This window comes from Tauraco erythrolophus, chromosome 6 (genome assembly GCF_009769465.1).
Source record: "Tauraco erythrolophus isolate bTauEry1 chromosome 6, bTauEry1.pri, whole genome shotgun sequence".
NCBI classification, from domain to species: domain Eukaryota; kingdom Metazoa; phylum Chordata; class Aves; order Musophagiformes; family Musophagidae; genus Tauraco; species Tauraco erythrolophus.
In genome coordinates, this window is record NC_141470.1 from 19995091 (window position 1) to 20283448 (window position 288358).

General features: G+C 37.1%; 3 protein-coding genes across 4 annotated transcripts; 1 reads left to right on the plus strand and 2 right to left on the minus strand.

The window, feature by feature from the left end:
• Positions 1–23382: 23382 nt before the first annotated feature.
• On the plus strand, positions 23383–233595 carry ANO3 (anoctamin 3). 2 transcript variants are annotated; one of them, XM_086612632.1, is made up of 27 exons: positions 23383–23761; positions 148340–148552; positions 150498–150569; positions 162700–162836; positions 175847–175999; positions 178394–178494; positions 182949–182993; positions 187934–188065; positions 189414–189520; positions 190792–190847; positions 193249–193370; positions 194593–194727; positions 199789–199885; positions 204647–204707; positions 218937–219019; positions 219949–220089; positions 220452–220616; positions 221928–221964; positions 224022–224133; positions 225368–225425; positions 226847–226944; positions 228356–228501; positions 228609–228761; positions 229417–229564; positions 231428–231508; positions 232366–232471; positions 233246–233595. In XM_086612632.1, exons 1-27 carry the CDS (start codon positions 23608–23610, stop codon positions 233426–233428), a joined length of 3096 nt encoding a protein of 1031 aa, XP_086468758.1. In that variant the 5' UTR covers positions 23383–23607; the 3' UTR covers positions 233429–233595. The 2 variants fall into 2 exon arrangements, with proteins under 2 accessions (XP_086468758.1, XP_086468759.1); XM_086612633.1 differs by having other exon boundaries at positions 162706–162836.
• MUC15 (mucin 15, cell surface associated) lies at positions 207421–210538 on the minus strand. The gene is made up of 3 exons (XM_086614098.1): positions 209863–210538; positions 208475–208630; positions 207421–207581 (listed from the first exon to the last, which is right to left on the minus strand). The coding sequence occupies exons 1-3, from the start codon at positions 210536–210538 to the stop codon at positions 207421–207423; spliced, it is 993 nt and encodes a 330-aa protein (XP_086470224.1).
• Positions 233596–241982: 8387 nt separating the features above from the next.
• On the minus strand, positions 241983–257465 carry SLC5A12 (solute carrier family 5 member 12). The gene is given in 17 exon segments (XM_086613521.1): positions 241983–242141; positions 243594–243715; positions 243943–244046; positions 244274–244499; positions 244691–244789; positions 245087–245216; positions 245577–245644; positions 246854–246966; positions 248216–248304; positions 248639–248768; positions 250167–250307; positions 251368–251522; positions 252582–252649; positions 253966–254017; positions 255038–255103; positions 257110–257270; positions 257273–257465. Coding segments are annotated over 17 exon segments (2076 nt in total).
• Positions 257466–288358: the final 30893 nt, after the last annotated feature.

The following is a 288358-nucleotide window of genomic DNA, read 5'->3' on the forward strand; positions in this document are numbered from 1 at the left end:
ATTTTTTTCAGAAGAAGAGCTTACCTTGCTATCTTGAACCTTTGTTTTCCAACGTTTTTGTTCACTTATATCCTGTCAGAAGATGGCAGTATGTGTGCTACAGATGTAATCTGTCACCTGTCATTCAGTTGTTCCTGTTTCTGTTCATGTAATAAATTGTTTGTTGTTGTGGATGAGTTGTCTCTTTCCCCAGCTTCTCTTTTTGTTTATAGTTATTAAGATTTTATTGAATTCTTCAAAGTTGGAAAAAATTTAGCAAAATAAACATACTAATCATTCATATTTAGAGGTATGCTTACCAGGGTCGCAGGTTGAGAGCCAAGGCCATAGCTCTGCCACTACCCAAGCAGAGGGAATTTAGTGTTTGGGGCAGTATGAAGGATCACCTTTTGGCATCTCTAAAGCATTGTGCTCAAACCTGGACTTGGCTGTGTTGCGAATGGTGTATTTAAACATGGCTATGATTTAGCTCAATTTAAGTTTTATTAATGGTATGAGGTAAATCAAAGATTGAATTTTAGCAGCACATAATGGTTAACTAAAAGAATAACAAGATGTTCAGTAGGATATGTTATAACTAAAACAGTGACTTAATTAGAGCTTTGAAAATGAGAAGATTTGTGTTAGCTTGATACAAAGTATCCTAAATCAAAATATATGTACATATGTATGAAATATAAAACATGTAGACAGAAACATTTGGATCCAGTGAAATATAGATACCCACACTTATGAAGGCAAACGTGTATATTCAAATACAGAAGTAGATGGAGAAGTGGATGGAGGAGGCTAACCTGTAGGTAAAATTTCCGTCTCAAATATAGAGCAAATAGAATGCATTGTCATTCCTCAACATGCAATAATTGAGACTTGAGGAGAATGAGTCAGCTTGGCCTTCCATCAGCTTTGTCAATAGATAGTCCGTGGAGTTGGTACCTGAGAGATGTCCCAGCTCAGAAGAGATGCTGGTCACAGCCCACTGCGATCCAGGAGAGCCTAAAACATCTCCCTTGGAATCACTCTTTACATGGTCTGAGATAATTGATATTTGCTTAGATGTTTTTCCATTTTGGCCCAACTTGGTGAAATATTCTGGTATATTCACCAGTTGTGCAGGCCCAGAACTTGCTAGATTATGGGCTTCTGCTATCAACCTTTTTGGGCCGCAATCTGGGTAGAGATGTACCCTAGGTTGGTGTGTGGCCCAGGAAAAAGGGGAGGGCAGAATTGCAACAAGCACTGAGCAGCCTGGAATGGGAGAGTTGCACCAGCATAGGCTCTATGCGTGGACCATAATTGCTCTATGCTCATAACATCCTCAAGTATCCATTGTGTTATCCCAGTATTTTCTGGAAGATATTTTCTGTTCTGTACAAGCCTTGGCAAGCTAAGGCTCTCAAACTTTCATGTGAGACAATAAGGGCTGTGTAAATATATAAGTTAAATTAGCAAAACAACAGTGTGTTTATTCCTTTTTTCAGTCTTGAAGTTGTTTTATTAGAGATTCTAATGTTCTTCCTTAATAAACCAGCTTTTATTATACCAATGGAACACATGAAAGAACTTTTGCCTTCTCTGTATGCCACAAAACAGTCTTATTTCAGAATATTTAACTATTTATTGGGGTTTAAACTACATATTTGAATGCTCAGGAATTACCTAGGCAGAATTCAACTTATTCAGACACGTGGTTGAGATAGGAAAAGTGTCTTAATTCTACCTTCAAGTCAAGAAGTCACAATGGCTGTTAAGGTGTTTATCCAACTCAAAATAGAAACTAAATGACATTGTACCCAGGATAAATAAATATGGGAATCTGGGAATGGGGCTAAATTTTGATCCCTTCTTCGTTAGTCTGAAGTTCCAGAACTTCCTGCCTGTAATAACCAGAGAAATTAGATTGTGCCTGTCTGAGCAAACTGACAGCATGCTCTGACTGTCTTTGCTTTTTTCTCTGGCTACAAATGCAGGGGTTTATAGGTATCTTTTAAAAATGTCTGGACAAGATGATTTCCTATGACTCTGCTCAAATCACATTTGTTCTCTTAACTGCAAATGAACATTCGGATTCTGAGGGAAATGGATCACTATTGCAGATCTTTTTTTTTTTTTAAAAAAAGACATTTTTCTAAGGAAATAAAACTTTAAAATGTTGTTGCCTTTTTTCCCAGAGGTAAAACTATTTGGTAGATGCATCGTGAATCCACTAATAGCTTTGGCTGCTTTAGAAATGTTTTTTTACCTCCAATGAATAAATAGTTTGCCAAATGTTTATTCCAGTTTTACTTCTGATATATTATTAAGAATATTCACGAAGTGCTACAGTAAAAATAGAGTAGGCACAATCGAATATTTTTTCAGGGAAGATTTTCAACATGCTTCTGAGAATATCGGATAGATGTTTAAACAGCAGAAGTGATTTAGGATTTGGATTGTGATAATGTATAATTTCTTCAGTGCATAAAAAAGAGTCAAAGCACAAATGAATTTTTGATTGCATGTTGACTGTTGCACTAAATATAGGAATTAAATAATGCACAAATAAATGCTTGCCTACAGAGGTAACAATAAAACTAACTATAAAATCACTTTCAATATTGGTTTTATACAATGGATGTTTCAAGGTGTTGGGTTATAATATAAAAGTCTTAAATGTTTTGGAGAGAAACAGTTCAACAAACTTGATTTAAGTACTACTAATATTTTATTTTTCTTGCTGATAATGGAGAATGAAAAAATGGAAATGTTTTTTCTTACGCTGGTGTAGCTAAGTGCTGCACCTCAGGAGAAAGGTACAGGCCGGGATGTTGAACCTGATGGCTACAATTTTAAGTAAATGTGTGAAAACTGAGAACACTATTCTCAGCATCTATGCAATGGGCAAAACACAGAATACTGACTTTAAGCAAGCTTCTTAGAAATGAAGCTACTGCATTCATATCTGGTTACTAATGTTAATACCTGGCTTTTTTATTTTTTAATAATTTCAAGGGTGATTAATCTGACAAAGTTAAAAGATATTCTAAATAATGAGATAATATCTTAAACTGGTTGTAAGAGTGCCTACACTGAAAGTGCATGATGGGACAAGCTATTACAACTATTACCAGTACTGATTTTACCCCAATGTTTCCATTTAAATGAAGACTGATGTGGCCTGCTGCAGTATTCTCCCTCTTCTCCCTTCAACTCATTAATGCTTTCTTTTTTCCACTCTTTTCCTTACCCCTTCGAACATTTGATCTTGATCTTAACTGTTACCTGCGAGACTCGTTCTTGACTCATGGCTACCAGTAAAATAATTGCGTTGAATTAAAAATTTGTATACCATCATCTAGAGCTTCATTTGTTGCACAGATACTTTTTAGAAGTCAGCATCCAATATTAGAACCTGATTTTTCAAAACTGCTCCTGCTCCTATCTGAGCACCTAACCTCTTCACTCAAACAGTTATCTGGCAGTCACAGTCTAGTGATAGCTGCTGCACATCTTAGATTTGTGAAAATTTTACTCCTTGGTTTATTTTTAGATGGAGCAAAATAAAAAAAAAAAATGCTCATAATTCACGTTACTTTAGAATGGTTTGGGGGATTTTAATCCTCTAAAATTCAAAACCAAAGCTGTAGTTTGGTTGCTGTGATTTTTGTCTTGACAGATTTTTCTGCTGATCTTTTACACACCATACCTGGAAAAGCAGTCAATTGTTGCTGTTGTGATAGAACCAGTATCATCTGTCCCTGTGTATTCATTTTAATTTCCTTGTTTTGTGGCCCTTCTTGTCTAAATAAATTCTTGTATTTCTGTACAGATACACCAGATATTAAAAACGGTAAGAATCTTGTGCCTGAAGGTCATTATGTGAATTCAGTACTAGTTAGAAACAGAGCAGTGAGGTGAATTTTCAGTGTGACTATTTGTATATTTTCCTCCAGAGATGCCTGGTTTAGGGCAGATTTAAAAGAATTTACTGCAAAAACAAATCCATGGTTTTGTGTGGCTTAGTTTACTGCTTTTTCACTATTGACTTGCAGAATTAATTTCTTCCTCACAAACATTTTCTCCTAAGTCAAAAATATTTTCTCCTTTTGTAAAGAAATTACACTGCAGGTGATCTGTCTTATGAAGAATCAGGAGTATTGTAGCAAATAGACAATCGCAAGTGTTATGAACTCTATCTCATGCAAAACACGTTAGAGCTAATAAAGCATACATAAGCACTTTTAAAGCAAATCAGAAAGAAGTCATCGTTTGCATAAGCCAGAAATCTTCTCTGGCTACAACACAAAATTCTTTTTTTTAAAAGAAGAGTGTGCCTGGGCAAGACGTTTGCAATGAAGGGCGTGAAAAGCAGCCTGGATGACCTAATGTGCCAAAAGAAAGCAAATTTCTGTAAGTTCTGCATTCAATGCCAGCATTTCAAACAACACATCTTGCTTTTGAGCCCATCACTGCTGCTTGGTTCATTTTAGTTATTTATGAGATAATTATATTCAGCTTTGAGTGTATAAAGCAACAAATTGCTCCCACGGCTCAAATAACTTTGTTTTGTTGCGGTTTAGCAGTCCCATGCATACAGTACTTGCTATCTAAGGTGGTATATTTTTTCTATCACATATTTTTGATGAGACCATAAAAAGGTGGTGCGATTATTCACAAATCCCTAGCTTATTTACTCCGTTCGTGAATAGTTTATATTATTTTGTGTACGACTGGATCACTGTGGCATGGTTGAAATCGGAGCACAGAGGGAGTTACAGGTTTACCCAGGGACGTTGTGGATTCTCCATCTTTGGAGTATTTTAAAACTGTCTGGACATAGTGATGAGCAACTGGTTCTAGGTGGACCTGCCTGAGGTAGTGAGGAGGTTGAACCAGATGACCTCCAGAGATACCTTCTAGCCTCAAGTATTCTGTGATTCGGGCAGCTGAAGACTGGCAGTCTCAGGTATGGAAGAGACTTCCCAGAGCTGTTTTGTCCCCTTGTGTGCAAAATGGAGCCAAGGTAACACCAGTGCTGTAGCTGTACTTTGGTGCTGGACCGGGGAGAAGTAGGGTGTGCTGGGAGGAGGGTGCAGGCTGCTACAGATCCTCTCTTAGCTCATTGATGGGAAATGGGGAGCATGAGCAAGCTGTGGGGCTTGGGAATTCAGTGGGGTGCCAGCATCATATACTTTATTCCAATACAAGCCCACTGCTATGCATGATAATAAACTGTCGTGATGCAAAAGGCATAGCTGCCTGGTTACGTCAGACCACTTGATGACATTCGTCATCCCCCTAGGCAAGGATGTAAAAAGAGGGAAAAATGGTGTAACCATTACACGGTTCATTCTTAGTTTGACATCCATCTGCCTGACTGCCACTCCCTCCCAAAAAAAAGTTTTTGAAAGAAAGCATAGGCATATAACTTCATGAGGAGTATTCAACACTGGACCATTCAATTTGGTCTAGGGTATAGAATCTTACATACTTAATTGCTTTTGTCTATTAAATTAGAATAAGATGTCTAAATCGGAGTTTCTTGGATTTTTTTAATGGTCTTCTGTCATTATTTTCTAAAGTAACTAAGACAATTAGGAGTAATGCTAAAGACTTTGAGGCAGCAGAGAGGGTTAAAGGCGCTTGAAAGATAGCTGCTTACATACTTACGTATGTGTGTCTTCTAAAAGACCTCCCTTTGACATGGGCCTACTCTTCCAAGGATTTAAATGTTCCCCAAGACACAGTTGTGTGACCATCTTGGGAGAGAAAAACATGCCACCAGATGATGACTTCTGTAATAAAGATCATGGTGATTTTTTGAGGGCTCAATCATTTTCATAATTGAAAAATATGCTACAGGCTAATTAATAGCTTACAAGATGTATCTGTCAGAATTATGAAAGAGCATTTTCTTGTCTTACTAAGTTTACTGAAAATTGTACTCGGGATTCTCCCAGTGGAATCTGTTGTCAAATCTTGAGAGGTCTCTTAGGACTTGAACTATAATTATAACTTTAAGAATAATTAAGAGCTATCATTTTGCTCATGCTCTCTAAAAAGTAGGTATCTATGTTCTTACTGAAGCTACTATTTTTTTCTAGTAAGAATACAGTGTTTAGTTTGTCTTGGAGTGCACTAGTATTATCTTTAACTAGTATTATTTTTACATAGGAGTCTCAAGCCCTACTTTACAAAAAAGTTAATATTGTGCATGGGGAATCTATCCCTAAGAGGATGATAGGGACTATAATACACAAAACTAAAACTGATAAATAGCACTTGTAAAAAAAAAAAAAAAAAAAAAAATTCCATTTTCAGAAAATATTGATGGAATGTTTTCACAAAATGAAGTCTTTGTGCTGGAAAAATGTTGAACTTCAGCATTTTTGTTCTGTAAAAATAGTTTCAAGGATACCTCTCGATACATCCATAACATCCGCAGTTGGTGTGTAAAAGAGAGCCTTTAGATATTATGATGATGAGTGTAATACAAAATGATTGACCGATTCTTGAAAACAAAAGTTGTCTTGTGCATTGTTCTGAGCTAACAGAGCCTCTGGAAATACTTGTAAATGTATCATTTTCATTTAATGTCTAATGAAGAGAAAATCACATTTTAGAATAAAATTGCTCACTAATAAAAGAAAAGTGAAGATGATGTTTAAGACAAGAGCATGATGATAATGACAAAGAGGTTATAAGAGAGGCTGTGAAAAAGCAAAGTTAGGGTAAGAGGTGAGGGTGAGAACTTTGTTCAAGGTTTTTACTGAATACTTGTGACAGCAGGTAAGATGAGAGAGAACTGAAGTATGTCAGAGGAGAGAGCAAAGTTGCAGCAAACCTGTTCAGTTTAAGATATTATCATGCCAGGTTGTTTAATCTAATGTTAAGAAGTGAAGGAGAATATTCCTTGAATATTACTAAAGATGGATGTCAAACTCTCTTAATGGAGGGATTGCATCACCTAAGAAAGATCTGTGATCCTAGGTACTCATGCTGAGATGGATACTACTGAGAAAAATAGAGTATGTTACGTTTTTGTAAACCAGTGTGGAATGAGTGAGTCATGAAATCTAAGCATATCAGTACACTAAATATACTCTCTTGGTACACTTCAAAACAGTGCAAATTAAAGAATGTGTAACGTAAATTAGAAGATATTTTTCTTCTACAATTTTCTGTGCTTATCTTGTACTGGGAAATGATGCAGGCAAAATGAAATTGTTTAGATGGAAAAATCATCAGTATAGAAATGGAAACCAGTGGAAATTGGCTTCAGTTTTCTTTCCAAGAAATATCTTCACCTGAGTATGCTTTGAGTAGATATCAAAGTGAAGTGAAACAACTAGAGACATTCAATTCTCTCCTGCATACTTCCCAGTCAACATGTGGCAGTTTGTTTCAATGACACAGCCATCATATGGAGCCAGAAATCAGGCATTTCTCAGGATTTGATCCATTTTTAGGCTTCTAATTTAGTGTTACATGATCAAGTGCCTTAATTTAAAACACTCTTCAGAAAATATAAGATTTTAATGAAATGTGAGTTTACACAATGACAACTAACTGCAGAGGAAGTTTGCAGAGTCTACTGATCCTTAGTATGTAGCACATACTGGTAGCAATGGATTGACTCTATCAAGCTTCAAAGGAAACAAAAGATTTAGTAGGAAGGGGAACAGAATGCAATCATTTACTCAGACTTCACTGCAGTCAGTGTTGCTCATGAAGAAAAGAAAAATAAGTGAAATGAACTTTCTACCTTTTTTTATGAGCTTAAACAACGTACAAATTTTGATTCTTAAAAAACCCCCTGTCTCGGTACTCGATGTTTTACTCTTGAATTTTACGAGTCCAAATAATTGGTATATTCAGTTATGACCAGAATTCAGAGCAACTCAAACTGCTAAAGCAATGTAAGGAATTTGAAAAATCTAATAGTTATGTTTATTTTTTCTACCTCCCTTGTAGAAAGAGTAGTATGCCATGTATGCATTCTTTCTGTCTCTTTTGGTAAACACTTTTCTTCAGTGTAAAAATTTACTTTTTCTGAAGCTGTACAGTTAATCTAATCCTTAATGAGGAAATAATAATACTAAGGCTTTTGTATGCTATGAACTAAACCTAAGGATTAGTTTTAGAAAAAATGTACCTACCAAATACTAGAGGCAAATTTCTGGGCTGTATGTTAAACCATGTGTTAACACAGTGATGAGTAGTAGTAAATGTTAATGACTACATAGCCAATAACTCCTCCTATTTTTGATACAAGTAGTAATTATCCATTAGGATGAGTCAGAATGATTTGGATGAATCAGGATGTTCATTTTTTTTTTTTCTGCACTGGTATTGGAAACACAACACTTAAAATTTTAGCATAAAATCATGGCTGCTTTATTGATTCAGATGAGTCACAAGTGACAAGCTATTCAAAATGTTTTTGAAGTGTTAACTAACTTTAAGTTCAAATTTAGAAAATGAAGTTATATCCTCTGTTTTCTGTGTGAAACATCTGACTGAAAATGACAAGTCATGGTGACAGTAAAGATATCTGTAAAACAAATGATTAAAGATGAAAAATTTAACCCCTAAAAGAGGGAACAAAATAAATATCGATGAAACCAAAAATATCTGCAAAGTGCGAAATAAAAGAGAGAAAGCAGCAGCATGATAACCTGTTTTGATTGCTTAAATGACCAGATAAAACAAGGATAACTTTGGACTAAGACTGACATTTCTAATTTTCCATGTGGGTTGTGTATCTCCAGCAATGATAGTTGCTTGTGGAAAAATCTATAGGCTGATTTCATTTTTCACTTTTTTAAGGACTAAACAGTAAGGAATTCTCAAATATCTTTGCAGATGCTTCACTGTATTCCTTTGCACTGGAAGTTACTATCTAAGCCAATACAGTCATTGATGTGCTCCACTATCTCATTAAACAAGAATGTAGAATATTCTAGAGCAAGAATTAGACACAATAAACTGACACAAGTGACACTCCACCTGGAGTACCGTGTTCAGCTTTTGGACCCCAAACATAAGAAGGACATGCTCCTCTTGGAGGGAGTGCTACAAAGATGGCCTGAGGGCTGGAGCACTGGATCCTGTGAAGATAGGCTGAGAAAGTTGGGGCTGTTCAGCCTGGAGAAGAGAAGGCTCTGGGGACATCTCATAGCAGCCTTCCAGTACCTAAAGGGGGCCTACAGGAAAGCTGGAGAGGGACTTTTGACAGAGGCATGAAGTGATAGGACAAGGGGTAATGGATTTAAACTGGAAGAGGGTAAATTTAGATTAGTTGTAAGGAAGAAATTCTTCACTCTGAAGGTGGTGAGGCACTGGAACAGGTTGCCCAGAGAAGAATTTGTGATGCCCCATCCCTGGAGGTGTTCAAGGCCAGGTTGGATGAGGCTTTGGGCAACCTGATCGTAGTGGAGGGTATCCCTGCCCATGGCAGGGGTGTTGGAACTAGATGATCTTTGAGGTCCCTTCCAACTCTAACCATTATGTGATTTTTATATTGTCTAGAAGAATTTTTGAGAAATACAGTCAAGTGTAGTATTCCTGATTGCCGAACATGTTCATGATGTTGTTCTCTTTTCTGTCTTCAAATGTACAAATCTTGCTGCTTTATCCCTTTTATTATGGTTAGAGGGAAACCAGAATGTTCCTTAAGCATATGATTAACACTAATACATGCTTGAATAAATCTATCCATGTAAAGATTTTATAGATCAGGAATAAGTCAACTTCCTTAAATTCTTAAGTATTAGATTTTTTCTTTTCAGAGGGAAATCATGCCTGTCATCTTTCAATGTGTTCAAAATTTATGGAGTCTCTGAAACTGTCAAAATTGAATGTATGATACAGATAACAAAGTAAAACCTGAAAAATGCAGATAATATATAAATGATTATTAGCTTAGAGTTCTTTCACTAAAACCTAGACTTCAACCTTACTGTAAAAACAACTAACCACACAAAAAGAATATCACAAACCAAAACTAATAAAAAACCCCAAAACTTCGTCCTCCACCACTCTCCCCCAACAACACTCCCCGCAACATTTTATTGTCAATATTGACTTCTCTTGAGTGGGTGGAAGGGGCAAGACACCAGTGGAAGATTCTATCCTATCAGAGTTCTTTTTGTTATTTATTAAGGAAGAGAAAACAGATTGAATGTTAAATCTTATATTGTGCCAACTACATGAATGTCAGTGGATTGAGAAATGAGATTTTGCTGACTTTACACTAGCAAAAGTAAAGCAAGACTTTGATTAAATAGGGTTGGGGTAGTTCTATACATGAGACTGGTTTTGCTTTCAAATTTTTCATCTGTATTTTTCCCTCTTGATTCACTATTGTGATATTCCTCATATTAAACCCAGCTCTGGAAAAGACAAATCTGTGAATTTTCTTATAGATTCTGAAAAAAAACCAAACATTTGTCACTCAGTAGATTGCTCACCAAGTCACTAAGGTAGCTCTTGCTGTTTAAATAAGCAGTTTAAGTATGGTTCCTAGTTTTCTAACACTTTTCCATATATTCTGCCTTGGAGAAAAGTACTCTTCCTATGGAGAGGAGGGAAATGATGGGCGCTTAGTGGCCTGCAGCTCTACTCTCAAAACTTTACTTGTATCTTCTGCATTTACTGTGGCAATAAACTTAAGTGAGTCCATGGATAGTATCAGAAAAAGGGTACCATGAGCAACCAGAGGTGTGTATTGCTGCAGTTCTGTGATGATCTGTTATTCCTTAGCAGTGTTTGTGCACCAGCTCCTTCTGCTCCCCATCACCTAGAAGGATGCTGATCCAGGGCAGAAGAGAGTTAGAGGGGGTCCAGACTTCTCAGGGCAGCAGCTGCAGGGAGTCCTGTCTACACCACCTGCCTGGCCCAGCAGAAGCAGGTAGTTTGGTTTTGGCGGCTTAATTCTTGCAAACGAAGCACAATATAGGTCTGCATTTACAGCTTGGCAGTGCAGTGCATAGTCACCATACCATGACAGTATCAGGAGGTCTTACTAATTCTCCAAGACAAAAAAATTCCTAGTGTCACTAATCATAAAGAAAAGATTTCTAGTTCATCTGTAGAATTAGACTCAGTACTCTGGCTAGATAATATATAACCCTGTAACTACATTCAAGAATGAGGGAAGAGAAGACAGAGGCAATACACATCAATGCTGTGTGAAAATTGGAACATGCTCCGAAGCAAAGAATCATTATATATATGGAAATGAACAGAAACTAGGATTAAATTATAGCTTGGTTTTATTGAAAGGAAAACATTGATTATCTTGGGTTTTTTTTATAACTCCATTCTTATACACAAGAAATGCAGTGGTGGAATTCAAGAGAAAATTATGCCATTCCTTATAGGAAATTATTGTTCAAAGTGGAGATAAAGGAGATTAATACAAAGATTTGGTTGGATAAGGAACTGCACCAAGTTACGTAAAAACCTTGAGAGAAACCATCAGTGATATTTTTCACTATTTAATGTCGGGAATTGGAATGGTCATTAGTGACCTGAGTAGGAAATGGGTATGTGCACATGCAATCTGTGGACAAAATACATGTTGTGAATATTTATAGTGCAGAGGAGGAACTAATCATCTCACATTGTGTGACTTTGTAACCAGACTAATAGGAATTGGAATGAAGCTAATCAAAGGATAACTTTCAGCTGCTAATGTGATGGAGCTGAGAGAAACACTAATGTGATTTTAGAGGACATCAAGTAAGGCATTTCTGTTGGAAAGAGGAAAGCATTAGTGCTGCTGTTTGAGGATATGCCGAATCTGATTTGAAATACTGTGTACAGCCTGGTTAAAAACTTTCAAGATAACTGTATGCAAACTGAAACGACTGGTGTAAGCAAACGAAACAAATACAAAATCAAAGTAGTTGACTATTTATCTTGGGTTACTAAAAGGAAGGTTGTTTGCCAGCTAATTAAAAATATGTATATTCTAAATAATTGCTCTCTCTCCTTACACTAAGGAAGACCTGTGCTGTAAGAGAAAATACTCTGAAGTTGTTCATCATGCTGTTTAGAAGTCTTCTAAATTTTCAAGTAACTGAATAATATTTCAGGTGGGACTGGAGGCAGAGTACAAGCTATGTAGAGAAGGAGCTAGGTAACTTGAAGGGAAAAGAACAGAATAGGTGAACTTATGAAGAATATTAAATTTGAATATTATTACCTGATATCTTGAAAATGTTGTGAAAAGATCAGGCTGTGCTTGCTTGATCATGTATTTCTATGATTATCGTTTGCCCTGTAGGAGTTAAGAAAGGCTTATCCTTTGTGTTATATAATATATGGTTTTTCAACTACTATTTCACCTACCTTTCTCCGAAAACTAGGAATTGAACATCTGCTCATGACCACAGGGGACTGGACTTGATGACTTCGTAGTTTGTAACATCCCTGTGTGCTGACACTAACCTGTCAAACTCCACTTCCCATTCCCTTGGCCGCAGAGATGAAGATGTAGTTCTGAAACAGTTTTCAATTGTAGCAATGATCCTCTTGGGAGGCAACTTAGGTGTCTAAGTTTCAAAAACTGAAACTTAAGTTCCTTAGACATTGGCTAGGTTTTGAAGTCTTCTGTTTCAAGTCTGTGATTGCCTTGGAGGCTGTTAGCGTTGAATGGGGTTAGCTAGTTTAGCTAAGCACATACAAAATGCCTTAGGCAGTTTTCAATAAATATGACATGATAGGTGGCAGTTAGGTTTGTTTTCATTCTTTCTCTCCCAAGCTATTCAGTTTTGTGTTCCTGAAAGCCTTTTCCTTTTTTTCATGCAAATGAATAACTCTAACTTCAGTACATAATATCTTTTCTGTTTTATAATGTCTCTTCTATAGCTCTTTGTGTCATGAAAAATGTTCTGTTCCCTTCATTGACATTGACAATGAGCATTGACGCTATTTGTAGGTGTCTTTCTGCTTCTGGAAATGCTTAACTTTTTCCTCTTATTTTTGGAAGACTTCTATGTCGTGAAAATGTATCTTGTATCTCCTTTGCTTAATAAAGATCTTGGGTACACTAAACTTCTAAATCTGCGTGTCATATTGTTTGGTTTTGCTTGTACCCAAGGCATCTCTTTTCTTCCATGATTAGATAATTTATCTCCCTCATGAGAGCAAAAAACTTTGCATGAAAGGGAGCGATGAAGATGGTGTTTTTTTGATAAAAGCACACTCACAATTGTTGGCTCAATTTTCTTCAGTAATTCATTATTAATATCCCCTAATATTCTATTGAATATGAGTGAGAACAGAGGAACGGAGGAATCTGGCCTTACTATTTTGCAGCTGGGATTTGTACCTGTGGTCAAGGAGATGCTCATCAAAATGATAGAGACTAATACAAGGGCAAAGTAAGTTTTTCTTGACCAGACTTTAGGATACCAGTGCATGGTACTAGGGTGGTGTTGAAAATGTGTTATTTCAATCCATTTCACTTTTTAACTTCTATCAATAGAAGTTTACTATTACTGTAATTCTTGAGGTTAGTATTTAAAAAGAAAAAAAAGTGTGATGAGGAAGAAATAAAGATGATAAGATCTGACAGTTTTTTCCGAGGCTTTTGAACCTCCCCTCAACTTCATATGAAACTATTGAGCTCTAGCCACATGTCCAATGTGGCTGCTGCAGCATCTTTTCATGCTGAGAGAAAGGGAAAGCAGCACCAGGGCCAGGGATACCCTGTGACATGGAGGTCCTGCCATCTCTTTTCAAGACGGAACTTGATTCTACAGTTGCAGCTCTGGAGGGGGCTGCAGGCAGGCAACACCCATAGACTTATGGGTCTCTAAGGGTTATAAACTAATTTTGAAAACAAATTTCTCTAAAACTGTCTACTCTAAGTTTTGGCTCAAGCTTTCCTTAAAATTAGATCTTTACAGATAAAATAAACTCTGGAGTCATCTAGGACGTGTTTAATTTGGAAGCAACTTTTGTTCTACAATGGTGTTTGAAAACAAATTCACAAAATATGAGAAAGTATCAAGAATTTCAGTGGTTTCTCATCTATCCTTTTTCAAAATTAGTTCAATTATATCGAAACTTGGTATTTGTTATACCAAACCAAAAGCATGAGTTAATTTCTTAGAAGTCTTTTCATTAAGAGAAGTTGAGAAAGATTTAAATCTCATTCAAGTTAACTCTGGAGGTTTGAAATACTACAGCTATTAAAGATGACTTTGAACTGTTTCTTCACCCATGCTGGAGCTTCCCAAACTTTAAATGACACCTCTGAAAGAAAAAGGACACTGGTCATGTATAACGCAGGGGTGTTTTATCAGTCAAGTGTGGAAAAAACCTTATGAATATATGTACATACAGTAATATTTGTCAGGGCTAGACTTATGACTTAATCACCTGCTGTGATTAAGTTCGAAATTATAAAACTCTGGCCAAAAGATTTGTTAGAATCATAGTTTCCTCTTAATATCAACCAGCTAGTTTTGTGGAGATATGAAAGTAGTAGTTTTCCCTTTTCTTTAGACAAAGCATGGTATGTTTTAATGGAATTATCGAATAGTACCACATGCAGCTAATTAACCAGTCATTCAGTCCTTTCTCTGAAGGAGAACCTGCTGTTGGGGGAACTGCTTACCATTTGTTTTGTATGCTTTCATTTACAGAAGGCTATCAACAGCAGAGGCAGTAGGGTAATGAAGCATGAAAGAAAGGGACAAAAAGACAAAATAGCTGGCACTGCAATAGCTCTTTCAATACAAGAGCTACAAATAAAAAGGCTAATATGGAATTGCTATTCCTATGCTTTGAGACTTGAGAACATCCCTGAAATGCCAAGCCTGACTCTGACATTTACTTTTGGCTAGTGCTAAGTTGTCTATAGAGAGGCAGCTCTGATCAGTTATGTAAAATGGCACGGTTCCTGTCCCCATCTACTTCATGTTGTCCAGAAGGATTCAGGCACATGTACTGCAGGCTTTGCTGTTATTATGAGATAAAGCCAGACGGTGTATGTTTTTATATATATATATATATATATGCAAAAAATAGTTTTGTTTCAGGGTAAATTGCTCTCTGATCGTTTTGACTTCCTTTCTGTTTAGCAACAAGCATATCCTATCATGAAGCGAGTCAGACACCTAGTGTCTAGTTCAAATTAATTCACTGAGTCTATAATTCATACACTAAACATGCTCACAGTTGTTCTTTGGCACCGAGGAAATACTGTGCATCTAAATGATTTTACATGTGAATTTTTAAAGGATGAAAACACTACTTCTAGTAATCTGATAGAAAATATAAACCTGAATCTTGCACAAATATACTGAATAACAATAAAAATTATGACTGTTAGTAGTTTGAGTAATACTTAATATAATTATCTGTAAGGAAAAAGTACTGCATTTTATGATGTGATATCTTGGGTTTTAGAAGTAACTGGTAATTGAAGGTTTGAGGACTTTGCTTAGTATTCTCCTGTGTAGAGAGTACTTAGTCTGTTACACTTCTACATGACAAATTCCTTAACAGGTGATTTTTCTAGACTTTTTTTAATCTTTCTAGATATTTTAATCAATCTAGGCAACTGTGTGTTTTGTCTCGAATACAGTATCTTGCATACATAAAGAAATTTAATGGGGAAGTATCTTTCCATTACAAATGGAACTATAGAAATTATATTTTTCCGGATGCTCTGCTTTGCTTGTGAGGAGGTCACTTACTAAATCAGAAGAAAATTCTTGTGTAGAATCTCAAAAAAAAAACCCACAAACAAACCTCAGATGAAGTTTTTATGTAGTTGTATTATGATAGTTCTCATGAAAGAAAGGCTTCAGGTAGAAATTCGCTTCATCCTGTTTCCTTGGAGTTTTTTATACTAGCCAAGCTTTTAGTTTTTTGAGATGCATGTATAGGTATCCTACAAAACATCTCCTGCCCAGAACTGTTAAAATGATAGACTGGTAGAAAAATTGCAATTCATGAAAACCTTATTGTTTATTCTCGAAGCTTTTGCCAGGTTCGTACATATGAATAAATGTGAATGCAGATGACTGATTTGATCCTTCTGTCTTGAAATTTCTGTGAAAGGCAAAGAATTCCATATTGAATTGAGTCTCAGTTTTGTTGTCAGTGTGACTTGAAATGTGACAGAGTGGTCTTAGTGAACCTGCCCCACATCGACATTCCTGTCTGTAAATAACTGAATTGCTCTAGACTCATTAAATCACTAGAGAGGTTGGGTTGGGTTACATGTGCATTAGTCTGATACTAGCATGAGTGAGGCTGGAACTATCATAGAGGTATCTTCAAACTCCAAAGAATTTCAGTATACATATCTATGACTTCAATGGTATTTAATTTTCCAAATTTACACTTAAAATTTTTTAGCTGAAATTAATAATTTTATCAATGCATTGAGTCTAAACTGGGTTTTATTGGAATCTGTTGAAGTAGCTCATCACCAGAAAAAAAATACATGTGTCTAAGCCTCTGATAACTTAGCCTGTCAGGTGTTGTAGACGAAATTTGAGACAAATAATTGCCTTGTAAGTAAGATGTGTTGGTGTTGGACTTTACCACTGGTTTCCTTGGGGTTAATCTTTTTCTGTTTCATTTCTTCATCTCCAAGTAAGGGTCATCACAAGCATATGGAGAAAGCTGTTGTAACATGCCATAAAGTTCAAAAAATCATCTTGTTAGATGGTTAGGGAATGACTGGAAGAGGAACTGTCTTCCTTAATTGGGCAAGACCCTTTGCCTTTACTATTAGCTTTCTAGCCTTTGCTTTAGTGTACAAGCAACATTTTACTGGCAGAAACAGCACATTGCTTTAGCCACATCAATATTTTGTTGTGTGTTAGCAACTGCAAATGGACGTTACGCCTAACAAAGCAAAAGCCTTTCAGTGCATTAGGGAAAGAGTCTCTCACGTATATAAGTGCCTTATACCCCATTAAATTCAGCTACATACACAGGGAGAGCCGGTGATTATGGGCTGCCGTTTTCATGTTCCTGGTTTTGGGAAATATTTTTTCAGGTATCCCTGAAAAATATTCGCCAGACAAATATTGCTGGTAAAAAAGAGGTGGTTATGTGCCTATTTTAGATTTCCGATGTCAGTAGGTCTTAAGTAATGGTGACCTCTTGCCCTTCTGAAAAAATATTAATGGAATGTATGTCTTATGAATAAAATAATAATATGAGATGGTTACTTTCTTACTGGAAATTCTGTAATGTCAGGTACCTAATGTTAAATCTCACATTAACAAACTGCTAATCCATTTTGCTGGGTGGATTCAGCAGATTAAAAATACAAATGAAATACAATTTGAAAAGCATAGATGCTATTTGGGGGACAAAATGAATGGCAGTAGTAGACTCCTAAGCCAAAATAGATGTTTTGGAATGTCTGTTCCAAAATCAGACTCAGGAGTCCGAGTCTGAGAACATCTGTTCCTGACTCCAAGACTCAGGAATATAAGCTATGTTTCTTTGCACCGTGATGACAGAGTACGTTCTGGTTCAATTTTGTGTGTATGTATAAGTTGGTAAGGTATCTACACAGAAAAGTTAGATTGATTGAAATTATCTTTAGATAATGTACTTGTACAACTACAAAGTCTAAAGATTAAACAGCTTCGAGTTTTTTTTTTGGACTGCAGTTCATTAAGTCTGCCTTTAAGAATTAAATATCCCAAATTTTTTTCCCATTTCACTTGGTAAAGTTTGGTGACGGAGTATGCTGTCTGGTTACTTAATTGTTTTGGTTTTTCTTCCTCAGAGACGACGATTGTCACTGTGTCTTATTTTAGGATAAGACTTTACTGAATCATGCGAGTAGTGTTAAGAAAAAGGGAACAATTTGCAGTAAATTCTAAAGGAAATTTTAAATAGTTATGGGACAGTTAATTCAAAATTAAAAATTGTTATTTTCTCCCCAAAACACTAAATAAGAAAATGAAAGGTATAAAACTAAGTTTTCAAGATTGATTAGTCAATATTTCTGGGAAAGCTATTTGCAAAACATACTCGAGTGTGTTAATTCATCAGCAGAATGTAGGAAAAATTGCCTCACTTTTCTACTGATGCAAAAATGATAGAAGTTATAGAGTAAAATAGTCAAATCCCAGTTGTGCCTGCATTTATTTAGCAGACTGTCTGAGTTGTTCCTGGATTTCTTACAGAAGATAGACAGCATTTTCTTCCCTATCTCTGTACAATGTGAATAACTACTCTGTTGAAATCTAAACTGGTAATTCTTTAATATAAAATATACTATCAAAAAGTGTGCTAAGTATAAACATTTGTTCCTTTTCAAAAAGTATCTTAGCTTATTACAGCATAGTGTCTTTATGGTCTCTTTTTCTATTAGGTAAGACAGGAATTGTTCATTTCTTGTGTGTAAACCAAATTCCTTCTTTATGCATTGAAGCTGTACTCAGTATGGTTTTTCTACTTCTTGCAGAATAATACCGATGTTTTTGAAGTCTCAAATGTGTTTTAGGTTTTTTTCTAGAGACTCAATGTTTTGCTGTGGAGCAAGGAAATCCAACATTAGCCTTTGGAAGCTGATATTGCTAATTAGACTTAAAGTAAATCAATATGATGAGTTGATTACTCTGTGTGAAAGAAAAAATACCCTTTGATCTTTACTTTTCTGAAACTGTCACTATTTTACTGAGTAAGAAAGGATAAACAATCTAATTACTATTGGAGCCTTACAGGCTCGTTGGGTGTTCAGGAAAATCCTGACTTAGCCAACCAGTAATAGCTGGCTTTGTGTTAACTGCTATGAAAAAACAACCCTGGAAAAGCTCTTAGATAACTTTCGCTATGCATGAAATCTTGTCTATTGTGTGGGGAACCTATTCACACAAAGCTAACAGACTTCATAAAGTCCAGTTAGATTCACTCTGGGTTAAACAGTTTCTTCAGTAAGTATGTAGGCCAACTGTTTCTATGTCTCCCTTACCTATTTTCCTTCAGCTTTCTGCGTCTCTTGAAGCTCTTAGCAAGAGCTCTGAAAAAGAGACAAACTAAGCAAAGACATTTTGGATCAGCTCTTTTTTTTCTCTTGTACAGAATGAAGAATCCAGAAATTCAATCTGACCCTTGGTATGGTGGGTCATTATTGTCTGCATAACTGAAATTGTTGATAAGGATGATCGAAACCTAAACTAGGAACAAGATCTTGACCTTTTTTATATTTCATCTACTTTGACATTTTTTTCTTTATTGGTAGGACTGCAGAAGTGTTTTTTTCTCTCTTTCTCACAGTTCCAGGTTGTGTCAACAACCATGTCTAGGACTAAGATAGAAATTCATGGTCATTTTCAATAAACGCATGTCTTAATGTTTCTCGGCACAGCTTGTTTCTTCATTCCTGAAAACATGCACCCTGATTCAGTTCTTATCTTTGAGTGTGCTGAAGCCTCTGCTCTTTTGTCTGTTGACCTTAATCAAGTTTGTCCTAACTGTGAAGGCCTTGCAAATTGCTGTTCGAGTAGAGTTTGTATGCTGAGAAAGAGTCATTTATGATTAACAGTTATATGAGAGGTGAGAGAGTCCACATTTATATTTACTTCCTTCCTGGTGCTGAATATATATTCAAATGAAGACACTGCACTTCTGAGCAAATGCCATGCAACAAAATTTGTAGGCCATTTCCCATATTCTTAACTGTTGGAGCATTTCCACCTTGTAACATAAGCAAATATTAATTGGATGACAGTAAAAGAGAATAAATTTAATTTCATGTTATTTTCATCCCTGTTCTGAGAAGGTGCACTCTCTTGCTCCTTTGTTTTTGACATTTGTTTATCTGAAGTTTGAACAGTTACAAGGGGAGAGATTCAGCATCCCACATCCTTTCCCCAACAAGATTATTATGTTTTAAAGCAGTCATGAGGAATGAACACAGCTCAGTTCAGGTAGACGAGGTTGTTAAGCTTGGATATTTCATTACATGAATTCCTAAACACTGATGTGTTGGACAAAGGGAAAATGATATTAACACTTGTTACTCACAGTATAAACAGTCACTTCTGTTGTATTAAACAAAAAACCTAACAAAACCCCCCAAAACCCCTGAAAATTAGATTCTACCTTTTCATATAAGTTGGAAAATTCAGTTTGACATCAAGCCTTTATTTTTCCTTTTTGAGAAAAAATTGCTTATAACTGGACTCTATGAATCAAATTTAACTTAGTTTGGTATCATAAAAGCTGAAAAGCTTAAAATCTTTAAATTTCTTATCTCTGAAAAAAATTAAATTGTGATTTCAATGCTACTTTCAGCTGTGTTCCATAACATGCAAATATTGACACTTAGGGGTGACAGCCATATTTTCAAATATGACAGATGTTTAGAAGCCTGAGACAATTGAAAATCATTTAAAAATGTACATAAGTGTCTAATGATAAGATTTATCAAGAGTAATTATTGTTTACAGAGCAGCTTTGTAATATTAGTCAAATGGTTTGGGCGGAGTTTGGAGAAATAGTAGATTCTATGCTTTTGGTTTGGTTAGGTACCTATATGTGTGGTTTTAGGCACCTAAATAAAGTTTTGAAAATGACTTATGTTCCCATGATGCAAAAATATTGTTGAGATTTTGCCAAAAGTGACAGTCTTTGGTAAAGCAGGGAGGAAGAACTAGAAGAACTCGTAACAACTTGACAAATAAAAAGGTATTAAAACCACAAAATAGCTCAGGCTCCCAGTTTGACATCTATTTGGGAAGAGACAAAGGATTCAAAGAAAAGCAGAGGTGCCAAACGAAACGGGGCTTCAGCTGCTCCAAGGCTGAGTCAGCTCTCCAAGACAGAAGCCGATGCAGTGTTTTGCCCTGCACCGCTGGTTTGATTTAGTGCAAGGGAATGGTCTATAGGCATTTACTATCTTTCAGATCGTCTACTGACCGCTAACAAAAAGTATGGGTTATCATACATCACCACCAGGAAATTACTTTTCAGAGTTGGAAATTAAAAATAAATAAAAAATCATATTCTTTACAATACGTTGTCATCGTCTCCATCTTAAAGGATGACCCTTACCCTTCAGCAGAGTTGGTTGACATTCCAGGGGTTTTGCATACACTACATAACGTGTATGGAGAGTAGAAGAGTTTGGGGGTTGTCCGATATGCCAAGGAACAGTATCCTCTCTTTTGTCATATGCATAAACACATAAAATCAAGGAGGAAAAAAAAATTGTACAAATGAAGAAAGTCGCAGACTGCTAGAGAATTAATATGCCCTTGACTGATTTACATATTCAGAGTTACATGGGAAACTGAACATCAGCAATGGTAATGAGATACTTAGTTTTTAAATTAAATCGCTTTGAGATTCATGTCACTGGAGAAACCTAAAACCATCAGAGAGGGATATGTACAGGAAGTGAAATTGCTCACGTATCCAGGAAAAGTTACAAAACCCAGCCAAGGATAGTGTAAAGTTCCTAGAACACTGAAAGAATTATTCTCTCTCTGGGCATTCATGGTGTTTAGTCATTAGAGTATTAAGCTTCTGCTTTTCTGGACTTATTTAAATAACGACTCCATGTAAAATACATCTCTTGCATACTTATAAATGAGGAAGTGCAATTTTTTTCGGGATATATTGATAGGACTGTTAGCTCCCGTAACACTTCCAACAAAGTTTGCTGTCAGCGTTTTCATTTGGGGGAAGTTTCTTTTGGAAGACAAAATCAGTTCACTTCAGCCAACAATAATGGCATGACTTGATGTATTTAAAAGAGGAACTGAAATAGGAGACTACTAAAAAGAGGATGCAGTGCAAGTCTGTTTTGCTGGTTTTTCTTTTCCCTTTTTTGATGTGAGCCGTGTTGGATGTGCTCTCCAAGCTATGTAACACTTGTTTGCTTTTTTTCACATTATATAACCATTTCTAAAGTTTTGTTAAGTGTTGTGATGCTTTGACCAAGCTGTCTCTTTTTCCTACCCCTGATCATTAATCAAAGTGAAATGAAAAACAGACAACTGCCACATATTATTTCTAGCCTCCTTGAAAAGCTTTTCCTGTGATTGATTTTTTCTTTTTTTTTCAATCTCATTTCCATGTTTCTCTACTTTATTGGTATTGGCCTCACTAAGTCACTTGGGTTCTTTGCTGTGATTGCAACCCACCTAATAATTACCTCTTACAAATCCCCTTAATTTCCACAAGTGTCTCACCTGGTACACTGATTATATTTTTTTATTATTATTTTTCAATAGCTGAAGTCTAGTTGAGGATATGTTTCCTGTGCAAGCTCATGGGAGCTCCACCTGTTTCCTGCTTGCATAGAAATTATCGAGGGTACCATCAGCAGCTCAGTTCAAACCTGACACATTAGCAGGGGCAGCCCTGAGAATTCACTTCTATCAAGCTGAGTTTAGAGATTTTTGGATTTGTTCTGTTGCAGGGCAAGGGACTGTTTAGCTGAAGCTGCATGGCTGCATAGATATTTTTCTTGCATTATTTAATCCTCTTTCCCAAGGACCAAAGAGAAGCTAAGTGATAGGAAGCAAAAAGCTGACAAATAACCATCTCATTTTTTTCTCTGGCCAAGGCTTGGCAATTTTCCAATTAAAAACTCTTGTGCGATATGTTTTCATAAATGACAAATCATGCTTGGTCAGCTCTGCTGTTCTTAAGGGAAATTCGAGTTGGCAGTATACTTACAGGCCCCCAAGCCCAGGATGCCTCCCCCGAGCATCACCTGCCCCTGCCCAGCTCTGCTTCGGGCGTTCCGTGGCTGTGTAATTTCCCACCATCGCCAGTGGGTGACTCTCTCGGCACTGCTTATTGTGGTGGGACAGAGCCTGGAAAAAAACCGAATCATTTTCTTGTCTTGAGTTCTGTTGAGGTTTACTTGCATCAAAGGAAAGAGGAAAAAAAAAAAACAACAAACCCTTAAAAGATCAAACTACTTTCCTTAATATTACTAGCACTGGTTCCTCTAAAAAGAAACTTTTTAGACTCAAGGCTCTAAGAAACGGTTCTCCATTTCTTGTTTTCAAGGAACAATGTAGCCTGTGGTCACTTATCTTGCTGCACACATCCCAGACAAAGACCTGAGCGTTCACCGAGGAAACGGAACTGTAGCACCAGTAACTCCCAGGACGCAGCTGCCAGGCTTGCTGCGGGGCTGGCGCAGGGTGCACTTGTTCCCATTGGTATTGCTTAGCCCCTCCCAGCTGGACCAGTGGGTAACAACATATGAATTAGACTCTTGAAACAAACTTAGTAAGTCCACAACTCAGCAGGCATATGGATGTCTGCACTTATCCTTGCTATTTTTGTAGCAGCTGAGCAGAAATGCCATAATATTGTTGTCACTACAAGAACAGAAGAACTTTTTCAAGTAGTCGTTTTCTACCTTAGAGAAGAGCAGCAATATTTAGCAAACGCTGCAGAGCTGGAAGAACAGCTTCATGGAAATACAGTTGCTCAGTCATTGACTTAAAAACACTTTGCACTATTACAGTTTGGGGAAATTTTTTTTTTTGGGAGGGAGAGAGGAAGTTTTTTTCCCCAGACTGCGAGTTTGGAGAAGCTGAACTTAAAGTGGCTGCTTCTTTTGTCCAGCTTTGTTTTTATTTTGAGTTTTACTGAGACTAACTTACAATGTCAGCTGTGATAATTGAACTGGATAAGCTTTCTTCAGATGTGATTGAGAGCAAAAAGGATTCCAAGTCAGATTTTAAGGAGGGCAAATTCAGTGAATCATGTGCCGATTACCACAGTTTTAAACTTCACTGCTCGCATTCTGCACCAGATGGTAAGCATGCATTTATATAAATTATTTCCTCAAATCTGTCTATTTACCCCTGTAACATGTTGCAAGTAAACTGTAAGACTTTATAAGGAATGCACAGGATTTGTTGCTGTCACATGCCATGCAGTACATGAAGTCACTTTTACTTCAGATAAAAGGTAGAATATATGTCTGTTTAAAAAAAAAAAAACAAAACAGTGTCTCCTGAACACTCTAGCACAGAGTACTGCTGGCAGAAGAGCCCAGGAGACTGTTACCTTTGCATTAGGAGATGAGCTTTCCATAGGAGATGACACAGTTCTTGTGTGAGTTAGAGCAACCTCAGCAGCTGCTCTGATACTAGAATTTGCAAGTTGTGTATATAAGCTGTGCTCTCTAGCATTTCTGTTTTACTCTGATACTTTTTTATCACATCAGGACTTGTAAAGAGGGAACTGCATATGCTGTAAGATTACTTTTTTATGATCACTGTGGCTCATTTATTGTTTTTATTTTATGACAGGTGTTTCATATAGCTAGAATAGCTTCCAAAAATGTCAATTAAATAACCATGATGAAACTTCAATTTCTCTGAAAATTCATAGTCATTAAAGATACAAAATGTAGCTGCCTTGGATTGTCTAATATAACCAAGGGGACATATCTGCACTTAATTGGTGGAATCTTATGCCAATAAAGCCTTCTAAAGTATTGGATGATCATTCATCTGGGAAATACCTTTTAAGAATGACTACGCTGATGTCTTGTGAACTACATCTGTATCTTGACTCAGATAATTCCAAAGGGATAATTTGATTTTGATCATGTTTTTACTTGCTTATAACCCTTGGAACAAAGCACTAACCAGAGAAATAGAGATAAGTGACACCTTATTCTGTGATAGGACAACCAACCTGCAGTGGAAGACTACAACTTTCACTTGGCTAAAGCACATGAGTATGTAAATAAAACTTAGATATTTTAACTCTGTAACAAACTTTTGGAACATTTCATTTATAAATTCAGTTGTTATACATTAATATGGTCAAATGGTTTGGATGTCATGCTATCTGTTCTTTTGCAAGAAAACTAGATAACTTGTGCTTTCCTTAATAGAAAATTTCTAGGTTTATTTCCTGTAAAACCTTTGCTAAGTTCTGTAAAATAGAATTTTCTCAGTAGATGCATTTCTGAAAGTTTGTCTTGTATGTTAGCAGGCTTTCACAAGGTCAGGAATCAAGTGTCTATCTGTCTCTTCCCCTGGGATCCTATAACATAACCTGAAAATTACCTCTCTTACCCCAAAGAAGTGCCCCTAAAGAATTTATGCCTGTGCTTGCTGATATACTTTATGTTCCCTAAATATCAAAGTAATCTGTTCTAACCTACCTGGTTGATCAAGAGTAAAAGGGACTCAGCGTGAGCAGTGTATTGTTTGTGAAACTATAACATTGAGAGTTCTGCAGGAAAGAGATATTAAAAAAAAAAGAAATCTCGTTGTTGGGATTTTTCCATTTAGAAAAATGCTTCTTTCTTTTCAAAAGAAGTACGTCTTGCAAATATTTGTTGCAAATACTATTTGCTATTCCTAAAGCAGTAACAGTGCTAGAGCAAGCATCTTTGACAAATGAGTTGTCCAAGTTTCAAGATACCTTGTTTTGTGCTTTTGCACCATGAGAAGGATCAAAAAAATGCTGATTTATTGTCTTAGTATGTTTGGCTTTTATGAATCATGACTTAAAGCAAATGCAATCTCAACTTTTGCCTTCTAAATTTTTCTGTTATATATTTATTTTACCAGTGTTTAAAGTAAGCAAGCCCTCTGTAGTTTCCAGTGTTGTGTTGGCTGAAGTCTGAATGGAACAGTGTAAACAAGTCTTATTTGGCTTCCACATGTCATTTCCTAAAAGGAACTTCTACTTGCTCAGCCATAGCTATCAGTAAAAATAAACTACTTTTGCTTATACTAAAAGGATGGACACTATTTATTCACATGTAGACTATTTCCCAACAATGATGTTTCATAGGCAGAATGAAAATTTTGAGCTATGGGAAGTAACCAGAATTTTGTGCTTAAAATTTAGTTTTTTCAGATAGTGATAAGAGTACAAAAATTTTCAGTGAAATCAACATCCTACACCAGAGTGCTGCACTGAGGTTTGCCAGTGTTGGCTCCTCTGCCCCACAGGACTCTGCCCTCTACTGTTGCAGCCTTGGGAATCTTACATTCAGGCTCAATGGTTTTTTTTAGTTTTCTAATATTTTTAAAGAGAATTTAAATAACTCTCCTCTAAAATCACTCCAATCAGCAACAAATGGTAATATAAGATACATAAGCTATGATAATGTAAGTACTCAGTGTGAACCTACAAAAAAGCAGCAACAGAAAGGCATGTTCTTTTTCTTCTGTTCAATCTGCTGTCCACATACTCAGTTGTCTTATGAGAGGTTTATTGTTTAAACTTTTTTAAGCTGTTCGTGTATTATCATATTTTGCATGCAAAGCATATAGCAATATATAGAGATTATCACTTAAGAAAAACTTTTCTTGTAATACTGATGTGTTAATTTTAAACATAACACCTACCACTGCAAATACAGTAAAGTGAATACTCTGACAAAGTCAAGTGGTATCCTGAAAAAGCCTGATGTTCTTGGAATGGAAAATGGAAACATTGCTGAGACAGAAAAATATTAACCATATTTTTATTTTGCTTTTGCTTTAACCAAATCCATTGCAATAGGATGTAAATGTTCAATTACTTTCCTACACCTCTCTTGTTAATTGAGAAAGAATGTTTTTAGAAATAAGCTTGAGTTTCTGCTTATCACTCTGTTTTCAATTCTCATGCAAGTATCAATCTTGAGATATATATTTGGGATCTGCAGATATGTCACAATATATTGCAGAGAGTAGTAACACTAGAATAAGAACAGTATTGTTAAATTAACATTCTGTGTATAGAATGCAGACTTTTTCCATGCAGAGCATTGACATATTTGGAATAATATCACGTGCAGTGTAACGTGGAGACATTTGTTTCAAAAGATGAAATCCTGAGCTGTGTGACCAAGCTCTGTGGTTGGATGCTCCGTGAACAGATCGATGACCAATGTTGGTTTTGGCAGCACTCGGGTTACCTGGACTCCAGGTGAAAGTTTGAATGGAGCAGTGATACTTGTAGACACAGTGGCTAATGTGGGGTTGATGGGTTTTTAGAGATGTGAGGCTATCTTTAAGAAAAGAATAGATTTGTATGTTACTTACTGTATTAAAAATTATTTACAGGATACGACAACATGAACAGCAGTGTCTCAGCTACAGCAATTTGTCTTCACCAATGGACAACAGAAGGTTGTTTGCAATACAGAGACACAGGACTAATCTCTGATGTATTTGCTAGGGTAGAATTCCTTCTAGATCCTAATGCATTTGCTGTTCAGACTTCTCACAGGCAGCAAAGCTAATCTGAATATTCTAGCTGTAAATATCTGCACAGATTTAAACCTTATTAACTCTGATAGATGCTGTTGTGCCTTCATCTCTTACTAGCCTGGAAATGACTGAGAATATTCAACCTGCAATAATGGCCTTTATCTTCTAGTCTTTGTTTTACAACTATAAGACAAACCCTACTCAAACCTTTCTCTGCATAAATTCTCAAATATGTTCCTAGAGATGATTTTGTCCAAATAACTGCTGATCTAGAATAAAGAAACCTCTTAAAAATACAGGGTTTTTTAAGAAGGCGTGAGCCATAAGTAAGGTCTTAGTGTAACCACTAGTGGTGAGGTCAGAGTTCAGCATTCAAACTCTCCTGAAATGAAGTGTGCTTTAACTCACACAGATTTGACTCTGACTTTTAGTAGAATGATACGAGCCTGCAGAAACAATTTTTTTCCTGCCTTTTTTATGGTTCTTTTACTGATGAGTTTTTGGGGAAAGGGATGTGAAAGTTATTTTTCCAGAGAATAGTTGCTATGTTTCAGAAGTTATTTTTACTGCTGGTCTATTTATGTATTAGAAATCACCCATATGCTGTATGAGGGTATAGAAGGAACATAATTAAGTACTAATTAGCAACTAATTAGCAACTAAAATGGATTAAAAAATTAAGCAGGCATTCCTGCAAAATGCTTTAATCCACACGGCACAAACAACACAGCTAGGCTAACAGGATGGTCAGGGAGAAAAAAATGGGAGTTATTGGGTCAAGATGATGTAACAGAGTAACTTTCAAGTGTTTTGTATTTTATGTTCAAAACCGCAGATGCAGTAGGTGTATAGAGAGAGAGGTAACAATTGTGGTGGTCTGTTTTAGCAGAACCTGAGGGGTAGAACCACCTTTGGGAGTTAAAAGAGCAGCGGGGGTGGTCTGAGTTTCTTCAACAAAAAATGAAGTCCCTTTCTAGACATCAGAACATGTGGGGATTACAAAGAAAGGCTGAGTGAAGCTTGTCCTCGTTCACCAGCAGAAAAGGGCAACAATTTTGCAAATGAAGAACTTTCTCCTATGAAGACAGGCTGAGGGAGTTGAGGTTGTTCAGCCTGGAGAAGAGAAGGCTCCAAGGAGACCTTTTAGCAGCCTTCTAGTACCTAAAGGGGGCCTACAAGAAAGATGGAGAGGGACTTTTTACAAGGGCATGTAGTGATAGAACAAGGGGTGATGGCTTTACACTGGGAAAGGATAGATTTAGATGAGCCATAAGGAAGAAATTCTTCATTCTGAGGATGGTGAGGCACTGGAACAGGTTGCCCAGGGAAGTTGTGAATGCCTCATCCCTGGCCAGGATGTGTTCAAGGCCAGGTTGGATGAGGCTTTGAGCAACCTAGTCTAGGGAAAGGTATCCCTGCCCATGGCAGGTGGTTTGGAACTAGATGATCTTCAAGGTCCCTTCTGACCCAAACCATTCTGTGATTCTCTCATTCAAATTTCTCTAGGGGTATCTGCCACTCCTTTCCTTTCCACAGTTGGTTATAAGAGAGGCAACAGCAGACTGAGCTCTGAGTGCTTGCTGTTATCCTTCTCAGCAACCTGTCTAGACACCTGACTACATCACTCCCTCTGAAAAACTTTTCACAATGCACATGTCACAACTTTATAGGAGTGTCTTATCACAGAGGAATAAAATTATCTACTTTGTGATATCAGATGAAACTAGAATGCGAAGTTGAGTGTAGCATTGTCTTCAAAAAAGAGCATTTCCTTTGTTCAAAAGGAAATATTTAACAGGAGTTTTACTGAGGAAGAAATCCAAAATAATATACAGCTCTTACTTGATTTTTTTTTGATTGCTAAGCCCTATATGAACATACCTTAACTGGATATGTTTCCATCATTTCTGAAACATCAAAATACTTCTGCTTACTGAAAATCTGCTAAGCCAGAGTTTATAAATACGAAACTTTAGAAGGTAATTTAAATGCTGAATTAAATTCATACTTTTTATCTAAATTTTGAGAAGCTCTTCATTGTTGTGTCCCAATGTCTAGGGAACTGAATAAATAAGTTGTAGCTTTGTGCATAAACCTGTACTGACCTATCAATATGCCTTAATTACTCACACTAGTATTATAAATACACACTAGTATAATAAAAACAGGAATGGAGCAGACATAATGCACAGGAAATTGTCTAATGGTTACAATCCAATGGAATTCCTTGTCTTCAATTGAGTTCTGTAGGAAGCTGCAGTGCAATGCAGAATCAGGACTTGACACACCTATTAACTTTTGAAACTGTGTTTACTTGAAGTGAACAGCTCTACTCTTTGCATAAAGATTAGATGCTATTTTTCTATTGTTCTCTTCCATTTTCTTTTAAGAAACAAAAGGTCAAGAAATGCATTTTTCCATCATTTTGAGAAGCAATTGAGAGACTCCTGTCAGATGGATATTTAGAAATAATCCTTCTACATGTCAAGCAAATATTTAGTTGAAAGCCACCAAGAAATATAATTAATTCAGCAGTAGAGCAGAAATATAAGTTTATTAGCAGTCTCCTAACCTCAATGCAGCAGAATATATTTCAGAATTTCTGACAAGTAATGTTATTTTTAATTCTGCCTTTACCTTGGAGGCAGAATTCGCTATGGCCAAATCACTATAAAATGCTGCCAATTTTGAAAATGAGGGAGGCATTTTGTGTGGTGATTACAGGTGGAAGGAAAGAGAGGAGAAAAAGTATTTGTTAATACGTGCGTGCAGGTTGGGACTCAAAGTTATGTAGTATGTCTTCAGTTAAGCTGAGTCGTTAGTATTAGCTAGAGTCAGTCTTTTTGCTATTAAGCTGAAAAATGTACTACAAGCTACAACTGGAAGATCTTTCTCTCTTTGGTGCTACCCTCTGTACCAAAATTTCATTAATACACAAAATAAGCCTGTAGCTAATGAATAATTCAGAGATCGCAGAGAAGCCTAATGTACTGAGGCATTCACCTCTGCCCCTGGGGGTCATGACTTGTATCCTCACATGGAAACTAAGCTGGATATAGAAATTTAATTTTTCCCAGAGGCATCGTTTCTCTTCTATGCTCTTCCTTCTTCTAACGAGCTATTTACTTCCAATTTGAGAGTGGAGTAGGTCAACTAACTCTGAGTAAAGATGCTCTAATGATTTATAATCGTGGATTTTATTTCCCAAATTCCCTCAGTAGCAATAGACGAAGTATGTCTACACAAAGAATATACTGCTCTCACAGATGTTACTAAAACTTTCCCTGATCTGTAAGGTGAAGTCAATACTTGCAACAAATCAGTGCAGACTGGTAATAAAGGTCAAAAAATGGGATGAAGAATCAAATCCGAACAGCCTTCCTATAGCAAGCATGTCTTACACGTGCAAAACCTGAACACAGCAATGACACACTTGTATTTTAGTTATTAGAAGATGTGAGTCTATGCTTAAGTCTTTTTTCCTTGAATAACAATGATAAATTGACAACTAGATCTCCAGTATAGTATAGGATGAAAGATGACTAAGTGTAGATAGGGAGGTTAATGAGGTGTTTAAGGTTTCTTAAAAAATTAAGCATGGGGATATGTCTCTATATGGTATCATAACAAGATGTTTTAAAAGAAGTCTGAAGGTCATAAGTGTTAAAAGTAGAGACATATTGTTAACTTCAGTAAGTAAAGAAGGGTTCTTCTCTTTCTTTGGTGATGCAGAATACGTTTGCGTTCTATGTTTGATCACAGACTTTAATATAAGATCTGATAGCTGTGTCTAGATAACATGCAATGAAGACACAAATGATGTCATTTAGTACATGGTCTGTAAGCCATTGCTTACGATCAGTTTCTCTTTTTTTTGTTTTAATAAGACAACCTATATTTGGGTTTCTATTACACCATCATAAGTGTATAGAAACTCTACCAGATTTTCTAGACCTTTGCGATGTTTATATCAGTATTGTAATATAACCTAAGTTGATCTGATTTAAAAAAGAAAAAAAAAATCTTAAAAACACAAGTTTAATAATATTTAGAAGGGACATCATGGGAGAGAGAGAATTACACACGAAGTTATCTGTGCTGGCAGCTGAATGTTATAAATAGAAAAAGTTTTGAGTGGTGCTGGAAGAGACAAGTGTGTTTTTCCAAAAGTACATGGTGAGAAAGAATTTGGCAGCCTATTACTTCCTATTCTAAAATGTTCCAGTTTGTGGGTAAAATAATAATTGAGATGATATCTTTAGGAATTATGTATTTATATATGCAAAAGTATTAGTAATTATTCAGAGATCTATGTTTGTGCTCCTGCCTTTCCTGGGGATGGGCAAGTGGGCATGGGGAATTCACTTGGATCCAAACACATCAATCTCTTGAGCTAGTGCAATTGTGCCAAACCTCTCTGTTGGCATATATTTTGTAAACAGAATTAGGCTCAGGTTTCTGTTTTAATGTTTTGATTGGATATTTAAGGTGACTATTTCTAATATACATGTTCCTTTCTGTATCAAAATGAAATAGATAGCACTTCAAAACAGCGTCCTAAATTACATCATGTATCATCAATCTTTTAAGTAAATGTAGCCTTCCTAATTTTGCTGCTGTACTTCCAGTTTGCTCTGTAATGCAGTGTGCTTTATGAAAATTCGTATTGTTGTCAGCTATTAATATCAATAATTTCAGAATAGTGCTAATGAGTTAGTAGAATATGTTTAGTGAATTTTGTTTGAAGGAACAGAATGGTGTATGTTGAAAATACTCAGCCTTACCTGAGTCCTAAAGTGCAAGCTTATTTCTACAATGCCTTTTTCTTACATAGTTTGAAACAAAGAATTTTCTTGTACTTCCTTTGAGAAAGGAAATTTTTACTTACGCTTATCAGCAAGGTTTTCTTCTGGTTTAAATACACTTTTCCTTAATTTATTTGTGTTCTCCTATTTTCCTTGAAGGATAAATGGCTAACAATTCATTGTTAGCCTTTATGGATACAGAGTTTACTGCCAGTTTATCATACTGTGCATGGTACTGGAACTGTGAATAAGAGTTTAAACTGATTTTTTGCTTTTCCTACCTAGGCATTGAGAAAGGACTAAATACTAGAATTCCTTAAAGTCAGGACTGACTTTAATCAGTCCATACTGCAAGCTTTTTATTATCTCATCTTGGTACAACTTTGTCTTTTAGATTCCAAACATTTTGATTTTGACTCTTCAAAACTTCTCTCATATCTCTTTCCGTTCAAAAGTTTTCAATTCCACAAGAAAATATAAAATATTTAAGGAAAACACTCTTGTACAGGTATTTGTTTACTCAGTCTTTCCTTCACCCCAACAACATTCTGCTGAACCCGAACAGAGAAACTAATGAATTATTTAAGTCAACCACCATCAAAATGTCTTATGGCTATGTCATAGATTCATGCTCTGGACTCCTGCTGTCCAATTCTATTGTGCCAAAGGATGAGACATACAAGGTCTGCACGGTTTCTCTTCCAGGATCTTCTCTAAGGCAAGCATTGCTAGTGCAGCTTTAGAGACAAAAAGTCATGAATAGAAGATCTTGCCCTATAGGCCTCGCCAAGCCAAAACAGCCTTATTTTACTCAATGGCACTTTGACAGACTAAGGACTGGAATATGGCCAGTGTTTTGGAGAGGCAATCTTGGATGTACATCAATCAAGAGTATAATTACATTCGTCTGTACGTTTTCTAAAATTACTGTCTTAAAATGCATGGGCTCTGGAAGTTGCTTCTAAGGAAGAAAAAAGGATTATGGAAAGAGAAGACTAGTTTTGCTACAGCGCTTGAGTTGGCTGCTCATTGTGGCTCTGCGGAACGCCTGGTATGAGGTGCTGATTGTTGCTGCTCACTTCTTTTGAGTAAACTTAATATTGTTTTATAAATAAAACGGTAGCAAAAATAGCAAGTGTATTCTGAGTAGTACTGATATATTTTCTTTCTTTCTGTCAGAAAAAGACAAAAGATTGAGTCATTCAGGATTAAGGAACTGTGTCTCTGTACTTATGTGCCCTTTATATTTTTGTTTATAAAAACCCAAGGAGAACATAAATCTTCAGAATTCAAGGATGATCAAAACTGAGTTGAATGAAGTTTATTCAAAATGTTGTCATCTTACTCTTTTTGAGAATGACTTGGCCTTGTTCTATGACTAATTTAACTAAATGTTGTAACAAATGAGGGTTTTTTCTATATCTTTTTGCTTCATTTCTGGAAGAACAGTTTTGTACACGCTTTTCACACAGGATACACTACTGACTTGTTCACTTACCTCAGGAAGGAAATGGCATGGGCCATTCAAAGAAGTACAAATAGGTGTCACATTTATAGACACTTCTCTATCCTCAAAATTCACAAAGTTTAATATAATACGTTTTTTGCATGTTCTACTCTTTCTCTTAATAGTATCTGTTACAGTAGAATTAGATGCGATAACTATTACCTTTATTCTTAGAAAACCATGTCTCCCAATGTTATAGTTTTGATCTGCATATGCTTTCCTTGTGATCTTTGCTTTGCTGGGAAAAGAGAAGCACAGAAGATTTGGGAACTCAGGGAGGGAACTGTTATGTTTTTCTGTCCTGCCTAGAGTTTACAGGAATTCCTATACTGACTTAAGTAAAAATATGCCTTGTTTGGTAACCTGTTTCTGGCAGCAATCAGCATCTTCTATTTCAGAGGAAAGGAGAACAGGAAAGCATCTTATTGGCCATGTTTCCAGTACCTCCTCAAGGATATCCTACCACTTGATCCAACTAAGCAGCACTAAAGTCCTGGAGGAGGTATGGCACTCAGCTTGAGAAAAACCTATCTTCAGTTTCACAAATGCAGAGTTTAGTCACTTGAGATAGACATTCCCAAAACAGTGCTTTTAGTTAGCTCAAAACTGAAGTAAAGTGTGTTTAAATGAGGTGGGGAGGCGGGGTGGAGGGAACCTGACTCTAGAACTGCTCATCAGATTTTCACTGAAAACCTTCATAATCTTCACATTTTGGCACCAATATTGATTCCTTTATTTCTGTGTATCTTGTATTGTTCAGAGTTTCACAAGGTTTATCACTCTTATTCTTCTTCATGACCAGAATGTATCCTCTTCTCCCTTTTGATTTACTCAATATAGAGCACTTGAAACAGTCTTTCCTCTCTTCTCATATTCTTTTCAATTTCTTTTCTTTTGTGCTCAAAACTTTTTTCCTGACTTTTGCACAAAAGTAACTTTTCTCGTCTGTCTGTCAACATTTTGATTTGGTTTCATTTCACTTGTGACTTTTCACTTTGTATTGCATGTCTATTTTTTTAATTTTTAGCATCTGTTTTCTTACTCATTCCTTTACACCTCTCACTGTTGGAGTCACAACTTTTTCCAAGTATATCACACACTTCAAACATCCATCTTCAGTTCCTTTCTTAAAACCAATTGTTTAACCCTCAGATACTTTCAGTACCTTAACTTTTCTTACCTCATTCTTTTAATACTCAAGCTTATCTGTCACAAATAAGACACTTCATAACTTTGTGTTCAATTGCATTTATCCTACTGATGTTAATTACTTCCATTTCTTTCATATTTTCTTTTTTCATCTTAATCTTGTTTGCAAAAAAAAGGAAACTGCTATTCTCTCCTTTTTTAAAAAGTCTAAAAAATTGTATTTTGAATATACGCTTTCTGTGAAGAAAACTAAAATAAGGAGGGGAGTATGAAGTTGATATTTCTAGGCACTTCTTTGAGTGAAGTTGACAAAACTACACAAGATGTGATCTGATGTATACTATCTACGTAAATTTGAATGTCTCCAGTAATAAGGAATCTTTCTCTGTTATTATTTAAGCAGTTTTTTTAAAACTTAGATGTGAAGAGATTGAGGACCCTCAATTAAAAACAATTAAACACTAAAGCTGCTTCTTATTTTGAACAGCTATGGGTCCATTTAGCATTTCTTGAAAAACACATCCCGACTGAGGTTTCCAAGATAATGAAGGAGCTGGTGAGCCATGAACTCTATAGACCTACTGTGGTTTTTTAAAAAAATAAACAGTAAACATATTTTTCAGTTTTTCCAATTATATTATTAATTTTGCATGCATTATAAAGCTTACTGGATGCACTTCAGTAAGAATAAAATATCACACTTGCCACTTCTAGATAGGAATTATATTTTTAATGTATCAGTAATCTCTTCTCACAATATGACCAGGATATATGGAATCAGGATATGTTCTGTTAAATCCAGAGAGGAGGGCAGTATTGGAGTCTGAGTGCCATTTTGATTTCCAAGTGATAAGTGTATTATCCTTTATCTTTCCAATTTGGAAAGTAGGCACAGTAAGGGCAAGGTTTTCTGCTGCTGTAAAGCTGAGAACAGCCATTCATTCACAGAATTATACCCGTTTGCTTCATCTGAGGGATTTACCTCAAACTCGTAACACAGACATACATAATTTTAATCCTGTAGAATATCACCACAGGGAAGTTGAACTGTGAGCATAAAAATTGTCTTGTCTGAAACATACAGTGAAACTCTTGTGAGAAGTCATTTGGAGGAAGGGAGGAGATGTACAAAGAAAATTCCACTGTTTCTTCCTATCAGGGAAAACTTTTTGTGCAATAAAGTGGTCATTTACTTGTTTTGCTATATTTTAAATATTAATCTTTTTGTTAAAAAAAAATCATACAGCAACTTCAGCTAGTGAAGGAAGAGTTTAAGTGAGTTTCAAAGAAAGATTTTTACTTTTGTGTTTTTTTTAATAGAACAGCAAATTGATTTGTTTGGAGTAATACTTGCAGATAGCTCTCCAGAAATAAATGTGTAACTAATGGCTTAGAGTGAAAAGAATGGTTGAGCTGTTTCTCCTGAGAAGATGAGGGTCAGAACCAAGGAATCTCTTGGATGTGCCAAGCTTGTGGCAATGTGCTTTTTGAAGCATTTTATGTGGTGAGTTGAGATCTTGTTAAAACCTGGAACAACTCACAGTGCATACATGCATATGTTGACTTCTTCGAGAACAGATTGGGAAGGCGACCACTTGGCACTGACAGCGCTCCTTTGTTCGCTGCCACGCGTGCCATGTGCGAGTGGAACAAAGGTGTGGGTGTGATCCAGGCTTTGGATTTGTAAGGGCAAGTGAGACGTAGTCATACGCCCGAATGTTCCCTTTTGCCTTTTGGGAAGATATTTAAAAATAAAGGATATAAAAACCAGATGAATGTTACAAATACAAAGCTACCACACATTCCAAGTTGGTTTGTTAGCTTTGTAAAAACTGTCTTCTAAAAATAGTTCTGATGATAATGCCACAAATTTAATGATGCCGTGGGACTATTTCTCTCTGCTACACAGGGCAAGAGTTTCATTGTTCACCTCTTTTTTTTTTTTCTAAAGTACTAGAAAAAGCCCTAAATATGCTGTTTGAACACATGAAAGAACACACCATCTTGTTAGTTAATTAGCAAAGATTCTGCACGCTTGTTCTGAAATGTAGGCTTTCATCAGTAAAGCATTGGGATTTTTTTATAACAAAAAGCAGCTACTTATGGTCAGACCATCCGAGTAGAGCCTTGACCAGAAGTGTCCTTTCATTACAGGTACAATTAATATTAGGAAATGTGATCAGATAATGTTTAAAAATTTGAAATAACTGCCATGAACCTGTTACAAGGCTACAAAGTTTCTAAGGACTTTCCATCCTGTAGTATATCTTCCATACAAAGCAACTACAAACAAGCCAACTCCTTTCCTCTATTCTCTAAAAAAGCTTCCAGTATCCAAATCAGCTCCAAGTGTGCTTTTGTTATTCACAATGACGATGATGATCAGATGTGAACAAAAGCTACTGCGCAGAGCTCTCTTAAAAAATCCAAACAGGTTTTGGAAGAACTGTTTATAACAAATCAAGGGTTTGAGTGTGTTTGGAGTCAAGCTGATGATTTTCTTGCCCAAAGTGGAATCATACCGTTGTCTTATATTTTCCTCCTGCCACTACAATATGAATTACGTTTTGACACCTTTTAAAACTTAAAAAAAATTTTTCTAAGGGACCGAGACTCCAAGCAGGAGTACAAATAACTCCTATTGATATTTGCATGTCATGGGAGAAGACTTGGCTCCTGAAATCACTGCTGTGTGAGCAGTCATCTTGGGCAGCACATTGCTAACACCACAGTGTAGTACCTAGTGCTGTCTAAAGCTCTTGCACTTCTCTTTGGCACCGTGTTGTGTATCTAAATTTTCCTATGAAAGGGATACTGAGTGGCCTCACTGCACAAAGTTCTTTGTTTTCCCCCTCTGCACTGGCACATACCAGCACGGGCTCTGAGGCTGCTTGTTTAAGAATCCCTGGACCTCAGTCTGCATTCCTCAGTGTCAGCCTCGGTTAGCTGCAGGACAACACGGAGATATAATTCAAGTTAAAACTGCAGTCCTATTGACTTGAGCGTTAGTTAACACTTAAAACATTATGCAGTAGACAGCAGTTGCATAGCATGGGTATACTACAAATACACTACACCTTGAATTCAAAGTTCCTTTGTTGATTATTCCTTCCCGAAACTTTAATTGCAACAAAAAATGACAGGCAAATCTTACACAGAGTCACACAACAATTATCAGAACTTAGTCTTTTGATACAGATAGGTGCATAAGATGTCAAAAAGATCAAATTATCAAGAAATTCTGAAGGTGAATTTTTGCTTGGCCATGTTCTTGCAGTATATGCTCACGGTAAAATCTGATATCAGTGTTTCAATGTGTGCAGCTGAAATTAAATATCACATCACAAGGTGTAGCAGGGATAGTTGTGAGCTTGATCGTGTAAAGAAGTTTGACCACTGCTTCTGTGAAGGTTTTGTTGTATGGAAACAAATGGTGAAAATTACAGCCTTTAATGACAGAATATAGACGTTTACTGATTAAAGCTTATTTTTTTACAGAAGCATTATAAAAACTCAGAAAACCAGTAGTCAACAGGTTTTCAGAGAAGAGAAATGGTTAACAACTACCATTGACAAGGACTTTCACCGGCAGCATTAATTGAATTTTCATGGTTCTTGACACATTTTTTTGTTATAAATGCTTTTGTGGTTCCAGCCTAGAAAAGGGATGAGGTTTTGCAAAGTATCTTTTAAGACAATGGCGTTTTAACATTACTTTACTCGCCTTTTTTGGATGGAAAAGGCAACTGTAGTTTTTCATTTAAATGAGAAACCTTGATATAAACCACTTCTATGATGCACATGTTGCATTTTAGAACTTATCTGAAATTTTATCTGATTCAATGACACTTTTACAGTAAGTTATGTGGACGTTGGATTTTTTGCCTTTGCATCTGTGTTAATAAGGAGGTTTTTATCATCCTAGTGTTGGGATCCTGATTGTACAGGAACTATGCAGTAATGCTGTAGAATGTCTTAGCAGATCTTTGAAAAACACCTAGAAATTCATTAGTACAGCAAAACAAAGGGCTTTCTGCTCCACAAACTTCACTCAGATGACATTTGCTGAAGAAACTGGACATTGTATACAAAGAATAGAATTAGTGACTAAGATGTGACAAGATATTTCTTCATCTTTAATGCATCTGGACTGTTTAATATATTTATCTAGCTTGGGCAGAAGTTAGTGCTTGTAAGGAAAATAATCAGACAACTGTTGATGTAAGCGTATCAGCTAATTAAACATTAGAAGGTAATTTTTTAATTATTCATTTCTGAAAGCTATTTCTCATAGTATCTGGTTTGACATGTAGCATAGTTCTTTACATGATGTATGTCAAAAACTATTACATTACAAGATTATGTCCTTTATAACTAACTTTGCATTTGAAGAAATGCTAGAGAACCAGATGTGATACGTAAATGCTGATAACTTGGTCAAGAGCTGGCTTAGCTAAAAAATAGATTAAATTTAGACGATTTATTATTTCTGTAACCATACTCTGAAATGACTAGGTCTCTGTGAGAGCATAGCTTTCCTTTTACATAGTGCACTGAATCAAAGCAGCTGTGATAGTATTGTTATTTCTATATTCTCACATTACTTAGAAACTTTTAGTGCATGGGACTGCAGCTTTTTTCACAATCACTAAATTTGACATATCATTCAAATCTGAGAGTTTCCACAGAAACTGGGAGGTGTTGAGCCGACTTAGGCTGGGAAACAACTGGACTTCAAGTTCTCTCTTCCTTATTTACTCTTTGATGTTTCCCATTTGGCCACTTCCATTTCTGGGCTACCAATAAGTGCTGTGTTTGTTGCTATTTTCACATATGTAGCAGGGAGAACTTGGCATTGCATTGTTTGCAATCCCAAGTCACCATTTGAAATGCTGAAATTCGTTTTATTTTATGCTGATGTCTTCAAGGTTTGCTTCTTGTATCTGCAGGCAATGAGATATCACGAGTTGGTTTCTCACTGAGAGTTCTTTGACATGATTTTACTTCCCCAAATCAGACAGACAGAGAATAATTGGTAATGTTTAGGATGGTATAGAAACCCACTATTTTTTGCATAATTTCTACTAATCAAATTATCAGAAGTAACTGATGCTACAGATTTTCCACCATTTTCTTATCATGAAAATAGTGGTCTTACAGTTGCCTTATAGATGAAGTTATATCTTTCTAAAAATATTACTTGAATCAAAAGAGTTCCCCCTTCTTTTTTCTTATCAAAGTGTGGCAAATTTACTCCGAATGTAGAATTTTCACTTGGCTGAATTTGGTAGCTCAATGTGAACTTTTTAGGACAAAAGCCAGAGAGTGATGGGAAAGCTACTGTCTCTATAAAGAAAGGAGCCCGTGATATGTATTGTCACCGTTAGACTCTGGAATCAATTGTTAAAAATAAATCAACATTGTGTCGCTTAGCTAATGAAATATATTGCCATAATTTTTTTTTCTTTTAGATACTGGAAGTCCTCTTTGATTCACTTTACCAGAAATGTCTGTGCTAATATGGTGGTTCTAAGACATTCAGCTTCTGTTCCTATCATGCAATCTTTCTGCACAACATAATGATCAACATAGGCCCAGCTTCATGGCTAATTTCTTTTCATCTTGTGTATTCCTCCATCAATAACCTTTATGACTTGCTTTCTAGCTAATTAACATGATGGAAGATTCGTCCCTTGAAATATGACGATATAGATCAATAAGTACTGGGTAAAATGTGCTTTGTCTGCTTTTATTCCTGTGTTTGCAGTACCATTGATTCATTTCTTTATATGAAAAGAGTGTTGTTACAAGAAACAGAAGCTTAGCCTTTGATTCCTTGAAATCTTGGAACACTGAGTTTCATACTTAGCTTATCTGTAGTACAAACACAGCATTTTCCAGAAGGCCCAGTTGGGACTAGCTAGCTATGCAATATCCAAGTCAAGCAGAGTCTAACAGGGAGAGATGAAACTGGTATCCTCACTTACAGATTATAGATTTTTGTATTAAGTGATGCTTTAGGGGTCTCTGCTGTTCAGTGGCTTCTTAGGAGTCCTTTGTTTTTCTTACATTTGTTAAAGGGTAAAAGGCTACTTCTAGTTTGGGATTTTTTTATCTTTTTTTTTTTCCTTCCCTGCCTTAAACTTAGCCTAGAGGAAACCTGAGGAGGCTGCCTCCACCAAATGGATGCAGTAACTTAAAGACTTTTTAAATGTTTTCTCCTATTACTACTCTTCTTACCCTCAATGTTCATATTCTATCTTCTGTGTTGTGAATCTCACCCTCTTTAGAGAGAATCTGAAATAGAGAAATGATGTGATTGATAGTTCAACACATCCTCTTTAACATGAAGAATGGAAAGAAACATAACCTAAGGGTAAAATGATTTTCTAGAAAAATTCTTTTTGGATCAGTTCTAGATTTCTGCTGCAGTTGCATGTAATCTTTGCATAGCATTGTCAGTAAGGCAAATTGTCTAAACGTATACAAATATGGTTTGTTTACTGCTTTGTTTTGGATTTATTTAATCTGCATGACCCACAACAATCATACATTAGGCTGAAAATTAAAATCAGCCTAAATTATAATGGTTTGAAATGTGTAACTGATTCAAAATGTAACTGAGCTGCTGTCTTAGGAGGTAAGGCCACAAGGTAGACCCACCTTTTCCAGTGTGCCTTTTCTCTGCCTCACATTGCTTCTCTGTGTTTTTCCTCCACAATCAGTGATGGTGTTCTGAAGCCAGACAACAACGATAAGACTTCTTTACAGCTTTCAGGAATGGAGTTTCTACAGAATCATACCAAGAATGTGTTTGCTCAGGTCTTGAGAACATGTAGGTGCTCATGTGGGAAAGACATTTCCTGGAACAGTGCTAAAGGACCAACATAGGAGTACACTGGTGGCATGGTACCATTGAAATTCCTGGTTAGTAATCACCGAGCCACATTAATTTCTGCATCATGGAAGGGATTTGCTTGGGAGTACTGTGTCGGCCATTCAGCATGCCAGAGACTATTCTAATAACTTGCTGTGTTCCACATTAACAACATCACAGCAAAGACTATCACATGCTTCTGCCCACAATTGTTTAATTTGCTGGTAGAGACATGGCCTCGGAGCCTCGGCGTGTTGATGCTGCACAGAAACTATGCCCATTCAAACCAAAATGGCATTGACAAGTATTCTTTCTCTTTGAGTTCCTGGTCTAGAAAGGATAGAGAAAGCAATTACAGCAATTGGGTTTTGTATTCTAAAGTGTTGCTAATGGGATTTTGCATGTTTTGTCTCATGTGTTAAACACTCATTTTGTACCACTTAACAGTTTGGAGGGGGGAGGTATTTTTTATGGTAATACCTACTTTTCATAAGATATACATACTTACTGTTTATCTACAGCATTTATGACAAAACAACAAGGCCTTGGAGAAACAGATCTTGAAACTACTTTTCGTGCCAGATCTGTTCTCACAGAAATTGCCAGATGAGATTTCTTCTTGGAGGATTAACTGCTTTTTCCTCTGCCCCATCCTCTTCTCTTAAGCCAAGTGCTTAAACAGTCCAGTAAGTTTGACTGCTAAACCCCAATTCTTAATGAGTAATGTTGTGTTTGTCTTACACTAAAGTCTTGCTCAGGGATGGTTCCATAGCATCTGCATAAGGTTAGCTTTTGTTTCCAGAATTTTGAATCTGATGTTTGCGTTAATCCATTTCTGCTTTACAAGGGCTCAGATACTAGAGGGATTGTATTAGAACTCCTGTTCAAATCATCTTTTTCAGATTAAAGTGAAAACGTTTGTTTTCTCACTACTCTCCCAGTCTTTATTTAAAGTGATTTGACAGGTCCTACTCCATAAACTTTTTTTGTTTAACCTGAAGGTAGAATCTGTTAAAGAGTAAATGCACTAGTTTGATTGGAATTGACTATTTAGATGTTTTGGTTATTCCACTCGTGCTCATTTTAGGGACCTGAATAACTTTTAATCTCTCTTGTGATTGAAGATATAGCTGCACTATTGAATGTTTCGGGGAAAAGTACAAGGCAGGTATATACTGTATTACCTGTTCTGGTAGCTGCTTATTTGCATGTTCTTCCTCTGCACTGCAGCTGAAAATTAGTCCTCTTGTCTATGACCTGAATGTGGACACTGTAGACAAGAGCAGTTACCACTGCTCTGCACTACGCTGCTTTCACAATGTTTCTCATGTTGGTTTTTTAACACCAAAAAGTTTCAAAAGACCTATCCCTGTTTTCCGTCTCTATCTTTTTACTTGAGCAGTAAATTGGAATAACTTCTCTTTAAAAACTTAGATGAATGTTTTGGAGAAAGATTTGTTTTTATCGTTTAAATGGTCTACAGAAAGATTTTTCTTGTTTCTTTTGTTTGGTATGTGCGGAGGGTTTTTTGTTTGATTTTGAAACTATAATTATTTGGTAGTATAAATATTAGCCTAAGTAGTCTCAGGTATCTGCTGCAGAGAAATGATTTGTTTTTACAGTCTTAATCTTGGCTTATTTCCTTCTTTAAAACTCAACTTCTGGCTTGATTTACAATGATCACACAATACTTTGATACAAGTTCAAGTCTTCTGGAAAAATTACTTGCAACGATGAAAACACAAAAATCTATGAAGTTGCTTACATCATCTCGAAGTGGGTCCCCAGCTGATAAATTCCCAAATTCCTCCTCTTAAAAAAAAAATTTAGATTTCATAAGCCTTAACCTTCTCCGAATCATTCCTTGTTAAAGATATTGATACATTCCAATGGCCATAACTTATCAACAGTTCCAAGTTAATATTTCCATTATATTTCTTTAGTTCTGCCCATCTTCACCCATCTTTGGTGTTGGTATACATCACAAGGAAGTCTGTACAAAATTTATGCACTTATTTTATCAAATAGACTAAATATAAACTCATTTTTTTCATAGCAGTATTCAATATCTTTTGTTTCATTAAAATTGATATAAATTAATCCTGAACAAACAATAGGTTGTAGTGTACTCCGGCCTTACAAAGCAAATCAGATGATTAAATCTTATAAGAAAATTTTCTTAGCATTTGAACGTAGGAAGAAGTATCTGCAGTCTTGTTAAAAAATTCGGTACAGATGGGAATTGTTATTACGGAAATTTTAACTGCTTGGATATAGAATAGGGAATAAATACTGCTAATTATGTGAGGATTGATTACTTGTTAATATTATATTGAATAGTTTTTTTTTTTCCACTGCTGAGTGACACAAGAAAACAAGTAGTAGGGTAAGTAAAAAGCACAATCTAGACGAACAAGCATTAAAAAGTAACCTGTGGAGGAAGCATATTATTTCTATTGCAATAATATGAAACGCACACGATAGGAATGTATAGGAACAAGAATTTTTTTATTAATTCTTCACTTAGAGGATAGGTATCAAAAAGTGTACATATTTGAAGAAGACTTCAAAGTAAACTCAAATTCCAAATACTGCAAGATGTGAACAAATCTGTTAGAAATATTACAAAAAAAATTGGAATAAGTGTTGATAAAAAGACAACTGAAGGCTTAGAGAAAGATGAAGTAGTAAATGCAAAGTATACTTTCAGAAAGGTAGATTATGTCAGGCAGATTTCTTAACTTCTACTTCTTGGATTTAAGTAAAATACAATGTGTTTTACTGAGAAATTAGTAAATAAGTGAGACAGACAATCCCATTTGGTAGAAGAATTGTAAAGGCTAAGATATGGTTAGAAAGAGTGAATGCTGTATGTACTGTTGTAGGTAATCATTTTGGCATGCTTTCTGTTGAAATTAAACAACAAACAGCAAAGTTATGGAGAAGCCTCACACTTAGGATTGCTGATGTTTGGAAAAAAGAAATAAGTGACTATTTACATTTTCTTTATTTTTTTTTAAAGTGCTCCAAAAAATCCTAAGTACTACTTAATGTGAAAATTTTTAAATTATTTTTTTTGTCGAAGAAGCAAAACTCCAAATTTTCTGTACATTTTTAAATAATGAAGGGAGATGAGAAGCCTGTTAGCAAATGGAAAGGCTTTACTGAATCCATGTAGTATGGGTACACTTCACGGAGCAAAAACCTCTCAGTTCTTCCCTTACATACTTGTATTCCCAACTGAAATGAACGAGTCTGAATAAATACAACCACTCTGACAACACTTCATTTTATTATTTTTCATCATACAGTAGTCCTGTTCCCAGGCTAACATGTTTATTTGAAGCACATATGCCTGGTCTCGACTGCACTATTGCCTCCAGATATATATGAATATAGGCTGTGAATGGCTAATGACAGTCTCTGTATTTAGGAAAACACATTTCATAATGTGTTTTGTCTAGGTCACTATCAGTGGATCTTGATCACTGGTCCCTGGAGACTTCTATGGTGGCCCATAAAAATATTGCTGGCAAACACAAATAAAGTGATGCCAAGAATTAAGATGCTGGAGGATCACTGGTCCAAGAAGTGCAGGTTCAAATTTGAATATATTTGATCACATATGTTTGATTGTTTCACTAATGTAAATTTTTCATTGACTTTGATGTGGCCTGCAACTCTTTAAGTCACAGAGACATCTTTTTCACAGACAATTTTTCTGGCTTTTTATTGACACCAGAGAGTAACACTTTGCAATGCGGGATCTCCATCAGCCTTGACTGTGTTGTATTAATCAATTTAATTTATAGTATAAGCTATTAAGTATTGACTAAAGCTTGATTTTAGTCAAGTTTTAAGTTATTTGTCTAATGGTCTTAAATGGTGGCTTCCAGCGTTTTGATATGGACAAACGAGAACTGAAGAAAGGAACAGCTTTTAATTCGTTGGTGATAAACCTATACTAGTTTTGAAAACTTGAATGTTCTGCCTACGGCAGCTTGGAATAAAATGTGTAAGCCAGTTCTATGGAGGAAAAAAAGACCACAACCCCAAATGCGACAAAAAAATCCCAGCTCTTTCTCACCTGAAACTTTTTTTGGTTATCATTTGTTTTGAAGGTGAAACAGAACAAAACTAAAATAATAATAATTTTGGACAGAAAAGATTACCTTATTTATTAACAGGTTCCACATTGTTAGTTTTTGTTTTCCAATAAGACTTTTCAGGAGGAATTCAGAGTATGGTTATATACTTAAGTCTAATCTAAATGGACTTTTCTTCACAATAGAAGAGGATAATTTTCTTTCTTTCTTACCGCTAAAAAACTGTCTGATCTAGACTTACCAATTGTGGTATTTTCTGCAAGTGATTGGCTTTCTTCTGTGCATCCCATCTTTTGTGCTACGGTTCTGATATTCCTTGACTAAACAGCAATTTAAGCCAGTGTTAAGCTCAGCTTTGGTTGATTAGAACACGGGACTTTTGCAAAAGATGGAATCTCATCTGTAATGCCCTGCTTGGCTCAAGCTTGTCTGAGATCAAGTAGTTAGTTTCCAAAAAGGACAAAGGAGTGCTTTCTCAAGCCAACTCCATATTGCAGTAATTGATTTCCTGGTTCATGTAAAATGCTATCTTTTAACTTTTATGCTATCTTCTGTCTTTCAAATGCTGTCTTATTGACAAGAATGGTAATTTGGTATGACTAGGCATCAAGATGACCCCGTTCTATTGTTCAGAACAAGTTGCAATTTTAAAACCTGGCCTTTGTTATATTTTTTAAAATATTTTCATATGATTTTTCTGCAGCACGCTGTTCTGTAACTTTTACTATTCCATTTGCTATATGGAAGTAAATTTCATTAATTGTTTCTGTGCATCCACCTTCCTCTAAAAAAGGGATTTAAAAGCTATAATTTTATTAATATCTTTGAAACTAAATTTTAGTTGATGTAAGTAGGTCTCATGAAGTGAAACAAAGGATATTTTCAAAATTTTGAAAGGTATTTTAAATATTTTTGTGATGCAGGACTGATTTTCTTGATTGAAAACTAGATTTTCTTTGGAAATATTTTGGATGCCTGAAAATAATTTTTCACTATTTTTAATAGCACAAACTTAAGTTTTTGGTTTTATTCCAGTGAAGCACAAAGCAGTTAATGAGTATTCTTTTGAGCCTGTGCCTTTAAATTCTGTATTTCCTGCATATAGTATGAATTATTATAATTTATTTCTAGTTGCTACCTTTTTTTTTAAATAATAGTACTCTCTCTTTGAAAGAGGTGTTCATGACTAAGGGATTTAAGGGTGAAGACTGTTACTTTTATTGACTACCTTGAGACTGTTTGTGTGGCTTGCTTTCTTGTGTTGCTTTGGAAACATGGAAGTGGCCTAAGAAGGGATGGAAAGAGTTCTCAAGCCTGCTTGGATGTCACCTCAGCTACTGCAGGACTGATATGAAGTTTTTTCTACTGCCCCTGCTCTTAGTCCTTACCCCAGGAGAGGTCTTGACCAGACATTACTGGCCTTTGGCTATTTTCAGGTCCTTGGAGTTAATGTGACAGTAGCCGGAAGGAACAAACAGTGGAATTGGTTAAAAAAGCATCTTCCTCAAGTTCTTCCTGACCCAAATGCCAGAATGAAATAACTAAGAATTTCTTGCTAGGGTGTAACTGAACTTGGCTTGATAGATGTCATATTTCAAAAGCCCAGGCCTGTCAACAGTTGATAAAATGCTGTCTCTGTCTTTAAAATAAACAGAAACTTTTCTGTGTTTAGTTCTCGAAGGGAAGAATTGAATACAATTAACAGTTTATGCATTATGTAAACCACATGTTAACCTTTTAAACCTAAGGTTTGCAGACCTTAAACAGTTTAGAAAATTTCTCAATAAAATTATCTGCTTTCCTTCACAGCACGTAGAATGCAGAGAGATAATTTTCTAAAGGGCACTGTTCTTTTCTTGCACGTTTCAAGCCTGAGCTCACCAACGGGAACTTTTACAGCAGCAAACTTGCAGGACCTCTGCCTGCTTGTTGAAGCCACTCTCCCAGTGCTGGTCGGTGCTCCAACAGCACCGTGTCCCAGGAACAGAGTTCTCTGCTGGGCTGGTGCTTCCTTTTTTCCTACTCTTGGTAGCATTAGAAGGCTTGAGGTGAAAGTATGGTCTGCTACAAACGATGCCCAATTGAATTCAAATCTTTCAATGGATTTTTAGATGAGACTTGATGTACGTATATAATGCAGCCAGAAATGATTGACAGTGGGATAGAAAACATTAAAGAAATCCCCTGCCATCTGGTATTGTTGATAGTTTGTTGGCATGTCTTGCAGATTCTTGTACATGCTGCCTTTGAAAATAGGTGTAAATATTGGTCTCTGCCATTATCCTTAAAAGATGTAAATAGTAACAATAATCTGACGGAGATCAGCTATGCGCAGAGAAAAAGAAAGCAAACTCTTTTTCAAAGTAACCTGTAGCTATTATCTACTAACAATGACAGCTTCAACAGTTAAATGTTGACAATACTTGGTATGTCGTACTGGTTACTGTTATTTTCCAAATGAGATTACATGAACTTCAATTTATATTACTACACTTTCAGGAAGAGTCATTCTGAGTTAACAAAAAATTCTGTCATTTCTCTCACTAATCCAAGCCTGTTTATAGTGTGGAGCAACCAAGGATAAGAGATTGAGTTTTATGGGCTAGGGTGCACGTCTTTTGGTTTTGATTGTGTGAGACTTTAGTATGATTTTACTAATTAATCAAAAAAGAAAATAGAATGATTTCTGAATGAGACGGAAAACATATTTCCAAACTTCGATTTTAGGAAGATCGATTGCTACTTCACATCTAGCCTTTTGTCTCAGTGTTTATAGCAAGTCTCCTGCGTACAAAGGAATTTCAAATTCAGAATAACATGACAGTTTCTAAAGTCAGAATTACTTCATAAATTGAGGGGTTTCCTTACTAGTGACAGCATGCTTAAAATGCTTGTTATTGTAATACAGATGCATGGTGTGGAACAGTTAATGTGACTAATACAATTTGTACCAAACCCACCTGACAAATACCAAGTACCAAGATGAGTAGCAAACTGCTTTTCATCATTTTGCCATTCTACATGCTTTGAAAGTACATATGATTTATGTTGCAGATCCATTGTCCTCAACAAAGCACTTTTGAGGAGGGTAAAATGTGTAGTAGACAGGCCAAACTAGAGATTTAAATTATACTTTTACCAAAACCACCTGATAAATGATGTGTCTCTGTCATGGGTGAACGGCAGTTGTTGAGTTCAGATGACTCTGCACATGTAGATGGCAGGGAAATGTTGTTGAGAATACCAATTAACTTTTGTGAAAACAGATCTATCCAGTGTACCAAAACAGATTGAACATGCTGTCTAGTGCCTTTAATTCATGAAAGCAAGTTTCCCAGGGGAAAAAAATCTAATGTATGTAAAATGAAACAATTACGACAAAGTAGGCAATGAAATACAACAAAGTAGACAATGAAATTTTGGAGAGATGGGGGTTTCTGCCTTTATTTTGAGCTTGGCATTTTTCATTATTCGATAGGAATGGAACTCTGCATTGGTGTTCATATGTGTGTGTTCATGCACCTGTTTACAGCTGCTTATGCCATGAGTTATGAACTAAGGGAAAAAAAATAGTTCTGTTTATGACTATATTACAGCTGTAACTTTAAAAAAAAATTCTGTTGAAAGCTGATCAAAAGCACTGCTTTTCTGGAAAGCTGTTAAAAAAAAAAAAGCAAGACAGAAAAGGAAACTCAATCCATAATAGCAGTTAGATTTTACAGCGCTCACCTGAAATATGGAAGAAAAATATTAATGATATTTTTATTCCCCATTAAGTTATTTCTAGTGCACCTTCATGACAATACCTATCTTCTGTTTTGAGGTAAGCACTCTTCTGCTTTTCTGAACAGAAACTTCCTCTTTATCTTGAGAAATACTGTACACTAAACTTCTACCAAAACAGGCACGTTCTGCAAGATGTTCATATTTGGCTAAATAATAATTCTCTACTCATGAGTATATTCTGTTAGAGAATTTCCTAATGGTTCCACAGATGGGTAGTTTTGGTGTTTGAAGACAGATCTATTTATGGAGATTGATAGAGAATTTCTATTTACTATTGGAGCCTGATAGTAGCGTATTTTGTTCTAATATTGCTTAATTTAAAGCAACAAAGGGCTGCCTTATGAATGTTTAGATTAATAACAATAGTGTGATTTATTTTTTAATTGCAGAAATGTGTAGCTAATATTTTCACAACTGTCACAGTCTATTTTCACTTTTCAAAATTAGTCGTGCACAGTTTTTTTACAAAATTTATTAGTATTAGTGGCGATTTGTGCTCTTTGAAACATTTTGTGAAGCCTTTGGGTTAGTCTCTGTTCAATTATCTCTGTCACCAATTGTTCTTTGCAAGATGACTGGAATGCGACTGTACAGGAACATTTGCATTAATTTTTAGAGTTTGCATGGTGCAAGTTTCTGTTCGCTCCTCTGAACTGACTTTATGGAACAGAGACAAGGGTTTACTTGAAAAAAACCCAACAAATAAACAAGAAAACCCCCAAACCCAAATGCCTTAACAAGTTCTTCATATGTTCAACTCTTTTATGACTGCTCTGTTCACACAGCAGTACTCTCCTTATTAGTATTTTTAGGTGAATTCTTGTAGTCTTGGATAGAAAGCCAAGTACTTTGCAGCATCAACTCAGATGATCCAGAGATTAGTAGAGAAAATGGTACAATATGTCCTTCTGTAATCATTTGCTGCTATTTGTGACTCAATAGATTTATTGGAAACGAAACAAACTTTATGGGAGCTTAAAGACGGCTATTGCAAATAGCACTGTAAAAAATCTTTAGTGATTTTAATTGTGCTTGGAAGCAACGAAGTCTCTAAACTTGGTATTTCCTCTAAGAATATTATGACCTCAGGATAATGTCACTAGAACTATTCTCATTTCTTTTCAATCCCGTATAAGGAAAACAAAGGAAAACTAAGACCAGTAGTGTTATGTAAGCTATCCAGACTAAAATTCATTCCAAATGCTTTTCAATACAGCCAAGCATTCCTTTCATCTACCCAGTGACAATTAGAAGTGAAAGCTGTGTAGTTTATTTGAAAACCATCTAAGCAATGTCTAAAAATGTTATAAGCAGTGATAGAAATGAATTTTTTTTCCTCTCACTAGATACTCTAGTGTTCTGCCTGCTTCATATTACTTTCTAAGTTAGCAATTCAGATATTTCAGGTACGTTTACTGTGAAAAGGAGTAGAAACACTGCTGTAAAATCCTATGTAGTAGGATTTACTTTATTATTATTTTTTAGGTGCTGTGTGAGAATACAGTACCTCTTAAAGCAATTGCTTTGGAATTAAGACACTGATAAAACAAAGATTTCCTCAGATAAGGAGCAGTAATACCCTGTATCCTTCATTGAAGCATAAAGTGCCTGAAGCATCTCAAAGAATACTAGAAATGTTAGTCAAATTGAGCCTTGCACGATGCCTGGATAACAGTGTTTAACTGAATACAGAGCTAGGATTTTGCATAACATCACAGACTAAGATGATAATAAGGACAACTCTATTCTTTTGATTGCTCAATTCATTCAGGTTTAAAATAGTAGCAATATTAACAAAAACGTAAAATTAATGAAAGATCAGTAGTCATCTGGCAAAATGCCAGTGTCTTTGTAGAGAAGAAAAATTGTTAAACATTCTGGGCCTGAATTTCCAACGTGAAGGGTTTAGATTTACTTTTATCATTTTAGAATAACATCACTAGAATAATACATGTAGCTTAATTATATTTCCCTCTCTTCATAACCTTATTTAATGCTTTGCAGTGGGAGTCCTTTGGGACTTCTTGGATTCCTGAGTCAAACTTCAGTGCTCTTATATTTCAGATGCCTTGATGAAGATATTGAGAAACCATGTAGTTTGAGTCAAAGAGAATATATCCAAAAATCTTTAATGCACACAGAAATACTATAGAAAGTATTTGGAATACTTCTAAGACATTGCAAAACTATCAGGTAGAAAAATCTACCTGTTTTCTTTGTGAAAGTTTTTCCTACTATTCTACTGAAACATCTATTTCAAAGCAAACTTTCCCATAAACTCGCACAAAATCTTAATGTAAAGAACCACCCTATTAGCAGAAGCGTAACTGATGCAGACTAAGTATTTCCATGGCAAATGGTCTGTTCCTAAGTTCCAGTCTTATTTTGTGCTGTATCCTGTGGTGGTCTATATGCTGGCCAATGCCTTTTTAAAAATAAAGATGTATTTAAACAAAAACAAACTATAAATGGTACTCAAAAGGTATGTTATCTTGAAAATATGTACCATCTGTTGGTATTTCAACAAAGTTCAAACCTTCATGATGTTTAGTCTCTTGATATCCATAAACACTCAACTCTGTCTTTGAACACATGAGGGCATACGCTTACTTTAGCTTTATTTTTCCATAGCTTCAGAAACAGCTAGTGAGGTAGCTGCCAGGTCCCTCTGCGAGGTCATCTAAGACTCTGCTGCTGATGTAGGGCTGTGGCAAGGGGAGAACACCCAGGTGTCTGTGTTTATTAAATTCTGACTTGGAATATATGTCACCTTGGGGTCTTTTTTTATACTTGTAGTATTTTGGCTCTCCTGTCATATTCACATCCTCATCTGTCACTATAAGACACTGTTTCAGATCACTCGATTTTCTTTTTGCTTAACAACTTCCACTTCTCTTGTCCAAGGTGACACAGGCTTACTGCCATGAAAGGTCAGGACTGTTCCCAACACAACTGTTTGCAAACTGAATGGAAATGGATAGATGAGAAATGGTTGCAAGCCCCATTTCCATGATGAATGTTCATGTTTTCCTAGGTTACTTTTTAGTTTACATTAATTTCTCCCATATTTTTTGAAGAGAACCATGTCTTTTCCTGTGTTTAAATGCTGATGTTTAATGTTAGTGTCCTCTCTCTGATCTGCTTAGCTATATCAGTTTTCTGTATTATACTAATTTAAGTCATTAAAGAAGGTGGAGGATTTGAAATAGAAATTAATGACTCAATTTTTCAGTGGTTGTTGGGTCTTTAGCTTATTTGAGTGACCTATATGCTGTTTTTGCTGTAACTACGTTTTCAGAAGCAAATGTAGCAAGAGTTTGTGGCACCAGAATTATTTCATGAAAACTGGTAAACACTGATGCGAGAACGTTGCACAAGTATTTTGAGCTGTGTTGATGACTCTGGGTATAAAGGCATGTTATGAAAGGAAGGCATGTGGTCTAGTGATTAGACCAGGGCATCAGGGTTTCTTGAATCTCTTTACAACTATTCTACAGTCTTGCTTGGGTAGCTTTGAGTAAATCAATCGAGCTTTTTGAAGCTCAGTTTACTCATTCATAAAACTGCTTTAATACCTGTGGTCTAAGGTCGCTGTGTGACTCCTGCTATTAAAGTTAAAAATTTAATTACTGATAATTAATAATAGCAATACACAAATATACAGTGTCTTCCAAAAATGAGAGGGAATCAAATTATAAAAATGGACAATCGATATCAGAAAATAACACCAACTGTTAATTGCCATTACAGATAATTTAGACAATCACGTATGTACATTACTGACTGCTAGTGATACAGAACTGAAGGTCCAAATCAAGAGAGACTATAGGAATAACTATGAAAAAATAGTTAATAGCTATTTATTATACTTTTCTTTGCACCATTAAAACTGATGTTGAACTTATAATTTTTGGAAGCTTACTGTTGATCTATATAAGCATATGTTAGTCCCTTTCAAGGGATATGGTGGAGTTCATTGTCATGAAATACGTTTGACTTTTATTGTTGAAATTAAAAGCTATCGATGTTATTTGGAGCTACTCCATAAAAGTTAAACTGCATCCGAAAAGCCTAGCAAGCCATACAAAATAATTTTGCTTTTGCAAATACATTTTCTTTTGGTATTTTTCTGGCATTGCATGGGCCTTTTTTACATTCTTTGATTTAACACATCAGGACTATAGATTTTAAAATTACATCAATGTTAAGAAATGACATGTCCATAGGATTTGTGGCTCTGTGGGTATCACTGATGTGAGCAGCAGCCCAGTCACAGCAGAGATGTATCCCTGCTCTCCATCCGTCCTGTGCTTGCTCCTGCCCACACGCACCAGTTCTCATGAAGAGCAATGAGCTCTTTGGTGAGCTGCTTCAACTTGCAAACCCTACAGACAACCTTTTTTTTTTTTCCCCTGTCAATTTAATTTTCTGTTATTTTAGCTCACTGAAACAGGCCAGGGAAGGATTTGATGGATGCCAGAGCGACAGCAAGGGATCAGCCAGGAGTGTGTGACTGGCGGAGACGGGGAGCAAGTTTGGTGGGGTGCTGGAATGACTTACTTCTGCCAGAACTATATGTGACTTGTTCTCTTCTCAATCAGTAGTTTCTTGGTTTTTGGCAGACGTCAGTGTTTATAGATTTTGGGGTCTCTCTCCTTAAGTTTGCAAAGAATGTTTTTCCTCCTTTCTTTCATTTTGTCTTACTTATTTGCTTTTTTTAGTGTCTTTCTACTGCAACCGTTCAGTAAAACGATGATGCAGGTATAACAGAGCTTATTTAATAATCCCTTGTCTATACACAAAGGCGTTCTTCTCCTCCCACTTTCTTCATACCATCCGTAATCTCCAGAGGGAACCCTGTGGTACATCATTTCCAGTGGGTGGTCAGCCTATGCATATTTGAGCACTCCCAGATTTGCTTGAGGAAGCTGGAATGTCTGCAGTGTGGGCTCTATTGTTCTCTTCACTTTTTAGAGACTTGCGGACGACTGTGTGACACAATATTAAAAATATTCCCGACCATTAAACATTTCTTGTCTTTTTCTGCTTCATTGGCTTTAGAGTTATTGTCACTTCTTAAACATTTCCTTCACAAATGGCAGACTAGAGAATGGCTTGAGCACTGGGCTGTACTTGGCCCCTTTTACTGTCTCTTTCCATAAACATGGGTTAATCAGGTGTGTCTCAAAGACTTGCAGGATCTGAAGGGATGGAACGTTTCCTTGTAGAAATGTGTCTGCACATATGACAAAGTACTTGTTTTTATTAGAACTGCACTTAAAACCAATAATTATTACAATACACCCATTTGTGGGGCAAACTAATGAGCAGCTGGCCACATTTTTCTGCTACCCTTTTATTTCTTCTAGATTTTAATGACACTTCAAAACATGTTTTCTTGTTGCCCTTATACAAGCTAAGGGTGAGTCCAGTACCATGTAGAATCAGTTTGTTGTAAACTGAACCCAGTACTAAGTTAAAGTTTCTTAGTCTTTCTTCATGTCTCAGGTTTGTTAAAAGTATTTTCTCCTTGATAGTCTGAAAGAAGCAGAAGGAGCTGTTATCTTCCTATGCTTTGACCATTAACAAAATGGTCACCATCACCAAGAACTTTTATCGTCAATACATCCAAGCACAGAGGCTAAGGATTTCTTTAATTTATACTGTGCTGTTGGCTCTGCGTTGTTTGGGGCTCAATCTAGGATGTAGAAAAAGTCCTGGTGACATCTATTTGTTTTGTGTTTCTCTTCCTTGCAAACTATCGTTCTTGCTCTATATGAATGGGAAAGCTGAGATTTTGATTCCTGGTGGATTAGGAAACATTGAACAGTTTGTTCCAGGGGAACATCTACTGTCCTTGCAGAATTTTACATAAGGCAATACATAAAGATACTCACTTCTTCAGCCTTTAGGTTTTTCAGACTTCTCAAGTTCTTTCATAATGCAGCAAAGTGAGTAAAATTGTCACCACTAAAAATTCCAGTTTGCAGTTTTAAATAACTTAAGGATTAGATATGCACCTCTTTATGAAAAGATATTGCTTATACTTTTGTTCTTCATTCTACAGGAGATACGTGCTTTCTGTATCAGTATTTTTTCAAATGTTAAACTACTCATTTTTAGAACATTAATATTTTCTTTCAACCCTGTGATTTACTAGTTCACAGCAGTTCATTGTAAAGGCTGAAACTCTCAGGAATGGTGAGAGGATGTAGTATTTATTGAACTCCCACTTTTCTGACAGGATGTTTAAAGCACGTTCTCCTAACCAAGCAATAGCAACGTCCATAAAATCTCTTGAGAGCTTAGTCCAACTCACATTGGCAAACTCAGAGTTATTCATCTGCTCCTTGAGAACAGATGGTGCCAGTGAGCGATTTTGTTGACTTTAGTCTGAAATCCTTATGTTTAGGTTATCTTCACTCAAATTACATTGGATTGTCATCCATCAATTTTGAATACGTTAATTAAGGACATTATTACTCACACTTGGAGTCTGAGTAATGCGGGCTGGCTGGGCCTTAGGGAGATCTGTGGCCCAAACTGATGCTGCCTGCCAGGACAGACTTGGCATGTCCTGAAATCCCTCAAGGAAAAGAACATTTCTCCTTATACTCAGCCTAAAACTTTCTCCTTTGAAACTTGTCTTTTGTCCTACTTCCACGCACATCCATAAAAGGCCTTGTTTCATCTTCTCAGTAACTTCCCCATATGTGCCCAGGGCTGCTGTTGAGTGCCTCCAAAGCCATCTCTTCGCCAGGCTCAGCAAGACCATCTCTCCTGAATCCCAACTCGCAGGGCACCTGCTCCAGCCATCTGACATGATGGTCCAATAAAATTGCTGCCATCAGAGTTTTGTTTAGTAAAATTTTACCTCCTTTTTGGTATGTACTTGCCAAGGACCTACTTTGTAGCTGTTAATTTCTATTACAACAGTAATGCTGTTGCTGTTCAACACAATAGATGATTCGCAAAAGCTATTGAATTACATAATAGATTACCTCAAACTGCTTCAGTTTCTATGGTGATAAGCTGTGCCTACCTATATTATGCAATTCCTGTGAAAAAAGGTATCTTCTGTATGATGCTATGTTCTCTGTGTGGTTTCAGGGCATGGACTTGGCTAAATAATGAAAACATAGAAAGCTCTGTGTGCTATCTCAAAAATATAGTATTCCACTTATTCCTTATGGTATTATATAGTGACAGTTTTTTTAAAAAACTTTCATTAGTCAATTTCATATCTTAAATTGCTTCAAAGTATACCCCAAGATGTAAAGCTTATGAATTTTTGAAAGATAAAATCTACATGAATATTTTCCAGGGTATTTTGTTCTTCTTTTCATGTGAAATCTGAAAAGTAAGAGTAGTGATTTTGTATTTTGCTTTGCCACCTGAACATATTGTGGACAATATTTAGGTCTTCATTAAAAGTGTGTTAAGAAAGTGGAGAGTCAGCCTGGCTGCATTCAGCTTAACATAACTGTTGATTTAATCAAGAAGTTATTGTGTACAAATCAGATTATTTGGTCACTTAAACTTAGTCTTAAAACTATTGCAAAGCACTGCTTTACCAGCACCACATGTGGATAATCGTCAACCATGTGGATAGCTTGGATTTTGTACTGGGGAGATTCCAAGCATTCGCATCATTTGACATGTGTTTGTACATGCATTTGTATTGACCAATGTACTGGTTTCAGTGTCTTTGTTCTTGGCAATAAATTCCAAACAAAAACAGAAAACTGAAGTAATAACCATGTATATAATGAAGGGAAAGAAAATGCAAAGCTAAATTTGACCAGTGTTTCAAATTCATGCTTTTTGATGAAAAATTAAAGGTCAGAATAAATATATTATCAAATGCACATTTGTAATGAAAAAAAATGCCTTTATCTCTATCAAAAAATAGCTAGCATCTTGAAGCTACATGAGGTTATATTGTATGTATCTAAATCCTTTAAGAGAGTTAATCTGAATGTTTTAGATGCTGAGATCTAAAAATACGTTTGTTCTGCAACTAGAATATGCTTCTACCGGAAAGAAAAAGGAGTAAGAATTTTGATTGCTGAAATGCCTTTTTTTTCTTTAATTCGCTTAGCTTACCAGAGCTTTTCATGTCCTTTTAAAGCCAATGAGTTTTCTGGGGAATAATACCTCTTGCTTTGAACTGTCCAAATGAAATACAAGACTTCAGATAAAAAAGCTAAAGACTGCCAGAAAAGAAATGAATAGAATCCTGCAGCTTTATGGTACAATACATGCATGGGCTGATGCGTGGGTTGGAAATAAAGGAAAGTGAGGTGGACTTGAGTATTTCCAGAAATATCTCACAACTGACGGTAGTGAAGAACAGGTGCAAGTTTTACTGTTTTCCTATGTCTTCCATATTTAGCTGTGCATGCTTCAAACCCCATATGTTTTTCATCATGTTCAATACAAGATGAAATTGGTTGTGTTTTCCGAAGTGACTAATTTACCTGGTCAATAAAGGGCTTCCTGCTGACCAGGATTTAAGAGTTTACCATATAAGGAAATATTTTATCTGGTTTAATGGCATTTAGTATAGCTTAGTAGCCTTGGGCCTATGACACCATTCACTACACCGTACAAGGCTTCCTTGGGTAGAAGTGCTCACTGCCATTTTGTTCTGTTATTGCTTTGCAGTGTTACTGAGTACTTGAAGATTTTAGCTAATTATTTGTCTTCTACTTCAACTGTAAGAAAAATAGTAATTGTTGGGATAAAGAAAACTAAGTTTCTTATGATGATGCCGAATTACTTATCTGACATGGTGAACACTTGAAAAATAAGAATTCAGTGACCTAATTGTAAAGGATGGTTGAGTTACCTTGGATAACTTCAGCTACTGTTGGTTCTCGTTACCTGTTGTTTTTCATGTTCTTGAGAAAAAAGGAATCCCCATTTATTTGACAAATTAGCTGTATTTTTTTTTTGTTCACACCTATCTTTATTTTCTGTTCTTCAGAAATTATTTTGGCAACTTCTTTTCTGCACTCTATAGGTTGTCTCAGGAGCACAGCAACTATCTCACATCACGAGTCTTACAAGCTTTAAGCCATGCATTAGAAGGGCCCTCAAATCAGTATCAACCCAACTCCTTCCGAAAATCTCACTTGTGCAAAATACATGAGAAATTCATTTTGTAATGATAACACAGTTGTGGCAACCAGTGTCACAGTTTAATTAGGCTTTGTATGAAAATGGATTTGTTTGGTTTAGACCCATTTTTGAGAATTAGGTGGAGGGTGAAACTTCGGTGAGAGAAATTGTTGAAAACCTTTTTGGAAACAATAGTACGCTATACTGGGTGCTTCATTCTTGGTCATATGTTTGTCAGCTTCCAGTGGCTTTGAGATGTGATTTCTATGCTTGAGAGCTATGGGTTTTGGTTTGTTTTTAATTATCTATGCACCTACAAAGTCTAGGTTTTGTGTCATCATTGGAAATATATCTAACTAGGAATTCATATCTATTGCTTCATATTTCCAGAGTGTACCAGACAGATGTATTTAAATTGCAGTCACCTTTGGTCTCTTCATACCTGATGTACATTGGCCATTGCAAGGATAGGATAAACCACTGAAAATAATCCCACAATTTCTTATTCACCTTTATCATCAAAATATATATTTGGGGGTTTTAAGGTTGTAATTATTTTGTTGCTTCAAATGGTTCTGTTCCTGAACACTACTCTTAGCTCTGTTTCATTGAATATATCAAAGGCTTAGAAATATGGACTTATGTTTTACCATTAATTTTTATTATTTATATTTTGTGTTAATAGTCCAATAAAAAATAAGACTGTAAAGCATTACTTCATTTGAAGCACAAAAATAATTCAAATTCAGTGGAAGAATGAGTGCCCTTAGAGATACATTTGTCCACTTTTTGCATGTGAATTTTGACAGACAAGATTAGCACCCTTTCCACCCTACCAGCAGTTTTATGGCATAAACTGTGCATCATGGGTTATCTACCTCCTCAAAATATGGACTGAAGAGCTGTACAGGACTCAAAGTACTCTGAGGCTAAAATTTGCTTTGCGTCCTGATTTAGCAAGGGACTTCAGTTTGGCATTTTGTTAAAGACTATCCCTTACTTTGATTCAAAGTTTTTCCTGTGTAGACTCCCGCCACCAATTGGAAAAGTATTTGGTAAAATGAATACTGTTTCAGAAATCAGACAGCTTTCAGTGAATCAAATTTTTAAACAATTCTGGCATGCAGGAGAAAGTTCTGCTGTTTCCTCAATTGTTTTTGTACAGAATGGTTACATACCTCATAAAAAAAATGGTTGTGTTTTTCTCTTTAAGAGAGTAATTTATCCCTTTTAAACCACATAAATCTTTGAATCTTCCCCGTTCTACAAAAACTCCTGTGTACCACAGTACAATAAGAGCCATAGGGGAGTTAATTTTGTAAGCAGCAGGCGGACAGTGCGAGCGAATGGCTTGTGTGCTCAGTATTCTGCTGTTGTCCTGGCACAATGTTCCTTGCAAAGCACGGATCAAATGTCACTTCAGTTCATTGAGGACAGCAAAACATAATGCTAAAAGAGATTTCAGTCTTAGCTAACCTGATGTTTTACTTGTGGGTCAAAAAAATGTTGGTTCAAGTTTGAATCACTGTAAGACAGGAAAGGATGGTCATAAAAAAAAAAGTATGCTGCTACACTTTAAAAACAACTTGGGAGGATCCAAGAGTGAAGAACCTTCACGAACAAGTCAGGTATGATACTGTAGTCCCATGCGTCTGCTTCGTCCTTTTGTGAGCTCACACTAAGTTAATGGAAGCTTATATGCATGTATCTGAGTTTTCAACTCATGTGAAATTATTAATAAATGTGCTCAGATAAATAAAAAATCCCCCAAACCCTGTGGCCAAAGACCATAAGCAACAAATTTACAGATTGAGGAAAGAATACGACTTCATTATCGTATGCTATCTTGGGATATTTTTTTTACAAGTACCTTCCTTACTGTGCTGTGAAATTTATCTGTAGCATTACAAAAAATAACCTGAATGTGAAATACAAATAAGATGAGCATGGGATCAGGATTTCACATTTTTATTGCTGATAATCTCAAATCATGGAAACACACAAGCCACTCAGAACATATGTTGTTCATATGGGCAGTTTCATGCTAAAATTAAAAAGTAATGTCCTCTGCCTGATAACTTTGTGAATTAGACACTAAATTTTGCTAGGGACAGTTAAAATCCTAATTACAAGGCTTAAAAGATAGGGATATTTTGGAAAATCCTCACAAAAATTTAAGATTTTTTCGTAATATATATTATATAACATGTATGTGAACACCTGTGACAGATCTGGAACAACATACAGATCTGGTGAGTTGTATTTATATATGGTTAAACCTCCCAAGTTAGAGTTATTTACTAGCAGCTAGCTGGCAGAATCTTGCTTTTATAGTAGATAAATTTGTGAGTAATATGAAAAATTATAGGACCAATCTCATGCTATTGTTAGTGTGCCAGTGGAAAGATGCCAATTCTTAAATCATTTGAGGATTATCCTGGTCTCTTTTTATTGTTCAGTGTTCCTTTCTGATGTAGTTTAGAATTCACAGGCTCTGTAGTACAAAAGGCTAAATTTTTTACCACATGATTCAACAGGAGAAAAAGGATTTGTTGTATCCTTCAGATTAGTCAGATAAACCTCTGAAGCTGTAACTTTACTCCATGTCCTAAAATGCCATTATTCATGGTCTTCCCATATTTATGAAGTGCAGTGAAACTTAGAGTAGAATTTAGGGTTTGAGATATCTCTTAGAACCACTAGGAAAGGTGATCAAAGAAACAAGGCCGCTGAAATGAAAACAGATTATTAAGGTGGTGTTTGGTGGTATAAAACAGTTTATGTATACGGAAGATGAAAACACCTAAAGATAACAAGCTAAAAAATGAGCTAAACTAATTTAAGATATGGAAAAAGAAATATCAAAGTCTAGGCTATAAGAAATAATCTACTTCAACTAGCTCTCTTTTCTGATGTTGATCTTGTCAGTGAGAGTTAAGACTAAAAACTGAGCTGATGTAGCCAAATAGCCGATATGCTGAAACTGAGCTGACTATTATAAAACCAATTTGTTTATTAAGTGCTGCATGTTTGAACTCGTTCGTAGATACTGATTTTATTGGTCGGATGATTTGAAATTTATCTGTAACTGAGCATCTTTTAAGATGTTGATGAATATCTTGGGACAAAAATGATAACCCACTCTTTCTGGAGGAATATACAGATTAGTTTGCTCAGCGTGGTGCTGACAGTCTGAGTGCTTAACATTCATCTAGGAATCCACCACTTGATAAAAAGCAAAGTAGTGCCGGGGGTAAAAGCAAATAAAGCCTAAATAGAGTAAGGAACTTCATATTTTCTGTTAGTGCCAGAAACCTTATTTCTCAAACCAAAGTCATGCCCAGAAAACAAAATGAGAATTATTGAGGGGAAAAAAAAGAAAAAAGAGAATCAACCAGAAAGCTATAATGTCAAGCACTGCGTACAGCATCCTCGGTGCACTGTATGGCCCTGGATGCCTCACCCGAAATACAGCACAACAGAGCTAAAATTACCTGGGAAAGGGCCAGAGCCAGGAAATGGCCTCTGTCCCAGGGCGGAAGCAAATGGATAAAAGTGGTCAGACCAGGAAAAGATCCGTTAAACTAAAACTAGAAAGAAGATGGCAAGTAGGGATCCATTATTTACTCTTTTGTATAACCCAGGGATAAGAAGATGCTCCGTGACAGGATCAGATGAGCAGAAATAAGGCAAAATGAAACAGAGAAGGACATGCTTTGCCTTGCTACTATGTGTTGTAGAGTTCAAGAGATTTGAAAGAGGGTTAGAGAAAAATGGAGGATATGTCAGGGGCAACAGAAAACTTGACTCTGGTGTTGGAGCTCTCCAGGCCACACACTGCAGGAAGGCAACAGGTCTTGCTAGCAGAATAATCAGTTTTCATCTGACTTCTTTCCTCATACTATTTTTCTGGTAACCTTATATTGATATCCCTCAAAAAGTTGGTATTTGGCCAGACAGACATTTTCAAGAGCCGCTGTGCCCTAGCTAACCAGGTGAGGATTTCTGCTATGTTAGGTCAGCCTGGCATCAGCTGTTTCCATAAGTCTAGTGTTTCCCAGTATCTTCCTGCCTGCCCAAAATCCCTCAGTGTCACCAGTGGTCATCAGAAGACATTTGGCTGTCCCATTATTTCCATGTGACCAGTTGCCCATATATTGATGTAGACAAAATGGAGGTCCACACCATTATCTTCTACATACAATACAGGACAGATGATAACAGCATTTATTAAGGTGTCCAGGGTGCTCGATTTGGAGACATGCTATGCTTAAACAAGGAATACTTTTTATCATAAATCACATGGTAGGTTAAGGTAAAATGTTAGCAGTGACACTCCCTCATAGTGAGGTCTGCTGTGTTCATAGGAGTTTTGCTGTTGCCAGGATGCCACGTTGCTGCAGAGGACAGGAAAGGTTGGTCAACTGTTCCTTGTTATGAAGTATTTTTCAGAAAAATGGTGTGATGGAGCTCTACACTTTTATCTTGGGGAATTCAGAGTTAGTGAAAAAACATGCCTAAGAAGGTGGGGAGCTCATAAGTCTTAAGCTGCATGCCCCTTTCTACAACATCTTCATTAGGACAATATTCTTCAGGCTGATCCTGAGAGGCTTCACCAACAGTTTCTGGGTTTTCTTCTCTCTAGTAGGACAAAGGAAAGCGTAGATTCAGAATAACAGAACATAGGTTTTTTTGCAAACAAATGTGACAGATGATTGGACTTCAAGATCTTGACCAAAGCTTTCTTGAAATCAATGCAAAAAATGACATGAATTTAAATAAGCTTTAGTTGGAGTCAACACCTCTTCATCCTAAATTCATGTGTCATACAGGAGACAGACACCAGTAACCGAGAGTCAAGACAATCTCCCAAACATCTTCCATATGTAAGGAAGGATTCTTTGTCAAAGGCATATTGACGTAGTGCATATAAAAATTAATAAGTCATATTTCAGAGATTTTGCACCAGATCTTTATGCTTTTATTTGATATTATTCTTTCTAGAAGAAATGAGCTTATATAATGCTACTTAAAATCATCTGAGAGTGCATTTCTGATAAATCCATCTGTTCTGGCTTTGACTGTTGAAATGAGATGGAGACATGTCCAGAGCCATAAGTTGATTTCAACTGACATCACTGACATTTGCAATTTGAAGGACTAAGAATCTCTATTTCCCATGGGAAAAATCTTCCTTTGGAGAAACTAAGTGGGCTTGGCCCAAGTGAGCTTTCTGACTTACGTTGTTGCTTACCCAATCTTCTGATGTTTATACTTGCCTTGCAGAACCACAGGAAGTCCTCCTACACCATTTCTCTTTCTTGTCTTTTACACATGATATGAACTAAAAAGAGGCTACCTGCTTAAATAGTAGTGATAGACTTTATCGTAAGGTGTGTGTTCATGTTAAACCGATGTAAAAACTAAGCATGGATCTTTAACCATATATGACAAATCTTAACTGCTTATCAAAATAATCAATTGGTAAGTTTGGCTGTATTAATACTCAAGACGCTTTGCATAAATGTTTGTTATATGCCTGTTCCCTTTCTCATGAGATGAGTCATAATTCATATTCACAAATAATGGGACTGGAAGAGGTTAAATAATTTGCTTTATTGTGCATCATGTTCCTTGCAGAACCAGGAAAGGAGCTCAGACCACTCGTCTTCCAAAGTCACTGTAGAACTATTCCCTGCCTTATAACTCAAATGAAGATCATAAAAAATTCTTTATGAGAATATAAAATCTAAGATCAAGCACATCTATTGGTTTAATCTTCTACTACGTGAGTTTTCATTGTTAGAATGAAGCAACTTTTCTGTGTTTACAGTAAATCATATTCATGCATTCCTTTCTAGCCCCACAAATGCCATAATTGACCTTTAGAGGAACTGAAAGTCTCCTTATTTGCTAAAGCACCAGCTTGCACATCTGTTTTTTGCTGCATCAGCTGACATTGGTTGTAACATTAAATATGTTCAGACCTTCATTTTTCGCATTCGTGATGCTGTTTAAGACATCGTTACCATATTAAACTTCATTTTGTGTTTGTTGAACAAATGAGAGAAGAACTCATCTTTATGAATAAATTTCACTCTGCATTCATTTTAATTAATTATCTGAGAATTTAAGTAGTTAATGTCACTACGGTTCATGGTGTTGGGATAAATTTTCAGTCTTTCCTACAGATTGAACAAATTTTGTTTATCCTATAAACCAATTAAAAAAAAAATCATAGTGGTCATCAGAGTTCTACCAATCATACAACTATCTCATATTTTTCCATTGCTTGGAGAGGAAAACAGAATTATAGCTTCTTCATTTTCATATGAAAATAGCTAGCATTACTATAAATATGATTTCAGTTTTGTGAAGGGAATTTTAAAGATGCTCTTCTCTGAGTGCTCAGATGTGGACTTTTTTTCATGCTGGAATTTTTCATCTTACCTAGACTCCCTTTCATTCTGATTACTCTAGTTTTGTGGTACTTAGACATATTTTATATCTAGAAATTACCATCTAGTCTGGTTTAGGTTGATTACTAAATACAACTATTCATGGCAGCAACAAAGCAGTAGTGTCATATTGGGTAGTGTTGAGCTTCTATTAAAATCAGAATAGCTATTAGGTTTATTTTTTATATTTAATGCGATTATTTCTAAAATGTTTTGAGAACAGCTTAATGTCAAACCTATACAACAAAAATGTAATGCAGAAATAAAAATATATTGATTAAAAAATTTTTTTTATGACACTATAGATTTGGATGTGTTAAACCTGTTTCCAAAAGATGACAGTACTGGAAACAGTAAGTTTGGTCACGTTAGAACTGTAGGATCAAAATACTTTCATGATCCATTCCTAGTAATTATTCCATAATATAAGATTTTACTCTGAAGAATTTCTGTTATGATTTGTTGGGGATGAAAATGTATGTCCTGCTTATGCTAAATATGCAGATCTATAGACAAACTTAGAAGAATATAAACTCAGTTTCAATGAAGAGTGCTTTTGTTGTGAAACAAATCGCTACAGCACTGTGATGACCAAGGCAGAAAGTCAATGTGTTTTTACATGACCAAATTAAAAATATAAAATTAAAAGCTTATGTTAAAATAATTTTGCAAAATCGAAACACCCAAAATTTAAGAAATTGTGTTTGTAAAGTTGACTATGGAAAAAAAAATTCTTCTCTGTGAGATGAACCTTAATTGCATACAAAGCAACATTTTTGCCCTACATGGGTGAAAAAGTATGTGCTACGTAACTGCAGATTGCATCATAACAGATGCAGAAGATGCTAATTCAGATTCAAAAGCAGCTCTAAAATTGCCATTCCCAAGCTTTCAGGTACTTCATTTTCTAAGTAAAATGTCAAGTACAAAAAATTTGTTCAATAAAGTTTTTTTGTGATTTTTTTTTCTAGATTCAAGGTATGTGTCAAACGCAGTACTAATACTAATTTTTATCAGCTAGTTGAAAAGTATTCAGGATTTCTGATGTACTGTGAGAAACATAGGCTGTAACATAAGGAAGCAGAATTTTAAATTTTGAGACTTTAAATGAAGGCAAACTGCACAGACTGTAAAAAAAAAAAAAAAAAAAACAAAAACAAACTAACATCAGTATATTCCTAAAATGCATCAAGGATTCAGAAGTACTGGAGTATCTGCTGCTTCTTGTGGTGCTTCAACACTTTTATTCATTCAGGATGGGAAAATAACTCAGGAACTGGTGCCCTTTTGATTATTTTTTAATTTGAAATAGGGTCAAGGACCACTCTAGAGCTGAATTTGGGTTGTTCTGTGTAGTTGTCTATGTATCTGTCACATTGGAAATTATTTTTCTTTATTTTTCAACTTCAGAAATTCCTGTAAGGACTGTTAAGCTTTTAGCGCCGTTGTGTTGAAAGGTCCTCTCTTTTCAGTTTTTAAGATGATGTGACAAATATAACGGGAACTGTTGGAGCTATGCGGTGAAGTAGGAACATGCAGCCAGAGCCTACCACTAAGAAACAGAAGGGAAGGAAATGATGAGAAAGTGAGCTGTGGGGAAATTCAGCATTTATGCCTTTCACTTTTTTCCATATATTTTTATCTTTAGTCTTCCAGAGGGCCATTGAGTTTCCTGTTCATTTGCTCCACTTTTAGATGGTCAGATGGAACTGTGACTAGAGGACATAAAAATAACCATATGTCTTATTAGCAGCAAAAACCGAGCTGAAACACAGGTCGAAGTTCAATTTTTAGCTTAATCTACAGGTCTACTGGAGTACGGAACTGAAAAAATTGAATGTTAGCAGAGCTTATGGCTAGAAAAATGAAGAAAGTTATAACAAGTGTACCTGGTGGGTCATTGCAATGTTCTCTGATCCTTAGTTTACAAGTATTGAAGGACTTAGAAATTTTGCATTACAGGGGAAAGCAGCACGAGGATTTTTTTTACGCTGGATTTAGTTAGTCAATAGGGAAAGTGGTTTTGTATAATACACTCGGGAATATTCATTTTGAGATACTAAAATCTGATTCTATGAGACAGTACATTACTGTATATGGTGAAATTCCTATGTGAGGTCAAAGGAAAACTGGTTGTCTTAAACTTATCTCAGAATCAGTTTGATCTGTGTTTTTTTCTAAAGTATCCTAGGGTGTGGATTTCGCAGTCTGGTCATGATCCTGTAGCTCTTTATTAATACATGAAAATCTGAGATCGAGATGCTTTAAAAAAAAATAATAAAATTGATCCTTTGATAGTTAAAACGCCATGTTTCTGAGTCTTCAAAGAACAGCGCTCAGATGGTATCACTGGGAAGAAGCCACTGTGCCTCACCCTTTCCTGGGAGGAGAAAGCTCCTGTGCAGCAAGGGCACTTTCCCGGTTAGCACGTATATCTTCTGTGTGTCAGTCTTGCTTTCTGGCTTCAGTTTCCCTCGTGTTTATGCATAATGAAAAAAATAAATAACATAGATACAAAAGTAGGAAAGCCACAATCACAAAGCTCTATGGTCACATACGTGGATGCCCAGGTTCACCTCCTGAAAATGACACCATTAAATTTCTCTTGAAGCCAAGTAATCTGGACAATCCTAACAGATTTCAGGGACAAGAAATCTCTCTTATTTCAGTATCACATGATGGGGAGCGTGAGCTCTGATTAGATGGTAAGTGAAGTTACCTTTGTACATTCAGCAGCTATTAGACCACATGATCATTTCTTTTGGGCTTTGCTTCTCCAAGGATACAGGGAAAATCTTTTTCCAGAAATGAGGATGAAGAGGGATAGTGATGGGCAGTTTAGTGAATGATGGATGATTCTTCTACAAACGCATTCATCATCAATCCTTCATACAAAAGTTTAAAGCCTAAATATTAAACTTCATTCAAATCAAACTAGTTTATAAAAAATATATAGCTTTACATAGCTAGCATTGCAATACTTCCTTATCATTGAATCTTTCCACATAGACTTCTATTTGTCTGAAGTACCTGCTCTGTGTGACATGTGATGCAGCAGTTTCTTCTTTTTTTTTTAAAAAAAAATTATTTATTTTCATCAGTGGGATTTATTCAGAGATGCTACAACCTTTCATCCCTAGCATCCTTTGCCTACATGTTCTGCAGGGATCTCCTCTTACCTGTCAGCAGTGCAGACTCAGGCAAATTTTGTACTATAACCTGAAGATGCCAAGGTGCAGATTTTTTTGGCATGTGTTCTGGAAAGATGATCCTCAATCCAGAATCTGCTGTTCAGGCAGGTCTGCCTTGTGTTCTCTTTAATTAGCTGTCTGCTTTTATAGCAAACTGCTGCTGCAGTGAGCCTGTGGATGGAGATATTCTCAAAGCCAGCATTGCATTGCTCCAGCAACGTTTCCTGGCTAAAGCAGAGCTCTGCCAGAGCACTGCTCGGGAACTCAGGACAATACACAGGGATGCAGGGACATGCCGTGCTAAAGCAGCTTAGTTACAGAGCAGTATACCACTGAGATAAGTGACTTTTGTTTTCTTTTCTTTTCTTTCTTTCTTATCTCTCTGCAAGTTGAAGAAATATCATTGATGCAAAGATAGCACTTGGAAAGAAGCAGCAGCTTTTGCACAGTGCGAAGTTGTGCAAACCTCTTTTAGTTCAGGGAATTTTAGGGACTCTGAATGTCTGTCCCTAGGGAAGCCCTGGGGTGGCTCTGAACAAATCAAGGATGAGCTTAAAGCTACATTTGTCCCTCTTTTCCCCTAAATCATGTCGTCTTTGATACTTGTTAACCAAGGTGTTAACGCAGGAACAAGCATTGTGTGAAAATCATGACAAAGATGTGTTTGGTAGGACTGGAGGAGGAGTACCTGGCTTACGTAACTTCCTATTACACTTTGCACACGATGTTAGAAAATCTGTGTTGTAGTTGAAATATGAATTCACTGGAATTCAGATTATTTAATTACTTAGCTTTTTGTGAATATTAAACTTAATAAGGGACATGGTATATAAAAAATAATCCATCAAGAAAATTAAAAACAGTCCTGTATCATACAGTATTTCTGTAAGTCCCTATGAGATTTCTTTGGCAAATCTGGGATACTCTCTCACAGCAGAGTTCTGTATTATAAAACGTCATGTCTTCTGGCTGAGGCACTGCAAAAATGAAACAAGGAGCCTTGGTTTTGAATTAGGGGAAAAAAAAGAATAAGCTACCCAGAGAAATAGCAATATCAATGTAATCTTTCACAGTATCCCTTGAATACCAGAGTGAGTCTATGGATTGATTTTTTTTTTTTATTTGATTTGCTTAGTAAAGTAATTAGATAAAGAGGAAAATATTAATTCAAGCTGGTAAAACTACCAAAACAAACGATGAGATCCCACACATGCTTGCTTTTCTAGTTGTAAATAAACTCAGAGCTCCCTCTAGTGAGATTTGAAAATACAATGATATGTTTCTTTCTGTTAGTAAGTTTTAAAGTAAGATCAAACATTCCATTAGTCCATCAAGCAAAAATAATTAAACAAATGTAGATAATTAATTTCAATAATTTAGCGAGTGCAAAAATGTGGGAACGTTTCCTCTGCAGTTTCCTGTTTGTCACCCTCCAAAATGTTGTAACCAATTTCTAGTCAGTGTGTCTCACTGTTTCTTTTCTCTCTAACTGCTTTCATGGACTATTTATAAACGAGTTCCTTAGCTCAGGTTCAGCTTGGGAATCATAAGCAATTTTTTTTCTCTTCTGAAATACAGTATCTCAATGATTTGAGCCTGTACTCTTGCCAGATGTTTTCTCAAGAATTTTCCATCATTTCCTGCTCCCAGTCGTTAGCGTGTGAAATGCCTTTCCTGTGATATTTTGGTGCTTCAAGGCCTGATTTCAGTAGGAATACGAAGAAGCATTGACAACTGTGAAGATGAAGAATTGTCTACGAGTCCTTCAATTCGGTTAATTTTGGCTCTGTTTTGAGAAATGGTGGGGAAGAGAAGGTTCAGATTGTCAGTTGATGTAAACAAACTCTATTTTAGGACCAAATCAGATCTGTCCCAAGTCACTTAGCGGGGAGAGGTATCCGGTCTGCCTATATCTGGTCTCTTTTTTTATGATTCTGTCAATGCCCAGAGAGCCCAAACAAAATCAGATGTTCTCTATAATAGGAAAGGCTGATAGATTTTGCATGAGAAATAACCAGTTCTCCAAAGTCCTCATGAGCTAAATATAACATAGATAAGACCTAAAGGAAGGGCAAGTGGTATTATCTCATTTAATAGCAAAAAAAAAAAAAAAAAAAAAAAAAATTGGTACTAATTCTATAAAGGAATCAAGAGTTTGTCCTCACTGTTGGGTTAGAGATACATAAGAGCTCACTCTACCTAGCCCTGAGCTTCCTTGCCTGAAATAATAAAACCTACTGGGAGGAGGGGTATTTCCATTTGGGGATGTCCTCTGTCAGCTCTGACCACAGCACGCTCTTGTTTTACTGCCTCAGAAACAGATGAATCCAGGTGTTTATTGAGTGTATTTGAACTCAGATGCGTCTCTCTGCTAAAAGTTTTACCTTCTTCAGTTTTTATGCTGCCAACAATTTGTAGCACTATCTCAAGGCTAAATCCAGACAAGGTTCTTTCTAGCTGTCCTGGCTGTGGGCTTTGATCATGATGGCACTCGTGAAGCATACTTCTTCGACTCAAAAACCTCATCTTGGACTTTGTTAGGAAAGTTCAGAATTTAATTGCAGCTAGTAAATGCCATTCATCACTGAAACTGCATAAGCAAACACTTTCTACGTTTCACTTTTAAAACGAAATATAAAAAAAATTTGGATTGAAGGAGTATCTGTGCCAAATTAACTGTTCAAGGGGGATAGGCAGTATCAAGAAGAGATTCTGGTAATTTTTCCATAAGATATTTTTTTTCCAAGAAAAGTGGTATATTACTTTGTTCTCTACAGGATGTTCTCTCTTAAGTCATCTACCACTAGTTAGCCTCATAAAGTTAGTCTGCATTGACTGTGTTATTAACCAATGTTTTCAGAGAGTCATTTCAACTTGAACTAATTTATATGATGCCCTAATCATGTCACATCTCTGCAGGACAAGCAGAGCAGTGCAGCTCAGCCATGCTGATCTTTGACTCCAGTGTATCTTTATGTCAGAGGAATGGAAATAAAACTTCTAGCAGCTGTTTCTGCTAGATATGTTGCAGTACCAAATTCTTTCTTTTAGGGAATTTTTGTACAGATATCTGCAGGAAGACTTTGGCCTCCTTTGTTCCCTATGCGATCAGGAGACATATCTGACTGAATCAACATTATTTAGGCTTCAGTATGTGATGCTTTATAGGCTCCATTTTTTTTTTTTTATTCTTTCTTCGTTTCTTGGAAGAACATCTGTGAAGTTGATGGTTTTATGATATGTTTTCCTTAGGAAGCATATAGCACTTCTAATGGAACTTGGCCTTTGACTTTAATTCTTTGTCTTAAGTTCACTTTTAAGGTTGTTTCTTGCATGAGAGTTTAAGATGCAATTTTTTTTAGTGGGCATTTCCCAAATGCTGTTAGTAGAGCACTTTATGAAGAACTGGTGCAGACTGGGGAAATAAACAATTGTATTGGGAATAGTTGTCAGGACCTTATCCTACCAATTTCTTTCCAAAGGTCCCTCTGAGGACTCTTTCTATCAGGTCATAACACTTAAATGTTCATGTTTGTGACTACTATTTTGGTGCCCTGTACAAAGAATCTGTAGGAATTGTGCTGCTGCTAGCACTCTCTTTAATTTATTCAATAAGGAATAAATAAATCTGTTATTTAAATAGAAAAATTTAGAGAAATATTGGGAAAAAGATTCTCAGGAGTTTTCTTTGATGCTATAATGCTATCTTTTTGGATAATGGAACAATAGTCTGTTGCTTACGGAGGTAAAAAGATGATAGAAAGGTTTAAATTTGGGTTTACAAGCTATTCTAATATATCTAAAATACTAAAATATTTTTCCATTAACTTCTGCACAAGAATAACTTTCTGGCAGGTTTCCCAAGAGAATAGTCTTTGGGCTATTTTAGGTAAAATAGGTTAGATTACCTAATGTTGAAATATGAATTAGAAAATACACAAAAGTCATGTTTGTTGCTTACATAAGAAGTAGTGCTTTTCACACATTTATGACAATGGAGTTAACCCTTTGAGTCCTGAGAATCCAAATTAAAATGATTTAAACTAATACTTTCTTCTTTCTATGTATGATACCATTTGGGCAAATGCTGTTACTGAGCCAAATATCCTGTTGACCAGGGGTAGCAAGTTTAACCACGGTAACACAAAATCATGAAGAGGACCTGATGCTTTCCGTTAGCACCTGTGAGGGTAGAACTGTTAATTTGATGGTTTCATCTGCTACTGTAAATTCATAGCAGAAAGTTGCTCTAAAACTTTCCTTATGTGCTTATTGAATAAATAAACCAGAGGCTAGTAAATTCTGATCAGATAATCTTGCAATCAAAAAAGAACACATACAGAGTACTGAAAACTGACACTCATTTTTAAGTGCAATTGATCTTGTACGTAAAGTAAAATAAAAACGTGCTTCTATTTCCAATAAATAAAGTAAGAAGACCATTTAAGTTGATACTGTTGAAGTGACAATAAACACGAGAAAAACACAAGAGCATGCTGAAGAACTATTCAGTCCCCCTGAAGTTAGTGTGTCTCAATTTTCTGTAGAGCTGACAGAGCAGTAGAAATCACTTGGCCTTGAGGCAAGACAGCTATCAAAATAGTAATAATTCAGCTGTTCAAACCAGTCTTGTTCATTTCTATTACTGGCTTGAGTGAGACAGTTTTGAAACTTACACTGTTCCTTGGAAATTAATTCTGAAATAACCACTATATTCCTATTTTACTTAAATCATTTTTATTTTAATAGAATAGTGTTTCATATTTCTTCATTTTCATACCATTAGTCTACATGTGGAGAATAGATTCAATTATCCTTTTAGGTGTCTACTTTTAGATTTAAGTTGTAATTGTGATAATAGATATTATCAATCTCTTCAATTAGTTTCAACGCCTCTAAAAAGTATTCAAATGAATGCATGGGAAGATTTACTGAAAACTAAAGTGTGATATATCCAGGTCAAGAATAGCACATATGACGGTTAAAAACATCCTTTATTTTTCTGTTCTTCGACATCAGCACTTTTGACCGTGACATCTGGGCACATTCTCAAAACTCTGCAGATTCACACACAGAAGTTAGTCCTGTGGCTGAAAAGAATCTCGTGGGATTTAGCATATAAGAATTTCTTATTCTACTCTGTGTCACAGGCTTTCTGGCTTGCCAGGATGCCAGTAGATCCATTGCTGTTGCCCTGCCCCAGATAGAATTACTGAAATTTGATGATCTTTATACTAACTTTTCAGAAATTATTGTTTATATTATTTACAGAGCTACCCAAGGGGAACGTACTGTTTCTAAAGGAACCAGAATTTCATCCATTGGAGATTTATTATTTACTCTAACAAGATATGGTAAGGTAGCATCTTTGATTCTAGCTTTTAAGATCCTAGGATGACAATGTGTGTCATAAATCTCAAAGTAGAGGAGCATGAGCTTTTCCTAAACTTGACTGCTTCCACTGCAAGTTCACCTGAGCCTTCTACATTGTTTTTTCCAAAGTCCCAGGTTTGCTGACAGTTCTGGCCTATGATTTTGATTTACTTATTTAATAGAAGTTAAGTTCTTTGAGGATCCTGATTTTATTCAGGTATGTTCTTCTTCAAATTATGAATACTCTCTGCTAAAAGTGAACAATTAATAATTACAAATGCTGGACATAGCTGTGAGATCATCCTTTTCTAAAATTCTTATCTAAATAGACATTTTTGGTTTGGGGGGAGGGGAAGCTAAAGCAAAGAGAGAGAAGGAAGTGTTGTATAAACAGGAGGAATAGGAGTTTGAAGGCTGCTGGTAAGCTGCTGCATGAAGAGATATCACTGGCTACCTTCAGAGAGTACTTTACTGACACCTGAAGTGGGGCTACCAAGGTGATCTAGACCTCAGGACTGAGCTGTTGAGACTCTTTGACACCACACAGTTAACCTGCTCTAGTATCATTTTCTCCTGTTGGTGATGCAAAGAAATATGAAGCCTTTAGCTCTGCCGCAGGTATTAAAAGGGAGCCTAAAAACTAGTCGCTATGTTTGAAGGAAAAAACTCATTTTTTTGTTGCTTTTTTTTTTTGCTAGTGCTATGTCGTGGTTTTTTTTTTTTTTTTTGGACTGAAGGTCGAGACAAGAACCGAGCGGGAGCACCCACCAACCATGGTCTCGGGCAAAACATGACTCGGGCTTTCTTCTTAAAAACAAAACAATTTATTAACAGTTACTAAACAAGAGACATAGGGGAACGAAAAACCGGTTACTTGAGAGGAGAAAAAAAGAGAAAACAAGGCCAGATCTTAAACACAACAACCTCCCCACCCCGTTTCCTTTCGTTCCTGGCTCAAACCCCCCCCCGGCGGCGCAGGGGGACAGGAATGGGAAGTGCAGGTCAGTCCGTCCATGTTGTTCACTGCCGCTCCTTTTCTTAAAAGGAGGAGGAGTCTTTACACCATTTTTCCCTTGCTTCGGTGGATCCCCTACTCACAAAGAAAAAGTCCCCAAACTTTTCCAAAGTAAGTCCTGCCCGCAGGATTGCAATCCTCCCCATGGATCGCACCAGTTCGGGCTTTACCAGTCTCGGCCTCTTAGGGAGCTGCTGCCACTCGCGTCGGCGTGGGTCGTCCCACGGTCTCCAGATGCCTCCACGACCTCGTCGTGCATTCCATGCCCCATTATCAACAGTACCTGGTCGCGCATCCCCTGCTCCACGACCTCTCCTGGGCTCAGGCATCTCCTTCCCGACGTGGGTTTCTCCACGGGCCACGAGTGGGTCGCTGCTCCGCCGAGTACATCCTGGCTGCAGGGGGGCCGCCTGCCATCTCACACCGATTTGCAAGGGAAGCCTCAGCTCCAGCACACCTCCTCCTGCTCCATCTTTGCTGACCCGGTCGTTGTGGTTGTCTTCTCTTAGATATTAATCCTCTCTGGGGAAGCTCGGCCCGGCGGGCACCCCGGGAGTGGGGCGCTTACCGAGTCCCCCATGCGGCTCCCCCGGCGCCATCTTGAGCACATGGCGCCGGCCCGGGCCCGAGCGGCCGCTCGGCCGGGAGCCGGGAGCGAGGGCAGCGCCCTCCTGCTCTCTCCTCGCTCCTGAGCAAAAAGCCCCTTCCCGCCCCTTTGTCTCGACTTAAATAGGGCAATTCGCAGAGGCGCCGCCTTGGCTCAACCTCCCCCGGGGGGGATGGGACTCAGATCTGGTGGCACAGGGAGCAAATCCCCTCCCCTGCCACCAGAACACCCCCCCACACATCAAACTATCACATGCTATGATAAGAATTATTTCTTATCTCATGCTCCATGGCAATGTTCATGTTTCTGACTATTGTTTCAGTGCCCTGCACAAAGAATCTGTAGGAATTGTGCTGCTGTAAGCACTCTCTTTAATTTATTCAATAAGAAATAAAAAAACCTGTGTTATTTAAATAGAAAAATTTGAGAAATGTTGAGAAACAGATTCTCAGTAATTTTCTTTCATGCTATAATGCAATCTTTTTGGATAATGGAACAATAGTGTGTTGCTTACGGAGGTAAAAAGATGATAGAAAGGTTTAAATGTGGCTTTACAAGCTATTTTACTGTATCTAAAATATAAAACATTTTTCAATCAGCTTTTGCACAAGAATAATAACCATCTGTGGGGATTGTGTTGGCCCACCAAACTAATTCACAGGACACAGCTGAGTGCTGTAGTTGCCTATGCTGAGGGGCTGGAAAACAAAGTCTAGGCTTCTTACTTGTCTGCCAAAAATTACCTTTCAGTAAGAATCACTGGATGGTGGAAGACTGCAAGGTCAAAGTCAGACTGGGTTTAAGAATTAAACTTCTGTTGTTAATTGGGAAGCTTAGTATGTCTCACACAAACTAATTGCTTGGGATTTCTCTCACTGATAAAAGGAGAATTTAACTTCCAATACCAAGCAGAACAGCTCCAAAGATCATGCTGATTGACACCAGTCTGCTGGTTAGGCCACCCTTTGGGGACAGCTGAGGTTAGCCATCCTTGCTCCACATCACAGGGTGAGGATTTACAAATGCCTTCTACTACTGTAGTGAGGATCCGCATTAATACAGCCGCCTGACTTTATTCAATAACATTTGCGTGTCTCTTCATGCTCAGTGCTGTATTGAGGTCTGGTCAAGCTGATCACTCAGCAGAGAAACATTGACCATTGAAAGGCCAGCAGAGACGTTCACCTGTATCCCATGCTTGTGTGTGTAAGAGTACGACATGCACAAACAGCCACTTGCTGGGGTATCGTCTTGAGTTGAGCTGGCCTTAGCAACAAGGTTAGTCAGATGCGGTCTGTAGTGATTTTTAAGATTATCGCACTTTGGAGCATAGACTTTGTTATTCGTAACCATTTACTACATTTTAGATTCGTAATATAAGAAAATAGTTATTTAAAAACTCTACCTTGTACTCTATGAATAACGCTGCTTTATCATAGAGTGGCATAGGCTGGAAGGGACCTCAGAGATCATCTAATCCAACCTCCCTGTGTTTTACAGTTTTCATGCGTCTACAATGTTTTGCACAAAATTAAACACACGTTTGCCCCAATGCAAATGAAAACAGTCAGCTTTTTAGATTTCACATACCTTTATAAGCAGTAGAAATTTGGAGTACATCATAAGCGCGTATTTGTATAGATACGTCAAGTTCTGTAAGTCCACATTTGTCACATGCAGTAGACCTGAGATGGCATCCTTGTTTCTCGTGGCAATGGGTTGGACTACTGCTATACTGCAGCATCCGTGGTATACGGATATCATAGATCACTGGCAAGTAACAAGGAAAGGTTGTATGCTTGACAAGTTATGCAGCTGTATCAATCCATCCAGCCTGACTATTTCTGTGGAAGAACCAGAACTCTCCATTATTCCATCCTTTGCACTCAGTCTCTCTGCTCATGTGGCTTTTGGGAGTGTTTAAACAAAGAGAATGTTGTTCTAGGGTGGAGAGATAGACAGACAATGTTACTTGCAGTGAAATGAAGGCAATCCTTTAACAGTTGTCTTTGGTATTAACATATTCCCTAAATAAAAGGTGGTAAGCAGAAATGCTGCATATCAGCTCCCAGGTGTTGTAGAAGCGCAGTGGGGATTCCCAGTGAAGAAAACACTAGACCTGCTCACAGAGAGAGGCCAAACTACTGGCATAGTTAAAAGAGAAACTCTGTTAAGAGGGTCCACAATGTGTTGAAACAAACACAAAATAAATGTTGGCTTAAAAAATTTCTCAAAAATAAATACACTCCTAATAAAGCCAAGTAAGTATTCAACATGTTTTCTCTATTTTCTGTCATCTTTTACTATGGATAAATTTTTGCAGTAGGATTTCTTTGTAAATAACGTAAGCATTGTAAACATCAGGCTACAGTTATAACCTCAAAAACCAACTAGCCAAAACTAAATGCAAAAAGATTTCTTTAAAAGCAGACACCCACTGAACAACAAACCTGATCTGAGTGTGACTTCCCCAACATTTTCCAATGTTAGATGTGCAAACGTATGCGTTGTGCATACATACATATATAGTCCTGAAAAATTTCCCTTGGTGATATCTGGAGATTATTCAGTCTTCTTTCCAACTGTTCATATTGACAGTGTAAACTATGTTATTAATTTGTCTTAGAGTACAGTATTGCAAAACACCTCTAAAAGACTCTGCTATTTGAAACTTCTTTTCAAGTAATTTTGTGTAAGTGAAATCTTTATGTAGAAAAGGTTAAAAAAAATTTCAATACTCTTCATGTAAATGTCTGTACTTATTACAGTCAGTCATCTATTTTTCCTTTGAGCTGACTTTCAGTGGGATTGATCCATGTGTAGTGAGTTAATCCGTACCCCAAAATTATAAGACTGGGGCTTTTGTTTCTGCTTTTTGAAGTTTCATGTACTCAAGAGCAGGAGAAAAAGGGGAAAAAAATATCTGTGGAGAATGATTTGTAATTTGATACACTTTTAGAAGTCTCTCAAAAAGTAAATACTTTTGAGATGGTTAATTTTTCAGAGTTCCTAGTAGACAACTGAACTGTTTTTGTATTTCCCAATACTGTTTTCATCCAACTAATGATAGTCTGAAAGATCCAATGTTTGGGAGCAGCTATTGAAATACTCATTTTAGAATGTGTAAAAAATAGGATGGGCAGAAATCAAAATGGGCCATTTAAGTGTTACATCTTTTTATTGTTTTTACACACTGGTTCTAAATTTCACGACCTTTTAAGGATTTAGAGATGGTGCAGTTGCATACCAGAACGTATGAGGAAAAGAAATCTCTGGAACCGCTACCTTTTAAAAGAATTGTCTGTTATTTCTGGGTGAGGAAACCTAGAGTATAGGACAGCTACTGTATTGAAATCTATCTATGCTGTGATAAACATGAAAATTTTAATTTTGGAAACTGGAAAATAGAGTTGGATCTTATATTACTTTTAGGAACTGCAGAGAAGGTTGATTTAAATGACTGACTTAATATCATAGAAAACTTTTAAAGGAAAAGAGGGGTATTCTCCAGTACTATATGTATTTACTCAATTATTTTTTAGATTCCCTAATATCCTTTTTCTTTCTCCCACTTTCATTACTGTTCATAAGTTTCTGCAATGAAATAAAAGAAAGACAAATCTTTGTTACTGTACAATCCCAGTTCATCTGTGGAAAAGATCAGGCCTAAGAATACGATTCCAGTTCTATGCTACCATTGACTTCCACTAATTAAATTTTAAATAATCTCTTTTTAGTTTAATTCTGATGATATTTTTTTCTCTAGATACTGGTGTTGTAGACGCTTGATTAGTTACATATAGCCTCAGTGTAAACATTTGTCCCTACTCCAGTTTTTCCTTATTGTTCTCTTTGTAAGTTTGGTTTGATTTTATGAAACCTCAATTAATGAAAACTCATTTTTCTTTTTTTATTGCTCTAATCCTTCAAAAGACTTTAAACTTAATGCGCTCTTCACAAAGGAAGAGGCTGTTTGCCAATGGCTTTTTTTTAAGAGTCAGATTAAACCATGTTTTTCAATTATTCAAAGTATTAAGGAGCATACAGAGGGCAATAAAGTTAATAAAAACATCTTGCCTGTCTTTTATATATATATAAAAAAATTTTGCTTTCAAATCTATTTTCCTAAGTATTTAGTTTCCTCTTCACTTCTTTGTATTTAATGTCATATAGTTTCCACATTCTATCTTTTTTTTCTTTCACCTTCACAAATTACAGCCTGTGCATTTGGAATCTGCCTCAATTCCTTAGACTTACAGGAGATAAGGGGCTTGCACGTGTTTGCACATCAGTGAGCACATAATCAACTCTTGCTAGTTAACTACAAATGATATTCAGGTAGTTTACCTTTATTTTGCTCTCAAAATGTGTCTTTTAGTAGATGCATAGAGGAAAAATGTTATTGGAGAGATGCAAGGGAAATTTTTGCGAAGATATTGCAGAAAACTCAACTGAAAATGGAAGTTAACCTCCTTTCAGACTTTGCTGATCTCAGCACCACCTATGACCTGAATCCAGCCGAGTTCCTGCCCCAGTTTCCATTTCTGTGAGCAGACATACCCAGATTGAACCCAGCCCTGCAAGTGGGCAACCCCACACGTGTTTTACTGCTGGAGCCTGGTGCTGTCGGCATGTTTACACAGACCCTCAGCTGAACGTAACTCACAGCTGCGCAGCTCCTCGGGAAACTTTTTAATGCTTTTAGCTTGTACGCACCAGCATTCCTCCTTCAGCAAAGCAGCTGGGTAGGCCACGGGCTGGGAAAAGAAAAAATGTAGAAGCTGTAGTATGTGTCTGTGATAGCAACAACATCGTGATCTTAAAAGACTCATTGAGTGACATGTCTCAGAGCATGGAGGAGAGTGTAAACCTCCCAAATTCCAGGGGTGTCCTAACCACCAGGTGCTTCCTTTTTCTCTTACTGAAGCTGTTCTAGGAGGCACTGGTTCATAGAAATTAAGTATTTATCATAGCAGCAATTTTTACCCAGCTGAAACCACATGCCATCAAATACCTTCTCCTGTGGTCACATAAATATTTAGTTGGTGGGAAATGGGCTTGAGGAGAGCAGAGATTTGAATTATTTCTCATACTTTCTACAAGAACATTTATCATCAGACCCATGGCTGTTTGTCGCTGGTAGATGCAGCTCCATTAATAACCAGGGAAAAAGGGAGAAAAACTTGGGATTGAATGCCCAGATGTGGATTGCGGATGGATGGGGCCAAGACAAGGAAGGCATAGAAAGAGAACATTTGAGTTACTTTGAAAATTATAATATCCTTAAAATCTTGTCTCTCTCTCACTTCATTGTTTGTTAAAATAGGGGTAACCTTAGCACTGTTGATTCCCAGAAGACAAAACTCATGGATCATGATGGTAGGCAATTTTTAAGGTGTTCTCCCTTGCAGTTACTCAGTTACTTATAGCTGAGTTATTGTCATCACTCCTGGTTGTGATTTCAAGTTTCAGCATCTTCTATTTAAAAAAACAAAACCACTGAGATTTTCACCTACTCGTATCTCTTTCAAAATAGAAAGCTGTGATTGAAAAACAGGAACCGATAACAGTGAGTGAATGGTTCGATATTTTTTAAATGAGGCCAGATAAGGAAGCAGAAGCGGGCCTTCTTTGTGGAGGGTGGAGTAGTTCCTACCAGCCTCTGCCTTCTGCAAGCCGTGGTCTACTTCCATCCTGCCTAGTGATGGGAAAATCTGTGTCCATGTTATCGTCATGTTACCTTTGTGGCATCCATGAAGTCCTCTCCTTCCAGGCTTGTAAAAGAGGCTGTGTCAGTATAGTTCATGGGCTCCTTCAAGTCCTGTCTTACCTGTTTTTGACAATAAAGCCATCTCTGTGTGTAAAATGCTCTAGGTGCTAGCTTGATAAAGCTGCATTCACTGAACAGGCTGGTTTTTTTTTATTTTTCGTCACTTATGCTTGAGTCTGTTTGCACTGAAAGGAGGACCCTGTGGCACAAGTAACTCAAATAATTAGCTGATTTATCTGAAATAAAGCTAAGGCTCTCCGGAAAGTTGCAGCACGCTTCCTCTTCCTGATGCCTCTCCTGAAATCTGCGTATCAGACAAAAGGAGCAGTATAAAAATGATAAGTGCCTCATATTCAAAGACAGCTGCTGCAGGGAGATATCGGGAAGCTTTTTCCTCCCACCATACTCGAGCATTGTTTTGCACGCGTTGTTTTGCTAGTACTGACAGGAGGACAGAACTGAAAGTCAGAAAAAAGTTCAACTCTCCAAGCCCACGTTCCTTGTTTACCTCCTGTTCTCGTCTGCTGCTCTTTTCTGTAAGCCCAGGCTTCTTTCCACAGCATAAATAGCTTCCCTGTTGCAACTCCTGTCCTGCAGAACGGTTTGCCAACACGAAGATTAACTGATTTATGTTATCACTATTTTTCCTGCACTCTTCCTGCCACAAGTCACCAGGGTGGTCCTCCCTTTTAAGTCCAGGGAAGAGGTCTAGATACACAATGTTTGTAGTGATAGGAATTGTCTTTATTTGTGTACATTCCTAACAGGATAGACAGTTTACAGAGAATTGCTGTGATTTTTCTTTGGGGAGAGGAAAGAAAAAATAGCCAAAAAAAAAAAAGCCAAAGCCATAATTTTTAAAGGAACAGTGAAGAGCTTTAATTCCATTTAACCATTCTTGACAGCACTAGTTGTGAAGCTAGATTAGTTCTCTTAGGCTTGTTCAGTTTGCGCAACATTTTGTTCAGAACACGAATACATCTGTGTATTGTTTTCATACACATTTTCTTTTTTTTTCTCCTTTTCCATTTAGTTCTTCCATGAGACATCAGCAAACAGGAAATGGATTTATAATCTTTATTTTCTCTAAATTGTACTTTTACCTGATTTCTCATACTATTTACTTCTGACTTTCGTGACAGGCGATTATCTCGCAACCTCCTCAGCTTAAAACATCAGCTGATCTTTAACAGGGTGTATTTCCTCTGCTCCTTACTCTCCCTACTATGGATACATGATTTTTTCTTCCTGTTGCTTATCATACCAGTATTATTATATTGTCTAGATACTATCTTTATCACTGATATAAATTTGTCCCGCTAAAAAGAGAATCCTTTTTTTGTGAGATCCAGAATTTAGTTCAATTCTAAAATGCCAAAAAATTTTACATTGTTATTTTCTTGATGACGGAATGACTGAAAAGATGATGTATTTAGAATAAATATCTCCTTATCATTACCATTGTTGGTAATGGGTATTTCCTTTCATGCTAGTTTTCTTTTGCTGCTATGTTTGATTTAGTTTTTTTAAAAAATTATTTTAGTTTTATTTATTTTTGTTTTATGTTCTTACCTGAGGAGACTAGGCCTAAATGTAAAATGTGTGGTACTACAGTACTGTAATCTCTAATATATTTCATGTTGCACTGGACAATGAAAAATCAATTTTATTTACTTTAATCTTAAATCTATTTAGGTGTTTAAAGTCTGTATCAGTTTAATAACTAAAGCCTATTCAGTGGAAAATAACCTGGCGCTATTTATGTTGGCCACTGGATGTCACTGTTACGATGCAAATACAACTAAAATAGTCATAGATCACTTTGAATAGTGATATCAACGAATCAAAAAGAAAAGACTCATGCTTCTTAACTCATTATTGTTGTGAATCATTAAATTTGAGGATAAGAAAATAATACAGGTAATTAACCTATTCCACCTATTGATTCGGATGGGATTATTTACACTGTCTGGTGTGTGGAACTTTAGTGCACAGCACTGAATCAGGCGAGTCCTGACCCACGTCCTGTTGCTCAGGGTTTTTAGATGGAAGCTGGAAACAGGCTGTGGCTGAGGGAGTGGCTCTGGCAATGTTCTCCATATAGCTCCATCATCATGATGTCACTGGAAGCATTCTTTTTGTCATATACATCAAGTCACGCGATGAGCATCATCTTTTATCCAGAAGCTACATTTACATTTGAAAAATACGGCATTGGATGCTATTATAAACTCTATTCCAAAAACATTGGTGTCGTGGTTTTGGCTGATCCCAGCAGCTAAACTCCACACATCCGCTCTCTTACTCCTTCCCCAGTAAAGCGGAGAGGAGAAAAATATAATAAAAGGACTGAAGGTCGAGACAAGAACAGAGAAGGAGCACCCACCAACCATGGTCCCGGGCAAAACAGACTCAGCTTGGGAGTAAAACAATTCATTTTCTTAACAGTTGCTTAAAAGAATAAAGAGAAACAAAACCAGTTACTTGAGAGGATAAAGAAACAAAGCCAGATCTTAAAAACACCACCTCCCCCCCGGCCCCTTTCCTTTTCTTCTAGGCTCTACTTCCTCCCCCAGCGACTCAGGGGGACAGGGAACGGGGGAGTGCAGGTCAGTTCATCCCATGTTGTAACTGCTGCTCCTTTTCTTAAAGGAGGAGGAGTCCTTACACCCTTTTTCCCTTGCTCCAGTGGATCCCCTTCTGACAAGAAAAAATCTACAAACTTCTTCAGCGTAAGTCCTACCCGCAGGATGCAAACCTTCCCCATCAGATTGCTCCAGTGAGGGCTTTACCACAGTCTCGGATTCTTAGGGAGCTGTTGCCACTCGCTTTGGCGTGGGTCATCACACAGACTCTAGATGCGTCTCTACCTTGTCATGCGTCCCATGCTTCACAACCGTCTTCAGACTCAGGCATCTCTTCTCTGACGTGAACTTCTCCACAGGCTGCGAGCGGGTCTCTGCTCCACCGAGTCCATCCTGGTTGCAGGGGGGCCGCCTGCCATCTCGTCACTGGTTGCAAGGGAAACTCAGCTCTGGCACACCTTGTCCCATTCCATCTTCACTGACCTGGTGTTGGTGTGGCCGTTTCTCTCAGATCTTAGTACTCTGTGGGTGAACTCGGCCCGGTGGGCACTCTGGGAATGGGGTGCTCCCCGAATTCCCCAAGCGGCTCCGCCGCTGCCATCCTCAGTGGGTGGTGCCGGCCCGGCATGGGCAGCCACCCAGTCAGGAGCAGAGGCAGCGCCCTCCTCCTTTCTCTCTTCACTCCTGGGCAAAGCACACCTATTCCAGTTCCTTTGTCCCAGCCTAAATAGGGCAATTTGCACAGGTGCCGATTGGCTTAACCCCGAGGGGGATGGGAGTCCGATCTAGTGGCCAGAACCGGGTCTAACCCAGTTCCAAAACCAGAGAAGTCACAGGGAGAAAACCCCCTCTCCTGCCACCAGAACCCTTTTACATGAACCCATCACAATTGGGCAACAAATTTGTTAGGGTACAGTGTGCTAAAAAGCAGGAGCAATATGGGGTACCAGGCTCCCATTTTTCTTGACATCTTTCTTACTGCCTCTTGTCAATCAACTACTAATCACAAAATGATGGCTTTTGTTGTTCATTGCCATTACGACATCAGTTAAACAGAATGATTGCTTGAAATGATAACACATCTCTCATATAGATTATTTTTTTAATATATATACATACGTGTATATATATATATATATAAAAAGGTATGTTTTTGTTTCAACTGCCACTACAGGACTCAAAAAGTGTTATATTTTGAGATGGAGAACAGGCAAAGAGTGGTAAAAAAAAAAAAAGTATAACTTTCAAGAGGCTCTGAAGATTATTTGTCTCCTTTCTCCTTTCCTTATCTCCACCTGCCTTTCCCAGAACCTGAATTCCCTACAAAATCCCCTGCTGAAGTCTATAGCACAGTATGCTAAAGCCTACTGTGTTACTGAGATTCTTTTTCTGGAAAAAGTAGTGAGAAATACGTATATTTGTTATGTATATGCTTGTGTAAATAGGTATATACTTATAGATATAGACACAGAGAGCTCAACCTGCTGACAATTTGCAGAGGCAGCCTGAGCTGTACTACCCAAGCCAAGCCGATGGTTTTGTCATGGTTTGATGTGGGGGTTCATGTAAAGGGGTTCTGGTGGCAGGAGAGGGGCTTTGTTCCCTGTGAACTCCCCGGTTTCGGAACCGGGTTAGGCTTGGTTCAGGCCACCAGATCAGACTGCCATACCCCTCAGGCTTGAGCCAATCAGCGCCTCTGCGAATTGCCCTATTTAAGTTAGGACAAAGGAACCGGAAAAGGTGCTTCGCCCAGGATCGAGCAGAGAAGGGAGGAGGGCACTGCCCCCGCTCCCTGGCTCCCGGCCGGGCGGCTGCCTGTGTCGAGCCAGCGCCGTCCACGGAGAATGGCAGTGGCGGAGCCAGCTGGGGAACTCGGGGGCACCCCACTCCCGGGGTGCCCACTGGGCTGAGTTCACCCAGAGAGGACTGAGATCTGAGAGAAACAGCTGCATCGACAGCAGGTCAGTGAGGATGGAGCGGGAGGAGGTGTGCCGGAGCCGAGTTTCCCCTGCGGCTGGTGGTGAGATGGCAGGCGGCCCCCCTGCAACCAGGACGGCCTCGGTGGAGCAGCGACCCACTCGCAGCCCACGAGTTGGGACGCACGACAAGGCAGAGAGGCATCCGGAGTCTGCGTGACGACCCACGCTGGAGCGTGTGGCTACAACTCCCTAAGTATCCGAGACTGTGGTAAAGCCCACACTGGGGCAATCTGTGGGGAAGGATTGTTTCCAGTGGGCTGGACTCACGCTGGAGAAGTTTGTGGATTTTTCCTCGTGAGTAGGGGATCCATTGGAGCAGGGGAAAAGGGTGTAAGGACTCCTCCTCCTTTAAGAAAGAAGCAGCAGTAACAGCACGGAATGAACTGACCTGCACTCCCCCAGTCCCTGCCCTCTGCGCCGCTGGGGGAGGAGGTAGAGCCGGGAGGAAAAGGAAAGGGGTTGGGGGGCGGGGAAGGAAGGTGTCAATTTTAAGATCTGTCTTTGTTTCTTTTTATCCTCTCATGTAACCGGTTTTGTTTCCCTTTGTCCTTTTAAGTAACCGTCAATAAATTGTTTTGCTTTTAAGAAATCAGAGTCTGTCTTGCCCGGGACCATGGTTGGTGGGTGCTCCCTCTGGTCTTGTCTCAACCCTGAGTCCCTTTATTATATTTTTCTCCTCTCCACTTTACTGGAGAAGGAGTGACTGTGTGAGTTTTAGTTGCTGGATCAGCCTAAAACCACGACAGTTTTCAGAACCCCATGGATTCCTCTAGGCTGTTAATGACTACGGGTTTTGCAGCCACAAAGATTCTTAAGTAAAACTCTCACCTTATGTTGAATTGAGTTTTGTTTGACTCATAAGACCATTAGCAGCAGAAATGTGGGAAAACATGAGGCTTTTCATTTGGGATAACTTTTATTTAAAGCTAAAATTGCTAATAATGTGCCCTACCTCTCTAAAATGTTCAATTTGCAGTGATCATGCTTCCTCTTTGTAAGCACCTCACCATTTGTCATCTTGGGTTTGAGCATGTCTTGCTTTAGTCACACCGGTTGACTGAGCTAGAAACTTAGGTTTTCCAAGGGAAAATGTTTTCCTGAAGTAGTTAAAAGTATGATGCTGCTTCTCTGAAGCTTCAAATAGATGATAGAAAGCCTGAAGCCTGCCTACCTACCTGCACGTGTGGGCTGGGGGAAGTGGGACATTTGCCAGGTTACCTTGTTTTTCTCTACATATGCTGTACTGGGGACTTATCCTTGAGTATATGCTGCTATGCTGATTTTGGGAAACAAAGGATCTGTTTCCAGTGGCACAGTGTATGCTTGCAACTGTGCAATTTATATAGTCTTGCTGAAATATGATTTTTTTACACTTCCAAAGGAATAAAGGACAGAAGAAGGCTTCAATAATAATTTAAAATAAATATCTACCGTTCTTAAACCTCTGAATGCAAATTATAAAGCCATTAAGCTCTTATGCAACGCTGACAGTATGTGCTTTTGAGATAAACAGGGAAATAAGGAGCATGTGACAGTGTGAGGTGAACTGACGTTTCCATGTTGAGAAATTTCAGTCCTCTGATTTCGACAACGACATACAAAAGTGTGTCTCTTGTTTTCAGTTCATAGAGGGAAATGATATCTATCGATTTCTAGTGCAAAGCTTTTATATATATTTTAAAAACAAGAAGTTAAAATGAGTATGTGAGAAAAATTTGCAGATTTTGCCTTGGGTGCACTAAGACTGACAAGTATTTTTCTGCTCCTGACAGCTTACTTCATCTGTAGAGTTCTACATGATGCTGAAATAAGATACAGTACAGTCAGTTAGTTCACGCTACTTCTGCAGCAGAAATAGTCAGGAACAAAACTTGCTTGAAGAGCATTATAAACCATTGACCACCACTGAACAGGCTGTTGAGACGCAGCACTTTAGAGCACATGAAATCAAAGCACTATAAACAAGCAAGTAGGTACGTGCTGATTTTTTTTTTTTCTATTTTCTTTTTGTGATGATCATGGAAATGTCTTTTCATGCAGTACTAAATATAGGTTTTTCAATAAATAAAATGCACGCAAGTAAATTCAGATATCAAAACTGCTACTGTCGTAGAGACGAGTATTTTTTTAAAGTTTCTAATTTACGAGAATACATTTTCAGAGTGACTAGTGTGGAGAACTCACTAAAACAATGAAACATTGTGCAATTAATCAGTATAATTCCATATTAACACAATAATAATGAATCTTTACATTACAAAAACATTGCTATTTCTAAAGATTTGAAAGGGCTAGAATCCTACCTAATACAAACAGAAAAAGTAGACTTGGAAAGCTACATCTGTGCATACACTGTTATTACCTCAATTTACGACAATCTTATTAAGTAAAATAAATGCAATTCCATAGTGTGCAATTCCACTTTGACTGTAAATAATCAGCCTTTTTTCAGGTTGTTCAGAATCAGGTATTGAATAGCTATTAAATTTATGTCACCTAAAAGCCTTTTAAAAATGGTTTTGGAAACACAGAGTCCTAAATTGTCTTACCAACTTAAAGTTAAATAACCTGTTATACTTAAATTGAAGATATTATATACAGTGCTTCCAGCTCTCTGTTAATTCAGGCCTGCAAGGTAGTATAAATGAATGTAGCCAGTGGGATGAAGGGAGATGGAAAACTTGGCCTGAATTTAAACAGATGATAGATTCAGTTGTTCAGTAGCTTTATCTATGTATATCGTTCTGTCATTTGTGTTAAATGAAATGAAGAATAGTTAACTGTTCTAATGAATTAAAGACAAAAGCCTTAGGATCTTTTATCCTAATCTTGAACTCCAAATCTCTTAGACGTTCTTTCACTTCTCCATTAACGTGATCCCACCTCAAAAGCTAGTAACTGTAAAGCAATATAGTAACAAATTTCCCAATAGGTTTAGCAATCCAAACTGTAGAAAAGTGAGTTTGGGAAGAAGCATCCATTATCCCTATCTCTCTGTTGAAGCTGGATGGAATTTGAAAGCTGCTTTTCCCCAGGGTGGGCCTTGGTAGCCAGTTCGTCCCTTTACCACCCGCCAGGAACCTGTGGGAATGACTTTCCTACTTTACATCCTATATAATGTGCATAGACTATATATATATAGACATATAGATAGTACCTGTATGTATTCCTTCATGTTCTCACCCCACAGTGAAATGAAAGTACGTCATGTTTCTTGTATAGATGCCTTATAGGGAAAATTGAGAGGAAGATAGGCAAAACAAATTCTTTGCTTACTATTTGCTTTGCCTAAAGAACATCACATTAAAAATACTTTATCCCCTTCCATCTACTGTAAAAGTCAAAAGAAAAATTCTTCTCTCAGGAAAAAAAAAAAGTAATCCTTTGAACTGCTATTTGCACATTTTCAACTTCTCCAATTTCCATTTAAAAGAAGAGGAAAAATTGCAAAGTTAAGCTAGAAATACTCTCTTCAGAGAAAACTTTTATTTCACTGTAATAGCTTGGAAAATTATACCTTAAGGTATACGAAGCTGACTGCATTTTTGTATTGTTTCTGTGGCCACACACAACTCATTTTTCCAATGTATGACATTTTTTAAATGCAAAAAATTCTGGATAAGAAAACTAGAGAAATACAACACTGCCTGAAACTGAAAAGAAGAATTCAAATTGGAGAAGGAGGCGGAGGAGAAAAGATTAAAATAAATCTGGTTTTGGGTTAACCCTGATTTACACTCTGGTTTTGCAGGTATGTCTATTCAGAGATCCACAAGTCCCAGCATTCATACTCTTGTTTATTATTCTTTAACAGTATATACTATGTGTTCCAAGAGATTATTTTTTTTACCGCATTTGGCATGTAATTCCTGTTTGTCCAGGATACGAGCAATGTACAAATATCCTGTCTGCAGTGAGTTCACTTGGCTCATGTAAGAGGCATAAAATAAATATATCTTCTGAGGGTAAGCCATGTTTTTACAGATTAATAGACTATCTGTGTGTGCATAGGAACGAAGCATAATCTAGATATCTTTTAAAATAGATCCTAGAGAATATTCACAGCTGATTTGACTTGAGTCCTTTTCACTCATATGGAGCCTATGACAGTGCCATTAAATTAGTGTGGTGTTTGTAGACAAGGAAAGTGCTCCTCTCCCATCATCTACTTCCCGATGTCTAATTTTTCCTCAGCCATCATGCACTACTGCATTACTTTGACTTTCCGGGTTGCAATTTCAATAAGGCAGTATTTAAATTCTGAAACATTTTTTCTTCCTGACTCTTTGAAACAGAAATATATTAACTTTTTTTATTACTTGAAATTTTCAGAGGTGTTGATAAGTCATGACCAAATTAAAAGCAATTTGTGATCACAAACACATTATGTTTGAAAATCTTACCCCACTTTTCCATCAGTCTTAGGTATTTTGAAAATCTACATGAAACACTCAGTTATGGAACAAAGCACTTTACTTTTGACCTATAATAAAAAGAAAAAAAGACTTTTTTTTTTTTAAGCCCACATTATTGCACTTGGATGTGATGCTAAGGACACTCAGAGAGATCAGTTTTATAAAAAAGCATCTAATTTTTATTTAAAAGCAATATTACTATTGCTTATCTTCTTGTTGTGTAATAGTATAGTTCTTCCCAGGTGAGAATACAGGATTGCCAGGCCAGATGGCATCATGTGAACTTCTCTGCTAAACATTGTCTATGGCATTAATGCCAGGAGGCATGAGCCTTGTGGGAGTTGACCTGGCGTAGCCAAGCAGGCAAGTTCTGTGGTGGTGGAATGCAGAAGTCTGTAGGATGGGATAACCCACCTGAGTATGTTTTTCCAAAATGATGAGGAGGTGATTGATGCATGGTAAATATGTGTGTGGGCTCACAGCTCACATGTTTGGCATCAATCCACTCTCAGATGTTGCTGTCAGAGAAAATACGTGCCATACCTCTAGTGGAGAGCTAGAATGAGGACACAGTACCCAGCATGGGGTTTCGCAGCCATGAAGGAGTCCAGTAATGCAACAGGAAATAAGGCCAAAGCTGCGTGTAAGCATGATGCTGAAGAGAGAAATTTCTGTGAAGATGCTAATCGAAACACCTGTTATGATTTCATTGATGCTGCTGCAATGAAGAAATAGTCCTCTTTGAATGACTTTGTTGGCTGACAAGAAATGCAGGCATGCTGCGAGATAAATGTAAAATAGCTATACCTGAACTTCAGTGTTTCACACAAGTTGGAAAGGAAAAGTCTGATATCGCTATGCAGTGACATTACATCACTCTGCTAGCTGCTGCCAGGAGGATATCCTGATGTTTTTGTTGAAATACTTTGTTTGTGTTACTGTAATCCTAGGACTCGGACTGTTCTGAGTTATGTAAAGAAACATATAGCAGGAAAGACTGTCTTTCCTGAATGAACCATATCAATTAATTTCACTTCTCCCCCTCATGTGCAGGCAACATCAAGCTTATATACGGTTGCCACACCATTTCCTTCTTGATGTGTGTGGAAATAGCCAAATTACATGGAGGTAGAGGTTTCACATAGTAAGTGACTGGCCATGCTCCTAAACTGCTCTCATTTCTCTCTCGTTTTGCCTTTTCTTGGTTTTGTTGGCTGCTTTTTTTTTTTTTTTTAGTGGGAGAGAGAGGGTAAAAAAATGTACTTGGGAAAATAGAGCAGGTATGTGGCCAAAGAAATCCAAATAGTAAAAACTAAGAGGGACTCAGGACACAAAAGTAAATCTAGGAACAAATGCCTAAATGATAACTATTTTATTTATTTTACTGTAAGTTTAGACTAGACAGCTAAGGACTATGTTAACATCTTGTTTCTAAAAGTTTCTACTACTGCCAGTCTTGAGCCTCCTGTGCTGGGAAGAACATGGTACTAAAGAAAAGACGCACAGATTTGCAGAATAGGTCTATACAGAGGAAACATAAATTAAACGACAGATAGTTTCATCGATAGTGATTTTTTTTTTTAGTCTATCTGATTATTTTCTTCTTTACTTGACAAATTAGACTGCTTATCAGAAATAGAATTATACTGCAGCAGTTTGGTAGCTGATACTGCAGAATTGGATAATAATTATCTTATTTGCTGTTTGCTTCAGATAAAATGTGAAATAAGAAAACTGAGATGTATAATAGGAAAGAAAAATATGACTATGTAGAAGGTTATCTACCTGGAAAATATGAATAGATGTGTATATTGGATGCTGCTATTATCGTTCTTTTTTTCCCTCTTCATCTGTTTCTTGACGTTAGTTCTTTCTTTATGATCTCCTTGCATTGCTACAGAAGGGTTTTTTAGCAAATCAACATTTCAACATCTTTCCACTTCTGTATGGGTCTGTTCCAAGGATTCCACTGTATACCAGGCACAAGAACGCTGAACTCCTTAGAATTCTAGTTTGGCATTTTGAGCCAAACATTTTAGAACTAAATTGAGCTGCTTTGCTGAGGGAAATAAAATTTTGCTAAACATACGAACTGTAAGTTTCTTTCTGTTTCTTGTGTGAGCTGGAAACGTTACAGCCCAAACTGGAAAAGTAACTCTATTCAGGGAAAGGATTAGGACGTAAACATGAATTTATAAAACATAAGCTTAAAAATCAGCTACAGAATCAAGGCCCAAACACTTTTTACCACTCAGAAAATACAGTTAATTCCATGGATATAAGAAAATTCTATCTGGCCAGAGAGAAAAGGTCTCTTAAATTAATATAAAAATGAAATATTAAAATATGGAATCAGTGAGATTAGGTTAGTGTCTTAGCAACACAAAGTAAAATCTTTATAGAATCCTTCAATTTTTTAATTCATCTACTACACACTTCAGCATGCTCCATAATCTGCTTTCTAGACCTTCTGCACAGTGACTGACAGCTTTATCAGAGCTAATGGCCTCCTCATCATGCTAGTGCCTATGGCAAAATTCCCATTGTTTTCAGTAAGATCGGAACATTTGCAAACAATTTTACTGCAAATATTGTACAAGATGAATTTTGCATTGATGAATTTTACAGCTTTAAATAGTACAGAACTGCCCTCCTTGAAAGAGATGGACTCAACAATTCTTTAAACATTAATTTTTCATACTATTTAAATGTATTACATAAAAATTGATAGAAAATCAATAATTTTAGTCCTGCTGTAAACATTTAGTGCTCTCACTCAGATAACATCTTAGACTAAGGAGTTACCCTGATCTCAAAAATCTTCTTGTAAATTGTTTAGAAATTGTACTTTGCAGGAATTTTGGAAATTGGTATGTTTGAGAAGGGACATTTCATTTTGAGTTTATATTATAGATTATTTAATTTCTTGGTATTTTTCACTTTGACGCGCTGCATAAGTACATATTGAACAAAATCCTTCATTACAGATATGAAAACATACGTAACTTCATCATTCGTCTCAATAACAATTCAAAATTTTGTGTCTGCCTCCTGATCTGAATTAACCTGGTTCCAACTCCCTTGCATTTGCTTTTTATGACATCCTCTATTAAAACCATTGAAGGTCATCTAATTCAACCTCCTGTACTGAAGCTTTACCATTGCCACCACCAAACTGGGTAAGACATAACTTGGTCAAGGCAAATTTTGAAAACATTCAAGGATAGATATATCACTATCTTGGGGGTAATCTGTTCTGACAGTGCATTACCAATGCTATAAATACTTATTCCTAGTGTTCAGTCTGAACCTCACATGCCATAATGAGTGGCTGTTGTCATTAATCAGATCATTTAGCACTAGAAAGAGTTTGGTACTGTCATCTTGGTAAGTGACTTTCAAGCAGTTGTAGGCTGCTGGAACTCAGTTTATTTTTCAGATTAAATAAACGCCGTTTCTTCAACTTCTCACAGTATATATATATTGTAGATCCCTGGCCATCTTGGGTAGCCCTTTTATAGACCTTTTCCAGTTTTCCAACACCTTTAGTGAATTAAGAGGATGTGAAGAGGGAAAGCTAAACACAGAATTGCAGGTGCAGTTACAGTCATGTCAAGTAAAGGAGATTAACAACTCTTTGATCTGCTGGCTACATTTCTCCTAAGGTTTGCCTTATTTGTGATGCAAGTGCACAGTTGGCTGGTATTCAAGCTGGTGTTTCCCATAACCTTCAGGTCCTTCCCATCAGAGCTGCTGCTTAGCCTGAATTGATATATGGCGTTTTTCCAGGTGCAGAATTTTGTACTCACTGAACCTCATGAGTTTCTTTTTGAGTAAGTTTAGTTTTCTCTCTGGGCAATAGTTAACGACTAGCTGTATTTCTTAAGGAAATAATTGGCATATACCACTTACCACAGGTTAATTAGGTTTAATTTAAGGTTCCATTTCATGTGACTTTTTGAGAAGCACTATGGAAGTACAAAATTTAATTTAAAACATATCTCTCTCATAGCCTGTTTTAGTAGCAAAACAACTTCCTTAGAGAAAGTAAACCTGAAGAATCAGTCCTTCTGTTCTTATTAGGCAAAATTTTTACAAATCTCAAAAAATAGAGATCTGCATAGAGTTACACGTTACGATGAAGCCAGAACAATGCAGTCAGTCTTATTTCCTAATCTCTCTTGACAAAGACTGCCTCTCAGGAAAATGGCATATCTATCTATAAAACAGAGTTAATCTTAATGTCAAAACTGAATACTTCAAACCTGAGCAAAAACTCAGTCAAATGTGCAGGTATATCAGCCTGAAGCTTTTGAGTCATGATTGTGGTTCTGCTTTGGCTAGTTAATAATGTAAGTTTATAAAATGTTATAAAATGTTATAAAATGTTACAGAGGAATGTGAGACTTGGCTTAATACTGATTTCAAAAGATAGAATATTAATTAGACAGGGAGTGCGAGGGTAGATTTTTGTTTTAATAAGGTTCGGAGCCAATGTAGCTTCTGTATATGAAGCTTAAGAATTTATATATTTCCTACATCTCTTAGCCATCAATTTGTAATTGTTCTGTCATCTGCACTCTGAAAATACTCTTAAACTGGACCAATCTTTCCTTATTTACCAAAGAATTACCTTACCAGATTCTCATATTATCATATTTTAACATTTTCAAGCTTAGTCAGTTGACAGTGTGAAGAATTTAATTTAAAACACCTTTGCAGAGATATTTTTTTCTTCTCTTTGCAGACCTTACCCCCAGCTGTCGTATCTGTAGCCTCATGTGTACATTCTATCCACTGCTAAAAATAGAGCTTTATTATTAAGACACAAGTAGAAAAATAACTCATTTCTGTCCTCGGAATTTAATTCTTCTGCTGAGTTTCTGAGCACTACCTTAGCCTCGCTTTCCCTCCCCATTGTTCTGTGCAGTAATCGGGTCAGATAAATCTGTTTGAATTCAGGAGTTTTGTAACTCTCCATGGAGGACTGTGGACCAGTAATCAGATGGATGGTCCTGCTTACCAGGCAGCTGACAGCCACTTTTCCAAGAGTGTGTGAGAGAACCTCTTTAGGCTGTAATTTTTATCAGCATCCTTTCTTCACCTCTGTGTTTTGTAGATTATTATCATAAGAGAGCAGGTAACAGTTCCTTTGTTTTCCTCTGGTAAGAAACTGGGCAGAATGTAAACTGATCTTCCACATCACCTGCAAGTCAAAGGTGTCAGCCAAGGTCTCTTGGAGAAACAGCTCTGGACTAGAACCTCACAAAGGTTTAGACCATTCCAGTGAAAGAACTACACTTGCTGTTTGCAGACTACATATGATTATTAATGACTAAGTTTATAGTTTGCATTATACTATTTTTTTCCTCTGGTGACTCTCAGGTTCTGGGTATAGATTTGGTTTTAATCCCTACTTATCGATTCTAACATCTACCTTGAAGCTTGAAAGGGATACAACAATGGCTTGGTTCTACCTTTTCTTTTGGCTTGCTTCTGGTTTTCCAGCATTTTTTGAACAACAAGAGCCAGCCTGGCTGGTCTCCACTTGCCTTATTCTGCTGTGCAACATCTATAGTGCTTTGTCTCAGCAGGAAAGAGCTGCTCCCAGCAGTTTTCCTGAAATTGCAGGAGTGCAGTGGAATGCCTCATCTATTACCTTCAGCATGCGGAAAGCCACGGGAGACTGACAAATGAGTAGGACAATGTCTTTACAGCACTAGAGCTTCTGCATCTTTTCCTAAACTAACTGACAACAAACCTTCTGCAAATGTTCCAAACAAAATCAAAATTTGGTCAGCTATCTGGAGGAGGTAAGCAGGTTTTCTTTTCCCCTTATGGTAACAGCTGGATGCATCAGCTGCACCTTACAAAAGAGTGATGTCTAGTATACTCTCGAAAAAAGTGCTGGAGAATACCTCCCAGGTAGGACGCAATTTTTGTTTTGCTTATCTACCTACAAGAGCCCTCGTGTGGGTGTATTGATTTATATATGGCTGTTTAAATTCTTTTCATAATGGAAAAACATTCTTAAAAAACTGAAAAGCGTGTATGCATCGTTGTTGAACTAAACTGATACAGGCAAAGTAGCACCACTTTATAGTCCAGAATGGCCTGTAATAAGTGGTGGCAACCATTTAATTTTTTTAAGCAGATGGTGTGCTGCTACAAGCCCCAATCAACTATGGCAAAGTTCTAGCTTTGCTTTACTATCGGAGGAAATCTCTAGTACATCTTCTAGCACACAAATGTAGCCACAAGCTTTGAAGGAATGATACAGGTTTTGCCACTAGCTGCAGAGGTTGCACCCGGTGATTTAATTAACTTCTGTAGAGTAAACAATATGTGTATCCCTAAATGGAGAAGAGGAGATAGATACTGCTAGACTCAGGCTGGACTATTAGACTGACTGAATTTAGGAGGGTTGGAAATAGGGATTATTGTTGTAGAAAAATTAAAAACAAAACATTCGACAGGAGTTGAACGATTCTATTGTGAAACTAACTCAGAATCCAGAGAGAATAACTTAAGCGGAGGGAGACAGGGAAAGAAATTAAAGCTTTAGAAATTCAAATCTTTTATTATCTGGAATGCGCCTCCTGGCAAACACTGCGGACAAAAGGGAAATTATAAGACAAATAGCATGGAAACGGGCCACATTAGGCCTTGAATGTGCCATTTAGTGTCTTTTTGTAAAAAGCTATCTCCGGCAAGATTAAGACCATAATTTTTAAAACACACATGATAAAAAAACCTGGTGACGCAACACAGGTTTATGGTGCGACGACGGGGGTTGGAGTGGCTGAAACACGAACTTAACCCACAGCCCGTCGATGCAAATGCACCTGTTGGTTTGCAAAGGAGGTGCCATTTACAGCCGGCTCCCCTTAGCTCGCCGGTAACACCCGGTGACTTTCAAAGACAGACAGGGGCTGCACGAGGGCGATGCGAACAGCAAACCCATCCCGGTGGCGGGTTTTCGGGCGGCGCCGGGGCTCGCGCGGGCGCATCCCCCGGAGCGGAGCCGCGCCGCGCAGACTCTCCCGCTCGAAAGGCAGGTGCTGCCCGCGCCGCTTCCCACCCCGCGGCCGCAGCGGGGACGGGCGCAGCGGACCGAGTTCCCCTTCGCCGGAGGGCGAGGGAGGCCGCCGGCTCCGAGCCCGCCCCTCGCCGTCGCGGGGTGCCGCGGTACCGCCCGTCCCCGCCAGGCCGCCGCCGCCGCCGCCATTCCCTCGGTCTCCGCTGCGCGGCGGGCCGGGCCGCGCCGCCAGTTGCTAGAGCAACGGCGGCGCCGGGGGCTGCGGGGCGGGCCGAGCTGGGCCGGGGCGGGCCGGGCCCCGCCGCTGGGTTCCCGCCCCCTGCCGCCGCCGCCGCTGCCGCCGCCCCGCAGCCGGCGGGCTGGCAGGCTGCCGTCCGCCGCGATGGTTCACCACTCGGGCTCCATCCAGTCCTTTAAGCAGCAGAAAGGTCAGTAGAAGCCCCTCTTTCCCCGCGGCGGTCACCGGGGCGGCCGCGGCGCCGCTGCCCGCCGCGCCGGTGCCCGAGGGAGACGCGCACACGCGCCGCTTCCCGCGGGCGCGGATCCCCGCTGCGGTTTCCGCGCGAGGAACGCCGCGGGGGTGCCAGGTGCCCCGGGTGTGCGTGTGGCCGCAGGCGGGCTGGCAGCCCGGGCCGCGCTCCGGATGCTTTCGGGTGTTGTGCCGGTTTTCAAGCCGGGAGGCTGCAGCGCACGGGGAGGGCGCCCGGCGGGGCGAGCCGCCCTCCGCGCCGCAGCGGCCGGCGGGGCCGAGGGCTCCCGGCCCCCGCCGGCCGCTCCCTCCGCGGAAACTTTTTCTCCCTGAGAAGCGGTGCTGGTTTGTTGTTTTCGTTTGTTGTACAGGTGACTTGACAGATGTGGACAGGTCCTTCACCCTCGGGAGTTGGCTGCCGTGGTTTCTGGTGTCGTTTCTGCTTTTAGTCTTCCCGTCAGGCTATTGTCCCAATTAAATCTCGGGAAAGAAGAATGGCTGTAATTGTAGGGGAGGCTCTGGCATTACAAGTGCAAACACTACTACTTCGGCTCGATCCTTGTATCTGGTTGTTTGGGGGTTTTGATTGCAAAATAAAAGCTTTTAGTGGCCAACAAATACAAAGGTAACTTTTCGGTTGTGATTAGAGTCGCTGTAGAAACTTCGCTGTGATCATGATAGAAAAAAGATAATTTTATCAATGAACTTTGCTTATTTTTTTTTTTCCTGATCTTGGAACTTATAATTTTACTGTATTTTTCTTTCTTTCTAATTCTACTTTGACAGATGAGATGAAAACAAGATTTCTTTCATTACCAGCATCCCTTTGTACTCTTCTTGTTAACAAACTTTTTTTTGTTGTTGTTGTTTTTTTTCTTTTTTTCTGAATACAGTATGCCATAAATTATGATTTAATATAGGATGCTTCATACATAAATAATGGGTTCACTTATTGGATTTTGCCTCATTCAGGTTCTTCAGTTTGAATGGTTAGTGGAAAATAAATAATTCAAAGCACTTATTCCATTCTGGTAATTCCCTAATAAATTTAGTTCCTTGCTGTAGAGGTTTTGCTTTTAATGCCTATCTTGTGTGTAGTAATGAGTTTCAAATTGTAAAACGTCTAGTTTAGTCAGGTTCAAAGATAATCGGTGAATATAAAAAAATCGTTTTTTCAAATGTCATAGAGGTGTTTGTAGAAGTATTGGGTGACTTGGAGCCACAGTGTTAATCCTCAGTTTTTTATAAGACAATATTTCTTACATTAGTGATGATTAGCAAGCTCCAGAGTCCCTGTCAAGGTCCTTCAGGAGCTGTTCAGCTATTCTGTAATAATCTTTAAAAAAAAAACCACCTACAAACTAACTTCATTATGTTCAAGTTCAGAGATTAAGTTTAGTTGCTTGAGATCAAGCTATGTCATGTGATTTAAAAAATTGTATGTTTGTGTTAGTCATAAAGCTTCATAATAACCTCGAGGTTTTCACCAGTTACTTATTGAGAAGTCGATTGTTGTTCTCCTTGTTTCTGAAGAAATCCTGATTAAGTGGCCTTGCTAGTCATGAGGCTTTGAAAAAGAGAGGGGATGCTCTTTATGGAGCTATGGAGCCTGTATAGCATTGACTAGTATCTGTGTTGCTTTCCCAAACTTCTCGTATGCAGTGTGATGTGTACTACCTGAACTAGCTTGGTCTCTATTTTTCTTAACCTACATTTTCTAGGGATGTGGGAGGACAGTGTGAAATCTTGGGCAAAAAGCTATAGAAAAACTAAGCAAACATAAATCACAAAGAAGCAGTCATCATCTAGTCATGGGGTGTTTAAAACGAGAAGAGGCTCTGGTACTCTGAAGTTCGTAGGCACTGATCTCCCAGCAGCAGGGAGCATCATGTAATTTTGTTTATTTTTTCAAATTTGTTATTTTATATCATTCTCCTACTTTTAGGATTTAATTTGCTTTTGTTTCTAACTTTCTGTAGCTGAGATTTTGACTAAATGCATTGTTTGCTTTCTAGCTGCTCACAAAACGGTGCCCTAAATTCTGCTTTTTACAGTATCAGTGGTAATCCTCATGAAATGGCCAACTGCCCATCACAGCTGTGCCTTGTATGCTTCACTTGCATTGAGACCAAGCTTCATTTCTTTGGGGGGATTGAAAGGGCATTATCTTTATGTGGATTCTCAATCATGTAGGAAAGATATAAATCAACAACGATAATAGTTCCTGAAAACATATATATATTAACTCTAACCTTTTTAGAAGCAGAGCCTGTACTCATTGTCAGGTAACATAAAATATTCAAGCTCACTTGCTGAAGGGAGGTAACTTTTAAGATCGGAGATGGAATGGGTTAGAGAGTGTTTCGTTTCCTTTCCTACTCCGAACACTTTGTTCTAGCTGAGAAGACAAGTAGTGGTTTCAGTACAAAAACTACCTTTACAGGGCTTGAAAGAATAGGACCAAGTCCTCTGGTCTCCTGAGTGTCTAGAAATCTTCAACAGGGAGGAAAAAAGAGAAAAAAACCCCACATTTATATCCCAAAGATTTATCTCTGGTTAGAGTATAGTGTGGTTTTTTCTTTCTTTCTTTTTTCCTTCTTGACAGAGTGAGGAGGTGTTCACAGTAGGAGGCTGCTGTTATAATGTGCTGCTGTGGTTTTGTCTTGCTCTTTGTTCAGGTTGTGTATGTAGAGTGAAATCCTCCGTTCTCAAAAGCTGCAGTAGAGCTCAATACAGTGTTATAAAAAGACACGGAAAGTTTTGAAGAAAAGAATCTCATTCTTCTTCACCCCCACAATTTTTGTTTTTCTGCTTGTATCCAAAGGTATGCCTATCAAAAAGAGCAACGTCCTAAAGGTAGACAATCTGTGTCTCTGCACACTAGTATGTTAGATCTGTTGAGCCATCTGCATAGTATTTTGTGGCTATTTTTAACCCCTGTTGCGGCAGAAATTGCTTTTTCCTGAAATTACTTTCCTCAGTAATATTCTCAAAGATACAAATTTTATTGTTAAATATATACTTTTATACTTTTTACCCCTTCAAAAGGTGATGTGACCTCTTAAGAATAACGTCAGAGGAAAAAGAAAGAAGTGTCTCTTATTTACTAGTTTTTTCCCAACCATCCTTCAGAAAAGAAAAATCTCCATCCTTGGACATTAATATACAGTTTTGTTTAAAACTGCTAAATAATAAATAGTTATTCATCAGGCAGGATAAATAATAAGGTAATTGATGATTGTTGATGAGGACAAAGATCATCTCCGTAGACCTTTTGTAGCTATAATTCCAGGGAAGGACAACTCATAGGATTTGGTATTTGATCTCAGTCACAATTGAATAGCAATCTTTTAAAGGCAGGACATAAAAGCGTACAGTAGCCTTACAGTAGGCTTTGTGTTTTCTGTAATGGGTATAGGAGTGGGTGCAAAGCAATCATTTGTTTTATTAGGGAGCTCTGTTGAAAAATTCTATCCTTTGGAAGGAAAGGCAACCTAACTTGCTAGAGGCTCTTCTTTTAACAGGTACTTGATGATGAGTGGGTTTGAATGTTTTACCTGACAGAAGGTAAAACCTACTTTGAGAGTGCAGGTCAAGGCAATTACAATACTTAAAATTTTGAACACCTAGGACTTCAGTCCTGATGCACAGACTGCAATTTTCTGCATACTCTGCTGGGTGCTTTTATTGACTATTGCTCTTTTCAATACTCCTATCAAAGCTTTTTAATAAAACAGTTCAGGGCTGGGTAAAAGAAAAGATGTTTGTGCCTTAAAATTGAGTTGCTCTTAGCATGGTGTATGAGTTTTAGGAACATGGACTGCAGATTAAAATCCAGTGGCTAACTTGGGATACTTCTCATGCTTCTTGTTCAAGATGTGTAACAGGGCGGGAAGGAGTTCAGCAACTTCAGTACTCGTTATGTCTTTGATGAGAGGCTGATTTAGCTTCTCAAGGGGTTTATGATTTCTGTTTTTCTCAAGTTATGTGACTTGTGAGCAAATGAGGTATCTCCATAAAGGACGTATTCATAGATCTGAACTTCTGATCAGTGCCAAATATTTTGTTTCATTTCGTATATTGGCCACCTGAAGTTGTAGTGCGATTTAGATGGATCGAGGGTTGGGTTGAGAATCTCTAAAAAGCTAGTCCTTCTCCCTTCGTGACGGCACTTGTTAATTCATTAACTGTTCACGTTAAACTGCTTTGAGCTACTTGGAGGACCGCTGCTGTTGTAGAGTAGAGCTTTTTTGTTACTGTTATTTTACTGTAATTTTAAGGTCTTAATGACCTATATTCTTTTTAAAATAACTTGTGAATTTAATTTGCGTTTAACTTGTCAATTTAAATGAGCATTTGTAAGGATCAAAATTTTTATATTGTTCCTGAGTTTTCAGTATTCAGAAACTTAGACTTGTAATTAAGATTCTTATGGAGAATTCTCCAAGGATATTGGATGCTTCAGTGGCACTAGTAGACCTTGTAAGACTTGTAATCTAAAGAGACTGCTGAAATTACTAGAAGGTGCAATTCTGTCACACAAAAAATTCTGAGAGCTTGTGACTCTTAACTGTTGTTCTCCAGAGCAGAAAGGCCAGATTTTCATGTCAGCATGAATAAAGGAATTTTTAGGGCTGAGCTCTTGCATTTGCATTGCAAGGAGCACTAACATGTACAGAAAAGTTCAAAGCTACCCTCATCTTGACTCTGAAAGCTGAGAGCGGCACAGCTATTAATGCACTCCCTTAAAATGATACTGTACTCGAATATTGCTCTTTCAGGGCACTGAAAAGCAAGGCCTCATTCTTAATGAGGTTTACTTGGCTATGTTTGCTCCTGGTTTTGTTGCCTGGTATAGCTGCACAACTTAAAATGCACTTCACCTTTTTCAATCAGATACCTTAGAAGGGCCCACATTATGTCTTTTAATTCCGGATTTTACTGTTGTGGGTTGTAACTTCAACAAAATATAGAGCTTCATTGAAAATAATCCTTAAATATGACATATTAAACCGTATGTTATGCAGGCGCACGAGTGCTGTGAAAGTAAGTTAAATATTGCTTCTATCTTTTTCACTGAATGAATATTTTGAATGAGAAAGCTAAGGAAATCTGAAATTTTTCGTTTGTCGCATAACTGTGCTATCTGGCTACAGACAACGATGCTGTGGTGAGATGTCTGGGCATTTGCTTCCTACGTTCTGATTTAAGTATAGCTTGATATAGTATTATCTGTGGAAAAACCTTGTACCTATTCCAAAGCTTTTCAAAACTTCCTCAGTAAGAACTTGTTAAAATAGGCAACCGCCGCCAACGCTGATTTGCTTTAGAACTCTCATTTTACCATTTATATTTCAGTGAGTATCACCACAAAATTGCAAGTTCCAGTTCTACCTTCATATTTTGATTGGTTTATTCTGCTTTTTGTCTTTTTGAAATCTGCTAAATGAGGACAATAAATGAAACAACTCTGCCAGTGTAAATCCTGTTGAATATTTGTAACAGTAGCTTCAATATATCAGATTTTGTTGAAAAGTTTTGCAACAAAATTAGCAGTAGTCGGGGTATTTTATGATTAAGAGTACTTTACAGCTTCAACAACCACCAGAAATTGAAACATTGTCTTAACTAACAGTACTAAGAGCCCTGCATTCCAAGCAATGTAGCCAGCTAGATAGTGACTGGAAAAGGATGCTTTTTTTTTTTCTTTGAAAAATGAGGGGGAAAATAGCCATTTGTATTTTAGACATACTGTAATAGCAGAAATTAACTATACTAACCTCACAAGGGTGTTGAACAACGTGAAAATCTCGTTTTCTGCTTGGGCGTGTCTAAGCTGAAGAGTGTCTGTGTTGTCTTCAGTTGGCACATAATAAGGTTTTCAGAAAGCATCACACATGGGGTTACCCAGGACACAAATCTTAAATTCCCTTTACTGAGCTTGTTTTAGAATTAGTGCAGTTCTATATATCCTAAAACATATGTTATGGTAGATTATTTATCGGAGACAAGTGTGACTCAAAACTAAGCTACAGTGTACAGTAATATGTTTTAACAACTCTGAGCCTCAATGAATGCAAATTGATCTCTGTTTTCTCAGAATGAGATTCTGAGTCTGCCTCAATTTGGGTTATCATCTGACTTGTGAGGGCTTGAAGCCAGTGCAGTTCAAGTGAGGAATTGTTCATTTGTCTGACTGGTGAGGTCACAGTTTAATTCACAATCCATTTGACTGTTTTAAATGGGATTTTGAAGAAACTGGTATCTTAATTATCTTTTTGGGTCATCTCCAATATACACACATCAGGCAAATAGCAACATTTCTGATGTAACTATTTGATTTCCTTAAAGGTAGGGTCTCTTGAGAAAAAACGAAACCATGTAAATTAGATTCTGTCTCTGCACTTCAGGTAAAGGAAATGTAGTTTGAAGATCATCCCATATGAAGAGTATCTGCAGAAATCCATTTTGAACAACAGATTGCCGCTGTTCCTATGGTTTTTGTTTGTTTCTTTAGTAACAACATAGGACAAGAACACATGTGGGTTTTCTTGCTTCTCAGCTGTGATTCTTAGTGGATTTCTGTGCAGCACTGGTAGCTCAAGAAGGATACACAAACAAAGGAAACTAGAGCTCTCTCAAATCTGCGCTGAAAAATTCATAAGTACATCATGGTTACTGAAGAGCTGTAGCTAGTCACGTATGCTCCATATAACTGCTGTGATGATGGCAAGCTCTGGAGTTAGAAAACGTTTGAAATGTCATATTCTATTCCCTGCTTGTCTGATTCAGTAGAATTCCTCTTGCTCAAAAGACTCCTTACTCCTTACTGTTTGTTTGCGTAGTAACTTCAGCAATAGTATGCCTTTCTAAGCCAGAAAGTTTGATGTACATAATATTTACGCTATGTTTTCTTTCTGCTTCATTAAACTGGTGGAGTTGGTACTTTTAAGGAATTAATTTTCCTGAACGTTTTTTCTGAGGGGAAAGTAAGTCCCTTTTTATTTTCAGGCTATTTTGCAGTAGTCCATTAGCTTCCTTTTCTATGTGGTTTTTCTAAAAGTAACTTAATAGTATGAGAAAATAGCAACAAAAGAGGGAATGGGAATTAAACAAGAAGAATGCTGGGAGAAGCAGGCAATCCTAAGAATTTCCAAAACTTATGAATGAGTTGAGAGATGATAGGGAGGAATTTTTAAAGCACAAAAAAAGAGAAGCAAATAAAAACATAAATAGAAACAAATATAGAAAGGTGAGGATTCTCACCTCATCTCTCAATGGTAGGTGGGTGGGTAGGTGGATAGATGAGTAAAACAATACCAGGTAGTGAAAGCAGACTGAGCTTATCGAAGAGTCTTCTATGTATAAGCAGTGCTCCTTAGCTGGTTATGCTGAAGTAGGACTGCACACTGGGGATTTGCAGATATCACAACAGAACCTTCTTCACATAAAGCCATGTCAGCAGCATCAGCTTCAGCACTGATATTGATTTCAAAGTCACTTGCTGAAAGAAAGGGGACAAAGGAATTTATAGGGACAGATGATTTTCAGATTCTAAAGAAGGTGATAATGTGAGTGTGTGAAAAATAAGGAATGTAAGTGGACATAGAACCAAACGCCTCAGAGAGAGAAATTCAGGTACCACCTGAATGCAAAATCTGTATGCATGAATACTCTGCAGAAGCTGGATCTTTCAACAGAGAGAAAAATGCAGCACTTGCGCAGTACCACTTACTCTCTCATAAAATGTTTCCGGTTTTATATTGGCATCTACCTAAAATTGAAGCGTTGTAAAACATATTGCTGGATTTTGAATAGTCTCGGTGGAGAAGTCTGGGGGCCTCTTGTGTGGAAAACTTCCATTTTGTTGATACGTTTAAAGACAGATATGAAATATACACATTTATATTTTTATGTAATTTTAAAAAATGATATATCTTAAGCATTCACTAAACACCTGTACATCTCTAAAGGGTGATCCTTTGCAGAGGAAGGTTGTTATTTCAAAGGCGTTTAGGTGAAATTCTGCTGAATGCTGTCACACTTGAGGGGCTTTGAATCACTCGCAGTCACATGTTTTTAAAGATTTTTCGGTGACACAAGCGAGTACTCTGCCAGGGTTTTTAATAGTGCTGGCATATCTAACAATACAGTAGTTGTTCACTTATGCACCTAATGCTGCTTGCAAGGTGTTGGAATTCAATGCACTCCAATACCTTAAAAAGCTGCCTGTAAATATCTAAAACTTTTTTAAGAAGCCTATGTTCGCCAGAAAATTCAATTTTTTCATGAAAATATTAATTTAGGCCTGAATAGCTGTTCCTGGTTACCTTTTATAGATGCATTCATTGTGGTGTAGTTATGGCTACACCCAGACTTAGCCCAGAATTGTGACTTAGGGAAGCTGCAAGCTTCATCGTAAGTTGCCTGTCTAGTCCTGAGTACAGTTGGTAGATCGTGTGTGTGTGCCATCAAAGCAGCTGCAAACTAAAGAAGGTGTAAAAGCCATGGATCCCTGGCAGCAGCTCTCTGCAGCACATCACAGGCTGAGGAGTCCCTTCCCGGGGGTATGAGAGACATCATGGGGTGCAGGGGGAGAGCATCTGAGGACTGTACGAGACTTGTTAGGGGAGGAAGCAAATCAGGGAAAGAGGAATCATCATGCTTTAGCATAGACATTTTACAATCACGACAAAATCTTTTTCTAATATGCAAAAGCAAGGGGATTTTTCAGATAAAGTGTTCTACACTGCAGTTTGCTTCTATTACAATATTATAAGCAGGTGCTGTTGTCTATTCAGCGACCAGCAATGCATTGCTCTCGCTGTTGGGAAGTGCCTCGGTGTACAGGATTCAGTAAAAAAGAGGAGAAGGATCTTCAGAAGCGCAAATAGTCAGTAGGAATAAATGAATAATGTACAGGAGCTTAACCATGTTGCTATTAATAATTCACACTTTTAAGAAATGCAGGTCTTTGAAGTTGCTGTTTTAGAAATCCAGCATCTAAATAAAATGGAAAAAGAGAGTGGAAAACCAGCTCGTCATAAGAAAGCACTTAACATTACTTCTGTCCTTCCTGAAACGTGGTTGGACTCAAAGGTATTTCATGATGATTGATTTGGTAATTATCTTGAGCATACTTGAACATAAATAAAACTTTGCCATAAAGATTTTATGGATGTAGTTCGCACAGAAGCCCCACGCGCTCTCACTGGTAACAATGGGATTTCAATGGATGTGCCTGAGATTTTGATTGAATTTGCTTTTATGGGATTTAGCTATGAATAAGAATTGATGCATCCTGTATCTCATTATCGATTTTTAAGTAGTCGATGAAGATGAATTAAAAAGTTTGTATTAGTCACGCTCCAAAATGATGAGAACAGGCTAATGAGGTGAGAACAATACTTGAAATTTTGGCCCTATGTGAAGAGAAGTTCCCTGATATTTTGGGCGTATGTGAAGAGAAGTTCCCTGATATTTATCTTCTGGACTGTCAGAGGTTTTTCCACGGCTGAGGCATGGAGCAACTACTTTTTAGGATATTACTCCGAATTAAATACAACGTGTTATTAGGGATCAATCCCAACTTTCTTGTATTTTGTACTGTAGGGAAGAAGTGTCTCCAACTCTCTATTGTTTTATATTGTAGGAAATGTAGAAATAAACATGCGATTGACTTGTATTTGATCTGAGGAATAAACAAAGTGTTTTGAAATTTGCGTTCATAAATGCTTGTACTTTAATGGAAAGCATTTTCTTCAGAAAGAAAAATAGTGCTCCATATCCTAATGACAAGGCTTTAGATCCGTTTGTCAGTCTGACTGGACTGTTTTCTATCTTGGTCGCCACTTGTAACTTTATGTCCAATTCTGAAGCATGGATTCTGGAGTGAGTTGTCTGAGGGGCCATAGATTTGGCTTCTGAGGTGTTTGGGATTTGATTGTACTGAAGATAAGTCTAGTGCCTAGCATCCAACAGTAGTAGTACTGTAGTCGTGATTATTTAGTGATATAAACAATCTTTTCCTGTTTTGCCTTTTATTAGACTTAATGATCAGTTTGATGAGATTTGGAAATTAAAGCTCTTCAGATCATATGGGAGATCCTTAGAGGTTTCTGATGCTGTTGTGTTTCTCACAAGTGTATTATTTGGTCATGTAAAGAGCCTCCATCACATCTCGCATCATCACTTCTGTGTTATTACTAGGAATGAACTGGTAGCTCTTAGAAGATCTCAGCACAAGTCAGATGTTCTCAAAGACACGTAAAAGCCAAGAAAGAAGCTGTGCTTGTTACTTACTAGTGCCATCATCTAGTTCATATATAACCTCTTAGAAATTGTTAATTTCATATGTATAACCATCCATAGGTATTTGCTGTTAGACTTTTTGCCTAGACAGAAGGCATCCAAGTTTCTTGACAGGCTGAAATGAAAACAAAGCAAGACAAAGAAACAAGAAACTGATTAAACTGGCTATTCAGCAATTTTTTTCTCCTTAACAAGGAAAAAAGAGAAAAAGACAGATGCCTCCAAAACAAGTATTCATTTAACTTAGAAAAGCATTTTTACCAGTGCTAAATTCTGTTTGAAGTTAACAATTATCATTCCAATCCTGCAGTTGTTTTAGATTTTTTTTGAAAGTAACCTTGGGCTGCTGATACCCTTGTAATATAAAGAAAAAAGAATAAACACCTTGGTATGGATGATTAATGAAAACTACAAGAAGTAAAAGTATTAGGCATGACTTCTTTACAAAATACTATGTAAAGTTCCAAGAAAAAGAGAGAGATCTGGGAAAAGAGAGAAACACCTGGAAACTGAGTGGTTTTTAAGATCAATATTACAACTAGTTTGCGCTCTCTGCTTACCAGATTTCATATTATGCATATATGATAACTGTGTCTCATTAAAATGGGCAGTCGTCTTTATAATACACCAAGCAGTATAGAAAATGTTTTTTTTCAGAGCAGTGAATATTTTTTATGTGGCTGTTCTTTTTCGTTCAGTTCTTTATTAACTTCTAGACAGACGTTCCTGTATGCCACATAAGTTTCAAAATTCAACCAGAAAAAAAGAGCACTTCAGAGTCTTTCTTTTTTTAGCATGTAGAATAGTTAGTTCAAAAATACCAAAATCATTAAGTAAAAAAGCTAATAGAAGAAATAGTAATGTGATGCTTGTCCATGAATTAAGAAAAAAAAAAAAAAGAAAAAAAAGGGTAAAAAAAGATGGGGTTTATAGTTTAGAGTACATCAGTGGGACATGCTCCCCCTCACCTCCCCATACTCTGAAGCTATAGGTTTTTTAAAGCTACTGTAGAAAATACTAAGAAGAAATAACACTTCTTTTATTTTCCAACTTTTATCTGTGAACACTTTTCTTGTTCACATAGAGACTCCCTGAAGAAATGAATTTTAAGACATAAACTCAAAGTGCTGTGCAGAGGTGGAATAATTAGGGTATCATGATTTTAATTTTCTTTCTGTTTTTTGGTAATTATTCACTTGTTTCTACTGCCAGTTACTTCCTCTTTACTGGAATTTTAATAGGCTGTTTTGAAAGCTGCGTTAGTGTGACTGATAGGAAGAGTTGATCAAATTTCAAGAAAATTTTCGTCCCATGAAAATTTTTACTTACTGCTGTAGAACCTCCTTTTTGACCATTTCTGACCAGTTCTGTTGGTGGTGGTAGCAATTAATGACTAGTTAGCTAAAAAGAGTAAAGGTATAGAAGGATTGCAGAGCTACTTCGCTTGGTGTCTGGTCAACTGGGAAATGCTGTGAAGAAAGTATGTTACAAATTGGAAGTCCTCTCTCTCTTGCTCTCTGAATGCTTACATAATCTAATCTTGTAATGCTGGAGGTGTTGAGAAAAGTACCAAGTAACACCAGATAAGATATACAGAGAAGAATCAAGAGAAAATTAGTGGTTTTATTGTGTTATCTCTGTTGAGGCCTGAAATGGTAGATGTTTGAAGTGATGAAGTGACAGAATGTGCTCTACCACTCCACCAAGGACAAGACTTCATTGCTAGATTTCCCTACTGTGCAAATATCTGGTTTTGTATTTTTCATAATTAGGTCATTCTTTGTGACTACAGTATTTACATAATTTATTGTTTTGTAAGAGATCAAGCTACATCCTTCCTTCCTTCCTTCCCATCCTAGCTTTCACAGAGTAGAGGACAAAAGGCTCTCCAGTTTTCCTTTCAACTTTTCAGTACTTTGTGTAGAAGACTATGCTATTAGGAAGAGCCTATGAGAGGTATCCGTTACTTTGTCCTTATTGGAGCCCTTGCATGACTTCTAGAGAGACAGGGAGAAGAGAATAAGTGGCTGGAAAGAAGGTCGAAGCTTTGGTAGCTGTCTCTCACTGTTGGACGCGTGAAGCTATTTCTTCCTCTGCGCTCATCTGGGGATCCTTGAATGACACTGAGGCCTTGAAATAGCCCATTTCTACATGGTTGTGAGATTTTTTTTGTTCGTTTCCAGCACGCTTGTTAAGCTGCCAGATGTACGTTTATATTTTATATGTCCGGTATGTATGTCCATACCTCAGAAAAAGGAAGCAGCTATCAGTGAAAAGATGCTAGCCTCTTAAACCGTCACTCTTACATTGATTGTGTGAGTGTTAATACACCATGAGGAAGCAAATGATGACAGCTGAATTCAAACCAGCAGCAGCTTTGCCCAGAACATTTCATAGATTTCATCAAGAATATCCTCAAAATGTATACTCTTATGAAAAATACATTTTGAGAGATTTGAGCCTTTTAGTTTTCTCTAGCCGGTTTTAGCTTCATTAGGTATTTTCCTTTTTCTTCTCTTCATTTGAAATTCACTGTTTCCAGGAGGTGAAGGGCTGGAGGGGAGAGGGGTAACACTGTTTTGCTGTTGCTGCTACTTTCATTCTTTTTTTACTCCTTGTCTCCTTGTGTTTATTAGATGATTATTTAATACAGTTTCCACTAGAAAGTGTCTATTAATGTGATTTTGGTTATGTGCTTTCTTTCTCATGCTGTTTCGCTTTTCATTTCATGTGTTTGTTTTTGTTGTAATGATCTGTCTTTTTCTAAACACAAGGTTTTCCTCGCTGATTCTGTTGAAATTTCATTTTATACTTGTTAAATACTGGCTGTTGAAGTCACTTTAAAACATTCTAGCCTAAAAATTAACTATAAATTTTGGATGAAGATGCATTTTATGCTACATAATAATTGTTGTTACTAATTTTGTGGGTTTTTTTAAAGTTTTATTTTTGATTTAAATGCTTACTAAACGTAGTCAGGTAGCAGATGCAAATCTGCATTACTGTTGCAAGCTTTCTTGCAAATAATTCTGGATGTTGCTAGGCATATGAGTTTCTAGATATAAGTGGGCAGTTCATTATATGTTACTAATAAGACTTAACTCTTTTTTTTTTTTCCCCTGTCTTTTTTCCTAAGAACTGACATTATGGATTCTGATAAGATTATAACTGCATATGAGGTCCTTGTATGCTAAGAAGTGAAACAAAGTAGTATATTTGATGAGAACTACTTTAGCATCTGTCAACAGCATGGTATAGCTCTTTGGATAGCAGATTGACTGTTTTTTTGTCTGCAGATTGACTGAGCTTTAGGGTGACACAGCACTGATGTTCCAATTCTTTTCTGATTTGTAAAATATGCTTTCATTTTTCACAAGAAAACATAGCTAAGAATCTGACCAAAAATGACAAATCATTCATTGATGGTGGTCAAATAACTGAAGATATTGATTAATGTCTCCTTTTTTTTCTTTCTTTAATAATCTGGTAATCTGGACATCCAATAGGCAAATATTCTATCACACTGTTATGGAAGCAGATGGAGACTGAAATACTGATGGTTCCCATCCAAGAGCCTGCACTGAGAGAGTGTAAAGGTAGGGGAAAGAGAGACTTGGGAGACTAGGAAAGAGGAGAAGGTCCTAACCCTGCTAGTTAATCTATGGTAGTAATTTTTCCCAATGCTGGAAAAAAATACTACTTGTCAGAATAGGAAGTGACACTTTTTAATAAATGTATTATGAGAAGTTATTCTAATCAAGATTATTGATTCATGATCCTCTTATTTTCCTCTTTTACTCTTATTAATTTCTCTCAGTTTGATGCATATCTGCTTGGTAAACTTTTTATAAAATAGGGCTGGGTGTTAGGTTTTGCATGAATTTCAGTTGATTAAAAAGGGGGTCTAGAGGATGGTGCCAGGAAATGTGTGACAACTGCTTAAGGAATAGAGCTATTTCACAGTCTCACAATTGTAGGTGCTGAATGAATATATGATGTGAAGTCAATTTTCCACAAATAGTATTTTTTTCCAATGCAGGAAGTCATGCAGAAACTCATTCTGTAATAGTGGGGAAACTGGCTGTCCTAAATACAGCATAGTTTCTCTTTCGTGGTAAGCAGATGGATTTTACACAGAGTTGTCATCTTGCTCTATTTGGAAGCTGCTGTTTCACTGAGAGTAGTTGCAGCTGGAGTATTGCATGCTCCTGTAACTGCAGAGTTTAGGCAACTTTTTCTACAGCCAAGTTCTCCAAAATGGGCATCTATATTTTTAATAATAAGATGCAGGAAAAACAGCACTTCTCAACAGATAACTTAGGTAAACCTAAGATTGTAGAGAAAGGAGTCAGAATTTCAATTTCTTCAGTTTTACAAAAACTTTATGCTTTTGGCAGTACTCTAAAATAAGAAACTAAACTAAGTTATCAAACAGTAAAAACTGCATAATTATCTTTAAAATAAATTTAAATAAATACTATAAAACTCAAGAATGAGAAACTTGAACAGTAAAATATCCCTTAAAAACATTGTGAGTATAATGAGATGTAGTTCAGTGGGACCATCTACCATATCAACATGCAATATTAATCTTACAGATACAGAAAGTAAAACTTCATAGGTTGATAGTTGTAGCTTCCAATAACAGCCACTTTGAATTTGCTGGATGTCTGACTAGCACAGGTAAGTTCCTCTCAGGAAACTTTTCAGAAAAGTGAGTATGATTGTGTCAGAAGACATCTCTGTTCCTTTGCATCTTTTTATATCCTTATTTCCTTTCTCTGTTAGTTTGCAGAACTTAGGAGAGTCTTAACCATTTTTGACTTCTCATCACCCCTTCTGTTACCATATTTTGAACCTTCATCGATTCCACTTTCAAAAAAATAAAAAATTAAAAAGAAATATTTTGTTTTCATTCTGCTGTAGTTGCTCTATTAGCTTAGCTCTTTCTGCAGACTTCCCTTCCACCTCCCTCTTTTATTTCCTGCTCTGAGGAAAAGCTTCCAGAACTATATAAGAAATTAGGTCAGAAGGTGTCTCTGGAGGCATCTAGTCTAAAACTCTGCTTCGCTCAGCCCAACTTCAAAGCGTTGCTCAGAGCCTTATCCAGCCAGGTTTTGGAATCTCCCATTCCACAGCCTTCTCCAACCCAGTGCTTCACCACTCTTTCTGGGATGAACGATTTCCTTATGACCAATTGAAATTTTCCACGTTGCATCTTGTGATTCTCTCTTGTCTTTCTGTTGGGTGCCTATGTCTATGTCTCTTCTCTCTGCGACTCCCCTTTTTAGGTAGTGGAGTTATGTGCAAATAGCGGCCTGGATGCGCAGTTAAGTTGTCCCTTAGACTTCTCTGGTGAAGTGTGGTTTCACCAGCTGCTCTTCCTGTGCCACGCTTTCCTAATTCTTCAGCCATCTTAGTAACCCTCTATTGATCTGTCTCCAGCATGTTGAGGTCTCCTGTACAGGGAGCCCCCAAAACTGGGCACTATTCAGGATGTGGCAGCTGGAAGGTCAACTAGAGAGGAATAATCTCTTCCGTTGACCTCCTGGCTACACACTTGTCAAAGCAGCTCAACAAAGAATTAGTCTTCCTTTCTGCAAGGGCTTGCTGTCAATTTTTATAGCCAATAGCTATCACTAGGAATTTCTAAATTAAGTTGTTTTGTTGGTTTCAACTAGTGTTAAGGCTTTCACCAACAAAGCAAGCAGGGAAGTATTTGAAAGAAGTATGCATGGCTCTGTCATTTGATGTGAATGATGAATGATTTGGCTGCTGGAGTGGCTAATGTTTGTCTTAAGAAGCAGAAGCTTGTAAAATGTTTGAATAGGTAACATATAGGTCATATATGAAACTTAGATTTCAAGCTTCCAAATACTGAATGCCTTCTTATTTGAAGTCCTGGTATAGTCGGAAGTTCTCACAGGTGTAGATGACTCATGGAAAGGCAGGTCACCAACTATAGATGAGCTCTGCTATTTTTACTTATTTTTAACCCAACACACTGAATGCATTTGGCCTCAAAAGCTGCCATCAAAAAAGTAACTATAATCAAATTATGTATCCTACCAGTAGCAAAAAAAACCCATAAAACCCCCCAAAACCCCTTCCCCCTCCTCAAATCAACCCTTTAGGGTTTTTTTTGTGAAGGGAGAAAGAAACCCCACACATTAATGGGAGACTTCCCATCAGTTAGTCAATTTGCCAATTGGAAATAAGATTCTAGCAGTGATTTGAGTACTTGAGAAAACTGAGTTCTTGGGGAAAGTGGTCCAGGCTCCTGGTGTGAAATATAGAAGTGCACAGAGATTACGGATAGAGCTCTGGAAAAAGTTGAAGGCACTTGAATGTGGTAAAGAGAACCAGCTACATCTACAAAAGCAGCTGATGAGCCTCCAGAGACGTGAGATACATATCTGTAACCGTTGTCATTTACCTTAGTGTGCAAACCAGGGTGACACCAGTGTCTTTTGATGCAAGGCAGAATTACTTGCTACAGTACCTTTACAGCAAGAAATCTGGGATTATTTTTTTTTTTCAAAATTTTTTTAATTGCCATGTAAATTTTTTATATATATATATATATATTTTTAATAATTAATTAAAAGGTTTAAAGCACTAATAAACTATTCGTTTAGTGTCGACTAATCACACGTAGGATTCAAATGATTTATGAAAATATTTACTGGCTAAATCTGAAGTTATAATTATTCTTTCGTTAACTGTGTTTGAAAGAAAAGGGAAACTTTGCATTCAAACTGCTTTTGCTGATTAATGTTATCACTGACTATTGAATAGATGTAGCTTTACAACAATTTAAATTTCATATTTATTCTTCAGTCAGATCAGGATTTCACTTTCACTTGACACAATTTTTTTGAATAAATCCAACACTTAATGTATGGAATGACTTTTCAAATCACGGAAGTAACATCTATTGCTGTAACAGTGATTCAGTGAAGGCAGGGAATATTTTACATCTGTTTGAAGTTCCGTTTAATAAGCATGCAAAAGTTAATTTGCTAATCTGAGTTCAGTGACCAGTCTGTCCTCCCACCTGAGGATCTCCAAGAAAATTTCAGTTCTTTAAATGTGAGCTTTCTTGGCATGGGCTCTTCCAATCTTGTTTGACAATTTTAAAAGATAGAGAAGTGCAAGCAATTTTTTGTTCAACCATTTTTTTCTAGCACAAAAAAGAAGCATTGAAGAAGTTTAAATTTTAGAGTAGCAGAAGACTAAAGATTTTTTTTCCCTGAAATTTTCTCTTTAAAAGTTCTTTTACCCTAAATGAACTTAAATATGTAAATAAATTATTTTTATTTTCCTATTTAAAGCAAATACTTTTGAGAAAAATTGAATTATTTTCAGCTTTCAGGTGTGTCAGAAAAAGCAGACTTTAAATGAATTGAAGGAATTATGTAAGTTTGGGTTTTTTTCAGGCTAGTTGCTTTTATACCACATATGTAACATCCTTAATATTATGCAGAAGCTAGTTCTATATGACATTGTCATTGTTTTAGAACAGAAAGTTGATCTTCTGCATCTGCCTCACTAAAATTTTGTATGAATATTATAGGAAAGCACGGTGCTTTTAGTTTGTTTTAAGAAGATATTCTTTTAAGTTTTATTTTTCGGATAAAATAGGTAATATTTATTTCCGTTGTCATCTATGTATTTTTGTGCTTCAGTCCAACAAGAGCCTAATCAGCATGAACAGCTATAGTGATACATTGGGGAAAGTGGTCCAGGGTCCTGGTGTGAAATATTGTTTCTAATGGTAATGCCTAAAGATTTTCTATCAGCAAAATGTATTCCTTTAGTATCTGGAAACAACTTTTGAAATCAAAGGCTGAAAGATGGTGGAGACAGACAGCTGGAATCACTGCAGCAGAAGATGTTTAATCTTTTGGCTTCCCTGCAAATACCGAGTAAGGTGATTTTTTATTTTATCTGAAATTGAATCTAAGCAGTTGATCGGATGTAGTATTATGGTATTAATTCAGTAGCGGGGCTGAAAATCCATTTGGTCAATTTTGTTTATTTGAGAAGTTTTGGATTTCTTTTTATGGTGGAAGTAGAAATGTAGTTCTTGTTGGAAGCTAGCTTTACTTCTATAAACGTTGGCCAAATTTCATATAATAAGGCAAAATAATTGCTCTTATATAAAAGAAAAAAAAAAAAAGAATATAGTTGAGATTCCTCTTTTTCTTTTCTAGAATGTATTCTTATTACTTTTGCTATTTTACCTGAAGGAATATGAAAGCAGAATAGTGAGTACAGCTGCAGAGCTTTCAGATGAAACCAAGGATGAATACAGAAACTTTACTGTTTCAAAGGAGTGTTTCTATAGAATTGCTTCACAACAAACATTTTATAAGAAGTTGATTTTTCCCTTGTTTATGGCAGTTGAACTCTAAAACACTTTTTAAAACAGTGAATGAAAAACCAGTAAAAATTATTCCCCAAACTCCTGTCTTAACTTTTGTCTCTCCCTTGTGTAATAGCATCATTTTCCCTTTTCCTCTGCCTCTTTTCCCTGTCGTCTTTTAGGTAAGAAAAACTAACCCAAATGTCTTAGGCATAAAAAAATGATCATTCCTTAAAACCAAATACCGATTAATTTTTAATCGGTTACCATTTGATTTTGGCTTACTGGTATGTAGCTCTCCTTATCCTTTATGATAAGAATTTCCATTGCATCCTTTGTGTCCTTTTATTCAAGCAATATAAATTAATTGAAACTCTCTCTTTAAATTCAAACCCTGAAATCATCATGTATTCTTGTCTTCCACTTCACCATTCCGAAACAGAGTCAAATCTTTACCACGTTTGGAGAAGTCATATTCCATTTGTGTTTAGCAAGTCATTAACACCATTTCAAGTGTGAGAGAATTTTGTTTCCACTAGTTTATAGTGTGTTTTTATTAGAGCAAATAAATAGAAAAAATGATTTCTTGTCTTACATTTCCTCACACTGTTCCTGAATTTTATGACTGTATTTCAAAATATTAGTTCTGCACAATGTGTGTCAAAACGAAAGAAAATTTTAAATGGATTAAGATTTTGATTTTGTTTGAGAAGGAGCTGCTTTCTTATCTGACGCTTTCACTCTCTGAAATGCTAAACAATTTCATAAAGACACCTTAATTCACGGATACTTCTTCCTAGTGAAATCTTCTTTATAGGTTACTTCTAGAATATGAAAATCCCCATCCCTCACCCATGTAGTTCCATTTTTATACTTCTGTATACCAAAGAAAAAGCATGCCTTAGCTTAACCTGACATCATGATTACCTTGTCCTCACATATTCTTTTTTGCTTTCACATTAAATTACTTGCATTGAAGTAGTACAAATATGCCTCACACAGGGGGAAGGGTTTAATTTTTTTAATGGTGAAGCTGTGCTTTGCCCCAATGATGAAATCTATATGCTCTGCCTAAACCACTCTAGGTAACATGACTCTGCTATGCATTCCTCCAAGGCTTTTTATTTAAGATAAATATTCAGAATTATAAGTGATTATAAAATTTTACAAGTGTAATGTTAAATGTTTTGTTTGCTACCTTAAATAAGTGGGACCATTAGGAATGTCAGTCTTAAAATTTTCAGATCAAAACAGGAGAATGACAAATTTCTTTACCAAGAGAGTGATCAAACACTGGAACAGGCTTCCCAGAGAGGTGGTTGAAGCTTATAATGTGAACCAAGAAGTTTTACACACTTTCATAATACCCAAGGCATTTCACTTTCTCCTAATAAAGAAGCAGTGTACAAATTAGCTGTCATCTTTAAACTGCTTTTACTTCACTGGAGTCCTGGGCAGCCCCAGGGTTGAAGATTCTCACGTGGGACTTTAGACAGCCTTGGAAACACATTAGCTTGTGAAAAGAACCATCTCTGCAGCTGCCTTTTCATTAGTCTTTCTTTTGCCTTCCTCTTCCTCAAAATTCCCTGTCCCCTGTGAACAGCTGGGAAGGATAGGCGTGTCTTCTATAATGACCTCGCTGGGACAATCTCTCACTGATCAGAATGGGACATTAAAGGCTATCGAAAAGGCAGCTTGCTGCTTCTGTGGGTGGGAGGACAGGGAAAGCAGGAAGGTCCATAGCTACGTTCTTGGCAGCCTTGCCAGGACCATGTCATTACAAATAATTTAAAAAAAAAAAGTCTAGGTATGTAAAAAAAAAAAAAAAAAATTGAAGGCGACTTTGCAATTTTATTTGGAATACACTTACTTTCCTACATTTGAGGTGTTCTGCATGGCTCAAGGAGTGAAAGGAGGCATCTATAAATATAAATTGCCAGAAAATAATTTTCAGGTTTTATAAATCACCATTTGTCATTACTTTGTATGCTAATGCTTAGAAATTGTTGTCAGCTGAACATTGCTGTCTTCAGAATTAATATATCATTAGGCTTTTGTTGAAGTGTACTTGAAAGGAGCCTTTGTACATTTTCACTCTTTTTCTCTGTTTAGAGATATGTTTCTTTCAAATAGATTATCAGACCTGAATGTGTTTAGAAGTTCTGTTCCTTCCATTTTCTTTATTTCACACTAGTCTATTATTTGCGATGGGAAACAAGATTGCACAGAAAAAGGAGGCACTAGGACTTGGTCTTTCTAGTGATGCTAATTTCATATTAATTACCGTTCTTTACGTATCTAACTATAAACAATCTTATAACCTCTGGAAGAACAAGACGTTTTTTCAAGTGAACCTCAAATGCCAAGTAAATTTTTCATGTGTGTATATATATATATAAAAAATTAATTTCGTGTTTTACATAAGGTTTTGTGAAAGTATTTCTGACAAAAGATACTTAGCTTTAGAGATGTTCAGCCCCATTGTATTCAACCAAGGTAACTAATTTTTTATGGGCAATATCAGAAAGAGCTATCAGTATTTAGCCTAGCTGAGAATCTAAGCAATATTAATCCAGAAGAGTGCTATAAAATTTTGTCATAGCTCCAGGTAAAATTTTCAACCTGTTTTTGTTGTCGTAGCAAGTTGTGATATAAAGGCAGATTTTGGCAGTCAGTTTGATGTAATGATTGGCCTGTATGATGGGATGAATAAAAGGGTGGACAGTGAGAAATGGTTTGGAGTCCTGTTAGCAACTAGTCTCATCGTGTCTTTTTCAGCATGACCTTTTGTTAGGGATAACTGTCAGGATGAGAGCATGTCAGCTGCAATGGCTGGAAATATGTAGGTATGAAGTAGATTTATTTACTGGGTATTGTGGCTGAGGACCAGTATTAATTAAAAAAAAAAACAAAACTAAACAAAACCAAGGAGGCTAGCAAATCTCAAGGATTGAATTATCCTTATTTCTGAAGCCCTGATATGGTTGATCCATATACTGTGTATTAATACCTTGATATATTTGTTCGTTAGATGTTAGTCTGCTGTTTAATCAACGTTTTCCCAAGTCAGCATCATTCTTGCGCCTTTTGGTTTTGGTCCCTAGGCCTATACATTGTACTGAGTCGTTACAATGGGCTTTTTGTCAAGTTTGACTCTTCTGAACTCAGCTTCAGCCAAACTGGACAGTGTTCATGTTGACTTACGCTAATGCAGATATGTCTGGAAAGTCTTGAAGATGGTTTAAGTTATTTTTGCTTTTACCACAAGAATCTAAACTTTGTGCGATGATCCATTGCTGCCTGAAAGTGCTGGATTGTTTCCTGGGAGCATGTTATGTGGTTTTCTGGATAGGCTCACAGTGATTCTTCTTTGCGGTTCTGAGCTACAGGGACAGTATTATGTTAAATAAATATCATTGCATTGCTTATTTCTAAGTCTATCTTTAACAAAAGTAGGAAAAATTGAAAAAATGAACTGAAGTAGGTATATGAATCTTCATGTAGAGTGAAATGAGTTAATTGCGAAGTGTGCGTGTTGCAATCTCACTAGTGCCACCCCTTCATAGTGTTATAGTCACCTTTTTTCACTTCCTTAAAAATTAAAACATTTCTCTTTTATTCCCCTTTTTTGCACTAAGATGTATAGAAATGTTTTCCAAATCCTAAAACAGAACTAATAATTTTAAAAAGGCCAATAATTAACCTGATTTTGTGTTGGATATGACTCCTCTACATTTAATTACTCAGAATACATAATAATATTAATAATTGTAAAGGCAATGCTCTAAGAGTGAAAGTGAGGCAAGTTTTGCAGTGGTAGAGAAAATATCTTTTGTTAGCTAGAATAATTAGAAAACTTCGACAAGCTTCTAAGCATGTAAGCATGTAAAGTTTTTTTGCAAATCTGAAATAAAAGCTGCACGCTTCAGAAATTGTTGTGAGATTAATAACATCTATTAAACACGGTCCACTGTCTTTTCTTTCAGATGATCTAATTGATTTAACTCGGTTTTAAGTTAATCAAGGTCATCTTGGTATTTGATAGCTGTTATTCCACTGCAGTTAGAAATAGTTCCAATTTTATGCTGTGATATTACAAAGCTATGCGCACACATTTGTTTTATTATAGGAAATTTTGATGGTAATGAACATAATTTACACAATATTGAATATCTCTTGAACGTCTCTTAACTTTGAATACATGAGCCGTCCTCTCAAACAATGCATGAGACTACATGTTATTAAATTGAGGTTCTGTGTGTTGCACTGTAGTAGTTACTGTGATAAATGCTGACCTAAAAGTTAGGTTGAAACTTTTTCAGATTGCGTGTCTCCATTTCTAGGTATGAAATTGAACCGCTGTGGATTAATGAAAGTATTGACTTATGATTTGAACGGTTTCGAAGTATGTTTCGCTTTCAGAATACCTTCCATTAAACGTTATGTAACGCCAAATGCAGCGTCTGCTGAGAGCTGTTCCTTGAACAGTACTCAGAAACAACTTTTTGATGCATATATGGATTTAATATCTGTGAATTGTTCTGCCAATCCTGTACTCTGCGATGTTCCCCAGAGGCAACTTCTTTTTCTTGTGTTAAACATGATTTTTCCCCCCTCTGCCCTATTGTTGTCTTCATCTTTTGTAGATTAATGCATTCTCTATTTTTGAATACTCTAATAGATAAACAGTATAGTAGCATCAACTGTGATTAATTTTTTCATTTCAATGTTAGATAACTGCACAGCCACCAAAAAAAAAAACCATATTTCCTCAGGTGTTTGACATGGTGTGACATTCCAGCCATTTTGCTGTGCTCTCATCTTGTTATAAACTAATTCCCTTTGATGTGACAGCAATATTCTGCATATAAATGTGTTTAATTCAAAAATTGCCAAGCAGGGTGAGAAACATAAACTTTTATTTTTAGACTATACTCCAAATTCTTTCTGGAGACAAATGTATTTTCTTGGGCTTTCTGTCTTCACTATCTGCAGCTTCAGGCCATGAAGCTACCCAGATCCTGCACTGTTAAATTATTTTTTGCAGGATGCTAAAAATACAGAATTTTGAAAATACTTTGAGACAAAATTTTGAGTGCTTTCCTTGTCCTCAGTTTGTGTATGACTTTGTATTAATAAGACGATTAAACACAATCTGTGATACTGATTCTTGTGAGATCCTGTTATCTACTTTAAAAATGAATCTATTATTAACTTGATGGTATTTGTACCTCCAAGGTAAAAAAAAAAATATTGCTAGTTCTCCAGGAATTTTAAGTTAGATAGTGAGACAATTCCTTATTTAAACGTCATGTTTAATAAGAGTAACTACACATTTATTTAAAATTTATATTTTGCAGTGGCCCTAATTTCGTTTTACATAATGCAAAATCAGTGAAACTAATACTCTTCAGCCTGTAGTGATTGTGGAAAACATATTTTATGAGACATTTTCAGTCCTTCCACCTATAATAGCTGAGCTGGTGGCAGTAACACATACTTGGAACCAGCCTTGCCTCCCTGTAGACTGTAGTGACTACCACCTCTGTCTTTCAAGGTGGTCCTGTAGCTCCTTGCTGTACAACTTCCTGCTACCCAGGAAGAGTGGAATTAATTTATGGGAAAGGTTATATGACCTGTGCTAAATGGGAGGTCAAACTATGGTATTTTCTAAGGAAAAACATAAAATCTGTGTCTTACTCTTTACATGCTTTATAGATTCATCAAGATGCTTCATTTGTGGTTACAGTATAGTGACAAAGATAAGATCAGTCTTTGTAGCTGGATCCAGTTATGGGGGTTGGGGGGCGGGGGGGGGCGGTGTTCAATGGAAGGGCATTATTAGGGCATTTGTCACTCTAATTTCTCTCGTGTGTGTGTATATATGTGTAGTAAGACATGTATCTTGTAGGATGCACAGTTCTGCAGCCTCTCCTCAACCTGTTGCAAATTACGTCCTTTTCTACCAACAGAGTTGGTTGGGAGGATGTTCCAACTTTCTGTGAGAGGAGATAGAGTGGATATTATGAGAAGTGACAAGATAATAGTTAAAATGTATTTGCATTTGGGTTTGAAATAGAGAAATAAAAATTATATTCCATGTGAGCAATTCTGTAATTTCATAAAGTTATAAAACATTAATAAGACATTATTCTTGATCTGTTAAAAAACATTATTCATGAAAAGAAAAAATATCTTACAGTAATATTGAAATCTAAATCAGGTGCAAAGATGAATATAGAAGAGTCACATAGTTCTGTACATTTTGCTTAATTGTGTTTGTTGAAAGGACATCATTTTCTCTTTAAATCATAGGCTTTGAAAGGGCACTGGTACTTTTTTTTTAAGATAGTTAACCTTTAGAGTTTTCAAGTGCTTCAGTAATGATCTCAACTTTTCCCCTGTAATTTAGGAAAATTATAAAACTACAGATTTTTAAAATAGCTCTGTACACCTCCACAGCATGTTCCAAGACACATTGAGCTGTCTACGTGGGCCTGATGTTCAGGTAGCTGACTTGAGTTTGGTACAAAGGTTGCTGAAGGAGGCTAAAGAAAGCCATTTAATTAACAGGCTTTTCCTTGTGTCTTGCTCTAAGCAGCCTTTCTCACATGCTAAATCTCATCAGTCACTGAAAGCTAATAGGGAACTGCACTGCAGTTGGTAGAAAAAAAAATCACTCAGTTCTTCAGCATCACCAACTGTAGTGATCTGCAGACAAGTTCTCAGGTGAGCAGTAATTGCGCTGCGATGAACTGCTAACACATGGTGAATATGGCTTTCACATATGGCCTGTGAGAAACAAAATCACATCTCAGTTTGTTTCGGTGTGTGCAAACAAATGTGTGAGAACAAAAACTGAATTTCACTTTCATAGGGGCAAACTGGTAGCTGGGGTTAAGGAGCATCTTCTGTTCTAGGTGGCACAACTCGTTGATGCTTCTAGGTCTCATCTCAACATACTGTGTGCATCTTGGTCAGCCTTTGTGTCTTTGTAACCTCAGACATGAAGTCATCCGTTTCTGTGTCTTATCCAACAGCATTTAGAAGAGAAACATATGTAGCTCTGCAATACTTGGGTTTGATTTTGTCACCAACGTTGACTTCATAGAATCATAGAATGGTTAGGATTGGAAAGGACCTCAAAGATCATCTAGTTCCAAACCCCCTGCCATGGGCAGGGAAACCCTCCACTACACCAGGTTGCCCAAAGCCTCATCCAACCTGGTCTTGAACATTTATGTGTCAGTTATAAAGCTTCCAGTTTGAAACCTCGAGAGTTATACAAGATTTGCACAGTGAAAAGCAGACTATTTATTAAGCAAATTAAAAAATTATGGTGCTAGAAGGGCTTCTGAGCTTGCTTCATCATGTAAAGATTTAGAACAATCCAAGTCTTGGTCTGGATGGAGGTACAGTCTATCTAATGGAACATAATCATAGTGTGTTTAGCAGTATTTAGCAGGAATTTCTGTTTGTTTTTTTCAGAGCAGTTCATACACCAGAGTAACGTTATCCATACTGAATGGAGGATGCTGGCACCTTTGATTCAGAAAAATTGAAGTCTTGTCTGGCTGAGGCCCCTTAGGAGAATTTGTCTGTGCATAAAGCGTTTCTAACAATCTTCTTGTGTATCATGTTTTTCAGTAATGAAATGACTGTGAAAAAGATATATTTTTTTAAATTACAGACATTATTAATTAGAAGAAATGAATATTTTTATGAGATAGTTAATTGGTGTAGCCATTAGTAATGCCAGATGTTAAGGTTCCTTTAGGGCTTCAGGTCCTTGATATTAACCTTTTGCCCAGTGTTTTTAAAGTAGCAGTAAAATACATGCACCTTCCTTTTCTGCAAAAATTTAAGATGTAAAAACATAACCTATGCATTTCAGATTACCCTATGACTGAGAAAAAATGTCACTATAGCAGCTGAAAAGCAAACTAGCAATATACAGAGCACTTAAATAAAAGAATAAATATGTTGGATTGAATTCCCTCAAGACTAAACTTGGTTATTTATCTACAGCGTAGGAGCTACAAGCATAGTAGTAGTTTCAGCTACCTACCGGTGCAGACACTCTGCAATCTGATGGACATCGTTCTGGAGAATCTGTACTAATTATGCATGTGACCGAGTGTTGCAACTCAGTCTGTTTGGCGCATCTTTTTAATTTTTTAGTCAGAAAAATTGGATATTGATAGAAATAACTCTGCAAGTTACTGAAGCAAAGTTGTTACTTATTATAATGAAATAAATAGATGAATGGTATCTTTAATGCCATATGCAATCTTGAGAGAGAGATTCAGAACCAGAGTATCTGAAATGTTTAGAAATTAAACTTCTAAATACTTAAATGGATCACTGATGAGTATATGGCACAGCTCAAGAAATCATTAAAACCCATTTTACTTTTATCCTATCTGCTAGATGCAGGCAGGAAACATGCAGGTAGGGAATGACCTAAAAATTATTTCCTGTTAATCTGAGAAGAAAAATATGACAAGTAACTGGAGTACATGTATTTTCACAGTCCTTTTCCTGATCACATCTTATAGTAGAAATAAGACTTTAAAATAATTTTTAGTTATTAACCAGTGACAAATAAATACAGTTTTGGGCCTCCTCTTGAGACTTAAAAAATGTCTGTAACATTATTATTCACCTAGGTGCTAAATAAAGGCAGTGATTTTGTGGAAACAGAAGATAGCATCAACAAGCTATTAAAATCCTGTTAAATTTAAGTGAAGTGTCTACTGACTTAATCAACTAAAACATTAAATTTATATTGGGAAGTACTAACAAAAATTGGAATTGTTTGAGGTCATCCTGCTGGTTGTGCATAAAGTCCCAATTCCAGTAATGCAAAGCAAATTACTCTGAGTGAAACTCCATCAGAGTAAAAGGGAACCATGGGAGCAGCACTGAAAGACACACGGACTGTGTTCAAAGGGAAAGTGAAGAGCAATGAAAATAAGATACTGGTGTAAAAGACAAATGGCTAATAAAGCAGCTAATGTAATAGCAATGGTCAATAGGGTTTAAAGGCAGCCAGACAGCATTAAAAAAAATCTATTACAAATGAAATAAAGCGAACAAAATGCTGCCACAAGGGAAAGAGCCCTTGTTACAGACCTAGATCATGAAAGGCCATGCAACAAAGGTCAAAATAGCAAATATTTCTGTGTTTGGAATGAAGCAGAAATCATATATCCACTTACCTGATGCTGTGCAAGGAATAGGAAGTTTAACTTTTTTAACAAAGCATATTGTCAGAGAGCTGTTACAAAATATTTTTAAATCAGCCAGCTTTGAAAATTTAGACTCGGGACTTAATTTAGACCAATTAATTTGGTTAATTTAAACTTGATTAATGTAGACTCTAGGTAATGGATACAGATAGTGGCATATTGGCTTATGTATGGTCTAAATCAATGGGACGCAAACCGGTTCCAGTCCGAAACCTAGACAGATCCGTTGTGGTGAGCCTATGCTTTGCCTTTTGCAGTGCTTAATGTTTTGGGATATCGGTAAATGCCACCAAAAGAATGTATTAACTTTTGTAATAGAGGTCTCCTGCCCGCCTTCGGTGGTGTATTGTACTCCTGATTTGCACTGCCAACAGGCAGGGTACCCCAGGCTGTGTAGGGTCTTGGGCTGCCAAGGCTGGGCAAGGCAGTGCCCGAGTTAGCGTGCTTGGAGGTACTCCACGTTGCATTTGGTAGTGTGGTCATGCATGCAGTCATGGGAAATGCTCTTTGGAGGAGGACTTAGTGAAAATAACTGTCTCAGCTTGAGATCTGTGTTTGGTGGGAAGAAAAAGTACTAGCATGACCAAGGGATGGATTTAAATATACAACTAAGTAAATATTGGAATGATTTTTGCTTCTGTAGGTTAGGGAGCTGGGAGAGTACGTTTGGAGTATGTGGCAGGAACTAGTTGCATCAAGTGGAAATACGGTGACATCTGCTCTTGTGCTTTCACTTTTTTAGTTGGTTTTTGTTTGTTTGTTTTTACTTTTTTTTCCCCACCTGTATTATGGAAAGCAGATTTTCTGACAGGATACTTGGAAACGCACTACTTAATGAAGCACTTTCATAGAGGGAAGGGCCAGACATACTAATCACGTCCCTGCCTCATAGCTTTTCTGGATTGATCTCTGCACAGAGATGCTTAAATCTCCTCACATTCCAAGTGCTGGCTTTCCCAGTACTTTCTGTATGCATCTCCTTTACATTCCAACTTTTGAAGTAACATTGTCTTCTTTTCTGTAGTGGTTTTACAGAACAGCAGATGGCTATTTGGTATGTGTAGACAGCTATTTTGATATATTTGATACATTTATAATTTGCCCCATTTTAATGCAACTTCACAAGGCTCTAAAATAAAGCAAAAAAAAAAAAAAGCAAGTATATATGTTTCAGTATATTTCTACCTGCTTGGTATAATTAAAATATATAGATAATGTTTACTGTTGCACTGTACTCTATTGCAACAATCTCAAACCGACTCAACCTTGGGAAAGAACTCTCCAGCCAGAATTTTAGATTTGACCTTTGCTGTACCCTGAGCCAGTGGATACCTGTGTGAACAGGAAAGCATATTTTCTAAAGTCTAAGGACTTGAAGAGCTTTTGCAATGTTGTGCTACACATACTCTGTAGCTAATCCAGGGAAGTACTATTAAGAATAAATGGCAGGCTTCATTTTGTTCTGGATTATTTTTCAGTTTTCACTGAAAAGTTTTCCAAATGTATAACTGATGTTAATAAAGACCATGGTAAAGTCTTAAGTAAATAAAGTAAAATTGATTAGTGAACGTCTACCTAGAATTTAGAAGACATTTGTCTTCTGACTTCGGGAATCAAGATAAGCATTGCACTTAAGACATGGGAATTGGGGTCAGAAACCTAGTTATCTTCCTGAAATCATAGAATGGTTTGGGTTGGAAGGGACCTTAAAGATCATCTAGTTCCAACACCCCAGCCATGAATTATAACTTTGGAGGAGGACTTAGTGATTGTAACTTTTTTCCAGAATTTGTAAAACCGTTAATGATTTTGAGCATTCAGGAATGCTAATGCTATATAAATATCAGCAATCCAGTCTCCAAACATAATGTTCTGTTAAAAAATAACATTAGTAGTCCAATCTACCTCTGGTTTAAGTGTTTGCAAAATCAAACGGTGATGATCCTGTCGTGCAGAAGGGCTGTATCGTGGGTGTTAGTTGCTAGGTCAGAGGAGGGTGCTGTGTAGTGCTCTTATTTTTTTTCTTGTTTTATGGTATGGATGATCACAGCTCCCTGCGTGCAGAGAGTGGATTTCAAAATGAGAGATGCTGTGATAATGCTGCAGAGATCATGGCTATTTTCTGTATGCTGGATATGAGAGAGTGTGGCTGTTCCTTGCAAACATATGGGCATATTTCTCTACTGCCTCACAGTAGAGAACTACAGTTACTGCTGTAGTTCTGCAGCTTTTCCTTCCTTCTCGGAGGAATTCCTTACGACAGGCACAGCGAATTCCCCACAGCGCCTGATGCAGAGCTCAGGAGTGTCTGACTGGTGCTCTGGTTTCTTGCCTTGTCGAGGGAAATCCATGTTAATGTTATCTAGTCAGTGTCATAAATGACTGTCAAAAGAGGGATAGTGTCAATAGTTTGTTAATGATTCCCCCCCCCAATAGAATAGGTTTTCTGACTGGTTTATGAGGATCTTTTAAAAAAAAACTTGGCTGCGACTTTTCTCAGATTCAAAACACTAGGAGAGCAACTTGGTGTATAAGACACCAAGTGCAAGTTGCAGTCATTCAAATACATTTATTTTAAAATTCTCATTCCAGTCTAGATGATGTTTAATAAAATGTTGAAGTACTGCATCCCCTAATCAGATAATAGCAGTCATTTATAATACCTCATTATGTATCTTATCCATGACATATTTTATCCAGTTTCTTGCAAAAATAAGGTACCAGCAAGGTAGGAAGTGTTGATGGTTTAGTTCTGAGCACCATCTAATGAAACAGATGCATCTTACTTTACTCAGAAGTGTGTTTAGCATACAAAGTATTCCCTCCCAGTCTGTCACTGCGTTAAATCTGAGTACATAAAAGAATTCTATTGGAGAGCAAGTATAATAATTTGTCCAGGTACTGAGGAATCTGAATAGAACTGGTTCATGCTACCTTATAGGAAAGTACAAGAGGAGAATGAGTTACATAATAGCAGCTATAAGTCAGAGTAAAGGAAAAGTCTCCTCAGGGGTGATATTAATGTTTAAGGAGAGAAAGAACAGACTTTAAAGATAGTCTGGCGGACTGCCCGTCACCAGCTCCCATTGTCTTTCTCAAAAGCATGGACACTGACCGGTCTTCCAAACAAGAGAACTTGAAAAATGCATGCATAATTGATTTTAAAAGCCTATTCCCTTTCCATGTGGAAATAAGAGACGTCAGAGAGTAAATGGGATAAAAGGATATATCCAGCCTTTCAAATTCAACCTAGGCATTTCTCCTTTCCTAGTGTTCCTGTGTGCATGCTCTTCCTCCTCCCATCACCTCAGCAATAATAAAATAAAAATAATATTACTGGAACTCACTGAACCTGGAAATTCGTGAGTAATAAGAAACATTTGCTTAAACAACTCTGTATTGGCTTCACTTGTGATTGTATTTTCTACCAGTGAACACCCTGCTATAATAAAGTCTTCATCCTCTGTGCTAATATCTGAAGACAGCTGTATGCTGACACTCCCTCAGACTTTGAATTCCTTTCCTCAGTCCTTTTCTGTCTGCACAGAAAAATATTAATGCTGTCATGCCTTCAGCGAGCATCACTCTGACTGAACAGAGTGACAATGGTACTGGGCCACAGATAAAACCAGTATCTGGTACTTCACTTTTGACTTGCAGAAATTCTGAGAAAATGAGCAGGAGGCAAACTGTGGAAGCTCATCGCTTTCTGGAGCATGTAAATATTGTTTTTTTTTTGTAAAAATATTATTTGGAATCCTGTCTCAATGGTCCACAGTATTGATTGATTAATCTTAAGTGGTCCAGAAAAATACAACCGATTTCTAATAAGAGATCTTGTGTTTCTGTCTTTACTCAGATTTTGCTGGAATAGCTTGCCTCTGTGTGATAACACTTTTTTTTTTTTTAATGCTACATTCCAACATTATCTTTAGTACTGTAGGCCTCAATATTTCTCTCTTTTCACCACGTTGAAAGCTCTGATACTGTAGAAGTCACGCTTAAATGGACACATAAATTTCTTACACACGTAAGTATTTTTCAGAAGACGTTTATTGTCTCAATCTATGCCATCAGCTGTTTCACAGGAATGTGTCCCAGGGTGATGGCTTATGAACAGTCTTGACATCAAGAAGGTTAAAATCTCAGGAAAGTCAAAACCAGGAACATATCTGCATTGTTGTGGCTGCTTCATTACACAGCTGAGTGGTGTTGCTGGGACACAATGAAGTTGGGCTAGACTGCAGACATCAGATTTTAGACTGAACTGGTTTAGTTTTGCTGTGCTTCAGTCTTTGCAGTGACGTAGGTAGTCTTCAGGAGAGGGGCAGGACAGAAGGGTGGGAATAGAGGCTTTTGAATGCCATACAACTGGTTTCCCTTCAGTTTGGAAAGGCACACTTACATATTAAACCGTTTGATCTTCTCAGCGCAGGGTGAATTAAGCTTTACACGTACAATAATAATCCATTTCTAAAATTGCTGGTTTAGCTTTTAATGCAATTAGAAAGGACAGCACAAGTAATAACAATCACGGGAAGATGAAGAGTGAAAAAAACCCAGCAGTTTTCCCTGGTTTGGTTTTTCTTTGTTTTTTTGTTTTTTTTTTTCCAAATGTGAACCATGTTGCAAAGTGTATGCTCGAGTAGTCTAACAGATTTTACCTCTAAATATTTTATAAAGGACATTGCAGATTGCCTTCCTCCTGCATGGCACTTAGATTCTAAATTGTCTTACGATAAATCGCTTATTGTGTATCTAAGCTTGAAGATTACTAATTCTAATCAGAACTAAATTCAAACATCATCTGTTAAGATAACCTTAATCATAATTTCTGAAGGCAGAATTGACAGCTTTAAGTATATGTGCCTTAAACAACAAAAAAGACGTATTATATGAATGTGGGAGTAGGACTGTAGTATTTCACAAATGCTATCTACTCAGTTCATGGCTGGTTTTCAAACAATGAGCTAAGCCCTCCTATACACAGAGAAAAACAGTATAGGATGAGTGAAGGTTTAATCCTCACTTCAGTGAGTACACAGCTAAATTCATGGTGACCTTTATTTTTCCCCAGTAAATACTCAGTGTATGTAGACTTTGAACCAATGTTTCATGCAGGAGGGCTGTAATATTTCTCCATTCATCAGAGATTATCTATGAAGCCAGTGATTGGCATGCAAGAAACCTGTTTTTTCTGATCCTGAACCCTTATCTTCACATATCTTCACACAAGTAATGGGTAATATCGTTTTGGCTTATGTGTTCATTTAAACTATTAAGAGTGATTTCAATGTGATTCACTGCTTTTGTTCTCCTGTAACGGATTTGAATTGATTTCCTTTAATTGAGTTTACTCTTCATACACTTGAGAAGTTTTTCTTGCATTACCAAATAAATCATGGTGATTCCTGGTCTCAGCTCCATATACATTTTGTGTACTTTTATTATGTGTTCTTTATCATAGCAGTATTTAGAGGCATTCTGAAATGCATGTGACCATATAAATGCATATTAAAGTCTGCATAAAGAGCTTTGAAGCCATTAGTGTCACTTTTGTAGATAAGTACTTAGGGATTCTTAAATCCGGGGATTATTTGACTGTCTCACATGTTGAGCCGTTAAATCTTCATGTGAAACGTAGTATGAAATTTTTGGTGATTATGGATTAGCTTATCACAGAGTTTAGCAGCAAACTCATTTGTCTTCTTTGAAAGTAGAAGAGAACTAGTAAATTAAGCAAACAGGAGGATTGACTGATCCTTGGCTGTGGAAGCGCACAAGAAAAATGAAGAAAGAACAAACCCATCTAGATGCTTAATTTCTGCCGTATCTTAAAGTTCTTCTGAGAGGTTAGTCCACAGCTTCCATCTGAAAGAGTTAAAGCCTCTAGCACAGTTTTGGTTGCTGAGATAAGACCTGTGAGGCCCTGAATCCTAATGGAACTATTGTAAAAACTAGGCCATCTGTAGGCATGACTTTGCTTGTGTCAAACTCTTAAAAGCACCATGTGAGCACATCTGCAGGGATTGGGTTCCTTCAGTTTATCTAGTCTTTTGTATTTCTCCAAGTCATATTGACTAATGTAGTTTTTGCAGTTTTGAGTACCAGAGGCTGGAGAAGAACTTTCTCGAGTCATCTGTTGAAGGCAACTACATCATGATTTTAGCTTAACATGCAACGTAAAGGAAAATTAGATGTGATCTCAGCGTGTTGAGTTGAAACCTAAGAGTTTGTGACGTTGACTCAGTAACAGCTCTTAAAAGATTATAAAAGTTGATGGAGAAATTACTATGAACATAAATTGTAAATAGCTGATACTTTTTCATATTGTGTTTAATATAATGCTGTGTTAACTCTTATTTATTCAGTTTTTGCTGGATTTCCTTTCATATGCCATTACCATTATTTTTTTGAAGACTGTACAGTGATAATTAGTTCAGAAAAGCCAGAACATAAATGGCTTCTGCAGCCTTAATTGCAGATACCGCATAGCACGTCCTGTTGCATTTAATCAGCTTCTTGCGGTTGGCTGTGAGAGAGCCTGGGAACTGAGAGGAGCATGATGCAAACTCTCCTGAAGGATGCTGAAGTCTGAGCTGCTGCCAGCACACCTAAGCAGACAAGTCTCGAGCCTCTTAAACTGCAGCATCTCCTGAGTGTAGGCTGAAAGGGTCCTCTTGGGATCACTAGGCTGTTCCTCATCCACGGGTTACAATTAGAATCATAGAATGGTTAGGGTTGGAAGGGACCTCAAAGATCATCTAGTTCCAACACCCCTGCCATGGGCAGGGAAATCCTCCACTACACCAGGTTGCCCAAAGCCTCATCCAACCTGGCCTTGAACACTGCCAGGGATGGGGCATTCACAACTTCTCTGGGCAACCTGTTCCAGTACCTCACCACCCTCAATGTAAAGAATTTCTTTCTTATATCTAACCTAAATCTGCCCTCTTTCAGTTTAAATCCATTGCCCCTTGTCCTATCACTACACACCCTTGTAAAAAGTCCCTCTCCAGCTTTCCTGTAGGCCCCCTTTAGGTACTGGAAAGCTGCTATAAGATCACCCCGGAGCCTTCTCTTCTCCCGGCTGAACAGCCGCAACTCTCTCAGCCTGTCTTCATAGCAGAGGTGCTCCAGCTCTCGGATCATCTTCATGGCCCTCCTCTGGAGTCGTTCCAGTAGCTCCATGTCCTTCTTGTGTTGGGGACTCCAGAGCTGAACACAGTATTCCAGGTGGGGTTAATTACTACATTATTTCTAACAGATTTTTTAACTTTTTCTAAACAAGAAAAATAGGATTTTTTTTAAAAAAAGGTTATTATGCACTCTATTTTAGGACTAGCTAAACTTATCTGTTAAGAATATTTTCCTAGTGTGTAACTCAGTTGGTTTTCTTGTGACTTGAGCTCATTGCCTTTTTCCCTGAGTGCTGTGGACAGAGAGGAGGATTGGTTTCCTTCTCAAATATGTTACTGCTTATGTGTTTGAAGACTATTACCATGTCCTCCTTCATTCTCTTGACTAAACAACTCCAGTTTGTTTAATGTCTCTTCGTTGCCCATGTGTGCTAACTCTTAATTCCATCCTATATGCTGCTTTGTAGACTAAGTGATCCATTTTTCCTTTCTAAAGTGAAATGCAAAGTATTAAATATATTTATTGCGTCATACTTTTTCAGTGAAAAAAGGCTATTTTTTTAACCTTGTTCAGAGTGAGGGTCAACTGCTTTTGAATCCATGCTATGACAATTTTGCATAGTCTCTGCAGTTAGAATTCCATACAAAGTGTAATCTAAAGCCTTACTAAATTAAGGGAGAGGATATACAATATGCTTTGCTCCATCCATGAGGCCTGTTACTCTATTCTAGAAGGAAATAGGGGTAGTATGATCAGGTTTGTCCCTGGGAAAGACATACTGGTGTCTACTTGTCTTTTTACATTCCTTCTAGTCAGCAGTATGCAACCAGCCATCTACAGATCCCTGCTATCTGAAGAGGTTATGAAAAATAATTAGTGTAAGCAAGCCTTCTCTCAAAGAATTATATTCTGTTTGTGACCAGTGTTAGTATTCATCATGTTTGTGGTGTTTCCAAGGTGTTTTAATCAAGATTCCTTTTTCAATCTGTTTTGTATGACTGCAATCATATGCCTTTTCCCTCACCTCGCTTTCTTCCTAGGTGCTAGCAATGTGCTTTCAGCTTCTTACCACGGAGTTCCCCAGCACATGTATCAATAAAGCTGGACAAAAGGGCTATGGCGTGCCTAAATTAGTAGTGTACAAGTTTGAAAATGTGGAGAGTCGAGTGGATGAAGGGCAGCTTTGGAAAAAATTATCTAACATATACTAGAGATTTTTTTGAGTTTATACTTTGATCAAATGTGGGTGTATTTTTCAGCACATGTAAAAAGCAAAGCTTTTGCAAATTCATATATCCCACTCTAAAACATGTGGGCAAGATAGCTATTCAGTGAAAATGTCAGAATTCTTTTTAGCATTAGCAAATATTTTTTTCCAATGTTTTTGAAACAGCTAAAGCACTTTTTAATTGAAACTGGCAAAAATTAAAAGAAAAAAAAGTTTGGGGCACATTCTTGCTCTCAAAATAGATTGAGTTAGTCAAACTTTTATGAAACTTAAAAATGAAAATTCTTGGCTGTTAAACTATAGGAGTTACTAAGCATCAATTTATTTTGTTTTGGTGTGTTTTGTAATTCATCTCTGGTGCTGTGATACTTTGCTTTCTGCAAGACAGGGCAGAGATGCAAGTGGTGTGGGATGATCTAGCACCATCTTGGGAAACATTTTGTGACCTTCAAGTTCCACTTGCTGTTACAATAAAGCTTAGGTTTCTTGGAGGGACCTGTAAGACTCCACTTAGCAAAAAATGTCAATCTTATTTCTAGTATATGAGTAATGCATTTATAACCTGGTTGTGTTTTGTTGCCTCCTGCTGTGATGTTGGTGAGCATCTTGTTGGTTGTGCCATAACAACACTCACGATTGTACAGCAAAGGGTATACGCTTATTTAGTTCCTACAATTTCTAAATGTTTATAAGTGAGTAGTGATGTGCTTAAATCGAATCACATGGCTGAGCTCTTTGCAGGATCATGTTCTGTGAGCAGCGTTCCTGCCATGGTGGACGTGTGAGGAGATGGATAAGGTACAGCACTTTCTCCCTGGCGACTAGTCAGGGAGAATACACCCTTCGGTGTAGTCGGGGGTCAATACACCCTTCAGAAAACATATAGACCTTTTCATTTGTCTACATAGTATAAATCACAAATCAGTGAAAAGGTGCTAGAGGAGTTCCTTATCTTCCTTATTAAAACAAAAAAAAAGTGGTTTAGGAAAGTGACAGGGTAATTAATATGGAAGAGTGGAAAAGTGTGAACCCTCTTTATTATATTAGTATAGTGTTCAAATAACTGATTTTAGTTTCAGCATCTTTAAAAGTAACTTGTTACGTCCTTGTTCGTGCTCGCTAGGTTAAGCTTTTGTTCAAGAATACTTATGTGTGTTACACTCTCTTAGAAATACTCATTTAGACAGTATGTTTATTTGGAACTTGATTTAACTTGTAATTAGATTTAACTGTGTTTTAGTAATTCTATTGCCATAGTATGATGACAAGGATGAAATTAGAAGCAGTAAATATGTAAGCTTTTTTTTAACTGCAACAAATACCTAATTGTACTGTAGATATGTATAGAATTTTATTGACTAGCACCTATGCTGCAGAACACAATCTAGAAAATAAAGAGCTTGTGTGTTCTTTCATTATCTGTTGCAAAAATTAAAATTCCCATGATTATTTATCTTATAATAAGTAATAATATAGCCTTTCTCCTGTTTGCTGACAGAGGAAAAAGGTCAGTGGAAAGAGAAGTTGAGATGATAATAACTAGTTTGTAACTGAGGTTGTACTGTGTACTGCAGTATAGGTGCCTATCAATAAAATTCTATAAATATTTTTCCACCATCTCTTTCATTACACCAATCCATCTGTCAAGTATGTACTAATCCTCCTCAAAAAAATATCTGGGTTTTTCAGAGAATACTGGTTTTATGGTTATTCTCCAGTATACTTGTGTATAATCCATAGCAGAGTATTATCCTAAAACCAATCTCTTCTGCAATGAATTCAGTTTTTTAATCAGTTTCGTTGCACCACTTGTCCCATGGAAATACTGTAAGCCTCAGTCAAGTCATTGTCTTGAGCACCTTCTGCCTATCTGTGGTTGTCAACTGAAGTTTTGCAGACATCAATTTTTCAACTGAATATAATCAACCTACTTGCAGATTTCCTTCAAATTGGAATCATAGGACCGAAAGCTTAGTATTTGTTGTAAACTGCAACTAGATCTGTCCCGTAAATGAAATCTGGGGTCGAGGGGGAGTTTTCCAGATCTGAGTGAAGATATACAAAGCATTATTGCTTATGACTGAAAATATGATGACCTAAATAAACAACTTCTTTTATTGTAAATTGGTAAATGCCTAAGCACTGTTCAGGGCAAGACCTGAAGCAGCACTGTGCACCTGATGTATATGTAGTTAAACAGCCATTCTTAATTTTGAATCAAGTTCTGGAATTGCAATACAAATTGATGTAATCTGCAGGTTGATTTTTTTTGTTCTTTTGTCCAAGTCTCTTACAGAACTAAATTCCAGATAGACTTGTGCAGATCTCATACAGGTTTTCTATGTTATTTTACAAAGATATATGGAGAAAGCTGAGCAAAACCAAAACTTTGTAATTGTATTCCTATTGACTTTTTAGTTAAATATAGAAAGTAACATGGCTTGGTCATATACTATGTCTTTTGTTTTAGCTGAACACCTTTGTTATTGCATCAGTTATAATCTGGATTAGGTCATAGGACTTTACTTCTAATTTGTGAACTTCTAATCTGACCAGCTGTGACAGAATACAGAACATGAATAACAACATTTCACGATTAGTCTTTCTCATATAGGAGCTGGTTGCTATCAGAAGTTTCATCTCCCAAGATGGAAAGGGAATGGAACCACTTGGATATGCAAGTGAGAGAAAGCACCAGCATCTTGAGTTCTATGCCCTCTTGGGCTGTTCGCTCCAGTTGTTTGCTCTTCTGTTTGGCTAAAAAATAAATATTACAACTTGTCTCAAAACCCTTGGTTCATTTTATGGTTGCTGCATTTAAGCCCTATCTTGCTCTATTAAAAGGCAATAATGCATTTTCCTCCTTTTCAGTAACCTCATTATGTTGTTGCTAAATCAACTCAATTGTACCAATGCCAGTCTCAGGAGGCTGCTGTGAGAAAGCCTTTTCTGAAGAATTCCAGGAATGAGGCCTGGGGAGTAGGCTACTTCGAGGACATTCAGCCTTCCACAGATTTATTATGTTATTTGGTTTGGGGAAGAAAATAGAATATTTTGTTGGATTTCTAATGTTTTCTGGCAGATATATTTATAAAAACTTTGGAGATCTTCCAGACTAGTCAGCAGCCTTCTTAAGCCTTTTAATTCCCATGTTCAATTAAGCACAAAAATATTTTGCTTTATTTGCATGTAAGTATTATTGATTAGTCAGGCACTAATTTCATTCTGTTAAAATTAAAGTTTAAATTATGTAAGATCAGATATTCATGGAGATTAAGCTTTATGCAATAGCTTTTATAATGTTTAGAATGAAATCACTATTTAAATCTATTTCCTTTACTTAACTGTGCTTTTAGTGGCAAGTAGACCCCCTTTGCAAAAGAATCCACTCTGCTTGTCTGAACTGTTCCTTACTTTAAGACTGTATTTCTCCCACCATTGTCAGGAAAGATCAAATGTATTGGCTGTTATCTGTAAATTAGACACTTAAAAATGCTTAAAAGTACATCTCACTAACATGGGTAATGTCAAGAAAGTGTGTAATTTTGTTTGCAATAGTGATCATGAGACAGTCTCAGAGTTTTGTATGAAATGAAAAGTATTCTGTAATGTGATAAATTTAGTATGAGTCCTGCCTTACTGATGTGGTAATAAAACCTATGTTTTGTATTAAACAAATTTGTATAAGACAAGATTTGTAGACAAAAAAAAATCCATATTTCCTTTCCATTTGACCACCTTCGAAATCCATAAATTAAAATTCGTTTCATTAAAAGTGATCTCCTTGTGGAGAAGACAAGAAAATGAAGTCTTAAGGCAGTTCTCAATCAGATATAAAGAAAGAATTGATGTGGAGCCTGTATTAGATAATCAAGAAAATAGGATGAAGTAGTAAAAGGTGAGGATGTCAAAAAACTGCTATTTTCAAAAGTTAGCTGAATCATATTGATTCCAAAGTAGGCAATGTGGCTGTACTTAGGTGGGAATACTAACAGTTTTTATGTGTATACATGGCAATCCATACCATATAGGGGTCTAAAAGACTTCAAGTAAGAGCTATTGGGGCCAACACGTGGTTGTCTGTAGTAGAAGCCTTCTTTTTTTTCCTAATTCTGTGAGCATAAGGTACATCAGGATTGCTTAGAGATTTCATGAGATTAAATGTCTTTATTTCCCCCCAAAACAATATTTCTAATCATGTTTCAATACAGCGACCCTTGTGTATTGCCATGTTATTGGCTTCTTCTATATATCTTGTAATTTGGGACAACTTTTCTAGGTTTTGTAGATATATACTTTCAAATCACAAATGAAAACATGTTTCTACTTCCTTTCTTTGTTATTTCTCTCATCCTGTGAGTTAATTGTGTAATTTTTATCAAGGTAAAGCTGTTTAAAGGAATAGACTTCGTTTTAATTTTACACCTGATCATTACAGAAATTATCCTGACAGGTGCCATGTGGGAACAAGGCCAACCTCCTGATATATTTAGAAGGAGATGTTTGTGCAGCTTGCAAGCAATTCTTTAATTCTGGAGGTTGAATTTCCTACTGCTTCCACAAAGAAATAGGTCTTTGTCTTACTGGCCTGAGTGCAAGAGGTATATAATGGAAGAAACTAATTTTTTATTCACCATGAAAGCACCGCAATAAGTCTGTGCTTGGTTTTTTGTTTGTGTTGACTCTACATTTGGCATAAGGAGAAGAGCAAGGCCACTATTATTTGAAAAGAGTTTACCATGAAAGTTAACAAAAGCAGAGAGTCCTGTCTGCAAACATAACTTAAATGAGAGGAATGTCTTTAACGTTCTTTAAATCCTTTGGTTTTGTTGCACTGTTGGTTTGCTTCCCCTGGCACAAAGGGAAAATGTCTAGGTGAAGGTGATGTCACTAGGGAGTAAAGAGCATTCCATATTACTGGGGACATCAAATGCCAACCCAAACACAAATATAAAACTTAAAAATAGTAAAACGGTTATTCACAGTTTTCTTTCCCAGCAGAGTCCTCTAGGGATCATTTTTAACCCTAGCTGATATTTTTAGTAGTGACCTGGAAGTATATGTAAAATCAGCACTGCACTAGCGCACAGAGGTCATGAGGACTGAATCTCTTACTAAATTGAGTGCTGTCCAACAGAAAGCATTTCAGTACAGAAGTTGGAGACTTTTCCTGGGAAACAGTATCTCAGAAAGGGATTTTTATTTTTGCAAGGGACAGCTACTTATAAAAGATAATTGCTCTCCATAGAAGGCCCATAGCCTTAGAAAGAGCTGTAGGTGATTCTTTCTAAATAGCTCATCTGAAAAGTAATTTAAAAAAAAAAAAAAGTGATCTGTTATCAAAATCTATGGCTACCTAAACGCGTAAAGTAATAGTGCTTTATCCCTTAGATTAAGAAATAGAAAGCTATGAAATAAAAAATTAGAACTTGAAGCTTGCACTAAATGTTGATGCTATTTACAAGATCTGTGGGGGAAAATTCACCATCTCTGGAAACTGTTATACCAGGTTTCAGTGTTTAAGTAATCACTAGTTGAACTAACTGTACATTTTCTAAGTCCTGTTGTGTGTGTGTTCTTGAAGAACTTTCAGATAATCCCACCAATTCCTTTCACTTTCATTAGCTATGCTTCTGGATTGAACATTATTTCTCATGTCTAACTTGAAAGAAAAAAAAAAGCTAGCACAAGTATAGCCATTTACAGTTTAGGATCCTCTTTCCACAATACTTAAAACTGCAAAAAAATGAAGTAAAATCGTGGTATTTAATGGAAGCAGTCTTCAAAGGCATGATTGATGATATCATTAAACCTCATATTATTCCATAAACACCTCCATAAATCAATGTTATTTGTGTACTGGGATGAAATTGAAAAATATCATCACAATGACTTACTGTCATTCAGGACATATTTATTGGCTAGCCTAGGAGTTCTGCTCACCCAGTGGCTACGTATGAAACATTTAATAGGAATAATGTTGACCTGCTTGCTTCATAATGGATAAGGCAGTTAAGGTGATCTGAAAAAATAGCTTTAGAAAATCGGGATTTATAAGCTTTCATGCAATACTACTGATAGTATTGAAGAGAAACAGAATTCATGCTTTTGAAGGCTGTTTTCTCCCATGTTTAGGATGTCTTGTTTTTTTCTTCAGAAAAAAGGATTTGTTAATTTTCTCCAGTTTTTATGAGGTTTTTAAAGTGTGTTTGTTAATATATTAAGAATACTTGATGCTTTTTTTTTTTTTTCTATAATAATATAAAATGAAGTCAGAGGTTATCCAGTTTGATAAAAAGGAAGGTATGGGCACATTCATGACTTAGTCAAAAACAAGTCTAATATGTGAAACTGAATACCCTTTGTATTTGTTGAGGTATTGCAAGTAGGTAAGAACTTCTGCTGTTGCTGAAATAATTTCTTATTACTTCATAATGAAGTATCTTTTGGTTATGGTTTCTCAGAATTTAGTAGCGTAATTATCCTACATGAAGTTTTCTTTTATAGATTGCAGCTGCCAATCAGAGTAAGCTTATTCTTTAGCAATACGCACCTGTTACATCCATTGAGTGCTCTTCAAAATTGAGCTATTTTATACTTGATGCTGTAGAAATATGTTTTCACGTTAATCTTAAATGTCGTGAAAACCATTGCAGGCTTTTCTTTGTATTTTATGTGATTAAAGAATCTAATTATGATGATGATATTGACAGAAACATTTGAGATTTATCAGTTTCTCAGTCTGTTTAATATGTTCTATTAATGACATTTCATTTTAATTAGTGATGTATGGTATGTGAAGCCAAAGGTTTTACAGAAGTTGGGGGTTTTTTTTGCCATCAAGAAGGTATTTTTATCAAGCAAACTTGATGACATGAGTAGTTGGTAAGACCTGCATGTTGTTGATATTGATTGTGGACGTTATTATATGGCGTATCTCTATAAAGCTGATACTATTGATTTGACTTGTATAGTAGCTTCTCCTGTTTCATGCTAAGATTTATGCTGGATTAAATAGGCAATAGTCACTGGGCTGTTCTTTTTTTAAATCAGCACAGGTCTAGCCTTGCTAAGGGTGCTTCTAGCATTGGATTAACAATGCATATGGACTAGCTGTACAAACTGTCCTCATCTAAAATAAGGAGCAAATTAAATGCATTTTTTTTCCCTTTAATAGTAAAAGAATGGTCGAACGTATCAGTATTTCACAGAATGAGGCATAGGAGAGTTTTTCCTTTATGCTTCTAATAGCCAAATTCTGGAGGTAGCTGAGAGCTGGCTTCGTTTAGAGTCTTTCTAGATTGGCATAATGTTGAGCATGCATTAAATTGTGCATACTGATTTAAAGATCAGAAAAGCTCATCATACTGTAGCTTCATCTTTCCTGCCTGCTCTGCCAGGAAGCTATGAGAAGATGTAGTACAGCTGGCTATTCTGGCTTTGAGCCATGTAGGGATTTGCCTACATAGCAGGAATCCCCAGCTTCCTCTCGGAAAGAACACTTTCCAAGGCAGAATTGCTAAAAGAAAAGGCAGGATCTGATTAAACCGTAAACTTTAACTACCTTTTTCTCCTATATGAGAAATGTCTATACTCATGCTATACTCATTTCCATACTCATGCTAAGTGCCAGGGGTATGTTTAGAATCACAGAATAAAATTATAGAATCGTTTAGGTTGGAAAAGACCTTTAAGATCTAGTCCAACTGTAAGCCTTGCACTGCCAAGTCCACCACTAAACCATGTCCCTAAGTGCCATGTCTACACATCTTTTAAATACGTCCAGGGATGGTGACTCAACCACTTCCCTGGGCAGCCTGTTCCAATGCTTGACAACCCTTTTGGTGAAGAAATTTTTCCTCATATCCAATCTATACCTCCCCTGGCGCAACTTGAGGCCGTTTCCTCTTGTCCTATCGCTTGGTACTTGGGAGAAGAAACCAACCCCTACCTCAGTACAACCTCCTTTCAGGTAGTTATAGAGAGCAATAAGATCTCCTCTCAACCTCCTTTTCTCCAGGCTAAACCACCCCCGTTCCCTCAGATGGTCCTCATGAGACTTGCTCTCTAGACCCTTCACCAGCTTTGTTGCCCTTCTTTGGACACACTCCAGCACCTCAGCGTCTTTCTTGTAGTGAGGGGCTGAAAACTGAACGCAGTATTCAAGGTGCGGCCTCACCAGTGCTGAGTACAGGGGACTATCCCTTCCCTAGTCCTGCTGGCCACACTATTTCTGATATAAACCGGGATGCGCTTGACCTTCTTGGCCACCTGTGCTCACTGCTGGCTCATACTCAGCCAGCTATCAACCAAAAACCCCAGGTCCTTTTCCACTGGGCAGGTTTCCAGCCACAAGTTTTGTAGGGGAAGAACTGATAAATACAGTTCAAATAGAAAACCAAGTGTACTCTTTTTTTTGCTAAGCATGTACATGTCTTTTATTGCAGGTTCAAATATCCCTGGACAAGCAAAGTCTGTGTAGCAGATTTCTAGTTGGAAAGGTACAGATTCTAGAAAACACCCCTATGGAGAATAGAGGAAGGAATAAAAATAATTTCAGTAAATCAATTTAGTGGCCCAATTGATGATGTCAGCCACAAGCTGTTTGTATGCCAGAGCTGGGTAAGCATTGGCATGCAACAGCAAATGCCACGAAAACTAGCATATCACAGAACTGGGCTCCAATGTGCTAAGCAGGGAATGAATTGACTTGTTAAATTTGAATCATAAAGGTAGATCATACAACTAGCATAACAGTGAAGGTGCTCTGAGGTTACTTTGCTGTGACTCACTCTCTCTAAGTAGACACAGCATGGTATTGAGGAATCTATTTGAAATGAAACAGAGGAATATACGGAGAGAGAGTGCAAAAGGGAGTCATTTTCTTTTAAATGGAGGCAGTGCCTCATAAAAGAATTACACTGTTTTTTCATATGTATCACTTAAATTGTTGTTAAAATTGAATGACAGTGTGTGTTATTTGCGTTACCGTAAGTTTCTTTGGTAATAAAGTGATTCATCTTGCTACACACAGTGACTGCGATACAGATGCAAGAATCATTCTTTTTTGGCAACAGTAATAATTATGTGGTAGGGTCCATAATTACTGACAGTGTATCGCTGCTTAAGAAATTGATCGTTAAAGCCATCCAGAACAATTATGAAATACATCTTTTCTATATTATTCTATGTTACCCATTGCAATGTCTAACTACCATAGACATTGGTCTAATAAACACGTCCGTTTAGCATGATCTGCAAAAATTACTTCTCAGAAACCTTGCAAGTAGCATAGCAGGCATTATGTAGCATTGCTCTGTTCCGAGCATGGCGTCATTGGTGCTATAGCCCAGTGCCACTGCGTGCTCTGCTGGCACAGAGCATCCGTCTCAGAATCATTAAGAAGCAGAGTCCTTTCTGCTCATACCTATTTAAAGACCTACGACACCTTCTGAGGCAGCAGAAGCTTATCTCTATCTACCTTAGCCTCCTATTAAATTAGTATTTAATCTGTCTGACCAAGAACAGTTACCCTGTGCTGGAGATCTGGAAGAACTGTCCTCAGTGGAATCAAGAAGTTCTGCGTTTCTTGATAGAGCAACTTTTACATTGAAGCAAAGCATGTTCTGTGAGCTCAGGGAAGTTTTTAAATAAAAGGCCCTTTTAAACCTTAGCTATAGTAGTTAAGTATGGAGAGTATCCTGCTGATCAAATGACCTTCTTTGTGGGCTTCTATGTTGAGATTTACATAAGAGCGACACTTGCTGAGTGACATCCTTCTTTGAGCGGCACAGATTTTGATGGGGAAAATTCCTTGGAAGTTCGTGGCACTCTAAGGAGCAGAAATGTTTAGGTTACTTATTTCTTTCTAGCACAGTCGGAGAGAGGTAGTATATATCACTAAGAGACTAAGATTTATAAGAACATGCTGCAGAGTAAATTGTGCTGTCAGACAGAGAAATAGTGTAATGAAACACTCTCTACACTAATCTCCTGAGGATCTTTGACACTGTTTACAGCAATCACAGAAGATCTGCTGATCCTGTATGGACAGGAGGCTTTAGCACACTTCTTAGCTAACCTCATGTATTTAATTTTCCTTGGCATTGAAACTATAGATATTTTGTGGATTTTTTTATCCGCCTTGTATTTTTGGTACATTAATGTATATTTGTAATCTTTGTTTATGTGAATATCCTTGTTTGTAAAAATTTCCCGGATGTTTTGGGGACTATATTTTTTCTTACGTGGTGTGTTTCCATGTAGTTCACTTTGACCAGAAAGGCAACAGTCTTGGAGTTTGCGTTGTATTGTTCTTGGTGGAACAACTTGAGATATTTTGAACAAGAGAGTAGCAAAAGTTTCTGACGTGAACTTTTGAATGTATCTACTAGGTGTGACTGGGATGGGGTTAGTTTTCTTCATAGCAGCCTGTATGGTGCTAGGTTTTAATCTGCGACCAGAACAGTGTTAATAACTGTGTTATCAAGTGTGTTAACCCAGTGTTTTGGTTATTGGTGAGCAGTGCTTGCAGAGCATCATGGCCTTCTCTTTCTCCCTGCTCTGCTCTGCAATGAGGAGGCTGAGGTGGGCAAGAGACTGGGAGGCGACACAGCCGGGACAGCTGACCCCAGCTGACCAGAAGGATATTCCATGCTGTAGAGCACCACATCCAGGAATAAAATGTGAGGGGTGGGGAGGTAGTCATTGCTCAAAGACTGACTGGGCTTTGGTCTGCTTGTGGGAGGTAGTGAGTGACTGCTGCTGCGTCATTGTTTTGTTTTGTTTTTTCCTTCTTTCCTTCACTTATTAAACTGTCTTTACCTCAGTTGATGAGGTTTTCTCAGTCTTCCTCTTCCCATTCTCTCTCCACATCCCACTGTGGGGAGGTCAGCAAGTGGTTGTGTGGTGCTTAGCTGGTGGCCAAGGTCAACCCACCCAAATGTACGATGTGTTTGTCTTTGAAAATGTGTTTCTAATTTTGTAAACAATTTAAAGCTTCATGAAAAATTAAGAACTCCTATGAATCATGCAACTAGCTACTGAATCACTGAGAGCGGTATGAGACCTTGGCAAATGTGTACAAATATGTTTGCTTTTTTAAAATTTAATTTTTAAGTTGAAACAAGCAATTGCCCAGTGGCAAAGATCGTCTTGGCCAGCTGCCTCCTGTCCCTCATGAGTTCTCTCTGCTCTACCTGTGTCGTGGCTGGTTGCTCCCTGCTTTACAGCGTGGTTCCTGGTCTGCACAAACCGCGTGTCCCCTGATGTGACGTGATTCTCTTGCTCCCCAGCTTTCAGGCACGATCCATTAGTTACCCAGCTCGTGGGATACCTCCGTGCTCCAGCGTGTTCTTTCTGCCTGACCTGCTGGTTCCTGGGTTACAGTGTGACTGTAAGCAAAAGCAGGAGAAACAAACTCTGCCCATCATAGATCTGAATATAGTGTTTCATGGACTTGGATTTTGCTCAGTGTTGAATTATTGTTACAAGGATGGTGTGCATCAAGGCCCTGGATTGAGTCAGGGCTTCCATGTAAACTTCGGCAAGCTACGTGATTTCCTTGTATCTCAGAGTCAATTATAAGAGTTGAGGTTTTTCCCGAATCATTGTCCCAACTGTTTTGTTCTGACTTTGAATTGTGGGGGTTTTTGCCACTAGGTGCTTCTGTGATGTTTTTTCACAAAGGTTACCCTGTAGGTACAATGATTAAGAGCATTAATATAATCCCAAAATGACAAAGGGGACATTAATTTTGTTGCTTTGAAAGGAATGTGTAACTAAATTACAGAATGGAATGCCCTTAGCATCTGTATTTTAGCTTTTTTTTCAATTATTTTTAATAAATTCACACCTTATAGTGTACAAGAGCCTTTTAGGAATAGCTTTATTATAGGTTTTCGTAGAGCCTGTAAGTCATTCTTTGTGCCAAATACCAATATACAGTATGAGGTGTACTTATTGCAGAGTCGCAGTTGTAAATTCTTATTATCACTCTATAATCATTATTAAATAATTATTTACTATCTGTCAAACCTGAATATTTAGAAATACATCGAATTATAATTACTCAAGTGGAATAAAGGGTGTGTTTAAGGACAATGATAGCTGTATATGGCCCTGTTTTTGTAAATATTGACAGTGTCAGATTTTGATTGTCTGAGAAATTCCTGAGCTTTTGGAAAGATACATGTTTGGGAAGAAATCTAAAATGGGAGTTAAATCAGTTGGATACTGATAAAATTATCATCTTGAAAGGGTAGTTGCATATTTTTTGATTGTAAATAATTATCACACTCAGAACGGAAACAGCCAGTCATACAAAAAAAAGTGCTGAAATAGTGTGTACTACTTTGAACACTGAATTATTGTTCAACAGCTTAGCACATCAGCTGATTTTATTGTTTTAAAATCTTATACTACATTTTAGCAAGAATGCCATAAGATAGATTCAGTATTATAACTACTAAGTCTTTTTTCGTGGTCACAGTTTTTAATTTCAATGAAGAAGAATTTCATATAGCCACTTCTATGATTTTTTGGTTCCTTTTCAATATATTAACAGACAAGTCATAGTGTGTGTTAGTGCAGTAATAAGAAATATTGCTGAAGGTCAGCAACAACTAAACGGAGGAATAAAAACATTTTTTTTTTCCTCAGAAGAATCTTTCTTTTGATATTAATGTAAATCTTACTAAAATGTGAAGTAATTTATGGTCAAGCTTAGATGCATTAATATTTGTTAATTGGAGTTGGGAACTGAAGACCATAGCTGATGGCCTTATTATGTTTTTGCATTAGAAGGCCTATGTGGGAACAGGGGGAACACTCAAAATAATTGTGGTTTTATATGTGAAGTGATGAATATGATATTTTCCAAGGAAGAAACTTGATTCACATAGAGAAAAATGAATACCAGACTACCATGTATTAGCCTTTGAAACTACAATATTCTTCAGCTACTGATATATCCAACAGTTATGGATAGTAGAATGGTAACAAAACGAAATATATTTAGTCATTTGTTCATTCCACAGTAACATTTTTAATACTAATGACTATTTCTGCAGGTTTGCATGGTGGTCTCCTTTTATATTCCTGTTCTTTTATGAGATACTTAGTATTCAGTGAGTGTGTGTAATTGAGTGCTATTAAATTGTTTCAGGCCCACATTTTTGTAGCTTAGTGTAATTAAAATAATATTAATGAGAACACTTTTATAGCACCAGAGGTAAAAAGGAAAGAATAATGTTCTCATGGCATGTTGTAGCACTTTATAAATTCTAAATGATAACAGTGATAATGTCAGCAGAGTTGATGTCAATGCATTTTTTGGTATGCATTGATGAACTGTACTGGGACCATGGCTGGGGACTGCACACTGCAAACTGGGCAGGAGTGAACTCTGGGCATCCTGGCAAAGAGCCTTTCAAGTAAAAGAGGTGGAAAATTGGTTCCACTTCTTTCCACTTATTTCTTGTCACTATTACATCATCAGTTGTACTTTCCTAGACAGATTCACTTGAATTATTTACTGTTTCCCTGTGAATTTTTAGAAAAAGTAGAAATTTTAGAAATTATTATTAAAATTTAGTGTTAATGAAGATCACAGTTAACATAAAGGGTAAATTTGTTTCAGAATTCAGAGAGTTAAAAATAAGTTCCATAAGTTCAAATGACAGATAATGTTCTCACTGCCTCATACTGTAAGTGTAAGTTTAGGAAATGTAGCCAATCTCTTGTTTGTGGGCAGGCAATGTAAGCAATTACTATATGAAGTTTATTCTGTTGCCAACAAGGGGATACAATAGAGACCATGCTAATTATAAAAAAAAATTGTGAGATGTATTTTGGAAACACAGAGTAGTAATATTAAGATGGAAGAAACTCAGAACAGGGAATGAGTTTTGCATCATTTTTGCAATGATGCACTGAAAACAGATATCATAGAATCACGTTTTACTTTGAAATTAACAACCTGATTTTTTTCAAACGTTTTCACTGATACCACGCAACTGACAGGTGCATCCGTCTGTATGTAGGCACCTGAACCTAAAGGCAGGCAACACATATGAAAACCCAAGATTGTGCATGTGTCCCAGAAGAAAAACTAGAAACAGCTAATAGACTCATCAGAACTGGCAAACAGCTACATTTCAAAGGAGAAGGTGTTTATGAATCCTTCAGGAAGCTTGTGAACATCTTTTGCTTGTATTAGATTTTTTTTGTTTGTTTGTTTGTTTTTTCTTTGCTTGTTTAAGGGTTTTCATTCATTTCTACTACTGAATTAAAATTTTGTGTGGCAGTCATAATGTGGATGACACTGGGTGCCGTCGTTTGCTTAGAATGTATCACTTGTGCCACAGAATCATCAGATTGAGAATATTGTGAATTCAATTTGTGAGATATTGATGGAAGAGCAGGTGAAGAGTTCCTGGATTTTGTTCCCAACTCTGTATTCTTCTTTGAACTTTAAATATTTTAAACATTTTTGTTTAGTTGAGATGTTGCTTATTAAGTGAATGAATGACCTTGAGTTTTCATAATTAGCTGACTGTCTTTGTCATTGCCTAATATGGCAGAGCTCACGTTCTTTTTCTTTTGGCTTTTTCAGGTATGAATACAAGCAAGAGTGAAACAGTGAAAGATCATCCATTAAAACCCTCTAGAAGATCAATGCCATGCCTAGCCCAGAGCCAAACACATCCTCAGAGTCTGAGCAAGCATTCGTCATTTCTGCAGCCAAATCGTGTGCAGCCACAGCCCCGGCCTCAGCCTCTAAGTGCAGGGACATCTACAGCTACAGTGGATGTAGTGTCAGAACGAGGTAGGAGGCTTTTCTCTTTCAGAATCAGAGAATCATAGAAAGGCATAGGCTGGAAGGGACCTCAGAGATCATCTAATCCAACCTCCTTGTCATGGGCAGGGACACTTTTCAACTAGATCAGGCTACTCAAGGCTCCGTCCAACCTGGCCTTGAACACCTCCAGGGAGGGGGCATCCACAACTTCTCTGGGCAATTTATTCCAAAGTCTTACCACCCTCGTACTGAAGAATTTCTTCCTAAGATCTAATCTAAATCTGTTCTCCTTCAACTTAAATCCATTTCCCCTTGTCCTATCAATGGACACTCTTGTAAAAAGTCCCTCCCCAGCCTTCCTGTAGGTTCCCTTCAGGTATTGGAAGGCAGCTATTAGGTCCCCCCGAAGCCTTCTCTTTTCAAGGTTGAACAGTCCCAGCTCCCGCAACCTTTCCTCGTAGCAGAGGTGCTCCAGCCCTTGGATCATCTTTGTGGCCCTCCTCTGAACATGCTCCAACAAATCTATGTCTCTCTTATGGTGGGGACACCAGAACTGGACGCAGTATTCGAGGTGGGGTCTCACAAGAGCAAAGTAAAGGGGGAAAATCACCTCTCTTGACCTGCTGACCACACTTCTCTTGATACATCCCAGGATGTGGTTGGCCTTCTGGGCCGCATGAGCGCACTGCCGGCTCATGTTGAGCTTCTCATCTATAAACACCCCCAAATCCTTCTCTTCAGGGCTACTCTCAACCCACTCTGTGTCCAGTTTGTATTTGTGCCTAGGATTGGCCCGACCCGGGTGAAGGACCTTGCATTTTGACTTGTTGAAGCTCATGCAGTTAGCACTGGCCCAATTCTCAAGCCTATCAAGGTCCCTCTGGATGGCATCTCTTCCCTCAAGTGAGTCCACGGCACCACACAGCTTGGTGTCATCAGCAAACTTACTGAAGGTGCACTCAATGCCGTCATCCATGTCGCTGACAGAGATGTTGAACAGCACTGGACCCAGAACAGACCCCTGAGGGACACCGCTTGACACTGTTTATTCCAACACTGGGAATGGAAGGGATCTATGGGAACATCATTTGAAGTCCTATGGTGTCTTAGATACAGTTTTTTTAGCCTCTTTCATTGAATTATAAAGGCATCAGATAAGCTTTGATTTGTTTAGATGTCTACAGTTTGTTGGAGAGATGTTTTTGCACAAAACAGCTAGAAGAACCATGGGTACCGACTTCTTGAGTGGGTCTCTGTTATGTTGCAGTGAGGCTTAAACTAATTTTAATTTAATTTTTCTGAAATACAAGATTATTTCCTTCTCATTGAAAACAAGACAAGAATGTGCTCCCGTATGCTGGGGAAGAGCATGAAAATTTCTGTAGTTCTGTCCTGGGAGAGAGAGAAAAAATAAAAGGCTTTTGGCAAGAAATGTGTTTAAGTATGAACATGTAGTAGCAGATGCATTCATTCATGAGTAGCAGAATCAGGGAAGAGTGGTATGGAGAGAATGAGACAAAAGGGAGAAGATCCCTATGAATTTTAGCTTGTGTTGGGAAAAAGAACTACTTTTATTTTAGAATTTCTATTTTGACAGATAAACATGCTTTAATAGAGAGACTAGTCTAGTAGGAGATCCCAGTCACTGTGTGTCTCCTGTTGCCAACTATTGCCATACACTATTGCTGACTTCATAGAATAAATTAACTCTGCTGGTTTCTGCTACTAAATTTTGCAAAGTCCTTCCTTAATGTTGATAGGCGCTTAGTATTATTCCAGTAAGTTAAACCTGTCTCAGGAACAGAGTGAAAGTCTTCACTAAAGTGATCTTGTTCTTTTTTCCACCAATGGAAAATGCTCTTCAAAATTTCAGCCTTAAGCTTTTCATTTGAGTCACTGACAGCTTTAAAAAGTGTACCTTTTACTTACAAAATACATGTGAATGCTGATATGAATATTGCATTTATTGCAGCTAAAGTGATGGAGACTTTGGAAAACAACTTGATTAAGCTGTCTAATACAGAATACAGTGATCCATTTTTAGGTAAGTATATATCTGAACTGAAATAATAGATTAATGATTCTTCAATTACACTTGCAATGTTTAAGTATGGAAAGGCCATACTTACCCTGAAAGTTTTTGAAAGAGGAAACTAAATGTGAATAAAGAAATATATGCTTTCATAAATTTCCTGATACTTTCTCACCTTTTAGACTAACAGTAAATAAGGGATTAAAGACAGTAGTAATTTTTTCATACTTTTCCCATAACGATCCTTCATAATACAGTCACTTGAAAGCATGTGTTTGAAATTCCTTTGGAATAGTTATTTTTATTCAGTTATTATTATTCCTGTATAGTCATGTTATTCAGTATTGTCACAGCTGCAGTTGTTATGTTGTTGTTTTTTGGCTTTGCTTTATATATTCACGTATAAAAATATTCCAACCTGGCAAAACCAAAAAAGAAATCATGCAGAAAAATAGCTATAATTGGGGCGTATTTGTATCTGTATTAATGCCATTTTGATACTTTAATGAAGTCAAAGAAGGTAGGAAAGGAGTTATTCATAGAATAATTCCATCTTTGCAACTACAAATGAGTGTGTGTATATATATATACATGTACACAGGTAATAATTTGCAAGTTCCAAAATTAATTAGTTTTGAAATTCTGTGGCAATGTATTACCTGTCTGAAGTACAGACAGATTTTTCTACACCTTGCATAACTACTGTGAAAGTCCTTATTGCTCACAGTCAATGTATGATCAAACTAGAAATGGTATCTTCATGCTGAAGGAAATATATCTGCTTTCAGAAAGCTATTTCTGCTCACCTCTCATGTTTTAACATTGATTTTTCTTGATGCTGGAAATATATCATAGATAAGAGGCTCTTCAAGGTCTTCTAAAGAGGTAGCTACTGGAAATGTGAGTGAAATCGATACTTCTTCCAAAACAAAATCAAAATGTTCTGAAATCATGACACAAACCGAACAGACCAAAAATTTGGCATGAAGATTGTATAAGAAAATCACATATCTCAGTAAGGTTCCAGTTGAAGCTACTGCACTCTCTTAATGTAATTGGTTTCATTGGTTCATTAGGCAAGCGCAGGTACTAAAAGATTTCACTGTTATAATTTGCTTAATTTTTTTTCTCTTTTAAGTCCTGTTCTATGTTTTAGTAATTGCTTACACATACATTATTGCATATTTATATATGGCAGCAGTAGTTCTTTCTCATAGTAAGTGATGCACTGGTTTTCATTGACATCTAGTTTCAACCTGAAAAGAAACATGGAGAGCTCAACAACTGAGGAAAAGATAGACTGAGTGTTTTCAGTCCAAAATTATGTTAAACTTTGGTATGAATGTTTCTCTTCTTCTGACTGCAGCTGTGCTTTTTGAAGAGACAGAAAAAGTATTTAAATCGTAGCCCTTTGCTAACTCAGTTCTTTAATTTGCCTGTGTTGAGTCAATCCCAAATTAGATCACTGAAACCAGTGAAGTTATTCTGTGTTTACAGAAGTGTAATTGGTTAGGATGTTCAGCAACAAGCAAGAAAAGAAACAGTATTTGTAAATAAATCCCAGAGTCAGTAGTAAAAATTACCTTAAATAGAAATCAACATTATCAGTTAGGTTCATGAAGAGAAATCAGGGACAGTTAAACGTGCATTTAAAAAAATTACCTTTCTGTAAGGTCCTTCAAATGACCCTTCAAAATACAGTTTGTTTGCGCTTGAGGATCCTATTCATGTGGGTAAGAATTTGTCTCCAAGACTAAAACGTTCCTTTTTATCCTGAATCTGGAGGTTAAAATAAATAAAAAAAAATTGAAGGAGATACTACTGCTAGAACTTCAATCACCATATAGGTAAGAATGATGTGGCACTGCTGCGTGCTTTAGTCAGTACTCTTGCACTTTGATGGAGTTTGCAAAATAGGCTGATTAATGGTTATCATCTTCTTAGTGAATCATTTCCAATGGCTCTCCTGAGAACATTAAAGAATGCTGAATTGAGTGAATGTGGTGAATTTTTAATTAGGCAACATCATGAAAGTATCCACAAACTAGGCCAAGCGGCTTTCTCCTCTTCCAGAATTATGTCCATAGACAAGCTATCTTCTTGAGAGAAGGGGATTAATATCCATCAGATAAGACTCAGTGGAAAGGTTCTCTTTTATTTCAGTTTACTATAGATGAGGCCACAAATCTGTTGGACTTGTTTAGTTAGTGACATCGATGGATTTATAAAGAAGATAATGTATTACACCTTTGTTGCTACTAACGCAGACAAATGGGATCAAGGACATTATGGATTTAGGTTCTTTTTCCTCTGTCAGTTTGAGGTGGTAAATAGTGTTTTTACTTTGAGGAATCAGTAAATTCAAGCAAAGTAATAGGCTTTGAGCTTCTGTAACAAATAACAGGAGCTATGAGGTTTCAGATGTGCTGGAATGCTCAGTGCTTAGCCAAAGCTTTATGGAGTTATGATCAGGGCTTTTGGATCTGACCTAGGTGGAAAGCACCTAGTGCTAGGATCTGCTTTTTAAGTAAAACGTTACACCTTGCGTTTCTCAAAGTGTGGTTTTAGAATTCGGTGTTCAGTCCAGAGCAAAATCATATTATTGCTTCTACTTCCTTGAAAAAGCGTTTTCTTTTCCCATATGTTTGCATTATTATAAAGTTTTGGTTTAAGTGACCTTTGTTGCTTCTTGTGATTTTAGTTCACAAAAGATAAAACTAAGATCAGAGTTCCCAGTTCACTGAAGAACATTAATCTCTCCAGCTCCAGTGCAGGTTCTTTTAAGATTTTTACTCATCAAATGAGTGGAAGATTCCTGCTTTTTGACTGCTCAGAAAATGCCTTTTACTTAAGAACTTCTCCAAGAGACCAATATGCCTGCTAACCAATATAATGTAGATAGTGAAAAACTAATTACAGTGAATTTATTCTTGACAACAAGGTACATTAATTTTTTGTCAACTCCTTTGGTGTCAAGTAGCTAGTCAAATCCCATAACCACACACACAGGGGAATTTTCTGAGTAAATTTGTTATGAGAACATTCTAATTTGTCAAGACTTCTTCAGGAATATTTATGTAAGGTTAGAAGAAGGTAGGATTTCTCACCGTGGAGGAGACCACTGCAGAGTAAACAGTACCCTGCTGCTGACGCTGTGTGTCAGGGAACAGGAAGACTGAAGTTCCAGTTACTGGATTGTACAGGAAAGACCAACTTCATATCATTAAGTTACAGGCTGTCTTGAAGCAATACTTGACATTTTTCCTGAAAGATGCCTAAAGTTTTTGTTCTAGTGTGAAGTAGAAAGACTTCAGAGCAACTTTACAGAGGTAGTAGAAGTATTTACTGCCTAGCTATATAATCTTTGATGCCAGACACAGAAGAGATGCTTGTATGAGATGAGGCAGACAGTCAGGCTAAGTCTCACTGTAGTATTTTAGGTATCAAGAACAGTATACCTGTGATATAGGACTTAGCTGGACTACTCTCTCATCTTGATACGATAGTCACAAATACCTACAAGGCATAGATTTAGCAAAACAGAAAAAATCTTTTTCATACTTTTAGAATTGAGTGTCAGGATCTTGTAAGAGATAAATACAAGAAAATATGAAAATACTTGTGTTGTATTTGTAGATACATGTGAATTTGTGTCACACAAGAACCCAGATGTTAAAGTCTGAACTCATTGCTGTAACAATGTAATTCCAGTGTCATCCTTTTTTTTAATACTTGTTTATAAATGTTTATTTTCCATTCTGTTTTTACTGTGCTTTTGTTTTTCTTCTGAAAGACATGCTCAGTAATTACTTTGATTGTGCCAGCTAGATTTAAATGCCATAGCTTTAACCACGATTACTGAATTTCTGGCTTTACTGCAGCTACCAGTAATAGCTTGTGCCTCTAGTTGGAGCTGGAAAAAAAAGTGGACAATAGTTAGCTCCTAGTAGCTACATAGTAACTACAGACAGAAAGTTACATTAATAAAAATTTGATTTCCTCTAGAACTTTATTTTTTTAAAGTTATAGAAACATAACAGAATTGCAGCCACGTTAAGGTTAACTAATGAGTTAGTTAATCTCAGAGCTGGTATTCTCCACTGGTGCAGGGGTATGTCTGTGTGCACATGCATATATAAAGAAACAGTAATTGGTAAGTTTTTTAAATAACGCTTTTATTTTTCCTTAAAGGCTATTATCATATGCATAAAGGGAATGAACTTTATCTTGGAATTATCACAAATTTGGCTGACCATCTTGTCTAAAGGAAATCAGAATGTAAACAATTTTGGTTGAAGGTTATTTGCACTGGAATTTTGCCTCCGTGAACAGTTGAAAATTCCTCTTCAGTAATCTCTGTTAAAATTATAGGAGGTGGTTACTACATACCTTTTTGGAGTTTTGAGTGTGCTTAGAAAGCAGATGACTGAGTTTAAGAGAATTTAGCAGTTCTTTATTGTTGAACTTAAAAATTAAGTTCTCTTGAGTGAGGCTGAAAGGAATTTACATGATTTCCAGGAGAATTTATTTCACTTTAATTCGGTGATAACTCCCTTTTTCTAAGAGTAATTTTTTTCGTTCCATAACTGAGATAAACACTCTCTTCTAATGCATAGTACAGGTGAAAAAGAACTGTGTAGGTGCAAAGACTCACAAAGCCAGTAAATAATATTCCACTGAATGGCCTGATCTTTTCTCAAATCACCCTTTGGGTTTAGCAAAAGGAATAGAAGTATTTGGACTGATATGTGACATGTTTTTCCATTTGCTAGGTCCCTTTCCATTGTTAAAATTGCTGTCATTAGTGTTGCCAGGTTTGACGTTCTTTTTGTATGTCTGCTTTCAAACACTGTGAGCCAGATTTACAAAAGGGATTTCTTATTACAATACAGATTAATGCCATTAAAAATCCCCTTTATCACATACGTAGCTAAGGCATCAAGATTTTCAGGAGTTCTGCCATATTGGAAATCCAATTAGACTAGGAGAAAGACTTGTGAATCTGATAGTCTCCTTGTTAACCTAAAAACCAATTTGCCCTAACACAAATAAGAGTATAACTAGTTTTCTGCAGATCCTGCCATCAGAAAAGGTAGAGGATCTGCCTTCTGCTGTTAGGCTGGAGTAGTTAATTTCAAGTAAGATGTAACAAATGAGTAACAGATAATAAAATCAATAGAAATTTACATTGAGGATTTATATATAACGAGTATCTAATTTCATGTTATTTGACAAATAAAACCAACACTCAGTAGCAAATAAACCAACAGTAATTCATTTATTCTTTTTTCAGTTCTTTAGTTTTCTGAATTAGATTAATTATGTGGAATTTATGCATAGCAACTCATCTTCCTTAGCATGACATGAAATCTTTCCTAGATAGGAACTTGATAATGGATGATGTAGTTCATAATTTTGTTGTAATGGTTACATTATATTCTGGATGTATCCTGAATCCAATTGCTACAAAGCTTATGTATAAGAAACTCCCTTACGTATGTGTAATACTGCATTGTAGTGAACTGAGAAATGAAGACTCGAACCAAAATTAATAATCCAACAAAGTATTGTAATAACTGCATGAGGAAAACCTTTTTTGGTGCTCAATTACAGAAGTGCTTTTAAGTGAATTTTGATTAAGTGATGTTATGGTAAACTGGAATGGACACAATAACCTGTGCAGTACATACAGTGTTCATATGAAAGGAGGGACTTGAAGATCACGGACGAGATGACTCAAGGGTTCAGTTTCTGCTTCAACAGAAATGTGATGTTTCCTTTGTGAACTTTTAGAATAAATTTTCACAAGCTTGTGATCCTTAGGTAATGCCTGCACAGGCAAGGCATTATTTATTCTGACTGTGCTGTGAAATGGCTGAAAAGCTGCATAGGACAGTTTTTCCTATACCTAGTGTGTAAGGGAATTGTCCAGCTCCCATACTAGTGCTAGTTCATGCCTGGAGAGCTGGCAGCATGGAGGAAGAGGCTGAGTGATCCGTCATGAGCATAGTGATCTCTGAAATGTAATAAGGATTAGTCTTCAGAAAGCTTAATATTGAGGTTCAAAGTTTCAAAGTGCTTTAGCCATTTACTCTGACTGTACCAATTTCTGTACACCATTTTAACTTATCCAAACAGCAGTAATACCTGCCTGACTCGCTTTTCAAAAATGAGAAATATTCTGTGTAATGGTTACCACCATCTGAAAGCTCATTAGAAAATGTACATCAAGAAAATCCTGCGCTTGTCAGTTATGGTAGTTTTTGATACATAAATATATATACACAGGTAGCTGAAAAACCTTCTATGTTATGTATAGAATATAGTAGTCCAGGTACACAGCAGAACAAAATAAGAAGACCCAAATCCATCACAATGCCACTTAGCCAGGTGTCTCATGATATCCTTCTCCAGGTTATTTGTTGTTTCTAGGTCTAAAATTAGGGCAAAAGGGGATTAATTTCTTGACCAATAATCTCATTCTCACTAAAGCTTTACAAGGCCTATTCCTAAATGTTTAAAGGCTCAGAGGATTGAGTCAAGAGTCATCCTATCAAAGTCTGTGAAACAGAAACTATTTAGGAATAATTTTTCTTTTAATTTTCCTTTCCATAATTATGCCACATTTCAGTTGAAATGCATTTACTATCCTATGTTACAGTTATCTAAAATATATTAGTGGATTGCTTGTTACAGAGAAATCAGGGCAAGTGCTTTTTATCCTCTGTCTTAAAATTAAAACGCACTCTTGGCCTTCAGAAACAAATGATAGAAAGAAAGGTAGCCAAGCAGTTAAGAAGGCCCAAAAATCAAGATGCAGAGTGTGGACCTACAAATCAATTTCTAAACTAAATACTTCTGCATTCTTAGGTAAAAAACTTCCAGAAATGAAAGTCTCTCCGACATTTTATCCTCTAAGTGCCCTTAGGGCAAATCTTACTGTCATGCATCAAGCATAGCAAAACTGGTATGTCAGGAAGCGTAGATAGGTTTTTGTGATGTATGAAGCCTGGAGTTACTCATCATGGCTCTGTATTACAAGATAGCAAAACAAAGCAACTACTAGGATGAAGAGATCTGTTATCCACTTGATTAATCCTTGAATCTTTCTTAAATTACTTTACGTTCGAGTGTGCATCCAAGCTGACAGTACACATTACTTAGTTATATGTTTAGGTATGCTAACGATTATAAGTATATACTTAATTAAATTTAAGTATATACCTAATTAAAGAAAAGTCCTTGACTTATTGAATAGTGAAATTTCTATTGACTTTATTGAAATATGATTTGGTCTTTGCGTCTAGAATTAAAAACTGTTACCCTTTTCTCTGATTTAATATCCTCACCTTTATTTAAAATTCAGATTTTTTTTTTTCCTATCTTATTATTACAGTGTTAGGGAAAGCTAAACAGTTTAATTTTTTTAAATAAAACTTTTTATATGACAGCAGTTCAAAAAGCTCTCAAATACCATGCAAGTTTTAATTAACGTACATGAATAAGTGAAATACATCAGCAAGACATTGTTACTGGCTATACTAATTGCTTAAAAATGCATTATAGTTACTTTGTATAGCTATTTACACAATTCTGCAAGCACATAGTCTTTTAAATGTAAGTTTTTGTAGGATTAATATTTAAATCTTTCTCCTCCTTTTAGTAGGTACTCTGAAAATTCACATATAGAGGTCATGTAAAGGATCATGCACATTCTGTTTGCATTAGCAATAATATTTTACCTGAACAGCCCTGGAAAAAATTTAATCCTACCAGGACCTCAAAAACAAAAAAGAGAGGGATTAAGAATGAAGGCAGATGTGCTTTAGATGTCCTTGTCGCTTTGAGGACATGGACATGAGCATACACGAGTCCCATCTTCCAATCGGCAGTACTCCCACTGCAGCAGACTTCTTTTTTATACCAATCATGGTGGTTTTTTCCTGTCCTTTTTTTTTTTTTTTTTCTTTTTTTCCTTCTATCTCTTAACGTTCTGCAGAGTTTCAAAGTTTTCCAAATAACTCTAGATTTGCCATTTACTTAATGTAGGGGTATTGCTTTTTAGCCAAGTGTCTTCCCAACAGGACAGAAATTATTTCATGTTCTGGGTTTTTTTTTATTTCATCCTGCAGTAAAGGAGAAATGGAAAAATGTTTCCTAAACAACCATTACACTCTCTGCCAACCTTGTGAGATTTTTACATTGACTAAAAGGCTTTTAGACATTTCTAAATGACTATTCCCTCTAGTATGTTACTGAAATGTAAGTGTAGATTAACTGAAAGCTAATAAACCATATCTGCTCAGCTGATATATTTCAACATATAAACATTGATCATTGGCCACTGTAGAGCAGTGTCTTAGTGATTAGACCTACACAGCTGAGAAGCCGATCAACATTTTTTAGCTCTGAAAAGAAGAAGAATTAAAAAAGCCCCAAAAAATGTTTAATAAGAACTTTACAAGCACTTGGAAGCCCAGTGGTGTACACAAATGTTACACTCCTGGCTCATGTCTTTCCGATGTGCCTGGCAAAGCACAGATGGGACAGCACTTATTAACAGTGGAGAACATACGCATGGGAAAGCGGGCAGTGGTTTGAGGTCTGTTAAGAAGCCATCGTTCTGTTAATTGGTTTTAAAAGCCTGAGCTTCTAGAGCAATATGGACTAGATTTGGGGTTTTTTCCTCCTATGACTTCTTGCCTACACCCTTCCTCCTCCCAAAGTCAAGCAGGTTAGTTGTGGTGGTTGGCGTTAGAGCCCATCCAAAAACTACAGAAGCAGGGAGAGCTGGCAGTTCTCAACAATAACAACCAAATGAGTTGTCGTAGGCCAGGGAAAGCATGATGGGAAATTAAAAATGAAGTAAACAGTAGCTTTCCCACAGTGCAGAGGGGAAGAGCTTGAGGCAGCCAAGCTTTTCTCATGATGTTTTGTGGAGCTGCAGCCAAATAAAGACACTGTGTTTGAATTTCAAGATAGATACTTATAATGCAAGTCACATAGAAAGGCTATTAGTCCCTATCATTGCTTTTTGGGTATGTCACGTTAAAAACATCCTTGAGCAGTACAACTCCAGCCACGACTTTCAGGAATGCTATCTGGGTTTGACTGGTGGCAATCCCAAATGGGAGTTAAAATGCAAAACCAAATAATAGAGATTGTGGAGGAAACGATGACAGAAAACAGAATTACTTTATAGGCAAACATTATACAAAAATGTCATGGAAGTTTAAAACTGCAATTTTTGAAAAAAGACTGAAGGAGTTAAATCACTGTATTGTAGTGTGCGTTGGTGACACTAAGAAGGATCAAGCTCAAGTTAATTTAGGTTGTATAAGTGTAACTTTAAAGGAATGTAATTTTGCTTTGTTGCGTGGGAAAATTACAGGAGAGAGACCCTCTTTTAATGAAAGCAGTGGATACCTGATTACAGAAAAAGCACCAAGTCATAGTAAAATACAAAAATGTAGTTAATCCTAATAGTGGCAAAGTTTAATTTCTGTCACCTTGTCTCAAGATCTTTTTCTAAAACCAACATATTTCATTCTCTATTCTTTAAAAATTTTAAAACGAGTCAAAAGAAATTTATAAAAAGTTCAAGTTAAGAAACAAAATGAGCCTCCCAAAGCATACATACATTGCAATTGTTCTTTGTAACCTGCTCTGGTATTGAAATATGATGCAATCTATTGAACTTTTTCTTAGAATATAATTATTTATATTAAAGATTTTTTTTTAATATTGCTGCAGAAGAGGTAAATGGGATTACTAGTCTATTCAAAGTATTTACAAAGCATACTTTAGGTGTTTAGTTGACATTAATGTCTAAAACTACACGAATGTTAAGAAAAATGCACACTTTGAATATACTTTTAAAATATGGATTGTATGCTATATCTCTCAGTCTGACATTTTTTCAGACAGGTGTAACAAATGCTTATTCAAGTTCAATAATTAAATGCTATATTTTAATCTTCATCCCTCCCCTTTTTACTGTATCAATACCATTACTTTGTAGGACAGTGCTTTAGGTGCATAAAAAAAGTCATCAACTGCTGAAAGGTACAATAGCAAGTATAGTTAAAATTTATATAAGAAATGTATCTTTGTAGTTCCAAATTTCTTTGGGTTTATGAATTTTTTTTTGTTACTGAAACATTTTTTGACTACGCTTCAGAAAAGATAGCAGATATCTAAATGGAAGGTAATTTTTTTTTAACAGAAAATACATGCTACAGTTTAAAAGCTGTGTCCTTTAAAACATAAAAATGTTTAGCACTTAAAAGTATGTTGAACACTAAGGAAAAACGTATTTCATAACTTTAAATTGTTTAAATAAAACATTATATACTTTTTGCAAAGGCTTTTTTTGAGTATTAGGTGTATTCATAATGTCTAATCCTCGAAAACTTTCCTCGTAAAAAGGCTTTTTAATGTAAGTAGAGTCTTTCAGCTTTTTGTTATACTGGCTTGTATTACAAGACCTCGATCTTTAGTAAGGCTAATAGCTCATCATATCTGGGTGTGAGTCAAATCTGCAAAGTTCCTTAAGTATCCTGTTTCCTACTTTGTATAACTCCTACTTGTACCATCATTATTTTACTACCTTACACAGAGTAACCTGTATATTAGGTTAAAACATTGTTTGAAATAAACAAAATCTCTATTTGGTGCTCTGACAATTAAAACAGGCTATTTCATACATTAAGAAATCTCTTTGCAGATTTACTGAGGTTAATATCATTACCGAGGGCTCATTTTGTGTAATCATTATGTAAGCAGCTAAATTGCAGAAAAAACAGCTCTTGGTAAATGTTCCAGTTTAATATTCCATCTCAGAAATGTGTAGGCTACATGAGATAATTGTGGTTATTTTTTTTCTGTACTACTTACTGTGGAGAATTTAACTGAACAACTTAATGAAAAATGCTTTATTGTTGCAGATGAGCTTTTCTGAATATAAAATTCAGGAAATTCAAGATTGTGGTTCCCACGGCAACCACGACTTGTTTCTTGGCTTCTGTTTAGGGTTTAGAATTACTGGGCTAAATGCTGTTCCCAGTCCCCCTGACTTTTCCCATGTTGATGTGAAAGCTGAGATGAGAACTTGGCTCAGGATTTGTGGGTTACTTTTTTGTCTGAATATGTTTCTATTTCCAATTTGTCCAAGACATAATTGTGTGGGAATAATTATTCCATCTTTTTCCTCTTTAAAATATTTTTTTCAAGACTAACCATTTTCTGACATTCATTAAAACTTACATGGTCCAACACTGTACAGGCATTACCCTTCATTTTACTCCTGATGGATATATGTCGTAAGTATTGTCATGATTTTTTGATGGAGAATATGCAAAGAAATTAAATGTCTAAAAGAAAGTCTTCCTTCTGATAAAGGATGTAGAGTGACTCAGAGACTTAAGTCCTTTTGACTTGCCTGCAGTGATGATGCAGGAGGAAATCTAATCTGTGAGAGTGGATCTTAGTAAGCTTTGAGGAAGGTCCTCAGTCACTTGCAGCTATCTTAGGATACTCGACTAAGTTTTTATTAAAACTTTCGTTGAGCAATTAGAAACAAATTCAGTGGAAAGGAAAACACTTTCTTCTACCACTATGAGGTCCACCTCTTAAAATATGTTCTGAAGAGGTCACTGCAACACGTGAATTTTCAAATACTACACGTAATGATGAGCAGCATGTGCTTAGGGAATTGGGCATTTCAATTTTTTATTTAAATGTAAAATAGGAGATGATACTCAGGTCTCTAGAATGCACCTGCCTATTTGATAACACATTTTGAGTCTCGACAATTGTGAGTCAAGCACAAAAGTGTTTTAATATTTGCTTTGTATCACTTTGTGGGATTTTTAAAACTACTGTGAAGAACATTGTGGGCTTTTTTGCTTTGAATGGTAGTAGAAAAAAGTTTCTATAGGCCTTCTACTAGAAATAGTCACTTCTGGTTTAAGACAAACATGACAATGTTTCAAGTAAAAAACTTTTACAGGAAAGAATAGAATAAAAGTTATTGAAAAGTGAGTACTTAAAAGGAATATTCAACCATGGCTGTAACAATACTGTTAGTTCTCCCCACTATAACCTAAAATGAGCCCAATGTTTTCTTCTGTTTTTCCTTCAGACATAGGAAAGGAAAAAGACACATACACAGATGATTCAGAACATGGAAATTATGATGCTCGTACAGATCAGTCATTGCTTATTCAAAACAAACTTACCAGACAGAAAACAGAACCTCGGACTAAATCATCTTTAAAGGTAATGGACACAGAACTTTATTAAATTGTATCAATTGTCAGAATGTGCTTAAATATTTTTAAAAGATAGATTTTAAGGGATAAGTTTCAGCTTAAATTAATAGGCATCTCATGGTAAGAAATTTAGGTGGCTCACGTTTTATAGTTTGACTTACAGAATCAGTGAATGGAATTCTCTGCAGCACCAAAAGCAACCAAAATTATGGAGAATCAGGGATTCTGATGATTTGTATCAACTCATCTAAGAGGCAGTAGCCTTTTTTTGAAAAATTTATATTTAATAGATTTGAGGACATAGGATTCCCAGCATGGAATGAAATTCACATCAACTGAGAGACCTCAATAAATTAGGAAAGTTTAGCAGAAATAAGTTCCTGTAGCAAATAATCAGTTAAAAATGATCTCAAGTGTAGGATTCTCCTCCTAAGCAAAATGCAAATGAAAGCTAGACACATTGAATGAAAGATAAAATTCACTTATGTATAAGAGAGTGTGGGCGTATTTTCAGGAACCTCAAGTAAAGCACCAGGAAAGCCATCTCACCAGATAAAACTGATGTGTTACCTTGCGTAGTAATTACCTAATCACAGTATTCATCACAGTGCATTTTCTACATCAGCTCATCCACTTTAATGTCAAAGAATTATGAGTGATTTTCAGTTCAAAACATGTTTGGTTTTTGTTTTTTTTTTTTTTGTTCTCACTCTGGACAGGGAGACCCTTAATTCTCATTTCCATTAAGCATAATTACTTGTAAGTGTATGATGAACAAACTAACCTCAAGAAGTTCTGAATTATTTTCTTCTTCAAGCACTAGCCGTAGTGTATTCTACAGAACAGTTTTTACCAGCAATTCTCTGATTTTTAGTATATAAAAGCATGAATAATCCTGTGCTACTAATCTAGAAATGCTTAAATTGCTTTAAGGTTCTATACTGTAGATATAGTATAGTTTTCAGTACGCCATTATACAATTCTGTCATCTGCTATGCCTGTGGCACTTTGTGATTTTAGCATTGTATACATGTTTCACAAGAGTCATGTAACTATTGTAAAGCTTATTCTCTCAGTCACACTGATCATCATTAATACAGGATTCTGGAACACAGGTAAGTTGGTGTGATCTTGAGACTTCATTTCATGAGATGTTTTTAGAAAAAACTTTTATAATAATAGCTATCTAATAACTTTTAAATAGGTTTACAGGTAATTGTATTTACAGATCAGAAATCTGTACAGAGAAGTGTTATATTTTAATCTTAGCCATTGCAATGAGAACTTTTTGTGTTCGCAGATTTTTTTATCTGTTTCTGCAAGGCTAGTTGAATTAAGACAGAAATAATAATGGAGTTCTTGTTTGATTTTGATTAGGTAGACAAAGCCTTTTATGTTAAATGTGGCCTAAAAGACAGAAACAAATAATGCAGAATCTGCAAAATTTGGACAATGTTATAGAGAACTAAGTATTTTTTTAGTAACAGGTAAGGCTGCTACCAAGCAAATCTAGTAACAGGTAATGTCTCTTTAGTAACGGGCATTTCATTGTGCTCAAGCAAAGTATTCTTTGGCAGCAAGTAAGCTAACTTTATTTCAAAGTTTAAAGAGGAGCCTTGTATTTATGTTAAGTTTAAACAAAAAAGCACTTTTTTATGTCTAAATTTTCATATGTCCTGACCTACTAAACAAAGTGCTTCAGAGTTTAAAAACAGTCTTTTGAAGCCACATCTGGCTTTTAGCCTTGACAACTCCTTTTATCATAGCAATTACTTTGGAAACTTCCTTCTGCTTTTATACTGTTTTTGCAAATGAGGCAACCAAGCAGGATTCTCCTCCTGTTTACTATTTGCCTGCCTCCACAGGAAAAAGGCAGAGGGGATTTAGATTAGTTGTATATTAGAAAAGAAGATTACTCTTTTGCCTTTGGAATCCTGTACAAGTCTTTGTGGCAATTAGTGGAAGATGTCTAAGAGAAACTTCTTCCCAAAATGGATATAAAACCAGCAAAAGGAGGCTTCTAGTTCTTTTTGAGACTGTCAAAAGCACAGAAGGCTGCTCTACAGCTTTAGAGCTGGTAAGTACTCTCATTTGGAAAATAGTCTAATCTATCATGATAAAATATCTCCTCAGCCTGACCAGAGAATAAGAATGAGAAACACTGCATTGGCAAAGTGTACAAGGATAAAAGTATTTCTTCTTCCCTGCTTGTTAATGATTGTAATTTAGGCTTGTTTTGGAAGGGTTAATTTACACCTGAGAGACTCAGGGAAAAATCGCTACAACAGTTATTTGCAATTAATGCTTGGTACTATTATCTGTCTCAGCCATGAGCTACTTGAATACTTCAGCACTAACAAACTTGTCTTGCTGACAAGTGAAAGCCGATACCCATTTTTGTCAGGAATTATTTAGTGTTTCAGATCACATACACTATGTGTCACTTTCAATAAACCTGATTTGTATTGCTGCAGTTTCAAAGCTTTCGAAACATGAGATAATTTTGATACAGCATCTGGACGCCAACATTCATCTTGATAGCCATCTACTTTTCTCGTTTCCTTGATTATGATTTATAGCTCATAATCTCTTTTAGTGTAGGTTGGTATTATTTCAGAATCCACAGATTTTATATTGAAAAATTGTGAGTTGTTCAAACCATTAAAAAGCCATCTTCAATATCCATCTCTGCTGTTTTTTCATCATCAACTGCTGTTGAGATTGCGTAGAAAATATGATTTCATGTATTTGATTCTGCCAAGGGGTCTTATGCAAAGGAATGATGCCAACAAGTGGCTGCTGAGCAAAGTATGGAATGAGTAATATCTGCCACTGCAAGGCAGTCCCTGCCTAGAAAGTTGATATTTGAAATGTTTTATTTTCACTAAGTAGGCAAAGCAGGCTAAACAGACTTTGTCACTTGAATGGGAGGCAACAGTTGTCCAGAGAAGAAGCGGTGAAGTCAGTAGCAGTGAATTCTTTTCTCTGCCAATTACTATCATGTGTATAGTGGCAAGATAAGAACATTTGAGAAATTATACTTCCATTTCCTTTCATTCACTACATTGCTGTTACTCTCTTAGATCTTACGAATTTTTTTTCAGATGGATTTTTTCTTTAGATAGTGTATTTTGCTATCTGGCAAAGTAAAGAAAGGATTTTTTTAGAACAAAGTTGGCATATTATCACTATGGGTTTAGGAACTGTAAAGAAATGCTGCCTATACAGTAGCCTTGTTTACTGCTTTTTCCTGGTATCCACTGATATCCGCTATAATACTGCTTGTTGAGACTAGCTTTGTGTTGAATAGGCTCTGAAACAATTTCTTTCAGTCTCCAAAAAGACATGTAACTTCTAAGGAGTTTTAAATAAGATTTACATTTATCAATTGGCTAAAACATATGGAGAATTGTATCTAATCAGCTCGGCATACTGCTGAAAATTCATTATAAGTTGAGCAAAACTCTGTATGTTCTGTGTAGATTATTCCAGTGATCATTAAAGGATAAATCTACCCGTGGAAACCTGAAATACCTTGTTGAGGACTTTTATTGGATTCTTTGTGATTTTGAACATATCTATTTTTCTCTCTCCTGCAAAACAAATATTTCACTTACAGAATTTCATGTAGGTGGTTTTGAAAAGAGAATAAATTAAATGTAATATCTGCAGAATAAAAATGTTCTTCAATCTTAATATGTTATTTTCCACACTTTTGGAGGAATTGTTTTCTGTTTTTATTTTTTTCCTGTTTAAGTTCACAACTTTCAGATTGCACAGATTTGTGCTCTATGCTCTAATCCTCTCAATTTATCACAGTTTCTCATACATTATTTCACTCAAAATCCTGCTCCAGTGTTCAGTGGAAGTCAGGCATGCACGCTGAAAGAGAAGGTTTGGCAATAGAAACATTTTAGTGTATAAATAAGATCAAGATGTTGTCAGCTGACAACAGTGTACTGAAAAGGAGAATAGCAAAGGGAAGCTGATAGATAGGAGTTTAATAACACGAAAGTAAATAAAGTTTAAAAGGAATGCTAACAGATAAAATTATTATCCCAGAATAGAATGACATGGTAAAGTGCAACAAAAGTCAACTTCATGTTTATGGTTCTAGTGCATCTGCTGTCATCTGCTGTGATATTTTGTTTAACAAAACAAAACAAAAAAAACCTCCACAAAACCAAAACACCTCAGAAAATATTTCAGGAAATGCAGGGAAAGTAGTAAGGAATTTTATCAGGTAGAGGAAAATTTAAAAAAAATAAACATGTACATAAAAATTCTCAGTGGTGATATCAGTATGCTTCTTAGTCACGCCTTCCTATTAGACTTAAGGACCAAATAGAAGTGGTTAAGTATTAAAAATGGGAAGCTTCCTCCTGTCTCCAAACATCCTCCATTGCTGCTTCCTCATACAGTAACATTGAACAGACTTCCTTCCAAATTTTGCATGAGATCACCTAAACCTACTCTTTTCCTGAAGCAAAATATATTTTTCTTGTTATATACAAATGTACTTTTCATGCTACTCTGTAATTCTGAAGAGAATGAAAATGAAAAAAAGAAAGTTCTCTGTGAAGAAGCTAAAGTAATTACTAATTCTTTAGTTTACTCCTAAAAAGTTAAATTAGGAAGTTTTAAATTAGCAGTTTTATTAGGAAGGTCAGGTGTTTCTGGAAGTCTTCCTCTCTGTTCAGAAAAAAGCTAGATTCTGCACAGTACAGTGTAGTATACACAGAAATACATTAGCATGGGTAATTATGGCAGCTGTTGTGTTAACCAGGCTATGTTGTCTCTGATGCCCAAGATAGTTTGGATATCTTTGCCTATGCAAATATGTCCCCAGGTTTTTTTGGCAGGTTAGTATGCTCATGGTTATTTGCAAAAGAAAAAAAACAACTCAAAATAGTATACACTTAAAATCTATAGGTTTAGAATTAAGTAATTGAAAGGATGAATATAATAAATCTAATTCTGACTTATCTATTCCAAAACCCTCCAAACACAAAAAGATGATTGCTAACTTAGTCATGTGCTTAGAACATTTCTCATAAAGCACACCTTAGAGTATTCTTAATCAGAACATGTTTTTTTAAAATGTAAAAAATTATTACTATATTAAAATCTTTTAAAATAATTTCTCAGGTAATTCCATGTAATTTAAGAAATCTGTAACCTTCTTGAGGTTCTAGGTTTGATTTTTAAACTTCCTGAAACAAAGCAAGCATTAATTAGGAATCTCGTTTTTGTTCATGAAATAAGCCCATTGTAGTTAGCATCAGAAATGTATTTATTTCCAGAAGATATTTAAAGGTAAGAGTTGAGTCATAAGCTCTGAATGTAGACACTAACCACTGAAATGGTGGCATCTTTCAGTGTGATATTGCTGAAAATGTTAATGCAAAGTTCATGGTAAGAGGGAGAATTAGTAATCAAAATAAACGAGGTGGTTTTCATGAATCAGCCAGTAATCATTCTACTTAATAGCATCCTATGAAGTTCTAAGAACAATAATAAATTATATTGGAAGAAAGTTTTCTTTTACAAGGAATAACCATTCTACTCAGAGTTAGAACAAGAAAGCTATTCATGTAGATTTTGCAGTTTTAGGCAGTTACTGTGCCCAAGAATTTCACACATCAGACTTTACCTCTATCAAAATTCCTGCCCTAGTTCCTCAAATTTTTTCCATGGCTACTTCTGTCTTAAACATGATTTAATAGCCCTGAACTCATCCATTATTATCTCTAAAACATCTCTTAAAAACCAAGACATGAAACTGCTCTTCCTTGCCCCACCTCTAATAACCAGTGTTTTGCATTGTAAGCTTCATTCTCCCCCTCTTACTTCTCCATTCCAAGCTGCTTTTCCTTGCAAGCGTACAAAGTGATTTTATAGAGAGAGAGAAAGAGAGAGATGTATGTGTGTACATACATACATACATATATATATGTATAATGTTCCATACAGTCCTGTTTGGGCTGTAAGACTCCATGCCAGTAAACTTTATGGTCGTGTTTACAAAAGTTTCATGTGTCAACAGTAGGTTAGTGAACATGTTGTTTCCATGAGGAAGCAAATACATTTTCCAAAGTCCGTTTACTTGTCTTTCGTTCTTCCTCCAATGTTTTCTGGTTCTACAACTTTTTCCTATGTCTTTGTCTCCAAAAAATGCTACTGGCAAGGTGCTGCCATTATGGAATGATGACACTGAGACTCAGAGCTTCCATTTTCAGTAGTAGCATCACTTTTTCTACTGATGGGTTCTTTTCTTCCCTTCTCTTCTTTATACTTTCCCTGGGGAAAAAAAAGACATTTGAGTAAGTCTCTCTTTAGTGTGTTTCTTCATTATTGGTAAGAGTTATAAAAATGATTTTTCTCTAGCACATTTAGCTGTAAGATTTCACAAGCTGTCGTAGGGAGGAAATGAATTTTCTTCTAAACATCGTCACCTTGAAATAAAAGATTTTGAGGAGAGAAATGTAGGAAATTTGAGTTCTGAATTGTAAGAGAAGAATCCTGAGGCCCAGCTGTGACCATCCACCTATCTTTTGGATCACAGGTACTATTCTGTTGGAATAGTTACTTTCCTTTACATAATTTTACAAATCTAAAACCAAATTACACCACCCACATGGAGGAAAGTTGAATTTCATCCTGTCTACTGTAGAGAAAAATTAAACATATCATGCTGTGGAGGCTTGATTCTTGTGTACTGTCTCAGTTGGCACTTACATAAGTGAATGCTCCTCTCGATTATGGGTGAGCATTGATGTTCTCTATGTGTTCATATAAATATGAAACTTCCTTACATTCTTTTTATTAAGTTAACAACAGTCCTTGAAGTCAGAAATTGAAACACAGACTCTTCACTGCCTGAGCTACACGCCAATGTAAAAGTTTTTTGTCCCTGTCCAAGTACCTTGAGTCAGAATAACCTTCTCTGGGCTGAGTCCAGTGCCTGCTCTGCATGCTGCAAGACTAGCACTCGCCTTGTGCTTTTAGTGATAAGTTATTTGTAACTATTGGTTGTGAGTGTAGTAGGTGAAACTATTTTTGAGTTATATTCTAAAGCAAATTATAAAGTGCATCAGCAGCAAACTACCAACAGATGATGTTAAAATAAATAGTTGTCAGCCTCTATGTTTACATGTATGTATGTGTAAAAGTTAGAAATCATGTTCATTTTCATTGCTATTGCTGGCAAATTTCACAAAACTGTAAAGCAAATCATAATTATTAAAGATATGGATCCCTGCTCTTCATTTAGCATTTATATGTTAGATAATGGTAGTGATAATCTTATACATTAAACAAACAAGTTAGACAATTTGTTTCATGTCAGGCATGCATTACTGGATGTTGATAGTAAGTTAGAATAAATTCATTTATTAAATAAACACGTGCAGAATCTAGTAATGCAGCTTTTCCTAGGCTCAATTCACACTGAAGTACTTTGAATTTTTCCCTCAATAAAAATTTCTCTATCACTATTCCAACCAGCATCAGTAATGATGTACGTTTAAGTAGACATCGAGTTGGTGAATCAAATAAGTTGAAGTAAAGCTTCACAGGTTGGAATCTTAGTTGTCTATACTATTTTGTTGTATAAAACAATGCTAACATAATTTAAGAGTCCTCAAATGGCTTTTTAATTAATCCCCTAGAATAATTAGCACAATATAAACTGCTAAAGGCTATTTCCAAAAATTGATAATTGGTCAGATGAGTAGTGAGTGAAGTTGCAAGTTTAGCATGAGAAGGTGGAACTCCACTGAAGGGGTCCTTTTGTATTGTGAAGGTGAATGGTACAAGAGGTTAGCTTTTTGCCTTGGCTTGAATGCTCTTAAGTGTGGTTGGATATTAAAATCTGACTTTATTCCACAAAGTAGTCAATATTTTATATTATTAGTATAATAAAAGCACTATACTGTACTATTGCAATATATAGCATATGTATAATAACGTTAATATATTTATCACTGACATAATAATATTTCTATACATTAATATTTTTATTAATAGATCATGTCTGACCATAGATAATTGTGATGTTTGGTAAGAAAGTCTGTTATAAGAGGACTGTACATATTTAGTCAAATAACAATTGCTTTAAAAAATAGCAATTTTTCTTTTATATAATGTACATTAGGGGTACGGTTGTATCTACATGTGGTTCTAATTAACCTCTGAATTTACCTAGGTGATACATATTATTCATTAACTGAAACTTTTCACTGGTATAAAGTGGAAAAAAAAAGAAGGTATACTGATGTATTATTTACAGTGTATTTTTCCACTAATTTTCAGTACGTTTCAAAATTTGCTAGTGGTTTTGCTATTAATAAAATACACCAAACCTGAAGCCTACCGTACTATGTCATTTACTCTTACATGAATCTAAAATTTGCTTACTGTTTTGGGAATGATTCCAGCTCACTCCTCTAGAATATTAGTTTCTATGTATGGGGTGAAAAATTGGCAAAAGTTTAATCTGTAGAGCAGAACAATAGACTGAAATCGATGGAGTTGAATAGTTAAAATTTCTGTGAATTGTGCTATTTAAATTAATTGGAGAGAGAAAGAGCCTGTAAAACAGCTGTTCCCACTTTAAAAAGAGGGCATTGCTTATTAATTAGAATTTGAAAAATAGTTTCTTGAAAACTCCCTCTTTCTTGGCAGAGTCCGAGGAAATTTTTCTTGTACCAAATTTGAATAGAAATATAAACTCTTTTTATTTTATAACTTGTTAAATATTTGCATTTTACTCTCATTTTGCTTTTTTTTTGCTTGAGCAAAAGCTTCTTTTTCTAGGTTAAATTGATCAACTTGTTTTGTCTTGTGTAAACTGTAAACTTCATTTGAATGATTATGTCAATATTTTGAATTTTATACTGTTTCAGACTTCGAAGCAGTGTGTCATGTTATTTGTTTTAATAATCACAAGCTATGAATCAACCAAAAAATGATGGCAAATAAAGCTAACCACGGAACAGGAACAGATCTATATTGGCAAAGCCTTAGGTAATATTTTAATCTGATGCAAACCAGTGTATTACAATTCTGCATTATTAACAAGTTCACTGTTGAGTGAGGAAGCCCTTCGTGGCCTCAGTATACAAGGAGATGAGATGTAAAGTTCTTGTATTGAAAGACTTGGGAAGAACGAGGTGAAGTTAAAACTTGTTTAACTTCAGAGGGTTTACAAGCTGAACTATATTGCGGTCCTCGAAAAGGAATTTCTCAAATCAAACTTAATTAAGTCTTCAGATGTGTGTAAATGTAGGAAAGCTGATCAGGTGCATTCTGTTTCAGAAAATCTGGAAAAGTAAGAGGGTAGAAAGGATGAAGAAAAATAGAGAGAAAAACATTGATCAGTCCTTTTTATACAGATTTTCCAGGTGAAACAGGAAATCTTAAAAAGGGTAGAGGAGAGTAAGGGCTTTGCATAAGATATTTCTTCCGATGCTTTTCTCCTCCACTGTGTCAAGAAAAAGGTGAAAGGATTAATCAGAGATGTATTGGTCCAAACCAGCAGATAAATAGTAAGCGTAATTTTGCCTGAAAGCCCATTTTACTATAAGACTGATTCACTGTGTCAGTAGTGGCCAGTATACCTTGACTCAGATGTTTCATTGAAATTACTGCTCCCTGTTCTGCTTAAGTGTTGTGGAGCTCCTTCAGATCAACTGAAAAAAACACCTAAATCACCAGATAGATTCTATTACTGGCGCAGGTATTCCTGCAAATACAGGTGGACAGTGTTGCTTGAAAATAACACTAAATTGAAACTAGCAAAGTGGAAGTAGCAGCGAAGTGAATCAGTCCTGCAATCCATCGAGTATAGGCTGGGTTCACTGCACAATTGTGGTAAGTGGCTTCAGTATCGTGCATCTCAACCTGTGGCAGTACTCCTCTGAAAGTCGTCTGAGGTGAGCTGATGGAAAATTTCTCTCTACTGTTAGTGCAGCTCATTATTTATTGAACATTGCCCCCATATAATTCTATTTGGTGCAGGTGAATCTGAGGGCATATTTGCATATTGTTGTTAATCTGAGAAAAAAAACATGTTTTTCCAAGACTGAAGAAAAGCAGATGTTTTAGAAATGAGGAAAGAAAGGCTAGAAATAATAATCGAAAGAAAGTTAGAGGTGTATTACAAAAAAGGTAGATTTAATTTGCAGAATATCTGTACAAAATTGCATAAGCAGAAATTGTATAAGAGAAGTTCCAGTTCTCCCCTTTGGGGGAATTATGACCAAGCTTTTTGTATCTGATTTTGCCTGCTTCATGGACTGTAAAAGCAACTCTAGTCTTCTTTTGTGAAATACTTGTGCTGGAATTCTGCATTGTTGAGGAGAGGGTTCATTTTTTGTGCCTTGAACCTGAAAAAAGTTTGGGCATTCAAAAACTTGTGTATTCAAACTTGCACTTTGAAACCTTTAGTCCACTACTTCACCTTCAAACCTCTGCATCTTGTATCTTTAGATCACTACATCTATGACATTTTTAAAAAAAAAGATTAAAAAATGATGTTTTTACTACTGTTCCCATTCAGAATTCTTAGAAGGTGACAGACCCTGTGTTCAGTGCAGCGATAATCTTGATTAACAACCTCAACTACCTTAATTTGGACTTCAGATACTATTTATCTGAATATCTTGAGATAAATAGAAATAGAGGAATTTATGAAAAAAATAAATTAATAGAGTACAGGGTATGCCATTCTTCAACAAATGTTTGATTAATATATTGATAAATTATTTTCCTTATTTTTTCTGATATGTTTAACTTAATTTCTCATGGGAATAAAAAAGGAAAATCTGAAGTCAAATGTCAAACAAAAGGAAAGGATATTTCCTGTTCTCAACAAACTTCCAAAATAATTTAGAATTGGAAAATTGTTCGTCCTATGTCTGTCTGTTTTTCCTAATTATTTGCTGGTTTCCATGTTGTTTCTCTTGGTTGCATTGGACATCTTGTCTTCTCTGCCTTCGTTCCTCTTTTCTCTCAATTTAGTAGTTTGGGTTTTTTGGGAGTTTTTTAGTTTTTAGAGTTTTTTTACATGTGGGTGATCTGTATAACTGACTCTAAATAGGTTCTTAAATTCAGGTTAATCGCATTCTATAATGTATTCATTACTTTAGATTGTGTTACATTTTCTGTGATTTGACCAGTTTCTTCCTCCATCGTAAATTAGCATTTGCTCTCAGTTAGGTTAAGGGCAGATATTCAGAGGTTTCTGAATTCTACATTATCTGTTACTTTGTGATGGATAAAAGGTGGCAGCATCCTGGGCATACAGGAGGAGACAAGCGTGGCAGTGATCAACCAGTGCTTATACGCCAAAAGCCCCAGTGCTGCCCTCTGTAGCCCTGACTTAGTTACACGTCTCACACCAAGTTGCATGTGAAGCAAAGAGAAAATTGTGAAGATGACAACTGCCAATTCAAAGAGAAAAGACAAGGATACCACCTTTTATGCTCAGAAATGAAGACCTTTACCCAGGTAGTAGAAGACTTAGGTTAGTTTTGGCTTGGCCTGGAGGGATTTCAATTCACCTCTCCTGTGTTCCAAAGACTGAATTTGCTTCCACATCTGGATGGTTGCACCTGAAGCAGAGTATGAAAGTGACAGCATGATTCTAGCCAAGTGTGACAAAGCTGAGATTTGTAACACTCATATTTACAGACTTGTTAATAAAATAAATAAGCAGGTATGTGCCTTGAAGCAGGTTACAGAATGCTTTTATGGTTAGTTTTGAAAAGTGTCATCTGGAAAAGAAAGACAATTGATGCCATCACCAGATGTGTGATGATGTTCTTTTTTGTAACACTAGATAGTCCGAGGATGACACTAGGTAGTCTCAGGATGACAAAGAGGAAGAATCTTGTTAGGAAACTTTTTATTTTTGCAGACTGCAGAGTTCTCAGAAGCACTAAATACATAGAAAATTGGCAGTGAGGTATGTGGGAGTAAGAAAAACCTTTCATGTAGAAACAAGTGAGCTGGTATCCAGTATTTATACTGTTATTATCATGTACTACCAGTTAGTTCTGTTTATCAGTAGAAAGCGTAACTATTGGATATAACTCTGAGTATATAAATTTCATCTCAAACTATCCAAATACGATGAATTTCTAAGACTAACATCTTGTTGGCTAAAAGATGCAGCATTCATAGACTTCTGGTCCCATATATGTGAGTGTAATGTATCGTACTTCAAACTAACATACTTGTTCTGGGCAGTTTGTGTTAAAATGAGCTCTGTGCTCTCCAAAAGATGATGATAGTTTCTCAGTTTACCTTTTCAGATTTCAAAGTCTTCATAGTCTGGCATCAGTTGATATAGTCACTGTCTATTCTGAATCATGCAAAACACAGAATGCAAAAAATAGTTTTCAGCAGTGGCATGTAAAGCAGGGTTTTCCATATCAAGGTCAGAAAATCCCTGGTGTTTGCAAGCATGGTGGGAAGGAACCAGACAAGATTTAAACATTGCTTACATGATATTGAAAAAGCGCTTCAACGGGAACATCCAGGAAAACATTCCAATCAATAGTGCTTCTTTTTTTTAGATTTAATTATCTTTTTGGAGAAAATATGTTTGTAAATAAAATTTGCCCAAGTTCAAAGCTGGGAAACTTGGTTTAATTTACTTCTCTTTAAATTTTATTAATTCCTACTGGTAAGTAAGGATTAGGAGAAGTTTATGTCTCTATATACCATAAAATAATTTTAAGGTTTTTCCGCAGCTGAAAGAAATAGCTAGAATATGGGGTTTGTGGAACTATTTTATTTTGGTTTGTTCTAATTAATTTGAAATACAGAGAAACTGATGTGAACTGCTGTTTCTTGTGAGTTGTTCTTTATACATTCATCCTGTGGATATGTGGACACTTCCATGCTTTAGGAAATGCTGTGTTTCACAGAAATCGTGATGGAGAACTCATGGTGGGGCTCTTCATCTTTATGAATGTTGCATTTAATGTATTTTTATTTTATGTTCTCCAGAGAGATGCCATGGCATCATCAGGCCTTTTCTTCAAAGATGGCAAAAAACGCATTGATTACATATTGGTCTACAAAAAGTCAAGTCCACAGGTAGAAAAAAGAAGCACGTTTGAGAAGAATTTGAGAGCAGAAGGGCTGATGTTGGAACGAGAGGTGAGTCTTTTAGCTTATGTGGTATAAAAAAATCTTTATAGTACTGTCATACTTTATTTGATTTGTAAATGATTCCTGACAATCTTATAAGCTTTTCCAGTCAGGTTTTGTTTAGTTCTATTAAATGAATAATAACAATTGTTTGATAGTGTGTTTAACATTTTTGGGGGGCGTGCTTGTACGCAAATACACACATGCATGTACCCCTCAAAGTATGATCACTTTTAAATTGGTGCAGGTGTAGTGCAGTATAGAGGGAAAACTTCCAGTTCTTTATGCTTGCGAAACAGAAGAAGCTTTGGTAACTCATATTGTGGCTTTAATATATAACCTCTATGTCTTTCAGCAGAATGCATGACACTAGATGTCTCTGTTTCTAAAGGGATAAAGATTTTCAATGTCGTTAATCCATCTCGAGTTTGCATGGCATAATCTGTATTGGGTTCTTTAAGCTAGACTAGTTTACAATTGAAGTGCTACTATTTAGACTTCTAAAGTTTTTGAATACATTTTTTTTTTAAAAAAAGGCTTTTTATTCTAATGGTATTAAAAATGAAATTCATATTTTATGCAGAATGCAGAGTTTCATTTTCAAATCCTTCCTCCTTTTTTAAAAAAAATACTGAAACTTTAAAAAAACTTTTAGCATTAGAGGGGATTTTTTTAAAATTATTTTTTCTAGTTGCATGGGTGTCATTTTGTCATCTTGACTCTGATCTGTTATAGTTTGTTTTCCCAAAATTCCAAGTTAACACCTCTTCAAGGCTCCAAATACAGTTGCTGGTAGCATAGAGATTAATTATGGTTTGTGCCTAGGTGCTCACAATCCATCTTCTAAATAAATATTAAAACTAAGGTGCTCTTTACATTGCCAAAAAAATAAATTATAGGAAATGGTGGTTTGGCTTGCGTTTTATTTTTTCCTTCCCTGCTGTGTGGTAGTGAAGTGTGGTGGATGTTCAGGAATTTTCAGTTCCTCTTGCAAAATTGTGGGCAAAGGCCTTTACTTATCGATCTAGAACCATCTCACAAACATGTTAAATTGTTGCTGTTGTGATTGGGATGGCACTAATACCAATATTAATATAAAAAGGAAAGAAAACAGAGTCAAGAGAACAGCTTTGGATTTTTGCTGGTTTTTGCTCCTATACTTCATGTGTCTTTCATCCTGATTTATACTTTTAAACTCAATACAATTAGCTTACATGTTCTGTGTTACAGCAGTGAGATTTTAACTGTTTTGAAGTCCTTGGAAGTTCTAGCTGACAATGTAGCATGTTGAATATTCATAAATAACCGACCTGACAGTAGTTTAAAATTTGGTTTTAAAAATTGTTTGGAGCCTAATAGAAAAAAATTATTGGATTTTGAGATATTTATGGAAATCAGAACAAGCTCAGCTGGAGTCAATTCAGTGACACTACAGAAAAAAAATGTTTTTATAAGATCATAATTCTAGATATCAAGTGGTTTAAATTGTCTTCCAGTAGAATTTATTTTACCCACATCTTGTGAGAAAAAGAACATCCTAGAAGTAGTATTATTGAACTGTGATATGACTTTATGGAACTGGTAGGAAGAATCGCGAATATTTTAAATTTTATTAATCCTTTAACTAAATTTTCTTTTACCTTTACTTACCAAACCTTGCATTACTCGAGGTTTTTGGGAGGCTTTAATCAGCCTCAACTCTGTCAAAATATTTACTTATAAAAACTCAAGCACATACATCTGCAAGAAGGGTGTGGAACTGAAGTGTTCATAAGAACAGATAAATATAGGAACCTGTAATGGTGAAACTCTCATTCTGTGTACAAATAAATTAGTGATGAAAAAACATTTGTGTAGAGTATTTCTTGTTATTTTACAAAAAAATCTCAATTCATACAGAGATCACATTTATATGTTCGTAGCAGATACTGCAATTACTTAACCATTCCCTGGAGTTACCATTTTGGCAGAGCGGGACCTGCAGCCTGCTCTTAGCTCTTGTGATGTCTCTAGCAGCTGAGCACTCTTCTCCTTAAATGGGAGACAGAATGGTCTTCAAACTGCTCGTCTAAGATGATTTTGAGGCGGTTTAAAATCAAGACATTTATTCCATGTCAAAAAATGCTTCATGAAGCCTTTCTCTGCTTCTGCTGTGTTTATGAGCAAATCTGTACTACAGATTCCTTTTGACAGTTACTAGCTTACTCATATTACAGGGCTTGGGAGAAGGGGAAAAAAAGTTATTAATTCTCCTTTGTCTAGCTCAGAACACTTGCAATGCTTTCAGACTTGCATGGCCACTTCGGCCTAAAAGCAGAATTTGACCCTGAAGAATGCTTTTAGAAAGGTGAATGCCATAATTTGAATTATTAATATGCATTTATTTGTTACCACTCTTTACAGCCAGCTGTTACAAACAGTGATATCATGTTTGTTAAAATTCACTGTCCATGGGAGACGTTGTGCAAATACGCAGAAAGAATGAACATCAGGATGCCTTTCAGGTATTGTGGAAACTATTTTAAGAAACTTGTCATTTGATGCTTAATATTAAAACTTCATTACTTACCTTAAGGCTAAAATGCACTCTTCGCAGCATTGTGGCCAGGCATGCTTATATTTAATTTAGTGAGATGATATGGAGAGAAGAGTGAAGAAATAAATAATGGGCACTGTTCTTTTCACGTTTACCTGTGGTACTTGTTTCCAAGCATACTTTCCAAGACAAATTGAGCATATGACTTTAGAAAATAATGTTAATAGTTCATACATTGTTTTGGATGTCCTTGGCAGAGTTTCAGATATTCTCCATCTGAGCTCAAGTATGCTCCTTGATTTTAGAGTATTTCTGAAGTCTTACCCAAAGGCAAGTGAAATGACAGAAATAGCTCGTGTCTTCTGTGTCTCCTGATATAACACATATTGGCATTCTTTGGAGAAAACGAGACACACTTATTTCTTGATCCTCTAAGTTTTCTTTCGCAGAGTAATGAACTAAACTAAGTTCATTGTCTATGTGCTAAACAAATTCTATCATATGTTTTTGCAATAAATATTTGTTATTTATTTGTAGGACAAGTTAATATCTCCTGCAATAGTACAGACATTTTTAAAGGAGAAAATGTCCCTTTTCAAATTGATTAATAATGTTTTTCCAGAGAAAGAAGAGCATGTAGTGTGTCATAAACCTCATCAAGAGTTAAAATGGTAACCAGATGCCAAAACTATATGACTCACAGAAAATACCCTTAGAGCACTCCTTTCTCACTTGAGTTGCCAAGTGCTCTGTCTTTCATGTCGCTGCTGATTTCAGCTATCACAATGCGGTTCTCTTGACTTGGTCCTCAGCCAGAAACAGTCATCATGAAGCATCCTTGCTCAAAACTCTCTTCAAATAGTCAGTTCTATACTGAGCTTCTACATTATCCCATTAAGCCTTCAAAGTCTTTTCCATAAAAAAAAAAAATGTTTTCTGTAACAGTCATCTTCCATATGTTTGAGAATATTATTATAATGCCACTTGAGCTTCTCTAGTTTGAATAATTCTTGTCAACATTTTAAATATAGAAGTGTTTGCATATGTGTATATGTACACATAAACAATCAAAATTTTAATTCAAAAATAGTTCTTTCCTGCTTTTCATACTCGAAGTCACAAAATTAAGTTAAGATTTAGCAATTATTTGAATTTTTCATTATTTTAGTAACTTCACAGATCTGTAGCACTCTTCAGAAAAAAAAAAAAGAGCTGACTTTTGCAACACTTTATTTGGAAGGCATTCGAAGTCCTGTTTCTTTAGCATATTATTAACTGGCTTATTCTCTTTTTTCACTCCCCTAAAGTGTCTGATCCATGTTTCTTTGTTTCTGGGCTATTACTTTAGCTTCATTTTATACCACTCAGTTGAGTACACCAAAAGTAGATAAAATGCTAAATTTTGTTGCTTCTTGGCAGTTTTGCTATAGAATGAAGTACATTTATTTGGTAAGAAAAAAGCCTACTGTCCACCACTACCTCCATAATAGAACTGTGAGGAATAGTAAACTGATCACCATTTCTTTTCTCTTCAAAAGGATCTTAATAGGGATTTAAATGAAATTGCAATCTAAAACTTGTGTGAATATTTCAAATAGGCTATTTCTTTAATTTCCATACTTTTTAAAAAAAAAAAAAAAAAGTCAGCACAGTTTTATTGTGAACCCAAAGTGGACGTAGCAGAATAGAATGAAGGTCTCTTTTGCTCTGCCAGCAGCCTGTCTAAAGTGTCCAATATGGAAGCTAAGCAAATTTAGAGCAGTTTCATGATGCCTTCTCTCTTTCCATAAAGCTGTGGTTTTAGAGACTTTCTGAAGCAAAGTTCATGTCTTCATCTTTGTTTATATTAGCCTCTGATGGCTTTTCATGGATGCAATAATAGCCAGCTACACTTATGGAACAACATTCTGTGACCATACATTTTGTAATTTAATTACATGTTCCGTCAAAAGCACTTTTTTAAAAAAAATCTTGAGCTTGCTTATTTAAATCAAACCTTTCTTAACTGGATGATGTATATTGTTTTCCTTAGGTAACTATTTTCTCCAGTCAATGGACAGAGGAAGCTCAAATCATACAGTTCTCCCATGATTACAGTACACTGGAGTGGTTCCCTCCCAAGAAGTTTTAGGTAGTCCTTAGGTAGTTTTAAGTAGTCCTACAAGGAGCAGGGTGTTGGACTCAATGATCCTTATGGGTCCTTTCCAACTTCAGATGTTCTGTGATTTGTTCTGTGAACAAATTATTTCTCTTAGCCTTTATCTGATTTATCAGAGTTTTCTTATTGTACATTTTTAATATGTAATCAAAGAGGAGATCTAATCTTCCCTGCAGGACTTTAATGCAGTACACCACTGTTCTCTTGCACAGTGTTGCAAAATTTTGGCTTTTGGATATGGTGGCTAAAAAATACCATATGTTGGAATTATGTATGAGTGATACATGAAGAATTAAACTCATACTTTTTAGGTTCATTTTTCTTAATCTAGGGATCTAAACAAAATCAATAGAACTATTACACAGGTTAAGAAGTCTTTTTCACTGTTACTGAAAAGTAAAAATGTTTTTTTCTGATCTAGGGAACCACCTAGCATCCCAGAACTGTTTTAGTATGGAATTATACTTAAACGTGTTGGCGGATATATAGTATACATCAAATATGTAATATAGATGGAATCTCAGTGTTTCAATTACAAAAGGAAATTTTCTACCATTTGAAAAAAAAAAAAAGACCAGTGTGGTTAATCACTGTTGTCTCGTATATAGTTTCAAACAGGATTTATGTTAGCATCAAGGTTAGATCATGACTGAATTATAATTTTTACCAATTTATAGATATTTTTTTTAAGTACATGATCTAATAGTAGAAATGAAACTTATATATTTCTGGAACTCAGACAAAAGTTTAATTTTATCTATGTCTAAAAGTATCTTTTGTGACACATAATTATTATTGTGTGTAATGAATAAATTAGTTGTATCTGTAGCTTAGCTGGATGCCATCTGTGCAAAACAGTTAAAGGCAGTTAAAGACAATGAAGAAAGTTTTTTTTTTTTTAAATGTAATGTCTGAAAATCGTTTAATAATTCTTCGTTGCTTGGTTTACAATTCTGCCTAGTAGTACCAAGTGTCAGGCTGTCAACAGCCTGCAGATTGGTAGATACATAGTTTTCCCATGGCTACATATTTTCCAGGCAATGTTTTCTCCTCAATCCTTTTAATGTATTCATTTCATTTTTACTTTAATGTAAGTAATATACTTTAATCAGTCTCAAATACTGCCCAGATGGGAAGTTGCAGATCTTTTTAACTATGTATGGTTCTGGGCTAAGAAGTGATGGAGAAGTATCCAGAGTGAAGGTATCATTTTTGTGTGTATTAGAATGGGGGGAGAAGGGGATAAATATCAAATGAAAATAATGTTAAACTTTCATAATAATGTATCCAAATAAGCTAGGTTTAATTCCTTCTAAAAAATAAACCTTGCAGAAGTAGTAAGGATTTAGGCAAATTTTAAGTAGAAGATGAGCTAAGTGAGGAGGAAAGCCTCTTGTGCTGAACTTCACTCTCCCCAGATGAGTATCATGGTGAAGATACAGATACCCCAAGGAATCTGCAAGATCGAGGCCTTTGTGTGGTTGAAATGTGACATGAAAAGATAGGATGAGGCCAGGAAAAAAACTGAAAACCTGAAACAAGATGTGCAAAATAATACACTGCAGCAAATATGTCTATGTATGATTTCAAAATAAGTGTTCTCAAAAGACTTTACTGGGAATTTCTGGTCTTGTTTCTCTAAATGTCTATGAGCAGTGAAAGATGGAGAGAACAGTTAACATGAAAGTTGTTTGTTGCAGTTAGTACTCTTAGATTTTTAGGGCCCATGTGTTATCCTTCAGTTGGATGCAAAATGTCAAGGGAAAGTGGTGGTATACCACTTCAGAGAATGGAGATAGTATCTAATGGCGTTAAGCGCTTGTGGTATTTAATGCATAGAGTGCATAAAGCGTTTAATAGCATGGAAGCCCTGTTGATTCTTCTAAAATGAGTTTTCTGAAATAAAAGCTAAGAAAGATCACATGAAATGAATACTAACAATGACAACATGGAACTCTGTCTGATGGATGTCTTATGAATAAATTACTGCTTAGCTATTATTATTGTTAGCTTCAAGTCTGAAATTTAATTTTGACTTAGAAACAAATTTAAAACCTGACAATTTGTGAAATTGCAGCATTTTAATGACTTATTCTATTTCAGTTGCCTTTTTTTTAAGTGTTTTTCACCTTTCTGCCTACGAAAATGCATGCTTTAAAATGTCCAGTGTTCTTTTATAATGTATGTGTTCTTTTATAATGTATGTGTCCTTTTCAACTGTCTCCTACTTGATTATTCTCAGCTGATTTTTGCTGTTCTTTCAGGAAAAAATGTTATTACACTGACTGGAGGAGCAAAACCATGGGCAGGTTGGTGGGTGATGTGTAGCTTCTAATTTTGTCAGATAGTCACCCTGCTAAAGAAAATCTATTCGCAGTTGTAAATTTATCCAAGAAACTTGGAAAATTAGATTATTTTCTTGAAAACTCAAAATATGTTAGCTCAAAGTGTTAAAATATTCATCTGTAACAAAATACAGTACTTTAAAGCTTTGCCAGCTCTCATTTTAGAAATGCAAAAATGTTTATGACAGGAAAAAAAAAAAAAAAGGCCTCATCCTGGCAGCAAAGATTTAATACTGGAGCTATCCCTACAGTTATGTCTGCTGTTACCAAGGCATATATCTTTGGCATGAAAGCTACTTTCGAGTGTATGTCTCAGATTCTGGTAGTCAGCTATTTCCTTAGACATGCAAATGTAACTTCTGTTGTGTGTGTCCTGGAGATCAGGGCTAAATCGATGCCACACACCGAAGGCTGTTTTGAATTTTTATTTGATAACTGACAGAATAACTTATACGCTGCAGTGTTTAACTCTCTGGGAGGCAGGCACGTGGAAACCTCACCTGCGGCTGCTGCTGTTGTTGCTGCTTCTGTCCACCAGGAGAAGGGTACAAGAGGCCACCGCAGTGGGCGAAAGTAGCCTAATCACTCCCTGTTGCTCTAGTCAGACATAATGATTTCTTGTGAATCCTAATTACCTACGGATAAAATATGAAAATTTTTACATGAGGGAAATCTCCTGAAAGAGTTTTCTATCGTGGGTTTTCTCAAGGTGGATCTCGAGATGAGGTTACATTTGATTTAGGTTCTCCTGTTGTTACTTTAGGTGATGAAGAGCTCTCATTATTTCTCAGGAACAATTTAAGTAGTCTCATGATATCAGTTTGCAAGATGATCAGCTGACAAAAGTAGACAAAGCACCATTGAACGGTAAAGTGAGAAAGTTTTAAACACATCAGCAGATAAAATATATTGAAATAAGCCAATCTATAATATAAATTTACAACTGCGTTTTTCCTTCTTCCCAGTCATTCGCATCCTTGCTCCATTTTAGTGTGCATTATGAAAAATGTAAGTGATGTACTTTGTAATGCAAAGGCAAAATCAACAAGCTTTACTGCAAAATTGTTTCATTTCATCTGTAATCCATCTGGTGAGTTCTAGATATTAAATAAATTTATTTTCCTTTTTTAGAAGGACAGATGTCCAAAACATACAACTGAATTTGAACCAAGTGATAAACACTTTTCGTGCCAGATTGATTTTTCATTTGAGACTTTGTGAGAATTTGGGGATGAATATTTTTCTAACTATTTTTTCTGTCACTTTATATGATAAAGTGCACAAAGGAATGCTAAGAAAAAAAGAAAAAAAAAAAGCAGCTACGTCTGAACATGAAAGCTAACTCTAAAATTGCTGACATACACATCTCACCATTTTAACTTACACTACTGTCATTGTTTCTTTGTTTCTTAACTTTTCAAACTTAACTGCTCCTCTGTAATTTATCAAATCTCTCATTAATATTTCTAAGTTATTAAGCGGCATTTACAAGAGCTACAATGAAGAACTATATTAAAGACCTTGTATATCAAAGGTAAAATTTAAGGCTATAGAGTTTCTATAATTGAAGAGTATAAGGTAACATTAGTATATTAGACCCTGCTGTGACATGTACCCTTCACTGAATTTACTGACATGGTTATGTGATATATGTAGATATCTATAAAAGTCCTTCCAAAAAATATGAAAAAGATTATTAGGACCATGAATGAAAGGACAGAAGATAAATGTAATGCATGCTGGTATACTACCTTTCTTATATGTGATATCTATGTGATACCTCTGTATTTCTTTATTTACATACCTTAAAAAAAACCCATCTTTAACATTGTACTTAATCCTATTAAGCTTGAACTCCTTTCATGGGGCCACACTGTAGAAATAATTTTATCATACTCCTGAAGAGCAATGCTTGGAAAGCCTTCAGCAAACCTTTTCAAATAAAAGGAAGTTGCTAGAAGTGAGATATGCAAGTAAATAATGTAGGTATCAAAAACTTTCTGAACTCTCAGATTTAAGACTGAATAATCTAATGAATCAGCCTTGTGCCTGCCATATCAAACACACTGATTTCATGCTGATTAAGAATGACATTGAGGAAAAGAAAATTAAAAGATAGTTGCCTTAGTATGCAGCTTCACTGCCCACTGAAATGTTGAAATAAATTTATACTTCTAAGGATAGAGAACCAAAAATGACTTTGTTTAGCAACTGAGCTGCAATAAATTTGCTTTGCAAAAGAACTTCTAAAACCTTTTGAATTTCTATCTGCACACTGAAGTAAAATTGTTATTATCATGCCATTGAATAAACATGGTATTATTTCGTTCTTTTTGGTGATGATTTTTTGAATTTGTCAACCTTAACATGTTTCTCATTACAAACCATGGAAACATACCACACCCATGGGATTTAGTGGCGTATGGTTGACAATTCTGGCCAGTCTTGAGAGGCACAAACACCGAACAACCTACCAAGTGGTGGTTGCTGTCAAAAATACCTGACATTACCAGTGACAGTTGCTTAATTTTAATATCTCATTCCATGAGTCTGATCAGATAATTCCAAACTCACCTATACTGTGTTTCTTTGCATTGCAGACTGCTGAGTAAACGTAATCTGCATTTTTGGACTAAATAGTTCTGGAAAAAAGAACAACCAACCAAATAAAATGGAACAGTACAGTTGAGCATAGAAGTTGAGCAAAGCTGAAATTACAGGAATTTTCATAGAATATTAAATTCTGTATCTAAGAATAAAATGTATATATGTTTCAGAATAATATCATATAGTTCAATGTGCATAAAGTTACAGTAGCGCCAGCTGGAGTGGTTTCAATAAGAGCTGGAGTACCTGAAGTAGCGGCCGGTATCTTTGCTGCACTGTTCCACTGAGACATTTTTGATCTCATTGCATAAACTGGCTTCACGAGTGACTTCACCAGACCAGTCTGTCTGCCTTTACTTTTATTAAATAGACTAGACTGAATAGATTAAGTCAGGAATCTGTTTAAACTGCTACTTTTGACTTCGAAAGCCACTCTGAGTAAAAATGCTAATACTGAGTCCTATGATTTAGGCAAAAATTTGTCTTAAATTTATCATTTTGAATGAAAGCTCCATGAAACTTCAGTTTCTCCTCCAACTGTAAAATGAAGTAAGCCAAGAAAAGAGGCCTGTCTTGCTGAATTATTTTTGTTGAGACGTCTGGGTATTTTCCTCATTAAAGAAAAATCTAGTTTTTGACTCTAAAAAAAAATCAGCATGTGTACAACAGAAAAAAAGATGAAGCCAAGAAAGTGAAAACTGTACTTATATACACTGTGTATAACTGTACTGAGAGAACTTCCACTGGAATCAGTAAAAATAATGAGCTTAAGGTATTATTTGAGTAAAGGACACGCTTAAGGGATGCATCTTCCTGACAACTGTATTCTGTGTTTCAGCTTTATGAACAGTTATGTTCTTTGGCTCATAATGCTTAGTGTCAGAGTGGTGTCCCTCAAGTGCAGTACCAGTTATATACAGAGAGTGCACCAGTACCTTGGCAATGTATAGCAAGAAGAAAACGTTGAGAATTTTAAATGTAAACATAAAATTCTGACCCCACATTTGACTTGGATTTCTGTCTGACACTGTGTCAAACAGGGGCAGAACTTTTTTTACTGGTGTTGATAAGAGGTACATTTCACAAAGGTCACTTTGCTGCCTGAGAGCAACTTACTGCGTAAGCAATTATTACTCTTAATTATGAAATAGGTAGCTGTGCTTCTGCTTAGCATAGGCAGTTAAGTATTCACCTCAGATAAAAAAATCTGATGCTTAGCTTTACACTTTTTGTGGATATGAGACATATATGCTTTATATAGCATGCATACATATTCATTGAGTAAGGCCCAAATCCTGCTGAAAAAAATATTATTTAGGGAATATTTTTCTAAAATTTACGTTTTTCTTGGATCTCTGATAGTGTCATAATATAGCACTCATTTAATATGAGACCCACTCCTTAAATACCTATATTTCATTGCAGTTGAAGATTAAAAAAATATAGGTCAGCAAGAAGTGCAAAACTGAAGTGATAAGGAGGTAACTTCTAGCATTTGCTTGAAAATTGACTGCACTTCACTAGATTTACCCATGTATAAACCATGTCCTGAGACACTATTTAGGCAAGTTGCCAATAGAAGAAAATCCTTTATGTTACCAGTATATAATCTAATCGGGGATACTAAAATTGTGTTCTGTTTGTGGTTTATAATGTCAATTGTTAGGAAACTGCAGGAAGCCATACCTAGGTTTTTTTGTCTAAATGCCGTATAGATATATCTGTGTAACTTTTATTTTATTTGATGTTTAGGTATACTGCTTTGTAAGGCAATGTCAGCCCTTGTATTTTTGAGGAAAATTTTGCAGAGGAAGGGTTTATTGCAATCAGAAAACCATAAAAATTTGATCCTGAGCAGTCTTGCATTTACTTTCAAATTTTATGAATTTTAGTGAGTTGCCAGGCAAGGGAGGGAGGAGGAGTTACACTTACCTTGTCCAGTGGGACTAGAGAAAGTAATTAGAGATGTTCTTGAGTAAAGCATAAGCATCCACAGTTCTACCAGATGAACTAGCTCGGAAAATTATTTTCCCAGACTCACTCAACACTGCCGTCCCCTCTCAAACCATAATCCCACTAGTTCTAGGATGAATTGTGCTTGAGTGAAGTGTGCAAGATAGATCACAAATAAATACTGTTAATTTTGCTTTTTCACTCCATATTTTCTTTTAGTTACTTAACATGGAAATTTCCTGCTTTCATTTCATTTCTAGTATGATGTCACTAAATAATGCAATGTTGGAGATAGAAACAACGAGCAGGTGAGAGTGTGTGAATCTGATTTCCTATTGTCTCAGTTTGCAGAGGAATATGAGAGAGCTGAAAAGTTGGTTGCCCAGAAACCCAATGAAGCTTGATAAGGAGGCCCTACCTGATCTGGAAGAAACAGATTGCTACACAGCACCCTTTAGCCGTGCACGCATACACCAGTAAGTGCTGGAACTGAAAAGGCAGTGCCAGAGACCACAAGGATTTTTTTATTTTCTCACTTCTAAGCAAGTGCCATAGAGGCAGCCATTTAGCAGATGGTCACTGGCAAATACCCAGTATAGTATTTGATATTTTCTATAGATTTTCTCTTAAAGCCAAAACCTGCTCTCTGATACTTGCAATTTGATGATCACTCAGTAGTATGGGCAAAAATTTGACCGAAAAATGAACACTGCCTTTTTGGTTTAGAAGTTTTTCTTTCCATTACGTTACAAAATGCAAATACTTGCTCAAGTTTGCTTTATTTGATTACATGTTTTACTTAGGCAAAACCTGAGGCAACCATTGGAATTGGGAACACCTGGAGGCAAGCTACAACCAATGATGATTTTTTCTTTCTTATCAGATTTGCATTTTTAAAATGCTTTTGTCTCTAGAAGTATAAATATATATACACCAAATAAAACCCATATGTGTTTAAATCAACCTGTTGATGGTGATGTAGTTAAACTGTGCCATAAATTTTTTCAGGACCCAAAAGGTTAGATTTTAAAATTCTGGCTGTTTCTTCATTTTTAAAGTATTTTGTGATAATTCTTTTAGGAGAGAAAAGTTAATTTGAAGTACAAGTATAAATTAGGCTAAATAGGTATTTTTTTCTTCTCAGTAAAGAAGCTATATGCTACTGGACTGACTTTACCCTGGAAAGACAGAGTAATTGCATTATAATATTTTTTTTTTTTTCAGTAATTGGATTACTGTTATTAATTGGTTTTAGTGTTATTTCTCAATTAGGTCAGCTGAGGTTATCAACTGTAATAATGTCACTTTTGGCACAGCTGAGTAGGCAAAAGCTCCTGCATGTCAGATTTCTGACATCTGGAATCCAGAGCCATCTGGGAAAGGACACTTTATTTGGCTCCATCCTGCGATTCTCTAAGAGAAACTGGTGGTAGAGCTGCTACTCAAGTGTCCAGTGCATGGGCTGGTAGTTCTGGTAGTTCCATGACATAGACATCTGCTAACTCATAAGTTACTTAAATTTGAGAACAACCACTGATTCTGAAGATCTGCTTTTAATTAATTATATCCAGAACAGAAATTACGTAGATAGTAGGATATTTTAGAATTTTGTTTTAGTTGCTGTTTTCCCAACAGCAATCTGTAATGATGGTAAACTTTTTAGACCTGAGAAGATGCTCCAGAGATGTAAAATCTAATATCTTGTGTAGTAACCAAGGAGAGTAAAGATCCAATAAATCACTGTAAGAAGAAATCACTTGAGCAGCTATTTCTGAACACCTGTGCATTGTTTTGAATATTAAAAGATATTCATTATTTTAATAGTTTTACAATAAACAACAAAGACAGCTTCTTCAGCAATTCCACAAGAAGTAGAATTGTACATCACATGCTACAGAGAACTAAGTATGAAGATGGAAAATCCAAAATGGGTAAGAATGCTGTATTTTTTTCCTAACCTGAAGCTATGAAAATTTTATATCTTTACTTGCCTGGAAAAGTATCATTGGAGTAAACTCGATTAATTTTACCGTTCCTTGAAATCTTTTTATTTGCTCAGTAGTAGAGTTGAAGGAATGTCACATCAATTATTTTCTTAAATAGCTCAGTGAAAATTGGCAATGTTTTTCAGCAAATTACACATTCCTTAAAATAAGTTGGAGAGATTATGATAACTTTACATGATCAAGAGCCACAGTAAAGATAACCTATACCTCAGATAACTGTTGAGTGTTTTCAAGGACTGGTCCCAATAGTTCTGCTACTACCCAGGAGTTCCAGTCCAGCGGAATTAACGTGAGCTGCACTTCACTTATTGGAAGTTGCCGTACAGCTCAGAGACAGTTGAACTGAGGACTAAATTCAGTTTATGTAACACTTGTATTATATAATTATTTTTTAGAAAGTCTAACTGACCATTTTCATTTGCAATGAACAGGGGATGTATGTATGATTTCCTGTTTGCTTTGCAGAAATTAAATTAAGAATTAAACATATATAGACATACTGAAACCTTATGAAGATGATAGAAATTACAGAAAGTTGTTGATTGAGTTTCTGAAGAAAAGCATTAGTAAGAAAACCATAGAAAACAAGGGGTCAAATCTAATGCCTTTGAAGTTGATGGTGGCAACTTTCATGATGAGATTAGTTTAGCACAATTTGTATATTTGATTTGTATATCAACAAATCTGGTTTTAGGAAGACTCTAGAAACTGATCCGAAATGCCGTAGCCAGTATGGTGCAGAGCACTGTTCTGATACAAAGTCCCTCAACTGGTTTATATTTAAAAATAAAAACAGGTTAGCTATTAAACCTTCAGGGGTTTTGTTACCTGAAGGATTGTCTGTCCGTACCACTGCCTGTGCGTGTCAGATCATCTGGTCACCCATAAAATCTGTATCATATGCTCTGATGAATACAACATGAATGTAACCATCTTCTCACACTTGATGTGGCACAAGCACCCGACCCTGAGGGAAAAGCCACTTGCACTGGCCCTCAGAAAGTTGCTGTAGTTTGGTAGAGCTACAAGTCTCGAGGGATCAGCAAGCCCTGCACAAACAGTTGATGGTGGGATTATTGATTACTGTCATGTTTTAGCAGCACTATATTCTCAATACGTAACTTGAAAATTCGTGCTGCTTGAAATTAAATGTGTATAAAAAATTGATATCAGAACTAAGGCTTTCTTCTTTTTAGGTATTAACAGATTACTAAATAATGGAACATACGAAGCAGCATTTCCACCACATGAGGTAACCTGGTTAATTTTGTATTTGTCTTTATATTTAGATTAAAACTTGCATTAATGTTTTGAAATCCTACTTTATTTTTAATTTTGTCCTGATAACTTTTAATTTCACTATGTAATCTGTTGAGACTTTTTTTATTTATAGCTCTTACTTTAATATTAACTTTTAAAATTTTTCTTATGTAATGCATCATGACAACTTCCTGGAACATTTTCTTACTGAGCTAGAATATTATAATTCTTTTTTTTTTATTTTTATGAACCAGACATTGCCTATGGAGTTCTTAATGAGAACATCAGTTTTTCCAAATTGTTCCAATTAGTTTTACTAAATTATTTTGGCTGCCACCTACAAAATGTTCTGTTTTTCTAGTAGCTTGTGCGCTTGATCACAGTTAGAGACACTGGTTAATTATTTTCCATTTAGTCTTTTCTGAATAGTTCTGCATTATTCTCAAGTAGAAGTTACTTCTTCAGTAGGTTAAAGTCTACTGAAGACTGTAAACCCATGAAGTAAATGAAAAACTTATGTTTGACTTCAGAGGGTTTTCAGACAATCTTTGTGTATGGAAAAGAAAGAAGCAAGCCATTTTAAACACTGTCAGTAGCATGGTGATTGCAGCTGTGACTTCTGTGATTGCTGAATATTGTGACTTGGTCTTGTTTTTCAAAGGATTGACCTGTGCTTTACAAATTGCTGAGAGTAGCTTTTTTATATGGTGTTAATAATGAAATACTGGGAATATAGAGACGGAGTATTTTAGATAAATAATTGAACATAATTGTTAACGCTTCAGCTGTGCAGTACCGAGTTCAGAGAAAAGCTGGCCATACTACTGGAAAAACCTGTGAAGCTTTCTCTGGCTGTCAAAACCATGCTGTTATATCCATTTTCTATATAGGTTCCTTTATTATGGCATAAGCTACTCTTTCAAAGTTTCAATTGAGGTTATGAAGTCATATTTCTAAGCCATTCTTACCTTAATTGCTGCTTGACTGGTGCTAAGGGCTAGTGGTTGAACACTCAATTTTTATTTTTTCTTTATCATATGAGCAAATGAGAGTGAAAATTCAATCCCCGTGACAATGCTGAGACTTGAACTCTGTTATGGATAAATAGTACAGAAAGAAGCAGTGGAGAGGTTTTAAAAAATACACAATACTGGGTAATACTGTATGCATTGCAGTCATTCATGCAAGGGACTGTGAGCATAACTTGATGTTCTGTTCCTAGACGTTGCAAAGGTCACACTCTGTGTTGACATTTTTTTGTGTGCTGCTTTGCTGACTAATGAGAAATTTAGTAGAATTGAACTCTTTTCTGTGTTTAGCTTTGTTTTTAACTTATACTTAAACCAGAGGGTCAGCAGATTGCAACAAGTAAATTGTGTTCTTTCAATTGCGGGGAATGCTCAAGATTTCAAGTAAATGATAAAAATCTAAATGGCTAAATTATTTGGATCTACCAAGGTCAAGTATTCGTCTGATTGCTAACTCTGGGGAGCTCTGTGCTCTTCCCAAGAAATTATTTGGCTCACTTGCAGTTATTTGAAGACAGATTTTCTTCACCATAACTGAGTAGTGGGGTTTTTTTTTGGAAAAAGTTTAACTGAAGGAGATGTCCTTCTTCAGAATTGAAGTAAAATTGCAAATACAAGAGATTCTGATTTGGGTGGTTCTAATGAATCTGTGTGTTACCCGAATCTGTGTGTTATCTGTGTGTTACTGCTGAGTATGAGGCTATTCTTTCAGGCTGCCAGGTAGTCTGTAAATGTCAGACACGGCCTGGAGGAACTCCTTTTGGGACAGACTGACTCTCTGTTTTGCTTTTAATGCCTCTGAGCATCCTGTGTAGGTTTCAAAGTAACACCAGGTCCGTTTTTTCCATCATTTTTGAAAACATGTACCACAGAAAGGCTATGGTTTTCTATACTTTTAAATGGGAATTAATTAGAGTTGTAGAAAATTTCTAGGAGAGGAGAACCAAGCTGACGTACCAGAAATTTCTGAATTTTTATAGAAGAGAAAAAAAGATAACACAAATACATCTCAAAAAAATTTGAAAAATTGAAATAGATGGAAGCATACAAATAAACATATTAGTGAAATAGAAACACTGTACTTGAGGTCATATAAAGTGTTGACTAGTTATGTCTAGTCTTGTATTAGTATGGTTCTGTCATTGATTAGAGAAACTGGCTGTTTCAGAAGCATGTGTAACTTCATCTCTTCTGTCAGGCTTATGTGTTAAGCTCCAGATGGCATGTCCTAGAGGTGTCCCTAATATGAGGCCTTTTAATTAAAAATAGTGAACTCCTCATTTTAAATTATAATCAAATACCAAAGAAATGTATATCTTTTCCATAGTGCCTACTAGTATATTTTCATTTCTTTGTGTTTTTCAGGGAAGCCACAAAAGCAGACATCCCATCAAAACACACGGAGCTCAGAATCACAGACACCTCTTATATGAGCGTTGGGCACGGTGGGGAATGTGGTACAAATACCAACCTCTTGATTTAATCAGGTATTATTACTTTGATGAGTAGCTTGTTTCTGTGATACAAATTACCTGGTAACAGTGCACTAACCATACTGCGAAATTCCTCATCCTTATACTTTCCTACAAAATTTAGCTATGATTCAGTATTATCAGATAAGATTAGAATTCTCTGAGTTGCTTCTTTTGGATGCTCTTTTATGAGGGGCTGTTAATTTCAAATGAGGCTGCATAAAAGGCACATAGATCCAGCTGCTTGACAATTCGCAGTGTGAAAATTAAAATACAAACCCATGAAGTGATCTGCTGATCATGAGAGCATCTTTGAGAGCAAAAACTGTTACCCACATGGACAGTCAGAGTTACCAGATCCAATGGAGGGAAAATGCAGCCTAATTGTTACTTTTCCATGTGGGTTTAAATACACTTCTGTTTATATATCTTATAATTAACGTCATAGATTACCGAATGTAAAGCAGAGAAATACATGTAATTGAAGTTAAATAATTGTAATGTTAGGGTTTCATACTTCCCTCATCTTTGACATTGAATACCATTAATTCATTTTTCCTTGTTGTCAGTTTTTATTCTTGATCTGACAGTCATAACCAATCATTGTGCCCAGTATTGTTCCACTGCAGGCTGTGGAGCTAAGCATGTGCCATGATACAATTCTGTGCTGATAAAATAATATCTTCCGTGACTGACTTTCTGATCACTGCTACTTCATCTCTTCTAACAACTGATACCCAAGTTTTGAAGAATTAAAGCTCCATCTTCAAATTGTGTTTTCAGTACATTGTTTTCTCTAATAATAGTTAGATGATCATGTAATATGACATATTTCAATGATAAATGCTTTTTCTAATGGAATACTTAGGTCATACTAGCTTACTTTAACCCTTTCCAGAGATTTTGGTTTGGGTGTTTTTTTTGTGTGTATCTGTGTACAAAATAAATGTTCTACATTTAACAATGTTGAAACTAGTACATCTACTTAATCATTGCAAGGATGTGAAAATTACAGAACACTTCAGTTATATCCTTATAACTTGTCCTTCTGGTAAATCTGCAATTAGTTCCACTAGAATGATATGCTAGCCTGAAATAAAATGTTTTGGTAAACTGACAGTAATTTTGCCATAAACTTGTAATGGTAGTTCCTCATTAGAATTATTCTACTACTATGAAGATAGAGATGGATATAAGTTTTAACTTTAAACACTGTATGTGTTTCCTTTTCATGTAGGCGATATTTTGGTGAAAAAATTGGACTGTATTTTGCCTGGTTGGGGTGGTATACTGGAATGCTTATTCCTGCTGCCCTGGTTGGGCTCTTTGTTTTCCTTTATGGATTATTTACGATGGATTCCAGCCAAGTAAGGTAAAATCCCATTTAAAAACATAATAGCCTATTAAAAATTAAGAACAGTCTGGTACAACTGAACTCATTATTATATTTATAAATGCTTTCCAGATATGGTAATCATGTAAAAATAACCAAGTAAAACAACCAGGTTCCTCAGTCAAGTGTATTTACTTTGTATATCTGTTTTGCATCAAGCTGAATGCATACCATTCACAGCAAGTGCTCTTACCACTGCATCTGCAGTGATTCCCATTCTGTCTGTAAGGAAAAACAGCAAGTATCAATGCTCATGTCATGAGTACTGCAATGGTTGTCATTCTAGGCAAGGCTAATGGGTGAAAAAAGTCAAACATACTCTCTCTTTACCTCCATCTTGCCTATAACTTCCAGAGTGTAGTACAGTTGCTAAACTTTAACTTTGGTCTATGCCTTTGTTTTCTCTTAGTGTTAATAGTGGCAAACTTTGAGCCTTAACAAAATTCTTAACTATGTCTGTAAACTGCAGACAGGAGATGCAGCTTCAGGGAGATTACAACCACATGGAATGAACCTAGTTTTTGAGTTTCATGCTGTTGTGATTTTGCTCTGAGAGAGCTTTATGTCAATTTAGAAATAGTGATGAGGGAGCTTGAGTTAAGTGCTGACTGTGTTTTTAGGAACTCTTTCAGAGGACATACCTTCATTACAGAGTTTTCCATTAGATGTTGTCAGAAACAACAGTATCCATGCGCTTAGAATTGCAACTGTTCCTTCAAGCAGTTTGAATGCTTAGGCTATAAGTACACATGGAGTCAGATTTCATAGAAAGTGTTGTTTCTTGGGCTTTGAGCAGGACTATTTTACGTTTTCTTTATGGAATTGTCTTATCTTCTGTTTCACAGTGAGTTGTTATATTCCGCAGTGCTGTAATTCAGGCTTTTTTAGGCTTGCTTTTGTACAGCGAACTCCTGAGAGACTTTACAACTTCAAACTACCTTAGATGCAGTTAAAAGTATCAGCTGGGAAGCTATGCTATCTTTAAGATATTGTTCTCTGTATTAGGATTGTTCTGCATGATAAATGTTCGTAAAATGCAATGAATGTAACGTAAAGTAGAAGATCAGCCGGTTCTTAGAGCACAGCAACTAGGACTGTTGAAGTATTCTTCACATGTACAATGAAACAGTTTCTACAAGAGGGAAACAAAGGGCCATAATCTACTATTATCAAGTTACAGCTTAATATTTTAGGCACTCCTTGTGGAAGAGAAAGGTTTGACATTGACACACCCCAAGAGAAAGAACAAAATTTCTAAGAATTTGATTTTTTCAAACTGTAGGCTATTATGTGCTAGTATATGTGCCATACGCTTCTGCCAAGAAGACCTAAAGATAGGACTTCTGCTTAGCTCTGTTAATAGAGACACCATTATCTTGCTTGTTGAAGGTTGCAGGGTGTGACTGGCCTGTTAAAATTTATGTAGATGTTTTCTGTATCACCTTGTGTGCTTAGGCAATTCTAAAGGCCAGTGATGACAGATGCTGCTCCTTGCTGCGTTGGCTTACTTAGCCTGAAAGGGGTTAGTGAGGGTTAGATAGAAACCTCCTACCCAGAGCAGACAGACTGCACAACCTAAATGTTCTTATTCTTGTCATATTCTGGGACTGTGAGATTATTTATCTAGTGTTTCTGCAGTCATTTAAAGAAAACTGCTAGATAAACATCTATAACAGTTTTAAAACATATCCTTTGATTTTGAGCACTGCAGCTACCGCGGTATGCAAATCCAGTGTTCAGCAGCCATCAGGAAGATATGGAGTCGGGTACCTTATTCTGACAAAATCTAGACACAGAAAATCCAGTGGCAATTAGGAATGTAAACCTGGTGCCAGGGCATTATGGCAATGTCATAACTGCCACAGTGCCCCAGATTCAGCATTATTCATTGTAACGCTATTTCATGTGAAACAAGTTTTATTCTATTAATGCCTGTTACTGGGAATCAGTAGATGTTAGGAAGTATTGATTTACAGTATGATAAATTCTGTCAAAAAAAACCCTATTTTTCATCTGTCTTGTATACCACAAGATTTGAACTTAACAGACTGATCGAATCCATTTTGCAGAAGGATGCTTTCCTCAGTGGTGTCCCTTCACCTCTCAGGCTCATGGAGCTGCCGTGACTCCCATCTAGTGGCTGCAGGCAGAAAACGATTGTTTTTGTATTTTTCCGCTGAAGTCCAGCACAGTTTCAGCAGAGAAGGAATAAGCAAATACCCTCTGCTCCGTGCTCAGGGTCTGTCTTGATACCAAGTGACTCTTTTTATATACATATGAAAATATCAAATAAATAAATCTCAGCCTGTACCAGGACCCCATTGCAGCCTGGCATGGGGCCATCAGTCCCTGCCGCCTGTGTAGTTCATCTGTGGCTGCCACAAGCAAGTTGGAAATGGTGCATATTTGCTTAGTTTTGGTGGTACTCTTCCTTCTTTCCCAGGGCAAGTGCCCCTCTTGCACTGGCTTTTACCCCTTGTCATAGTCTCTGTCTCCTCAGTTACAGTTTTAGGGAGACAATAAACTTTCGAGTCTGATTGAATCATTTGATAATTCAAATGTATCGGAGGAAGGTGAAATAATACTGGAAGACAAAACCCCTGCATATACACCGTGGTATCACGGACTAGGTACTATTATAAGCAAATGTGCATATGTGTCCTATGTTCAGAAACAGAAGTTTCTCCATTCTGTGTGGTTAGGGATGTTTTTTCTTTCCTGTCATGAAACAAGTGCATGAGATGGGCAGTGTTACTGAAATCACATTGAAATGGAGAATGTTCTCTTACTTGCGTGGGTTTGGAATAAAGCTTGGTTATGCCGTGGTTGCCAGGAGCTGACACTGAGGTCCCCCAGGGTACTGAGATTATAGTGTCAGCAGCTCATTGCAGGATTCAGTTGTGAGATGAAGGTAACCAAGAGAAAAATTCAGAGAGTCTCTGTTGAAGAAACTCCATAGTAGCTTCCAGAGTATTTGGGTTATATTCATAGGGCTCAGACATGCAGAAACAAAAATGCAGAACGTGAATTTTTTTTTTTCTTGTTTCGTACAGTTTTAAATATATTTGAATCCATTTGCCCTCCCTGAGATAAACTGAGGGAAAATGTGAAGTGGTAGTCAAATGGGAGGGCTTAAATAGTCCTATAACAGTCCCTTCGTATGGGTTCTTTTCTTTCAACAAATTATGTGCCATATCTGTTACCTATCGTTATCCTCAAGTTAGGTGTCAAGCTATTACATGTTGATTAGTCTAGATAAAAATAAATCTGATGGTTTTAAAGAGTTTGGTTTTGTTGGGTTTATACATATCGTTAATTATCACTGTTGTAAGTTGTCCATTTTTTGTCAAGCAGAAAGGCTGGGCATGAACGCAGCACAACTTGAGGTGTCCTTGCACCATGTGCTGTAGTCAGATTCCAGATATCTAAGTGAGGACAGTACAAAGAGGCTTATTTTGCTCTGTTATACTGACGATTTGAGTTGCAGTAACAGTTAACATAGCACCTGTCACAAACACTTGTGTAACAAATGTTACTGCCTTTGCAGAGCAGTGCTAAAGCATGTGACCTGTCACTGTCAGTGTAATTTTGTGAAACTTCATGTATTGTTAAAAACAAACCAAGATACAGAAAATCTAACATTTATCATGTTGAATTTAAAATCCAAGTACAGTACAATTTGGCCTTATGTGTGATGACAGTTTGTATTATTGCCAAACTATTACAACATATTGTTGAAATATGATTTTCTGTGCTTAATCATTTAAATGAAAATGGAAGAATGAAGAAAATTCTCGGATGTGACACACTATAAGATTTCTGTTACTCTGTAACTCTGAAATGACTGGCTGTGCTCATTCTGGCATAGGGGTTACTTAGGACTATTTCTTTATCAGGTCCACATTATTTTGTAGGGTTTCAGTGAATTACTGATCCTGATGTTATGTGAAGTATGACCAAAGATTACAAAAGTGACATCTGGGCAACCAGAATCTTTCATTTCTATTTACTGTTATGTCAGACAGGATTTAATAGATGCAGTCATTTGAAAACAAACATAATCTTCCATACAGTATTAGAACTGTAAATTCAGCTTTTGTGAGGAGGAAAATGAAAGCGCAATGTTTATTGAAACAAATCAGTAGAGATTTCCTGGCATTTGTTTGTACTGCTGCTTTCCTAGTGTGTCATAGGATCATTTCAGACATGTCAATTCTCCTAAAGGATAGGGAAATGCGATTGCTGAGGTTCTTTGGGAAGCTTACTCACTGCAGTTAAAATTTGCCTTAAAATTCATTTTTGCACTTCTGTTAGTTCCGTTTTGCCTTTGTCAACATACTTCTGTTCTACATTTTGAATGTCAGTGGTCCTAATGAAGGCAGTGACTTCATCTTCCTGTATCTTAGGATCTTAATAGAATAGAACGTGTTTTGAAGATATTTTCCCCAAAGTTAGGATATTAAAGTATTTTTTTCTTAGCTCTATACATAAATTCTTCTGTAGGAAATAAAAATGCGGACTTGAAATACTACTGCCAGAAAACCCTGTCAGGGGACTTCTACATTGTGACCGACTGATCAAAGTGTGATTGTGGTCATCCTATGGAACAAGCCTTCAGCTGATGTAAACTAGGATAAGCTGATTGCAATCAGTGTAGTTATACCAGTGATGTCCATTCTCTTAACTTTTGGTATCTTCTACATCGCTTAGAAAAATATGCAATAAATGAGTTGGAAGGAAATGAACAATGTTTTGTTCTGTTTGTGATGTTTGGGAGACACCGGGATATTCACAAGTGTGACAAGCATAGCATGATGCCCAAAAATACTGAGTACTACTCTAGGGCCCATAGTTTTCAGGCTACTGATTTTGAATTAAGCTTTTCAAGCCAAACATTCACTTTTAATTTATTTTATTGAGCCAGTTTTGAGATGTAGGCATATTGTTAAAAAATAGAGACCACAAACGGTATAACCTCAGAAAATCTTAGGAATGCTAAAAGCCTTTTTATAACCTTTATTTTCCTGTCTCTTGCTAAAGCAAAGAGATCTGCGAGGCAAATGAAACCATCATGTGCCCTATGTGTGAACGCAATTGCACACTACAAAAGCTCAATGAAAGCTGCATATACGCCAAGGTAATTATTATCTTACTGCTATCAAGATCATTTTTGTCTAAAAATCTATTTTCTTTGTGTAATGGTTGCCCTTGTTTCAGCAAAGATTTGTGCAAAACATATTTCTCTATAGTTTTTTTCAGTCTCTGTAATACGTGTTTCTAATAAGGGAATGCTCTGAAACGATCAGAGATTTTTATGAAATTTTACTTTCTATGAGCATTTCCTTCCTAAATCCTTGTTATTTTCATCAATTTATAAAGTCCCCTGAGTAACGAAACTTTTCTTGTGAGAATTTTGCTACTTTCCCCTATAATTCTTACTCTGTTTCCCTTGCTTACTTCGTAATTGAATTTCTGCTCCTTCTAAAGAAATTCTCTAGCATAATGTGCCTGTAACGTGCTTTGCTCTGTCTGCGAGGATTTTACACAACTAAATATTTTGCTACAAGAACCTATCATTCAAACTTAAATAATCACAAATACTTCTGTATACATGCAGTGTTTTCAAGTGAGCAATATATTTTGATGTGTGATGTGTTCATAATGCTAGAAAAGCAGCCTTGGCATTTTTCTTGGAATTCTTTAGCCCATAAGACAAATCTTGCTCAGAAGCCTGTATTTATAACATGATTCTCTGGGCCATAGCATTACAATACTGCAGCAATGTGAAGAGAAAATCAATTTTTATGTTAGATTTCAAAATTTGATATAGATAGGACCAGTGCTGAGTAAAACATTTGACGTTGTGGCATCTCTTTAACTTTGGGTCCTGTTATTTTAACATCCTCATTTAGTAAGAAGCAGGTTTTGTCTTATTCGTATTTACACTAGCATCCTGTGCTTAAATCATGCAAATTTCATATTTCAATAATTGTGAAAAATAAATTACAGCAGAAGAAATGTGGCAGCCCGTCCTTGTATCCATGTATTTTCAAACCAGTCCCCTTGAAACAAACTCTGATGACAACTGGGGAAGACGAGTAACCACTTGTATTCCATCTTCGCAGGCACCCTTTTCTGGTATCTGCAAATATGGAAATTCATGTAATCTCCCAACTTTTTCTGACAATGATTTCACTCTGAAAAACTGCTCAACCTTAGATTGGAACACAGAAAACAACCAAAAAATGTCTCCTTTCAGGCTTTGTCTGTTCTGGATCTCCCCCAAGTAGGGGGGAAGAGAGACTTTTCTTTGGAAAAGAATAGAATTACAATCTGGCCACTCAAATGGCAAAGAAAAAGGAAAAAAAGAAACCACTCAATGAGAGTTTTCGGAACTCCAAGATTATAATTGCAAGGCTTTCATTCACCATGTTGTTTCTAAAGAAGAGTTCACTGCAAACTGCAACTTTGCTCGTTACCCTCTTGCTCAGAAACATCTGGTTTCCAACAGGGTTTGTGATCCTGCTGGGTGCCGCCGTGTTGCCACTGAATTGAGCAGCACATACGCAAACGTCTATCAGCACTCCCACTTTGTCTGCACCCGAATTAGTGAATGAAAACAATCCATAATGTTGGAAAACTACAAACTGATTTCAAATTAAATGTGCTTTGTACTTTCTGAAGCACTGTTAGTAATATGAGTAAGTGGAACTAACATATTTAAAAATAAGCCATCACATCTGGTCTCTGGGAAAAGAAAATGACATTTCCTGGTTGCTTTCTAATTCCTGAGATGGAGCTTGTCAACGTGTCCCTCTGCTTTTGTTGTTTTGGGAACATAACTTATTTCTCTGTCTTCCTTGCGCACAACCGAGGGAAAGGAAGCTATTGCACACAAGGAAGAGCTGATATGCAAGGGAAGCTATAAGCTATTCCTGATTCATTCCAGGCACTGGCACCCTTATTCTAGAATAAGTCTTTTAATCCTCATTCATTCAAATAGCTCATTGTATACGAGTACGTATATTGAGTTAATTAGGAAAAGTGAGTTCCTTTAAGTGCAGTTCATCTTCTCAGGTCATGGGACCTGCCGCATTTATGTAAGGCCTTGTGCTCATATTTCGTGTTATTAAAACTACTGTGAGGGTTACTTTCAGTAAATATCTGCCAAGTTTCCCTTTAGAGGAGCAATTCAGTCAGAACAAACTAATGCTGGAAAAAATCATATACTTCAGATGTTTTTTCTGCCAAGTTTTTTGTAAAACTGGAGACAAAATACAAAAGATGCCTTTTTCTTTCGTGTAACTGCCTGTTTCTTTCATCCCTTCCTTCTTTATTCCATTTCCATTTAAAAATGCTGCGCTGAAGTGAAGTTTATGATTTAAGAGAAAGGCATGTGAGTTGTATTCTGAATTGCCGAACGCCCAGGCTGTCATTCTCATCCGCATTAAATGGACTCTTTGATCCATGGGTGATTAGGGTGTTGGGGTAGGGCTCTTTGGGCTGCTCCTGCACTCAGCAGACCCTGCTCTCAAGCCCCGGGACAGAGTGTTGATTCAGGGTGGATTTGAAGTGCCTGAAGTCTTGTAGGATGATGACAACCTCAGTCAGGTATGCTGACAGACTTGCACCGAGTCTTACAGTATTTCATTTCTGCTTAGAGGCCTCTGGTCAAGACAGAGTCTCAAACTGTGCATTTAGCCTTTAAGACAGTCAAGTGGTGCTGAGAGACTTTAGCCCAAACATTTTTTATAAAGACAAAGCTAGATCAGGAGCCAGACACGTATTGTCTACTTTTAGCAGCATTAATTCTGCTGGGTTAGGTTTGTTTGCTTGGTTGGTTCATTTTGTGTTTCCTTGGAAAGATGCACTATTTACCAAGCAGACTATCCAAAATTGCGTCCTCACGCAGATTTGTATTCAAAAATGAAAATGTTCATCAAGTTTATTGTACTGCTTTTGCTCACCTCTCACGTTTTCGGTCTAATACCCATGATGTTTGTATTTTCATTTTTGGAAGCAAAAGAAAATTGAAGCAAAAGATTTATTTGTATGTACAATTGATCCCACTGTTTGATTCATGCAGGGAACATACTGGATTTATTGATATCCAATACCAAATAGTCAATTCCTGTTTCAGAACCTTAAAAAAAGAAAAGAAAAACAGAACTGACAGAAAGAGAAACTATGTTTTTAATACATTCTCACAATATTATAATAATTTTACTCAATAAGAAATAAAATTAGATAAAGGCAAGACTGTTTCTATTAACTTTTTCTGCTTTCCTGAGTTCTCAATTTACGAGGCAGAAGCAATAATGCCAGTCTTCTCTAGAAAAATGACAATCTGTCAGTAAGATGAGAGTTCTTGCAGCAGGCAGCTCTTGCAGGAGCTGGTCAGGCAACCTGCCCGAGGTGGGCAGTCAGCCCCAGCACCCTGGCACACTTCATGTGTAGAAAATTCCTACTGGCCAGAGTAACTTCGTATGTAAGAGAAGGTCACAACTGAATCTGGTTACCTGCGCCCTTACATATGCATAAGGACGAGTTTCTTTTCATAATAAAACCTTAAAAATAGGTCCTTAAGTCAGCAACAGAGTCAACAACAATGAAAGTAAAGTCTTTTCAAGAATATTCTGTATCAAGACATTCTCTTCCTGTTTTGAAGAGGGAGAAATCACCATTAATTTTCTGGATGGTTTAGGACGATGCATATCAAAGCCATTTACAGCACTTTTATGTTTCTTTTTCCTCTTCCTTCAGATCCTCTTTCTAACGTATACCTGTTGATAAGTTGGTTTGCTCTATTGTTTTATGATTATTTGTGCATTTTTTCCAAATCGGAATTTGAAGCCTGTGTTTTGCTTACTAATGCTCTGCACCATCTTAAACCACCTTTCATTAGAAGAAATGCAGTCCCATTATCCCTTGATAAATTACACTGCTGTAAATTGACAACCTTAAATCTACTGAAAGTACATTGATCTTAATTTCAGCTTCCTAAATACTGTTTCATATTATGACTTGAATATTAGAAATTCTGGATTTTTGTAATATAAATTGTGATGTTTTCATAAGGTCAAATTCACCCACTCAGATGCTTAGAGCGATCCATAGGCATGCAAAAATTATTCTTTTCTATTGATAAGCCTTGGACTTTGCAGCAGAACATCTGTTCTGCCCGAAAAATCGTATAACAAGGAGTAAGACACAGGATAAATCCAACAAAAAGGAGAGCATTCAAGAGGAGAAATTAAGTACTCATTTTAGAATTATGTTTTTAGGGAGTGATATTTAGAATTTATTTCATGTTTGTTAGAGTTTAGAGGCACTAGCCTTTTAAGAAGGAGAATATGTCAACAATTTGAGGTGCTGAGATGTCTGGATACAAAGGAATATATGCTGTTCTTACAAAGCAAAGGAATATATATGTTCTTACCTGCAGAAGAATTGCAAGATAGCTTGGGGAAAGAAGAAAATGAAATCAAAAGACACGTTCGCTAAGTAATATGCAGAGGAAGAAAGTGAAAAGACAGAATTTATTTAAGCTTATAAAACCCTTAGAATAGAAAATGTTGAGTTTAAATGTGATCCAGCATATGAGAAGAACTCTGAAGGAAATTCTAGCCTGTCTGGACATGGACAGAGCAACTCTTAGTGTCTGTGAAATAGATGGACTGGAGATATACAAAGTGACAGTCTGCAAAACCAGAGTCCATGATATACTGAAAGACAGAACAGGACAAACCTTGGTAGAAGCATTATGCAAGTAGGACAGAATTCTTACGAGAATGCTTAGCTTTTAGTTTCTGCCACCAGTTCTGTACTCTGGGATTCTTTGGGGCAACAGATAAGGTGGCAATATTATTTGTTCCTGATGTATTTGTTTTCTGTTCAGGTTACACATTTGTTTGATAATGGAGGGACTGTCTTCTTTGCTATTTTCATGGCAATTTGGGGTAAGTACATTTTTATTTGTTTTGTGCTTTTAGTTTACCTGACCCTTTTATATGATTACTGAGTAAAGGCAGATACGATTTTTGTGTCAGAAACATTTTTTTTCCTGTTTTCATCAGCTTCAATTTCTATGCAGGTAGTGGGTGAAAATACATTTTACCATTAATTTAATAACGGTCTTTAGTGTCTTAAATGTCTTTGAGCCTAAATTTTATATCACACAGGCAGAAGTCTTTTTAGAGGCAAACATGTAGGTTAATTTACTGATCTGGAGTCAGTAAATTTAAAAAAAAAATCACGTCTTGTAGAGATTTCTTATAGAATGAATGCGAATGTTTTTGTGGGAAGTATAGGAAAGATTTGACATTAAGTGCTTACAGCCATTTAACTATTTATGTTCAAATTCTCAATCTGAATATCTCAGTATGTTTGCTCTGACATCACACACATCATGTCATGGGTCACAAAGCCAAGCAGGGTGATATTCACAGAGGCCGCAGTTGAACAGGAGTACCTAGAACCGTCTTCCCTCTCTTTGAAGGTCAGTGTAATAATGCCAAACAAGACAGATGTAATGATTCCAACATGAAATGCTTGATGGAATTAGCTTTCACTGGAGCTAATAGTGTTTTGCTGCTGGAAAGTAGGGAAGATCGGTATTAGGACAAAATATAATTAATTTTCCCAATGTAAATGTTTGACTATGTAAACCCTGAGAAAATAACACCAGTTCACATACATACAACTGTTTGAATTTGAACAAGAGTTTTGCAATTCTAAATAGAGTCAAATGGCACACAACAGCTTTATTTACATAATATGTATGAATAAGCATTAATTATTCTAACTTAAAGTGAAGGATGAGCAAATGTCACAAATTTTGGAGGCTGGCAGGGTAAAACCAAAAGACAATACACGAACAGCAGCAAAACATCAGAGAGGTACATGGACAGCATAAGGACATGGACATACATACAAAAATCATAATTAGATTATTAAAAATTAACACGATGTAAATATAACTGAAGGGTGCACTTTTATTGCTTGCCTCAGTGATATTTCTTCATTGGTTCCTAATCTTGCTGTTGTAGCCTTGCATTTACTAATAATTAGTTTCATAAATGCCTAAAATACATTGCACTTGATTATATGGTTACCAATGTAGTCAACGCTGGTAGTTTGTTAGCATGCCTTCATCTCGATGTTCGAGTTCTCCTTAGAGAGAGCTCTTTCAACTTGCAGCCAAGGCCAAGGTTCAAGCGTAAGAAGGAATTTTGCTGATGTGATACTTGCTTTACCATTATCAGGAAAGATGGCATAATATGTGCTGAGGATGAAAGCTCAGCATTACATTTTTCTTAGTTTCAAGCAGCAGAGTGATCCTGTCTCGTAGCGCAGCCGAGTGTGTCTCAGATTTTCAGTCTGCTATCCAACATGCTGGATACAATGTTAGAAATCAGGTTCTGGTTTTGCTAGAAATCATGCTGTTTTCATGACTGACCCCTGTAGGAAAGGCAACACTGCATGTATGCACTCAATTCTTTAATCTTTTAACTTTGAAAAAACACCTGGTTTACTCATGTGCAATGTGACTGCCATTGTTTCACTCTCTGGTGTGTGCATACATGTAATTTTCTCACACATAGATTCATTGCATCATTCACAGCCAGTTAGTGAAGTAACTACATCCAGGTGATCCACAGTCTCCACACTAAATAAAGCATTTTAACAAAGTCATAGTAATAAGCATGTATCCCATTTGAGTAGTTATTTTCTCTGCACTTTGTTTTGTTTATTTTATGCCTTTACAGCTATATCTTTTTCATGTTCTTTATTTAGACATTTCTGATAATTGCAAGCAGATAAACTATGCAATTATTTGCGTTTTACTGCCATAATTTTACTTTTTAGCTGGGCAAAACAGGAGCATGCCTTTTAGGATATCTATATACATGGCAGAGATAATTCCTTTCCTGTCATGTTAAGATAAGTATTTCTTCTATCTAACCTGTACCAAAACCTTTTACATCATTTCCATAGATCTAGCTTGCAATGCAAACAACAGATGAGTTTGACAGAGTAGAAGCTTGTTTTCTTGTTTATCCCTTTCATAGTGATTTTAAGTCTATGTCATCATAGTCAAAGGTTAAATGTAGTCCATGTTACTCAGTATTCCATTCTCCTGAGCAAACTTCAACTTCTGAGTAATCCAAGTAAACCTAATGTTTTTTCTGGTATTCACTGAGGAAAGTACAAATGTAGAGTGGAGGAAATAATGCCCCGATTCATTTATCAGATAGGAATTATATTTGAACACAGGAGTCTCACCTCAAGGTAGTTAAACTTCACATTTTTTCGTATTGATGCTAAAATACCATTGCAACCCTGGTCAATTTTTGCTCTGTTACAATGTCTGCGTTCTTGACCAATGTTGCAGAAGGCAGAATTTTGCCTGGCTGCTATTCATCTATGTTATTGCTAAGAAAGTAGGTACGATATCCTTACAGAAAAAAACAGAAAAATTTAACTGAAAAGTAGAAGAGTGACGCTCTGCTGCTGGGCCCTGTCTGTGAGTATCAGCATACCCTGTGATTTTCCCTTTGCTTTCCAAAACATTGTTTGCACAGTAATGGCTGTAATATAACAACTGCCAGGTCATTTTGGAAAAAATGAAACCGTGTAGATAGCAGGTGAGAATATAATCTGAAGCAAACATTATGGCGAAGGGTAGGATGGTGTCACATCAGCCATAGGAATGCCATCGGATGGGCACCCTGCGTTGTCTTTCTCTGCCGTGTCTGCTGTGCTGGTTTTGTTGTCTGATGCACATCCAAAACTCATATCGTATGGTCCAAGTGAGTTGTCTAAGTGGAGAACTGAAAGGAAAACGTAATTAGTTCTTATATATTACTTCACAGATTCTTATCGCAATACGCTGGGTACCGCACGGTTTAGATCAGCAGCCTGTCGCAGCTAAATCCAGTTAACCACTTTCTTACATATGGCGGGGCGCAAAAGATCAAGGCCCTGATTCATGATCTTCTGAGGATAATGTGTCCTCCCTGTAACGCCTGTTCAGGACTATATGGGTGGTCGACTTTCAAAGCTATTTCCTAATCTGACATTTTGGCAGCTTTGAGCTCTTGCATTTAAGCCAGAAAAGGCGTGTTGCCAGAGTTTTGTTTTGGTTTCATTTTTTATGAGAAAAAAGTGTGTTTAGCCTCTCAGTGTTTGTTTAAACATTTGAAAATGAAGTCCAGGAACATGATACAAATGTTTGAAGACTGTGTGATTACACTTTAATCCAAGTTTATACATATTCACGGAGAAGACAAAAGCAATCTTCTTTTTTAAACCCCTGAAAAATATTTTTACTCCTAAAACCAGATATATCTTCATCCTTAATTCTGTAATTGAAGTTGGAAGAATAAGGAATCTAGCCTTTTTCAGTTAATCAAAGGTTAGGAGAGTTTTTGAGCGATAGTTTTGAACTCATCTGCAATACTTTGAACAGGTTCACTTGTACAAGATACAGTATTTCTTGATATTTCAGAGGTTTAAAAAATAACTTGTAAAGAGGAAACATAAGTTTAAGTGGGGTATTGGTCGAGGAAAATTTAAAAATAATGAAGTACTGTCAGTTGAAAATGAGTTTGACTGGAATCGATGATGTAATTCCTAATAATTCATTAAGATCAGACTACTTAAACAACTCTATGCAGAAATAAAAGAAAAAATTCTTATGCAAAACACTTGTGCTATTCCTTACCGGGGTCATTCCTTGTATCATCATAAAGCCGTCTGTGGGAAAATAACTCGGACCTTTTCTTACCACATATAAAATATCCAATCAGACCAATTAATATAGATCCTAGAATGGCTCCTACAATGACACCAACTATTACTCCTCGTTTGTTGCTTTTCTCTGAGAGAGAAAGAAAGAGAGACACTTGAATGAGAATAATAAATCTGTAAGATAAGATACTTCACTCTCTCTTTATAGCAGTCGAGGGTTTTGGGGAGTGAGACTTTTCACCAAGGATCTGAAACATTTTGCAGACTGTGACTAACCCAGCCTCTCTGCCTTGTAAAAAGAAAATAGACATCTCCATCCCTGACTTTCAAGGGAATAAATGCAGTTTAAAAAAAAAAAAAGAATGCTAAATGAGTTTTTAGTCAAGTAAAAAGGTTCCAGGTTTAATTACAGAATCGACCACTATCCTTTTATTTAAAAAAATGAGCAGTAATCACTCTTTGAATGCAGTTATTTTAAGTATTTAACCCAGCAGTTAAAACTGCAGCCTCTGAATTTCAATTGAGTACTAATTTTTGAATATGAAAGGTAAGAAATCCCGTAATGCTTTCTGCACATGTTCAGTGGGCAGAATAACTGCATTCCTCCAAGATTTTTCTCAGATTTCATAAAACTTTTCTTCAAAGTATTCTGTTTTTCTTGGAACTGGACTTTGCTCTCCCACCCTCCTTCCTTTTCAGTCATGTTATCTAAAAATCAGGTACATTGTAATTATTAGAACTATGATGGGAAACATGAAAGTCTGATGCTCCTGCAGTTCTTAGTACAAACTGTGCTCTGCTGGATATGATGGATAAGCCTTTCAGTCTTGTGTTAAAAGCTTGAAAGCTAATTAATGGCAAAAAATTACTGTGTCTTCTAATCTTTCCTTTTCTTTTCCTGACGACCTGATTCAGAGCAGCAGGATAGAAAAGTGCCATGACAGTTTTATGCTCCATTGTTTCCCACGCGTCCTCAACTTGGTAATTAAATGCACAATGAGTAATTCCTTTGAAAGTATTTATAAGAAGTCATCTTTGGTCACAAAACTTTCTGAACTTAAATAAGTTGACGTGTTGCACATTTAAAATGTTATTTCTACACATCTGCTTTGCAGGTCCATTCCAGTGTGAACAGGCAGTACCTGTCATTAGGTTGCCCCATTCTTGGAAGAGTTAAACAAACAAGTAAATAGCAAATAATTTTAAAAAAATATTTTTTATTTCGGATGAGTTTTATTTTTAGTCTGTACTAAGTCACCTATTAATTCACACACCTTATGAAGCCTATTGTTCAATGAAAAAAAGGTTTGATTTCAGCATTATAATTTTATTAGTCCAGTTGGACTTTAGTTAGATACTTACCTTCATTGGCTTCTTTTGAATTAGATGATGCAGTAGAAGAGTTGCTGAAATTATGATTCAGCTCTGTTGTCTGCTGAATGGGGTTGCCATTTGGTGTAAGACTGTCCTGCTTCACCGTGAGTGATGTCAGAGTGATACTGGAGGGGTTGATTGAAGCATTGTCACTGGGGAGCACTGCAGCCGAAGGGGTACTATAGGTGACCGTGGAGTTACTTGGTGTCACTGTGGAAGTAGAAGTAGCTGCAGTGCTTTCGTTCACTCCAGGGAAGTCCCCCATTGTTGTAAATGTCACTACAGACATTGGGATTCTGTTGAAGTTTGTGGCATAGTTAGTTACTCCATCTTTTGATGCCACAGTGTCATTTGAAGATAAGGTGGTGCCATCAGTGGACCTCGGCAGTGTGCTGTTTGGCCGACTGCTCATCTCTGTTCTTTTCATTGCATTTTCTTTGGCATTTGCAGTTGTTGGTGCTGTGTGTCTGACGGTAGGATTTATGGCTGTAGTCATAGGCAGAAGAGAATTGTGTGAAGTTGTTTGCGCTCTGTACTGATTTTTATTTCTGCTTGAGTGATTTCCATTATCTGTTGCATTTAGTTCTGTGCTCTCAGCATTGCTTTTGTCCCATTGCAGCCTTACAAGCAGAAAAATGAAAATAATTCCACCAGAGGATTTCATGGTGTTGACTTCAAAGTTTGTTTCGTTACATAGAGAATCTGCAAGAAATTCACTTTTGTCTATTATTTTGGTTTACTACTCAGTTAAGACTTGAATGAGCTGGTAAAAAAATTTTCTGTTGTGCTATAGAAGTCTCAGTAGCTTACCACTTGTTGATGCTGAAAACTTTACATTCCTGAGTATAAATGACCTAAAACGATACTGATGATCAACAAAAGCTTTTTTGCATAAGAAAATTCCACATTCCTCTGAAGAGGCCTCGTACTCACAGGGGAATAATTCAAAACCACTTTGCTATAGAATGAGGTAATGATATATACTCAGATGGCATGCTCAAGGCAATGTTTTCTGGGCAGGCAGCAACTCCAAGAGCATGCTAAAGAGTTATACTCCATTGTGAAGAGATATAATTGTTACAATTAGCCCTGAAAGGTGATGGATAATGTTTTGTGACCCTGAGCAATGAGTGTCACATGAATGCTGCCAGGAGCAAATTGAAAACTAAATCAGTCTAGGGATTATGGATGATGCTGAATTTGTGTGGAAACTCTTTCTACTATAGGGAACTGGAAGCTTTGTATTATGCATTAATTTTTCAAATGTTAGATTGAGAAGGGTGAGAAAAACTCATCTTGATGTCACTTAATTGTAGAAGGTATGCTATTCAGTATATCTGTCAGGTTTTGGTGGGAGGCATGTGTTTTTCGAAGTATGAGACAGGTTGAGATCATGCAGTTTTTAACTCCCACACATAACCTTTCATGTGACAGCACAATAAAAAGTATAGCTAAGTTACATCTTCAGCGTCGTTAATTAACTAGGTGTCCATGTATGTAACTACTTTACCATCTGAAGAAAGGAGATGTACGTCTGGAAAAAGTAATTATTTCTTTCATATTCAGCCTCAACTCTTACTGTCTTGCTCTTTTTCCTATGTTTTGAGTTTTTAAAAATTTAATTATGCGTTTTCCCCAGGTTAGCTTCCATGTATAAAACACCATCATGGCAATGGAAAGTACACATACAGTAATGGTAGATAGCAGTCAGCCATGAATAATTTTATATCAATGGGTAGAGAATAATTAAATATGATGTCATTGTATCTCATTTCAGCTTTATTCTTTTTTTTTGGTGGTCTATTCTTGGTTAGAAGGTGGTACCATTTCTTGAAACGAATGTATGTATGCTTATAAAATGCCATTTAATCTGCTTATTAACATATGTTCCACTTCTCCACACTGCTTATTTCCAAAGTTAAGATCAGTTGTATGGTGGGAAGGACCTATGCTTGGAAAACATTTGTAATTTATTTAGCAAAAAATAAAAGAGAGAATTTCTGCTTCAGTATCAGTCAAATTTAGGATAACCACTTTGACGGCAAATGAGCAAGCCAAAGAAAACCCCTTTGGGGTTCAATTATCAGCTCCAATTATGTTTACAATTTGAATGATAGGCCTTCAGATGACCCTGAAATGCTGTACAATCTGAATATTAGATTTTGATTTGGTAGTACTAATATTAGCTGGAAAACAGTGAAGAAAAAAAACTGTTGTGTTTTACAAAGTTTTCAGAAACATACTTTCATTTTAACAATGCTATTGTTTTAATTCAGTGGCATGGTCTTTCCTTCCTTATATTAATAGTCATATTAATGAAAAAAGTGGGTTTGGTCATATCACTTCTTATCATCTTGCTGTAACTAAACCATGTAGGGAAATTACACTCAGTTCTCTTTAGATGACATTTTAATTTGCAGCGCAGTGTTCAAGGGAGTTGATATTCTTGCTGAACAAATTCTTTATCGTTCTTGCAGAAGAGCCCAAACCTAAATTAGCTGGTTGAGTAAGTGTTTAAGGAAGCTATGAACAGATTACGAATGAAAAAAAAAGTCTCACTTTTTGATTCACTGTTATTCACGTTACTCAGTACCAGCTCAGTGGAAATCAGTGCGGTAGGCGTAGCCTGAAGTGAGTAGAAATGACATTGGTATGGGATTACACTGTAGTTCAGTTACCTACAATAGCTCTGCCTTTTTTTAGCATGAAGAATGAAGTTTTTACATAGGATGGTCACCACGAGATTTCTTCAGAGGATTTTGCACTCTGCATTTGTTTCTATGCTGCTAAAGTCAAATTTCATCTGAGACCTATGATAGCTGGATAGAAATAAAAGCCAAGTCCAAAAGGGAAAGGCTAGAATTTCTCCTTCAGTGTTAGGCTTTATGAAGAGATATAATGGTCCCTGTTCGAGAAATTCACCAAGATGTGAATGTAATTTCCCGTACACTGATTGTGTCTATACTGGGAAACATGTAGCCCAGTTGCAAGAGATCTGTAGAGGTGCTGGGGATTCTATACTCACTCTTCACACATTTCTGGAGGGTTTTACACTGAACGTTATCCACAGTCTCTTCCTTTTGAGCACTCTTTAAGAGCTGTCCTATGTTAGGCTACTCCTGGCGTACATCGCTTAGTTAACAGACAGGAGTGCTCGGTGGTGTAAGCCAAAGGGCAACAAGTGGAGATGATCAGGAGCCTTGCTTTAAAATTAAAATGTTAATGTAGGCACGGCCAGGTTGAGGAGGCTGTGGTTCTAAATCATACAGACTTCTCTATTTTTTTTATGTAGCAACCTGACAAGTGTAAGTGCACTTGCAGAGCTTCCTAAGTGTGTACTTCCTGTTCATGATTTGCAGTATAACTAAACTCAGCAGAAGCAATAACAATGCAGCAATACCTGTCCTTACAGAAATTTGGTATAAAGTAGGATACACAGAAAACTTCCCTTCACCACCACTGTCCCCCCGCATTTAAAATGGGCTCTGAACTGACTCTGAGAGAAATTCTATACTTGCTTGAGAAGGAGCATAAGTAACCACTAAACAAAAGTACGAATTGGAGTGAAATACTGTCATTGTTTATGGTTGCTACTTCTCTGCTTTAATGCTTGAATCTCAAAATCGGATTTTTTTTTTTTTCCAGTTATTTTCTCAGACATATGCTCTAAGTAGAATTTATCTGCAACAGCACAGATTGGCTTCTTGAAGACTATATAAAAACCCACTGTAATTATTAATCAGATCCACTAATAAGCATAAAACCCCCCCTCAGACTTACCTGTGAGCTCTACGAAATATGCAAGAACCCGTTGAAATACCGCTGTGGCCCAGAGTGCAGTTAGTCTGGAGGGACGAGGGCAGCGCAGGTGCAATAACTGCGGGAGCGTGACACCGCTCAGGAACGCGCCGTACAGGCGAGGTGAGGTGGGGCAGCCCCTTGCTGCGTGCCACAGCGCGGCTGGGAACCAGCCTGACCGACTTCCCTGCTGTCATGACCGAGCTCTGTTATTACAGAGTCCACAGAAATTGCAGTGTTGGTGGTAAAGTGGGTAGGCAGTGCTTGTTGCTTAATCCTTTGAACGTCTTTGAACTGATATTTCAGAAGGGACTGTTTTCTGTAAACTATAGAAACTATTGTTCTCTCTACTGTGCAACTGTTAATTTAACCAAAGATAGTTTTGTATTACCACGGAGTTTCCTATGGTACACTTTGTGAGATGAAAACTGGAAAAGTATGTCTTCTGCAAAATAAAGCAGCAAAATGAGTTCTGTTAAGAAAAACATGCTGCTAGAAATGGGTCCGATCTTATCTCCAAATGTGTTCACAGTTGCAATAATTTAAGATAACGATCTGAATCCGAATTTTCTGAATTTATCAGTTGTCATGATTTTTTTCTTTGGAATACCTAACCAGCGAGGGACCTGAATGTTACAACTCTTGCTCCTCACTTTAGGTTTTATATAAATAATACTGGATTAAAGTAAGAATGAGGAAGTCAGACATATCATTTGTAACTTAATATGCTGATTTTTTTAATTCTTTAATTCTTTATGTATATTTATTCTAGGCTGGTATGTGGTGAAGAGTGACTCAGAAATGTTTCAGTATTGCGTGACTTTGAGTGGAATGCCATGATATTGTTATCTGTTTCCACTTCAGATTTTTAAGGAATCAAGTGCAAATACTATTTCATAACTTATCCTTGAGATAACTGTTGAGGATATGGTATATACAGGAGGTGTTTATATGGGAGCAGCTAGTGGTGTTTTCTTGAAAATACTGCAGTGGACAAGTGGAATGTTTTCTGTGAAATGAATCAATTTCTACCCTTTCTAATATCCCTTTTGGGGCAGTGTATTATTTTTGTGGCATGAGGTGGAGTGGTCTGCGAGAGGAGGGAGGACAGAGTCTGATACTGTGGGTTTGGTTTTCTTTGGAATCTAGCATTCTCTGCAGTGTGTAGCAACAAGCTCCCAACTCATACTTATTGCTGTGTCTGGGTGGATATGCATGTAACAGATTGACCATGAGACATGTAAACAAGCACCACAAATTTGTGTCCAAATTTGGATCCTATGCAGCATTGACCAAATGACAAATGATATTTTAGGGTCAACAGTATACTGTCTACCTGAGTGACTTAACACCTAATGGAAGATGCTCTATTTGTGACTCAGTTCTTGGCTGAGTGTTGTACACCTGCAGTGTGGTGCTGGGATGCTGGTGCTGAGTGGTGGCCTGCTGTTCCTGGAAGGCAAAATCTCCAGCAGCAAGTCCAGGTGTGAACAGATTCGGAGCTGTGGCTGTATGGAAGCAAGGTGGTTCAGAGTATTCCAGGAGTGGGAGATGTGGTCATCCCTGGAGGTGTTCAAGGCCAGATTGGATGGAACTTTAAGCAACCTGATCTAGTGAAAGTATCTCTGCCCATGGCAGGGGGTTGGAACTGGATGATCTTTAAGGTCCTTTCCAGCCCAAACCATTCTATGATTCTATGCGATTAAGCCGTCGGTCAGCTATAGCCTGTATTTATGAAGTGGCAGTTTCAATTCTGAAGAGTGTGTCTCAATAGTAGGTGTGGTACCAAATCTGTAGGACTGTTTTTATTGCATAACTTTGCTGTAAAGGAGTCTGACTGAATAAAACCAAAGAAGTAATTGTGTGGAGTATTCAGAAGGGGCCTAGCTGACCATGGCCAAACTCTCTGGAGAGGCAGTGGAGACAGTCCCCTAACTCCTTACTGAAAATCCTCTTTGTGATAATTTTTTAGGGAATAAGCACACCATTCATTTTGACACAGCAACTCTTACAAGACATTCAGAAGAGATGTGCTCACATAATAGACTTGGGCTCTCTGGGTTCTTGGTTTTGTTTAGGTTTCTTTCTCTGCTGTCTTTTTTCCTTCCATAGCATTGAACATCATTTTTTGTTCTTGACAATGTCAAACACTTGTTTTGCTTAAGATTGTATCAACACAATCAATCTTTCCTGTCTATCTTAACCATCAAACATCACCTTACTTGTCTTCTGAAAGATTAAGAACTGTGTCAAGCACAAGCTTGGAGATTTTAGTTCTTCATCAGTGTCAGTACCAGCAGTGCGAGGGCAGTAAACATAAGGTAACTTGAATAAGAATTGAAAAAAACTTTTGGAAGTGTACAATGGGGAGAACTGCAGACTGTATTGTAAAGCACTAAATAACAAATCCCTAAATGAGTGAGTTTTTTACCAAAATACTGGGCAAAAAGAGGGAGTACACTATATATTATGGGATTTAAAATTCTGAATGGCAATTAGAGCTATAAAATGGGAAGCAACTTGCCCAGCAAAAAGTAAAGGTTGCACCAGATAATGTTTTCTGTAGGAAACTGCAGGCTTGTGTGTGACCCTCTAAACTGTCAACTATCCGAACTCTCAAGCGGCAGGATTAGGCAGAAGGAAACTCTGCCAGGTCATAGCATATTAGAACATGAATGTTCTCATCTTGATGTTCAAATGGTTGCATTAGTCATCTATTGTATGTCTCGTTTTTCTGCAGAAGTAATTGGTAAAAGTCAAGGCTTGGGATTTTCAGAGCTGGGAGATCAGGGTAAGAGATGAGTCAGTAAGAAGTGCCTAGCAACCAGGACTGGAGGGGCATGATTGCACAGAGAGCAATGAGAGATGGGTAGCGTTGGCATTGTGATAGAGTAAAATAAAGGCAAGCCAGGAAGGATCCAGGCTTCCTGTAGAACTGGACAAACACTTGGATTTCAAAATTTTGATGTTTTTTCACTGTCTATTGAACTAGAAGTTTACACCACAAGAGAAGTTTTGTGAATTATTTTTTTTTCCAACAAGCTTTTTTTTTAAATATACTTCTGGCCTTTGACACTATTTTCTCAGTAGCCCTGTAGCACAGCAAAATTACCATGAATTCTATTCTACTGTGTGAAAGATAGTATTGCAGCATTTTTTAAGAGCTCAGGTGAGCCTGGAAAACGTGCTTTCACTGGCAGGTATTGTTAGTGATTGGGCCTCACCTGCTTCATCTAGGTGGATGATTTTCTTTATCGTTGCATTATCAAATGCATCATGTACCTACATGAGATGAAAGACATCATGTATTATTATTGCTCATATTATACTAGAGCTTATTATGCTTGCTATATCAGAACCTGAAAACTCAGAGACAGATCTTAATTTAAAGAATAAGCAAGTTATCTCAAATCTTACAGGATAGATAGAATGAAATAAATAGCATTATAAGATTAGTGTTTATCCAACTGACGACACCATTTGTCCACAGTCTAGTATTACTTCTAGACCACAACTGCCTCATTTTATTTCCAAAACTTCAATGGATCTTTACACAAGCTAAAATACTTCCCAGTCCAAAACAGTTGCATGTACTTCAATAGTCCACCCTTCCTCATTCTTTTCTTCAGTAACGTCATGGGGAGAAAAAAAGCCACCAATTCAGTTGCTTTGTTTCAGTTTCTCTGACTCAGATATTTTAAGTCAATGGGATATAAAATTCATTATTTTATTCCTGATACCTGTGCCACTGCCTTAATTTCTCTTACCTTTAAGTGTAACTAAGTGAATTATTTAATTTGTGCAATTACAAACTTACCACTTTTGCCACAGGGCTAGTGAATGTATTGAGTGTGCTTCCTAGAGCATCCTGACAGGCAGAGGGACACCGAACACCATGTTTTGCAGAACATCATGTGTTTCTCCTGCCTATTTGGTCACATAAGAAAAGTATTTTTTGTTTTGTATATAGCACAGGCTTAGACTGCTCCTGAGTCCTTGCATGTCACACAGGGATTTCTCTTGCAAGGTGGTGTCTCATGTAACGTTGCCGTGTCTCACGGTGCACTGGTTGTGATAGCACTTCCAATGACAGTGAGAAAAGGTTGTTTCACCCTCGGGTTACTCAGGTGTAAACCCCACTGCTGCTTAAATAGGAGAGCTGTGTGCTGTTCTTGTTAGGAGCATCCGAAACTTAAATGGAATCTGTGGTGAAGACAAGATCCATGCTTGGAAGAATAAAAGAACATACTACCCACAAATAATACTCAGGGACAAGTTCCTTTCATTCAGCTATCCATTATTTATGGATAGTAGTATTGTGAACTTCGAGTCATTGTGCTTTTAATATAGTATATGGATAAATTGTGTGTGTGTGTATGTGTATATGTAAAATTATAGCTATATAATACATATATAAACTCAATAAAATGTTAAACATAAATTTCCTACCTTTTTCTAAAGGTAAGAATGTGAGACCATCCTATTCAGTTTGAGTTAGAAATCCTCCTTCTGAGTAGTTGGTTTGCCAGAAGGAAGCAAATTTTCTCACTCCTTGTTTGAAATCACTGTTTTCCAGGAAACAATTGGACAATCCCATGTTTTGTCAGGAATCCCACAAAAACAAGATGTCTCACCCTAAGTGGCAAACTACAGTGTTTGGCAAACTTGGAGTTATTCATTGATTGTAGTTATTTTTATAGGGCCTGCTAAAAACACTTTAGTACATGGAGAGTCTGATTATGATTATGATCTCACATATAGATTAGAAATAATTGTTTGAAGAAATATTTTAGTAGTGAAGTTGCTCCAGTATAAAGCTGGTATAGCTGGGAAAGAAGTGAGGTTCTCTTGATTTGAACTGAATAAAGTGAGATCATAGTTTAGCTCTTTATTAATAGATATCATTGTGTATGCATACCCTTGTTTCTTCAAGGAAAGATTTTAAACCATATATGTTTTGAATAAAACTGAAATCAAAACGATGCTCTGAAAGGGATGGCAGTGTCTCATATTGACAGGTACCTGTCTCTGTACGGATAAAGCAAACAGAAAAAAAAAAAAAAGATTCTTAGATAAACATTGCAAAATAGTGCTCTAATTTTAAGTGATTATCCTGAAGTTGCTTATATTTTTCAGATCCTTTGGGGAAAAGAGCCAGAAAGTGGCTAATGACAGTCATATTACCTATAGCTGATTTTCTTGAGATCTGGATGGCCTTTTTTGTTTCTTTTGCATAATTAAAATGCAGTTGATTATTTCCACAGCTACAGTGTTTCTAGAGTTTTGGAAAAGACGGAGAGCTGTATTAACCTATGACTGGGACCTCATAGACTGGGAAGATGAAGAGGTAAGACAAAATAGAAGTAAACCTGTAAGTGTTGCAATCAGCATGATTTAAGTGTAAATATCAATACATATCATATGTCAGTAATCTGAATTTGTCATTCAGATTATATTTTTATTTATAACACTAGTTGCAGAATAAACAAGTATGCTTGAGACTATACAAGGATACTTTGCCTTCTGCAACTAGCATTATAATTCTAAATATAATTCTACATTTATCAAAAGTAGAGTGCAAATACTGCCTGTACAGAGGATGGGAGCTTCTACTGGTGTTGGCACAGATGCCTTTAAATTCTGTTGTTTCTTGCACCAAAAAGTCCAAATCCTGCCTAAAAACAGGACCAGGACAAGCAGAGGGACATAAATTAGATTTTGTATCTTTTTGAGAGGCATAACTTACCCTTTAACATTCTGCTATTATCATCAGCAATAATCAAATTATTTTATTGCTTTACTTCATAAATCACTAGTGACTATAGCTGTAATTTAACTATATTGGTGATTCAAAAGTGAATGGAGACTTTACCATTACTCGTTTTACAGCTTTCCATAGATGTGTAGATACAAGCTGGTGGCTTTTAATAAATGGTTTCATATCAAAAAAGGCACTGTCATTACTGGCATTAATTTATAGTTTTCTTATCCATTTCTGCCAGGAAACTAGTGTTTAAGTCAGTGTTATGACCCATGATCTTTTTAATATCGTCACTTAGTGGGGAAGGCTCTCGTGGCTTCTGTACTTCATTGGTTTCTGGCACTGTTCCCAAGGATTTTCTTAACAGCAAATTATTTGGATATTTGAGTTGTAGCATTATAAATAAGAATTTGCATCAATATAAGTTTCCTACTTCAGAGCACATATATGTCTGATTTTTGGATATTTCAGTGAAATAAGTAGTACAACAAATGGAATCTACCCTGTCATTCCAGGAAGAACTGCGCCCTCAGTTCGAAGCTAAATATTCCCAAGTGGAAAGAGTAAATCCTATCACAGGAAAACCTGAACCTTTTCAGCCTTTCCCTGATAAGCTCAGTCGACTGATGGTATCTGTCTCAGGAATATTCTTCATGGTAATGTTTAATAATATTGGAATTATTGTCGCCTTTAGTTTTACTCTGATGTAAATCGTAACGCAAGCTATGAGTGAATTCATTAAGATTAGTGGATCTAGAAAATACAGACAAAACTGATTGTCTTGATCTTACTGCTTGTTTATGGATCTCTTTCTTTCAAATGATGTAGTATGGTTATATTGTAAAAGACCAGTAATGAAATGTTTTAGTTCAGAAATCTGGTATTTTCATTCTCTCAAAGCCCGCTCACCAAAACAAATGGCAATCTTTAAAACACTTGTTAATTTATTAATTCAGTGGAAATTATTTCAGATATGGTTTATTTTGTTTCTAATATCTCTATTTGTAAACACCTGTAGATTTCACTGGTCCTCACTGCAGTGTTTGCAGTTGTGGTGTATCGTCTGGTAGCCATGGAGCAGTTTGCTTCTTTCAAGTGGTATTTCATCAAGAAATATTGGCAGTTTGCAACGTCTGGCACTGGAGTCTGTATCAATTTTATGATCATCATGTCACTCAATGTTGTAAGTCCTCTGTTCTTTTAAAGGAGGGATTAATTTAAAAGTGATTTTTACAAAGTTACTGAGTTTACTGTATATCAGATATATACATGTTCTCTCTTATTCATATATCAGTGCCTGAAACTACTATTTCAGGAGTTTTTTCTTCTTCTCATGCTATGTCTGTCGATGTTTTTCTCTAATGCCTACATAATTTGTCACTACACATCTTTATTTATATCACCATGTCACAGTGGTACAGACTACTGCTTTCTGCGTTTTTATTTTTGGGTTTTTTTTACGTTACCTTTTACGATACATCTCTTCTCTAAATGGAACTATGTTATTTTCTTGGCTGAGAATTCTCTTTCTGGTTTGTTGTTTTTTTTTTTTTTAATTGATACCTTTGATTTCTTCCCTTTTTTATTTAAAACGTAGCTGTGATAGCAGTGTTGCACAGTTCTAGAATCACTGTGATACATTATTTCAGTTTAAACTTTTCCAGTCATGTAGCAACACAGATTTAATCATTTTCTGGTAGCACAGTGTACATGATATAAACTCTATTCCTTCAACTGCAATATAATTTATCGTTTTTCTATTCCCGTGCAGGCACAAACAGGTAAAAAGGAATAAGCACAGCAAACAATGGCTTTTAATTCTGTTAAGGAGATTGTGCACTCTCTGCAATAAGAAAGCATTCTTCAAAGCAGACTGTCATGTGTTTATTTCTGTTATTATATATGATAATTCTAAGTCATAAAAAGCACATTCAAGTGAACAAGCTATTGAAAATAACTTGCTATTAATAGCAAATACACAAGGAATATTTTTCAGAGTTGGTAACTACCTTGGGTGAAGTGTCATTTAAAATAAAGACTGGAGATAATCAATGTATAGACAGATACTAAGAAATTTTTCAGTAGGAGGCAAAGGAAAATTGTTTGTGTAAAGGCTTTTGCCTACTTTTGAATCACATAGATCTGTTCCTGAAGTTAGAGGACAAGCATCTGACTGCTCATTGAGAGAATCGTTGATGTCGGAACTTCTCTTGGTCTATTGGCCCTTGATTTATCTTTACTGTATATTTAATGTGTATACATACATACATTTACATGGATAAAGACAACAGGATAATAATAGTTCAACTAAATCTTTATAGGAAACTATACATTTGTATGCAGCTAGGATATCGTCCTCCCTTCTCTGTCCAAATACCTTGATGCTGTAGGGCCACAGAACACCTATGCTTTTGATGCTTGTTTTCATTCTGGATTTGATATCACAACAGCCAGGATACGCTATACTTAACATCATCTCTCACTTCTGTTTTAGGTATATGAAAAGGTTGCCTATCTCCTGACAGACTTAGGTATGTAGGTCTTCACCTGGGGTTTGGTTCTTGCTAGCTATGGCATATACCTTTATATTTCCATAAAATAGGGGTTTGAAAGCTTCATCTATGCATAGTATGATACTGGCATTCCCCTAGGCAAGTGAGAAATACCAGAGAAAGAAATTATATGATTATTTCACTAAGGAAATAATAGAAAAAAGGGAACTTATTCTTAAACTTGGGGTTTTTTTATGTTTTATATTATAAATTGAAAAAACTGTCATGTTATAATAGAACAAAAGTCAAAACAAACTTTCTCTTAGAATGCTAAACTAGATTATTTTTTTTTCCATTCTTTCAAAATGCTTGTTTGTTTTTTTATTTACAATTTTTTAATTTGAATTTTGTATGGAAAAATGAGTTAAGATTAAATTACGTTGTCCAAGATAAAAATGTTAAGTCATAAATTTTAATGTAGCTCTGATTCTGTCACATCAAAAATTTATCCTCTAGTCATGATTCAGTCATAGAGGTAAAGCTTTCTAGCTTATAGAAAACAAGAAAGCAAAGACAGCATTGAAGATCTCCTACTATATGAATATATTATCTTTTAACATTTCTTCTCATGTGCTCTCTTTGAGCTCGTGTGAGAACATGCAGTTGATCTTGCCATAGTTGAAAAGCAAGCTCGCTGCTTAAATTTATCAGCTCCCTCTTCTGGTTCAAGTGCTGAAGAGCATGCATTAAATAAGATGCTCAAAACTTCATAGTGTTTCAGATAACAAGCAGTTGAACAGCCAACTTAAATATTAAGTATTATTAAAATACTTTAAAATGTTTTTTCAGATCACGGTTATTTGTATTCCTACCTAACTTTTTAAATATATTATTTTGTTACACACCAGGGAATGGAAAAGAAAATATTTCATCTAAGTATACAAGCTGATTTTTTTCCAAAATGTATGAAAGAGTTATTTTTTTTTTTAAAAAGGGCTTCTTGAATTAAACGTGATGGAGCATCAGGTGTTTGAGCTAGGTAGCTCACTCCATTTTCTAAGGCGTTTTACATCAAAGAGAAGGAGGGCATCTTAACTTCTGAGGAACGGGTATCCTCAGTATGTAAAGCTACTGTTCTGTACATTTGTGTCCTAATTTAGTCATCATTAGACCAAATTAATTGTCATACAAGTTCTAACTGAAAAATTCAGGCAGTTTAGACTTCCAACTCATATATATGCTTTAAAACTTTTATCAATATACTGTATTCCAAGTCTGATACATCCATTAAAGAAACTTGAAATTTTTACCTGAAAAAAAATAATTTTAATCATTATCACCGAGTTCTAAGTCAGACATAAATCATGTTCTACTAACCATAAGGAAAAACATCCAAGGCGATGCAGAACCCCACAGAATACCTGTAGCCCTACTACATGTTTCTACATTTCTTTAAAAAAAAAAAAAAGTAAATAAACAAGGAAGAATCTCCATTCTTTGCTTGTTGAATTATAAATTGATTAACACTTCAAAAGCGTTATGATAGGGAAATCTGGAGGATGAAGTAGTGGTCTTGCAGAAGTATTTAGAAGGGTGAGATGCTTGGGTCAGAAACCAACTGATTATTGACTGTCTCTTTTCTTTCTGCTTTCCTTGGCAGCCCTTGCTGTTGCTCTGCTGATGTCAAGTGCTTTTGCTTTTTGTTTGTTTGGGGTTTTTTTCTGTTGTGTTTTGTGGGGATTTTTTCAGTTGAGATACCTGTAGCCTTAAAATTAAAGATTCAAACTGAATTCAGAATTTTGTCATGGAAATGGAACAGGTATCTTCCCATAGAGTTGTGACCTGTTCTGTACCAAGGGGCTCGTATCTCCTGCTTCCACATAGAACCAACATGGTCTGAGCTGGTTCAATGGTTTTGTGACCTGCAGACTGAATACTATGAGGGGGGGAAAAAAAAATAATTAATTGCAACGTAATGGGGCATCATGACTTGAAAGCATCGGTTGTTTTTGTTAGTGTTGATTGATCTGTGAACAAATTTGGGCATAACTCAATTTCCTTCTTGTTTATATAATGTATGTTGTGTCTTTCCTCAGAACACCCTAGAACAGAATCTGAATGGGAAAACAGTTTTGCCTTGAAAATGTTCCTCTTCCAGTTTGTCAACTTGAACAGCTCCATCTTTTACATTGCCTTTTTTCTTGGCAGGTAAGTTATCTTTGCTAACTGCTTGTAAAGGGAAACTTGTGCAGAAGTTTGAAGAAAATATACTGGCAGTTTGAACTGTAAGATTTTGATGTGAGCCAGTTTCTGAGGATAATTAATAATGCTAAATTAATATTTGCATGTGAGTGTTGGACCCTTCAAATCTTTTCTCATGAAACTAGACAAGAAAAAGCCTACTTTTAAGTGGGTCTATGTACCTGACTTTCCTACTAAATCTGAATTCAGAACCTTTGAAAACATAGCCACTTCCTAAATGCGGGTCTGTATTTAGCCCTGCACCAATAGGCTTTATTCATTTTTTCTTGTTTATTCCCCTTTGGTTAGGTTTCCCAGGATCCATTTCTATAAATAGTAAATATTGTCTGGCAGGTCTTATAAAAGAGTAGGAGGCAGAAATTCTGGCTACAGTTTTTGTTTGTATCTTTAGCTGAGAGCATGGGATACTGGACAGGTCTAACTTTGCTTCATCTTCACTTCAATTTTGTTATGATCAGATTTATGATTCCTGCAGAACCTACAGAGCATTTCAGAATACCTTCTATAAGGTTTTATAATATAATTTCAGTTTGAGATTGTTTGGGAAAAAAAACCCACCTTCTATTAAAGACTATTGGTAATACCTGCTTGTTACATCCAGTGATGCATTTGCCATACAGTTTCTATACTTCTTTGTATCCTAGTGTCTCCTGTGTCTAGTAGGACAAGGCACGGGGTTTTTTCTCTCTCATTTATAACTTTCACTGAGGTCATGAAGTATTTTGATTCAATTCAATTCAATCCAAGAATCTGTTAGACCTGTAAAAAGCATTTAGTTATAATGAGTTTGGAAGTGGTTTTATGCTTGTATGTCTGAGGGTGCAATCGGGTGCATATTTCACACAGGCAAGCAGATCCCTGTGCTGCAGTAAATTCCTGTCTATCGCAATGGCTTATCTTCTCAGAAGTAGATTAGACAGTCTAATATCTAACATCTAAAATCTGTGAAGCTAGAATTTTTCTTCTGGACATAATGAAAGCTTAGAATTGCTTGCAAAATGATGGATTCATTCACCTTGTTTGCATTCTGAAACTTCCGTAACCTACAGATACTAGTTTTAAGCCTGTGCGATTTAATCTGTTTATATTTCATGAGTTTGCTCAGTGAGTGTTGCGAAATAACTACTGATACAGGGTGTTCTTGAAATGTCCACTGAGAAACAGAAATATTGTTTTCCAGATTTGCAGGCCGCCCAGGAAAGTACAACAAGCTTTTTAACAGATGGAGACTGGAAGAGGTAAGCAATCCTATTTTGTGTTCCTGTGAAATGTCCATGAATAAAAAGGAAATGACTGAAGGACATGAATTATGTCCAGTTTGAAAGATTTATTATTCCATCTAAGTCCAGTGAAGAGTAAACTCCTATTTATAGCAAAGGATAGGAAACAGTTTTTCCTTCTCTGTTCTCTGCTGTGCTGGTTGACTCTGCCCGAGACACGCAGCTCTTTCTGCCTCTCTCTGTGGGAAAGGCAAACAGTGATAGTCTCTTACCTCACAGGCACTACTAAGTCCTACATGATTGGAATCTCTTGGGTGTGTGGAATTTTTGGATGGAGGACATAAATATAATGCCATCAGCTTTTTTATCAACTTCTTAAGTTTCTGCCAGCACAGGAAAGACCTGAACCTGATGGAGTGGGTCCAGAGGAGAGCCACAAAAATGATCAGAGGGCTGGAACACCTCTCCTGTGAAGACAGACTGAGAGAGTTGGGGTTGTTCAGCCTGGAGAAGAGAAGGCTCCAGAGAGATCTTATTGCAGCCTTTTGATACTTCAAGGGGGCTTGTCAGAAAGATGGGGGCAGACTTTCTAGTAGTACCTGTAGCGATAGCACAAGGGGTAGTGGTTTAAACTAAAAGAGGGTAGATTTAGATTAAATATGAGGAAGACGTTTTTTATGGGGGTGGTGAATCACTGGAGCAAGTTGCCCAGAAATGTTTTAGATGCCCCATCCCTGGAAATATTCAAGATCAGGTTGGACGGGGCTCTGAGCAACATGATCTAGTTGAAAATGTCCCTGCTCATTGCAGAGGGGTTGGACTAGATGATCTTGGAGATCCCTTCCAACCCGAACTATTCTATGGTTCTATGATTTAGAAGAAAAACAGTATTTTCAAAATTTAGCTTGAAAATGTTTTAGAATTGCACCTCTCTGGATATCACCAGCATGCTGAAATTCTCTCTTATCTCTGAAAAACAAGTTTCTTCTATTGAACCTTGGTAGGCACAGAGTAAAATACCATAACTTTGTAGTCCATGGTCTAAAAAAAGTTTCTGTAATTACTAAAAATGTAATATGGCAATTTGTATAGTTAAGATACTGGTGCCAGAGATTCAGCTACCACGTCTCTGTTCAGACTTTGAATATTACAAGTGAAATATTGTTTCATTCTTTTGAAATGAATACGCATGTATTGGTCTAAGTGAAATGGACTATATCGTTTGTCATATATCTACCACACATAAACTTAGCTAAAGGTTGTTCAACTAAAGTCTGTGTTAATATTTCTGTTACTAATATCTCTTTTAATATTTCTGCAGCTGGGGGTTAATGTATTTCACTGAACATATTTGAAGATTTTTCGTTCACCCTCTGAACAAATAAAAATGAAAGCAATTCTTTGATTTTAGCTGTTGATCTTTTTCCATTTCATTTCAGTGTCATCCCAGTGGTTGCTTGATAGACCTGTGTTTGCAAATGGGAGTTATTATGGTTTTAAAACAAATGTGGAACAACTTCATGGAGCTAGGCTATCCGTAAGTTCAGATGTTAAAGTTTGTTTTACAAATAGTGATTACATATTACTGTGATTCAGTGAGAGGGAAAAATATTTTTATGTTTGGAGAATGTTTTTGCTTTTTGCATCTCACGTACTGTAACTTTATTCCCAAGGGAAACGTTAACTGCTGCTCTAAGATAAAGCTAAATGGATAGATGTTAAACATCTAAATTGTTTATTGTGATTTCATTTTCCATAGTACAAGCAGAGCTGTTCAACTGCTGAAGAGAGTAATGGGCTGTCTTACAGTTCTCTTGAAACTGGAAGAATATGTTTTCAGGAAAAGGTTGCTCATCAAACATTAATTTAATCAAAGTCTCAACCTTGAAAATATGTCAGAAAAGATTATGCTCGCAATGTGCAGTCATTCTGCAAATGAGGGGCAGTGTAGTGTATTGTTGTGAGACATGGATTTCTAAAAGAAGAAACCTACTTGAAGTACCAGGCTTCCTGTCTTCTCAGCCCAGCAGCATCTTAGCTCTGTCTAGAGTTTATTTTAGAACATGCTTATAGTCCTTTATGGGAAGCAGTGTTTTGTTTTGACAAAACCATTGTTTGCAACTGAGGCAGCAGTTGCTTTCTCAGTAACAAGAGAGATCAAGAGCTAAACACTAAATTAGCTGTTAATAAAAATACTTATAAGAAAATTATTTCCCATCTTCAGTCGCTTTCAGTAATATCTAGAAACAAACAATAGTCTTTATTTGCCACCTATATCAGCACTAGATAATATTTTTAATTTGTGTAACACTTTAATTTGTGAGACTATTACCAGCTTATAACTTCTTTGTGAAAAGACCTCTGTCCAACAGCTTTATAAAAAAGTCTTAACTATTTGCAGCTTCAGCAACACCTTTTCAGATGCTTTCACCTGCTTCAAGAAAAAAATATCCCATAGAACATCTAGATCTTTAGATTTGTTCCAAACCAGTATATGTATTCTACTATTCCATTTATTCTAGTGTCCTAGAGTTCTTACTGAGCTCCTCTTGGTTTGTCTTTTCCAGGACTGAAAATAAAGCATTATTTACTTCCTTTAATGCTCTTGTTATGCATGGATTCTTTTCCCGTTCTTTTTTATTTACGCATGCAGGTAAATCCTACCAAAAAAAATCCATGCAAGCAAATTCCATATTCTGAAAAGCTTATTTGTACAATGCCTAACATGCTACATTAAAGACATCATTAAAATCGCAATACAGAATTTTGTGAATTTTTGGAAGTTCTTTGAATTGTATCTTATATGATATTGTAAATATATCCAGAAAATACCTAAGTAAACATTAAGGTGCTATTCAAAATAGGCCCACTTACTTCAAAACAATACCAGCAAATATTTTAAATTACTGAGCGAGTACAGTCAATAATACTCTGTTTTTCTAATAAAGTTTGTTACAGAATTGGTGGTCACGACGCAAAATGAAGAGAGGAGGACAATTAATGGAGCATAAAATTTCTCTGCCTCAGTGGGAAAAAGATTGGAATCTGCAGCCTATGAACCTCCATGGTTTAATGGATGAATATTTAGAAATGGGTGAGCAAATTTAGGGAGATGTCAGTTTTCTTTAGAAACTGGAACTATGTTGAACGTTGAAAGATCTTTTGCGTTTCCAATTTCTAACCATAGAAATGCCTGTCTAGTTTTACAGTTTGGCTTTACCACCATCTTCGTTGCCGCCTTCCCACTGGCACCTCTCTTGGCATTGCTTAACAATATCATAGAGATAAGGTTAGATGCGTACAAGTTTGTCACTCAGTGGCGAAGACCTATGCCTGCAAGAGCAACAGATATAGGTGAGACAACCTAATGACTGTCGCTGTCAGGTACCATCTCTTTGTGTTTCCTCCTTTAGTGTAGCTTAACCTTTGAAATATTTCATGCATCAAGAGTGAAATTGATAACATAACCTATGGATCTCAATGACAACTCTCCTGTCGGGTAAGAAAAGCTCAGTTGCTTAGCTAAGAGGACTCCTCAAATTTGCTTTCCGTTTCCAATAAGGATCATAATAGTTGGAATTTTGAAAACAGGCCAAATAGTATCTTAGTCTTCTGATTCGTGGAACTCTAGGTGTAAAATGCTATCCAAAGTCAATTTAATTTAAAAATTATTTTAAAACTGAATTGAATGAAAATAAGAAATCTCTTCCCAAAATCTTGTATTTGGCTTTCATAACCAAAGATTATGGTTATACCTTTGTTTCTTAGCTATTTCTTCTCAGCAGGGTGTGCCCAGCTGTAGGACTTCATTCAGGTGGAGCCAGTGGTGGCTGAGTAATGTGGGGACCTGACTTAATCTTGACTAGCATTTCTGGCTGAATAATTCTTCTGCGATACGAAAGGAAAACAATATGACTAATAATGACTTCAATATCACTAGTATGAATTTACATGACTTAATATGACTGTTAAAAACTAATGACTTTGTTGTCATTTCCCCTGTTTCTAGGTATCTGGTATGGGATTCTGGAAGGAATTGGTGTTCTGGCTGTCATCACCAATGCCTTTGTTATTGCCATTACTTCTGATTACATTCCACGTTTTGTCTATGCATACAAATATGGTCCCTGCACAGATCAAGGATACAGACAAGAAAAGTAATTAAGATATTCTTTATATATACATATGTGTATTTCAGTGGAAGCACACTTTTGCTACTTTCTCTCTGTGTTAACATACTTAAAATACAACAGTAACGTTTTATCTTTTACATCTGTGCAAACTTTCACAGACATTAAGTGCAGGTAACTCAGCCATTCTGGAGAGTTTGCAAACTTAACTCCACAGTTATAGAAGTGGAAGATCATGTCTTCCCTTCTGAATGCAAACAACAAAGTTCAATACACATTGTAGCAGTTTTCAGGCTTTCTCTAGATAAGCTTTTCTTCTTTTCTGCAATAGTTCTGAACTGTCTTCTCCTACCACGCTCTTCCACACATTTATGCTCCCAAACCATTTTTAGCCTAAGCCTTGTTCACCCTCAACCTTCTCCACCTGCTTCTCTTCAGAAATGCTTGTGGCCAAGCTCTAGCAAGATAGACCTTGACACTGTTAAGCCTAGCTCCATATACACTGTATCTTAGCTTCAAGCGAGATATCTTGCCTATCTTCGCAACACCAAGCCAGTTTCCTGCATTTCTCTCCACACACTTACAAATGTCTCTGAACTGTATATCCACCATGCTCTGTCTGCATTTCCCAGTGTCTTTCATGACCTTTTAAATGATCTGAACAGATCACAGTACTTACAGGCATCCTCTCTTTCATTTAGAGACCCGTGCCCTACAGGTGGGTTTATGGGGTGGTTTTGGAGGGGTTTTTTTGTTTGTTTGTTTTGTTCTTTTTTTTTTTTTTAATCTAGGAAGCAGGGTTACCTTGAGAAAATGAAGCATCAATTTGCTTATACTATAGCACGTCTGGCAAGCACAACTTACCTTCTGTATTGAACGGGAGGAAGGATAAGAGTGAAAGCATCAAGGCTTGCCCAGCCAGCCAGTGCAGCTACAATCACAGCCTATGTCTCAGCCCAAGCTGAAGGGGTCTGTCTCTCCTTCCCTCATTGCTCCATCTCTAATGATTCAAAGTAGAGATTTACTCTTCCTGTAGTGTCCCAGGAAGAGAGAATTTAAGGGCAAAAAGAATGAGACAGGTGAGGATGAAAAGAGGCAATAGCAGAACAATGTTAGTGCTTAATGTGCACTAGCCATTTAGTAGAGAACTATGTAATTCTATTTCTTTTTTTGCCAGTAGTGATCTGAGGTGTCACAGCAAACCTGTAGGTATAATAGGATTCCTGATGCATCTCTTCTTAAATGTTCTTTGCCTCCCGGAAGGCTTTTGTTAAGTTACAGGACAGATTTCCAAGAAGATGGGATGTCTTACGTGTCCATGGTTTTCCAGGAACAGCAAACTTTTCACTCTTACACTCATAATTCAATGTATTTATGTGATTTCTGTTATAAGTACTAATAAATTGCTGCCTTAAAAATGACTGTTATATATACACTGTTCATTTTACTGTTGGTGAAAATTCTTTGATTCAACTCGTAAAATCTGTCATCTTTTGCTATCTGCTACATGATTGCTGGCAGATTCTGCAAGGATGTTAAATTATTCTCTCTGAGTCTCTAGCCATCTTTCTAAGTTCAGTAATTTTAGGATACAGTAAAGAACACTATAGAAACAATTTTTGGTTTTTATCTGCTGTTAGATGAGAAACAAAACCACAAAAAGTACTGAAAATATTTTTTTAAACAGTGTTATCCCTGAAACAGATGTTGTTTATGTCTTGCCAATAAAACTTTGCTTGTCTGCTTAAAATTTTAGAATTGCTTTTGTCCTGATAAGCAAATAAAATAGCATGGTCACAATACGTGATAGCAGAATATGTTTACATACAGGATTTGTGCTATATAACCACTTTATGAAGAAAGTCCTGACCCTATGTCTTTTCCTTTCAGATGCTTAAAAGGGTATGTCAACAGCAGTTTATCAGTATTTGATTTGAGTGAACTTGGAATGGGATACTCAGGATATTGCCGGTATGTTGCGGTGCTCTCCCTTCTTGTAATACAGGCATAGATGTTAATACAGACATTAAATTTCAAGTCAGTGCTTAAATTACTGGAGGAATAGTTTCTTTTTTGCCTGTAAAAGCACTGAAGTTCAAGTTTGTTCAACATGGGAGTCTTTAGTACAAACACTGTGTGGTAGGACACAATACTATCACTGGAAACCTATGTTCTAAGTTTTTCCAGGACTCTCGCAAGCTGTATCTTTCATGCCTCTGTGAATTATTTCACAAGCTGTCAAGAAGGGTAAAAATTCTCATTTCAGTTTTGTTGAGCATTCTGAGGTTTATTAATTAAAATACACAATGTTTTTGTTGTGGCTCTAACTCATAGAGATCCCAAACACTTACGCAAGATGAGTACAAGAAATTGAACATAAGAATTAAATATGGCATTGCATGAGTGCACCCATCCTGATTTCAGATTTAGGATTACAGTAGAGTTAGTTTAAATTGACTAAGCTACCGAATCATTTTACATTTGTGCAAACTTTATCTGGAGAATCTCAAATGCTTGTAGGCAAAGACAAGAGCCAATTTAAGAGTCAACACACTTTAACTTAATACTCCAAGATGTTGGCTTTGTAACAACAAAAGAAATTGTTAGCCCTGTATTTTTGGAAACAAAAAGTGCCATCTTATAAGCAGCCCTATTTAATTGCCTGTATTGTGGACTATTCTTCTCATTTTCTGTTTAATTCCTCTTGAAGTATGCTTTGACTTCAGTTTCTCTCCTTTTAGCCAGATCTGGAATAAACTAGAGAGCTCTTCACCGTATTCAGGTTTTTGAGCACAGGCTAACTTACTAGGTTTTGCTTTGCTTTACAGGTATAGAGATTACAGAGCCCCGCCATGGAGTTCAACTCCGTATGAATTCACTTTGCAGTTCTGGCATGTCCTGGCAGCGCGGCTGGCCTTCATCATTGTATTTGAGGTTAGTCATGGAAAAGAACAATTCCTTTCTACCTCTTGCAAGTCTGAGTTGATTTTTTTTACAGTCGTCCCATAAATAAATTTTCAGTATCATTGATTTTTTTTTCATTACAGTCAAGAGGGAAAAAAAAAAATCGCCCTTCCCAAATTGTTGTCAATCAGCCACCTCAAACTGAATTGACAGAGCATGCACAGATTTGAGAGTCCCTCCAAAATTATATTTCCTTAACAGTCATCTTATACATCATGTTGGTTCCTAACCAAATCTTTCGTGTTTTATTTGACAAAGAAGAAATGCAACTTATGTGTACATTAAGCACAGTTACTACAAGTTAAAATCTGTGTCAGGAAAATGATACGTGACTCTAGCCTAATATAAAGGTAGAAATGTATGTACTAACTTTGAAGAACGTATTACATACAGTCCTGCTATCTGGTTATTTGATTACAAGCTCTTAACAAAGACTGCTTGTAGGCATTGTTTGCTATTGTTATTCAAACTAGCATATCCTGCAGTCACATCTTCATTTAGGTCACTAACTATAACCTTGGTTTTACTTTTTGAAAGACTTCAGCACTTCCACATTTCTGATAGACTACTCATTTACTCCCATATATGTGTGTATAGATATTAAAAAAAACCTAAAGAGCTGATTATCAGTCATGAATTGAACCTCAGTTCCAGTTTTGCCACAGACTTTGAGGGCCTAAAATATGGACCTATAAATGAATATTTATACGTCTTTGAAGCAATTATTTTTGTTCTTCTTTTCAGCACCTTGTTTTTGGAATAAAGTCTTTCATTGCCTACCTGATTCCAGACATGCCCAAAGACTTGTGCGACAGAATGAGGAGAGAAAAATACTTAGTCCAGGAAATGATGTATGAGGCTGAACTGGAGCATTTGCAGAGAGAAAGGAAAAAAAATGGGAAACAGTATCACCATGAATGGCCTTAGTCGCTACCATGCTGCAACAAAAACACTGTTTGGAAATGGAGGAGCGCAGTTGCAAAATGAAGTCGGAGTCTGGCATAGATGCATGAGATTCACAGTGTATATATGTTCTTGCTGGGCAGTACAGCTGCAGGCTTTGATGGGAACTGAAAAACAGATGCTTCCGAGGAAGAAAATGAACAGCCTTACCTGTAACTGGTCTGTGGTGAGCACCAAGGAGAACTGGCACTCAGGAATGTGCAGACAGATTAAAAATTTGGACACTCTGGTTTAAAAAAAGGCAATGAATTTTCATGCTGTTCGTGAAGATACTAACAGCATAATGAAAATTAAAACTACTTGTGAACTTATCCAGTAAGGGCATGACTAAAACCAATTTACATGATATCCACTACTTCTACAGCTTCTGATTGCTCAGCTCCATCTGTAATGTCTCTGAAGAAAAGAGCAATTGTTGCCTTTGTGGCCATAACTTGATATAAATGATCTTTCAGGCTTACTGTTTTGTCAGGTTTGTCCTAGTCTCTTGTTGAGATTGTGGATGTGGTCCTACCCTAAAAAGGGGGTCTATGGCTGCTTAATATATACTATGCAGTTTAAGATTTGCACATCAATGTTATTAATTTATCCTTCTAGTTGAAAACCAAAAATTCTAAATTCAAAGAGAAAACAGCAGCACTAAGAGAACGCATCGCATTGCCCACATTGCAGCTATATTTGAAAATGACATGGCTGTTGAGTTGTCTTTCCACTTTCGTGTGCAGAAAGGCCACCTCCACATGCTGCCAAGGTGAAAGAGCTGTGCTTTTCATGCTCTGATGTAGCATGCAGATGCCTGACTGTGTTACTGTTCCCTCTGACCTGTCTGGGCAATGATTCCATGACTTCACAGAATGCTAACTTGAAATATTCTCATACAGTGCAAATGACTTCGTCCTGAACATACAATTAACTCTTTATAGTATGCAAGCTTATGCAGATATATATCAGACATACAGTATAACATTGTGATTTGCTTGTTCAGGGAAGGTGAAGCAGAGCACTTAATAACACTGCTCTTCTTATTGTAATAGTAAATGTTCCAGCAATGTGCACTTCTTTTATTGGCCTAAAGTCAAAGCATGGGAGTTAGATACAGGCAGATATGTATGCAGATTGTATATAAAAGCACACACAGAGAGTGGTTACTTTTAGATTTTTTATTATTATTTGTATGCCTTCTTACAGTTTTGGGGGGCTTTTTGGATAAAATCACTATAAAAGGTAGATGTTCATGTAAAGAATCAAATTTCTGGTTTTATGTGCATACAGCAGTGTTGGTTATGGTTATAGTCACATTTTGGTGATTAAATTGTCTGTTACTAGCATTTCATAATGTGGGAAAAGATAAGCACTTAATTTAAACAATTTAAACAAGTGTGCAGGCTTCACTTGCAGAGAAGGGAGTGGAGAAACAGTTACAATCATTCTCTTTCTCTTGTAATATTTTAAATAATGCTTCTCTATATTGGATAAGAAAAATTAAAAAAAAAACAACAACAAAGTCAGCAATGCACAGTAAGTATAAAAGCTGCAAATTTTAGCATTATTTTTAGGAATAAAGCTGCAGCAAAATCACTGCTGACAGATATGAAAAAAAGTTGAATTTTTACTACTTACAATACCCTATTGAACCAAAAAGTGTGATTCCAGTATTCTATTATTCATTTTATTCATTGTGTGTTAGCACAATCATTTTATTTTTTCATGCCATAGAAAATTAATTTTAAGAGTCAAGAGCCCATCAAAGTGGATGAGTAGGATCTGTTGTCTCCAGGAGGCCTAGCATTAGACCTTAAATTAATTTCTTCAGTCATTTCATCATATTCATGAGATTTCTTGGTTAATTCCAGCTCTCTGTGACCAGACAAGGCAACTATAGGAGTATCTACAGTATTGCTCAAAGGAGGAAAGAAATTGGAAGGTACAGTCTTATCAGATATATTACCCATTAGTTCTGCGATAAAGGGCTGGTGGAACTCAGCTTCCTGTATTTTGGAAAAGCTGTTTTGTTCCTTCATATTCTGGGTTGTGCATTAAGTTCCTCAGGAGTCCGTATCAGAAAAAATTAATGCACTCTCCTCAGTGCTTATAGAATCACACTGTTTGATTTAATTTATTGTCTGTCTCTTTCTTTCTGTGGATTATCAAGCACCATTTGCCAGCATTAATCGTGTGTCACAGTTTCTGTTTCTGTGCCACATAGTGATTGTACTCCAGTTCTTCAGAAGGTCACAGATGAGCTCTCTTTTTAATGTTTTCTCTGAAAACAAAATGCCTTGGCTGGCCCAAGGTATAAAGATACAGGATAAAATTAGGCAAAAATCAGAAATATTGATTGATTATTTTGTACTTTACTGTTTCTGCTGTGGATATTAGCACATGTCAATACATACTTAGGCAAATTCCAATTGGACTTGAAAAACACACGGGAAAGAAAACCTTTTTGTATTTGAGATTTAAATATATATATAATTAATGATTTTCAACACTGGTGTATAGGAGTATATCAAAGGCAAGTATGTAGATCTGACTGTGCATTTTGCGCACTGGAAAAGCACAAGACGTTTTGGAGAAACACTCTGTGTGTTCCTTTATTTTTGGAGGATATCAACAACGTCTAAAGGTTTTGCCACTATCTAGCCGTTTGCTTAAGCTGAGAAAACTTTTTGCTAGACTTCGTTTAGTATGCTGTTTGCATTGACTGCACGTTATTTTACTGAAGTATAAGGCACACACTGTCCTCAGGAATAATGTATTTTATGAATGGTGAATGATCTTTTCATATTCTAAATATTGTCTTTCCAAACAAATGACCAGTATGAATAGACTGTGCATGCAAGCTGCGTTTGTGAAATCTGACAAAGCTTTAGAACTTCAATTTGTGCAAAAATGCTTTAGATCATTGCAGATCTGATCTATGACAACTTTGCTCTGTGCATGCGCCCTTAGAGAGACTGCATGAGCAACTAGATATTTTTAAATACAAGGGATTAGTTCTAAAATGTCTTAATTATTCCTAACCAAATTCAGTGTCTTGATTCAGACAAAAGAAATTTCCATTTCAGAAATAGCAAAAAATCCACATACGTTATACACATCTCATTTCTAATGACTTTTCATTCTAAATTTGTGCCTAATGTGTGAGATCTGAATTCTGGTGACTAAAAAAGGAAAAAAGAGTTCTGCTTCATTAGCCATGCTAATGAGAGTTTTCTTCTTAGAGCTCAAAGTCTGCCTCCGTGTAGAGAGATGCATTAACAGCTCAGTGTTCACAGCTGAGTGCTAACAGGGTTGCCTGAAGATTGAGCACAGGCTCTCTGTTACGCTGTAATTCAGTTTCCTTACCAGAAAGACAACATAGTGATTGGGCATGTCGAAACAAGGCAAACCACATGATGACTATTTTTTATACTTTTTTCCCTATTACTTTTTATTAAAGGATTTCTAGAGAAAATTTAGATGAACATTGAAGTTAATATTGATGATGACAAGGCTAAAATTTCCACAGTGGTGGTGGACAATAAGTGTTTTTTTGTTACATGTTTCTTTGGAAGTACATATTTTCATTACTACAAAACACACATCAGCTCCTGCTATGCCCTTTTCCAGCAGCAACTTGTTCTAAATTGTGTTCTGAGGATCAGTTAGGCTCAATTGTGTCCTGTTGAAAGCTCGAAAGAAAAAAGTCTGAAGGGCCTAGTGAAAATAGGTTAATGGGTACATACCTTAATGCATAAATTCATAAATCTCCTGAAGTTTCCTTCATGACGAGTTCTGCAGAAGGAAGATTATCGTGGGAAACACAGCTTTAGGGTGAGTGTTAATATGGGGAAAGGCAAGAACTTAGGTGATATTTCAATGTGCCATTAAGGTGATCAGTCTTAACGTAAGTAGTGCACATCTGCGGTTCCGTGGCTGTGGCTTCTTCCATTGCAGACTCCAAACAGAAGTGCTGCCAGAGAGAATTTCTGAGCCATGGGACCCAGTGGCATTACCTGTGAAGGCCTGTGCGGCATTGTGGGATTTTTTAATCTTTTGCATTATGTCACAGTTCATTCAGGGACAAAGCAGTACATACTTATTTAGAAGCATCATATCATTTTGATTAACAGAAAATGATCCTTGTCCATAAAATGAAAAGAAACTGTTCTTACATAGTTAACCTACAGGTGTCACAAATTTTCATTAAAACTGTTATAAACTAGGTTTTGTTACATACACTGAGCAATGGCCATATCAATAAAATACAAACAGTTAAATTCGAAGGCAATAAAATTAATGGAAAAATCAAGCAATCACATTTTTTATGAAGTGTTACATAGGAGAAAAGGGACAGAGATAAAAATAGTGGTATCAACAATCAGAAGCATTTTATTTTTTGTAATCCTCATAAACGACTAATGTTGCTTATTTAGGGATAAAGATCGAAACAAGTATACAGCCAACCTTTCATAATAACTGTTAATTTGGTGTTAAGGCCAACGTTAGAAATCAAACAGAATTCCACATTTAGACAGACTTATTATGTTCTTGGTTCCAGTGCGTACTTTGACTAAAGTGCATGCAGTGACACTTTTTGAAAGTGTTTAAGTGACTTGCAAATCTAAATTCCTATGGTAGAAAATTTAGCAGCTTGAAGAGATCTCCAAGTCTTTTCATACTCAAGCTCATGCTCACAAAGCCCATGTTCTACTGGGGTAAAATGCAGCAAGCCAGCATGTTGAGGCTGAGGGTGAGCAGAGGAAGCAAAGGGCTTCTCTTCAGCAAGTTTTTCTCCAGAACTTTGACACATTCTGCAAAACAAGAATTTGAAGATGGATCATGGTGACAGCCCTTCTGATCCTTTTCTCCCCTGGCTCATTCTTTACTTATCCCCAGTGTTTTATTAAATGATGCCTTCTTGCTGACGGTCCAATTTCCAGGACAATTCTGTAACTGCAGAATTTTTTGCAAGCCCATTTTGCATGTCCCTAACTAAGAAGCCAAAGCAGAAAGTGCACCAATACTAGTTTGCTGCTTTTTACAAGTTGGTGTGCATTGGATGGAGCGATGCAAAGAAGCATGGGGTTCATCTACGTGTGCCATTAAGCCATCCGCTCCTGGATCTGTCCCTTCAGCCTCTTTCCCATGCACTACGTTTTGCACACCTTGCATCCCTCCCTACACACACACAGGTGGCCTAAATACCCTACACAATCCTAGAATTTTTAAATTTAGAGGAACAGACTCATACTGACAATTTTTCTCTAATATTGACATTGCAAACACGTTTACCAGAAATTTGTATTCACATGATTTTGGCATAATCGTGATAGCATGATGTTACCACAACAGCACAAAGTTCTAACAGCACAACAAGGAACTGTAGAGAAATCACTTCACTATTCCATGTTATACAGGAGCTTTTTAAATCCACAACTGGGATTTAGTCTTGAAATGTTAACAGTATATTCCCTCCTCACGGCACTGGAAGTTACCTTCTGTTAGTTCTGTTGGCTCGTTCTAACTTTTGCCATAACCTCAAAATGTTATATGTTCTCTGTAGTTTGCGTTCTTATTGCTGTGAGCTAGATGTTAGGATGCTAGTAGGTGAGAAATTAGGATTAAACCCAGTGCAGTCTAAAGATAATGAGATTCTAAACGCTGAGAACACGACGATTTTTCTGTTAATAATGAAAAAAAAATTCAGATCACCTTTTTATTTTGTGTTCTATTTAGATAATTCAGAGTTTTGTATTGAAAAATCTTCCAAACTGTTTGCTCTTATTTTTACCTAGAGTAGTATCACTGAAATTTCAGTTCTTTGAAATAATCTCATGTAAAATCTAACTGAATAACATAATTCAGTCATTTTTTACTCTGATAGTCCTGGCTAACTTGCAATATCATGATAGCAAGAGATTTCTTAAAATGTGTATATATTTGAGATTTATGTAATATTTAAATACAACTTGATTTCTAAGTAAGGAATGAGAATAAAATTTCAACTATTTTTTCTATTCATAAGTCCACACTTTGTAAGTAATATTTAAAATAAGATTACAGTACAACAGAGCGTTTCAGAGAAATTGACTTTTATGCACTACAAGCTAGAAGTTCGTCTTGCCTGCCAGCTTTTGGTTTCTTTTGCGTTTTAAGATTACTTTTACAAGTCAATATGAACCCCAGAACTAAAATTTCACTGAGGAAAAAGTTGTTGATCTGATTAAATATTGTAAGACACTTTTGGCATAAATTTGTCTTTGAGATGCTGTTTACTTTATCAAGGTTTACATGTACAAATGCAACTACTTACTGTATCATACACATTTGAATATTGCATTTTTTCAGTAATAAACTTGGATATCTTTGAAAGAGACTTTGAGCTTCATTGTTCCAAATATTAAAAGATAATTTAAAAAAAAATAATATTGTACACTTGAAAAGTGAATGCTTATGAGACTTCAAACCATAGTATTGTAAGTAAGTAATTTAAGGATTAAACTTGACTCGGACACTTGTTTAACTTTTAACAGTTAAATACTCACTGTAGTCTCAAGGAACATATGGACTCACTTTTCAAATTTTCAGTCATTTATGGTCTACTGCTTTCACTAAAGACTAACAATTTCTTAAATTTAACCTCTTGTTTTAGAATGTACATATTCCTAGTTTCTTAATCTAATTTTTTCAACTCAAGTGCACAGGCTAGCTTTTCTCTGGAAGGATCGGCAGCTCAGGGCGTATATGAAACAAGAAGATAAGATGATAAACCTAACATACTAAGTCTGTAGTGAATCCAGCGTAAAGCTGTTGCTAAACTTGCGAAAAAAAACTGAAAAATGCAACTATGCATTTTCCAGCATGCAGAGTATAACCAATACTGCAGTGAGTAAGCATCTCAAGAAATATTGAAAGCAGACTTGGTCATTTTCACACTTAGATGTCTCTGAATCAGATACCCTTACAACTACCGGTAGAGAGAGGGGTTTTTTCATCCACCATCTAACTATGTAGCTTCACATTGGTGTTTCGAACCACCTTCACTCTGGAATCATTTTACATCTTTAAGCATGATAGTTAGGCTCTCTTAGTATAACCTAAGCAATAATGTGCGTGGTCATGAGATACCAACGATACACTAGCATTATTTACTGCATTTCTGTCTGCCTCGCTAGCCATACCAAGGATGGAAGCACAAAAGAAAAGCGTGCCACATTAAATAACAAGCTGCTAGCCAGACTCAGCTGTAAACTTTTAGGAGATTATAAAAGTGGTGTAAAAGGGATTGACACAAATACTGGCTTATCTCTCAGTTTGTTGTCAGACTGTGCCCTGCAAGCGAGACAGTGTCATTTACAGACTGTTATTTCTGTTCTCTAATTGCAGATCCTAGGACCATTCCCAGAGGTAGGGCATGAACACAGACAGGGCAAGTAGCTTCAAGGACAAGGTTTGACGTAGATTTACATCATAAAGACGGTCACTGATAAAGCAAAAGCAACAGCTGATTTCTTCAAAGGAATGTGAGCTAAATAGCAGCAGGGGTCTACAACTGAGTTGCCTTTGATATTTTCATTCAGTTTCATTCAATTGTGAGTTTTGTTTAAAAACAAGCACAGTCATCCAAAAAACTACATCTAGAAGTTTATCAAGGTGAGAGGTGATCTGTTGAGTATGATTTATGACAGCAAAGTTTTAGAGGAAATGTATTTTGCTGAAACAGAGCACTTAGTGGACTAGATACCTTCTTCCAAGATATTTTACGGAACAGATTATTTTGCCTAATTATGTGTATTTTTCGAAATTAGTCATGGATTGTAAATTAGGATGCATCATCATCAAATGTCAGTTCATTTTATTTGTTGCATGAAGGTAGCTGGTGGGTCTTTTTGAGCTGAAAGGATGGCTTTCCAACACAAAGAAGTGTCCTGAAGATGAAGTAAAATTTGTTACTCTCCTATAGCTTTTACAATAAGATGTTATAAAGAAATCAGAGTTCCACAGAGGGACTGAAACTATTAACTCAGTCACTAAAAGACCCGTCTGGTCTATACGACATTCCTGTGAGGAGGCTTTTTGAGATATCTAGGAATAGGCAGAGACTAGCTCAGCCTGACCTCCCTCCTCTCCCCTCCAAGAGAAGGTAGTTCACAGTTTTGCCTGAGTGAGAGACCCTAGAAGCTTATCCGAAGTCTCATTTTATCTCAAGTTCACCTTTGCACGTTTCCCTTCACTGACTAGTTACTGAACAGAGCATGTGATACAGATGTGTTGCAGCTACTTCCGAGCAGGAGCTTCCACAACGAGATTCACGAAAGGTTTCTTCTGAAATAGCAGTGCTTCCAAAACCCCATTGTCTGATGATTTCCCAGGTCTGTCATGAAACTCATAAATAAAAATCTGGCCTTTATTGCTATAGAGAGCAATTCTTCCCTCTTGGTCATCTACAAGCTGGCAAATGCAATAAAAAGAGCTCTTCGTTTCTGAAGCTGGGGAAATAAAGTTTGATTAAATGTCCCTTCTCCCTCAGCTTCTAGAGGCGAGATTCTCTGCTCATATTAGTATAGGATTTTTCCTCGGCATTGTAACCAGGGAACTGGTGTTTGTTTTCTTTGTTGATATTATTCTTGAAGGTGTCATCTGTTCCAGTTTTATTTGCAATAACTTTAGGCAGATTTTTTTCAAAGTCCACCTGAAAAAAAAGAAAGAAAATACCCTAGTAGTTCGAAGCCTGTATTCACTGGTTTTTTCCTCTGCTTAAAGGGAATACAAATCTTGTTATATTTTGAAATGTTGATATCCTTTCTTATTTAATCTGAGGAGTTATTTCGCTACCTAAAATGACTTTCATACCCACAAACAGACACTCCTTAGTGTGCGTGCCCTCCATAAACAACCACTGATTTTCTCATTCACCTATGGAAAGTCTTCAGCAAAAGCAACAGAAACAACTTCTCACAACTCCTCTGTTTATGTAAAAGTCCTGAAACATGCCCTTGGTGCCTTCTCAATCACTTTAGTTTTTCATTTGCATATTTATCTATGTTTTAGTGGATCGTTCTTTTTGTCTAGCCTACAGTTTCACACTGCAACTACTCAATTAATGTTGTTGTTCTACATTTTAGGCAAATACAAGGGAATAAATGCATATGTGATTGGTTTTTTCTGCTGCTTTTATTGAGATTTTTTTTTCCTCCAGAAAAGTTATAGGTGAAGGCTGTGTTGAGCACTTAAAAACCAAGTGAAACAGCTGAAGCAAATCTAGAGCCACAGCTGCTCTCCAAATTAAACCCTCAACTTTAATGTCAAGCTTAATGCAAGCTGGGTGGAGGGACAGTTTCTACATTACCGACAAATACTGTGATCCTTGCAGCTGAAAGATTACTTTCAAAATTTGAAGGTAGCTGTAGAGTACTCTAAAACATACATGTGGCTTTATGTTCCTTTTCTAAACCTAGCAGATTCCGGTGAGACAGAGCAATGTTGTTTCTCTGCAAACTTCCAACAGTGCTAGAAAATGAGGTGCTCATCCTTTATGGCTTGTTAATGAGCTATGAAGCCCTGAGACACCTGGGGAAAAGCTGATCCTATTTCTGTGGAGGAGGTGGTGGTGGGCAGGAGTGGCCCAGGTGCTGGTGGTTGCAGCTCAGCTAGATGGGCTGGTAGTGCTGCCTGAGAGGGGAGAAGCCTTGGAGGGTCTGGAGGTGGAGATGGCTGCAGCAGGAGAGTTTCATGGACGGGTGAGTGTCAAAGTCTTTCTCTCTGCACTCGGTGGGAGGAGGAAGTAGCTTGGTGAGCTCCTTCCTGGGGTGTAAAGTGCGGTTTTGTCCCTGCTCAGCTGCCGGAGAGGGAGGTCAGCCTCGGTTTTACGGGCAGCTGGCCATCCTGAGGGCTGTTTGTCTCTGGAGAACATGAGTCCTCATGTGCTGTGCTAACAGGGAATAGGTCACCTATTACTGACTAATGCCAAGCAGGAGGGTTTGGCTAATCTCATTTCCAGTCTGTGGTGCCAACACAGCATCTCTTGCGTAATGTTAAAAAGCAATCGCTGGCTGTGTGGCACATGCCCTTGTGTACACACATGCTTGTATGCCCACTGCTCCTATGCCATGGCAGGGCTGAGCCAGTGGGTGCAGGCACTCACCTCCTGGCTGTCATGCCGCACGCCGCACCAGAGGAGAACTCGAAGTCTTTTAGACCAAAAGCAAAACAGGTTGCAGACTGGCTTGATTAACATCGGTGAGATATCTTCTCCTTTACTAGGTCCTGAAAGGAGAAAACAGTGATACCAAAGTCTATGGAAAACTGGGTGTGAGTCTTGGGAGTGCAGAGTGTTGGTGGCGGGGAGTGGGACTGGAGCCCGCTGCCCTCTCCTGAGTGTGTCTCATGAGCCGTATGCTGGACTTTTTTAAAGCTCTTTTAACAACTGAGTCAGTTTCTTGTTCAAGAGCATTTATGTGTTGTGTATATATGTAGATATATTGAACACCAACCTGTTATAAAGCTTATCAACAGCCCTGCGATGGCACAGCCTAGACAGCCGACGGCACTGAAGTACAGGTAGGACAGGGAGTACCAGGTATCTGCCAGCAAAGGCCTGTGAAGAGGTGACAAAAGGGAAAGAAGCAGCTAGTGATGACGAACGTGTCTATGTTGTCTGTTGACCATACCAGCAAAACACAGCTCATGCTGCAGTCAGTGTATGATCTGGCAGTGGTTCGTGCTCCCAGCCCATTCGGCGGTTACTGGCTGCACCCCAGGCACATGCTGCAGGCTCAGGCTGTGCCAAAATGCATGCTCAGGTGGTAAGGATAGGGAAAATACCTGTCTGGAGCCGCCATGGCAGCCACTGTCGTCAGCGCCTCGGTGCCGTTAGCCAGCGTGCAGTTGAGGGTCGACAGTTGCAGAGGGATGGACTTTATCGGTGGTGCTGGGTAAATGAAAGAGCCAGTACCAGCCCAAAAAGCTAAGGTGATCCCAGCTAAGAGGCCTCCGATAGCTCCCTTGGCATGTATAGAAAGATAATGTTAAAAGTGATGCATGGGAAGTGCTTCTCTTAGGCAGGAGTAGGTGATGACCAGTTACAGTCTCTGACAGCGTAAATCAATTTTATTCTCTCGACCAAGGTATAAAATGTGGGGATTTATTGCCTTCTTGTAGTAAGAGTTGAAGCAAAACTGTGATGATCAAAACTACAATACAGAGTTTAGTTTTACTTCTGGGTAAATGTGATGGGACCACTCATGGGGCAATATGAAATGAGCTCATATCATGTTTTGCCTCAGTTGGCAAGGGCAGAGCAATTGAAGTCATTCTGTGTGTCGCAAGGTGAATATATGACTATAGGCTGGGGTGAGTATTGAATATTTTTTTCTTTTTAATGAAAGAGAAAAAACTCGGGGGGGGGGGGGGGGGGGGGGGGGAACAAAACCAAAAAACCCCACCCACCTCATGTGTATCTAATGACCAATTATTCCACAGTTGGGTAGAGTTAAATTCAAACAGGATAAATTCAGACAGTGCAAAGGGACCTTCAGACAGATCTTGGACTCCCTAGGCTCTAAATTTGAAAAGCAGCCCAGAGACTAAATCCAAAAACCCCAAAAAATTTTCAAAATGGAGTTATTCAGTTAAAACACCAAGGGGTTTTCTTTACGATAAGGATTTTTTTATTTCTTACCTTCCAGTTAGCACAAGGAAACACAATTCCCAGGGTGAATAATCCCAGCATGGGCCCCCCACACATCCCGTGAATGGAGAGGGAAGCCTGTGGATACAGAGAGAGTCAGGAGCTTAGTGCAGCAGCTGGAGGGAGCATTTGCTGTTCTGGATTTGGTCTGTAATTTTCTGTGGGAAATGGTGGGGGAGAATGGACCAACAGTTTTCAGTGCACAAATAAAGAAAGAATCACACTCAAGATTGTTTCCCAGCAGTGAGTAAATAATGAAGGAGTTGAGGGGTTTATGATGCTTTAATTTTTAGTTTTCCCCTAGTTATTTCTCTCAGCAGAGTGTCCACAGGAATTGTTCGGGTAATCTAGCAGTCCCCAGGGATGTCATCACTATTCAGTTCATTACATTTCTGTTCATTCATGTTCAGTTCACCACATCTGTGAAGCGTGAGATACCTGCACAACTCCTCCCAGCAGCGATGCTGCTGCAGCCATTGACGTGCACAGGACACCATATAATAGACCTGGAAAAGATTAGGCAGCAACGTTGTCAGTGCCGGTTAGTAGTGTGGATGATTTCTAATTCAGTGTCTGAAATGACCAGGCAGCATGGAGGAATTTGCACTTTGGGCTTTGACGTTTAAAGCAGACCGGTAAGCACCCAGCAGTATCTTGCGTGAAGCCTTGTTGGGTTTTCGATTGGTTGTTTTTTCTTATGAAGCAGAACTTGGCAATGAAATTCATTTAGGAGTTATGCTTCATATAGGAGTGTTTCCATTTCTGTTGCCTTTAGATTGTTTTAAAATGTTACTTAATGAATGAATTGAACAATGATGAACAACATGGCTTTCTTCCTTTTACACCAGTTTTAATTTTGTGGTAAGTAAAACTCTGTATGTAGTAGTCTTGAGGAAAAGCCATCCAAAACTCATCTGTGCTAGCACACCTTGGTTTCACCAGTAAAAGTGATCTTTCTAGGTCTTGAGTGCAAAAATTGAGTAGTAAATGGAAAAGCAGGAACAGAAATTTGGAGACAGTTACAGCGATAGAGAAAGTATGAGTTTGGCTCTTCTGTGGTCTTTGACAACATCAACAAATGGTTATGATATTACTGCAATACTTATAAAAGGGTTAGGATATTACTGCAATACTTGTAAAAAGAAAAAAAAAGGTGTCTTAAAAATTCAAAGCATTTTGGACACTTAAGGTTTGGACAACCTGTTTTTCATTTGACTCTTTTACATTTTCATTTTTCTCTGGAAAACTGAACAACCTGCTTATGTGATACTCTGTGTTGGAATAGAAATGTCTTCTGGTACTACTATAAAATAATAGTATTTAGTAATACTACTGTAGAGTAACGTGGTAATAACTGCACTGCTGTTCTTTCTGTATTGTAAAGAAGATCCCAGAGTGTTCCCCAGTATTTTCAGTAGACAAAACTTTTTAAAGGATTTTGAGTGGTGCACCATATAGTGCATGTGCTTAATTTTACTCTCATCTTAAGAGTTTATAAAAGGCTATGCTCCTGTGGTGGTCTCTGAAGTACAAGTGCATTTCTGCAGGAGTGTCTCTAGACAGTGCTCTTCACTGCTCTAGGAATCTACTGAAAGTCTGAGATTCTCAAGGCTCTGAGTATATAAAATCCTGCCCTATTTTCCCATGTAGTAATAGCAACTAGGGGCATGGACATCTTTGCCATTAAACAAATGGATCCCATCTGGGGTACCTACATAAGCCCTTGCTGATCCATGTGCTCATTTTCTCGGAGAGGTTTGGGAAACCTTTCTTGACCAAGTCTTCAAAGGTAACAGTTGCTAAAGCGTTGATGCTGGCAGCTACTGTGCTGTAGAAATGGAGAAGAATGTGAAGTAAATAGGAAGCAATGTAATCTGAAATGAAGTTGTTTTTATAGAGAAATGCTGTCTCTTGTTCAGCATTAGTACTATAAAATGTTCAGTTCTTGAAGAGTATTTTTCACATACGCTGCTGATGCTGGTGAGGTTTCTGTTCCTTCTGCCATTGCTAGAGATTCTGCTTCATGCTGGCACAGAACACAATAGAAACTCGTCCTAACTGACTTCTCAGTTTACCCATCTGCAAAGACCTTCAAAATATAGACATATTCCAGAATAAAAATACCACTCCCTTGCAAGTCAAAGGGTGCCCAGTGGCCACTAGTGATACCACAAAATGCCTGTTATTTTTCTCTTGTAGCAGAAAAAGATAGGATAGGAGTAGCCTGACTCTTATAGCTAGGTGAGCGAACCCATATTTGGTAAATATGATCTCTGTGAATTTGCCATGACAGTTTGACAGTGTCAATACCTACAGCACAGTATTTGGTACTTCGTGCCTTTAACTCTGTTTTCTTAGTATCCTAACAGGAGCAGCCAGTACCTTTTATATGGGGTGTGTTTTTGGTCGTCTTTTGTTTTCCTCCTCCCCTGTTTTTGATAGCGTGCTCTTGCTTTTTCTACAGATAAGAGTCTTTAGAAACAGCCTGTTGGAGACTGACATTATTCAAATGTCATAGAGTCACTGTGAACTTGATTCTTCTCTCTCTCTAACATCCTATGAAATATTGGTATTTGGCCTGTAGAAAGCAAAAACTACAATAACATGCAGCACTCCCCCGAGGAACACGCAGTTTCCGAAACTTCTCTGCGCAGACATCTCTTTTCTTAGTCTAATTCTGTTTTGTGTGCAGATAGGCTTACTGAAAGCTCTCCACCTCTAACTATGATGTTGTGGCAGTCAGGTGAAGTAAAGACAATTTCGCTATGAGCAGCTCCAAAGGTATTTCAGGAAGTTGAGCTCTTTTATAGAGAGAACTGGTGTTTCCTCATTTTTTCTACCCTTTTGACCGTGTTGATAATGTTATTCTAAAATGTATTTGGGATAAAAAGACAGTGGAGATGTGGAGCTAGACTTTGGCATAAATATAATGTAACTCAGCAAAGCAATGCTGCTTCTTTCCGGAACATGCTAAGAAAAACAGCTGGGCTTTTCTTAGCATTTCATGTTTTGACCTCATTCTGGGTCCTCAAGAAATCAATGGTATGTAGCTAAAACATCACTTCAGATTCACAGACCTTAGTGTTCCGCTGAATGCACAGGCGACAAACAGTCCCGGGACTCCTGGCATCGAAGAAAAAATGTCCATAACAAAATACGGCATGAGCTGGGGTAGAAGGAGCACAACAGCAGCACAAGCAGTTAGTTAAGATTTTCCTGGGTAACAGAAGTAGCTGCATCTGAGTGTGTTGCTCAATTCTAGTTTTGTTCCAACTAACAAGACATGTCAGATTTTGAGTGAAGGGGATGTTGTTTGGCAAAAGCACTCAGATTAGTACTGCAAGAATGCCAGAATAGATATATTCTAGCCTTGATTGAGCAACCACCTTTGTGCCTGAACGCTGAAAGGTCATAAAACATCCCATAAAATTTAAACTGCCTCTATACCTGTTATGTCTGGGCCCAAAGCAGCTCCTGGTTATAATAATGGGTATCTGTACCTGATCAGGTGCTGAAATGAAATCAGCAGTCCAAGGGTCACAACTCTTGTAATGAGAGTACATCACCAAACCACAAAACACTGCACACACCAGCACGATCCAAAGTCCCAATAAATTCAGGTAAAGTGCCCTAGGACAAAGGAGAGAAACTGTTTCATACAAGATAAAAATAGAAAAGCTGTTAGAAGTTAGTTATTCCTAACTTTTTAGGGAGACACCTTAATCAAAGCTAGCTGTCTAATTTAAAGTAAGCCATATAATTTCTTAAAGGCATCACCAGGATAAGAAGTTGTGTGTAATACTGATTGCAAAAAAAATGGAGAAATACAGCCTTTTTATGCTCTAGGGCTAGGATAAAGATTCTACGTAACTGTACAGAGGAGATCAGTAATTTGTATGCAGAATGGGCTGTACTGAGTGCTGGGTCTGTCCCTCTTGTCCCATGTAATAGCAGATTTTGTCTGTGGGGAGTTATTGTTGCTGTTCTCCCTTTAAGCCACGCAGAGTATTATTTTGCATGGATTCTGAAAGGGTTGCAATGTTGCCGTGCTAAGTAGTGCGCTTGTTTTTTTCACTAGTCTGTGAAATGGATGTGGGGAGGTTGTGTGGCTGCAGTCCAGGAATCCTGTAGTTCCTAGAGAGCTGTCGGATTTTAAAGAGCCTACATCGTGTTTAGACATCTCCTTACACAAGGTCTCTTGCTAGGGCCAGTTCAGAGCTGTGCTGCTGGCACCCAAAGGTCTTTCAGGACTTGTTACTAGTGAGGTTCTCACTGTTGTGACTTCCAACCTGGTTTTTTTCAGATCTTTAATTTTGACAGTATAAATTGATATAATCCGTTATATAAGAAAAATGAGTGTGATTGCAGCTAGCAACAAAGCTAACTTTTTGAAGGAGGTAAAAATTACCACCTTTATGCCTTAGCCAAGTGTGCAAGCACTTTGTGCTAGGTCTATGAAAAAAAATCTTGTAAAACATATGTCTAGCTATGCACATACTAATGCTGAACTTGAGGATGGTAGCAGACTGGAGACCTAAATGCCTGTATTGTGAAGCTTCATTTGGTTCTTTGCCATTGATTCTATTCATTCTTATATTTTAGAATTTTAATAACTTATTTGTTGATCTCATTTTATTTAGATCGTTCCTTGAACAATAGTGCCCCATTAACCAAACCCCACTTCTAATAAAATAAACTTACACACAATTCCAATAAATACACTTTTCTAACAAAGCTGTAGATAGCACAACTTCTATGTGTGCATCTTTTCCACAGTCTGCTTCTGAGGATGAATTTGGCAGCCTGACCCCAAACTAGTAAACTGCAGGAGTTAGATAGCTACCCGTTTCTCTTTCTTGATACATTTTTGTAATTTAGAGCCAGGGGCAGTAAGACTGTCAGCACAAAATTAGCTTACTACCACTCAATGGAATCCCAATATTTATTTAACGTAACTGACAAACTGTCAATATAGTTTCCTGTCAAGTTTTTCTGGTTGCTAGAATAGGTTAATGACAAGTAACTTACAGTTTAGCGTGCTTTTCCGATTTGCAAGAAATGCATCTCTGTATTGTGGACTGATTAACTCCATAGAGCCCTAGCCACGTAAATGTTCCCCCAATAACAATTGTCCAGAAGGTATGTCGTCTCAAAGGGTCGACATCAAAGCTAGAAAAGAAAAAGGGAAGCAATTCAATTTACTTCTTTAAACACACATTTATTTAGCAAGAGATAGGTGAGTTTTCAGAAAAATCTGGTATGTCCTACCCACCAGAAGTATTGGTAATGTCTGTGCTGAAAAACAGTATCTAATGTGTTTAGATTTGGAAGCGCGTTTTACTTTCATATTGGAACACATTACTATCAAGTCAGGATAAACATACATCATGCAGGCCTGCTTAGAGGACCAATTAATTGAGATAAATCACATTTATGAAGCTTTTTTTGCTCAGATGTCAGATCTGTGTCATATTGCAGCAACAAACCTGCAAGCCATCCTGCCTGGGACCCCGTCCTCTGAACAAAGCCGCTTACTGTACTCTAAAAATTCTCTGAACTCTTAGTTACATCACTATGAAGTGTTATTTCCTTTACAAGAAATTGCTTTAGCTGCAGTGTTATATATTTTTTTTTTAACAACAAAATTTCATTACTCAGTAACTCTAACCAGTACAAGGACATCTTTCTGTCTTGCATCTGTCATCTTTGCAGTTCTGCCAGTCTTCATTTGTATAGCAGATAACATTTGACCTTGCAGCTAAACTGTCAGTGACTTGCCTTGAGCAATGAACTTTTCAGTCAATGCCACAAACATCCCAAGGAAGGTCAGTTTGCTCTCCCAGTGCACTGGTGCACCATTGCTAGCTGCTGTGGTGAGTGTACTTAAAATGACGCTTCAGTTTTATGCATAGAAAATGAAAGATATATGCAACTAGAAGGAATAATTGGGCTGCGCTTGTAGTTATGCAAGGAAAAATGGCAACGCTCCCTTTTAGTTCAGCAGGGCTTTGATTTATTCAAAGAGGGTAATGGAAAGAGAAGTTAAGCTCTCCTGGAAGGTCAGCTGTGTTCCCAAGAACTGAAGAACTAGGGAATAGACTTCTCTGAGTCACCGAGGTTGTTCACCAATAGTACAATAACAAGTCTGAGTACTTTTTGGCTTGGTGAGGGTGGGGTTTCTAAACATTAAATATACAAAACCAAAATGTTTATGCCATGTGTTTCTTACTCAAATATGTTTAGTCGTGATCCTTCATAGGCATCTTCCCAGACCTTGGTGGATCCACCGTTCAGAGTAGTTCCTCGAATCAAAACTGTCATGAAGCCAACCACCATGACAATCATTTGAAATGCGTCTGTCCAGACAACAGCTTTTAATCCTCCCTAAAACAAATAGACACTGTATGCTTTCATCTTCTTTCCTGTTGTTCAAGTACAGCAAAAGGTAGAAAGACCCTGTATTTCAGGAGCTTATGTGCTGTATGTGCAGCATCTAGCAAATCAGTGCTCTATCTTTGTATTCTCCCATGAAGGTTCTACTTTTGTAGGTCAGAAAATGACACAGAGTTTAAATGGTGTGTCCACAATCATATGAGAATATTTCACCTCCAGTTAAATGCTTTTTTTTTGCCTCCATTACGTGCATTTGAAGGATATATCATGATGTGGAATAAAAGCTTAGGGAATACAAGCTGGCCTGTGTGTGTATTTCCCATGGCACTCTGCACACTCCTTGGAGCCCAGTGGTCCACAATTAGCCTAACACAGAAAAATAACACCAGAATATTTGCAGTTTAGCTTTCTTCCACAGCTGCTTTCATATTTCATCAAGACTGTTCTAAAGCAATATAACAAATATTTTCAATCAGGGTGGACTAAAATATGGAAAAAATTCCTTAGTGGTAATGATGACAGAAGTTAGATTGTGTCCTGAGCCCCAGGGCTCTGCCACTTCCACTGCAATGTTTATCTTTGTGTAATCCGGAGCCTCACGTTGCTTCCACTCAGGAGCAGAACTCTCTATAACCTGTTGATCATCCTTTCCAGGTTTTATTGCTCTGTTCTTGATCTGGGAAGCACATTTTTCATTACAGTGTTTTTCAGATTAGAACTTGTAAAAGATAAGAAGAGTGGTCTTCTCAAAAGATTTAGTATGGCGGGGGAAGGTTATCGCCTCCTTATCTGGACACTGCCTCAAGCTGTCTGGTTTAAACTTTGAGACCTACAGCAAGAGGATTTGAGAGGAAATGTTGGGGTTTTTTTTTCTCCAAACAGACTTACTTGTAGCACAGAGATTAAAATAAATTTATTTTTGTATTCGACTACTTTAAAATCAGTCACTCGGCCTGTATTTAGAAGCCACCCATCTGCAATTGCCTGTCATGTATAAAGGATGGTTGAATTAATCTGCATCCCAGCTGTTCAGTTATGCCTGTTACCTACCAGAGTGCAATAGAAAGTGCAGACAATTCCTGTTGCAACTACCGAGCCCCAGAGATCGAATCCAGTGACTGAAATGAAAGAAAACCAAATGGTTAGAGAAATGGGGGTAGGCCATCTGGGTGGAAACAGAAAAGCTGTGATCCTTTAGCCTTAGAAGGATGGAAGTAATTATTAATTTTAGTCTTTTTTGTCTATTAGAATCTTTGCTGGATTGCTCAGGTTTCCTAATGCTACTGTTTTGTGTTGTTGTTTTCTTGCAAATTGGATTTAACTAACTTTGAATTGTGCAAAATTGATATGTAAGAAGAATAATTGCACAGAACAAAAACATCATTCCTATGAGACACAGCTTTATAAACAATGCTTTCTTTCTGTTCTTAGTCCAGAATTTTCTCTTGAGAAATCAAGTTCTACAGAGATTTCCAAAGAATTCTAAAGAAAAAAAAAAAACACAAACCACACAAAACAACCAACCCCAAACTAAATTCCATTCCCTGCAACTAGGAACAGTTTAAGGCTAAAATGTGCTGCATTAAAACAATTTTGCTTGTTCGTTTTACTTCATAAAGTTACTTCATACAAGATGTACAAATTTTGGGTTGGCTTATATTTAAGTCTCTCCCACTGAGCACAGTTTGTGAGGGCAAATCTTTTTGTCAAGGTTCTCTCATTCGCAAAGTTAGTATGATGTAATAAAGAACATGAACTGTCACACAAAATCCAGTTGAGCTCCAGAGGAAGGAAGCTCAATGCTATGCGAGAGGTGGAATTGGGCAACCTGGATTTAACTCCTGTGATGATCAATGAGAAGAGCCTCCCAATCTCTTCCCAATAGATTTTTAGTGAGTTTAGTGAGATTTTAGGGAGTTGGGCCATGGTGATTCCTTATGCCCCATGGAAGTAGAGTTGCTAATTCCATGTATCATGGTGGATGCCGTAAGCCTGGTTTTCAAAGATTAGTTAAAGTGTGCAGAAAGCAGCACAGCATTCAGCTCCAGCTACAGGGAATGGAGCTATGCCCATGGGAACCTGAACATGGGAGACAGGGAAGGGGGGAATCAAAGTACAGAATACATCTCGGATCATCAGCTTGTACTGTGAACTTTGTCAGGATGTTGAGAAATCGTTTGTTGCTAACCTCTTCGGGTGGTTACTGAGTGCAAAGGAGAGCAGAACAGCAAACACGGGGCTCCTGCTGAAGCAATGCGAGAGAAATCCGGGGAGCCAGAAACACAGAGCTACAAGGTGTGGGCAAAAACCTTCTTACAGAACTCTTAAGGAATTTTTTTTAGACTTCTTTATCTGTTTTGCTCACCTCATTTATTCTGATTGTCTTGTGGTGTGGTTATTTGGGGTAGCCATGTAGTGCAGCATGGGAACTCACCTTGGTTGAGTGCCAGTGATGGAGCATAAACCACTATTCCTGTGTAAAGGATCTGGATGGAGGAGAAAAAGTTCATTTAAACAAAAATAAAAATTTATGTGAGCATTCACTGATAACACTTCTATTTAGAGCAGGGCTCAGAGAAAATACCAGATCTAGAGGTTTCTTTAAGTAAGCTTGTGTTGTATATGGCTTTCTGTTTCAGCCTTTACAAAATAAAAATCTTTGATTTAATTCTTTTTTGACGGAAGGACCACTATCTGCCTTGGTATTACTTATTTCATCAATTGCTAAGATGCCTAGATAATAAAAATATCCTAGTCTAATGGAAAGAGGAGCTCAGGAAAACATGAACAGTGATGCAGAGTTAGCTTGGATTGATCTTGAAAATTAAACTTCTCTTGTTCCATTCAATCCCTTTCGCAGAAGCTGTATCAATGCCCTTCACGTGTACATGTCTGAAAGACAATAAGCATTCAAATCTATTGCGAAAGGTTTTGGAATTAATAAAATGGGATTAATGTAGAAGGAAATGTCTTCCAATATCCCATCTTTATCAAATACATAACTCATGTAATCTTTTGAGATGGTCTCTGCTGGGACCATTACAGGACTGGAGTTACCTGGGGATAGTCCCAGGAGATGCCATCTGCAACAGCTGTTGAATGAGATAGCTTCACCCCAGTGTCGTAAATGGTGAACTAAATGTACCCCATACAGCTTGTCTAGCTTCTCAAGAAAGACAGAATCTGCTCATTTGTAAAGAGAGATACTTGAAGGGAACACAATGAAACAAAGAATGTGAGAAGCTGTGAGAGTTCAGCACAACATCCAGGTGTCAAAGACAACAAAAATTGCGTTTTTAATCCTAAACAGGACAAAGCTAGAAAGTAAGGAATGCAACCATTCTTTCTTTTTAATGTTCATAGTCCAAGTGAAAAATTAAGGAAAAGAGATTACTCATTAAAAAAAAAAATCTCATTGTAAAAAAACAAGTGCAGTCTGAGAGACTGGTCTGTCAAAATAAATGTTGAGTGAAATTAGTATAAACAAAGAGTCAATGTCGTCTTACCGTCTGCAGGATGTAGATCAATGTTGCAGCAAAACGGACAATCTTGTTAAATCTTAACTCCAAATACTAGGAAAAAGAGGAATCTCAGTAAATTGCACATGTAACATCTACGACAGAGCTATTAACCTTCTGTTTGCCCTGATTAACAGCTTGCTGTGCCAGGAAAATTACTAGCAGCTGGTACTATTGCTGTGAGTAATGAGCAGGCAAACATGATAGTTATTACACATAGCAATAATTATGTATTAGTAATTATTCAGTAGCAAGTACTTGAAGTCATATGTTGAGTTGCAGTGTTGAGTATATGTTGTTTGGTTTTTTTTTATTGGGAATAAAAGAGCCCAGGGGCTACAAGGAAAAGAAACTTAAACTTCAAACTGAAGTATATTCCAACTATATGAAGAGAAAACTGGAGGTGATCTCTAGGAGAAATAGCATAATTTGTCTCCTGTAGTGACAAAAGCAGTGGTGGAGCAGATGGAGGAAAAAGCAACATAAAGGCTCTCACAGTGCTTGAGCTAAGCTGCTTTTCTCACTTGCCCAGTCTCAGTCTAAAGCCAAAGATGCACATGGTCAATATGGAGAATCAACTGGGATTCTTACCAATTTCCCTTCCACAACTGAAAGGTGAGTAGATCTCTAGCCCCCGAAAGCCCAGGTTTTAAGCCTGAGTCTTTCTGTGGAGTTGACTAAAAAGGTTAAATCTGCATTGCTGACCTTGTGGCAGCCTCTCACACAGCCTTGGGTGGGCTGAGTCTCTTCTTGGGCCGTAATCCCTTGTGCTCCCCAGCAGACATCAGGCACAGTCTTCTCTCTTTTACAAGTCACTACTTCCAAAACAGCTTCTTTCTTGTTAATTTTATTCATCTTTTTTGTCTGTTGTGTAATTAGCCCCACAGTCTGCCATACAAATAAATAGCTAATTTATGTAGCTTGACTTGTTCTAAAAATAATTAATGAAGTCAGCAGAGTCATCTTTCGAGCGTGCTTGAAGGGACTCTGACTACAATGACACCTGTGGTGGTTCATATGAGAGTAGTAATTTATTCTCTAATCTTTCATAAAAAACAGCTGAAAAATGCAGTTAGTTCTGTCAATGTGAATAGAAGCTCAATTTTAATTTTTTTCCAACCTGTAACTGAAACATTTCCAAATACCTAAGCTGAATTTGTCTGTCTGACCAAGACCTTTCCTTGGGTTTGGACTTAAGAGAACATGAGCAGCCTTTCTGTTACCAGGAAGCTCCTCATGATCTAACTTGACTTTCTTCATCCAATTCTTGCTTAGTTGAAACTGCCCACAAACAGGAGTGACCAAATTTGTAGTAGTTGATTAAAGTGGCTAAAAGGCTGTTCGCAAATGCCCAGAAACTGCCCTATGGGCATGCAGGTCATCAGGGCTGCACATTGTGCTCCTACCAATAACAGCACAAGGACTATGGGATTTTATATTTTAACTGCTGACCTGTCATATGAAGAGAATAGTGTGTTCCAGGAGGAAAGCCAGGCAAAAACTCTAGAAAATTCAGGTCATTCATTTCATTTCTTAAAGAATCCCTGAATTCACTCTCCAGTCATGACTTTTTTTTTTTTTTTTTGGAAGAGACCTTCCATCTTCTTCCTCTTTGTCTTTTATCTCCCCTCAGCTTTGTAGATACCTAATAGTCCACTTGCGTAGTAAATGGAACCAAATTGCCAGATCTAGACCAAGTTTGAGTTGCATGCTATTGAATTTGTTCTTAAAGTCCATCTTTAATACCTGAACCACAGTTACTTGTAAGATCAAAAGCATGTGGATACAATTTAAATACTTTCCAGTCCTAATAACTTTGTGCTGGTGTTTAAGTCCTTATCCTCTCTGCTATATATGCATATGTGTTTTCAACTTATGCAATATAAATAACTAGTTTAATTTAATGCAACCAGTTACTAAAAATAATAAATGTATCAATGCGTTTGTTCTGTAAAACACTGCAGAAAGTCTTCTGTCAGAGATTTTTCTCTAGAAATACCTATATTAGTGATTCTGACTTTCATGTTAGAATAGTGCCTTTTGTTATTATTTTTACTTACCTCATAAGTGCTTGTAATGCCAGATCTGTAAAATACAGGTAGAAAAAGCTCAGCAGTGAAAATGATGACGAGTGCATATGAAAGGAAGAACAGAACAAAGGATGCCCCATAGCGATAAACTTCGGAGGGTGTCCCCAGGACGGTTACCGCTGACATGAACTTGATGTGAGAGAAAAAGCTATTGGTCCACATGTCATCTGCTTACCGCCCACCAAGAATTCCTTTGAAGTTTTCTTTTTCCTCTCTTTAACTGCAAAAAAGATTCCAATGCTAGCACTTACTAAAAACAGTGAAGCAAAAACAACGTAGTCCCAAGCCACAAATTTTTTGACTTCCGGAGCTACGAAGTTTGACATAGCACCAGCTGGACAATTCTCTGATGGAGGACACTGGTTTTCTATAGCTCTTGCTCTGAACAGCCAAACTGTTGATAACCAAGTTGAAGCTTATGTGCAGCTCATCAATGACAAATAATAAACAGAAAGACTATTAAGCTAGGAGACTTTTTCTTTTTTTTTAAATCCAGTTCGCCTCTAAGGAGGTAAAAATATTTATTTTTATAAAATGAAAAGGATGAGTTAGGAAGGTGCTGAACACACTTCGACCCTAGTGCTACTGATGCTTCTGCCAGGCAGCCTGGAACGGGAGACTTTGCTGTGAAATCTGTAGTACACTCCCTTTTATCTGTGAGGTTTTAATTGAAGGTTAAACATTAGCCTGACATGTTGACTTGATCTGACTCTTTTCTAACCTCTCAGCATTTTTAAATAGTAAAATGAGAGCAATAAAGAAAAAAAGGAGAGTGAAATGAAGGAAGGCTCAGTGTACAGACTGATGACCCCACTGGCGAGTTTGGTTTCAGAGAAACAATTCCTTTGTATGGTTAAAAACGAAACTTGAACATCAGCGACAGGGTTCAGAATTGTCCTTCGGTGTTTCATGTGTGCTCCGTGGTAGACCCTCTGGAAGTTAAGACTGTCTTGAAGAACTGAAGCCTTTAATGGTTAAAAGTAACTGATGCTTTGCCCTCACCTGCTGTAGCCCAGCCTTGGTGTGTCTGAGAAACTAGGGGATCTCCAGATGAGCAGAAGTGTGATTTGTACTACACTGAAAATGACTTTCAGTTAGAAACTGTTTTTTACTGACCATTACTAAGAGCTATCTTACTTATAGCTTATATGGGTCCGTGTGAGAGGTGGCTTATTTTATTTATACATGTACAATTAATCGGACCTGCAGGAGAAGAGGGCCAAAGGGAAAGCGATTAGACAAAAACAATGCTTTTCTTAACTATGTCTTTAGCATAATTTGTTCAATTCAATTAATTACGTTTTCCTTGTGTTGTGTTGTTTGGGTTTTCTTAAATAAGTGAACATTCATTCTGTCTTAATTTATGCCATGACAATACATTTTCCAAAGAAGCAGGCCATGACTTGTCATCTTGAAGGATTAACTTGTACAAAGAAATAGTGAGTGTAGTCACAGCCCTCAGGGAAAGGTGGTGGGTACGTTTTGGAGACAATAAAGAGATGCAGTAACCTGGCATAGACTTTAATAGCTTCAGTCTTGTCTTGACTGGGAATGGATAGCCACTTCTTCTTAAGTCATCAGTAAATGGAGATGGCTTTATTGAGTAGTTTTAACTTGCAAATTAGTGGGTGTCCAGACCTGAAGCCTTGCCTGTTCCCCTCCATCCGCTCAGGAGAAAGAGGAATACGTGTATAGCAACCTCATTGCTTAACGTGGAATCAAAGGAAATCCAGGGCAGCATATGACTTCTTCTGTCCACATGTGCAGTAGAGATTGTGCCATTTTTGTGGTTATCTTCGGTCACACCAAGTGTAAAAGGAAGAGTTGAAAGGCCTATTGCTGCTGCAGGATGTGAATAAAAAAAAAAAAACAACAAAACACAAACAAAACCCACTCCTTAAAAAGCACGGCTTCATTTATAGCTGAAACACTTTCAGCTTAAAAAGTGTGAAGTGTGCGTTTGTGGACACGGGGATGTCAACTGAAGCCACATTGGTTGCCAGAGCACTTGTTTGTGCCTTGTAACCTGCGGGTAGCGCGTGGAGGGACCAGATGAGAGAAATAAACTAGCTTCCATCACTGTGGGTCAGTTGAAGTGAGACAGTATAGTTACTGCTCTGTAAATTCTGATGCAACTGCCACAGTAATTTGTTTATCTAAGTATACCCCCATTGTTAGTTAACATTTCTCTTTTGTACAGAATAAAGTCTTACGGTGTGTCCACTCTCAAAAAGCAATGACTTTCACTTGCCAGGCATTCCTCTGCTTTGGGCTGGGTAATTTTTTTTGCCTTTTTTTTTTTCTCTCTGTCTCCTTATAACTGTAAGAAATGGATGTTTTCTACAAACTTTAATCCATACCTAGACAGTCTGATTAATAAATGTCTCTGGCAGTGGTAAAAACCATGCCGTTACAAAGGTGAGGTTTTAGGATGAAACCATCAACCCAGGCTGGCTAATTTTATGGGATATGATGGAGCAGGTAGGGCAACCAGGCAAACCATGAGAGTGCTTCTTCCCACAAACCGCATCTGATTGTCAGCTCTGTCACAATGATGCCAAGTGAATTCACAAAAAGCTGCAAAGAAACAAACCGAGGATATTTCTACTTCCTCTTAAACTTCAGATGCTGAACTGCACCATGTAGGTAAGAGTGCATGAATCTTACATTGCTGAGATGTAAAAAAAATTAATCATCTGGGTCAGAGGGTTTCTGTGCTGGTCATGCTACCAGAGAAAGTCTAAGTGGAACATCCCTGTAACATCCGTTGTAGGAAAATAAGCATAGTGTGATATATTATTACTGGCTTGAATAAGGGTTTTTTTTTTGTTGTTTTTTTTTTTAATGGTCTGTTTGCCATCAGCAAACACTACTAATTAGCAGCTGGGCTGACTGCGCTGTCACACAGTGACAAGCAAAGCTGCCTCTCCTCTCGCGTAGGCTCAGTGCACAGCAATTTGGACTGAACTCCAGGAAGCTTTTCCAAACAGCAAAATTCCCATTGGTATAATGTAAGCCTGAAGAGATTTTTCTTTTTTTTTTTTTAATTATGAATGGTCTTTCTGGTAGAAAAGTATTTTTGGATGATAGTATTTTACACAGAAAGTAGAAAAAAGCTAATGGAATAATAAAGTGAAAATCAAGTTAAAATGTAAATTTGTATGTTTATGAGCTATAGCCCTCATGTTTTCAGCATAGCTTCATGGTGGTGTTCAGAACAGCCTTTCTAGCTGAATCTCACGTAGAAAAAAATAATATACTTCAAAAATACAATTTCTGAAGAAATACTATTTTAAAATAGTATGAAACATTTGTTATTCTATTCTGACGATTATTCCTTAGTTGGAAATAACTGAAATTTTTATTTCCCTGAAAATAATAAATAATTCTGTAGTGTACTTGTGAAAAATCCTGTGAAATGAAGTTTTAGCCACAGTAAATCAAGGAAGAAGCTTCATTCTCAAAGCTTCAATACCCTTTTCATATCTGACTGTAAACCAAGAATCAGACAAGAAATCCAGCTTGAGTGTTTTGCTTTTCCACTAGAGGTTGTTTGCATCTGAGGACCTATTTCAGGCCCCGCTTTGGCATCTGAAATAGGTGCTTGGGATAGCAAAGAGAAGAGTGTCTCCAATTAGCTGTAGCCCGACTTCCCGCAGTCAGGCAAGAAAACCTGCAGCGGATGCTCTTTCCCTTGAACTGCAATACTTTTTTGCCCATGATTTTGGGAAACATAAGAGCAGCCCTTTAAGGGGGAGAGGAGAGATGAGTATAGTTCCAATGAACGAGTATATATCGCTTGCATCTTTCAGTTTGAAATTAAGGAAAAATCGGACCTCAATTGGGCGTTATAGTCACCTGAGGATTCTCCTCCAATGCTTGCCAGATTCACTTGCCTTTTCCTAATCTCCCAAAAAATAATGCTCCATGTACTGCGCTTCGCATGTTTGCAGGCAGTTCCCCGGGGCAAACGTAGCGATGCTTGAAGCTGCTGCTGCCCTCCCTTGCCACAGCCACCTTGTCCACCCAGGTCCTGCATTTTGCACATCCACAGGGGCTTAAATTAATGTATAGTGAAAATCTCTCTCTTAAATTAAAGAGATGTTTAAGCAGTACAAGCAAATGTATGCTATGATGGTTTTTTTTTTTGACTGCTACCTTTCTAAATAATTTAATTGCTTAAGCTAAATCATTAACCAATGTTGATGGTATTCGCTGCTTCTCTACCTCAGTCATACACGTTTCACCTTTACAATATTGTGACAAAAAGTATTTTGAATAACGGAAAAGTTATTGGCTCCTTATTATTGAAGAGTTTTATGTTTGAAATACAATGCAGAATCCTTTGTTTAAGGTGGAGTATTATCACATGCTACAACAAATTCACTGCAAGTGCAGTTAACCTTTTGCTTCATGTGCTTTTCTCATCTCCATCTTTAACACATTCTCCCTTGGGCTTCTCTTCTTCCAAGTGGAGGGGGAAAAAAAAAAAAAAAGGGGAAGCCTGCCCAGCACTTTGGAAGCTCAACAATATGTCCAGCACCTTCTCTGTGCACCCAGGGGCAGCCCTCCTGGCTGCTGTCTCCCATGCCTGCAAAGGGGTGGCTCATGCTCTAGGGCAGCGCAGTGGCCATCCAGCACCCTCCTGGGCTGCTCACCAGCCTGGCAGTGGGGGGGTCCCCAAGCCCTACAGCACCCATCGCTCTCACTCGTCCTCCCTGGCTGCAACGGCAGCAGAGGCACCACAGTGCAGGCAGCATCTGTCCCTCCATCTCCAGGACCAAAGTCTTGCTGGCAGGGGCTGCTTCTACCCCCCTCATCCTCTTGCCATGCTTCAAAGATTGAATTCCTCTCTGGCAAACCAAACTTTCTGATCCAGAAGACTGCTCTGGATTGGGTTTTTTTTTTGGCACCACTTCCCTTTGGGCTACTTGAACCTCTCTTCTGTATTAGTCTGGCTCTGAAACATGAGCTGCCATGGCAGGGGTGTTTCTTGGTCATTTGGTACAGGCTGCCTGTGTGTTTCGCTCGTGCGTGTCAAGCTGGGGCTAAGGACATATGGTTTCCTTTTTACAGCTGTGTTTTTTCTCTTCTTTTTTTTTTTTTTTTTTTTTTTTTTCTTCCTTAGTCTCTTTAATAAGACAGGGAAAGTATTTACAAGTCTCCACAAAGGGCTGTTCTTTAGATTTAGTGCTGTTTGGCAGGTTGATCCAAGGTCCGTCAGGACAGGTCCTGCACATGGAGGTGAACTCCTTGCAGAGGACTATGCAGAATAGCAAGACAATTTCTTAGTACAGTCAGGGATTTGGGGACTGAGCTGGATAGCCCCCCAGGTCCGAATTAGAGATGTTATGAGTGTGAAGATACCAGTATGGCAGCTCGATCATCTTGCCATGGTCAAAAGCTGAGCTAAACATTTATGATATTCTTGAAGCTAGACTGATGATACTCAAGCTTTCATTAGATTCATGCATCACAGGAAATTAATTGAGCCACAATTAGCATTTCTTAATTATTTTGATTTTTAAGTTTTGCTTTAGAGACTCTAATAAAGCATAAGTTCTTCTGCTCTCATCTCAGTGGCTGTAGTGGTCTCATGATAGCTCATGTTTGGATAGTTTATAATTACAGGGCTTCCTCATCTTCTAGAAATTAACAAATTTCAGATGTGTAATTTGCTGAGTTCTTTACTTTCTTATCCCAATTAGCTTATGATGCCAGTTAGATATTAATGCAATGATGAAAATATGTTCAAACTGAGAAATCTGCTGGGTTTTGGTGCCCACAATGGTTTTAACATCACATTGCAAAAACCATTGACGATGTCGCTTGGGTGTAAAACCAATCCCTTAAAGGCTGCGCTTGACCATCCTCAATGACTAACTTTAGAGCTAGCTTTTCAAAAGTGGCTTAAACTTTCTCAGTGTGGTGCTTGATGGGTAGATTTTAAATAGCCAGGGCATATTACTTGCAGCTGTTCTTTGTAGGCTTCAATGCTGCTTGCTAATGAAGTCTACTGATGACAGGACTTCAAGGCTTCTGAGCAGAGAAAAGATGACCAGAGAAGAAAACATATAATACATGAAGCCATTGGAAACTTATAAAATGAAGAATTTTCAAAAAATTATATTTTAGTTTTGTTTTAAGTTGGCAGCATCCTTTACCCTAAGTTGTGGTAACTGTTTCACAGGTGACAGCATGTGAAAGAACACCATTTTTCACCAGTTATTTGTTTCTTTGTTTGGAATTATATCCTGTCTTGAATAACCTATGTGCATTACCTGCTTTTCTGCATTTCAGTGAGATTCAATCCTGGAGATCCCATATAGGGTTATAATATTCTTTTATGAAGTTCCTATCAAGTGTTCAGTTAATAATTGGCAGATGACAACTAGGCTTTTTGGTACCTACCCAACCAGGAGCCAGTTGTCCCGATGACTTTGGCAACCTCATTAGATATGATGAAACAAGAGGGTGAAGAACATTGAAATTAGTTTCATGTAAGCTGATTGGGAGTGGAAGGATTGGAAGAACACTTGGAAAAATTGGCGTGTGCATCTGCATTAAGATAACATGTAATACAATAAATGGCAGGGCGAGGATACACACCAACATGGTCAGATGGTCTCTTTGAGGCACTTGATAGGGCCTGAATTAATTGGGACCAGAATCTGGCAGAGGAAGTACACTTGTAGCATGAACTGTGGCAGGATTTGTGGCCCTCTTTGAGGCAGCCTCTCTCATGCTAGTATTAAGGAGAGCCATAATGAACTTTTCCACAGATATCCAGGACCAACACAAACAGTAAAATGTGAATTACCACCCCCCCACTCCACCCACCCCCTCCCTGAGACATTGGTGTACCGAAGTGAAATTCCTTTGGTCATAGAGAATTTGCCTACAAGAAAGAATGCAACTTACTCATTACATCTTTAAAGAGAAGGCAGAGAACTATATCCTGAGTTTCTGCTCTCTGGTTCTCCCTTATGATGGACAAACTCAGGGTCCTGCAGAAAAATTCTTTTTCTTGTATGATAATCCTGTACATAGCATTGAAGAGTCTCAGTCTTGAGATACACCAGCTTCTTTCTGAGCAGGAAAATTTATGGCACAGTGACATGCAGTGAGGTCTAAAAGGCTTCTTCCTGAGGACACAGCTCTTTTTGAGGGCTGCAGGCACGCACCACTGAAAGCAAATACCACCACCCTTGCCCATGCAGCAGATTATTCAATAAGGAATTGATGAATATTTAAGAATTCCTTCCCAGATGGTATCAGTCAACTTGTGTCTATTTATTATTGATAAAGGTAATACTGGAAATTTTTTGTGTAAAGTACTAGTGAGTGGCGACAGGCTGAGGAAAATGCTTTGCTTTTATCCCAGAGATCAAGAACATTAATAATTGAAAAAAATGAAATGCAAGCTCACAAAAGCAATGGAGGATCGAAAGAGAAGATTTAGGGAGGTTTTTAACATTCTGTTTTTCAAATACTTATACAAAATATTGAATTTGACAAATGTATTTTACATATTTTGTGTCTTTTTATCCTAAATGACGTGTAACGGTGCACTTCATGATCAAGTTAGACTGTCTTCCAGCACGTAGACAAGCTGGCGCCTGCGTGCAATCTGCTACACCAGTGTTTTGAGTGTATTTCTCAGTGATGAGTCTTCAGTATGGTTCTTATTTCTACGGCAGTTCGAAAGTTCTGCGTTTCACATATTGGTAGCTGTACTTGCATATTGCTAAAGTCTGTTTCTAATGACACACTTTTTTGTCTGTTTACTCAGTATGAGAGTTTTCCCTTTGGAGTAAATTGCAGTTTCAGGTGATAAAGTCGTCCCTTTCTCAGACCAACTAGCATCATGTAGTCTGATGGTCCATGATCATATCATCAATGTTTTCACTGGCTTCAGCTGAGTTAGTCTGTTGAATGTTTTTTGTCATGGGCCACAGATCCAGGAGCTGACCATTGATCACAGACTGATCATTAGTACTGACAAGAGCTAAAAATGAGTTTTGATTTCCTAAATGGCTTAAATTTTTTAGCTTCTGTACTCACTTTGATGCTTAAGTTAAATATTTGAGTCTGAGATTTATCCATTATTATAAATGTAAGAGTTATTTTGGAAGATACTGTCAAATCACAAGTAAATTGGACATTGATTTGTTGGTGCTGCTCCAAATGTTTACATTTATATTATAAAATACACCTGATTTAACTTAAAAGTTAGGTCTCCTCATGGGTGCATACTTTTTTATAGTATTCATAAAGAGCAACAGCCTCTCTTAATAGCATTATAAAAATAAATATTGCATAGCATTTCTCTAAGCAATTCTTTTCTAACATCTAAATCTGAAAGTTCCTCTATTTAGTATTTGCTGATTTCACTAAAAAAAAAACCCAAACATTTAAACTGCAGCTGTCAGGTACATACTTGTGCAGTGCTGAAGTATTCAAAAGATGGTTTTGTCTCTTAATAATGCAGATAGTAGAATCAAGTCTGTGAACAGTTGTTTTACTACAGAGTAGACAAGTGGTTTTCTGTACCTGGTACATGCGCTGATATTTTCAGCTTCCTTCTCAATATTTTCTTTATAGACCTGTGAAAAATTCACGGGAAATAGGCAGTGGAGGATTTAAGTCACATTTAACTAGGTGGCTGAAAAACAAATACTAACTAGCCTATTGAGGAAAACTGTATTTCTAGAGCACAAAATACTCTGAAAATCAAAGGTACATCATTCAGAAGTCCCTGTTAAACTTATGGGTCATTATCTTTCCTTGACGGTGGACTTGTCTTTCTTAAGAGGCTCCTCTTTAATGATTACTCTGTCCTCAGAAAGACGTGCTCATTTATCCATGCAAAGATCATTATAACCCAATAAGGTGGGGAACTGGAGGTATTGCTTATAGTTTCAAAATACATTATTCACCGGGGACACGGAGTCCTCCCTGCAGGAATTGCTCTTTCCCAGCAGCACCAGGTCACGTCAGGGCACCCAGCAGGGACTGTGGCTGGTGGTGAAGTCTCATCCCGCCCGTCTGCTTCCATGTGCTTTATTCTGCATCTTGGGATGCAAAGTTTGCAGAGTTACTTGCAAACTCGGTTACGCACTTGGTGAGTGCAGCCGTTGGGCTGTACAGAGGTGGATTTTCATTGCATACACATGTAAGGAGAAAAAAAAAAACGCATGGTTGGCACTGAGAATTGGGTTCTTTTCTATAAAGCCAGTGAGCTGAGAGCTGCATGAGTAGAAAGTGTTAATCTGCAACACTGGATTCGAATAGTCATATTCTCAAAAAAAAAAAGCTTAAAATCACATGTCAGTTATGATTTACCCCTCCTAACTTGCAGTGCAGTGGAAGAGGATCTCACTTTACTATATGGCTGCAGTTCCCAAGGACCCGAGCCATCCTCGCAGCTCCCCGGTTGCCTCTCCCATGGAATCTTCCATGGGACCACACCAGCCATCAGGCATGCAGGGCAGCAGTCTGGCTTTGCTCCTTCAGTTCCCTTTTTTATTTTTGTAGAGGGAAAAATAGCACATAGGAAAGTAGTTTGCTACTTATCTACCCAGGGTAATGATTCATTTTCCAGGAACAGCATGGATATGCTGTAGAAAGATGTTTTATCCAAATGTCAGTCAAAATAAATGATCAGATATTGTAGTCAAGACCACAAGCTGCATAGCCCATGCAATAGCTCCTGTAGCAGATAGGAGCTGGGTGGAGGTGCTGAGACAGCTGGTGCTGGCCTGGTTGTAAACCAGAATGGGTCAGAAAGACTGCTGTACTCTTGGTGTGAACACCAAGGCGATGCGTCTGTCTTTTGGATCATCTCTTTTTTCTGCTTAGACTCTCAAAAGGTGATACAGGGGAACATCCCACCCTGTTTGGAGCACTGCCCAGTTATCACATCAGGATACTTACCTGTCACATGTCTCATACTTGCTCCCTTCTGATGTCCGACTGCTGCTGCAGGTCCCAGGTTTTAGAGGAAGCTTCCAGAATGAGGTTTCCAGATTTCCTTCCCTGCCTCCCTCCCCCACCCCCCCACCCCAGTTTTGCCAACGGAGTAGTCTGAGAGACAGAGGGAGCACGTGTGAGGGTGAGTGGGGAAGGAGATGGATGAAGCAAAGGCAGGGCAAGGCTGCGCTGGGGAAATTCAAACCGCATCGGCTATTTCAGGTTCTTGCAGGGAAGGGCAAAGTATTAATAAGATGAGAAAATGTAACTTATTTCTGTTTGGCTTACAGGTAGAACCAGCTTTGCAAACTACGGCTGTTAAATTGGGTTTTTGCTTCATGAGCTGAACACAGTAATAGGGAGTAAAACTTAAAGATTGACAGAAGGATGAGCCACTGTGATCCTGGCGTGTCTCATCAAAGACAGTAATCAAGGACTGAACAAAAATAGCAGCATTACATTCCAGTTTGTTTTAAAACGAGGATAAGGCACCGCATAAATAAGGCACCTTATCCACGATTAAAAGCACTTCGGGAAGCACGTAGCGACTGGGGAGGGAAAGAGAGAGTTGAGATCACAGCAGATGATTTAAGGATAAAAAAGCACAGAGTGCACTTCAAAATGATGAAAAAGTAATGTGTGCTTCACTATTTCAGTGCTGTTAAAAGCTCCAGAAACCAGTCATCTGTGTTGGTCTTCAACTGATAATACGCAGTAGCAATACTGCCTCAACCCTGCAAGAAGCATTTGGAAACGGTTTCACAGCAAGCTTAGGGGTAGAAGATCATGTGTATTTAACAGGGTCACTGTTAATTGTCCATAGAGGAGGGCCTGTGCTGTTCATGGACAGCATCCTTACTTGGAATAGAGCTGAGGATCACAACCCTTCACTTACACCATGTTGCCCTACTAAAGGGAAAGGGGACATTCAGACGGTCCCTGAGGAATGAGGCTGTTTAACCCCAATTGGCCTGGAGTCTTACCTAGGTTAGAGGTTCATGCACTCCAATGGACTTGTGCTATAAAAGTACCTTTTCCCACATCATAGAAAACCCAAATCAAAGGAACACCTTGTTTAGGTGGACTTGGAGATCGATCATCTTTAATAATTCTTTTTTATGTCGCACTTTCACTTTTCTTTATTAATATATTTCAGAGATCTCTCCATCCTGTTCTGCCTGTATAATTTCACACTTATGTACTCACATCCTTATCTTGATGTAGATTACAGTGCAATATTACTACACTGCAAAAAGATTTTGTGTGTTTTGCTGCAAAGAGAATAGCTTCTCTTGAACTCTGCAACTACTGGGATATTGTTTATTATCACTGTACTTTCCAAATTGTGAGCCATTCTTTTTTTTTTTCTCCTAGCTTAAAATAAACTAAAATAATCAAAGATAAAGAGCTAGTCATAGTTAAAATAACTCAGCAAAATTTTAAATAATAAATAGATAAATACCTGTGACTGTATAATGCATTTCTCTTGAAAGAATCTGGTGGAAGAGCTGGCCTGATCTAGTCTTGCCTCTACATGTGTGTGGTAGGAAAGGGGAGGGAAAGGAGGAAAGGAGCTGGGCTGTGGCTTTTCTGTAGGTCTTTGCCTCGATGGACCTTCTTTCCTTTTTTACATCTGGAGGGCCTAAAGCTCTTACTGCTTTGCTAAAATCTTGTGCTTAATTTAAATTCAGGTACTGAGCTTTTGTATGGACCTTCAGTTGGGCTATCTTAAAGGCTGTAGAAAGCTTCTCTTCTTATCTTTCCCCAATGGCCAAAAAGCAGAGAGAGGGGGGAAACTTCTGGAGAGTACCAAAAAAATAATATGACATAAAGTGAGCATTAGGAATTGGAAGAAAATGTATTTGGCTTAATGGAAAAGAGACTTCTTCCCTAGGCAGTGGATAGTAGGGGAGTTCATGTGCGGTGCCAGCGTTGTTGTTTTTGTAAGAGATGACCGTATGCTCTGCACCTCGTGTGAAGCTAGACCTGTGATGTGCAGTAATTCTTTGAAATCAGGCAAAGGGATGTCATAACAGCACAAATAGCTGTAAAAAAAAAAAAAAAAAAGGCTCTGGAATTTGCTTATGTGAACAATTGCTCCTGCATCTCTCTGTTCTTTTTGATAAATTGCTCAGCTTTTTCTGTGCTGTTGACTCCAGTATAGCAGGGACACTTTTAGTTTACTTGTTTTGAGCAACGAGATGTAACTCCGGGATGACTTAAGGAAACGTGTGCGCTGCTTATCTTGGGGCAGAGGGTGCAGACAGGGGAAGCAGATTGCGTTTTGGCCGCAGGCTCAAGAGAGAGTCTCTGAATAGGTATCGCAACAGCTCCAGCTTAGAGCAGCACTAGGCAATCTTGGCAGGATAAGCCAGAGAAATATCTCAGGTCACCAGAAACGGACCCTCAGCTAGAGACATACATCAACAGCCCGTTTTTCTCCTTTAAAGCATATAAGTAACAGCTTCCTGCATCATGAGCGAGCATCTTCCTGATGCCCAGGAGAAGGATTCACTAGGTGCCAGGGCTGCACCCACAGCACTCGCCCAACCTGTGGGTACCAGCACATGGTATCAGCAGGGGTTTGGTTTGGGATCCCCAAGTTCCAACAGTGGGGTTTGGGCTGCAGTCACACACTATGTGAAAAATCCTAATTAAATTAAAGCCAGCTACAGCAAAAATTAGGGCTTTGTTCTGCATTTGCTGAGCTGCTGCTAACTTCGCTGCTTGATGCCTGCTGAAGCTTTTTTCACAGGTAATGGCAAAAGGAGATTAACTGTGCTGGTACCTAGGTGGCAGCTTAAATAACAGAGGTTTTACTTCATTGTTTATGGACAATAAGTTTCTTGAATGCTGGCAAACATCCTAAATATTGTATTGTGTATGACTGTGTCTGTATCATTATATAAAATGTAATTGCCTCATGACTGCTTGGTTCCCCTCCTTCCCTTTTTGCTTGTTCACATAAATATGTATATTGGTGAATTAGAGAGGCCATGGAGGTTTGTTGTGGTTTTCTTCTTCCATTCATCATGTCGGTTTTGTTTTCAGATTCTTTTTTTCCTTATATATCAAATACTCTGGGATGGTTCTCAGTGTAAGCTGCAGGGGGTTGAATGTTATTTTTATTCGTGTGAGTAATTTATTCATTTGAAACTTAACTCAGAGTACACATGTTGAACAGTTTGGAAACCTAACCCCTGAAGTTAAACAGGGAAAAGAAAAATATTATGATGATAAAACGTGGTCTATGAATGGTGGTAAATTAGACATTGAAATTAAGGATACTGGAAATAAACTTAAGTTCAGCAATAAATTCTGGTTCGCAGTGTTAAATGCAGAATATATTGTTCTGGAGAGGATGGGGGGTTTTTCTTCTCGCATAACACATGGAACATTTTAAACGCATCCTTTCAGAAGAAAAACTTCTCCTTTATGTTATTTTATATAAATGAAAATATGCCATCTCTCTGTTGCATTTTTGCTTTGTGGTTCCTTGATGGACAAGCCCCTGAAAAATTAGATGTGAAGTAAATCTCGCCTGTCTATTGCAGGCTTGAGAATAGATCAATTACTTCGCTCCTATTTTATGTTCCTCTTGAATTTGTGACAGGGTAACTCAAAATTTCAGGGTAAGTCACTTGCTGTCGGGATTCCGATAACTTCACAGCCAAAGAATTTTGGCTGTGGGGATGACAGGAATTGTTTTTCAGCCTCCTGGCTTTTGCAACTCATCTTGCTGTTTCTTCCTCTTGTACATACTGCACCCAGTGCAGAGTAGCAGAATTTTTGGATAATCTGTTTACTACTGTCGTTTGGATTTTCCTTGCTTGTTTCAATGTCTGGCTGTTTTGGTTTGGGGATTTTTTACTTAGTGTTTTTTTAATTAACTTTTTTGCTGCTTTATTTTTGGTGTCATTTTGCCCTGTAACATCTGTGGAACAGTAACTCTCTATTGCTTTCTATTTGGAGGAGTGAAAGGAAAAACAAAAGAGAGACCAGCTGTCTCTTTTGGTTATATTTTCGAGTAGGGTTTGTCTGCGGGTAAAGACTTGGATTTCCAATCTGATGCCTCACTCCTGTCGACTGGCTGCGTGGCTCTGGGTTAGTCATTCAGTCCTTCATCTTCCTTTTCCGCAGGAAAATAACAAAGGCCAGATGCTCAACTTGAGATGTAGGGAAAGGCCATGACTAATCGGCCTTTTAACAGGTACCCAAAGGCACTGCGTCTGGTGGTGATGCACGGGAAAACACTTTCAGATGGGTCCAGATCCCACTCGCAATGCAAAAATATCCATGTCGCTGTATCCCTGCTCCTTTTCTCAGCTCCCTCACTAGATTCAACAGGCCTTTGGAGTTACGGCCTGAATACTCTTTACAGGCTGTAAATCTGGTTTAAACTGTAGGACCAGCTGTAAGACACTTTTTTTCTCAATGTTATCTAATCTGGTAATTTGGTTACGCTAATACAAAATGAGTGCTCACAGAAGTGCTGTTCCTCTTGACTACCGCTGCGTGCCTTAAGCATTTGTGAATTCATGTTGTCATGTGCATAGTTTCCTTATCATTTTTCTCCGGAAGCCTTGGTGACTAGGGACAGCTTCATAACGCAGAAACAGCCGATAGCTGATGTGTCTGGAGGAGAAACGAGATAGGAATAATCCAGAAACGATAATGTAGAGATTGGAACATAGCTGTACTGAAGGCTTGGGCTAATCCTTGTTTAAAAGAAGTGGCTGGGAATGAGTCAGGTTTTTTTTCCCTTTGGGACTATGAGAAAAAATCATAAAACAGGGTTTGATGTGCTTTTATACTGACCTGATGGAGACTTAGGTAGTGTGATCAAACATCTTGCTTACAACTGAGCAGTAAGAGTAGTAGTAGACTATTACTGTTGCACTTCTCTTTCAGATTAACATCACAACTTTCTTAGGAGTTGGCTAATTTAGAAGAAAGGCCATAAGGACAGCATATAATTTATTGAGTAAAGACCTTTATGATTGGGGTAAAACATATATATCAAAACATTTGCTGTTTCAGTTCCAGTGACTATTGCCTCTGGGCTTTGTGTGGGTACAGCTCAAAAGCAACGCAGAGTATGGAAAGACACTCTGCTGCTGAGCAACATCTTTGAAAGGCAAGCCATGACTCATGTGTCGAGACTTGTTTTGGTCTAAAAGCATGGTTTGATCCTGAAGAGGAGTGTCCTACGTTAGCAATGATTTGGTGTCATGAATTAGATGTTTTAATTACTCTATTATCCAGATGAAGGCAAGCAATTCCCAGTAGTGTGGTAATGAGAAGCCCATTGCAACAGTCTTGATGTAATGAAGGAGTTTGTTCCTGTCAAGTGTGTGTATGTGTTTTGCTCCTCATTTATGCTTAATCTGCACAAACGTTAACAGCATTTAGATGTGTAGCCATTAGAAAATGTATTCCAAATACTTCACCTTTGCAACTTGTGCGGTTTGTTTTTTTTCTTCCCTGGTCATATTTCTCCTGAATGCTTTTTGATTTTTGTTTGGCTTTACCCAAAGACTTGCAGTGAATCTCAGCCCCAGTTAAACCTTAGTGAAAAATACATTTCTCTGTCATCTTTAACTTTTACGGGCTATGACAGTAGCTTCCCAGTACAGGAACAAAGTGTCTAGGGAACATCGGAGACTGGAAGGGGCTAGTCTGTGTGTGTGTGTGTACGTGCATGCTTGGTGAACAACCTGTATAAATGCATTCTGTAAGCATTAGTATGATTTACTATGTTGGTATACACATACAGTAGCTTATGTATATAGCTGCAAGGCCACGCACAGCTGGACCCGTAGCGCTCGGTAGCTGCTGTTGTACACAAGACAATGCTTCTATATTGTTTAGGGTATTTTTTCTTCTTGATATTTTGCTACAAAGCAAACGATCACACTGCAGACAGAGTAGTCGCTTCAGGTGAAGTTTGGGAGGAACTAGTTCAAGATCTTGGCAAGGAAAGCTGGGGCAGGGGGCAGAGGAGGGTTTACTCTTGGCTCTTACAGCCTCTTGACAGGTAGAGACACTAGACCAGATACCAGAAGCATCCTTATTGGTGCATCTCTTTAAAGTTGTATAAGTCAGTTGTGATATTACTTTCCAGTTTTTACTAAAAGAAAAAACAGTTCCAGCTCATACTTTACTGTCTTGTGTCTACTCTCCTCTTCTCTTCCAATGCAGTCAAACTCTCTTTTTCTCCTAAATCAGAGCCTACGCTCTGTCTGAATGGAGAAAAAACCTCCCTGTCCTACACTGAAGATGTCTGTTACATAAATAGCAAAACTTAAGTTAGAAAAAATATATTTTTAGTTTCATAGATTTAAAGTGACTCCTTTTGGACAACCCAACTATTTTCTATACAATTAATTGAGGTACAGCTGGTCATCCTGTGGTTTTGGGGTTTGAGTTATTTTTGGAGATGAGGGGAAGAAGAGCAATTGTTTTTAAGAGTCAATACTCAGTGGCATCAGGAAGACTGAGGAGGAAGATGCTCTGTCATTTTTTCCTCAAATTGAGTGCATACAGTCTTTGATGCTTTCAAACATTTCAGGCTCTAGACAGCCTTGAAAAATGTGCAACCAGGTGCAAAAAGTGTTATGATAGGATGTAGTGGTTTAACCTGGATGGCAACTAAATGCTGCACAGCCACTCACTCACTCTCCCACACCCCCTGGGGAATGAGGAAAAGAATTATATGAGAAAAGGAAGGAGACTAGTGGGTTGGGATAATATGAACAATTTCATAATAAAAGATTAAATATAATAATGACATAATAATAATATAAGAATATATATAAAATTATAGTAATATATACAAACAAGTGATGCACACAGTAGATTGCTCACCACTCAGTGACCAATGCCGGTCTCGTCCCAGCAAGCAACAGATAAGTCTCAACACCACAATCCCAGATGAGCAAGAGGTCTGGAAAAGACTGAGAGAGAGAGAACTCTGAGACCTTGATAGTCCAAGAAAGCCTCAGAAGAGAAAGAGAACTTCATGGTCAACCCTCATCTGTATGCTAGGCATGATGTTGAATGATATGGAATATTCCATTGGCCAATTTAGCCTTCGATCCTAAATCTAAGTGCAAATCATAAGAGGAGTTGTGGACCTTTTGTCCCAGCTATGCTCCCCCCATCTTGTTGTGCTCCTGCACACTGACAAAAACATGGAAAGCTGAAAGGTCCTTGATGTCTCAGCACCAACTATAAACACCAGTGCGCTATCAACTTTCTTCTCATAACAAATCCCAAACTTAATACAAAGCACAGAACTCTTCTAGCTGCTAAAAGAAAAACTAACTGTCCCAGTCAAAACCAGGACATAGGGATTTCGAGAAACTCTATGAACCCAGTCACAAGGTGAATGCTATACATAAGGAAGCAGAGATGAAGGATCATTTTTTCTGAGTGAAATAAAAACCTTTATGGAAGGTGACAAGAAGACTGTGAGATGGAAGAGTAAAATCATTCCTTTGAAATAATGGGGCTTCGCTTCCATTTCTTCTGTTGATGAAACTTAAAAGTCATTTTCATAGTTGCTTGGCACATTCAATCCCTCTATGTTCAGTAAGATTACCTTCAAGGTATAATATTCTATAAGCGATGTTTTAGCAAGGACTCAGCCCCAAAAAGTCTTAATTTCTTGTTTTATCTGACTCCCACATTAAGTGGAAATGCAGAAAAATGACTGCAGCTAAGGAGAACATTGCACTTATGTTAGACTGAATGTAGCCAGCTCAGCTGTCAAGGGGGACTTGGGTGGACAGAGGGCCCTCCTCCCATGAAAGCCTTAAATCAAGATCAGGCCTCAGCATGTAGATATGCAAAGATAATGACACGTCTGGTTTTGTAATTCGCTGGTGCTGTGTACATCAAGGTCTGGCATTTTATTCCATTTTTTTAAACTTGTGCAAAATGTAGGAGACGTGAGTGATGGGCTGTTGAGTTCATGCCCTGGAATGTCAAATTCAACATTTATTTTATTTTATTGAAAGTTAATCAGTGGGTTACAAAATTCTTCTTACTTAGTTTAATGGATAAACAAATAATTTCAGGTTTAGAACAATATTAATGTTAAAACTTAACCTCATTGCCATATATTTTACACAGAGGTGTTAACAATGATTTCATAACTAAAAACTGCTTGGCTGGGCTTGCATTCCATTTTTTTAGGCAACCAGTAGGCACCTGGGAATCTGCAGTTGAACTCTGAAAGCAGAACATAATTAAATAAAACAGTAATGACCAAAATGACATACCTATGAGATAGTAAATTTAGTACCTATGAGATAGTAAATGATATTGAGAGTTTTTATCAGTGTTGGTGGTATTAGGAACATTACGTCCTAAACACTTGGTATATCAGAGAAATTCACAGCTCAGAGAGATAAGCGGTAGATAACAAAAAGGCAGAGGTGAGTGGAGCTGTAATAGACACGTGCCAGTCTGGTACCTGGCTCTGTATCAGCATCAGATCAGTTCACTGATAGCTCAGGAGGCAAGTGTAGCCACATCTTGTTAGCTGGTCTCCAAAAAAAAATAAAATAGTTTAATAGAAAACTCAGAACCATATCAAATGTTGATATTGGTTCCTCTGTGGTTGGAATAATTCATGGTAGGGATATGTCACATAGCAAATTCAGCAATTTGCCACAGTATTAATCAGAATCAGTATTAAGGAAACACCTCTTTCTATTTTTTGAAGTTCTTGACACTTAGTATACCTCTATAATGTATGGCATGCCAACAATACAGTACAATTTTTGCTGTCCAGCATCTCAACTCCCTGACCTAGTTTTTACAGGTATAGCAACAATTTCAGTAGGAACGGTTCTGTGCAAAGAAAGCTGCCAAATACTTGTCAAGACATTGACTGGAGTTGTTTGAATTTAAATATTAACATACAGAAGCCAGAATTAATTTGATTTTCAGGAAGCAATAATTAGAATTTTGTCAAGAATGGAATGTAGGAAGTCATCCTAATATGAAAGTAATTCTAAGATAACTTTAAGGTAAACTATGCTTTTGATGCTCAGTAAAAGATTTCATGTGGCTACTGCTGTTTGTATGAAGTTTCCTGGAAGAGGGCAGGTGATGCTCCACTCCCCACCTCTTCATCCCCTCTGTTGGACTGAAATCAGAATCTGTCAGGAGATTGCTTTCCTTGTAGGGAATCAGCTGTCTGGATTTGCCACGTGATGATGTGAAACAAAGAAAAATTATTTCCTAAGACAACCATAGGTTACGTTTGGATGAAAAGAAATACATATGTTTATTTTCTATAGCATCTCAGTTTGGAAAAACTGGGAACGTTTTATCCTCAGGATACCTTAAATGAGATACTACTGCCCAATCTCATAAGCTCTTGAATTCTTCAGAGTGCTAGTTCAAACTCTGCTTTCAGTTAAGTCCTGTGTAATCAATAGGAAACATTTTGAAAACAGTGCAATTGCTTTTTAATTGCACAGACTGGTGTGCACACTATTCTGCTCAGTGCCACAATAAATCTCAGAATACACATTCTAAATCATAGGCAATGGTATTTTAATTAATTGCTTAGTTCCTCTATACATAAGGAATTACAAACTGAGTAGTTCTCTCAATTGTTACCAAATGAATTGCCAAAAAAAACAGTGGCATTCACCGCAGGAGCAAGTTGACAGTGGTAGTTACCGTGTCTTGAGGATGATTTTGCAGATGAAATACGTTCATTCAAACGCATGTTTTTCTCATGCTCAACTTAAACATATCGCATCTGCTATTTATTAATTCTTGGTATTTTTTATAGGCTACTGCATTATGTTTTAACTCTTCAGTGAATGAAACTCCTGGTATTAAATCTCATACTGATGCAGAAAATCTGTGCATCAAATCATAATGTAAGACATTGGGCCATATGAAGAATATCCTACACCTTATAATGTTATCTTATTCTCTTAATGTTCCGTTGTGTCTCCTGTTTCTCCTACTTGTCTCTGCTCTTTTTTTTTTCTTTTGCCTTTATAAAAGTTTTTAAATTCTCTGGGGGAAAAAAGGCTAGTATTATTTTTGCAGAGCTAGGGCTTCACTCCTGATTAGAATTGTACAGTTATATTCAAGTACAATCTTAGTTTTAAGTGTTTGGGTTTGAAAAAGAACAAAAAACCAAAACGCTAAACCAACAACAAAAAATCCCAAAAGACCCTTAATGGCCAGTTTGATGCGTTGAGTGGAAATATTTGATCACTAGTGAAAATACCAGAAAACTGCCAATTATTTGGGCCAACAGATATGTCCAGTAAAGGACAATGGCCATATTCACCTCCTGCAACACTTGCCAATGGCACAGTACCAACAGATGGAAGGAAACCAGCACCTGTAGAAATATAAGGAGATCCTACAGCAGAGAGCAATGGAAGACCAACAGGAATCAGAAGAGAGTAAATGTCAAAGGGGTCTCAGAAATGAAAATAATCCAGGGTTTTTAAGACTGAAATGTGGTTTAAAAACTGCTGATGAGTTCAAAACTGCTGATGAATATGACCAAAGAATATTTGGCAGAGCTGATGTGTTGAACTCATTAGAGCTTCACTCAGTTCTGCCAACTTTGCACCTAACACTTCTGTCTTAATGTTGTTTCTTGTCTGTTTATTTTAAGAAAAAACCTGTAAATCCACTGAAATCAGTTGAAGTCTTTACATGGGCGCAAGTAGGCTTCAGATCCTATCTCAGCATGCCTGAGCAAGAAATGGTATCCTAAATTATTAAAACAAAGCAATCCACAAGTCTGGTTTAATACACTGTGTTATTGTTCTATCCAGACTTTTCACATCGGTAATGATGTTAGTGCGTCTTTGGCCATTATCAGAAATAGAGAAGGAAACTACACCCTTGAAATTCATTCTCAGGGATCTCAGTAGTGTTCTTGATCCTGCAAAACTATTTCCATATGGAATCCCTTGTGATGGGGAGTGTGCATATATCATTTTTGTGAATATACATCACTTGTGCGAAGCCATTTGTAAGGCAAAACAGAAGGTGGTTCAAGGCAAGAGCAGATCCCTGAGGGGCTGTGGTTAAAATCCCGGACAGAGTAGATTATGGAAAAAAAGACTGCTTAGGTGCTTATAAAGTTTAGAGGGTCTTGGTCTAAGTGTTTTTTCTTTTGGGAGGCTAATAAGTTTTAGGGTAATATCAGTATAAAAGGAACAGTGGTGTGACCTATGCTTTATGAAACTATTTTCTGTACCTTTTGCTGGGACTATCTTAAATCTTTGCTGTTTCTTTAAAACTCTGAGTATTACAGATGGTGTTGTCAGGGTCATCATAAATAACTAAACCTGGAAAAGTGTGCACGTGCGTGTGTGTAAGATGCCCTGCCAGGCAGATTGCAATATGTTGCTTGGTAAGCGTTTACAGTATTTTATTTACAATTATATTTACAACAAATAAAATTTAAAAAGGGTTGTGGTAGGGGGTGGTGATGGAGGAACGAAATGGAAATACTTCGTTATAGACTATTGAAGGCAGTACCTGGTATTAATATAGTTGTAAAGCGTAATGTCTCCTGAGAAATCTTCATTGAAAGCTTTTGAAAAACATTCCTAAGTCACTAGAGCAAGCCTCAGGATCTATGTAACACACATCTTTTCAAACCAATTCCAGCTACAAAGTCGTTGCCCAGGGAAAGCAAACCGGATGAACAGATTGTGTCAGTCAATTCTTAAACAAAGGGAGTGCATCCACGTGACAGGTCTATTTGTCTTTAACGACTGACAGGGACACAGAAAATAAAGCACTTAATTATAGGCATATCCCATGTTATTGCTGAAGGTCATCGATATGATCTCTGATCTTATTGCTCTAGAAAATATAAGATGTAGAAAGCACTTCAAGAGCAATGTCGTTGGGCAGCTGTCTTCCCTGAGTAAGCAGACAGCTCTTGGTATTATCAGGTTTATGCAGATATGGAAAACTTCAAAATATCTTACTTTCATCAGAGTATCCTTTATTCTGCAGGCCAGAGGACATTTGTGGCTCTGGGATTCATACTGTTTAAAGGTTGCAAGATGCCTAACTCCAATAGGTATAAGTGCTGAAATTTGCTATTTTTTCAAGTCCTTCAGCCAAGGTACCTAAAACTCGCTGTTCAAGGTTGATCATTTAGATGTCAGAATTAGATTCCTTACTTGTGGCCCGCTTACTGAAACGGATTCATCATTTTAATTATTAATATCAACATGGGGCTAAAGAAATAGAAGCCGACTCTTTTTAGTAGTACCATGTAGACAAGCATAATAGAAAAAGATGTCTTCCTGTGCTAGTCTAAACAGTTCATAATTCTTGCTTTTTCCAAATGCTATCCTAGCTATAACACTTCTTGCATGTGAACCACTTGACTGAAAGAAGTCCAAACTTAATCTTTCTGGTTGTTTTTTTTTTTCCCCTAATTTAATGTGCAAGGTAACATATTGCAAATGTTAGCTTCAAAATTATAATAAAGAACGTGTTGCTTTTCAACTTCCAAGGTGCTTAAGCAAATCTATTACACAAAATTTTGTAGGAAGAATGGTTGCTGTCTTAAAATCTAACCCAACTCAAACAATATGCAGTCACGCACAGGAAGTCTGACTGAGTGGTCATACCTGTTGTGATGGTCTTGTTATTTACATATTTATCTTCTTAATTATGATTTTTAAGCTGTTTCTGTTAGGGCTGTAGCAAGGAATTTGTGAATCATAGCAAACGTTGCATGCAGCTATTCCTCAACGCTTCCAGTTTCTGCACTGCAAACTAGGAGTCTCACAAATACATGGAAGATCTTGGGGAACTTGGCAACAGGCTGAAGCCTTCTCTTGACACACACACAGAAATCGTGCCACAGAAAATGGGAGCTTTCCCTCGCACTGTAAAGAAACGCTCAGCCCCTTGCAGCATTCTGCCATAACGTGCAGAAGTCGTTCTTCATGCTCCAGATGGTCCTGGCTGCATGTGTCATCTTCAGGTACAGCAACATAAATTCATTTTTCTGTCCTCTGTTCTAACAGCTCCTCAAGCAAACAAAATAACCCAGCAGGAAATAAGACACCATGCTGAAAAATTGTCTGCCTTTTACAGTCCTCCGTCTGGAAAATAAATCAGGTAGAAAGAAAAACAGTAAATCAGGAACAGTGGGGACTTGAAAAAATGAAGTTCATGTTAACTTCGTTAGGAGAGGAGACTCAGAAATGATCTTTCCTTCTCCATTAATTTTTTTTCTGTGGTCTATTAAATGACTTTTTTTCAGCTCCTATCCCTTCACTCCTCATCTGGAAAACAGAAAATCAAAAGCAACAGAAAAAAAATATTACCACAGAGCTGGGAGATCTTAGCATAGGAGTTATGTAACCTGTTTTTCCAATTATGTGAAACCTTGTATATGTGTGCTGATGCAGATATGTATGTGTGCGCCTTAGGTTTAGAAGCAGATCACTTTTTCAATACTCTGGCCATTTGTGTTACTGTTCTCAATCTATCTGAGTCCTGAGGATGAGAGCTGGAAATCTAGTTTGTTCCTGCACACCAGGGCTTTGATTTTCCTGCTGCAGTAGACAAGTAAATCCTATTAAGGTTGATGGAGATTTATTGATGTCTTATTGGGGGGGCAAATTTGTATTCCTACTTGCTACATGGGTCTTAAAGAAGGGTTGAAGAATGGACTTCATGTGTAGGGAGGACTATGGGGATTATTTTAGTTTCCTTGTGTACAAAAGGTAAACTTCATCACAGCAGTCCAAATTCTTGTTTGCTCAAAGAAGATGGAGCAAAGCGCTCTGTTTTCTCAAGAGGGATTGAAAATGTCAGCTGATGCTTTGCAACACAGATTTATTTAATCTAAATTATTATTGCAGATTAGAAGCAATACTGTCCTAGGTAAAAAGCAATATAAGGTTTATAACGAAGGTTCATCACAGCATCAGTTTTATGAATATGTTAAAATAGATCTGCCAGGAGACAATTTTATCCTGTAGGTGGTTCTTATAGTCATATCACTCAACTTATTTATCTTTCTGTTTCAAGTTTTACTAAATCTGAAACAATAAACTGAAATCTTTTTTCTCTCTCCTCAAAAGTAATAACTGAGACTATGAGATGTAATAGGAGTTTGTGTGCTTTTAATGGCTTCCAAGCCCCTGATCTCATTCCAGGAGTGATTTTGGTGGCCTTCTCCTGGGGAACAGCGAGGCCTCCACAGCCATGGGCTCCTTGGAAGCAGAAAACACTGCCCCAACTCACTAGGGACAGCAGAATCTCAAACGAATAGTTTTCACTGGTTAAGCTGGTTTGAAGTCTCCTAAACAAACAATGTGCTAAATCCACAGTATTTCAAATAAGTAAATAAAGTTGAGCAGTGGTGGTTTAATTAAAACTTGGGATATTGCATTCTCTGAAAAAAGGTCTTATGCCACTGTGGCAGGGCCCCTGTTTAGCAGCAGCTCCCACGTGTGTCTGGAAAACAGGATAACCGCAGAAAAAAATTAGGGGAGGACGAATCTTGGAAAATCAGCAAGTTCACAAGCATGTTCATCATGAGTTTTGAAAGGAGATAGGGAAAAATTTGGAGGTAATGAAAACCAACAAACTTTCTCAGTTCATATGAGGTCTCAGGACATTTAGATGGCTATAAATGTGGTACCAATATTTCAACAATTGCTGGGAGTGGAGGGCCAGTTGAAATACTTCAAACCATCAATTTAACATCTGTATCTTATAAAAAGAGTGGAAATAATACTTAGGGCAAAACAAAAGAGTACATATGTTGTAGTAATAGTGTAGAAGACAAATATTCCTTTTGAGAAACAAAAGAAAAGTTGAGTGCTGTTTTGTTTGAATTGATATACACACACTATGATATAAAAGTGTTGTAATTAATATTCCATTTCCAATGAGTCCAGTAAGATTTCAGCATGAAAGACTTTGTGTAGTGTGAACAGCAGATTAGGGACAGAGTGGCACAGAACTAAACCACAGCTGTTTCTTGTTCTAGCCTAGGAGGTGACATCCCCATTCCCTTGGCAATTCATCCTTTGGTTGTTAATGGCAAAATTGCTGTGAATATTAGTTCAGATTAGAAAGCTTATTGTAATGAGAGCATGCTGTGATCTTTCTCTACTCTCAGTTTTAAAAATTAAGAAGTTCTACTCTACTAGCTTGTTTTAAATAAAAGAATAACTGTAGACACAAAAATTTGCTGGTAGCTAGTTTAGCACTGTAAGAGTTGTGGTTTGCGCTATCATAACTAATGACATGAACTACACGGGAAACATATCTGCTTCATCATCACATGGCCTTGTCGGGGTTTAGTCCCAGCCAGTAACTAAGCCCCATGCAGCTGCTCACTCACTCCCCCCCAGCAGGATGGGGAAGAGAACTGGAAAGGTAAACATGAGAAAACATGTGAGTTGAGATAAAGAGATTTTCATGAAGCAAAAGCTCCTCACACAAGCAAAGCAAACCAAGGAATTCATTCACTCCTTCCCATCAGCAGGCAGGTGTTCAGCCATCTCCAGGAAAGCTGGGATCCATCGCACGTTATGGTTACTTGGGAAAACAAATGCCTTAATTCCAAACATCTCCTGCTTCCTCCTTCTTCCTCAGCTTTATATGCTGAGCATGACATCATACGGTATGGAATATCCCTTTGTCAGTTGGGATCAGCTGTCCCAGCTGTATCCCCTCCCAACTTCTTGTGCCCTCCAGCCTACTCGCTGGTGGGGTGGGATGAGAAGCAGAAAAGGCCTTGACTGTGTGTAAGCACTGCTCAGCAATAACAAAAACATCCCTGTGTTATCAACCCTGTTTTCAGCACAAATCCAAAGCACAGACCCATACTAGCCACTATGAAGAAAATTACCTCTATTGCAGCCAAAACCAGCACTAGCCTCTGCCATACACCAAGAACACGTGAGTTGCTGTGAATATCATCATGACATCAACTTTATCCAAATCCTTTTCCAAATCACTTCAGAATTACAAATATCCTATGGCTTGGGAAATAATAACAGCTTGAAGGTCCACAAACAACGATATTTTTCTGAGACTGACTGTAGTACAATACTGCAATATTGTATCCCTTTATCTTTTGTGAAGATTATAATGTATTGCAGGGAGAGCTGAACCAGCAATATTTGTTTTTCTAAAAGGAGAGAGGGTCGGCCAAAGGAGTGTCACTAGCACTGACCTGCTGAAAGAAGCTGGAGAGGTGGTTTCTCTTCCCAGTCCACCTTTTCTCTCTCACATCCATTTCAATGAAACATGGGTATCTGTTTTTTACCGTCCTTCCATGGGGCCTCAGCTAAAGAAGGCACTTATCTTCTCCGACGTCTTTCAGAGTTATTGCCAAACACGATTTTAATAAATCACTTTTCTTGCCTTAGCGGACTTGGACAATAGAGCCTTGATGGCACAATACTCTGAACATATGTGTAATACTCCTACAAGCTTGTTCGCAGCCGGTCCAAGTTTTGGTTCTATGTATAGTGCCTTGGATCTGGAGCAAGGGAATACTTCTGGGGCTTGGGCAACATTTGGTCCCAATTCAAAAATAATTCAAGCTGTATTTAAATGCTTACTTGGAACATCTTGCCACTTGGAGATTTTATGCTGGCAGTTGCATGAGTTATCTGAATTGTAGAATCATGGAAAAAGTGTATTCTTATTGAAAACTGGCTAATTTTATTGTCAACTGGCTAAAACCAGAATACACTGGCTATGAGATGAACTTGCTCAAAATGGAAAGATATTTCCAGTTAACTTTTTATAGGGATTCATTTTTAATTTCCAATTTTTTTTTTTTTTTTTCAGTCTCTAACATTGGTTTTGTCCTTCAGCTGTTGTTGTTCCCTGTCTGTTTCTTGCTGGCCGTAGCTGTTCACAGATATGACTTCAGCTAATGTTTCTTTATTGATTGTTACCAGGCTCCCACTTTGTTTTGGAGCTGGCTTCTGTTCAGGCTGAAATCTCAGTTTGTCTCAGATTTTTCCCACACCTAGAAGTTTGTCTAAATTGACTATGACAAAACATGGGCTCTAAAATCTTCCATTTCCAAAACAGTCTGTGCTTTGGTCCTGCTCTGGCAGGCAGATTGGACAAGATGATCCTTTGAGGTCCCTTCCAATCCCTAACATTCTGTGATTCTGTATGCTTCTCTCCTTCCTTGTGAACTCCAAGGTCTTCAGAAATATAGACTGGTCCTCTTTGACACTTCCGCCAAAATATCACTGGAAGGACTGTTTTCCTGACCAAAATGCTATACATTGCTGGTAAGACTAAGAGGACATCGTCAGCTATTTTATACCAAGCACTTGTCTTTACTGCTTAAGGCCTGTCCTGTTTCTTTGTTGTTGTCTGCTGTGGTTTTGCCAAAAGAATGGAAAGACGCAATTTCCTACATAGGGCTGAAATATCTGATAAGAAACTTGTAAGACAACCTTTGGCCATTGGACTCCATGTCCAGCAGCCACCTGTGTTGTGACAGTTAAAAAAGGTGGGGGGGGGGGGCGGGCAGGCAGGCAATCAACTATGTACAGGCAAATGGTGTGTTGTGATCATAGATCGCCTCTGAATTTTCTGACCGTTGCCTTGTGTTCTCCCACCTATTCCTTGCATTAACCCGTTGCCTTGTTCCTAGATAGTAAGAGATGTGAGATGGGACACACTATTGATTATTTATGTGCTGAGTGTGCAGCATTATAAGGCTGGAGCTGTAGGACTTGTTAAGGTATAGCGATAATGGTAATCTGCTTTGGCTGAACTGAAGGTAAGAGAAGACAACATCTATACAGACACATAATGAAGATGGAGGAATTGAGTTCTCCATTCACTAGGAAGAGCTACAGAAATTAAATACACATTCATATATGTTCAAGAACATTCATTAAGCTGTATGTCAGAAAGAAAACCCGTTAAGGAATCTAAAATTACTTTGTTGTGTGTAAGAAATAATTTAATAAAAACGTTGTATTTTGATACTGCAAATATTTGCTCATTGAAGTTAAAAGCTTGACTTTTAAGTGCAAAATTAGCAAGGACAAATATTTTTAAACTAATGGTAGAGCAGGTGATCCTGATTTGCAATTCTGTCAAAAAAATCCAAGCAAAGTCAAATACCAAATATATCCATCTATAGCTATGTCTATAGACGTATATAGACATACATACATGTAATACTCTGCCCTACGCATTGAAGGTTACATCCTGGGCACCTTAACCAGTTGCCAGATAAAAGCCCAAGAAATTAATTCATTTCAGTGACTAATGAAAACTGAATGTAGCTGGCAGATTTCTCAAAACAGCAGCAAGCGTTCGCCAGCAGCAAGGAGGAGGCACGATTTATCCCAGCTAAGTGTTTATTGTAGAAATTACAGTCAGTCTGCTATTCTCCAATGCAAACTCCTGGAGCCTTTGACAGAGCTAATGGGAAAACATTTCTCTTGAACGTTGTCAGATGGAGCTCTTTCCAGCGTGTCTGAGCATTGATTTCCCCGAGGTAAACAAAAAGAACCCAATTTGGTATCTGAAGTGTTTTAGATTGATGGTGGTATTTGGAAATTAAGTGGTGGGGGCCGGAGGGGTGTCCCCTGTGCCCTTCTGCTTACCGCTGCAGTGACAGCTGCTTTAGCAATGAAAAATCTTGGGATCTTGTTTCCAGGCAAATGAGATGTTGATGACTAAAGTAATCTGGAAGTATACAGGGAGTTTATAGTAAGTAACATAGTGAGGAAAATATTCATAATGTTGAAGAAACTGTCCTAAATTGCCTAATGGTAGAGAAGCCGTTTCAGTTGGACGGGTTTCTGGCACTTTGTTGGAGTTCCGCAACTAGTCTTGAGAACGCTCTTAAAGCACTTTTTGAAAACACGCTCATAACTTGCACAAGCTAGTGAAGGCTTTGTCTGAAGGAGTCTCATCCATGGAGGCAGGTTGCCTTAGTAGTTTCAGGCTGATGATCTACATGAGAGCTGATGCAAAGAATCTTGGTGCTGGAGGTGGCATCTGAATTTCTTGCCGTCAGGTCAAGTTAAATAAGAGTAATAGAGCTGTCAGTGTCAGCACCCGCATGCACTGCAGGTACCATGCCAGAGCACTGTGTGTGTGCCCTCCGTGGCTAGGATGTGGGTGGGTTGTTTGAGCAGCACACGGTGTCAGATGGGGAGATGTCCACCTCCAAGCAGGCAACCCATGGTGGCTGCTGCTGCCCTAGATCTAGACCCTTCAAGTGAGAAGGACATTCCATATGCCGGTGGAAGAGGGAGAGGGGTGGTGGGCGACTACAGGGGACAAAGCAGCAGCATCCCCCTTTCCTAACACTGTCCCCGAGCTCTAGTTTCTTGCTTCAGGAGTAACCTCTGTGTCTTCCTACCCAGAGATTTCTGTGGCTTTCCTATCCCTGGAGTTGTTTGAGGATTCAGGCCCACTCATAAGAAAATAGGGAAAATACATTTCTTATCTATTTCTTTACTTGCTGTACTGATCTCTGGATAGATTAGACTTCTAATCCCCTATTCTGTCAAGTTGGCATATATGTTTATGATAAACAGACAGAGGCTATCTCTTGTGCTGTAATATGTTCCACTTTCTTGGAATGAAAATTAAAAATAAAATAAATATTAAAAAAACCCTCAATCAACCAAAAAAACCCATCTGTTTCAATAAACTCTATAATAGCTCTCAGTTCAGGGAATGGCAGCTCCAAGGTCTGGCATGTCTTTCACTTCAGAAAGCAGGTAGCGTGAATATTGAACCTGAACAGCCAGGGGTGCCGGGCAAATGCTCGCAGTGCCCCCTTCCTCGTTATTCAGCTCACAGTAGATATTTTAGATGCTCATTTGTACTGGGTTGTGAGAGGTTTTGTTTTTCTTCAGTCTCATAACCTCTCAGTCTGATGTTCCTGGCTCGGAGCGCCCTGTTCTCATACTCATCTTGCAGTCTAGCAAACCAGCAGCCAGCTCCACTATTTTTCATCTGTGAAATGGAATAAACAATTTGATCCACAGAAATATTTTTCATTTCTAGTTTCAAAGCCACAGATTTTTCCTGAGATGGTAAGAAGCTCAGCGGGTTCAGTACGTTATTAGGGGTTTGTCGAATGCTTCTTAGGGTTCAAAAATCGGTTGCAGTGCCACGTTGGGAAGTAAGGACAGCACGTTCTGTGTTCTCTTACTCTGTTTCTTCTGTACAAGGGATTTTATAGAATATGTGCTTTTATTTAAGCTCCTGTCTATAACACCATAATGGCAACCAATGAGTTGATGGTTGAATTCAAGACTTAGCCTTCTGGCTGTAGTCCTCTGAAGGAGGGGAATAACATTCCCTATGCTTCACTGGAGCTGATCCTAAAGCAGAATTTCTTCCCAGTGAAATCAAAATATTAAAAAAATCTTCTGGAATAAAAACTTCTAAATATTTTTAAGACTTGTACCCAAGCTGTTTTTGTGGCCGCTGTTTTCTGTGACATTTTTTCACTCTTGCAATACCTACTGTCTGCCAGTAGATTTTGCTTGTCTCTGACCCTTTGGGAGAAGCCCCAAACGGCTGAGATGTCATGGGTGGGTTTCAGTAGATGTCTCAGTCCCTGCCCTCAGAGAGCTGCCGAGCAGTTATCTATCAACAAACGGATGGTTTTACTGGTAAATATGACACAAAATTAGAGAGGATAGCACTAAATAAATATATATATATATATGTGTTGGTTTCTAAAGTCAGGCTCCAACATGCTGCTCTACCAGATCTAGCAAGACTGGTGACAGTCACTAATCTCTGCTTGTATTATGGCTGCTTTAATCACTATGTCACCTTAAGCTACAGCCCTAATTTCCTGGTAATTAAACTCAACTTGAGAGAACATCAAATACCTCCAAGTATGTATTTGCAAGTAGGTGAGGAGACTTTATGATCTTGATATGAAGGTAAAGTTCATCTTAAATTTTTGTCCAGGTAGTATTAAACCACTGAAATCGACAGATCACACTGTTCTTGCAGAAGTGCATACCTTGCAGACCTCGATTTTGAGTAAAAACCAGGTCCTGCATGTGCACACATGTACAGCTTCCATGGAGTGGAAGTTAAAATTTTTCCAATGTACCTGTTTAAATTATTTTGTGACTTTCCATTTCAGATTGATCAGGTTACATATTAATTTTAGTTTACTGCAAATGAGTGGAGTATTAGGTCCTTAACAGCTAAGCCACTTGAAATGAAATGC

Bases quoted from the DNA above. Each gene is read 5' to 3' on its own strand.
- MUC15 (XM_086614098.1), bottom strand. From the start codon at position 210,538: ATGAAATCCTCTGGTGGAATTATTTTCATTTTTCTGCTTGTAAGGCTG. The intron at 208,631-209,862 runs GTAAGTATCTAA...TTTCTCTCTCAG, and splicing joins TTCAAAAGAAGCCAATGAAG to AGAAAAGCAACAAACGAGGA. The intron at 207,582-208,474 runs GTAAGGAATAGC...TTTTCCTTTCAG, and splicing joins TGATACAAGGAATGACCCCG to TTCTCCACTTAGACAACTCA.
- ANO3 (XM_086612632.1), top strand. From the start codon at position 23,608: ATGTCAGCTGTGATAATTGAACTGGATAAGCTTTCTTCAGATGTGATT. The intron at 219,020-219,948 runs GTAAGACAAAAT...CTGTCATTCCAG, and splicing joins TAGACTGGGAAGATGAAGAG to GAAGAACTGCGCCCTCAGTT. The intron at 226,945-228,355 runs GTAAGTTCAGAT...TTTCTAATAAAG, and splicing joins TTCATGGAGCTAGGCTATCC to TTTGTTACAGAATTGGTGGT.